This window comes from Trachurus trachurus (assembly GCF_905171665.1).
Source record: "Trachurus trachurus genome assembly, chromosome: 17".
NCBI classification, from domain to species: Eukaryota; Metazoa; Chordata; class Actinopteri; order Carangiformes; family Carangidae; genus Trachurus; species Trachurus trachurus.
The window spans coordinates 23902545-24184688 of record NC_139900.1 but is presented as its reverse complement, the minus strand read 5'-3'; the positions used below and the strand labels follow the sequence as shown (position 1 = coordinate 24184688).

The following is a 282144-nucleotide window of genomic DNA, read 5'->3' as shown; positions in this document are numbered from 1 at the left end:
GAGAGACGGGGGGAGAGGGAGAGAGTGAGAGGGGGGGTTGACGCGGAGCAAAGGCACTGTCAGGTGGGATCGAGCTGGGTCGCTGCAGCGGGTGCTCTACCAGGTGAGACAGGCTGTACGTTGCTCGCGGCTGGCCGTATTTAATCGGCGATTTCACCGAGCATTTCACTGACGGTGAGCGGCCTGACGCTGCTTCATTAACGCCGCCGCTGTTTCAGACTCGGGGCAGACGCACGCAACAGTCACCCGTTACCATTTAGTTACCATACCGACGAGCTAACGTGTCCTATCCTGTTGTCAATAAACACACGTGGAGACGGCGCTTCAACCAGGGGTGTGAAACATGCGGCCCGCGGGCCAAAACCGGCCCAACAGTGGGTCCAATCCGGCCCTCAGCAAGTGTGAAAATTTTAAATTGCACATATTTTTATCAAGAAATGTCAGGTGGTTCATAATATGTTTTGTAAAAGGATAGTTCATTAACTGTAAACATCTTAATAATGTACTAAAACAGAGGAAAAATAAACATTTTAAAATATATGTATAGGCTATCATGCTATTGTTTTACTGGTTAGGCCTACTTGAGATCAAATTGTGCTGTTTGTTACCCCTGAACTAAATTGAGTTTGACACACATGATTGGAAAAGTCATGGAAAAGTCTAGGCTATTTCCAGTAGTTCAAGTCAAATGGCCCCAACCAAGTATTGAGAGCATATAGATGGACATGAACATTTTCATATTAAAAATTATTTTTTAAATTGGTCTTTTCTAATATATATATATTTTTTAGATAGGCCTACTGCATTAATACTGAAGCTAAATTGTCCACTGCAGCATGTGAATGCAACGAAAAGAATAAAATCTGATTGGAGGAGCCAGCTATCTGTTAAAATGTTGTCCAGGTTAATGTTTTTAGCCATTAAAAGGCCCTTCAGTTCAAGATTTCAACTGTGATCGGGCATTAAACAGGTGGCTCACCTGTTCAGATAGGGCATGGAGGGTGCAACTGCTACTGGTCAAATAATGTGAAATAGCAGTTAATTTTACATGTCTGCAATGATTGCCATTTAAATGCAATTATAGATAATAATAAATACTGCTTTCTGAAGAAAGAAGTGTTGTGTATAGTCAACAGGAAGGATTTTAGTAAGATATAAGTCATGAGCGAAAGTATGCACCACACAACCAGAAAAAAAAACCTAGGCAGGGCAAGTAAGAATTTAGATGGGGCAAGTAGACTTGAAAAGTACTTGCCCGACAGGGCAAGTACGAAAAAACCTTAACGTCGGACCCTGTATATTATTATATATATATTATATTATTATATATAATATTTATATACATATAAAAGAACGGTCCTAATATGAAGCCTGACGATTTTATCGCGAGGGGCGTAAACAAATTCCTGGCGCTATTTTTGGATTCCTGATATTTCCTGTTTTTGACATCTTGTATTTTGTTTAATTTTATTTCAATGCAATTCTCTCATATTCTCCTTTCTCTGCTAACTAGCTTGTCAACCGGAAGCAGGGTGTACTTTTCAACCAATAAGAAGTGTTTAGGGGCAGGACACGGCCGCGAAATGTCGTCCAGATAGAGACGGAGCGAGCAGGTTTTTCAGGGTTGAGCTTATTGTTGGACAGAGCGATGTCACCCGCGGCATGTCAGGACAGGCTGATTGAACATTACACATTCTAATCACTTTTTCTCGCTCGTCGCGTCGGTGGTGCAGGGCTTCAGACTACGACTAAATGGTTGCATTTTGGCCCTAAAATTTGAGACAGTGCGAGTAAATTATTCATTTACTCACTAATGTAATAAATACACTTATAGTAATGCACGCAAAAGATGCTACTTCTGAACGGCCCCCATGTACACACACTTTAATCAAGGCAGTGGCCCACCTTGGCCTGTTTGTTTGTAAGTTCTCCGCAGCCCGCAATATTTTGTCTTTTTTTTTTATGGCGCCAGTTAGCTCGCTACAAACTTTAAACATCCCATAAAATATGCTTGCACTCTCAGCAGTGGTACTCAGAGGTTGACTCACATTGCAGAACAACGCTGCACAGAGGCTCCCAAATGGAAATGATTATTGATTTCTGAAGGATCTTATTTTTGGCATATATAATTTTTTTTTTTTTTTTGATATTTTATTTTGTTTGATGCAAAGGAGGGTTGAATGAAATGTAGATGGTTAAGTTTATTTTGACCTTCAAAATGTACCGTTCATGAACATTCAACAAAACTGACACTATTGTAATAATAATAGTACGCAGCAGTGGTAATATTGTATGTAGAGAATAACTGTGCTGTTACCTGTGAAAAAAGCAGTGATGCAAATGTCGATGCAGCTGGACGACTGATTGGTTTGCCTGTGATTACATTCAATCTGCATCGGTGAAAAATAACATGAATGTGTTTTCTAGAGTGTTTTGGCTGAACCCAGAGAGTGAACGAGAACTCCCAACGATCGATCACCTGAAGGGTGAGTGACCCCCCTGAGGACAAGTTATAAGTAGAAGTCCCATGCATAAAGCAATAGTGCAATGCTGCATCAGACAGCAAATTTTGACTACTGGTATGTCTCTGACGTTTTTCACTGTTGTCTCCAAAGTCTTGAATTCAAGTTGTGTTAGTGTTTGAAAAGTACCAGAAGAGGCTGGGTAAAAGAAAGAAAGGAAAAAAAAATTATAGGTTGTGATTCATTGCATTAGTATAGATGGCGGTGTTTCCCACACATTCATTTATTCGTGGCGGCCCGCTACAAAAGAATTACGTCCGCCACGAATAGCTAGATTTCTCTCTTTTTTTTTTGGCAACACAATCTTTTTTCATTCATTCATCTCCGCATAGCGCTGCTCCGTATTGGCATTCTGTTACACACATACACAGAGAAGTGCGCATGCATGACCCCCCCCCCGAAGCTCCCATAATCGAAATCAAATAGTGAGGTACCCTTGTTGGAACACCCCTAACTAATATACACACACACATAGAAACCAGTAGTCTTTCTATAGATGTAGATTTTATTGTCCTTTTCAGGATAATTTTTTCCACCTTCCACGAGAAATCTGTCATTTTACAAACGTGATATCAAAAGGACCACAGGCGTGTATCCTCAACCATACATTCACATACATTCCCACATATATACCCACAAAGAAAACCCCGCACACTACATATGTTTCCCACATTTACATATATGTGTTCCCCATGTTTACATTCTTTTCATTTTCTTATTCAGTTCTGTTATGGCATATGGGATGAAGCTTTTCTTGAATTTCATTTTCTTCCAAGCCAGCGTTCTGTACCGTTGGCCAGAGGGAAGGAGTGTGAAGTGTGGGTTGAGTGGGTGACTGGGATCAAGTGCTATGGAGTGCGCTCTGCGTGTAGTGGCTGTGCTGTTGAGGTCTGAGAGGTTGGGGGTGGGGAGTCCGACAATCTTGGCAGTTTTGGGTGTGATTTGTGTTGGTTTGTTTCAGTTTGGGAGCTGACAGCATTGTAAAGAAGCATACATGTATTTTATGTTGGTTGAAGTAAAGATGGCTGTGCTTCTCTGTAATGTGGGATAACACATTAGTAAATACAGCACATGCAGTGAGATGGATGAAGCAGTAGGACGTCTGGGTTCTGTTAACACAGGGATTACCACACTGTAGTGCATGCACTCGATGTGTTGAGCAATCTGCCGCGAGGGGGTGTTGTGACATGACATACCTCACTCCACATTTCAAGTTTGTGCAGGTTATACAGGGTTGTTGAAGTTTCAGCTTTTTACTACAAATGTTTTATTACTTACAATAACCATGAGAACCCTTCATGTCATCTAGTCAAGCACTGTAGAGCTCTGTTGCACGTCCTTTTGCACATGCGCACATTGCGATGGCGAAGCTCAAACAATTTTTTGTGTCGTGTAGTCTTATTAGCTGCTGACACCATTACTATCACCTTTTTTTTCAATCTCCTGTACTGTTTTATTGCCATCACTGCTGTCGCTACCTCCATTTATGCTTATCAGAGGTGCTTTGTTGTCATGAATACTGGACAATAGTGGTTTTATTATTTCACTGAAAGGGATGCTATGCAGGATTTGACATTGTTATTTAAAATCAGAGAGACGCTGAGGGAAGGAAAGCAGTGGTAGTTGAGTTAATGCTGTTAGAGAAAGAACAACCCTTGACATTTTTGTTTTAACCATGAAAGTCCTTGCCGAGATCTGTTAATGTGATTGTTGTTTATTGCAGTCAAGAAAGGGTAAAGGTTGACAGATTTGAAAAAGTTATGCGTTGGCCGGGAATCGAACCCGGGTCAACTGCTTGGAAGGCAGCTATGCTAACCACTATACCACCAACGCTTATGCTCATTTGCCTGGGATATTGTAATAATAATGATGCAATGGTTGGGTGCTGTAGTTAGTGTTTCAGGACATAATATTGCAGTTAATAGAGATTCAGTTCCCAGAATTTCATTGGATCAAAACTGGTGATTTCCAGAAGGTATGTGTGCTGCAAGCCTGAGAACAACGATTGTTTGTGGGACCATGAACACTTTGTATGAGGTCCTGGGCATGTGCTCCCCAGCTAGGTTTCCATAGTGTAGTGGTTATCACGTTCGCCTAACACGCGAAAGGTCCCCGGTTCGAAACCGGGTGGAAACATTGAGTTGCATTTTTTTTTTCCCTTTCCTACGAATTTTTCATATGACCAAGTCCTAGTACTCAGACATTTCTTGAAATGATGCAGTGTTTATGAAAACATTTTAACAACTAGGATTGTTTTCGGAAAGCTTAGTTTCTGTGTGAACAAGGCGTTAGTTAGGGGGCAGAGTACTTTGAGGCTGACCCAATCAGGATTTGCAGCCTTGCTTGAATATAGTGTGGTTTGCTGTTTTCTTGCGGAGGAAGGGTGGAGTGTGTCCCAAGTTGTGTTGGGACAATTATTCTAGGGTTTGGAGAGTGAACAAGGAAGCTTTTCTCCGTATGACGGGGATTTTTAAAGTGAGTGGGGGAAGGGCGGCAGTCAACAGATGGGTCTGGGGTGGGGGTTTCTCTGCTCTTTGCTTGGCCAGTCACATTCTTGTGGCAGGGTATGTGGTTAAAATTGCAAAAGATTACAATGTCATGCTTTTAAATTCCAGCATAAACCCTTCAACTCCTCCTTGTTTCCTTCTTACTTGCTTCATGAGGGCCTTATTATCAGAAATGTGGGTCATCCTTATTGCATTTTACGAACAGAATGTCAGCCTCACAGACTGATAGCCCACACATCGTTCACTGGGAGGTGTGGCTGTCTCTGTGGCGCAATCGGTTAGCGCGTTCGGCTGTTAACCGAAAGGTTGGTGGTTCGAGCCCACCCAGGGACGCAACTTGTTTTCCTATTTTTATTACATCAGCACTAGGGAGGGGCAGGATTAATCGATGATCGATTATTTATCGTTAAGAATTTTATCAGTCACATTAAATTTGTATCGATTTATTTGGTCTATAAGGGATCATGTAGAGGGGCAGAGGTTGTTATGGAGATATAAACCCCAGGTTTTATTTTATCATAACAACCAATAAACTCTATATTATTATTATATATTATTGTTATTACATTACGACGGGGCACGCTTGTGTGCGGACTCGGTGCAACAGAGACGTGAGCTGACACCGCGGGTCCGCCCGCTCTGATCATGCAGGTTTAGTTTTCAGCAGCGGTGTGGAAGGAGCCTCCACTCTCTCTGTAAGTTACAAACTACAAGTAATTTATCTAACATTTAGATACTGCACAATTAGTCCGAAGCTGTTTAACGACGGTTAAAATGAAACTTAAAGCAGAAGTAAGCTGAATGTTTGTGTTAATATAAGTCTTAAATACTTATATCTAGGCCTGGGACGATAATCAATAAATCAATTAATCGCACGATAAATGAAAATGAACTCGATAGTTTTTCCGGCCTCGATAAATCGCCATGTGCGCACGTATTTGTTTTCCTGGTCTCTGGCCTCCAACCAGGCTGGATGACAAGAGGCTTCACCAGAGCGATAGATATAACAGAGTGGCGACAGCCTTTGATGTCGCCGCCAGCGCGGTCACGTGGTTCATGTAGCTCCCAATAGTTCCAAACGAGGCTGCCGCTGTCATGTTCTGCTATGGGACAGACAGCACTGAGCTTGCTTTTGGACGGTAAATATTAAAAAATAAACCCTACAAAGGTGTATTTACAACTGTTACTGAATCACTGTATGTACATCAATGTCAGTTTTCAAACAAAAGGCAAAATCTTCTTGCTTCAAGGATTTATTTGTCACTCTAAAGTGAAGATTAGCCTGCCCTACAGTAAAAATGGCATAAGAAGAGGACTAAAGCAATATATTAAGTGGGAATATATACATTTAAGCATCAAAGATGTTCAATCAAACCCACACAGTTTGAAACAACGTTCAAAACACACACAGCCAGTATCACAACTAAACATAAAGCCCGTTAGCTTAATGCTAACGTATAATGCAAAACCTCATAGACGGGCTAACAGAAATTAGCATCAATATCGCCATTTCGCGGCAACCAAGCCATAGCAGTAAAGCTGCCAAAACCTGGCTTTAGCGCTGTCAACAAGTCACAGTTTTAATATTTTTTTCATGCAAGAAAGTCACCGTTTAATCCAGAGTCTGTGGTCAGTTCATAACGTTTGTTAGGGACTTGCACCGATGTTTGTTCTGGGAGAAGTGCAGAGTCTGCGTGAGCCCCGACCGGGGACCAGGGGCAGCGGCTGTCCGCAGCAGCAGCAGCCGCTCTACTGAGCTGATCTGCCGGCGGGCCGACCGTCCTCCTCCCGGAGGAGGAAACGAGCCAAGTAACGTATCCGCATGCTTTTAGAGGTTTACTGCTGGCTGGTTAAATTATTTTAAAGAGATGAATGTTGGTCTCATTGATTAAATTTAACAACTGTGGCTGTGGTATTAGTTTGTTTGAATGAAAAGTGAGCAGGGCTGCTTCTGGGCTACGGACTGAAATCACCACAGTTACGTAAATAAATAAATGTTTTTCAATGAACCGATCAGTCTAATAATTTTTATTTTGTTAAGTCAACATGGTTACTGTACTTGGGAACGATTATTACCACTTTATAACTTAAAATTGGTCGGTATTTCATCAACGTAGCTCAGTAGTTTCTTGCTGTGCAGCCATAGAAACAGACGTGGTCCAGCGCCGCGGGAGGAATGTTTGGAACTATTGAGGGCTCCATGACCCGGAAGTCGGCCCGCCATTTTTTACAACGGAGTCCTATGGGAGTGTCGCCACTCTGTTATATCTATCGTCACTTTTTAAAGTTTTAATATTTTTTTCATGTGAGAAAGTCACAGTTTAGATCCCAGTCTGTGGTCAGTTCATCCACATATCGCCTGTTCGGAGATTTCCTCCGACGTTTTTGGAGCTAATGTGGTAGCAGCGAGCAGGAGGAGCGGGGCTTCCCACAGTCTGCAGCCGTCTGCAGCAGCTCACTGGCCGGTCAACCTCCGTCATTGGGGGAGAAAACGTATCAGCAGGTTTTTAGAGGTTTACCGCCGGCTGGTTTAATACTTTTTAAGAGATAAATGCTAGTCTCATTGATGAAATCTTACATCTGTGGAAGTCATATTAACTTAGTTTGTTTGAATGAGAAGTGGAGCTTGTGTGACGTTATTGGACAGAAGAGCTGCACTGCACTGTTTATTATTTTTTGTTTATTTTATTTATTTAGGAGCTATATAAGTTCTTGTCACTCCAATTACAATGGTTAAAAAGAAAATACTCATGAGAAATAAATGTTTATCGCATTTAAAAGGGTCTACTTGCATTATTATGAAATATTATTATTATATTAGTGGTTAAAGCAGATATCAGTGGAATGTTTTTGTTAATATAAGTCCTAAATTATTATTATAACCTTTATTTATTCTCGAGAGACATTGAGGTTGCCCTCATTTTCAATGTCGTCGAGTTTACAACGCAGTTTAAAAATATTGACAGTGGTTACAGTCATTTGAAGTGATTACAACCAATATACACTTAACAAGAAACAAGAAACACAATCATCTGAAACAGTTACAAATGGAAACACAGTTATTCATGACCAAGTACCTAAACTCACTGAGTGAAGGGAGCGCATCCAATCTCAGGATGTGCTGTAACGCGTTCCAAGAGCTAGGGGCATCATAACAAAAAGCAGTCTTGCCAATACTCGTAAAGACTCGAGGAACTTTGAGTAGCAGTAGTTCAGCCGAACGGGTCCTGTAAGTACCAGAGTTCCATTCCAACATATTTGCTACATACAGTGGTAATTTGCCTGTAAGAGCCTTAAAAATATATAAAAACCAGTGCCTCTTGCGCCTTTCCTCAAGAGAAGGCCAACCAACTTTTCCATACAAAACACAGTGGTGAGTATCATATTTATCACCCGTGATAAATCTTAGAGCTGAATGATGGACTGAATCTAGACGTTTCAGAGTTGAGGCAGCAGCATGTCTATAGATGATATCACCATAATCAATGACGGACATAAACACCGCTTCAATTATTAATTTTCTTGAGAGCATTGGAAAGCAAGATTTGTTTCTGTACAGAAAACCAATTTTTTGTCTCAACTTTAAGATAAGTTCATTAATATGATATTTGAACGAGAAATCCTCTTCTAGCCAGATCCCAAGATATTTGTACTCCTTGACTCTCTCAATTTCTGAGCCAGTTTTGGTGTAAAGATGGATACTATTGTAATCAACATTTTTGGATCGGGTAAACAACATATATTTTGTCTTGTTTGCATTAAGCAGCAGTTTATGTTTGATTAATGAATCCTGAAAAGAATTAAAAGTAGTTTGCAGGTTGTTGATGGCTGTCTGAACAGAATCCGAAATACAATATAAAACTGTGTCGTCCGCATAAAAATGGACATTACAACCATTTAAAGAAGGAATAATGTCATTGATATAAAGAGTAAAAAGCAATGGACCCAAGACTGACCCTTGTGGTACACCTCCCGTAACAGTCAAAAAATCTGATTTTGTATGGCCAAGCTTAACACATTGATGCCTGTCAGTCAAGTAGCTCTGAAACCAAGCACACGCAATATCATCCAACCCCATTGTCTCTAATTTTCTCAGGAGCAGATGATGATCAACTGTATCAAATGCTTTAGATAAATCTATAAATAGAGCAGCACAGTGATACCTCCTGTCTAAAGCTGAAATTATATCGTTTGTCACCAGTGTGATTGCTGAGATTGTGCTATGGTTGGCCCTGAAACCAGACTGATATGGATTTAAGAGTGAGTGGTCTGAAATAAAAAGCTTAAGTTGAGAGCTGACTAAGGATTCCATAATTTTTGCCAGACAAGGTAGTTTGGAAATAGGGCGATAGTTATTCAAATTATCTCTATCTCCACCTTTATGTAAGGGGACCACATGTGCTGATTTCCATTGTATCGGAAATTTTCCGGTTGAGATGGATAGATTAAAAATGTCTGTTAATTGCTGGGTGACTATTGGTGCTGCTAGTTTCAAGAAAAAGGAATCCAGATTGTCCTCACCGGTAGAGCACTTAGGATTTATGGCCTGTAATTCATCAAGCACCTCACTGCAAGTGAATGGGTGGAAGGAGAAACTAGAGGTGTGAACCTTGGAGGACTTAGCAGTACAGCTGCCTGAATCGAAGTTGTTGAGGTGGAGTTCCGGGTACTCCTTATCAAATAAGGTTGCAGCTTCTGCAAAGTGTTTATTTAAAACATGGCATATTTCAGCCTCATTTAGTGCGACCGGGTTCCCAATTTCATTGTTTAGTAGTGGGATTTTAGAGATCTTATTTTTATTTTTATCCATATTTACTGCTTTCCAGAACAATGTTGGGTTTGAGGAGGAGCTAGTGATGAGATTCAGGTAATAATTTGATTTTGATTTTCTCAGGGCTGAAGTACATTTATTCCTAAGTTGTCTAAAGCGTAACCAGTGTGAAGGATCACCTGAACGTCTTGCTCGGGACCAGGCTTTATCCCTCTCACAGAGTAGGGCTGATAGCTCTTTATTAAACCAGGGTGCTATCCTATCTTTAATTCTAAACCTCTTGAGAGGGGCATGTTTATCAACAATAGAAATAAAGGTATCGGTAAAAGAGTCAAGAGCAACCTGAGCATCACTGTTGTTCACTGCAAGATTGGCAAGAATATGTGCTACATCATTACAGAAGAGTTGCTCATCAAAAGTTTTTGTATTCCTCTTTGTGACGATGTGAGATCCCATCTTTTCTAATTTTGCACTTCTCACACATGCTATGGGGCAGTGATCACTGCTACCCAGCCCAAAAACTCCAGTACCAGCTATCTTATCGACTCTATTAGAGAAAATAAGATCAATTAGTGATGATTTTGATTGGTCCTTCATATTGGGTCTTGTAGGTTCAGTGATAAGTTGAGTTAAATTAAAGTTATGAAATAAATCTCTCATATAATCTGAGGTGCCACTCAGCCAGTTCACATTAAAATCACCCACAACAATCATTTCTAAATTTACATACTTTGAGATTAGTTCTGCCAATGTATCTAAAGAATTAGCACTGGCAGATGGGGGTCTATAAATACCAATCACCACCAATGAAGAAGACCCCAGGTGAACCTGCAGGGAAATAAACTCAAAACAGCTAGATATGGAAGTAGAGTCCAGAATAGACACTTTAAAACCAGCCTTAACATAGATTGCCACTCCACCTCCTCTTCTAGCTCTATCAGCTCTGAATAAGCTATATCCAGCCAGAGACACATCACAATCCGTAATACTTTTATGCAGCCATGATTCACTCAAAACCAAAATATCAGGATCAGCCTGTAAGACTACAGCTTTAACATAGTCCAGGTTCTTCAACAGGCTTCTAATATTCAGGTGAAGTAAACCAAGACCTTTTCTGCTCTTGAATGACTCAGGTCCAAGTGATGGTTTTGAGCTATCTGAGAACACAACAATACTAGGCTTCAAAGTCCTGGACACTCTTTCTAAAGAGCGAAGGTTTTGGTAAATGACACCTTTAGAGGTGTTGACAGTTAGTTGGTCTGATCTGTCAGTGATTCTTACAGGAATAACAGAGCTAGATATAGGAAAATCTAGTGGTTGTAATGGTACCAGGGGCCTGCAGGGGGAGCTAGATGGGAAAGGAGTGTTGGGAGAGCCTGTTACAGTGACCGCAGAGGGAGGTGTTGGTGCTGTGTGTCGTGTAAACAGTCAGTCGGTGAATGTGGTGGACTGGACGGCTAGCAGCGTGAGGTCAATGTTCAAAGACAGAAGACGGGATCCTTTGTGATTTAAATGAAGACGGTCTCGTTTGAAGAGGTCCGGTCTATGGAGGAAAGTGGTGAAATTGTCCACGTATGGAATGCCAGCACTGATGCAGTAGCCTTTTAGCCAGACATGCAGCTGCCGGAGTCGGCTAAACTTTACGTCACCACATGACGGAGGGGGGAGGGGCCCAGAGACGACGCACCGCTTGTTCAGCTGAATGATGTTATCAATGAGGCGAGTGCAATCATCCCTGAGCTTTATGGACTGTTGCTGTTTGAGGTCATTATAACCACCCAGATGAGCCACAACAGTATGACAGGAGGGACGATTTTGCAGCAGCTGAGGAATATTGTCGTTTAATTGGTTTGTGCAAGCACCGGGATGACATGAGGTAACACACCTGTTGATTTGGACATGGCGGACCATGGAGGATCCGACCAATAAGACTGGAGGGCTTATCGGCTGGACAGCTGCGGGGTGATGAGAAGCCAGAGCCGGGGGTGGAGGTTGAGGATTTTCGGCAGCGGCCGAGGGCTGAGGGCGGTGTGGACCACCGGAGTGAATCGCCCTGCGAGCTGCCTCCTTCACTAGCCTGCGCCGGGAGGAGGTGGAGGCGGTCAAGGACCTGGAGCAGGAGGAGGACTTTCCCTGTCCCATGACAGTACTTGCCACGGGTGAGAGATGAGTGACAGCTGTCCCGACAGGCGCCGCTGCCGGGTGAGCAGAAGCGGCGGACCGGACAGCTGACTGATCAGCCGCCGCCTCAGGTGGAGTGACAGCAGACAGGGCGGCGGGCTGACTGACACTCGCCTCGGGAGGAATAACAGCAGGTGCCGCTGGGGCAACAGACAGAGGCCCGAAGCGATTTGATAGCTCCAGGCATGACTTTGACCCAGGAGCCGAAGATTTTGTTTTGGCTCCTCGGATCACCTCCGTCCAGCGAGGCCGAGATGCAGGTCGGTTTGGAGTGGAGCAGAAGACCGGCGGGACCTTCGGTTTAGCCCCGGCCGTGATCCAGTCCGCTTCGGAGGGAACCCGGGCGGCCAGCGGTGGAGAGGGCGGTGAGCAGCCAGGTGGCCGCGGACAGGCAGAGGGATCCCAGGGGATTGTGTCGTGGAACGCCACAGAGAGCGAGGAGATCTTTTGGGACTGCTCATGGGCCAGATCCATGAACTGTGACAACAGGAGCTCGTTGTCTTTGAGCTGCGCAGCCAGCCGGAGGTTTTCTTCAGTCAGGTGGGTGATTCTCTTGTTAGCTCTGCTTAGCTGTATGTTGTCGTCAGGTAATACGGCCATGGTGGTGGATAAAGCCAGTGTGGGATGTAGTTGGTGGTGGCCGAGGAGCTGTAGATTAGCCGCAGGAGCCGCAGGAGACAGGGCTGTAGCCATGGAGGTAGCTGAGGAGACAGATAACAGCTTGCGGCAGCAAAGGTGCACTGTGTGGCAGAGTGACAGATCGCCTGGTGACGGGGCTTCAGAGGCGGTAGGCAGCAAAATGGAAACTTACACGCGTGGACTCCAGAGGAGTCCGCGGCGTTAGGAAGGCAGTAGTACAATATGATCAACTTGGCGTCTTTCAGTCAAAAACTTACCGGCAGGGCCCAGAGACTGGGCCCAGTGAAGAGGTTAGGCGTCCGGTAAGGTGGGCAGGTGAGGTTAGCTTCAGGTGCTAACAACACCGGTAGCAGCCAGGTAGCCAGGGAGCAGGTTAAGTCCAGGAAAAGGTCAATAAAAAGCGATCGGCAAATCCAATAGTTAAAAGACTGTAGCCTGGTTAAAGAGGCACTATTTAAAAGGCAGGGATCAGGGATAGATCCATTTTACAAATAAAAAGAAAGATTTAAAAGGCTGTTTTACTGGAGTCCGACTAGACCGAGGGCTTTTCAGACGCTCTCAGACGCCACGCAGGCGCATTGACTTGATGAGTTAGCCTGCTAACACACCACTGCACTGCAAAGAAATAGTCAATAGTAAATAGTCCTATTTTCCGTCAGCAATCACTTACATGAAGTATTTCAGCCTAAACACGAGTCTCTCCGTCACTCTGCTCTGCTGTAACCCGAGGAGAAAATTTTCCTTGTGGGATACAAGTGTTATCCAATGAGGAGAGAGAACGGCATGAAGGGCTGTGTGTGCAGCCAAGGGATGCGCGTGAATGTGGTGACGTAGCACGAGGACCAATTGATGCCTGACAAGGGCGGGGGCTGCTAACTCATGGTGCGTTCAAAGAAACTCGTACTTTGTGTTTTTCCTTCCTGTGAAGTCATACCAGTTCGATCTGGTACGAGTTCACGGGTCGGAAGTTATGAGTGGCCGTTATAGGGAACTTTCACAGACAACAGGATGGTAAAAACACGAGCTACGGGTTACCTGGAACGCTACCAAGTCGTAGTTGTGACTTGAAGCTGTAACTTACGGTTTCAAAAGCCTGCCTTGAACGCAGCATTAGCCGAAACGGCCGTGAAGCTGATATCTGCTTTAATATGTTCTCAAAAAAATGTGTCAATAATATCGTTCATCGTCAATAATTTGTGGGACAATATATCGTCCAGCTAAATTTATTATCGTCCCAGGCCTACTTATATCTTCCGACAGCAATCACTTATGTAGAGTATTTGGTCCGAAACACGGGTCTGTCAGTCACTCTGCTCTGCTGTAAGCCGAGGAGAAAACTTCTTGTATACTTCCTTGTATCCTACAAGCTTTATCCAATGAGGATAAAGCTTGTAGGAGCACAGTTCGACCGAACACGTGGATAGATAGGTCTATCGGCGATCTCCAGGGAGGGCGATTGGGATGATCTGAGAATGTCAAAATCGCCCAACACTAGTACTGACGCATTTAAAACGGTACCATACTGCGCTTAGATTGGACTGGTACTTTCATTTTGCGCCGCCGGCAGCGGTGACGTCGCCGCGTGAAGTCGCCGCATTGTAATTTGAGCCGAGGCGAACGAGTGAGCCAGCCACAAACGAAGCAAGGTGCTTTTTTTTTTATTACCGTTACAGCGCCACCTGTCCATGTGCCTGTGTTTGTGTGTGTATCTCTGTGTGTGCGCCAGCGCGCGCGCGAGAGACGGACCACCACAGACTCGTTAATTAATGCAAACACTGCTGGTTGATAAGTTTCGTTTTTACCGCGCACCACCACTGGCATGCATGCTCTCTCTCTCTCTCTCTCAGTGAGCGAGCACAGCGAAGGAGCGCTACGCGGAGATGAATTAACGGAACGATATTGCGTTGATGGGGGGCAGCAGAATCAATTTGGTCTACGTATGGGAAACAATAGGTGTGTGTTTGAGTAACATGAACGTTTGTGTTTCATTCTATAAACTACTGATAACAATTTCTCCCAAAGATTACAACTGGTCAAAATAACAAAAAAGATGCAGTGTTTTCAGACCTCAAATAATGCAAAGAAAACAAGTTAAGTCTGTATACAAAATAAGATATAGGCTATAGTCTAATATGAGCTCCTGACGCTCAGCTCAACTGGTGAGGAGGCAGAGACAACTCTCAGCGGAGACACTCAGAGAGAAAGTCAACAGCAGCGGAACAAACGCTCCGTTCTGATCCAGCTCCACTGGACTTTCAAAGTAAAGGTCACGCCAGCTGTAAATGAGTTAAATAGTGAAACAACGGTGCTTTTATCGCCAGTTTTATGATTAAACTCTGAATATAACCTGGTCGGGACCAGGTTATGAGCTAAGCATAAATTACCATGGTGATCTAGCCAGGTTAAAAGAGAGCCACCTTTGTAGTACAGGAGAGCCTGGCTTTAGACTCAACATACCTCGCTGACCCACTAAACTGGCTTCGCAGTACACCTCGGATTCTCTCGTGTTTATTTGTTTGACTTCCTGCCCGGCTTGATGCGGTCGCTCGCGGCTCGGGCACAAAATAGACCAGACGCCAAAACGATCGCTGCAGGGCGCGAGCCGGCCGCGGAGGTGCACGCTGTGGTGCATCTGATGTGAACAACACCTGCGGTTCTCGGCAGGGGTCGACAATATAAATGGCCCGGTGGCCCGGACGTACTTTTCAAACCGTCAGGGCCACCAGAACGCTCCAAACACTGGCCCGGTGGGGCCAGTGAAAATAATGCCTTGAAAAAAATATAACAAGTAAATAAATAAATCTAATTTCACATGAAATCCCTGTGGTTTGAAATGATAACTGTCAAATCGTCTCGGTAATTAGTGCTAAGAGATCCCGACCCGATCAACGACAGAGACATCTACTTTCTGTGCGCAGCCAGCGCTGTGCCCTGGCACGTCAGCACCACCTGCAAGCAGCTGCAGCTGCAGCTCACTCACTGCTGCTGATAGAAGGTCGTCACAAGAACCGATAAAAACCTTTTTCTTAACCATGAAACTTCCCTCCTCCTCAGCGCGTCGGGTCGAGTCCTGTCGGGACCGACGCGAACGTTACACACGGGCCAGAGCTCGCGCTGGGGCGCCAGCTGTTCGGTGTGCGCCACAGCGGTGGCACGTCACGTGACATTTAGACCATAATAACAACAACAAAAAAACGTGTGTAAACGCAAAACTGAGCTGAAAATGAAACAATGAGTCAGTTTTGCACCAATCTGTGGAAACAGCCTAAACGTGAATGAATGAGAACAACAGTTATATCACTGAACTACTTGGAGGATAAAAGTAATGACTACATAACTTCATGTTTGTGTTGAGGCATATTTACCATTTTAACTCTGTTTTTACTTCATTGTTAAACCACAGTGGAGGCTAAATATGTGAAACAGTTATTTATTTATTAAATAAAGTAGCCTGATGAATTTAAAAGCACTTTTTTTGACCTTCTTTAATGAAATTGAATGAAAAATATCTGATACAGGATATAAATCCTTTACATCAGACTCAAATAAATAACAACATACAAAAATTAAACACAAATATACCAACTCATACATAATCACTAAAATACATATAACAAAATAATCCCCCAAAATCTCAAGAAACTACAAAATCGTGGTATTGAATAAGTATCAAGAATGTTGGAAATTGACTAGTAATGGTATCAGAAAGTTCCAGCCTCGATGGCGAGACCACAGGAATTGGCTGGGATATGTTGTTTTTCGTTAATATGGGGATCGATACCTATTGTCCTGGGCCAGTGGTTAGAATGGTGGGGCCAGTGATCTTCAAAAGCCACTGGCCCAGAGGGCCTGTGGCAAATTTCCCTTATTGTCTACCCCTGCTCGGCTATTCGCGGCGGTGTACCCGGCGTGAGCGCTGGTATTTAAAAATCAGATGGCAGAGTGTGAATAGCGCCGTTTGGTTGCTTGGGCAGCTTGGGTGCTTCAGGTGGAGCGCTCCAACAGTTTTATCAGACCAACAGGTCCGCTTTGACCACGATTGGCTCCTAGATGTCCCGTTTTTCAAGGGGGGCGGGGGCAATAGAACGGTAGGGGAAACATTGCATTACTGTATGACTACATCTATTGTGATGCCCCATGCATTCCACAAATTAACATTGTTCATTTGTTTACAGACACTTATTTATTTAAGCAGGCTTTTAGTTAATGTGTTAAATTGTTTTATTCATTATATTTTTATGTTTTTACTGTTGTATTTTATTTTATTGTGAAGCACTTTGTGATTTTTTTCCGTGAAAAGTGCTATATAGATAAACCTTACTTATTTACACAGACCACAGACACACACACAGACGGACGGAGGGACAGGCAGGCAGGCATGGACGGACGGACGTGCGCGCACACACACTCATCGCTCATTATTAATAATAGCCAACTGCACAACTGAAAATATTGTAGCGACCCCGCAGTAATGTTCTTGTTGTGGTGTTTAAGTTCTGTGATTTCTGACTGATCCGCAGATGTGCAGTGCTTCATAAAAGAAAGGTCTAGTTGCTTCAGCTGACCTTTGAGAGAGACTTGGCCTGGAAATGTACAACCCAGTGGAAAGACGCTGTTCTTCAAACTTAGGTTTAGTGGCCACACTCGCCGCATACAACTCTTCTAAAGGTAAGCCTTCTTTTAATGTATTTTGCCCGCCGTGGCATTGTTTATAACACTTAAAGCTGAGTGGGGTTTTGTCCTGTCTGAATGTATGCTGCATCTGGCTGTGTGGTCTAGTAGCTTCAGTTGTTTCAGTGATGCACAATGGCTGCGTGCGTGTGTGAAAGAGAGATGAGAGGCTGTGAGTCTGTGTGAGAGAGAGAGACGCCAGTGCACTATGTGGTGCCTATGTGACGTGCTCCTTTGGATGTTTTGATATAACACATGGATTAGTGTGTTGATTGTTTAAAAATCAAGAATGGATGGCAGAAGGGTCCAGGAACCTCCATGCTCTGCATGTATTACTGTTACTCATTGTCTGAGTCTGGAAGGCCAATTGTGAACAAGCATTGGTGGTTCAGTGGTAGAATTCTCGCCTGCCACGCGGGAGGCCCGGGTTCGATTCCCGGCCAATGCATCATCCTTTTAAAAATGGGATCCTGTCGCAGTTTATTCATGTTGTTTACCAGAGACCTTACATTGAAGAGGAATATGCCGGAGCAGGGCATCCCGAGAGCGCCATTAACAAAATGTTGTATTTGTATTTTAAATACGTAATGCCGTTACATGTAATCCGTTACTCCCCACCCCTGAGTATTGCTGATAAATTCATAGCATCACATGGCTAGCAGGGGGCGTCTATTGCTTGTTAGTATAGTGGTGAGTATCCCCGACGGGGAGATATTCCTTTTTGTCCTCTGTATTGTATGCTTTTTAAAGCACTGGCAGACACTAACAATTATTTTCTTTAAATCTCAGTACTTGCAATTCTGCCACTGGTGGTCAGACAATGGACTGCACAGCTCCACTACTTCCTGAACTTAATGCTGCTCCCTTGTTCAGGAAGTAGTGGAGCTGTGCATAGAGTCCACTGGTACAAGCTCCAGCGATGTAGGGGGAGGGCATTAGCAGAGTACACAGAGGACTTGTGAATTTGTGAGAGGGGAAAATCCCATGGGATAAAGCACCATGGGGTGTGCTGCACGCATTTATGGTGTCAAATGACCAAAACTATGTGACGCACTCCTCGTTAGTATAGTGGTGAGTATCCCCGCCTGTCACGCGGGAGACCGGGGTTCGATTCCCCGACGGGGAGAATTACACTTTTTTGCCCTTACTGTCTGGCTGACATTAAGCACACATTATTCTCTCGATTTTTGCATAACTATTTGCATGGCAATGTCTGATAATAAGCTCTACCTTTGGAAGGGACATACTCCCATGTACGGGATGGCTGTCCTATAATATTTTTTGTGGCATTACGACAACAGGCTTTATGCACAGCTCGGCCAGCCACGTATAGCCGTAGAGGACTTTATCACCAGAAGTAACCTCTTGCTGTCTTCTCATACGAACACAGGTTTGTTTTGATTTGGTTTTATACAGCTACCATGCACCATAAATAGTAAATGTGTAAATATTTGCTCCCGTGTTGATTTACTTTAATTTACCATTATCACTTTATGATATATGATTATGAGTAACAGAAATTAAAGAAAAATTGTTCAAATTAATAATTTTCTGATATTTTCCAATGTTTCAAACTCACACATTTGCCCCAAAATTATATATGAACTTTGTCTATTAATATTAATATTCGAATATTTATTGATAATATTTTGATCATTAAAAGCCTCCAGTAAGACCTATATTGGTATCAAAAGAAAGTCGTTATGATGTTCTGTTGTTCTATGTTCTGTCCACTAGTGTTGGGCGATTTTGACATTCTCAGATCGTCCCAATCACCCTCCCAGGAGATCGCCGATAGACCTATCTATCGCTGGGGGGGGGGGGGTCGTTCCTTCCACGTGTTCGTTCGACCGGGGGGGGGGCGGCGGCGGCGTATGAGTTTCGCTTTTACCGTGCCCTGCTGTCATGCTGTCATGCATGCGCGCTTCTCTCTCTCTGTGTGTGTGTGTGTGTGAGGGCTAATAATGGAGAAAGAGCGCTATGATCAATGAACGGAACGCTATTGCGTTGCCGAAAGCCGAAAAATCTATTCATGGCGGACGTAATTTATTTGTGGCATATCAGTGAACACCTCGTCGGGCTGTGACATCACAGGGCTGGCGTCGGCAGCGTCACAGCCACAACACCAGCTAAACGTGTTTCCTCAAATTTGAGGCGGAGTGGCCATCCTGTTTACCACAGACATTTTGTGTGCGGTCATATGACTACCTGGCTCCGTCTGATTGGACGTCACCAGTGGCTGCATTTGATTGGTGAAACACTGTCATTTGACAGAGTATCTGTTGGAAGCAGTGAGAGGAGCGGCTTCATTAAAACAAAACAAACAGATTGCGCATTGGATCAATAAAAAAAGTAGCGAGTATGTGTGTGTGTAAAATCGGCAAGAAAACAAAACATCGCCGATCGTCCTTCCAATCGCCGATAGACGATTGGATCGCCAATCGGCACAACCCTACTGTCCACCAGAGGGCAGTGTATCATATCAATAGACAGCCAACATTGAGTCAGACCCTTACACATAGGCTTAGACATGTTGTATCCACTGTTCTTATCAAAAATAAATAAAAAAATAAGCCAGTCAGGCTAAGTACTGAAAACACAAATAAAAAATAAAAAAATAAGCCAGTCAGGCTAAGTACTGAAAATACAAAATAAATTACAGCCGCAAGCGGCGATGATTGGGCCCTCGCGACCCCATGCCACCGCGGACCTGAGGCACGCGGGGGCTGTGGCAAGAAGCGAGAAAAAAACGGGCAGGAGCGAAGGAACGCAATGATTCTTTCATCCACCAGGGGGCGGTAACCAGATGTGGGCAGATGCGTTCAGCAGCGGACCCTCATCACACATGTGACGTTTGGAGCAAATCGGACAATGCATGAAGGAGTTATGACAAGTTCATGTTTGTCCACTAGGGGGCGGTGACCAAATGTGGGTGGGTGCGGTCAGGGGCGGTCCCTCATCAAACACGTGAATTTTGGAGCAAATCGGACACTGCATGAAGGAGTTATGACAAATTGATGGTTCATCCACCAGGGGGCAGTAGGACCAAACGTGGTCTGGTGAGTTCAGGGGCGGACCCTGATCACACATGTGAAGTTCTGAGCAAATCGGACAGTGTTGATGTCAGATATGGCACTTACTGTTTCCACAAGGAGCTGACATGAGTGAGATTGCCTACGAGTTCATTAAAGAAATCAAAAAGCTAAATGTATTTTCTTGGCGAGGGATCGATAGTCGCCACATGGTTGCCATTACTCGTAGCTTCACGGTGTTCATGATATAGCTTCACCAACTAGTTCTGCATGTTTTAGAAGTGGAATGAAGTTCATGGGGTCAACTATGTGCCAACAGTACAGTACAAAAAAATTGTCACTTCCTGTTAACACCGGGGGGCGCTATGAGTTAAGTGGGAACGTAATATATAACGGGCGGTTCAGGGCAGAGCCATCGTCAGGTCCAGCAAGTTTGACGTTGCTGCCATTAAAGCCCCAGTATGTAGGAATTACCCCCATCTAGTGGTGTGGTTGCATATCGGAACGTATTCTTGATGTTGTATTCACGTGAAATCAGGCAGACGTCATACAGACAACAGACGCTGCATGTAACAGGATAAACAAGCGTCTTATGTGGTCCGCCAGCACGAGGCAAAACAATACAGTCGTTACAATATGTTGTCATGGTGATGTCGTATTGTTTACCTGACCCACGTTTTACTGTCTTTCTCTCATCGAGTAAAATGACATCTGGTAGGTTTGCCTGACTGCACCTGAATGCAACATCAGTGCCTCCGTCCTTCCTCACACTACACAGTGGTGACGGTTTTAACAGGCACTACCTGGAAAACGTTCTCCCCGTGTCGACAGCTCCGGTGAGTTTCCGTGGTTACCTACGGTCACGCTGCCACTGAACGTAAAAAATGGCGATGCAACATGGCAGCCAAGGTTCGGTGCGCCCCCCCTTGCATATTTGTAACGACTTGTAACAACTCATTCTAAGGTACGAGAAAGCTCTCATTTGTATGCGGGTGTGATTCGACTTCAGTGAAATACGTTTTTATGAAAGCAATATTTGATTTTTGCTGATAAAAAGCCAAATAAGTTATATACCGGGTAGGGATGTGGAGATTCACCGATTCATATCGGTGGTCCGATATAAACGTATGCGATGCGACTGCACCGGTAGATTCAGGCTACATCGGACATAATTTATGGTTGAATTTGCGATGCATCTCTTCTAGCCTTCTACATCGGTAAATTCCATGGTTAAATCGATCATTTCATTTTCCGAGGCAACCTGAATGCACCACCGCAAAAGCCGTACGCTGCAGCCTCCTGCCCCTGACAGGCAGCAGCAGTAGCAGCAGCTGTAGTCAGAGCCGCCAAGAAAAGTAAACAGTCCGAGTGAAGCGGTGGGTCAATACTCGGCCGTCACCGGCTGTAACTAGGAGCAGGGCCGTGGTAGTGGCTCTGGTTGTAGTGAGCTGGGAAGCGGTGGTAGCCGCGGATGCTAACCGCTAGTTAGCGGTAGCGGTTAGCATCCGGACAGCTAGCAGGGCTAGTACAGTCAAAGATATTCAAACCGTCTTTGGTACAGTGTAGCTCTCCTACTCTGCTGCACGGAGCCACACCTGAGCTTTGTGAGCACTGGCTGGAGAGAAAACACAGACTCTCCACCCAGAAATGTCCTGTGCACAACAAAACATCTGTGACTTGTCTCTTTTAAGTTGTTTTGTGAAGCACTTTGTAAACTTGTGTTTTTAAAGGTGCTATATAAATAAAGTTATTATTATTATAATATAGGAAAAGACCAAACTGCAGAGGTGCCACCACACAAGACTAGCCCATATGATTAAGCTGGATTTCATTTCCACCATTTATTTCCTCTAGACTGTACCTTTCAAACATGATTTGACAGGTTTTCTCTGTAAAAATTAACTAAATATAGGCTACATGCCTCAAATTGATACAGAGAGTAAAGCAGAATGGTATTGAGGTAATTAACTTGATGTGGGAAGAAACTCTCATATCACAACTGTATCAAGAAACTCTCATATCACAACTGTATCAAACATCATATCGAACCGAATCTCTTTGTAATTAAGTCATATCGTTATCAAATCGCATTTGAATCGCATCGTGAACAGGAGTGAATCGTATCGCATCGTATCGACAGGAGCTTCAGTGTATCGTTAATGTATCGTATCGGTGGCAGCGTATCGAGATGCGTATCGAATCGGCCTCAGTGGTGGAGATATACAACCCTAATACCGGGGCTTTAAGTAGGGGGGCGTGAGAGCTGTTCGAAGTTGGATGGCGAGCTCCAAAACAGTCGCCAAAGTTCATCAAGCCCTAGCAGCCACGCCCTATGACGTACAGACCTGCAGAGCACAGGATAAGGTCACCATGGGGTCTCGATGCTGTGAAAAAAAGTGAAGTCGAAGTTGAAGTCGATCGGGTGGAATCCCTAGGACGAGTTTGTTTAAATACGAGGTGTGGAAATGGCATAAAATAGCAAAAAAATCGCCCAAATTGAACATTCAAATCAAAATGGCCGACTTCCTGTTGGGATTTTACCATGACAATAATAGACTTTTTTGTGTGTCTTGGCATGTTCTATTAGCATACCAAATATCATGCATCTATGTCAAACCCCTGCGAGGGGCTGAATTTTGTTAATTTTCTAGGGGGCGCTGTTGCCCCGCCCATGTCAAACAACTTCAAAATACGTACATTTTCACCAGTCCCTATGTGTGTACCAAAAATCATGCGTTTTCGAGCATGTTCAAGCTGCCAAACATGCAATTCATTGTTGCTAAGAAGAAGAATAAAAAACATTTGAAATACAATAGGGCCTTCGCCGACGCTTGTCGTTGCTAGGGCCCTAAGAAAGTATGTCTATGTCTATTCAAAACCAGCACACACCCACCAGCCACAGGCCCATTAACAGATGGTTTCACATTATACCAACCACCCATACTGACTAATTGTTTAGTCCCTCCAGGAATTTGCAATGTCGCAATCGCACAATTAACGCAAATTCAACCAATCCCCGTGAATTTGTGCGATCTTGCAATTTTGTACGATCACCACAACTTTTCCGCAAATTGGACCAATCATCGGTGCTTTCCCCGAGTTACACAGCAGAGAGTGCGAGTCGGGACGGAGCGGCGGTTGGAAGTGAATCAACGGAGGAAGGCCGTGGCTGGGCTGACAGCAAGAAACTTGACACAATGTGCACAAAGTGACAAGTAAAGGATCGCGAGCTGAGTCGAACGTGTTGAGTGTGTGAGTTGTCCCCTGTAGCCCTCGCCAAGGGAGAATCCAGTACGGCCAGGATCCCCTTCCCCCATCCTAAGGCCCTGGCCCTGGACTTGAGTAGCCACCCACCCCTTTTTATTCAAAGACTGGACAGTTTTAATGGCATTTTAAAACAGTTGTTTTACCACGATTTTTAAACAGACATTTTAATTAAAAGTAAAACAACTTTCAACTCTATGTAATTTTCCTTTGCCTTTCCTAACAAGTGGGAAATTGCTGGTATAACAGGACCTCACATTATTTTATGACATTTACAAATTTTCAATTTTCCTTTGATTTTTAATTATTCAGAACAAAACTGCAACTTTTGTTGTCGCCGGCGGCGGCGCCGACAACGGCAGTGACGACCGGAGGGGAACCGTAAGTTTTGCTTTTACCCACCACGTCTCTCTCCGACGCAGAGGGGAGGGGGGCAGGAGGGGGGGCGGTGTTTCGTACCCGTGCAGGGAAGTTACATAGTGCAGTTTCAGCCGACGCGACCCCGCTCAGGCTGCGGTGGCAGCACCATTCATCCTATTAACCATTTTTCTACCATTGCAATGAGTCTGGAAACATTATTTTAAGGCCGAAAAACTCCGCAATGTTACTTTAACAAAAGCGCTTAAAACATCGCAACATGCACCGCAATCTTTTCAAAATGTGGCTGCAAAATCAGGCATTTTAGGCCACAACAATCACAAAAAAAGCCCCCAAAATCCTGGAGGGACTGATTGTTTAGCGATCTGACAGCAATATGCCAACCAAAGACAAGGCACTTCTTTTTTTATATATGGGTCAATGACGTGACACCTAAATATTCTGTCCGGCTGTATTTTTTTTAGTTAAAAAAAGGTATAAATGTACAAAAATATACAAATCTATATGTAGTATGTCTCCCATATATGTAGTCACTTCAACTTTTCAAAAATCAGGAGTTATTTCTAATTTTTTTGTAATTTAAAGTGTCAAAATATCATGTGGTGCGACCGTCCAGCCCTGACTGCTGTTTTGAAAACTTATTTGAAATTATTGTAAATCTATTACAATTTATTTTCTGCCCTATTTGGCATAATTTACTAAGTGTTTTGTATTCCTGTACACAATTGCAAAGCTTTTGCAGTTATATTTCTTTCATAATATACAAATAAACTTTGTCCGCCCATATCCATTTCATTAAATATCATGTGGTGCGACCATCAAGAAATGACCACTTTTGGAACTTTTATGTTGAAATCTACTCAAGGACAGGAAGTTGTACCATCCACCATTTTGTCATAGAGCTATGGAAGCAGAAAGAAGGTTTGTGGCTCTCTCGTGTTTTTAAAAAAAAGAACCTTTTTAACGGCTGTAATGTTGTTGCCACATTTGGATATCATGTGGTATGACCTCAAAAAAAACAATTTATTTAAGTTTTTTCTGCAAATTTGTATTTTAATTATAAATTTCACAGTGTCCTTTTGTGGTAAGCTAGCTAGCTTTGTTTGTGATGCTAATCTTGTCATAGTAATATCTGACTGAACTTGAAAATGTCATGTGGTGCGACCAATCATCATGTGGTGCGACCACTGCAGATTGTATTCCATCACAGATATATGCCCTAGATTGGCAGTTTTTGTGCTTTATATATTCAATTGATGATTGATAAACATTAATTACTTAATTTTTTTGTATTATTTTGAATATTTGTTTGATATTTGACGAGTCATTTTGCTAATATTTCAGAAATAATGGTTAGTTCATCTTTGTAAAATATAATATATATATATATAATATATATATATATATTTTTAAAAGCATGCAATTTCACTTGGGTATTTATGCAGTTATTAGCAATTTATTAATTATTATGATTCTATTTAACTCATTTTATTTATTTTGACAGATGCCACTGCCAAGCAAAGTTAAAAGCGCTCGCCACAGGCAGCCGTGTCAACTCTGACCCCACAGCAAGAGCAGAGTACCTTGCCAGGAGAAGAGAAAGGTGTGTTCAAAAATTTTTTAAATTAAATTAAATTAATTAAATAAATGAAGCAACTTGCAGTACATATTTCTCTGTGTTCTATTAGTTGTCAAAAATAAAAATAGACTAGGGATTTATGGCATGACACTATATTACATTATTGTTTCAGCTACCAGAGAAGGAAGGTGCAGCTGAAGATTCCATATGTAAAGTCAAGTGAGCTGCCAGAGAGGATAAAAAAGAAACAGAGAGAGAAATGGAGGGCAGCATCCAGTGCTTAAAGAGAAAGAAAAAATATGGCAAATGCTGTGTTGGACCTTACGCCACCATCTATGGAAAACATTCCACCAGTTCTGGTTGGTGTTGATGTTGCACAAGAACAGCCACAAGAGCAGCCAGAGCAGCAGCTTGTGGAAGACCCCATGCCTCTGAATGAGGATTTTAATCCACCACTGTCCTCCACACCAGAGAGGAATAAAAAAAAGAATACATCAGCAGAAAAACGTTGCAAAAAACTGCAGGAAGAGAAGTGTCAACTGAGAAAGCAGGTCTTACATCTGAAAAAACAGCTAGCAGATATGAAAAAACTAAAGGATAAATCCAGAAAGAGTGAGAAGAGGTTAATGGAAAAACAAACAGTAGGCCTAAGTGAAAAATTCAAGCCAAGGGGGCACAAAAAACTGTCAACAAAAAGAAAGCAAGCAGTTATAAATTTTCTGTCCAGAGATGAAAACAGCCGTCTGTTAGCAGGGAAAAAAGACACCATTACCAAAAATAAAGAGAAATTGCAAAGAAGAGTTCTAACAAAGCCCCTGATTGAGCTCCATGCTCAGTATCAAACAGAGGTGGAACAGGATCTCTCCATGTCTTACCGACAATTTGTCAGAAGACGGCCTTTTTATATCACAGAGCCAAAGACCAGTGACAGAGATACATGTGCATGTGTGGAGCATGAGAATATCCGGCTACTGATTAACAAACTTGCCAAGAGAGGGCTGTTGAAGACAACCAGCATCTCAGAATTATTGAATATGATTGTTTGTGACCCTAAAAACAAAGCATGTATGGATCGTGTATGCCCACAGTGCTGCTTTGATGAAGTGGAATTACCTGAGACACCCTCTGCTGAGGTTTCTTGGGAACAATGGGAGCGAGTAACTTCAACAAATGGAGAGAAAGTCTTTGCAAATGTCTTAAAATAAACACATACAGGGACAATCGAGGACTTAAAAGTGCTGTTCCACAAAAAGTTAGAATGTTTAGCAATACATCAATTCAACTGGATCCATCAAACGGAACAGTTTCGTGGCCTCAAACAGAATCTCACAGAAGCTGAAGCAGTGCTTCACATTGATTTTTCTGAGAACTACTCCTGCAAATTGAGCACAGAAATTCAAGCATATCACTTTGGAGGCAGCAGGAAGCAGGCAACAATTCACACAGCTGTTCTGTACACAATCCATGGGACAAAATCATATACATCAGTATCCGACAGCCTCCGCCATGATGAGCGGGCAGTATGGGCACACCTGGAGCCCATACTGAAAGAGCTTCGCACAACCTACCCAGAGATTACAGCCCTAAATATAATCAGTGACGGACCTGTTACACAGTACAGGAACAAAGCTAACTTTTATCTCCTAAGTACTGTGCCTTTCCTTTCTGGGTTCAAGCATGTTACATGGAACTATTCAGAAAAGTCACACGGAAAGGGTGCCCCGGATGGTATCGGTGGTGCAGTGAAGAGGGATGCAGATCTCTATGTTTCTCTACCAGCAGGGCCAAAAACGCCTGGACCCACTTAGGAAAAATGAGACCTAAAACAAACAACTACTGGTTCAAAATTGACATAATTGTTGTTTCTGGTGTATTATAGTTCAAAGTTCATTTTGTACATTCAAATTATTTTATCCATGTATATTCTCAGTGCCTTATTGAGTAAAAACCACAAAAAATTCAATTTAGTTTTTTGTGTTTTTCTACACTTATATCACACAGTAGAGAAAAACAACTGCCAGATGTTGAAAGAAGAAGTTGTCCTGAAAAAAGGGACAAAAGCACATACTCATAGCAGACTGTATGACACTTTTACAGCTAAAAAAACAAAATAAGTCCAGGTGGACTGGTTAATATTATATAGGAGATAAAGGCACTGCTATTACTGTGTAGGCTCTTAATCAACTCTGTACAGCAAACATCCTATAGTGTTGTGTATAGCAAATATAGAAAATGGTGTAAGATTGTTATTGCTCTCAATTTTCACCATTTGAGTAATGTTCATGCTCTTATTTACAAGACAGAGTTGATTATTGATTGACTATCATTTTAATATTGACAAGTGGAAAATGAGAAGGTCACAGGCATCTTCCTTACAAGTTGAAAGATTTGATGTGGCCAATAAAAGCAAGATGAAGACATGTGTAACTGTACAATATAAACATTCAAGACAGCGATCAGTGGCAGCCTTAATTTTTGTTACTTTTGTGCGGCCCCCCCAGATTCACTATTGGTACCCCCTGTGCCACCCCTCAGAAAATATTCTGGACCCGCCCCTGCAAACAGCCAATCATTCAGCAGCTGTGTAGTTAGGTTGCAGTGGGTGCACGTGGGGTTTGTTTACAAGGGAGTAGCATGCAGTGAGAAGCCGGGAGGAGAGGCGGCCGCTATGTGGCGGAAACTGGCACCATAGTAGTAATCCACGGTAGTACCGTCGTGTAGAATTTCTAGTATAGTAGGAACCGTTAAATTTTGGCACCGCGGGGTACCGTGGCTACCGTGGGTATCGTGCAACTCTAGTCGCTACCGGAGCTTAATTAAAAAATTTTAAAAAAGCCCTCGTCCGAGCTGAGAACAGCGAGTTTCCTCTGCTGCAGCTGATCAGCTGACATGTGGTCAAGACGTAGCTACAGACCTGTCACAGTCACAGGTGCATCTCATCTCATCTCATTATTATAACAACAAGCCCTGGTTCTCAGCCCGTCTTAGGCAACTGAGGTCGGAGAAGGAGACGTCTAGGCGAAGTGGGGATGCTGACCGGTTTAAGGAGGCCAAGTACCGGTTCGCCAAAGAGGTGAAGGAGGCGAAACATCGCTTCTCAGAGAAACTACAACAGCAGCTCTCTGAGGGTAACCCCTCCTCCGTATGGAAAGGCCTCAAGAAAATTACCAGCTACAAACCAAAGCCCCCACAACTGCCCGACAGCCTCTCCTTCGCCAACGAGCTCAACGAGTTCTACTGCAGGTTCGAGAAGGTACCACCCCTGGTCCTCCCCCCTAACCCCCCCGAGCCACTTTCATCCTCATCCCTGCGCCCCGGCAGGACCATGGCCCCTCCCTCCTCTCCCCCTCCCCCACCACCAGCCCCTCCCTCCGCCTCTCCTACCCCCCCACATTCTCCTCCCCTCTCACCCCCCCTCTCTGTCACTGTAGAGCAGGTGAGTCGTCTGTTTCAGAGGCAGAATCCCCGGAAGGCGGCCGGTCCGGATTCCATCTCCCCCTCTGTCCTGAAGCACTGCCCTGACCAGCTAGCCCCAGTGTACACCTACATCTTCAACACCTCACTGGCACTGTGTCGGGTTCCAGCATGCTTCAAGGCATCAACCATCATACCCATCCCTAAGAAGGCCAAGGTCACAGGCCCCAATGACTGCAGACCCGTCGCTCTGACCTCTGTTCCCATGAAGGACCTGGAGCGCCTTGTCCTGGCCAACCTGAAGTCCATAACAGATCCTGCGCTGGACCCCCTGCAGTTTGCCTACAGAGCCAACAGATCCACGGAGGACGCGGTGAACATGGCTCTGCACTACGTACTGGAACATCTGGACACTGCAGGCAACTGCCAGGATCTTGTTCGTGGACTTCAGCTCGGCCTTCAGCACTATCCTCCCATCCATCCTGGAGCTCCAGCTTGCCCGGCTGCAGGTGCCGACCCCCACCTGTAGGTGGATAACGGACTTTTTGACCAACAGGTCCCAGCGGGTGAAGCTGGGGAAGTGTACATCCAGCTCCAGAACCATCAGCACAGGCTCCCCACAGGGCTGCGTCCTGTCCCCCCCACTCTTCTCCCTGTACACCAACAGCTGCACCTCCCTCCACCCGTCGGTCAAGTTCCTGAAGTTTGCAGACGACACCACCCTGATTGGTCTCATCACCGGGGGGGACGAGTCTGCCTACAGGAGTGAGATCGAGCGGATGCGGAGCTGGTGCAGCTGCAACAACCTGGAGCTCAATGCTCAGAAGACAGTGGAGATGGTGGTGGATTTTAGGAGGAACGCAGTCCCACTCCCTCCCATCACACTGCGAGACGTCGCGGTGGCCCCCGTCGAGTCATGCCGCTTCCTGGGCATGACTGTCAGCCGGGATCTGAAGTGGGGCCTTAACAGCGAGGCCCTCCTGAAGAAGGCCCAGATGAGGATGTTCTTCCTTCGGCAGTTGAAAAAATTCAGGCTGCCAAGGAGTATGATGGTCCAGTTATACACCGCCATCATAGAGTCCGTCCTCACCCACTCCATCATCACCTGGTTCCCTGCTGCAGCTGCCAGGGACCTCACCAAGCTGCAGCGGGTCATTCATTCAGCGGAGAGGGTGATTGGCTGTCCCCTGCCCTCCCTCAAGTCCCTGCATGACACAAGGGCCCTAAGAAGGGCAAGGAAGATCATGGCCGACCCCTCCCACCCTGGCCACGGCCTCTTCACTCCGCTGCCGTCGGGAAGAAGGCTGCGCCTTGAGAAGGCTGTAAAGTCCCGACGCAGACAAAGCTTCTTTCCGTCAGCTGCCAGGCTTGTGAACAGCTCTGGCCCCCCTTTCCCTCTCCCCCTCCCCCTAAGCAATAACTAAATTTCAATGAACACAAACTGCACCTGCACTTTATAATTTAAACTGTCCATTGCATTTGTTATGTTTTCACTGTCCTGTCCTGTACTTATTTATTTATGTGAAAAGAAATGAACACACACACATCACCACAGAACGTTCCAACTATGTTTAAACATAAAATGGCAAATAAATGAATCTTGAATCTTAAATCTTGAATCTAGACTTCAACCTCTCTGTCCTCAGACTGTCCTGACCTGTCCCTGAACATCACACAGGGACAACATGGAGCTGCTGTGTGATTGGTTACTGAGTTTTATTAATGTTTACATCAGGCTGAGTTCAACAAATTTGTTTAGCTACTGTGATTTAAATAGTTAAATACAGTAATCATCATAGTGTAGTGGCAGGAAATACCATTTAATCTGTATCAAATATTGTGTTGGTCAAGAACAAGTTCAACTTAAAGTCAGAGGAAAAATGTTAAGGGTGTTTTTACTGTTCCTAAATGTAAAAATGGGTCACATTGGACCCTCAACATTATTTAAAGGTTAAATAACGTGTTACATAAACATTTTTCATTGTGCTGTGCTCTAAAAATAAACGAACAAATACTAGTCTAGAGTCCTGTATAAGTGTCCAAAATAAGTGATTTCAGGGCATCCTCTAAAAAATTTTGCGCGCGATAGCACATTCACATTCACTGTGCCCCCTCCAATTTTTGGGTTGTATGACGCCCCTGGTTAACTTATTATAGTCATAAATCATAAAGATTTTTGTTTGAATGAATTTATGCGTCATTTGTCAGACATCCATCCCCACTTCAACCAAATCCCCGCTGCTGCTGGTAAAATCTCACTCTGAACTCACTTCAAAACTTGAGAGCCCTGCTGATGAGAGATGTCGAGTTGGTGTTTCTGCTACACAGACGGCGGGCAAGGTATGTAACCTCACAGACTACAAACAGGGGTGGACTGGCAATCTTGTATTGTGCTTCGTTACATTGTTACACATCACTAATGCTAACGTAGTTCCTCAGGGATTGAAGCTGTTAATTTTCTAACTTTGACAATATAACATGTGACAACACATCAGCACAAAGTGTAAGGACTGTGATTGATTTTGTTTAAAAATGTCAAATTGTGAATTTATGGGTTATATATGTTGTTCAGACAATTGAGCTAAGATATTTAACTGCTAACAGCAGTCACACGTTGCCATAGCAACAGTAAACGTTCACGTTATGTTAATGGAGATGCAGAATCAAGCTATATAGATTAGATACATATTGTATTTTAGCACAGAATACATGATTTCATTTGTAATATGTATCATTGAATTGTAGATCAGAACTAGAATTGGTATTTCCTGAAGGAAATACGTGTGAATGCTGAAAGCCATTGCTGAACCATGCTGAATAAGTTGACAAAGACATGCGGAATGACACACAAACATGTCCAAGGCAGGAATTGAACCCACAACTTCAGGACTGGTAACCTGACACACTAACCATATGGCCACAAAGGACCTGAGTTACAATGAGCTTTATACTACTATGACCTTTACCTTTATGACTGAGGCAGGAATCGAACCCATGACCTCATGATCACTAAACCTTTACTCTGCCGCTTCGCCACAGAGAGTACACACATAAGCATGTTGTCATTGATTGTAATGTGATGATGTGCTGCAAACGGTGGCACTAGCAATTAATGAGTCTCTTAACGAACACCTGTAACCCAAGTGACCTTGGGGTTGGCAAGCAGCCACCTTACCCACTAGACTACAGACAGAGTTGTGGAGACGAGAGGTTGAGACTTTGATGAATGTGAGATTTTTCAATGATGCATAAAAAAGAAAAGAGTAGAAATGAGTAGAGGACTTTTTTGTGACTTGTGACTATTTTTTTATGAAATCAAACAAAGTATAATGCCCATTCCAGTGAATTACAAAGTTGAGCTCCTACTACTCTGCTGTGAAAGAAATTGCATTGGGGTAAATGGCAGAGAGAGAGCACCCAGGCTGCATTTAAAAAATATTTTAAATTATTCTCTGAGTCTCTGTGCATTTTTGACGGCATTGTGAGACAGAAGACAAGTGTGGCTACTAGGGCTGTCAAAATTGCTCCAAAATGACGTTCGAATATTCGTTCTAAAAATAACACATAATTCGAATATATTCGAATATCTATTTGCGCATTATGCCAACAGGAGGACTACTTGTTATAGGTTTTTTTTTTTTTTTCAATTTTAACATCTTTGACAATGCCCTGGACATTACAAAATAAACTTGCTCGCGGCTCCCCCGCCCACCCGTCCCCCCTAACTTGTGTGAGCAATTAAAGGTCCCGACTCTTGTCCGTATAGACAGGCTTCATTCAGTGATTGAAGCAATACATAGGCGCCGATTCCGTGGGCAACACTGACCAGGTTGAGCACCGATTGGGGGGGGGGGGGGGGCACGCCACCAGATGTGCATTTCTCCATGCCGCACCTTGGCCCCTCAGCTGTGTGTCTGTGGGGAGCTCGTGTGTGCGTAGCCTATGTGAATGTGTGTATTAATCCCTCGCGCGCTCTGTTAAAGGATAATTTCCGTTTTTTACAACCTGGACCTTATTTCTAGCATAAAATACAATCATTTTACTCACCCAGAAACTTTGGTGTCATTTGGAGTTGTTTTGACGAAATTAGCCCCAGTGGAGCGGCGCGTATATCCGTATAATGCGAGAGCACGGGGCACCCAATGCAGCCTCTAAATATCACATTATCCGCCACAAAACTCGTTCATTTCGCCAATATTTTGTTATGATATACTAGTGATATTCCCCTCCGAGCCCGTGGTGGCATGTTATCAACATGCTGCGCCTGTAGGTTGACTACTAACCTCCAACCTGGATGATGTCATCTCCGACCGCTGCCCGGCTCATTCTGATAATAATGATTCTGCTTCGGCATTCGGGTCCATTTTTAGCTCATCTAGCCGGAGCTTTAGTGAGTCCAGGTTGAGGAGAGGAAGCCTGTGGAAGCTGAACTTCATCCAGCTGCTCATTTTGTTCTGACAAGTCAGAAACACGCAGAAACGAACCATAGCATTAGCCGTAGCAAGTTAGCCGCGCCGGGCAGCGGTCGGAGATGACATCATCCAGGTCGGAGGTTAGTAGTCAACCTACAGGCGCAGCATGTTGATAATATGCCACCACGGGCTCGGAGGGGAATATCACTAGTGTATCATAACAAAATATTGGCGAAATGAACGAGTTTTGCAGCGGATAATGTGTTATTTAGAGGCTGCATTGCGTGCCCCGTGTTCTCGCGTTATACGCGCCGCTCCACTGGGGCTAATTTCGTCAAAACAACTCCAAATGACACCAAAGTTTCTGGGTGAGTAAAATGATCTTATTTTATGCTAGAAATAAGGTCCAGGTTGTAAAAAACGGAAATTATCCTTTAAGATGAATAAACACAAATCACCGCGCGAGCCTGGCACAGAGGCGCGCGCTCTGGCGGATCTAACACAATCGGTTAACGGGACCGAAAGGAAACTGCTCCGCTCGGCAGCTATTTTGTGTCCGACGTCTATGTTAAGCACACGTTTTTATTGATATTGTAGCGTCCGACCCGACGTAACTACAACAACATAACACAAACTTATCTGACAGCTCTCACTTCTTCCTCTGCTCCTCCTCACTCACTCACCTACACACACACACACACACACACACACACACACACACACACACACACACACACACACACACACACACACACACACACACAGGACTCTGTCCTCCTCACACTCACCCCAGCCCCTCAGTTTCTCATCCAACCCCGTACACATTCACAGTCAGTCAGAAATCACACAACTTAAACATCATAACAACAACATTACTGCGGGGTCGCTACCATGTTTTCAGTTGTGCAGTCGGCTATTAGTAATAATGAGCGATGAGCCTGGCCGTCATACAGTGCGCCCGCTGTTTTATTTAGGCCTTTTTTTTCCCCCAGTCAGTTTTTTTTCCCACTGTTAATTTAATATTCGAATATTAATTTTCACATTTGAATCTCTGGTTTTTTTTAATATTCGAATATATATTCGAATTTAGAATATTCGTTGACAGCCCTAGAGGCTACAAACTGTTTCCAAAATCATGAGTGTAGAGTGTCATTTGTAGCTTTGCTGGCAGTTTCAGAAGAAAAGTTCCAGTCGCTTTTTTGGATCTCCTGCACTCTATGATGATTTATCTCAAAAACGGTACAAGCTATGAAAAAGTTGTACACAGGTTGAATACATTAGAAGTTTGTCTACAACTCAGAATTTGAATGAAGTCTCTAGCAGAAAGTATGGTGAAGCTTTAGAGGCTGAAAGAAGTAAGAAGATTTGAAGAGTTTGAAGACTGTTCCAATGCATTCTCTATGGGGGAAAAAAAAAATCTGAAATAGTTGAATATTGCAAAAAGTATGAATATTTAAAAAGAGAAAAGTCATTCCGATAATGTTCCGACGTTTTGATGTGAGAATTGTTGAAATAGCACAAAGTATGAAGGACTAGAAGAAGACCGTAAAAAGGCGGAAAGTAGTAAGAATATAAAAAGAGTATAAAGAAGATGGCGGAGAGGAAGAACAATAAAGCATTCACACTAATTAATAGCATACCTTTTGATATATTAGAATGAATCCTTCTTAATGCTTTATTAGGCTAAGCCTATTTTATATTAATTGGAATTCTGACAGTTTGTTGATTTTAGCTTCCTTCCTCTCCTCCTTACTTCCTTCATTTCTGCCTTCCTTCCTCTCCTCCTTCCTTCCTGCCTTCTTTCTCTCCTCCTTCTTTCCTCCCTTCCTTCCTTTCTGCCTTCCTTCCTCTCCTTCATTTCTGCCTTCCTTCCTCTCCTCCTTCTTTCCTCCCTTCCTCCCTTCCTCCCTTCCTTCATTCCTCCCTTCCCTCCTTCCTTCCTTCCTTCCTTCCTTCCTTCCTTCCTTCCTTCCTTCCTTCCTTCCTTCCTTCCTTCCTGTTATAAACATTTCAATTGTACTTTCGGTATTACGTGTATTTATCTAATGTGCTTTATCTCACCAGGAGCATGTGGGCCAATCCACGTCCCTGTGGTTGGTGGCAACACATCAATGAAAATTGGAATGATACAGAATGGCAGCTCAACTTCAGGAAGAAAATAGTGACCTTTCAGCACCTATGTAATATCTTGCGGCCTAGTTCGACACGCCAGAGTACAAGATACAGACACCCTGTCCCTGTAGAGCTTCGCGTGGCAATATGTCTGTGGCGTTTGGCAACCAATCTTGAATACAGATCTATCTCGTATTTGTTTGGTGTTGGCATCTCCACTGCTTGTCAAATTACTCAAGAGGTTGTGACAGCCATAATCCGGGAATGAAACACCACTACATCAAGACCTCTACTGACGTGGAGCTAAGGGTGATCGTCCAGGGCTACCGAGATAAATGGAGGTTCCCACAGGTTGCGGGCGCAATAGACGGGACCCACATCGGCATCCTGGCACCAGCAGATCACCCTGCAGATTATTACAACAGGAAAGGATTCTACTCGATCCTGTTGCAGGGTGTAGTGGACCACAAATTGAAATTTTGGGACATAAATGTTGGCGGGCCAGGAAAGGTCCATAATGCCAGAGTTTTTGCTAACTCCTCTCTGTATCGTCAAGGTCAGAATGTGGACTGAGCAATTTGAAGGTGTGGATGTGCCCCTGGTTATTCTCGGTGATGCAGCTTACCCACTTCTGCCTTGGCTGCTGAAGCCATATTCGGGGAGAGGTGTAACACCAGCTGAAATGCAGTTCAACTATTGACTCAGTCTGGCGAGGATGACTGTAGAGAGAGCCTTACATTACACTCGTCAGCCACATCATCACAGCCTGCTGTATTTTACATAACTACTGTGAAATACACAACGAGCAATGGGAAGACCAGGGTCCTGAAGATAATGGACAGGCTGATGATGATGATCTCCATCAGGCACAACATGGTCGCCACATCAGAAACGCACAATGGGCCAGGATTTACTAAAGGTTTGCGTGTATTAAAACGTGTGCAAACGTGATTGCAATCCATTTAGCGTGTTTGCCTTGATGAATATGTAAATATGGGTGTTTCTGCCAGAACGCGCAAAATACTGGGAGGAGTAGATGCAAATAGATTGATTTAGCACGCGCAATGTGATTTACCAAACCAGGAAGAGATTGCGGTGGCTGTTTTCGCGTCTTTATTTACCACGTCTGAAAACGATGTACTAACTGATACAACTTTGTGAAAACGTATGCGTTTATTGATTTGATGCTTACTAGAGCCCCATGATCTTACGGGGACGGCTCTCCATTCCGACACATCTCCACTCCGACACCCCGCTGTTCCGAAACCCCCCCACTTCGAAACACCGCTGATCCGACACCCCCCCCCCCCCCCCCGCAGCTGTCCAAGGTGCTGAACGCGCGTGAATACTGCGAAATAGCGGGGTCTTTAGAAAAAATAGAAAACCCCACTATTACGATGAATGGAAGTCTATTGTCGGAAAGGTGGGGCTTCGGAAAGGCGGGGTGTAACCTGATCTTACATCTCTGCATTTCCTCACATCTGGGTAATTCTGTAACAGTTTTTTAGCTGTGTTAAAAGTCATTTACGCGCCGTTACGCACGCCGCACGTCTGTCCTGCAGTATGCTCCTCTCCTCTCCTCTCCAGTACCTGGCTGCTCAGCTCCGTCTCTCAGTCCCAGTCCACGGCCTTCACCCGTCTTTGATCCCTCTGGTCAGTGGTCAGAGCGTTTAGATCCGTGTGTCTCACCTGAGCTCTCTATTAATCCACTGGATCATGGGCGGCACACATACTAGGGCCCGACCAATATGGATTTTTTGGGGCCGATGCCGATTACAATTATTAGGGGAGAAAAAAAACGATAACCGATTAATCGGCTGATTATTATTATTTTTTTATTAAGTTTTAAAATTGTATTACTATAATAATATATCTATATATATTATATAATATATAAATTAGGGCTGCCTGGTCGACCAAAAAATCATTAGCCGACTAAAATTTCATTGGTCGATTGGTTGCATGAAAAAAAAAAAACATTTGAAGCCCTGTCTTGTCAAAATGAAGTCAAAATCAATATGGGCTTTTATTTTGAAGGGCCAAATACAGGAAGTCATGACACGTGATACTTTTTTGTTGTTGTTTTTTTTACACGGCACGGCGTCTCTCTCTCTCTCTCTTTTCAATCAAAAGCGATCAGCGGTTGCTGCCGTGCCCGGCACCGTGTCAAAGCGCTCACCGGCGGTCAGTCTCACAGCAGTGTCACCGAGCGGATCCATGATAGTCCCCGCTGCAGTCAGAGTCCCGCAATGCTCCACACCGCGGACCCCCCCACCCGTCACACAGCCTCAGCTCAGTCACTCACCCTCATCTACTGTGTTTATTGGTGATAAATGCCAGTATATAATGGTAAAACCCGACCCCGACCGGCTTGTTGAATCTCGGACCCAACACGGCCGGAGACGAGCATTAATTAATTAATTCACAACCCGACCGCGGTAAAAAAAAAAAAAAAAAAGGGAAACAGAAAGCCAGTGGCAACACTGGTTTTGAGACAGATCAGTCACTCTGCTGTGTGCTGTGACTGAGGTGGTAGTGGATGGAGTTTGTCATGAGGTCGGCGCCGGTGCGGGGGAATCTTTTCAAAGTAAAACCAAGTTTTATTCCCTGCATTTTATTCCTGAAAATATCGGCGACAATCGGCGAGTTTTGGCCGATTACCGATTAGTTTCAAACGGGCTATAATCGGCCGATTTAATCGGCTCGCCGATAAATCGGTCGGGCCCTAACACACACACACATATTATAGGTGTGTGATTGTCGCTGCAGCTGCTGTCTGTTCGTCACTATATGACGAGTTGGACCCTGTAGCGATTTGTGTTTATTAATCTAAACAGAGCGCGAGAGAGATGAACACTAGCCGGAAGCGGGTCGGGTTCAGCCCCCCTGTAATCCTCTCAGCAGGCACGCCGATTTTTCCCAGTGGCCACCCGTGGTACTGCAACAAAAAATCCCATGCGGCCCAGAAAGGATTTTTCCCATAGACCGCAATAGTAAAAGAGAAGCCTGTAAAACTGTTCACAGGACACCTCCAGCTGTAACCTCCGTTAATTACTAATCTTTGTATTCTATATTTTTAAGTCATGGACTTTTTATCCGTCAAAATGTTTTCTAACGACCAGAAAAGCCACAGAAAAGTCTAATTTCTGGCCGTGACGTCACGGCTGTGTCCGTGCACTCGCAGTGCGCGGTCGTGTGTGTCTCGGGACCGAGGATGCCTGAAACTAATGAGACGCTGTCCGGGGCGCTAAAATCACTCAGAAAAGTGGAAAACACCGCTCAAAGGTGAGTTTTCGTTTGGTCAAATCGAGTTAATTTAACTTTATGATATTTAATGTCTGTTATTAGTCTCTTGTCAACTCGTATTCTTAAACGTAACGTTTTAATTGATGAGATCGCCTCGTAATGACTGCATTTACTGACGTGAAACCGGACTGTTTTACATTGCTGCTCCTGTAAAACTCATATTTTTCAGTAATTTTAGCTTGATAAGTCATTTATGCTGTCTGTGTGTGTGTCTGTCAACAGTGTCTCATCGCGGCTGATGTTCAACACCTGTTGCTCCGTTCACGTTAATTTATTTTACGGCTTAATTAATGCCACGGTGGTAAATGTAAACCGAGACTTCTCCAGACTCCTCCATGGTCGGTGTGTGTTGTGTGTGTGGCCTGACGGTGCAGCTGCTCCCCGTCTTCACCGGGGCCGGAGGAAGAACCGTGGACGTCCTCCTCCTCCTCACCGTCGTCAGTGTGTGTTTTTTTTTTTTTTACAGTCTATGGTTTGTTCAGTGTATGCTAAATGATCACTTAAACTCATAATCATATTATTAAATTGTTCGGAAAAAACAAACATGCTTGTGACTTTTTTCTTCTTCTACCAAATCCAACATCTGCAACTGTGTCTGAGGCATTCATGTTTAATTAAAATGTCTGGTTCTGTAACAGCTGTAGTAGTGGACACTGATATTCTGCGTGTTGTGGAAATATTGTAAGGTTAAACTGTTGAATTACAAAGAGTCTCATCCACCTGAAGGCTTAATGATGATGATGAAACTATGAACACAGCCAGTACAGACAATTATTAAAAGGAAGATGCATTTGCCAAAGAGCTCTAATTTTCTTTAATCACAGCTGTGGTTGATAAAAACAAAACACGTGTGACTAAGTTTATAATACCTCCACCAACATCCTGTAAATACAACTGGTGAACTGTGCAGCAAGTTAAATATACTATTCAATATAAAAAAAGGTAAGAGTAAAGCCTCATTACATTATTTGAGGTGTTCTGGGGTCATCTCTGTCATGTTTAACAAAAATACAGTTAATTATGATTTATTTTCCATTGTGATTTAAGCTTACAGGTTCGGACTAACTCGTTTTCAGTGCAACATCGTATATTAATTAATTGTCAAAACGATTTAACGATCATATAAACGACCGTAGTAAACCTACGATCGGTCGTCTTACTTTTTAAATCATTATCTTTGTTTTAAAGTCCGTGTGAGTCCTGTAAAAGTCTTAATACTCATTCCTTAAATCCACAAGTAACACTTACATGAACGCGCAGCATAACGCGGAAGTAAACCCGGAAGTCAGAAACTTTTTCGGCGTATGCACCAGGCGAGCAACTTCCATTGAAATGAACGGCGGCCATTTTCCGGTCCGGTATCCACTTAATATAATACATCCATGGTCGGGTTGTCTTGAAATGGGCGAGGCTTTAACCAGTATGTTATTTTAAGCATGCAATTGATATGGGTCGATCAGAAATTGTTATAGTTATTGCTAATTAGAAAACTATTTACAGGACAGCATCAGCATTGAGCTTCAGATCAATCCACACCAGGTGTGTGTGTGTGAGTGAGTAAGAGAGAGACAGAGACAGCTGAGTGTCAGCTACTCTCTGTGTATCACTCATTATTCTGCATCACTGATCATGAGAGAGAGGGGGGGCGGGTGGGGGGGGTCGGGGGTGTAGCTTAATTTGTAATTTATACCACTACTATTTTTTATGAAATACAGCAAGAGAGTGTCAGACACTCAGTGCGTGAAGTTAAAAAAAAATGGTTAGAGCCAGCTGACGGTTAAAAAAAACGAATATCGCTACTTTTTTTTTTTTTAAAGACGTTAGTTTAGGCGGCAGCTCTTTGTTGTTAAGGCGGCCGCCTTAACAGGAAAGCGCTGCGGGAAACCCTGTTTTAATTCATTATTAATTGAGATGATATGGTTCAAATTGCCTCAATTTGGCATGTATATTCTCCATCCAGCATGCATAAATCTACCCCACAAATCATCTTAATTAAAAGTTAGTTATGGAGAGTAATGGGAAGCAATGGGCTTTATGCACAGCTCCACTAATTCCTGAATTTAAACCAGCTCCTTTATTTCCTGTCTTGCATTATTGGACAAACTGATTAATCCAGGTGTGTCTGACTCAACAATTGTCAGACACACCTGGATTAATAAAGGAGCTTTAAAAGAAATAGCTAATCATGTTTCTTACCTTTGATAATCTGGGTTGTTTTAGTTCTCCCACAGGAGTACTTCTTTGCAATTTCTGAGTCTGGAAACATGGCACCAACACTTCTGCTGAATTCGTCACTGAATGCCACAGGCAAATTATTCTTTGCTATCAGCATCGCCATCTTGCACTCTGCTCTTGTCACTAGATCGGCCGTCGGTCGATCTCTTGACTCCATCCTCGGCATCCCCCTCTGTCCTTCTATGCTGGCTTTATGTTTCGCAGTGCCGGCATGTTTAACCAGATTATTTTTTCCACCGCACAGAACACAAACATCAACATTACACGCCTTACAAAAGGCACGGTGGGCACCACACCGGCTGACTTTAACCCAGGAAAACGTCTCGGTCCAACATGTGTTGAACTTCGAAGCATATTTTCTTTTTACTTCAATTTTTCTTTTCGTTTTTGGTATGTCAGGTGTCACTTCATCCATCTCTGTCCTGTGTAGTCCGAACGCTGAACCGGAAGCCAGAAACCGCCAACGAGTTGTCTTCTTCTTCTTCTTCTTCTCGTGTTCTGGCAGGCTGTACGCTATCCAGCATAAGAGTTGCCAGATACTAAATATCCCCCACAAGCTTACTTGTTTCCTTCATTGTAAAATCGGGAGATTAGCAGGATAAATTACTGATCGGGAGCACGGCGAGAGATAAGGTTAAAAATTGGGAGTCTTCCGTCTTCTAAACTTGGTCCTTGAAGCACTGCTGTTCAGTAGGGATCCAGAGGTCGCCTCTGCCACCATGGCCTCCAGAGGAGGTGCTCCTGAGCCCCAGGGTCCAGGACCTTGAAGGCAGCTCAGCAGTCCCTACAACATGAAAAAAAATCATACACAATAATCAGAGTTTTGAATTAAAACTTGTGATGTATACCTGTCCACCCACTGGTAGCCTGCCTTCTCCACTCCAGCAGCAGAGTACCGTCGAGCCAGACCCTCATACATGGGATGAAGAGAGCGATCACACTCCGACTGCAGCATCACCCAGGACAGGATCATCCAGTTCTCATTCATGATGGCATACGATGACATGGTGCCAGAGGACAGAACAACCTTCCTGGCCACTTTGCGGGTGTGATCAGACCTCAGGGCCTGACCGAAAGTCCCCTGTAACAGCAGAGTCAGCAGCTGCTCCTGGCGCTGATATTCATTAGATTCACATGACGTCACTGTGTTTCTGCGCCGCCATATTTGTGTCCGAATCAGGGCAATCAGGGCACAGATCACAGCATGTCACGTTACCAGAACAAGTGGAGTAGTAGGAGGAAATCAGCAAGAGACCGAAAATTGACGTTATTTGAAAGATGCCAGGATTATATTGTGCTGTTGACTGTGATAGCAGTCGCCAAAATAACCCCGGACTGCAGTTTTATTCCATCCCAAAAGACGTAAAGTTATAGGCGGAATAAATAGTTGACTGCAGGCAGTCTATCAGTCGCAGCGTGGGCTGTGACAAGTCTCACAAAAAGAGGGGATTCACTTTTTTTGGATATATTGAATTCTGCATTTTGATTACTTTCTTATTATTAATCACTGATTCTGCATTTAGGGTCTTTTATTTCTGTATAACAGACCGTTGCTAAGTAAAACGGGCCGTTGCTAGGGACGCCGCTCTGATCAGCGGAGCAGGGCAGAAGAACTATCAAGGATTTTTACCTTGTGTTTCATTTTTACCAGCTTCAGACTAATTGTGATGTTAGAAAAATGACTTGTAGCTTGTTAGAGGGAGAGTGGAGGCTCTCTGCCTCCCTCACCGCTGCTGGAAACCAAACCTGCGATCAGAGCGGACAGAGTGGACGGGCCAGCGCAGTGTCGCAGCTGTGACCAGCTGTGTCTATGCCACCGCGAGTCCGTGACACAAACGTGTCCCGTACCCGTCATCTCTTATGACAGACAGGAGGACTACATAAATGCGCACATCGTAACATTTACATGATAATTCATCAATCTACTGATTGATTATCAAAAGCTCGTTGAAAACAACTACACACGAGTCGACCGAGAGGAGGGTGAGGAGCAAACAGCGGAGAAGTGACCGGACTAAGGACTTTGATCAACATTACGTCTCAAATTAATTAATTAATTCATAAACTGTGTAATAAGTGGGATAATATAGAGTTTGTCTGTTGTTATAGAGATATAAACCCAGACAGGATGTATGAAACCCTGTCATTTTGTCAAGAAACTGTCATTTCCATCCTGCGGTTTGCATGCTGTCATATGAGGAGACCTGTCAAATCGGACACAAATATGGCGGCGGTCCCTTCGACGTGACGTCACTGCAACCCATGAATTCCTGATCAGGCAGTCGACCAGGTCAGAGTCATTCCCTGTTAGGCATGGAGTCCCACAGGGTTCTATCTTAGGCCCACTATACATACATACACGATACATCGAATATACACGATGTATCGCGGCTAGTCCCCTGTGGGATATAGAAAATGACTATATCGTGAATATTTGAGTATACCCTACTCAATTGTCACGCAGTTGCTTTTAGTCGCGGGCGGGGTTTTCTCACTCTTTCTCGTCTCTCTGCACAGAGAGATAAAAGAAGCGCACCCACAGTACTTTCCGGACTATAGAGCGCACCTAGTATAAGCCGCACCAGCTAAATTTTAAAAGAAAACACATATAGGCCGCACTTGAATATAAGCCGCAGGTTTTCATGTTGTAACATGAGATATTTACACAGAAAGACAGTAGGGAACTGTGCAAGTCCGCTTGCTTTTCCTCTGTTTTGGTTACGCTCCTCTCGCCCATGTGCATTTGTTGACAATGAAGCCTGCGAAAAATCAATAAATGGAGCGACCGGATAACGTTATGATGTTACGGCGTGTGTATTTGTGTAGTCTTAACCGTCATGGACACAATATTACAGGTTACGGAGCGCATCTGTGTGCGGTGTGCAGAGACGAGAGCTGGGCCACCGGGGCGGGGAAGAAAGTAGCCTACGGTAGTTACGTACATCACATTCTGTCTTGCATGCAACTTTATACGCCCGGCAGCGTAGCAGCTTCTCTGGCAGAGATCTGCGGTAGCAGCAGCAGCAGGTGTTATGAAAAATGGAAAAGGAAGAATTAATTCCGAAGAAAAATAAGGATCCATCATCTGGCGGTGGTTTGTTTACCGGAGAGATGATGTTGACTAAACAACTGTCAGTTGGTTTTAGTCGCGGGCGGGGTTTTCTCACTCTTTCTCGTCTCTCTGCACAGAGAGATAAAACAAGCGCACCTAGTTACGTACATCACACTCTGTCTTGCATGCAACATCATACGCCCGGCAGCATGTAGCAGCTTCTTTGCTGGCATAGATCTCAGGTAGTGGCAGCAGCAGATGAAAAATGGAGGAGGAAGAATTAATTTCGAAATTACATTTTGTTTGTGCCACTGCTTAATAACTGTTCAATAAATACAGTTTTGATAAATTTGTTTAGTTATGATTTCCTTTTGGCATGAATGTTTAAAATCAGCATATAGGTATTAATGCAGTATGAACAGTAATGTTTTAATGTAGACACAGAATCATCTTACTGACGTGATTATATGCATCAAAGCGTTAATTCAAGGCTAAGGTAAAATATCAAGATATATATCGTGTATTCGTGACATGCCCTAAAAATATCGGGATATTAGTAAAAGGCCATATCGCCCAGCCCTACCCACTATTATTTTCACTGTACTTGACACCATTGGGTCAGATTTTACGTTCTTTTGGATTATCATTTCATTTTTATGCCGATGATTTACAAATTTTCCTGCCTGTGACAACTGGAAATGGAGCTGATTTATACAGACTAAACACATGCTTGGGTGCCATGAGGGATTGGTTGTCATCTAACTTCCTATTTCTAAACTCAGCAAAAACTGAAATGATTCTTATTGGACCAGCTTCATCTAACCATCAGCTTGATCTGTCTCTCGATGATTATGTTATTCACAGTAGAGACTGAGTAAAAAACCTTGGTGTTCTTTTTGATCATTCTCTCTCATCTCTCTCATTGATCTTCATGTTAAGGAAGTGGCACGTGTTGCATTTATCCATCTGAGAAGGATTGCAAAGATTAGCTCTTTCCTGTCATTTAAAGATGCTGAGGTCCTCATACCTGCCTTTGTAACATCCAGGTTGGACCACTGTAATGTTCTTTTGTCAGGGTTGCCAAAGAAATGTCTTCGACGCCTGCAGATGGTGCAGAATACAGCAGCACGTATTTTGACCAGCTCATCTAAATATGACCATATTACTCCTGTGCTGGCCTCCCTTCACTGGCTTCCAGTAGGGGTGGTGAAAAAAATCGATAATCGATTAATCGCGATTATTAAATGACCGATTATGAATCGATTATTAATTTTCCAAAAATCGATTATTTATATTTTTCAAAAAAAAAAAAAAATTTCAATTTTTTTTTTTTTTTTTTTTTTTTTAAATATTTTTCAAATTGTAATACAAAGGCGAGTCCTCTTGTTACTGGATGTACAGGATTTAACGACAAGGTGGAGCGGTCTGTCTGTCATAACAAGAGGCTGTGTAACTGAGCCAGCGAGCAAGTGTGTAGTTGCTAACAAGGTGCTAACAAGGTGCTAACGGTGCCGGAGCGAGACAAAGATTGATACAATTGAGTGGCGACAGCTTTTGATGTCGCCGCCAGCGCGGTCACGTGGTTCATGTTCCACACTAGGCTGCCGCTGTCATGTTTTTCTATGGGACAGACAGCAGTGAGCTTGCTTTTGAAGCATAAAGTCCGCTAGCTTAATGCTAACGTTGTATAATGTAAAACACCATAGACGGGCTAACAGAAATTAGCATCGCTACAAACATAGCAGTAAAGCTGCTAAAAACTGTTTTAATTCTGGCTTTAGCGCTGTTAACACGTCACAACATGAGGACCAGCTGGTCTTCCTCCATAAGAATCTGGTTGCTCCAGAGCAATGATTTGATCACTGAAGTTGAAGTTACACAGCGTGCTCTGTTTTTATAACTGTGGTCAGTAGGCTAAAGTAAAATGTGTGCAAGCTGGTTGTTCCAGAGCAATATTATTTGATCACTAGTTACGTGTGTTGTGTTCTGTTTTTATGTGTACATTATCTAAAGCCTACAGTAAAATATGTGTTGCATCTGTCTTTCAAAAAAATAGACTTACTAATTTAAATCTCCTTTGTGACACTTCCAAAAATACAAAGGGTCCATGATCAGTTAAAGTAACTTATTGTAACAAAAAATCCAAGAATCAAGAAATGAGCCAACAAGCAATCAACGCACAAAGAGAAAATTAATCTGTGGTTTTCAATAAATAAAAATAGGCTAATAATAATTCAGCAACTGACTGATAATAATCATAACAATAATCATTAATAATCGAAAATCGAATCGATAATCGTTAATAATCGAAAATCGGTCTGTAATCGAATCGAGACTTCAATAATCGTAATCGAATCGAATCGGGAAATTGGGCCAATTAACCACCCCTAGCTTCCAGTGCAGGTCAGAGCTGATTTTAAGGTGTTGTTACTCACCTATAAAATAATTAACGGTCTCGCACCAGCTTACTTGACCCATCTGGTTCATCTTTATGAGTCTGCATGCTCCTTACGTTCCCAGGGGACTGGGCTTCTTAGTGTCCCAAAGGTAAAAAAGAAAAGCTTTGGTGAGTGGGCTTTCTCTTTCCGTGCACCAATGTTGTGGAACAGTCTTCCACAGGACATTAGATTGGCATGCTCAGTTGACATCTTTAAATCTAAGCTGAAAACACATATTTTTTCTATTGTTTATAATTCTTAAAATTGTTTGTCTTTGTTTGTTTGTTTTTATTCTTATTGTATTTTTTTTTTTTTTTTAGAAAATTGGTATTGATATTTTTTGTGATGTAGTGCTCTATAAAGAAATGTATTATTATTATTCATTTGTTCATTCATTCACTCAAGGTGGACGTCAAGTTAGTCGGTGTAGAAGCAGTGAAACCGTCTACATAACCCAGGCTGTGAAACCCAAATGGAGACTCTGTAAAGAATGGGAGGGCAAAGCTGATAGACGGCGCCGCAGTCATGACTGGAGAGAAGACAGGCGTTGTGACAAGACTGAGAGGAGAGAAAGGATACATATTGGGTGTGCATTGCATGGCTCACAGACAGGAGCTGGCCTACTGTAACGCCATCAAGGTTTGTCCGATATACAGCAAGGCAGAAGACCTACTGAGTGGACTGTACACGTTTTATCACACAAGTCCCCTCAACAGAGCAAATCTGATGAGCTTTCAGATCCGTGGCCAAAAACCCCTAATGCCCACACGAATTGGGGGGACCAGGTGGGTGGGTGGGTCACCTTCACTAAGCAATTGACCACTTCCTGCGGGGATACAGTGCGATCTTGAACAGTTAATTGCCATTTAAAGATTGAGGTAATGTAATTTATACTGTCATTGTGATATATTACAGTAATGCCGTATTCGTTTGTAACTGATTGACCTGAGAGGCTTGCCGTACTTTTGAGTAGTTGTCTGCGCATGCTCAGTAAGGGTTCTGAGAATACACACGTGTACTGTGTTGTTGTACTGCTTGCTCCGAGCTGCTAGTAAAGTTATTGAACGTGTGCAGCTGCCTCGTTATTGAAATACACCACAGTCATATATACTTTAAATTAACAGTATATAATCAACTTTTATAGAATACAGCATTAATATATACGATATATACTGTACATATCTGTGTGTGCCTGTGTGTGTGTGTTGTGTTGGGGACGGGGTTCGGGTAGTGGCGCAGGCAAAGGCAAGGAAGTTCTATGCCTCTGCCAGGGACAGTTCCTTGCTGAAGTTCTTGGGCTTCCTCCATGATGTCCTCACCCACCTGAGTAGCCTGTCTGCCTCTCTGCAGTCCTCTACCATCACTCTACCAGATGCTCATGCCTCCGTGGTGGCCACCCAAGCTTTGCTTGAAAAGTACCAGACCAAGTTAGTCACTATCATTTGCTTGCTTTGCAAAGTTTTAATACTGCCTAGTACTAAGCAGTATTAAAACTTTGCAAAAGAGTCTGCAGTGTGCGAGCTTCATCTATTTCTTCAATATTGACTAAACTATTCAGCCATTTATTTAACTCATATTCCAATTATTTGACACATCTTTGAGAAACTAAATGTCTGGACTAAATGTGGCTACAGTTTAATAAAATGTGAATGAATGAATGAGAATACACATTTATTTTTTTATTTTTTAACATAAGACTAGAACCAATGATTCAGGCCACAAGTGACCCCTTGTTTGAGTTCAGCTAGAGAGCAGGAATGACAAGGCAGCCAAGGCATTTGAGGCTTCCCTCCTCAGACAACACCTGTGGCTTTTAGTTTTGGTCCTTGGTACGGTATACCTGCGGCCAGATGGGAGGAGCAGGAACTCACTATACAGGGGGTGAGACCTGTCCCCTAAGATGGAACCAGTGAGCCACTGCAGCTGTCTTATATACTTGGCTTCTGGGCTAGGCGGTGTCTCACCGATAGTCCTGCTAGTCCTGAAATATGACACAAAAATAAAAAATAAAAACTTCTTCAGCCAATAATCTTTCCCCACATGTCTGTCTCACTTGCGCTTCCTGCTAGAGTGCCCTCCAGAGGTCGTTAGCCAGTAAAAATCTATAAATGAGCCGCATCGTTGTATAGGCAGGGTTCAAAGCATGTGAAAAAAGTAGCGGCTTATAGTCCGGAAATTACAGTAGTTGGTGTTGATGTTGTTAAAGAGCAACTAAACCCCTCAGTTTTTGGATGACGTGCTCTAAGCTTGAAATTCAAAAAATGCCTTGATTATGGGCGGGACCAGGGGTTAATTTGAGCCGGATCCGGCCGGAACAAGATCTGGCACCTCTTAATTTTGGCCTTGCTGTGTTCCGGTACTTATCTGGGCAGATCCGGCACCTCTCATAAAAATAAAAATAAACTTTTTAAAAATGTTTAAAATAAAATAATATGTATATAGGGGTGTAACGATACACAAAAGTCACGGTTCGGTACGTACCTCGGTTTTGAGGTCTCGGTTCGGTTCATTTTCGGTACAGTAAGAGAACCAAATGCAAAACATAAATTTGCTTGTTGTTTATTAGGAATTTTTCTAAACCAAATTTACATGTTTTAGTCAAATGTAATTATTTTACTCATCTACTAATGTTATGTTGTAGGTACATTGTCCCTGGTACAAATAAACGTATTAAACTTAACTTATAAACTTACTAAACCATTATACAAAATATGAAAAATAAAATAGCCTACTGTTGTAAAGTGCTGCCTTATAAGTTCAATAAATTATTCTCAAATTAACAAAACATATAAAATAAGCCTTACAATGAATAAAATATTCACAAATAAACAAAACATATAAAATATGATTTAAAAAAACTTCTCACACAACTTTTTTTTTTTTTACATGTAAAGTGCAGCACTAACAGTTCAAGCCAGTGACAGACTGATCATAGGGCAATGTGGGCAAATGCCACAACGGCTGCCTGACGATGCAATCGTTCAGCCGCAAATAAATAAATAAATGAATGAATAACGCGGATCATCACGATCGGCACAGTGCGTAGTGTCAACACAGCAGCGACATGCCCTGCTCTTGGCGCATCTGCAGCAGATCCACAGGTGCTGGAGCTCGTGCGCAACACAGAGACAGACAGACAGAGAGAGACGGAGGGACGGACGGACAGAGGGGCAGGCAGGCAGACAGAGAGGAGATAGGAGCCACAGCCCCCACCTCCACTCCTCCTACAAGCAGGAGGGTCTTCAAGCCTCTGTTTTCTCGCTAGCGGTAGCATTAGCGGTAGCATTAGCGGTAGCCACAACGTAAACGGGCTGCACGTGTAGCTGCAGGCGGACTGTAAACACACACAACTTCTGTACCGAAACGCACTCGTTCTCAGCGCTGTGCCGAACCGAACACCCCGTACCGAATCGGTTCAATACGAATACATGTACCGTTACACCCCTATATGTATATATTAATTTACAGAACAAATCCCCATAATTCCATGTTGTTTATTAAGATTTAACGTCATTTGAAAGAGTCGGAGATCTGTTGAAGTTGACGCACTGATCGGGCCGTACTCCTGCAGTGGAAACGTGGCTTCGCTTTTACCGTGCACGCACTGCTGCACTCGCCATTCTCTCTCTCTCTCCCCCCCCCCCCCCCCCCCCCCCCCCCCCCCCTGCCTGTGTGTGTGTGTGTGTGTGTGTGTGCGTGCGCGCCAATACGGCGAAAGAGCGAGATGAATGAACGGAACAATATTGCCGAAAAATCTATTTGTGGCGGATGTAATTTATTTGAAACTGGGAAACACTGGCCGGAGCAACAGGCGGGGACCCTGGCATCAGCCCGCTTACAGCAGGGAGATTCTGAAGAAGAGGAGAGCGCAGTGAGTGGAGAGTAGCCCAGCGACAGGTCAGGGATGGGATGCACAAGTGTTTGGACAGCAGCTCAGTTCAAGGTGAAGCAGACTTACTACCAGGGTTCTAAATTAACACGGGTTAAAAATCATTTTGGTGGGTGTTAATAAATACTTAGTAGCCAGTTTGGCCGGTGATGCACAAGGCAATCACCACGGCCACAGCCGCTCTACTGTTCTCAGTCATTTGTCCCCCTGGCAGCACTTACTACATTTCCCATAAACACTGCATGCTACGTGATGACGTATCAGACGCCCATTGGCTGCGCGCAGGCCGGTGTTTCACGCTACAGCAGAGAGGAGACTCCAACACGTCGCTCGCGACTCACACCGGCCCGCTTGGTTGAAGCGTGTGTGCGTGCATGGGACCGTTCAGATGCAACGTGTAGACGCGCCGTCATGCCCGCTCACAACGAAAGTGAAGCCGTAGCGGCGGCAGACGATGCGTCGCGGTTTGTTTGTTTTTTCGTGCATGTCCGCGGTGCACAGATGAAAAAGCTCAACTCAGGCAGCAAGCAAACTGCATGTCATGTGAATCGATCAGCTGCTGCACGGACCTGCTTCTCCTGCAGTAACATGCTACCTGGCTCTCAGTGCTGTGCTCAGGAAGTTTGAGCTCCCTCTGTCCTTCAGTCATTGCTGCCTTCTTCTTCCAACTATGAGAATAGTGCCCCACCACCTTCTTGCACAGCCCTAATGCTCTTGACACTCTGTCATCTTGGAGTTCATGTCCTGTAAGTTTATCAACTTTGGAATAAATACACACAGTGTTTCCCACACATTAATTTATTCGTGGCAGCGCACCACAAAAGAATTACGTCGGCCATGAGTAGATTTTTCTTTGGCTTTTTTTTTTTCGGCAACGCATGCATGACAGCAGTGTGTGCTAAAAGCAAAACTTATACGGTCCGATCACCCCCCCAGCCCCCCCCCCCAACGTCAGACGATCCGCACGCACCCCCATTTCCGCATAGCGCTGCTCCGTATTGACTTTCTCTCACACACACACACAGAGAAGAGCACATTGTACGACAGCAGTGTGCGGTAAAAGCGAAACTTGTACGGTCCCTGTTACAGCCTGGTCGCACTGGACGCGGAACTGAAGCGCAGCGCCCTGGAGCGGAGGCAGTTTCAGATCGGCGCACATGTTAACCGGTCTGCCTGGTCGCACATCTCGCGCTGTGGAGCGCAGTGCGCGCGCCTGCAGCGCTTCAGATCGGTTCATTTCTATTTTTCACGCGAGCCGCGAGCGCCGTCTGTCAAGCTGGGTAGACCAGATCGTACCAGACAGGAAGTCGGGCACAGAAAAGGCGAGAGAATCCGGTCAATTTTCAAAATAAAATAATTAAATGATGATTAACTAAGTTGTTGCTTGTCCATCTACACATATTTGACCGTTGCGTCTGCACATGAGACACACACACATATGTTTAAAATGACGTGTGTGTGGAAAACCGAGTGAATACGAGTATGGGCGACTGCAGTCGATGTCTGACGGGCGCGGAGAGAAGAGAAGTACTACGCTCCCAGTGCGACCACCCAAGCGCCCGAGAAGCCACACGCAGTGCGCGCGCTCAGCTTCCGCGTGCAGTGCGACCAAGGGGTTAGGGTTGTGCCGATTGGCGATCCAATCGTCTATTGGCGATTGGAAGGACGATCGGCGATGTTTTGTTTTCTTGCCGATTTTACACACACACACATACTCGCTACTTTTTTATTGATCTAATGCACAATCTGTTTGTTTTGTTTTAATGAAGCCGCTCGGCTTGCTGCTTCCAACAGATACTCTGTCAAATGACAGTGTTTCACCAATCAAATGCAGCCACTGGCGACGTCCAATCAGACGGAGCCAGGTAGTCATATGACCGCACACAAAATCTCTGTGGTAAACAGGGTGGCCACTCCGCCTCAAATTTGTGGAAACACGTTTAGCTGGTGTTGTGGCTGTGACTAGGCTGCCGACGCCAGCCCTGTGATGTCACAGCCCGACGAGGTGTTCACTAATGCCACAAATAAATTACGTCCGCCATGAATGGATTTTTCGGCTTTCGGCAACACAATAGCGTTCCGTTCATTGATCATAGTGCTCTTTCTCCATTATTAGCCCTCACATACACACAGAGAGAGAGAGAAGCGCGCATGCATGACAGCATGACCGCAGGGCACGGTAAAAGCGATACCCCCGGTCGAACGAACACGTGGAACGGCCGCCACCGCCGCCACCCCCCCCCCCCCTCCCCCGGCGATAGATAGGTCTATCGGCGATCTCCAGGGAGGGCGATTGGGACGATCTGAGAATGTCAAAATCGCCCAACACTAGTCCCTGTTTGACAATCCAACCACCCGCCACAGTCTCCTTGCAAACCTGTGGTAAACACTGACAAATTTAAAGAAACTGAAGAAAGGCCAGCAGCACTCGTGTCCTTCTCATTGTCCTTTATTACATACTGCGTCGGCGCTTAACATGCACGTTGTTGTTGTGTATGTTAAGCCATACCTTTGCCAAGGCAAGGTCCTTTCAGGCAATTTACAACCCCCCCACTAGTTGGGCCTTTCACAGATGCTGGCCTCAGAGGATGACCTACAGGGGGGAGGCCAGCACCCCATACACAGACTTGTAATTAGTAACAGACAGAGGAAGGACACTGGAGCACACGGTCAGTAAAAGCTTTTTTATTGAGGTGCCGCTGCTGACGTTTCGACGTTCTGAATAGGGCTGACCCAAAAAAATCTTAGCTTCATTTGTTGCCATGGTAATCGATCATGAAGTCCGTGATCGTTTGTTTTTTTTCCTTCCTTTTTTCCTTTTTGACACCGGTTCTCATCAGCAATTGTTACAGTAAAATGAGTAGGCGACTTGGCATCCTTGAAACCTGCCTGATTTTGGAGATATGCAGTGTTTGTTTGCCGTTACTTTCATTATTTCCGCCACTACATTTGCATAAAAATGCTGCTCTGGTCTATTTCTCCCAGTGTAACAAAACATGTTCTGAACAGAATTACCAACTAGAACTGTAATGCTTAAAGGAGAAGTAAGCTGAATGTTTGTATTAATATAAGTCTTAAATAATTATATCTTCTATATCAGTGATGGTCTTGCCCTTCTCCTCAATTTGATTCAGCAGTTTCGTCTGGACAGGAAAATCTATCAACTTCTCTGTGTGGTCGAGTAGATGGGTGGCTTCAAACAAGTATGGCCATTCTTCCATGACTTTGATTACGTTGTCTGGGTTATTCATAGTGATGCGTTGGGCACTGTATGTTTCTATTACTCTCTTGATGTCAATGTCAGATAGAAGATTTACTTAATAGGCATCTTGTAGCATTTTCTTATTTATAGTCAGAGCCATTTGGTTCCACGGGTTGCCAGTTTCTACAACCACAATAGTCTGATGACGTTTTTTCTTAGGTCTTCCTTCAGTGCTTGTGCTGACACCATACTGCTTTCTGACATTCTCGACTCGGTTCTCCATTTGTACCACGAGGAATGCAAAACTTTGACCCCACTACATTTGTGCCGCACTGATCTAAGAAGGAATCTGGGTATCTCTCAACCAGCTGTTATGCAACCTGCTTCAACTTGCTTCTGTCTGGCCTGATGTCAGAAGCCATCATGTCTTCCATGATGATCCTAATGAGATGTAAAAGTAGATATGATTTTGAAAGTCTTTCCACATCCACTATAGGACACACCCTCTTTCATATGAAACTTAAGATGAGCTACAAGACATTTTATGCTTCCACACTCTTTGCCACAAAATTCCTAAGAACACTTCAACTGTACAGATATGTTACGATTAGGACTGTCCCGATTAAATACAATGACGATTACAACATACCATCGAATACGCAATTTACGCAAAACACGCACAGCAGACATTGCTCACAAACAGAAGTGGACACACGTTGACCACTTAACAATGACAATAACCGTGAACTGATAAGATTATAATGCTATTGAATGTCTGTGACTGGACTTGTGCCGCCCAGCAACTTGAGCCTCAATTGACCCTTTGTCAAGGCCCCGCCCCCCACGGTTACTGGGTATATTAAAGTAATATGTATACAGTGGGAGTAGCCTACATAGGCTAAGTATGATTATTGATGTCTTAGGTTTGGGGAATGGGATAAAAATGACTCCAGGAATACGTCCAGATATCGTGAGTCGCTATTGCAGGAACCCCAGGCACATTTTAACCATATTGAAAAATTATAAAGTAGTTTTTGCCGAAAAACTTGCTGTCTACCTATCTCGTTTCATAGGGGTTTCATGCCAGAGTTGTCCAACCTTAGAATGCTGCGCAACACGTGACATGGGGAGAAGCGCTCTGATTGGTGAAACAGCAGACCAATCAGAAGGCCAACAAAGGGTCAATTGAGAAGACGATCGACGATGTGTTTTTCTTTCTTTCTTTTTTTCTTGCCGTTATAAAACACACAGCTGCTGCAGCTGAGCAGGTCCACATCCATTGAGCTCTCACTCAGGTGACGGTGCTCAGATGGAGGTTAAATATATATATATATTAAATATATTTATAACAGATCAACCATACGTGATACGGCTTTGCAGCTTTCACTTTAAAATTGCCTAATTTTGTCTATAAAAAAAATTGCCCGGCCCCGACCACTGCTGCGCAGCAGCTGTAAAAAAAAAAAAAAAAAAAACTGAACACACCTTTGAAGTGTTTCTAGCGTCTCCCTAAGACAGTGTCAACATATTCACAACAGTATATCTGTATGGTGGAGTTAATTAACTATACTGTCAAATTTTTCCAATGATTTACCACTTTTAGCCAGTCAGAATATGGTCAGACTGAAACCAGACATGGGTGCCCACCCACTGAGATTCATGCAAAAAAATATATATATATATATATATATATATAGCCTATATATTTTTCTAATATAATTTGCTTCAAAAGTTTGGTTGTGTTTTTTTATTTTCTTGAATATTTAGAATATACACAAAAAATAAAAACAAACTTCATTGAATGTGATTGACTGATAGTGCGACTCATAAATTCACGAGCGATCAGACGGGGTGTTATTATGGCACTGCTGGAGCAGGTGGATTCAGCTGTCTCACAGACCGCTATTCTGACAAGCAAACGTCCCACCATTCCAACAAGGTTTTCAATATACTGCGTTACTCAACAGGTGATCCCTTCTTTAAGACATGCTGATAGAGGAATACCCACATGGTTGTGCGTATTTACGCAGCAGAGCGCAGACAGGGACTAGTCTGCCTGTCTAGCCTCTACCTCAGTGTTTTTCAACCTTGGGGTTGGGACCCCACATGGGGTCGCCTGAAATGTCTAGTAATTGATTTAAAAAAAATTACTGATAAAAATATTCTTTTAACTAATTATTAATTTTAAAATTATAATTTAAAAACACCACACAATCTTAAACAACTGTATTCTATACTTCCACTTTCTCGAATATAAACTGAGTTCCAATAAAATGCAGCATATAAAAATATCCGAGCTGAAGCATGATTGATGGCCGCGATCACATGACTGCCTGATTGTCAAAATGGGGTCATGGGCCAAAAAAGGTTGGGAACCACTGCTCTACCTGGGGCCTCATTTATAAAACTGTGCGTAGGAAAGATGACTACAGGTGGCGTACAGAGGAAACACAGGAAATGCGTGCGCACAAAAACTTTAAGATTTATAAAAGCGTGCGCATGCATGTCCTACGTCGCGGCACTGACTGAGGTCCTGCTCATCAAGCCTGTAACGGGCTGACCCGCGGTTGTTGAAAAAAAAAAAAAAAGACTCGTATGCTCGAACCAGCGCGTCCACACCGGTCGAGTTGTGTCGTCCATGCTCACTTAACCCAAAAGAACAGCTAGGCAGCCCAGTCCAGAGAGCAACAGAGAGGGACAGCAGAGTAACAGGTGTGTGTGTCTGTGACAGTGTCTGTAGCCTACCTGCTGTAAAAGACAGGGTAATTCTATAATCATAGAAGGCTGAAAATCCCTGGACATATCTGCTCCAGTTATTCAGCAGTATAAAGCTAAAGCATGTGTGGGCCTTATACAGATATCTAACAGTAGCACCAGCTATCAAAATACAGATGAGAATAGGGCAGAAGTATGGCCTGAAAGAGCTTTATGGTGAAGCAGAGGAAAGGCTCGTCACTGGCTGGTCCAGGCCAAAAGATTTTTAAAAATTAGTTTTATTTTTGCCCACCAGCCACAGCTCCACACTAAACCAGTTCTGAGTTCACTTTCATACACTTCAGCCATTCTTGCAGTTACAATGATAAACCTCAGTCAGTACTGAATCTGCTTTAAAAAAAAGAAAAGAAAAAGAAAACTGAAGCAATTGTCTTTTCCCTCTGTTTCTCCTCAGAGTACACCAGAATGCCTCATTTATGTGTTAGAAAGAAGAAAAAAACACACACATTATTGTTGTTGTGACTATAGAGCTTGCTACTGTGACGCAAACAGCCTAATTCGGCGCAATGCATTATGGGGTTGTGCGGCTCTTGGAAATTCTGACACTTGGTGTGAACGCAAAATTACATTGATTTTGGTCTTGGTTGAATACATACAGTCAGTCTGATTGGACAAATTGAAACCTCAATGATATGTGATAATGATATAGGCTATAATAATATAAAATCAGCCCAGTGCGTGATATAGAGCTGATACGAGCGGAGTTTTATCTGTCTTCATGTTGCCCTTTCATTCATCATCCCGTTACACTCTGAATCAAACAGGTGGGGAATGAGAAATCCGCAGCACTAGTCCATTGATCACCGTGTCTGTAGTGCTGCATGAAGCGGACTAGTGTGATCTGGCTGAGGGAAAAAAAAAACCTGATGTCCGATGATCCGGGTAGAAAACCAATGAATGAGAACAGTAGTAACGAACGAGAGTTTAGCTATATCTATCATGTTTTTCACGCCCTATCACCGTTTACACAAATCTGAAATGATTGAAGAAACATTAAAGGTTGACTATGTAGAATTACAAGAAAAACAACAGAAAAAGAATTCCAGCAGTCGATTGCCAGACCGTTGCTAGGTAAAACGGGCCGTTGCTAGGGACTCCGCTCTGATCAGAGGACAGCAGAGGAGGAGAACTAAGCAGGATATTTACCTTATGTTTAATTTTTACCGTCATTAACAGCATAATAAATGACTTGTAGCTTGTTACAGGGACAGTGGAGGCTCTCTGCCTTCCACACTGCTGCTCAGAGCCTCCGCTGTCACTGCTCTCCTCAAGTTGGAAAAAAAAAAAAAAAAAAGGAGCTCCGTGGCACCGAAAGTCCGCGACGATAAACGTGTTTATGACAGATAAGACTACACAAATACACCCATCCTAACAAGTATATGATAATCCATTGATCCACCGATTGATTATTAAAAAGGCTTGGTTGGAAACAAACGCATCCGACCGGGAGGAGGCAGGAAAACAGCGGAGAACTGAGCCACATGTCGGCTACGGGCAGGTACGAATGTAAACAGAACGTTGACAGAAAGTCATTGTCGACCCCGTCAAAAAAATTAAAAATAATAATTCAGACTAAAAAAAATGTTTTTATGGAAAAGCAATACTTTCATTCTGTACCCCTCTAAAGGCCCCATGGATGTATTATTTTTGAAAAAATATAGCTTTTTAATAAATATTCTACATATTCAACCTGTGTGTGTTTTGTGTTGCTATGTGTTGTATTTATTCAGTTTGGGGGGAATCACAGTGTCTAGAAAGCATCAGTGGCTGCAGCTGACAGGGACAGCTGACGGCGGTAGCTAAGCTAGCATCAGGACGTCATCTGTTAAAACCCTCCCGTTGTCGGACGCGACATGAACCTACTCCAGTTAGCTCAGTGATGTTGTAACTAAGATATCCGCTGGAAAAAATATTTTTTTCATGGACCGTTAATTGAGTCACTGAGTCATTAAAGTTAAACAGGTAACCGTTAGCCTGGCTAATCTATGATAACTGACTAATTACAAAAACGTGCACACAGAAATAGTAATAGTAAAAATAGTGACGTGAAAAATGAGATATAGCGAAATTCTCGTCTGTCAATATTGTTCTCATGCTGGTTTTCTACCCAGCAGTAGTTGTAAACAACGAGGCGAATCGTTCTCAGTGCCGTATTTACCCAGAATGCATCGCGCTTTCAGCTGTCAAAGTCACGTGTGCCAGCAAGGTCTATTGAGGTCAGGCACACCTGGATTAAAGCAGAAGTAAGTGATATATTTGTGTTAATATAAGTCTTAAATAGTTATATCTTCCGACAGCAATCACTTACGGGGTGTTCCCACCAAACGCGATGAACGCGATTGAATCGCGCGTCAAATGGAATCGCGTCGCGCTAGACGCTCCAGTTTTGACGCTGGTGCAATATGCAAAAAACGCCTCGTCGCGGCATCGCGTCGCGCGACGAGCCCGCCCAAACAACAACATTTCTCCCACTATTTCATTCTCTGGCCGTCGCTGCACTGTTCCTGTCCCTGTAGATGGGAGAGGAACAGTGGTGTGGGTCTCTGGCTGCAGCAGAGACAGCTCCGTGAACTACTGTGTGACTGACCGCCTGTTGAGTGCTTTGGGACGGGGCGGCCGGCTCGCAGCGCCCGCTGGTTGAAAACAGCAGTGATAACGGGCTTTCAGGTCCGAATATCCAAACCAAAAACGTTTGTAACAGCACCGGAAAAGCAACACTGAAGAGCTGTGGTTTTGCTGCAGCTAATGGGGATCTGAATAATAAACTAAACTAAACCAGAAAACTTCTAATATTGTCAATAGACTCGCTCTGACTAAACTGCCAAGGGAACACCAGTAAGTCCGTACGTCAGCACGTCGGTGACGATCTCAAAGCTGATAGGCTGTCGCGGCGCGTCTTCACGCGAATTCGCCGCAAAAGTTCAATTATTTGAACTCGAGCGATGAAGCGTCATCGCGCCGGGCGACGCGATGGAGGCGATTTTTCGCGGCCAACGCGTCCATCGCATCGCCCGGCGCGATGACGCTTCTAATCGCGTGTTTGCATTGACTTTACATGTAATCTCGACGCGCGATGAAGCGTCATCGCGTTTGGTGGGAACACCCCGTTACATAGAGTGTTTGGACCAAAACACGGGTCTGTCAGTCACTCTGCTCTGAGCCGAGGAGAAAACATTTCTCGTATCCTACAGTTTTTATCCAATGAGGAGAGAGAACGGCACACAGGGCTGTGTGTGCAGCCAAGGGACGCCGTGAATGTGGTGACGTAGGGACGAGGACTGTTATGGTGCGTTCAAGGCAGCCCGTAACTCGTGTTTTTCCGACCTGTGAAGTCATACCAGTTCGATCTGGTACGAGTTCACGGGTCGGAAGTTACGAGTGGCCGTTATAGTGCACTTTCACCGGTAAAACAGGTCGGAAAAACACGAGTGGGTTGCCTGGAACGCTACAAAGTCGTAAGTTGTGACTTGAAGCTGTAATTTACGGTTTCAAAAGCCTGCCTGGAACGCAGCATTAGCCAAAACGACCGGATCGCTTACTTCTGCTTTAATCAGTTTGTCCAATAATGGCAGACAGGAAAGGAGCTGGCTGAAGATCAGGAAGTAGTGTGCAGCTGTGCGTAAAGACAGCCAGTGATTTTAGCTTTCTTGTCTTAAAATGTAAGGGATACTGGAGCTTGGTTGGGGTGGCAGCACTGTTAGCAGCGGGTGCCGGAAAATTTCCCTTATTTTCATATCCAAAACTTGACAGGTATGGGTGTTAAGTGGTGCCAAGATTAAGTGTTAAGTAAAATTATAATTATAGAGTATATGAAACTACGTTTTTGGGAGTAAAGACCCCCACATAGTTGGGCGTACTGTGCGCGTACTGTGAGCGGCACGGACTCCGCGCTAGGGGTGGGTATTGCCAAGGACCTCACGATACGATACGCATCACGATACTTGAGTCACGGTACGATACAATATTGCGATATCCAAATGTTGCGATATATTGCGATATTCTAAGATATTCTACATAGTTCACTGAAAAATGTAAAAGGCATAATGCATCTTAAAATCCGAGTTGTATGTACATCAGATGATAGTGATAATTTATGGGACAAACTGAGTCAAAACAATGTAATTCAAATTATCCATGCCATTTTATACAAGTGCAAGTTACAACAACATATTTGCACATACAACACACTGTCTGAGGTAGCAGTACAGTGACACCTCGCGGAGCAGAGGTGCAGAAGTAGTACTGGATTTACGTCTGAAACATGATTTATTATTTGAAAAAAAAAATCGATATTTAAATATTGAATATCGATATCGTATCGCGATTGCCATATAGATATTTTTGCCCACCCCTACTCCGCGCGCACTGACCGCAGACATTTGAGGTTTCATAGTCGAGCGTACGGTGTCACATCTAAAACGGTTACATGCTGTCATTCCGACATCCCAACATTCCGACATGCCATTGTCCCACCATTCCAACAAGGCTTTAATATAAGGAAATGTGCGTTACTCAACAGGTGACTCCCTTCTCACACACATGCTGATAGAGGAATACGCACATAGTTGTGCGTAATTACGCAGCAGAGCGCAGACAGGGGCTAGTCTGCCTGTCTAGCCTCTACCTGGTCTTTTTTACTAAACTTAACCAACTCCTTTCTTCATTGCCTAAGCCCAACCAGTGCAAAATCTTTTGGGGAAAAAATACGCTATTAAAGGAATTGTCGGAAAGGCAGGAGGTTTTAAAAAATAAAGAAATACCGTCATTCCGACCATAGGAGACAAGAATTGTCAGAATGATGGGACGTTTGATAGAAAATTAAGTGTTGCCATTTAGGCCCCGTCCAGACGAATACGCGGCTTCACTGAATCCGATCTTTTTCTTAATCGTTTTGAAAAAATCTCCGTACACACGACACCGTTTCCAGAAATATCTGCGTCTACACGGAGCACGTGTGGAGCGTGTGTGGCGCTGCCACACATAAACACTTAAGACAGAGAAGAAGACGGGAAGTCCCCGCTGTAATTCAATAGAAGAAGAAGTCCCAACTCTAACATGGGATTAAATTTTGACAGGTAGTCGTGTCAGAGTAAATATGACGATCAGTGATGATTAAACAGGCGCGATTCAGCTGCAGCGTCTGAGCGGGGTCAGCCCTATGTTCCCACAGCCCTATGTTCCCTCATTTCTAATGTGACAGTTGACGGGTCCTGTCACTATGCCTCCAATTGATCATGTGCCCTGGCTACTTAAGTGGCAAGCGCGCATGACTCTTACCCGGGAGCTGTGGGTTCAATCCCCGCCCGGGCCCTCTTCACTTTGCCACATTCTGGCGTTGTTGGCAGGATCCATGTAGCACTAGGGGTGGGTCCATGGATTCCTAATGTGTGGCAGCCTGCGCGGAAGCACGAGGTCGTGCTTGTGAAAAGAGGGGGAGAGATGTGACAGTTGACGGGTCCTGTCACTATGCCTCCAATTGATCATGTGCCCTGACTACTTGGCCAAGGGGATGTCTCTTTGGGTGACTGGCAAGCGCGCATGACTCTTACCCGGGAGGTGTGGGTTCAATCCCCGCCCGGGCCCTCTTCACCTTGCCACACAACAAAAAAAAAAAAAAATTTCACTGAAAATTTGGAAAATTAGGCCCTATGTTCCCTCAGGTTTATGTTGCCTCATTTCTAAGATTTTTCTTATTTCTAAGAATTTTCTCAAAATGAAACTCTAAGTCAAGTCATTTTTATTTTAAAGGGATGATGAGTAATTTCAAACTAGGGTCCTTTGCACCATGACCTACAAACTTTCTAATGCTTTGTTTACTACTACTAACACTATTTGTACTACTGTAGAAGTTTGTTGTTTTTTGCCTGTTTCACAGCTACCGCTGCTGCGTACGGGGGGGTAGTCAACATTTCAACATGTTATTGTGACAATGCCGGATTAATTAAAGGCATTTTTATTAACTCAAGAGAGAGCCTTGGAGTTTTTCGTTGTTCTTCCACAAGCTCAGTGATGAGTTGAAGTCATGTAGTACTCTATTGAGTTTTTAGAAAGCCTTAAAATGCAAAATAATTAATAATTATAAATTCCAGTGATGAAATAATGATTCTTTTTGTTTTATTGTTTTGTACTGTTGATGTTTCAGGTAACCAAATTTTACGGAGGGTATAGGATAGGCAAATATAAGCCTTGGGCTTCTGCCTATTCTCTTTTGGTCACTATCTTTTTTTATTCTTTTGTGGGTGTGTGAAATGTATGGTTGCAATTATGTACAATATATGCTGGCTAAATTGTTAACACAAAATGGTTCATTTTGTATGTTTGTGTATGTGACCAAAATAAATAATTTCATTAATTCATTCAATTGTCAACTGTTCCTCATCATTACTCTCGAGGTGAGAGCAAACTTTCATGAATGCCTGCTCCTGATCTTCATTTTTGAGCCGGCCAGACTTTCTGCACTTTGCCTCTGGGTCTTTCTGGAACTGTATCGGTATGTTATATCCATTATGAAAACTACTGCATAAGTGGTGGTAAACACAGTCTGCAGCATGTAAATCACGGCCATAATATTCGATCCTGCCTTTCATAGTGAAAGCCCATTGATCTGCACGATTGTCACAACACTCAAGAATGGACTGACAGTCTTTACTTTCGTGTGTTATCTAGTCCCACAGAAAAGACATTCGGTTTGGCTGTTGAAAGGACCAGTTGCTACTCTGGCACTTGTTTTTGGTGGCTCAGCTTTATTCTCTTATTGGATTTTAACGTTTTTTTTTTTTTCATTTATTTATGTTCTTCTGTCGACATTTTGAGTGTAGTATTTCACCAGCGGAAATGTTTACGTCATCGCCTCTTTGTACACTTGCATTGTCAATTCAGCTCCCTTTTGATTAACCTCAACCACATCAGAGCCCTTAAGTTTTTACAGCAAATGGGGCAAGTTTTTTGGTTTAGAACAACATGACTCATGGTCAAAACTGCATTTGGAGTGTACTTTTTCCTCAAGCTAATTCAATGTCATCCTCTCTCAACACACTAGACCCAGGTGTGTTGACCTGGGTCTAGGTCAACACACCTAGACCCAGGTGTCTATGTGTTTTATTTTGAAAATTGACCAGATTCTCTCGTGGTTTGACTTCCTGCCCAGCTTGACACGATCGCGCTGCGGGGACAGCCCCCCCCCCCCCCCCCCCCCCCCCCCCCTCCCCCTCCAAAACATAGAAATGGGTCTTAAGGAGCTTCTTGAAAGCCTCAACAGAGTCGGCTTTTCTAATCTGTCGGCTTCTGGCAGGCTGTTCCAGAGTCGAGGGGCTGCAGCAGAAAAGGCCCGGTCCCCTGACTTTTTTTTCTGTGAGCGAGGCACAGCCAACATGCCACGATCTGAGGATCTGAGGATTCTGGTGGTAGTGTAGGGGGGTCCATGCCTATGTTCCCACAGCCCTATGTCCCCACAGCCCTATGTTCCCACAGCCTTATGTTCCCACAGCCCTATGTTCCCACAGCCTTATGTTCCCACAGCCCTATGTTCCCACAGTTCTAAGATTTTTCTCAAAATTAGGCCCTATGTTCCCACTGGACTCTCTCTACCTATCTGGCCTGTTTAGCCTCTACCGAGTCTTTTTACTAAACTTAACCAACTCTTTTCTTCATTGCCTAAACCCAACCAATGGTGGGACCAAAGGGCTGTGGCAGAGATGTCCACAAGTCTTTTTTTGCAAGTCCAAGTCAAGTCTCAAGTCTTTGGTCACGAGTCCGAGTCAAGTCTCAAGTCTTTGAGGGGTGAGACTTCATCAAGTCTCAAGTCTTTGGTCAAAATATAAAAGTCTCCTGTCCCTTCTGGTTGTAATGACCCTTCTATCATCTGCTGCTATCCGGTCTACTAAGGATACTGCACAGCTATAGGTATCTAAGAGATTCAGAGCATTTACTGTAGGTTATTATCACTCCTTTATCTATACAGTATTGATTAGTTGTTTATTATATGATCACTTTAAAACAGGATATTGCAATGCAATATGAAGAAAACACATAATGAAAGCTTTCCTTGAAAGGAAACTGTATTCTGAGTCAAGAAAGAGTCAAGGCTGCTCTGCCCCTCTGCACTGGCCTTTTCTCTTTTTTTTTTGCTTTGTTGAATTCAGAAAACCCAGATGAACAACATGGGAAATTATTTAGGCTGTTAATTATAGGTCATTAGATCTGGATGGTATAGCTCACATCGTTATGTGCAGCAAAACCTTTCTGGAACCGCATGTTTCTGAGAGAAGAACTGGTTGTTTTATTATTTTTTTAATTAGCTCTGTCAACTCATGGGGGCGTGTCGACACGTCCAGACTTCCATACGAGCCTTCAGTCATATTTCGCAGCAAAAACATAAATAAACAGGAGGATTTAGCCTACAGTAGCATGTGCCAGTTATGCAGCAGCTAGTCCCTGTGAAGGAAGGTCTGACAACAAACGGACGCCGTACCTCACATGTAGGCTACGGACGGTGCCGCTATTAAAAAAAGAAAAAGAAAAAAAAAAGCCAGTTCATACCTGTCACTCACCCGCAGCAGCTGACTGCGCTGTCAGAGGAGCTCTGCTGTCCCTCTCTCTTCAGACACTGGTGTTTGGCTGCACTCTGTAGGAGTTCAATATGAAGATCTAACCTCCATCTGAATAACGTTACCGGCCATGTGGCGCTGCTCCGCTGTAGTGGTGTGTTAACGGCAAAAAAAAAAAAAAAAAAGATCGCCGGTCGTCCTGTCAGGAGGGAGGCACGAGCCAAAAAAATTATGATTGTTCACGAGTCTCAAAACACGAGTCCGAGTCGAGTCTGAAGTCTTTGTGGGTGCGACTTAAGTGCGACTCGAGTTCGAGTCGCAAACTCGAGTCCCCATCTCTGGGCTGTGGGAACATAGGGCCTGATTTTCAGTGACAACAAAAGTTAGAAATGTGGGAACATAAGGCTGTGGGAACATAGGAATGACCCCGTGTAGGGTAGGGATGGGAATTTCGAATAATTTTCTAACCGAGTATCCTAACCTTGTCGTAACCGGGTAACCGAATACTGTAATAAAAAAATAAAATGACGTCATGTGTCTGACGGACAGAGCGCAGCCGGTGCATAAATGCGCTCTGTCCGTCAGACAGTCCGCATTACTGACACACAGCGTCGTCAGACACAATATCAGGTGGATAATAAGAGTAGAGACTGGAGTTTAAGATGCACATATGGGGCATATGTGCATCTTTATGCTGGGGAGTAAATGCGCTGCATGCGCTCTGAGGGCTGCACATTTATGCCGCGGCTGCCTCGGAGGAGAAAACTTTTTTTCTTTTCTTTTTTAAATCATTAGCGGTGCTTATTTGTTAGTCCACACTACATTTTGGTGCCTTCGGTCCTCTCTGCCTCGCATCGTTTCAGGAAATAACTGGGAAGGTTTCAGAATGTTTGTAAACTGAAAGCAGATTTTCTACCAGACTTGATGACGCCTGTCGTCTCCCTCCCAACGGTTTACGCCGAGGGAACCACCACAGATTATTGTAAAAGGTTTGAAAGTCCGAGGCTCGATCCAAAAACGCTTTTACACAGCAGAAAATCACGTTGCTTGATCCGAAACTGTTTAACACTACAAAAAGCCGACTGCGCTCTAACGTGCCGTTTTTTTAATCCTAGGTTAACCGGATAATAAATTCATAACCGTATAGCAGATTGCCTACTCGGGTACCCGGGTACTCGGGTAACCGTGCACATCCCTAGTGTAGGGGGTAAGAAGTTCGGAGATATATGAAGGGGCGAGGCCATGAAGGGATTTGTAGACGATCAAAAGAATTTTGAAGTGTATTCTGAAGTGAACAGGGAGCCAGTGTAATGATGCCAAAATGGGAGTGATATGGTCTCGCTTCTTTGATCGTGTTAATAACCGTGCGGCAGCGTGTAAAAGTAGTTGAAGGCGAGAGATGGTAGTCTGACTGATACCTGAGTAGAGAGGGTTGCAATAATCCAGTCTGGATGATATGAGTGCATGAATGACTCTTTCTAGGTCAGAGCGGAATAGAAATTGCTTAATTTTTGAGATGGTTCTGAGCGGGAAGAAACTGGACCTGACAACTAGATTTACATGCCTGTTAAAACTTAAATTTAAAAAAAAGTATGTATGGCCCATGCTTGGTCACATTAGAAGTCAACTTAAAGTCAGAGGGAAAATGTTTAGGGTGTTTTTATTGTTCTTAAATGTAAAAATGGGTCACATTGGACCCTCAACATTATTTAAATGTTTGTGGATTCAAAAGCTGAATTGTTCACTTAATAGTATTGTCCACTAGGGGGGGAGAGTGCATTTCATGTCTACCATCACCCCTTTGTTGGATTTAGCATGCTGGTCCATCACAGGTTCAGCATCATCCCATCACTGGTGTTTCTACTTGTCTAGAAATGTAATTTTTTAAGCATTATCTAAAATATGAAAAGTAAAGAAAATGTTTGGTCCATAACCGCACATCAGTTTGAGCACACTGCATACTAATTTCACAATGGAGGCAGAAGGTAAATCAGGATGGGGCGTTGCGTGGCGCAGTGGTTAATGTAGAGGCTACAGTCCTCAACGCAGGCATCCCTGGTTCGAATCCCGCGTCGGGCAGACCTTTCCTGTCTATCTATACTGTTTGCTATCAAATAAAGGCTAAAAAAAAATATACTTAAAAAAAAAGAAGGTAAATCAGGATAAAAGCACTATAGCTGCAGACATGTACTGTTAAATAACATGCAAAATGCTCTAAATCTGCGGTTACTGAACGACAGCTGTCTGTGGAAGACTGATCACCTCCAAACCAAACTCAAGTTTTACGCCTGGCGCGATGACGCTTCATCGCTCGAGTTGAAATAATTGAACTTTTGCGGCGAATTCGCGTGAAGACGCGCCGCGATAGCCTATCAGCGTTGAGATCGTCACCGACGTGCTGACGTACGGACGTACTGGTGTTCCCTTGGCAGCTTAGTCAAAGACGGTTTATAGCCTAAATAGAGTATATTTGGTTTAGTTTATTATTCAGATCCCCATTAGCTGCAGCAAAGCCACAGCTATTCAGTGTTGCTTTTCCGGTGCTGTTCGGATTCGGACCTGAAAGCACGTTATCACTGCTGTTTTCAACCAGCGGGCGCTGTGAGCTGGCCGCCCCGTCCCAAAGCACTCAACAGGCGGTCAGTCACACAGTAGTGTCACGGAGCTGTCTCCGCTGTGGCCAGAGACCCGCACCGCTGTTCCTGTCCCATCTACAGGGACAGGAACAGTGCAGCGACGGTGGTTATCTCAGCCATGGTCGACGAGAGAATGAAATGGTGGAGGAAATGTTGTTGTTTGGGCGGGCTCGTCACGCGACGCAATGCTGCGACAAGGCGTTTTTTGCATATTGGACCAGCGTCAAAACTGGAGCGTCTAGCGCGACGCGATTTCATTTGACGCTCAATTAAATCCTGTTCATCGCGTTTGGTGGGAACACGGCGTTAAACTCCTGGAAAAATGCAATTTGGAGTAAAGTTTTCACATAGACAATGCACGATAGTGGAAGAGCAGAGAGTTGAAATCAATTACTGTGAATAAAGTTGGAAACTGACAAAGCTTAAAGTTGAAACTAATGAATGGATTTTTTTTTCTCTAAATAGCAGACATAATAACTCTGTAACCAAAATCTATGTAGCCTAGTCTGAAACACATGTACATGTATAGACATGGACACAAACTCACCTGGGCAGATAGGTGTAGGACAATTAATGAAACATCACATGGACAGCTCTCTAACCCTACTGTAACCCTCCATGCTCTAGGTTGTTGATGTTTGGAGATTCTTGGTTGAGCAAACTACAGAGTAGAGGACTGAACCAGCATCTCTGTGGTGTAAAGTGAAGAAGCAATTTACACACTGTATATACAGGTAATACTCAGAAAATTAGAATATCGTGAAAAAGTTAATTCACTTCCCCATGATTGCGAACTGTACTGAACCAGACAGAGAGCTTTTAAAGGCTCAGGAACCCTTTGCAGGTGTTTTGGATTAATTGGCTGACAATTTGAGCTACAACATTGAACTTTTTCACGATATTCAAATTTTTTGAGATTCTGATTTTGGGGTTTTCATAAGCTGTAAGCCATAATAATCAAAATTCTAACAAATAAAAGCTTGAAATATCTTGCAATGCCTGTTATGAGTCTAAATAATATATTCATTTCACCTTTTAAGTTGAATTACTTAAATGAATGAACGTTTTCACGATATTCTAATTTTCTGAGTATTACCTGTATATCATATATCATATGTAAGTTTAGCTAAAAAAGCCAGGTAGCTAAGGTCATTTAAAAGGGATAATGAAGCCCCAAGCATGAAACATCATTTGTTTCTGTGAGTTTTAGTTTTAACTAATTTGCTTCATAATGGAGCCAGGCTTCTGTTTCCCCAGATTAACCAGATGCTGGCTTTAGCTTTAGTTTCATTAATGATAGGAATTTATATATTGAATCGTATAGATCTTCTCAACGAAATTCTGGCACAAAAGCTAAAACATTTATCTCAAAACTAGTGACAAAATGTATTTTCAGCACTAGCAAAGTGCGTTAATGGAAGCAGCACACCGGGGTCAGTGAACATTGACCACTGAGGACATGCTGCGTTCACAGTGGCCAGTCTAAGAGGCTCCGCTCAGTGTGTGAATGACGCTATCCTTGGGATCACAGAAACACCATTATCAGTACGCACTGACATCACTCAGCCCTCCACAACAGCCACGCAACACCCCTCCACGTTCCCGCACACGCCACCACCCGCCTTCTGCAAGCACAGTCCTTGTGTTCATCGGTCAGCCCATTGTCTGTGTTAGAGGCACAGTAGACAATGTCTCCAATCTCTGTCCAAACCATGATCCAACTCTGCTATTGTGACCCGTCTTTCCCCCCCTTTTAACCAGACAAGATGGTGTTCCCATGGGATGAGACGGGGAGATGGGTGGGTGTTGTAGTGGGGGGGGGGGGGGGTTGTTCTGCCTGGCACAGGGGCAGAGAAAGTGAGGAGGCCGGACATTATTGATCAGTGACACCACTCAGTCACAGTGGTGATGAAGGCTTTGCTGAGTAGACATGTGGACGAGCTACGTACACATAAACCATGACGATACATCCCTTCCCCATCAGGACTCCCTCCTCGTTCACTGTGGGGTCCTCACTGCTTCTCCTTTTTAAAGCTTGAAGTCAGGATATTTCATCTACACTGAGGAGAGTTTGACCCTGGAATATCTGACATTTCTTTTGAAGCTGGATTTTTTTTTTTTTTTTTTTTTTTACTGAAGATGAGGAACAACCAAAAATCTTCCAAACTTACTATTGTAATGACTTTTACTTTTATAGTCTACAATAGCAGTAGTATGACAACTGCGGTTGTCTGATGGGATGCAGACGGACAGACAGCATAACTCATTTAACAAAAAGTGAGTAATTGTTTTGACTTAAATGTGATGAAGCACATGATGTTTCTGCTGGCAATAATCAGTACAGTTGTAGATATGAAAGTAACAGAGATCTTCTTAAAGTTTTTCTGTTGTGCACCAGAGTTTGAATCCTGTTTTAGCGTTGTATCCTGATAATCAGCTCAAATTCTGCACTCACTCTGCTCTCACGAGGTCAGTGTGGTTCTGGGTGAGCTGACCTGCCATGTCCGAGATGCAGACTTTCTACCACGCCACACGTCGCCCCCACAGCTTCTACCTGGAGCCCACCTTGATGCAAAGACGTGTCCTGGACGAGCAGGTGGAGCTGTGGTGGTTCAGGGAGCCGCGCCGCTCCTTGCTGTGCTACTGTGCCTCGGTGGCTCTCATACTGGGACTGGGCCTGGGTGGCGTGGGCCTCCTCTCCACCACCACCAGTCTGTCCGGGGAGTGGCGGCTCGGGGTGGGCACCACCCTCTGCCTCTTAGCCCTGGCCGTTCTGCTCAAGCAGCTCCTCAGCTCCGCCATCCAGGACATGAACTGTGTGCGCAGCCGCCGTCGGATTGACCAGCTGAAGAGCGGCGGGAGGGCCGACCCGGCGCTGATTCTTGCCGTGGGGTTGTCAGTGACACTCTGCGGGACAGTGCTGCTCTGTATGGCCACACTCGGCAGCAGAGGTTATGACAGCAGGGAGATGTTGGTGTCTGGGCTGGTGCTGATGGCTGCCGGCACTGGCATGGCTTTGGCTGTAGTGGCCTACGGCGTGCTGGTCTACCTGAAGAGGCGAAGGGAGCAGAGGAGGAGGAGGATGATGATGATGATGATGAGAACTAGCAGAGCCAGGAGGATGGGGAGTCGAGCTGTGCAGGTGTTCAGTGTCTCAGGGGGACAGATGGGACAAGCCAGGAGAGAGACGTCCTCTAGCAGGAGCAGCCTGATCTGAATGACAAGAAACAGCTGAGAGAGTCTGTGAAACAAGGATTTACCATTGATGACATTTGTCAAGTGTAAATATGTTAAACATGGAAAACAAATGAGAAAATCACTGTCAGTATCCTGTTTTAGGACACCATGGCTCTTTTTTTCCCCAGTCTTTGTGTTGCCATTTTGATAAATCTACAACTACTTAACATTGTCCAAGGAAAACCTGCACATGACCAGGGAAACAATCTGTTCTCAACAATGGTTCAAAAACTTGAAAAATACACATTTCCTTTGTTCATACTGTCTGACTCCAGAGTTTTTTTTTATTCAAATGGGCTGCGTTTGAAGTGTACACATCAAATCAAAACATTACTGTGTTGGATGTTTCTTACGAGTTCTGTACCATGTGTCATGCCCTGAGTTTGCCGCCACGCAGTGGCTTGGTTTTTTGTTTGGCTTCTTTTTTTGGACTCTAGTTTCTTTATCCCTGTTGTGTTCCTTGTCTTGTTTTAGTGTTATTTTACTGTTTTATTTGGAAGTCCTTGTCTTGTCTTCCTGTGTGCTCCCTGCCCTTGATTACCTAATGTGTCTCACCTGTGTTAATTGCACCACCTGTGTCTTGTTCCCTCGTGTATTTAACCTCAGTGTCTCTCTTTGTCCTTGTTGGTTCATTGTCGTTTGTCCACGTCCATCCGTGGTGTGTTTCCTATGTTCCTGTGTCACGTCGAGCCTGTTAAATAAATCCTTGTGTTCATTGAAAGTCTGCATTTGGGTTCTGCATTCCTTGAAAACCTGACACCAGGAGCTTAAAGACCAGAGTGGCAACATTTATTTGAGAATGAGTGGTGATGAAATTTCAATCAAGTTGAATTTATTCATGAATTAAATGTTCACATAAAAAGATTCAGAGCAAATGTTTAAATGTATTATATTTTTCCTCTATCTTACATTACTAAAAATGTCTCATTGGCAGAGTACGAGCAGCATGCCACAGTGTACAAATGTGTCATCTTAAAGATTAATATACACACAATGTATTAATTGTAAATATTACAGATTTGGCTTTAATGAAAAGAAACGTTTTGACTTTCCAAAACTTTTTTGGGGGGGAAAGGGCACAAAAAGCAACATTCACAAAGTACAGACACTGTACACACTGTACCCAAATTAACACTAAGTGATAAGCAGTAACACTTCATTTACAATAATTTATTCCTGTTTATACAATTGTACAATTACCAAAAAAAATATGACTTTTATCATACACTTATTTTAGATTATATTTCATTGTGCTAATTTGTACACAAATCCAGTCCTCACTAAATAGTTTAAACTGTGGCTTATTTAGTTTTCACATTAACCAAACACTGACTGTGAAATTGAAGTGGGTTTCATACATTTCTTCTTTATCTCCCTTCACCTAATCACCCTATTGTGAACTGAATATCATCATCACTATCTTCCATATCCTCCTCCTCCTCCTCTCTCTCTCTCTCTGCCCTGTCTTTCTCACTACTCTGGATATAATTATCCTCAATGAAGCCGTCATCATCGTCATCCAGCCCATTCACAGTCCCACCGACCACTCCCATTCTACCCGACACACTGTTGGGGAAAGACACATCATGACCGTACTGGCTGATCCCGTCTGACTCCTGGAGCAGGGAGTGTCTGTAGCTGGCCAGGAATCGATGGAAGAGGCGAAACTTGACAGTCATCACGATAAAGAGTGAGATGGTGAGGACGGTGCCCAGCGCTGCAGCGAGATAGGACCACTCCACTGACTTTCTGCCCTCGCCTGGATCCACTGCCCCTAGGAAAACAGCAAGAAAACAATGAAGTGTATCTGGTAACGATAAAGTCAAAGGTCAACACCAGCGCATTTGGACATGTTTCTCGTAAATTAAGTGGGACAGAGCTCAAAGGTCCTCAGCTACACCTGGTTGTAAATAGTTAGGCGACGGTAAAACACTCAGCAGAGTTCATTTCTAACTTACTGTCAAGTGCAGTGCCATTACTGATGGTGTGATCTTCCTCACTTAGAAGATGTCTCTGAGGGGCTTTGTGTTCTCCATTCGATACAGGGCTGGGATATGCTTCTCTGATAAAAGTTCCACAAAGAAACAAAACCACAAATACACTGCAGCTCCGACGATCCATCTCTCTGTCTCGTAGGAAAACCTGCAGAAACAAAATCATCAACTGGTTACTTTTACTTTGTGAAAAGTACAGAATAACCTCTTTGTGTGACTTTCCCTCAGGAAAACATAAAAAGGGAAACATACACAACATGTACACTTGTTTTGAAAGTTTTAGTGGAATTTATAATATATTATACATCAAACAAGGACTCCGACTTTGTCGCATATCTCATGTGGAAAAAACAATATAGGAAGTGACACATTCACTGCCAGTGTGGAGAGGCTGTACAATCACAACAAACAACACCTCTTTCAATGCACTTATGGGATTATCAGTGTTGTTATAAGACAAAATGTTAAACTTTGAATATATTATTCAACATAAGGCTGATAAAACAATGAACCTTGTTATGTATAATATATTGAGGGTGTCACTTCATGTTTCATAATTCAAGACCAACCAACTCATATTATATGGCTCTCAGTCGATGAAAACTCTAATATCAGAGGGTTAATATTGTTTGAATCCTCAAAGCATGTTTAGATTTGATTGGACAGATATGATATTATATGATGATGATGTAAAATATAGATAGTGTCTCTTTTTCATAAGATTTAATTGTACCTTCCATCAGTGCCAACGTCATCAATCATAATCTTTTGTTTTGGATAAAGAGATAAAGATGACCTACAAACATTAGTTACCGTATATATATATATATATATATATATATATATATATAATGTTTGCAATACTGAGGTCAATAAAAGTTATTTCTTTAAGTTTTCAAATAGCAACAGGCTCTCAAAGTGCTGTAATAATATCCTCATCTCCCCACACAGTTTTGTGTAAGATACACTAGATAGCACAATAGTGATTTACATATTTTAAATGCATAGAGCTGTGTTACCTATAAACAACTCCCATGTGTTAATGGAAAGGACACACTAACAACACATTTGACATAGACAAACACAGAGCAGCTTGTCTTGTCTTCTTCACACAATAGCTGTCACATGATGACAGGGTGTTGACTTGCCAGGTTGTGAACAATGTGATTATAGTCCTGAACTGCTTACTAATTAACTTCAAACACACACACACACACACACACACACACACACTCACAAATATGTGTGATTCAAATAGCAGATAGTTGTTAAATATCGTATATTTTGGCTGTGTAGCTTAAATGCAGTAAATGCAGTTGTGCGCAGGTAATAGTGGAAAAAGTTAATCTGGTGATGTAGGCCACAGTAGCTGTGATTGAGGTCATATGACTACTCAGTTTGTGTCACATACATTCCTCGGTCATCCACAGGAACTCAACTGTCTTACACAACTTACACACAAACAGTCATTACAAAATAAAGTAACTAAAGGAAACATGTTAAATCACTTACTTGTATGAAATAGTGTAACTGCTAGAGCAGGTGTATCTCTCCCAGTCCTTGTACTGGTGTTTTTGTGTTTCCTCCTCAGCTCCTTCTGAAATAATAAAGAGGTTTGCTGGGCAAAGGTTGCAGCACATGTCATAATGTCACCCTTCCTGTTTCGTGCCCTTAAGACAGAGATGTTAATGAGTAACTTTATCAGATTTGTCATTTGCCTTACATCTGTAGCTTTCTTTTACACTCTCTTTGTTTTATCTGGGCCATGAAAATAAATGCATTCTTACAGGGAGGGGTCAATACAATAGTAACTTGTAAGTAGAGGTAAGTAGAGATTCCTGTAAGGATGAAATTGATTATGATGAGCTGTTGCATTTGTTGTCTGAGACCAGACAGTGGCACTATAATCACATCAGACATATGACAAAGAGTCGGCATGCTGTCTGTGCAGGAGTGCATTTGTGGCACTGCAGTTTGTTACTATACTTAGGTAATAGGATAGCAGTAAAGGCTCTCTTGTGTTGCATTGTTTCAGTAGTTCCAGTTTAATTTTTTCTAGTTTTGAACCACCTCCCCCTACAGTAAATCACAGGTCTCTAATTGGAGGTGCTGAGAGGAGGGCAGGTGGAAAATGACTGAAATCATTCCAGGTGGCCGCTGTCTCATTTATTATTAATGCTCATTCAACTGTGATCTCTGCACCTGTAGGAGGGAGAAATGTGTCTTCAAAGAGCCTTAAAGCCTGTTTCGAATTCTGACACTTGACTCACACTCAGAAGATGGATTGTCCTCCCCTGGCTCCTCATTATACACACTGCAGTTCACAGAGAAACATTCAGTCACCAACCATGTGCACAGGAGAAGTCGGATTACAAATGACCAAATCTAAGGGTGACAACAAAAGGCTGAATTTCAATATTATATAAACCAACTTGATAACACACATTGGCCACTGAAGAAAACAGCTCTTGGTAATGAAATACAGTTAATATCTAATACACTCAATCCTCCTTCAAGAAAATAATAATGTTCAGTTTGTATGAAAGCAGCTTTAGAGAGTCGCTGATTCAGCTGTGTAATCACTGTGGAGCACTGTTGTTAAACTGTATTACTGAGCTCCCTGTTATCTTGCCTTCCTACAGAGATATAAATGAGGAGGGTATAACCACAGTACTGTATAAAATACTACTGTATTTTACCCTCTAATTCAGGTTTAAACAGAAATTACCATTGCAACACATAATCTGCGGGTAAAATCAAGTATCTCACTTCACTAGTCACAACACAGTCTGGTTTCTGAATGAGGTTCAAACATGAGGCTGAGTCTGTCCGATGTTTCCTTAAAGCATTTCTCTTTTACCTCACAACATAGCTTGTTGTTGTTGCTGCTGTTGTTATTGTTGTTTTTCGCTTTTTATCAGTAGGTGTTGGTGGTCAAGATAATGAGAACGGTTTCAAAAAGTTACAGCAGTTCTGACTATAGAGGTGATGCACAACCTGACAAAGTGTAGCTACCTAGATTTTCTGCCAGCTCAATCCAACGATGGAGGGCACACGGCCCCCCCGCCGTAGGTTGAGCAAATGTATTTACAATCAATATCAATATTTACAGAATGACAACTATTTCACAGGTTGATGCAGGTTTGTTTTTTGTGAAATAAGGGGAACGCTGAAATGATTTTAAAGTGAAGATCCATCTTTGACACCAAACAACCTTCTCTTCTGCTTAAAGAGGAACTAAACCCCCAAACCACTTTTTTCTGCTGAAAACAAATATATTTGGGTATAAGGTAGTGTTGTTGGTTGATTCTGGTCCAACTTTTGACATTTTAGTCAAAATATTTCAACTTGGTGTATTTTGTAGTAAAAATGTAGAGTGACTGCCCTCTATGGGTTGAAACACGGCTATTACAATCGAATTTTTCTATTGGCTGAGATGGAGCAGATGACGTTTTGGAGGCAGCTTTCGTCATCGGCCACCAGCTCCCCGACCAATCAGCACCGGCTGCTGCCTGCCTCTAACGGTTGCTAGGCAGTTTAGCTGCTCTGCTGCGGCTAACGGCTGCTAACAGCTGCCTGAACGGGAATCGTTAGTGCGGCCGGCGCTGGCGCTAACGAGCCGTTAACGAGCTAACGAGCCGGCGGATCAGCTGTAGATGCACTGTGTCAGGGCTCCTAGTAGTGTCCGCGCTACTAGTGCTGTTAGTAGCTCGTTAGTAGCTCGTTAGCACTAGCAGAAGTGTCGATGTGTGTTTATTACTTTTTTTTCTCTTTTGTGTGATTTCGCGGGTGTGAATGGGGCGCAGGGGGGAGGGGGGATCGGAGAGTGCTCCTGGAGTCCCGCCCATAATCAAGGCATTTTTTGAATTTCAAGCTTAGAGCACGTCATCCAAAACTGAGGGGTTTAGTTCCCCTTTAAGAAGAAAATACAGTTGTGAGGCCTTCAGTGTCCATGTTTCTCTTAATCTCTTAATACTTTTTTTTTTTAAGTATATTTTTTACTATCTGTACTATCTATTTTTTTTATAGATAGTACAGTTGAGTTGAGACAGACAGGAAACGGGGAGGCAGAGAGTGGGGGGATGACATGCAGCAAATGGCGCCCGATGCGGGACTCAAACCGGGACCGACCGCAGCGAGGACTGTGCCTCTATACATGGGGCGCCCGCTCTAACCACTACGCCACGCGACGCCCCTCTTAATACTTTCATTGCCAACCCATAAAGAACCCATCTATTCCTAACAAAAAGAGAAGCGACATTGATTTACCACAGCTCTTTCATATTTCAGGGCTGAAAAGATGTTTTATCTGTGGTTAAGTCATTCCTCCTTGGATAAATTTCTTGACACATGTATCCACCTTTTTCCGAACGTCAAAAACGTAGCCTGTTTTGCCGGTTTTGCTCTTCCGGTGGAATGTTATGTTTACGTTTCCATGGTTTCGGTAGTCGCGGTAAATGCATGGATTTTTTTTTTTTTTCCCCCCAATGAAAATCTGTAAAACGCATGGATCATCACACCAGCTTTTAACAGTGGATATCACACAAATTGACATCTGTGTTAAAAGCCAGCGTTAATAGATCCATGCGTTTACCGCAACTATGACAACGCCTGAAAACCATGGAAACGTAAACGTACAATTCCACCAAACCGGCAAAACTGACTTCCGGTTTTGCCCATAGATGACGTCGGAAACTTGTGGATATGTCAGAGTGCCGATAATCTGGAATTAAATGATTTCCTAAAATAGATAAAAAGCTCAAATCACATCTCCTCTCTATAGCCCACACTCTGCCTCTGGCACTTATGCATCTACTGTAGGTCTAATTTCTTATGTGGTTTGCGTGTCAGTTCAAAGGGGTGACAAACAACTCACATTTATTGCATAATTGCATCATTGCATAATAAGCAGTTTCGACCAGGTCATACTGGACATACAATCCAGAACAAAATCAGGTTGATTCTGTTGCTCGCGCTTCTGCACCGTTTCCACACCTACGTACCACTTTCACAGTTTATTTAAATGGAGATGTCTCCTCTTACTGTAGTTTGAAGCACAATAGATGCTAATAGAGGCTCTACAGGTTGTTCTGTATTCAACAGATACATATCTCACTTTGCCTGATGAAAAGAATGCAGTCAGACAGGGTTGTGTGATCCATCCAAAGTAAAATCACAATAGCTTTCTTCATTACAAGCTGGAGCTGAGCAAAATGTTGCTTGTGTATATGATGCACTAAAAAGTTCTCACTGAGGGCTCTTGGACTATTCATGATACAGATCTACATTGAGCTCTCAATCTGTGATTGAAGAAAAATGGTTGTGAAAAATACCGTATGATGCTGTAAAATGATCAAAGCAGGTTTATTGTCACTGTCATCCCTCTCACTGAAACCTCCCACATAGGTTTTTTATTTTATTTATTTATTTTTTAAAGATGCTCTTATTATGCCAAGATATAACTCTCTGCAGAGTGTCATTGATCCATTTATCTTTTTTCTTTTAACCAGCACAGTGGCTTTAAAAGTTAAGGAGAAACTGAGACAAACAGCCTTCATGATCAAGAGCTGCTCACTGGACATGTTAAATACAAACACAACAAATAAGCTTGGCAGTGGAGCTGCTTATCACAGTTACAAACCAATATATAAAAAAACCCAACAGGGACAAATTCTTGTTCAGCTCAGGAGAGGTCTCACCGTCTCAGTTGCACAACTCAGTTCAGTTCATTTTTTATTAAAGCTCAGCAGGACAAAGCACGCAGGAAAAACAACTGGTGAAGACAGGGCATGACGCAGTACAGGAAAACCACAATCTGACAGAGGACATTTGGAAAGGAGCCAGTAAATATACCAGGAATAGACAAGGGAATAAGGAGTGGGTGAGAAGGAGCGCAACAATGAAACAGGTGGTTGAAAGGTGGGAAGGTTACTGAAGGACAGGGGGAGTGGTAGAGGAGTGTCAGTGTCAGAGTAGGCAACATAACAAAGCCATGCAGAAACTGCATGAATTAACTGTGACAAATTACTTTTGGGCCACAATTGACAAAGAAGAAATCCCCTGGGTTCTGTTGTTGGCCCTGTGCACTCCTGTGATGAGACTCCTGTAAAAGCCAGGGACTCTTCTCAGATCTTTTAATTGAAGAGCTGCTTGTCTGTTGTGAAACACCAGCTGTCATTTAGTTTCCTGCCTGATGTAGACAGTAGCTTGGTCAAGTGACAGCAATTGCTGACGACACAGTGATCTCTCAAAGCCTGACAACATGTGTCACATATGATCTGATGGTCTCCTTCGATTGGCACTTCAAAGACATCACAGAGGTTGACTTTTCTCATCTCTGATCTGGCTGAAAACCTGTCTTCCTGTCCCGTAAACATTACACTGCTTTTAAATTCGCCAATTTGTTTCTAATCATCCAAAAACTCACAAACGGACAGTCCCCTTCATACCTGTCTGATATCATTAAACCTTAGTGGTTTTCATTCTCAGAATACATGGCTGCAGAGGCTTTTCCTATTGTGTCGACTATTTCTGAATAATCTTCTTGCTGACATCTGACTGTCTCACTCTTTAAAACCTTGAAATCCGAACTTACTGTCTAACTCTCAGTCACAATGAATAAGTTCAGTAGTGTCCAGGCTGTCCTGTCAGCAAGAATTCTGTACACCCTGAAACACATGTTGGTTTATCTCTCACTGTTTTAGTGCATATCTGTGAGTGATTTTATTCAAATTGTCTGTATACAGACTGTAGAGCACGTTATACATTTTTGATATTGTGCTGTATAAATTTAGGTCATTACTATTTTATTCCATACATTTAATAGCATTTCCTTGTGTATGTGCCTCAGAATCCTGCTTCAAAGATCAATACCAGGAGCTTGTTTGTTGCTTCACCATCATGACCTGACACCTGAAGTCGATCACTGAAATGACAGCATTACTGCATAATAATCAGGTTGCATCTTTCCATGGGAATTTATTGATGCTCTGCCAAGCACTGTGAATAAATCACTGTGTAAATTCATGAAAAGCATAAAAAACACACCATCAAACATAAAGGGGCATCATAGGAAATACTAAACCCTCAGTCAATTCTTTGTATATCTGCTACAGGGTATTGCTGTGCACCCCTTTCTGTTGATATTTACAATGAAAAGTTTTAACCACATGTGCATGAGTAGAAAAGAAACTTCATTCTGCAAAGTAACTGACAAAAATCACATGTTGCCACAGAAACCTTTAAAGACACATTTACCAACACATTATTAAAAGAGGCCCTTTCTGCTTTACTTTAATTTTTAAACCATGTTTACCAAGTAGAAGGCAGATAAAATGCTAACATAGGCATTAACAAAATACAAGAAATCAGTTTTGATAAAAACAAATGCACAGAGAGCATTAATCACAATCTCTGGGTACACAATGTGTGTACATTTATAAATAATTGCGCTACATTCTGAGTTACAAAAAACAAGGGCACTTGAAAGTTTTAAGATGGAATTGACTATCCAATAGATGCAAAGCACAGTGTGTTATTGGCTCCACTCTTGTATGCCTGTATACAGAATACTGTCTTAGATAGCACAGCTAGGCAATCTGAAGTTTTCCTTCCTCATTAAAATGTACAAAGAACCGATTAAGTGGCTGATTGAATTGGAATCCTTGAGTATAAGAAATGAAAGGGCACAGTGGTCAGAAAGCTTTGTATAGCCTATGTCCTGAATTACTTTTACCAGTATCTACTAATAAAAAGCAGCAGCAAGAGTGACCTTATCTTAGATGATGTTCAGGTACATCAAGGATAAAATATGTAATATATGTCTTTCATCCAAAACAATTAGTATTTCTTGACATTAATGGTTGAAATTTAAAGACTCTAAGAGGAACCAACAAGACACAGTATTGGGTAGGCTACCAGTCTCACCAGAGTGACACTCACTCCCCCACATGTGGCTGGAAGTTTGTGGTGTAGAAACTACCTCGAGCTAGCCTGCCTTAGCTCCCTAGACTGTGCCAATAGTTCCTGGACTTTATCACAACCTATTTTCTCTGTGCTGGTCTGTTTACTTCATTCTGGTGCTTACACCCCCCCCCCCCCCCCCCCCCCCCCCCCCCCTCTTAACATACTTTTTTTTTTTTTTTACAGTCATTAAAAAGGATAAACCTTGTTAGCTAACAACCTGTTAGCTTGTTAACACAAATAGGATGATCATTTCACAGTTTATTTAAAAGATGTGTTTTACCAAGGCCTATCTCAGCAAACCATCACTCTTTTAAGCATCAGTTTTCACTCCAAAAGAGGAGGTCAAATAAAAGAGGGTCATGTAAAACAATCATTAGCTATGGTAGCACCCTGTGTTCAGTACCCTGGTAAAGGTCAGAACTGTCTTGGGGTTGGCTGTGTGCACAAATTCACAGGTCAAAGTTCACCAAAGTTGACAACAGAACATTCATTCAGATCCTTTAGGACTGCTGAGCTGATTTTTGCAAAATGTTGTGTTGCTGTTTTGTTTTGCGTCCAGGATTTAAATTTTAAAGTAGCCTATAGTTGAGTGTAGTTCAGCACTGAAGTTGCATTTGAATTTACCATTATATCATTTCAGTTTCATTCATGCTTCTTTTTCACTGCTTCATTCTCTGTGGCTATCAGCTGATGTGTAACCAGAGACCAAGTAACTTTTCAATTCTCGCTACCAAAGCCATTTACTGCCACGTCCTTATATGCCATGTTTTTGGTATTGTTGATTTATGCTTAAATATTAATGGATGTCTGATTTAAGGGGGATTGGAGCTCAAGCAAAGCCCTCATTGGTTGAGTTTACAGAAACATGGAATAAGAAATCATACGCAACATACAATAAAGGACAGAGTCCAAACATCAATCTCCAGTGTCACAGTCGTGGGGCTCTAGTTTCGTAGACCAAGCGCAGGCGAGGCGCAACGGGGTGTGTCCAGGCGCACCTTGCACGTTTCATGCACGGTGCACCCCGGCGCGGGTGCTCCTCCTGTCCCTCCGCAAGAGGGAAAGAGGGAGGGGAGAAGGCGTGAATGGGTTTAACACAGCCGACTCAGATTTTCACATACTGTATCAAATTAGCTGCAATTTTGTCATTTTTATATTTCGACATGGGCGAGGGAGACAGCGACGCCAGATGGCCAAACTTTTTCCAGGAGGAAACTGATGTTTTGGTGCGGGAGGTTCAAGCTCACAGTGGCCGGATATATGGTAACGCGAACCTCAACAGACTGATGAAGCAAAAGTAGTCTGGGAGGAGGTTACTAATCAGATTTGCTCTGATACACTGAAAACCGTTTCCGGCCCTTGTCGGCGAGCGTCTCTCTCTCTCTCTTTTTTTTTTTTTTTTTTAATTTTTGAGATGAGAGATGTCGAATATATACTCACTCTCTGATGCCGAGGCTGTTTGTGGTTGGCTCAGAGAGATGTGAACTAGTTAGTTTGCATCACTTTTTAATCTGTGTTAAAGATATAGTTGGTAATCCTGCAGAAACACGTTTTGTTATACTGGGTGAAATGGTCCTTCTATCCTGAGAGTAGTCAATACTTTATATATTCAGAAAGAGGAACGGAAATACAACAAAACTCTGACCAATCCATGCTTTTCGCTCCGAGAGCAAAAAAACGATCAGATGCCTTCATGTCTTATTTCTGCCTACGCCAAATCAAGCTGCCGTCTCTCTCCCTCTCTCCCTCCTCTCGCGTGCACAATCAGCGTCTTCATCTACGTCCTTGGAAAAGCCACACTCCAGTCTGGTGGGTGGCAATGTAGCTCTGGTAATATGCGCTGGGTGTCTTCACGTACGTCCGCGGAAAGGTGAAGGCGTGGCTTCAGAGAGAAGTCTGAGGAAAGGGGCTGGGACTTTTGACTTGTGTTTTTCAAAACGCGCCTTGTTGCGCTGCACGAAACTTGCACTGCGTGGGCTGGACTACCCTGCACCACCTTGCATCGCACCACAAAACTAGAGCCCCTTATGTTTAAGCATCCACCCAGGTCTCAGTCATTACTTCAAGAAAACACAAAATAATGAAGGAGCCTCCATTTTTTCTTTCGTGGACACCCTCTTCCCCACAGATCCCTCAGTCCCTGAGTAAAACTTAGCAGATGTCAATACATATAATAGAATAGAATAGGACAAGGAGACACAGCCTCATTGTCCAGGCTCAGCTGTTGTTGTATCTTCTTGTATCTTGTCTTTTCCTTTTCCTGGATGCACATGAAACTGTACTTCCTGAATGTAACCTGGACAAACACACTCATGTTCCTTCTTTTGTTGGCCTTTCATTTGCCGTGATGATCCATTTTTTACCCCATCATTGACTCTAATGATGCCACTTACATGCACTGTCATGTCATCCTATTTCAGCGCCTTCTTAATGTGTGATTATCTACAGCACTCAGTAGTGGTTCTTTTTTCGGTGTTTAATATACACTCCACTCAACCACCTCCAATTGTACAGCACATAATGTCAGCTTCTGCTCCTCCCAGTGTCTTCGCCATGGCAGCCCAGTCTGCCTCAAGACACACGGGCTCTCCTGACCTCGGGATTGCTTGTTCTGCGTTAAGTCTTTTAGCAGACTATGAGGGGCTTTCCACTTTGACACTGGTGACTGTGGCTGTGAAACACCTCTGGAACAGGCGCTCGGGGTCTGGCGGCTGATTATCACAGTCCAGCTTCCTGCTCTTGAAGTGTTTTCTAAATCCCTGTGGACCAGATGCTCTTGCACTGCTCGATCCCTCACTGGGATCTCCTTCTGGAAAAAGCACACAAACAGTTGCACAAAGTTCAACCACATTGCATGTACCGTATGTTCTGTGCAGGTAGCAAACTACCAGCAAGCAAAATAAAGAAAAATGAGTCATTAAAAGCCTGAAAATGCTGCTGTCTGCTGAGATTCCTTCAGAGCTGCAGGCTTTCAGGAGGAGCGCATCACATTGTACTTCCTATTGTCACAACACAACTGTGGACTTAATGAGAGCCTACACACACACACACACACACACCAACCTGGCACCCTTAGGGGTAGGCCGTTGTCAAGACGACTAGGTTTGGTGGCGATGAAGAGGTAGCAGAGGACACAAACGGTGATGAGGAATGCAAGTAGGACCACCGCTGCAATGGACAGACCAATCAGAGCGCCAATACTGAGGAGAGGAGAGGACAGGAGAGGAGAGGAGAGATAACGAACATAGGAAAATGTGTTAAGTTAATATTTACCTTTGCAAATCCACCTATCACCAACTCTCTCTCTCTCTCTCTCTCTCTCTCTCTCTCTCTCTCTCACACACACACACACACACACACACACACACACACACACACACACACACACACACACACACACACACACACAGTGTCACTCTGTCTCCCTAAACCCCTCACAAATGAAGTCAATTATGTGAAGTGTAGTTGTACCTGTCTCACTAGATTATAGCAATAATCCAGCTCTCCTGGCTGAGAGTGAGTGAGGAGATGGATTCAGAGGACTCAAGCAGATGAAGTCTTTAGCTTTCTTAATGAGTGGCAGAGGCAGTGGTGAATCACTAAGTATGAGTTAGGCTGTGAAACAGGTGCTGCTGCTGTTGCTGCCTGGATTTCTGATTAGCAGGAGGAAGACAAAAAGCTGCAGTCTCAAGGAAGTCTTTCACTTCCACCGTGATCAGTCCATCGCCTGAGGATCACAGAGCCTCCAACATCTTCATTCACATTAGTCTCTAAATAAGTGAGTCAACTAAAGAAAATGTGACTGCTAATAAGACGGAGGAAACACATACCTCAGCCACCACATGTATCCGTACTCGTACGGGAAGAAACTGTTGGGATCATCACAGCAATACTTCATATCATTAAAGCCGCAACAGTAAACAGCGGCAGCGGCGTTTCCCGGTTTGGGGCAGGAGAAGCCGTCCACAAACATGCCGTCGGTGCTGTAGTAGCTGCTGCATTCAGCACTCATGGTGCAGCAGTGGAATAAATAAAGTTACAGCAAAAAAACATAAACAGTACGATCCGTGTGTTGAAGTGATGGAGAAGAGCCGGGCATGGTGAGTGAGTCGTGCGCTCCGCTGTCACACCGCGGTGGACTGTTCCTCCACCCGCCGCGTGGATGAGCGCGCAGAGAGACGGAGGAAAAAAACTTTGAATCTGCAGAAAACTGGAGCGACCCCCCGCCCTCTCTCTCTCTCTCTCTCTCTCTCTCTCTCTCTCTCTCTCTCTCTCTCTCTCTCTCTCTCTCTCTCTCTCTCTCTCTCAAACTAATGCTTACCTCATCTGGAGCTGGGTGATTCTTCAATTAGGAGTTTTTCTGCACCCAAAATGAATTTTCAAAAAAAAAAAAAAAAAAAAATTTGAAAAAACAGTTATTGTATCTGTTGGGGCTAAGTTGTAAAAGCTCTGAAAAAACAACTGTGTCTTAATTATGATATTTGGACATTTTAGTTTTGTTAGTGTAAATCCCAATACGGTTATCGGCTTGTCCCTAACCCAGACTTTTGAACATAGTAAAGTATCAAATTCATTCGTTCATTAAAACTTCGCTTTTCATTGTGACATAAAACTTGAAAAAACATACAGTATTTATTTAATATTCATTTGGTTTGTATATGGGCAATTAGAACATTTTATAGTTGAATATCGCTGCATATAGCCTACCATCACACCAACTGTTTGAGAGCAATAAAGGTTTTTCAAACTATTATTCAGTTGTTGTTGCAACTGAAAGTAGGAGGACCACAAGGCCAGACATGGCAGAAGGACTGATTGATCTCAATAAATGTGAGTAATTTGAAGATTTGTGCATCCTGATCTGAGAGTGTGTTTATTAGGGGCCATTACCGAACAAGTTAGACTATTTTAGTTTGGAAATAGAGAACCCTACTTCAAAAGTCTGGGTTAGGGGGACATAAATTACTAAACTTTTCATGCAAATAGCATTTTGTAAAAATCTAATTGAACAGTTCAGAGTGTTTTGCTGAAATGTACTGTACCTCAGAAACAAGTTACACGTGTCATGAGGGAACACAACTTCTCTCACATATTCACTGGGAGAATCATTTGCCTTTTTGTTACTGACTGAGGCTCTGGGACAAGAGCAAGATCCTCAAGGGCCAGAAGAAAGGGTTTTTGCTAATGTGGCTCATCGTTTTCACAAGGGCACAACCTTGAGGAAAAAAAAGTAAATTACTCTTGGCCACTGTTCATTTATGTGACAATTATGTTAAAATATTTTAAATATGTTAATATGCCATAGTTACAGGATTAGAACATGGCATTACCATCGTTCAGCCAATTGTGTGACGGTAATGACGCCTGATGGTAAGTAACAATTTTCACTTTTTGGAGCAAAAGGTAGTTCAATTTTAGACTTGTGAGCATAACTCAGTAGCCAGCAAACAATGCACACTGAATACTGTATGTAAGATATTTACATTCTCTTCAAAGAGCACTTAATATTAATTGGGATGATTGTAAAAAAAAAAAAAAAAAAAAAACTTGCACCTTGCCTGGAAGTCTGTGGTCAATCAGAAATGACATCCTCAATTTTTATTGTAGCTGAATGCTTTGTTAATTAACTTCTTCTTTTAAATTCAGTGGAGTAATATATTCACATCTCTTACAGTGATGAAGAGCAATGGACTGAACCTAGACTTTTCCTGAACTACAACTCTGGGCACAATTGCTGCAGGATCAGGGATGGTTAAAAATACACTACATTTCTCAAATTAGGTTTTTGTGTCAATAAGCAATCTGGAAATACACATTACTCAGTATATTATAGTGTTGTGTACACAATACTGTTAGCCTATTTTCTAGGCCTTTTCTCGAAAATTGCATATCCATAATAAAATGAGTATATCTCTGCAACCACAAGGTCTATTTGAATACTTTTGATATCATAGTAAAGGGGGGGGGGGGGGAAATTGCTGAGATGTGTACATTTTAGTATACTATGTGTTACTGGTGAAGAGTAAATTAAGATGCCCCCCCCATATTTTAGATGGGTGTCCTTCAGAATGATGCTGCTAAAGCTCAAAACCTCTATCAAATAATTGTACAATGTATGAACATTATCTCTGCAGTGGTTGAATCTGATAAAGTGAAGCAGTACAAAATTAAGCTATTGAGATTTTACTACAAAATATTCAGGCGAGCTTTCCAAAATGTCCATTTTTGGCACAGCTTAGAACCACCTGCCACTATAAACCATTGTTTAATCTTTATTTTCACACAATTTGCATAAACTAACTGAAAAAGAATCAAACGGGACTAAATAACAACTACCTTCTAGGCCCTCCATGTCCCTCTGTGTAAAGCTGCACTGACCTGCTGCAGTTACTTCTGGCTCTATCTCTGCAGCGGATTGGTTGATTTGAGTGATTGACAGCTCATTCGAACCGTTAGAGCCAATAGAATGAGGCTATACCCACGTTGATGTGATTGACAGTACTGGCAGCCAATCAGAATCAGAATTCTTCTCATGAGCCAATCAGAATCAGCAGAATCCTGAAACGTGTGACGCCTCCGGACTGATTTAGATGTAACACCGGTCAAAGTTCAAACTGGAAATATTGTGGATTTACCATAGACTGTTTTATCTGTTTTTTTTTTTGTTTTTTTTTTTACAGTCTATGGGATTTACCCATAAAACAAAATTTTCACGGCAAAACAGCAACGGTAAGAGGAAATGTACAACCATGTTTTGGCCAAGCAGCGTCTGTATTTGCTCGACTTTGCTCGTTGTTGGCTTCTCTCTCTGCCGTGCTTCTGTGTAGCTTCTGTGTAGCCGCGGGTGCGTTTCAATCTTTGTAGCCGGCTCTTTCAGATGAGCGGTAGCTGATGTGTTTTGACTGGGTCCACACAGAGGTGCTTCATCATGAAGTTTGATGTTTAGTTGTTTATTTGAGTAGTGTTTGGGCTGTGTTTGGGTCATGGTTTTTACAGGCTGTGGGCCAGCTTCTGCTGTTTAATTTGACATATAATATGATTATATTCTTTCATAATTAGTGCAGTGGGGGCTCTGTGATTGTTCTGCATGTCTTCAAGTCCCCCAAATTAATTAATCAACACTGCCAACTCTGTTGTATATACTTTTGTACACTACATTTGATTTGCTATTGCTTTTTTGCTATCTTATTATGTATAGTTAGCTCTTTCTATTTTGCTATTTTATTATGTATAGTTTGCTCTTTATATTTTGCTATTCTTCATATTTTGCTAGTCACTGTGTGTCTGTGCAATTCTGCTGCTACGCTGCAATTTCCCAGCTTGGGAAATGGGGGACTTCGGGGTATTTAAACAAAGTAAACAAAACACATAGAAATCATGGCTTATGCTCAGAAAAACATTAAATTGCAGAAACATCCAAGTTGTGAATCGGCAGTGAGGCAATACTACATGTAAATCACATCTGCTCTAGTTAGTCCAGTTCCAACACCAGACTGGAGGCTTGTTGTACAGCCTTGTTTTTTATTTCTGGCTTCATCATTAATTCTAATACGTTAATTAAAGGAACCAGAATCCGAGTTATCAGCAATACAGATCTACAAAGCCTCTTATAAGATTTATCTGCAGTTTCATATTAAATAACCTCCAAACGTTCCTTGAGGATTCATTTGTTTTAACAAACTGTGAAGCAAGAAAAAAAGCCACTGACATTTAAATAGGCCTATGTGCACTGCTGTATATTTACAGCTGTGCTGTCGGAGCTCTCTCTGCACGCTCCTGTAGTTGAGGTTTATGGTTATTATTCAGACTGTAGCTTTTTTTGTTGTTGTATGAAAAGGTGTTTCTTAAACACTTCCCCCATGAGCCACGTTAATAAAATCATCACTGAATCTGTGACTGGTACATCTAAGTACAAATTACACACACAGACATACATAATTACAGTCTATACATATTATTTACCTTTGGGTGTTTCTTTTCAATGCATTACTCCACAAATCAACATAATTATGTTAATTCATTGAATCCATGTTCACTGCATGGGGTGTGACGTGTGCTATATGTGATTTCATGTCTCCAGGTGTGTGCAGTGTGGTCCAGGTACATTATTATTCCCACTCTGTGTATCTGTGAGTTACAGTCCACTGTGATCTGATAGCACTGCAGGAAATACAGTCCACCTGTCGCTCTGACAATTTCTTTCCTAAGAGTTATCAAGATCCACACCAGAGATGTGCAATTGTTAATATAACATGATATAAATATGATTTTAGTCCATAGGGAGAAAAGCAGCATAGGCCTTCAAATGTAGTGCATGCATATTGATTTTTGTATAACTAAACAGGACAGAACTGCGTGAGGTGACATACATGAATGTGACTTGATTCTCCCCAGTGGTGCAGTGCAGGTGCATAACCTCTCAGTATTCAATGTGAACAAAAAGCATAATAACACCACGGCTGTGCTTGCTTCTCCTCTAATTAAATGTCAGTCATTTTGAGACAAATGTATTGCTGTGTGAATTCATACAAGTCAGACAACAGAATCTAAAGTTGAATGCTGAGCAGTGACTCACACATAATTGCTAAATATTGATTATTATATTTAAAACGATTATTTTTGATTTAGACACCTCAAACTAGATCAACAAATAATACTATGAACACATGAAATAATATTCCCGTACAGTTTCACACTTGTGGCAAACATCCACACAGGTGCTGCCACATTTGCCTGGTTAAATCTCTCCTCAGGTACGTGAGGGCCTTTGATTAACAGAATCCTCCCTGTTGGAACCACAAATATAGATTATTCTCAATTATTGTTCTCAACATCGGCTGTGTGCAAAATCTCTCCCTGTTTCCTGTTGCAGCCTGTTGTTTTGGAGTAGAACTCCAAATGTTTCATGTCACTCTTTGTGAATCATTAAGATACTTTCACTGAGCAATGAGTCTCCAAAGTCTCAGGTGAGTGAGCAATACTGATTTAAGGCACAGACGGGGTTGTGTAACCAAACAGAATCCCCAGCAGCACATTTAAAGCCTATTAGTTTAATGATCTGAAATACTGATGATGGAAGAACATTGTATCTTTGCTACTGTGAAAAACGTACCTAAATAGTTAATAGCACTGGTTTAAACTTACTATCATCATTCATTTAGACTGAAATCAGTTCATTTCCAGGAATTAGCCTAGCTTCCGAGCGCTAATTATCTAGGTTTAATTGAGTTCTTCCCATCTGAAGCATTAATATTGCATTCCAGGCGGTAGTCTGTGTCTCATAGCACAATGTAAATTTATATAAGGATGGTGAGAAGACAAGTAACAAATGTGGACGGACGGATGAGTTAGGACTCAGCAAGATAATGAGTCACGACATTAGAGGAGAGGGGGCAGACAGGGGGCTCAAATGATGGAATGCATAGAGAGGCGCAGTCTTGAGGCTCAAACTCCAAGGAACTGCTTTGGATGAACTAGACAGAAGGTAAAAAATAAAGCAACCTGCATGTGCCAACACATTTGTGCCGTCTTCTGCAACAATGTTGGGACAAACAGTACTTTAGAGAGACCCATTTGGAGCGCTAACCTGTGCAACCAAACACAGAGAATAAAGTTTGCTTACTCACTTACAGTACTTATGTATTACATTGAGATGTGCCTGACATTCTGGAAACCTGCCTGTGAGGTTTGGTGACGTGTGTGCGCACTGTGCGCCAGTCAGTCAAATTACCACTCGACCAGCTGCGCTCCGCTTGCGCCAAAAGTAGACCAGGTTGTAGTTGGCGAATTTTCAGGACAGCCTTTTGGACACAAAATTGTCACTGTGCCGAGCTAAAATCTGTCTGCGCGGTGTTGCGCAGGAAGGAATTAGCACTGCGCGGGGTTTGCCACCCTGCGCCTGGTATGAAATGAGAGCCCTATCTCTTTAGATGTGTTCTCTAATTTAATACTTTCGAACGTCTGTGCACCCTGAGCGCGTGTTCTCGTCAGCTGGTCATATTGTAAATAAAAAGAGAGCAGCACTGGATCCCGATCAAGTTGATCGACTTGTGTTTCTGGCAAATAATATCAGAACTTAAGTCGGGCCGTTCGGCTGAACTATTGGTTCTATGTTTTACCTCTCTGCATTTTTAGTTCAAAGCTGTCGGAGCTTCCTTCTGTTTTCAGTGTTGTTAGTGGTTTGACATTTACATTCAGAGATTTAATCCTACTCTGTGCTCTTTGTTAGAACAAAATACTGCACGAAATACTGCAGCACTGTGCGACTTTGATTTTCACAAGGAATGAAAAGAGGATTTTTATTTCATTTTATTGAGAGCAAGAGAGAAGTGCATAAATAAGTTACATAATAAGTGTCTACAGCTGTTAAAGAACAAATGTGATTGCTGGTATAATGGGGAGAATGTGATTTTAGACATGCTGTGAAGTTAATAAAGAAACAAATTCTGACATGTTGTTGTGTTTTAGGAGACAGCACACGCGTGCGCGGGAGGGGGGTATTTGAATATATTCGAACGAATAACAGGTCAATTGATATTAGTTCGAACCTATTTTTTCTAAAAATTGACAGCCCTATTACTCATCGCTCACATTTCTCCGCAACATCTCAGAGATCTTAGTACACGCCTTTTATTTCATCTAGACTTGACTAATGCAATATTCTTTTTTTCCAGCCTACCACACCGTAGCATAAACTACAACTCGTACAAAATGCAGCTGCCAGGATACTGACCAGGACCAGGAAATCTTACCATATAACCCCAGCCAGCCTTAATCGCTTTTCATTGGCTCTCGATCCAGGCCAGATCAGATTTTAAAGTACTTCTACTGACTTACAAATCTCTACACGAGCTAGCACCCTCATATTTATCAGATCTAATCATCCCATATGTTCCCACATGCGCCCTTAGCTCACAAGACAGTAACTATCTCACTGTCCCCAAGATCAGTAAAAAGTCAGCAGGCATAGGGCTTTTTCCTACCAAGCCCCACTTCTCTCTTTCCCAATCAGATGCAGGTTACATTAAAAATGTAAATATAGATTAAAAACCTTTTTTATTTTCTCAATCATTTGGTATAACCTGGTAGTGTTACTGCCTTTTTGTTTTGACATATTGTATTTCACTGTATCATTGTGCCTATCTCATTAGTGCCTATTGTATTGCCTTATTCCTGCAATACCAGTTGTAACTGTAAATTGCAATTTGTCTTGTCTATGTGGTTATTGTAAAGTGTTTCAAGACCATGTTTATGGTGATTTTACACTTCCAATAAAACTGAATTGAACTGACTAATACAGTGGCTGAAAAACATGGGGAGAAGCACCTCACTGGATGTCAGTGTCATTTGTTATGCATTCATAAACTAACCTTGAGCAATGCAGAATAGCCTTCTCTGAGACACAGAGGGATTCAGTCAGTGGATCTGTAACACAATGTGATCTTACCATTTTCTAAAATGGTTATCAATACATAAAGATAGCAAATATATCATAAAGATTCAATCTTGCCAACCAAAATACTTTAATATTACCGTCTTATCTACATTATGCCAACAGTTTCCTTGCCAATGTATCTCTTTTAACTGGCATGTTAGTTCTAATTAGTTCTCTTCATTACTTTTCATGGCCAGAACTTAGGTTCCTTCCACTGATGTGTTAACCCTGACCTGAATTCTAGGAGTAAGTTTATTTTTCTAGAGCTGTGTCCAAAAAAAAATTGTCATGAATGTGATGATAAGATAACACATCCATTTTACACATACACACACATACAGCTGTTACGGAAAAAAGATTTTCCTAATTGGGTGTCCTCCCAGGATTTGATTGAGATCTCTGTCCTTCCCTCTTCCGTAGGCTATCACACTCGTGTAACGGAGCACCTACATTTTTTTTTAAATGACTTTCTTTATTGGAAGCAATTCCACAGGCAGCAACATGTCAGTACAACGTGACAGAGAAGACTTCCATTCTATCATTTTTCCCATTTTTTTTTATCCCTCCCACAATCTCACCCCACTCAAAGGTGAACAGTTCTATGAATCCAATAACAACATGTAAACAGTACAGAATACATAGCCTACAACAAATACATGAATAAGGAAAATGATAAAGTAAACAAGCAAATGAAATAAAAATGTAAAAAAAACAACAACAATGAGGAAATTAAATAAATGAACATTTTAAATAAATAAATGGGGGGGGGGGGGGGGGGGCAGTTGTCACAATCAGGCAGAGATGTCAAAGATTCAATATAATTTAAGAGAGGTCTCCAAGTCTTTTCAAAATGACCTAAGGTTAAGGAACCATTGAGGGAAAATCTAAGCTTGTCAAGTTTACTGTAATGGACTGTAGCACTTCTTTCACCCACCTACTGTGAGATGGAGGTTGAGGGTGTTTCCAATTACTGTAAGAAGTATGAGTCGCCTGGCCAACAGGGTGGCAAAGGCAGGAACAGTTTGCATAATTTTAGAGGGAAGAGGCTGTAGGGGGGAACCAAATAGGACCAAGAGGGGATCAGGAGATATAGAAGTGTTACAGTATATGCTGTGCTATGAGTATTAAAGATTTCAGACCAAAATGTGGCAAGCCTGGGACAAAACCAAAACATATGGGAATGGTCGGCTGGAGACTGTTTACACCTATTACATGAATCAGTTACATTGGGGTAAATCCGAGATAGCCTCAAATTGGTGTAATGAACTTTGTGTACAACAACACTGTAGGAGGCCGTGCCTCGCACAGATTGAAGAGTGAACCGGAGCACCTACATTTTTACCTACTGTAAATCATTATTGCTCCTCCTGCTGCATGTAGTCAACTTTAACTCAGAAACCCTCTGAGTGTCCCTGGAAACCTTGTGCAGGTGAACTACAGTATTTATTGTTAGAAATACTCAGAATTTGACAACAGGAAGAAGCTGGAAACACAAGGAGAACAAAGGAGGAGAACACAGAGAGGCCAGAAATTGAGCCAAGAATGTTACGCTAACCATGTGAATCGACCACATAGCATTTATCTGTGTGTGTGTGTGTGTGTGCGTGTGCGTGTGCGTGTGCGTGTGTGTGTGTGTGTGTGTGTGTGTGTGACCGCAAGTATACACAAAAAGCAATGTATGCCTTAGCTTGAAAAGAATAGCCTGAACAATAAGGAGAAAGAAGCAATTGGCACACTCTTACTGCCATCTGCCATGTTGTTTGTGGGCAGTGTTCAAGGACTCAATGACTTGGGACAGGCATAAGCTCCATTGGGTTCTTGCGTATCCACAGGCTCAGTATGACTCATCTCATTCCATTCATTCAGCTGAAAATGCTTTGCTGCATACTGTATTCAATTCCCTGTCTACTACAGTACAGTATGTTCTCCGAAATTAGAAAAACTGAAGTGAAGCAAAACGAACAAAAAGAGTTTGTAATTATGAAAAAAAAAACACTTAAATCCACACATCACAGGTGGAGCCTCCCTTATACAACCTGGCATTGTGTAAATAAGTGGTTAAAATATTAGTGCTAAGAAACCTGTTTTTTAAACTACATCAGTTAAATAAGTCAGGTTGTGTTTTTGGACTCAAATGTGGGCTAGAATTTATAATTTTCTACAGATCTAACAAATAATGTATGCCTGTATTTCCATTTGCTAGTAGTCAATACTGTTCAGCCTGCTATTGATTGTACTGTAATAAGGTCAAGAGAGTCGCTGTATCTGCATGAAAAGGCTTATTATTGAACCAAGTCCTCCAGATCAGCTCTCACTGTTAAATGTAATGTGATAGAGGAATACAAAGCTGCAGTATATGTGATGAACAGTAGCCTATTGGAATAAATATGAGGACAACATGCAATGTTCCTTTAATGAACTTTATGATTGATCTTGTCAGCAGCACTGGTTTTTCAGCTGCTTTATTTACACATTCAGCAGACACACTAGCTTTCACATGAAGTTGTGTTATGCACCTGGATATTGTCAATCCAACACTCTCTATTCTATTTATCTATTTTACAGATTATCTAGATGTTAAATGTTACAGTAATTAGCTGCTAACTTGCATGTTGAGCAGTTAGCATTCACATTATTGTTTTTCAGGATAGAGCTGCTTTAGCTGCATCTGAAAGGATTGATGAGACCATTGAGAGTGAAGACAGTCGTGGCCCCTAAAACCAAAACTCTGAGCTACTACAGTAGACTTAACCTAAAGATGTGGGGAATTGCAACTGATTTGGGTGATAATCATAAGGATGATACTGGGTGTGGGGTGTGGCATGGCAACATCTGGGGAAAAGACCTGTTAATTAGTCATATTGGTTAGGATTGGATAAAATAAATTGATACCTTTCACTATAAAAAACCAAGGCTGCTGAATATGAAACCAGATTTTAACCATTTTAACAGCTGCAGTTTGAGACAGTTGCATTTAAGTGACTTTTTTTTTGTCAAAGTCCTATAGTGAATTATAGGCGTAAGTAGTAATAACTAATGAAGTAAAAGATCAAACATTCAAGAAGCCCGCTGATGGCCATCATCTTGTAGAAAGATAGAAGCTTCATCAGCAGCAACCCCTTTCACATCAAATGAATCTTCCATTATTAAAATATAAATATTGATTGGAGTGGCTTTAGATTTATAAATTAGTTTTAAGATAAATAAAATGAGTTGAAGATGAAAGATGACAGATGAAATGGTCCTCTCAACAGCTTACTGATGGTTTCTGCTATGATTGCACAATCCAATCATCCTATCGTCACCCAGGGAAATTACCAATCAACAATGATAAATTAATGAATTTATGAATTTATACATTTCTGACACTTTTTATGTGGATATCGGGTGCCGTCTCTTTGGCGATGACTTGTAAATATCCCCTTAAATGTGTGGAGGCACTGTACCTTCCTTTAATGAACCAAACAAACCTTCCCCCGTCAGACAGACTAATTTGTACTGTATATTTAAAGACTTTTACAGAAATAGATTCTCAAGTGTGGAGGTTCTTTTTTAGGGAGTCGTAAGGACTTGTATGAAAACAAATATGATTCATTTTCTATTATTCAGAAAAGGAATCATATCAGTTTGATTCATTTTCTGTGATTGACTGAATGAGTATAGTTTTTAAATTAAAAATAAAAACATTGCATCAACTTCTTTGTATCAGTTTTTTGTACTATAAAATGATTAAAAACATTAGTGAATTACAGGATTAAAAATTGATATGAGGTGTTGAAGTGAAAGCACATGAGCATATTTAATGAGCCTGTAACACAACTAAAAATCCACTCAGCTCCTGGATCAGGGGCTCCCACTAACAGTAACAAGGCACAAGGGAACATGCTCTGACGTGGGGAGTCTGCATATGAAAATTTCATTTCCATCATAATTAATAAGTTGTGGACCGGTGATGAACATTAATCCTGCTCTACTGGGCAAACATCCGTGCAGAAATACTATCACTGGGTGAGAAATCAGGTGTGATCCATATGTGCGGGAAGTCTTTTTAAGTAAACAAGGTCATCCTTTCAAATGAAGCAATGCAGCCAAGGATATTGTAACAATAAAAAATAATCCCACTAGCGTCCCTGGAAACAGTGGTGTGGGTTGTGGACGGTTGTACAACCAAAAGGCTTCACTCAAGCACCATGTGTAAGAATATGAGTAAAACCCATCTATCCTGGATGAGCAGAACGTAGACCAGTTTGTCAAAAAGAATAATAGCTCCTGTCACATAGACACATAAAACAGTGTATGGATGGATTTCTGAACATATCCTGAACATAACTTGAATACCAGATGAAATCACGGAGCTGACTTTGCTGGGCAAATATCAGCCAGTATTTCAGGTCTTTATTAATTTAGTCTGATGAGGATGAAATCAGATGCTCCACCACAGCCCAGCAGGCAGCAGCCACATTCATTCTTTCTCTCAGTTTAGCATGCAAAGAGCCCAAATCTGCAAAATTTTGCCCTAGGATGATATGTAATGGAATATGTTGAGGTCCATAGTAGATGACCTGTGGATGTTGAACACGTCCGCTACGTCAAAATGAATGAGTAGCACACCAGGCCTGACTGCTCGCTCTAATCCCAGATTATCTCTGCCAGTCCAATCCAGAAACAGGGAAAAATTGGCATAAGAACAGGGATTATTTGACAGTGGTGGGGGATTGTGGAGCGACGTGGCGGTTAGAATACACACCTACTTGTTCATGAACATCACTCACACGGGCATCCTCACACATGCAAACACAACCTACAATTGACATGTAATAGCAATAAATGGGCACACTATGCACATGGAGCTTCACATTCTGTATGATTCGGACCGAGAGCCATGGTTTTATCACTTCTTCTCCCAAGAATGTGTCAAAGAGAGAAGCAAACAATCACAGCTGACACAACCCCCAACACCCTCCTTCTCCCTCATCTACCTCCCCCACCTCATCAATCTCTCCTCCTACAGGCAGCCAGCGGTAGAAACATCCTCCATCACAGCACTGGTACATGACGGATAATGCTGAGTGACCACCTCTGGGGACACTGCGTGCTGCAGGGCAACCATCCCCACAACACTGCAAATCTCTGCACCACCCGATTCATATGCACTACTTTTCACTATTTATTTTATTGATGCCTGACGTAGATATTTGTGCACCAAGATTATGTTTTTCCTCAGTTCACAGTTTATTTTACACTACCTCTAAATGAGGCATCGGTCTTAACCTTAGTGTTAGTTGCTTTGTAAAAAAAAAAGACAAAGCAATTTGTCAGTGAGTGCCCCACTTGGTATTTCACGGGTATGGGTATTTGTGTGAGTTCACAGCAGTGTCTGCAAATTCCCTGAAACTGTAAGTAGAATTAAAGGAGCAGTGTAAAGTGCCTGCACTGTAGGAGGTATATCCTACTGACCTTGAGTGTCACAGGGGGAGACCACACCAAAACAAGCTCCAGTCAGTGAATGTATTTCATTTAAAAGAAATGTCATACCAGCACAGTTTTATCAACTCATGTGACCTTTCATTTTTCGGTTTATATTTGAAGAAGCTTTGGAAATGGAACAGTGATGCAGTCAGTCATATACCGGTAGCTACATCCTTCAAAGGATGCTGCATCTGAACTGAGACACAGCTAATGAAACAACAGGTTAGGTTTTATTTACTCACAAGCTGCCATTGGTACCTAAGCTACAGTATGTTATCGCTACACAGACAAGGTTATAACAGTTATCATTCTTCATCCCTATATTCACGATATTCGTGAGCTGTGTCCAGTGGGAGGTAAAGCCAGAGTTGAGTGTTGCTTGAAGTTTCTACTTCTTTCCTTATATTTTTAAGTTAGCATGCCAACCAGCATGCTACAGTAGTATTTGTAGTTCCCAGAGATTTAAAGAGGAACTAAGCAGGATTTCTCCCATGGCTATGCCACATTTTTACCTTAATTAAAAAGCTCTGGAGTAATTGTGATAGTTAACTACATGAGTTGTGACTTGTTACGAGTGAGAACGGAGGCTCTCTGCCTTCCACCTGGCGTCTGACGGCTGAAAACTAACCTTGCAACATCAGTGTAGTACCAGGCCGCCGCCCCGGTGTCCCAGCTCTCGTCTCTGCGGCACCGTGACACAAACACGCTCCGTAACCCACAATCTTTTGTTCATGATGGTTAAGACTACAGAAGACTTTACAGAAAATACATGTAGGCTACGGGTGTCAAACAAGGCTTATGTTTTTGCAACACCTTTCCACGATGAGAGCCTTGAGGTGGACATTCATTGGTGCAATTTCAGTACAGAGCACTGTGTGGCCCTTATGAGGACCGTGTTGTTTTCTAAAACAGAAGAACCTCTGCTTTTCCACTTTGCATGTTAGCATCACTCTATGACAGTCTGCACCAGCACATACAGCAGGTCTGTCTCAGCATATGATGTTTGACTTTGCCAAGACTGGGCCCAGCAACTCAAATTTATTTGTTCTTGTTGTTGATATTCTGTTTCACGTCATGGAGCTAAAGGTTCACAATAACACGTTCGATCCATACATCAATAGGAAGCCGGCCATCCTTTGTGCCTGTTTCTACATTATCAGCTCTTTTACTACAGTCTGACTTTGATTCAGGTCCCCATGTGCCTAAAGGAGGTCTGCTGTGAAAAGCTCACTGTGTCAATGGCTGTAAGATTTATATCCCAAAGGGAACACTGCTCAAGGCAGATGTGTTGCCTTGAGCAGCCTTTTTTCTGACAAAATTAGCATTAGCAATTAACATTTTAGACTGAAAGATTCATGCTGGGGGCATGTCTGCACTCGAGTCCACATCTTTCGCGGCAGTCAGTTAGGGATTACTCAGCAGCCTCACAACAGATGTGGCATCTGGGATTACAATTAGAGTAATATCATCCATCATGTGAAAGCTTGTTATGTTAACATAACAGGAGAGCCTCTGGTTTCCTCCATGTGTCACACGTGGGGCATTGTTGTTAATGGAAATTAAATAAGCCGTTTGCATTGTGCAGGACTAGTGTAATCAGGGTGATGGTGGTCTGGGGTCGGGGTGCACAGGCTTCTGTCAGACCTCTCTCTAATTTTTCCCCCGTTAAGGGGTTTTCTTGGGAGTTTTTCCTCAGTCAATGTGAGGGTTTTAGGGCAGAGGATGTTGTTATGATACCATGTAAAGCCCTTTGAGACAAACTGTTTGTAAAAATGGGCTATACAAATAAAATTGCCTTGCGTTGCCTTGCTTCTCTGTGAAATGAGGGGTGTTGGTATGTCTGACAGAATGTGGCTATTGTTTTATGTTGCATAAGCAAGAATAGTTGACATTTACATTCTTCAGAGGCTTTCCTCTTCTAGTCCCTCTGTCTCATCTTGCATACTTTTCATTTTTGGTGGGACCACAGCAGCCTTACAATGAAAAGTGCCCCTCACTGGCTCATGGTACTTCTACCACTGCTCAGCAGCCATAGTCCATCAAGGCCTCCTGACAACCAATAGAATTTATCTCATTAAAACACCTGACTTATTATTTAACCACATAAAGGCATTAGATGTCTATTAGTCTAATTTGTTCATATGGAGCCAGGGTTCTGCTATAGATTTATATGTGTTTGCAAGATGCTCTGTACATTATGTTCTTTATGTTCCTAAAACACATCTAGGGGGCTATTTCAGGAGCTGTTTTCATGTAACATGATGTACTGTATATTAGGAGATAAAAAGCTTTTAATAAGACATTGGCTTGCTGCAGGTTCTCCGCTCCGAGGGCACTTTACTATTTGTTGAGCATTAAAGCTGGAGGAAACAAAGAGAGATGGCTTATGTCATATTTGATGGTATATTGCAAGACTTTCAAGCAAATCATTCACCCTTAACTTTTGGTTTATGCAGGAAATCAGAATGGCAGAATTAGGAGAAATGTGGCTGTGTGTTTCAGATTACAGTAGGATCAGTGCGTGTTTAATACTGTAATATCCCATCTGAAAAACCAATAGGTTCTTAACCTTCTTTGAGGAGGATGCCTTGATCTTTGTAAGATTTACATGACTTTACACCCAGATAGTTTGAAAGATGTAGAGCTTTCATGATCAGTTGAGGTTTCTCCAAGCCTCCCTTCACCTCATCAAGGCCACAAGATTGATATCTGGTATATAAAGTTTGAAGGGTTACGTCTTCTTTTCAACAAGTCCTCGAACCCAGATAAACCATACCGGTCTTTTTTTAAAAATAAAGAACCATATAAGCTGTTTTTTGTTTGTTTGTTTTTCAATCCTCTGATATGAATGCTATGTTCACTATAATTACTGTAATAGCAATCAATGTTGTTGTTACAGGTACCATGACGATCTCTTTGTTGACAACGCAGAGTGAAGTTGTGATAGATTTTGCCAAAACCACCAAGATACGTAACTCGTGCCCCCTTTCCACAAGATGATATGTAAAATACTGTTCTCCCTGTTTAAGTGTGGGTTTTATACATACATTGCACCCAGTATGTGCACTGGCATTAATATAATTGTGAGTCTATATTCTAATCTTGAATACAAAGAAAGGGCAATGGTCAGCTAAAGCACAGCATGTTTATTGTGCTGGGCTTCATAATTAGATTGTGCTAATACAGTGCAGTGCATGCATGCAGCTTGTTAAAGGACAATCATTCGTAAATCATTCGCCATCCTCGGTAAGATTCACTTTTATGATAAAGAATGCAAAAGCCAAGCTTTGTTATTAAAATCAGGCTCTTCCTCATGGACAAAGAGCAATAAAGAAGAAAGATGGATGAAAACAGTACAAAGTAGAGGTGTATAACCATTAAATTCAGATAGACCTCATCAGATTCAGTCTCTATAGGGTTTGCAGGTACCAATTCATTTGTATTAACTTAGACCAAAGCACCTTTATCTCTCATTTACCGGGAAATAAGTGAAAGTATAATTTCAAATTTCAAAGACAGTATACAAATGAATTTCAGTGGGGGATGCATTGTCCTTATATAGCAAGGAAACCAAAGGGTTCACAGCAAGTGTGTGTTTAAAGAATGAAGCTAATTAAGGGAGATCAGGTGGAGCGGTGCCTGGAATCTATCTGATCTGTCAATAATCTTACTGCAGGGCATGCTCTGAATAATGTTTCCCAAATAACTGTAACGCTCCCCCTGTTACTATGTGAAACCTCAGGGACTTGCTAAGTGGATTTTGAACTACTGAGTGGTTTCTTTCTGTATCTTATTTGCATGTGCATGCTTTCTTTCAATGTGGCACTGCATTATTTAAGTAGGCCTACTTATTCATTTACATATCAGTCAATTAACTATATCAGGGCTCTTCACACCTCTCTATGTTCTTAATGGATAATTTGTTTGTCTTTGTACACATTTGATTCAGATTCATTACTGTAAAAGGATGGTTCCTGAGGGCGCCGTTTAGCTCACTGGGTAGAGCAGGTGCCCCATATGCAGAGGCTATAATCCTCACTGCAGCCAGATCGAATCCCGACTCCGGTGGCCCTTTGCTACATAGTATGTAATTCTCCCCATTTCCTGTCGCTCTTGACACTATCAATTAAAGGCAAAAAGCTATACTTAAAAAAAAAAAAAGGATGGTTCCTAGATTATGACACGTTACCAGAGAACTAGGAGATAAGTCATTGGGTTATGATGTTAGCTCTATCAACATTTCTTCCCGTTTGCAAGGGTTCAGGATTTGCAAGGCCCCTTTATGCAGTGTTGTGCATAAGTACGGTTAAAGAGTGTGTTGCTTGTGTGTTTGGCGAATGATGAACTGAACTTTGCAACTATCTGAACCTGAACCCAAATTGGAGGGGGCACCAAAAAGCTGTTTTCACATTGCCAAAAAACACAACACTAAAGTCCACAAATGTTACAGCACCTGGCATGCAAACTGAAGCACATCTTCCAGCCAGTGACTGTAATGAAGCCACTGGTAGAGCCTGTGCCAGCCTGTCGTCTATTTGATGTTTTTGAGCTGTGGAGCATTTACAGTATACACCGCTAGTTTTGCTTTCTACAGAATAGAAAAACATGGAGAAGCTAAATTACATCTGCAAATGGATCCTTTTGCGCTGACCTACTAATAATACATCGGCTTTCATAAGTAATCTTGGTCTGTGCGTATAATGTGGTAATGAAGTGACACTGGGGGTGGGTGGGCTTCTAATGAAAAGGAGAAGTAAGAAATTCATTTGAATCTATACAGTCAGAAGGAGCTATTGAGACATGTGAACTTGACACTGAATTTTCTTTAGAAAGCTATCAGTATCTCACAGAACGCAGTGCAAGAGAAGCCAACAGATACCAAGTAAAATTTTAAATTACACTGAAGTAAAGTGAGGTGAAGGAATATCTCCTCCCTAAAAGATGTGATGACTGTTTGTATTCATCATGTAATTCACTGAACTCTTTATGTTTTCCATCTGAAAGCTAACTTGACTTCCAGCTATTGTATCATTTTTATCATTTTCATGGAAGTTTCCTGACCAAAGCCTGGAGATCATTTTGTAGATCTTTCACTGGTAACTAGCAAACAGCAAAGACTACACAACTTCAAATGTCCACTTGGGGCTCCAAAAGCAAGTCAGTCTACTACAGTACATGTATATACAGTATGTGCAACACTTCAGCAGAAATAAACATGTTTAGGCATGGTCGATATATATATATATAAAATTCTGGCCACTTTGAGTGACAGTTGGTTTGAGCGTATACCCTGCCACAAGCTGACATGCACCTGACCTGACCACATGCCTTTTTCATTGCCTATATTTGTGTTAGCCAGGAGATCACCAAAGTAAGGTTCTGGCAAGATGGAGACGACAGAGCAGTTAAACCTGAGCTTTAAACCTCTCTTCAAAACATATGGATGATGTAACATTGCATGCATTCATCTTTATTTCCTGATGACTACTGATGAAACTTGTTGGAAGTGTTTAAAGGCAGCAGCAGGAAAGAGGAAATTACACTGATTTACCACCTCTGTGCAAGATCAAGAATAAGTTTGAGACAGAGTATTTGTCACAATTCAGCAGCAGCCAATTTGACCAATGGGAGGCATGTTTAAAAGCTTTATTGAATGACAGGTTAGTGGCCGAGGGGCAGACAAACCAAAGGGGAGCAGGCAGATGGAAGGTAGTGGATGGACGGAGAATCGTGGGATCAGCAGTTGAGATCAGACCAGGAGCACTCACGGTGTAGATGCACGCCACACAGCCACAGGCAAAGAGGAACCAGGGGTCAGACAAAACTCGAGATCAGGGAGACTGTTGGGTTTACCAGGGCAAAGACAAGGAGAGGTGGTCAAACGCAGTCCAAGAGAGAGAGCTGGAAAGGCTGGCATGTAGGTGCTGAGACGATCTGGCTGAGAGTGTGTCTACAGGGACTGGTTATGCAGGCTTGACTGGTGATGTGGTGCAGCTGGGAACAACACGGGACACTGATGAGGCTGAGAAGGAGATGCAGCAGGGTGGAGAACGGAGGTGGGGCTGGAGTAAGCTTCACAGCAGCAACGAAGAGAAGGCAGAGCAGACCATAACAGTACTGTCACAGAAGTAGCTTGTTGGTTTGTAGTTATTGTATGTAGGTGCAGTGTAGTTGGTTTGTTGTAGTGTTATACAGTAGCTCTGAGCAGATGGCACGTGCACTATAACGGCTGTTTTTGTATTGCTGCAACTCCTCAAGATCCAATGGCCCCCTGGTGCTTTCCAGCCAGAGTTCAGACTATGAGCCAAAAAAGATTAATAACACTGAAACTGGTAAATGCACGACTCTGCACTGTCACATTGTTGTTGTAAATGACTGGTACAGATCCCCATAGTCGTGTTGTCTTTCCTCCAAATTGCACATTTCATAGATTTACTGTCAGTTCAGAAAACTAACCCTGACACTGGTAAATACAGTGAATACGCATGTGCTGTAGAGCCTATGTGAGTATGTTCAGTGCACTGGTTTAGTACAAGTCTTTATTTCATCATGAGGTTGTGATGCCATTTATTACATTTTTTAGAACACTGATCTGATTCAGAAGGGTTTATTGTATGTGATATAATGACAATCAACATGCTGCCCTGCTGCCTTCTGTTTTTGTGATGCTCCCATATCTGCCGCCTGTCATCATCGTATCTGTAATTTTACCTTCAGTGGTGTCTTCATCATTATGTTCAATCATGTGTACTGTACTCTGTGAAACAAAACAACTCACCACAACTCGGAGGCCGCCCTGTTTTTGTTTTGTGCTGTTATTTACCTCATGTCACTTGTGTGATTTTTTACTGTTTTGTCTTTTTTTTCTCGTTTTGTTGGTCTGGAACAATCCACTGTCCAATTGTTCAGAGAGCTCTCTAATCCAGCCTTAGATCTGAGTCGTGCAGCACAGCCTAATAGGATCTTAGTATTAACCCTGATGACAATACTGCCAGCTGTCGCAGAGCCCCCTGCTGGCCACCAGGAGGAACGTATTGGGGGGAGAGAGGGGTGGGGGTGTAGAGGGACAGGCGGGGAGGTGACTGACAGAGGGACAGAGACAGAGAGCGTGACTGTGTGATGCTCATAGTCTCGTGGAATAACCAAGGAAGCAGGTTCGAAGAGAAACTCCTGAAGTGCTTTACTTTTGGACGACTACCTCTTTAATTTTACTTTTCACCCCCCACGATAACCAAATCCCAACCTTTTAAAATATTTTTTTCTTTCTGGGTTGTTTCTTTTCTCACAATCTCACCTGCTCCTTCATCAGTCTGCATCATCTGTACTGCCTCATCTGCTGCATCCACGCGCTGCTGTTTCTTCCGGTGCGGTGGCGGCTGTCGGCTCTCTGCTGGTTCTATATGGCTGAATAGGTGGTGCAGGGGGTGGTTTTCTCTCAGGGGGGTTGCAAAGTTGCAGTCAGGACCAGGACAAGCAGCAGCAGCAGGAGGAGGAGGAGGAGGTAGTGGTGGAGGATGGCGGTGGCTCTGGATGAAGTGTGGGGGCGGGTGAAGAATGTCTGCAAGCAGAATGGACTGCTCATCCTGTCTGTGCTGGCCGTGGTCATTGGCTGCCTGCTGGGCTTCTTTCTCAGAGGCAAGCAGCTCTCCGAGCAGGTCAGTTGGTAAAATGCCCCCCCACCCCTACCCACATACATACTACCCACCTGCCTGTCTGCCTCCTCCCCTCCCCGACTCAAGTATCCAAGTGCGACCCCCCGTCTCCCTCCTAAATACCAAGATGGATTCAGACACCACAGTTCCTAATACAAGAGATTATTTGATTCCTTGTTCTCTGCCTTCTCCATCTTTAGCTCTGCTCCATGCACTTAACACTGACATTTTCACAATCAAACACCCCCCCCCCCCCCCCCCCCCCCCCCCCCCCACACACACACACACACACACACACATGAACACATGAACTACCATCTCTGTGAGGGCATTGTATTGACTCACACTCAGGCTCAGCCAGAACAGGTAACATGCCTTCACCCAGCCTTTAGCCTAACCTTAACCTATGATTATCACTTAACCCCAAAGCCAAATCTTAAATCCCAAATTAATATTTTTTCTTGATTTTGGTAGTTAGATAGTTATATAATATTTTCACTCAACCTGTCTAAACCATCTACTAAAATATAGGTTTCATCACCAAAACCATCCCCAGTAGGACCAAAAAGTGAATGATGGAGTGAACAGTGGCTTGTGATTTGGACTGAAATGAGGGGAGGATCTTGGAGGATCTTGTGCAATTTCACCTAGGTGACCAATACTAGGTTCCCTATTCTGTTCACAGTCTTATCACAAAAGCCTGTTGAAAATACAAGGATAAGAGGGCTATGTTTGATGACAGTGTAAGAAAACAACATGAAAGAGGTTGGCTATAGTTCAAACTCATCCGAAAGCCAGTTCATCTGCCTCATCGTTCACATAGCAATGGCAAAAGACACCCCTGGGTACAGGGCAATAGTTTTTTTGGTGGGTTTGGTCATGTTTTTTTGTTTTTTTAATTTATTTGAAACAGTATAGTCTCATCAGTTACTCGGATTGCATATACAACCTCTGAGCTAGACTCTGTGTATCCATGGAGAGGGATTGCCAGTTGTAAGATTAGTTGTCAATCACAGAGACATCCAGTCAACAACATACTCTTGTGCTATATAATTCACACTGAGTGAATGGGAAGGAGAATTAGATTATTGGAACTGAGGAAAAGAGGTTTGGTGCTAAGAGGTTTCTACGGCAACTGCATGATTATTTCCCTAACCATGCTGGTTTGGTAGTAGCTGAAAGTAATGGAAAGAAAGATTGCTCCATTGATTTCTCTAGCAATTATAAGCTGGAACTGCTGAGAGAGCATAGGCTATGACAAAGAAAAGCTTTTGCAGTAGGGTTGCCTGGATTAAAACTTGGATGATGACATTTTTCCCATTTGAGGTGATGGGTCCATGTGTGCTTTTATATGCATGGTGTAAGATGTGTGTGTGGATTGCCTAATAATTTAGCACACATGAGCTGTCAAAAGAATTACCAGCACGAGACAATGTCAGGTGTGTGGCTTCATGCAGATCCAATTGTTGCGTAAGATGACAGTAACTTTCATCTGTTTTATATGGAGCACACATCTCTTTTAAGAGGTCAGTGAGCATGTGAGCAAACTCGTAATAATATAAGTGGAAAATCCTTGCTGCTGACAGTTGCTGGTGGAGCTCAGAGCACAGTGTGAAAAAAAGACTAAACCACTTCATCCTCCCATATGGCCTGGTTAAGATACTGCAGGCAATAGCCTATGTGCAGATGCATGTGCAAGAAGACATAGCTAAGTGCTTGGAAATGCAGGTCCATTCCCTATATTCATCAGGAGCTACTGAGTTGAATTAATCAAAATGAACTGGCAAAGTGGCTCATGTTAGTTCATATTTTCCTGTCATTCCATTGTAAGGCACACACAAAAATGACAATTAAAAAAGCAATCATTAACACACCACTGGCAGCAAATACTGTATGTGTCTGCTTTCTTAAATTTTTAATCTGTTCATTTGATGGAGACACAGCGAGACACTCTCACAACAGCAAGTCTGGTCTCAAATTGACTCACCTTGTCAATGAGATCAGTGGATCTGAAGAAAACAAAGGAAATGATCCTAAACCCACAGCCGAAAGAGTAGTACAGCTTTTATATGGCTACCTGTTATCCTGTGCAGACATTTTCTCTGAATATCAAATTTAACGTTAGCAAAGCCTGTATGTTCTGTATGTGAGCTAAAGAATTAGCATTTGGTAGCTCTACAAGTAGCCTATACTTGTCTGTGACAGTGGCATCTCAGAGAATTGCAGACTATCCCTTTAAATGTGAATTCAAATGGTTAATGTAGTCCTCAAAACTATGTTCTAAATTAGCAAATGTTCATATATTAACATCATAGAATTGTGGGAAATGCGCAGAAAAAAAAAATTCTGGGGAAGGGCTCTCATATGGACCCCCCACCCCCATACTATTGTTATGCCCTTGCCTTTAATGTCTATTTTTTCAGTGTTTATTGTCACTGACAATTCAAATTAAACCAAAGAAAGATTGTCTGTGTTTTAGTGTCACTGCATAGCCTAACTGTAATTTGAGATTTTACTTGGTATCAGATCAGAATGAAAATCAGTGGTATCCCGCATCACTAATTCATGCTCCTCTGATCAACAGGCTATACAATCTGCCCACACTGAGCCTGCCAGGGTTTACTCCTTCAGCAGGAGGAACAGAAGAGTATTAGCTTAAGGAGCAACACACACTTGGAAGAACCTTAAAATCACTTAATGGCTCCCAGTCTTTTATTTTTATTGATTAAACGTACAGTAGGTCATACATGGAGTGCACTCCAATCAATAATTCTGTTGTATGTGGAAATACTCAAAAAAAAGCATTTAGCAGTTGGCGTAGTGATGAGCATTGTAGTGGATTTGACTGTTACTGTGTGGCAGCTGGTAGGGTGAAGGTGGAGGCAGGGGTGAGGACAGCTAAGCTCGCACATGAATACAAGGCGAAAACAAGAATTTAGGAAGCAGGTGTGTGAGTGTGTGCATTTATACAAAGCCTGTGGGGAATGTGTTAGTCTTGAAGAAATTTACATCACTAAATGACAGGAAGATGCAATAAATCAGACTGACACAGTTGTCGTATTCCTCTGGGTTGGTTCACAGTCACAGTGGGGAGCTCAAATACTGTCGACAAATGTGACTCTGACGAATGATTGTTATTCCGCAGCTTCCCAATCAATCAGCAACAGAAAAGATAATTATACCCTGTATGATGACTAATTTTTGTGCCTTGTCTCTGACAGTGGTAGTACTGCCATCCTCAACTTTGGCTGTCACTTGCTTCCTCACTCTGTCATTTAAATTAATATCACCTTGAAAACAGAAATCAGAAAAAGCACTCATTCATTTCACAACAAAAGCAGTGAGAGGTTGTGTTCGCAGTGGTGCACTCACTCTGCTACCAAACCACTGCATCATTGATGTAGGTTGATCATTAAACTTATGTAGATCATTATTACAGTAATGTTGGCACAAGCCTCTCAATTAGTGAGTTACTTGCAAACTGGGCATCCAGTTTCCAGTGTGTGTTGCACTTATATCAATATTGTGGATGTTATATTCAATCTAGCTTTATCTTTTCATCTGCCCATTTAAACAATTTTTGAATGAGGTGGTAAATAGGGATCTATATAGTTTTCAGAGGATAATGGCCACGGTGTGAATATGGTCCATAATTGAATTTCCAGAGTCATCCAGAGACCGTTTTGACAGTCAAGACAACTGAGGGGAATACACATTGCAACATAAGGATATGCATCACCAGCTTTGATTTCATGCCCCTAAAATAGTTTTATTTTCATCCTTCCTCAGTCCCTGATTAGTATTGAAATACAAAAGCAATGGCACACTAATAAATGTCTCAGCAAGACAGTAAATTACAGCTCTGTAACTAATCAAAAGACCTACGTATATCTATTTTTCAGTCCAGTCAGATGGTTTTTAGGGAATAGAAGGCAGCGCAATAATATCAGAATTTGTTAATCATGGCTGCATCACTGTATGAAATTTCACCTTAAGCATTTATATGGATATCTGCACACAAATGGCATATACTGGAGATATGCCAGCACATGGACGTAGTGTGTGTGTGTGTGTGTGTGTGTGTGTGTGTGTGTGTGTGTGTGTGTGTGTGTGTGTGTGTGTGTGTGCCTGCTGTCCTTCATGCACGCAGTAGAATACCCCCCCCCCCCCCCACACACACACACACACACATACATGCACACACACACTCTGAATGCCATGAAAAGACAAAACATAATAAAGTACCCAGAGCCCACACACACGCACACACATCCACACACTCAGCCATTTAGCCTAAAAGCGCCCGCACTCAGAAACAGAGGCAAAAAGCTTTTATTGCTTCATCATCTCCCTGCACAGATGTGCTATGCTTAAATTTATTTTTTATTTCCAACTCTTTGACTTTGTTTTGTTTTTCCACAGGCTCTTTTCCCTTGTGGTATACCGTTATCCTAATATACTGTGTTTTACTTTGTGTTTTTGAATTGGTTATCACTCACAGACATTGCGCCCACTCATTCACTTTGTATCCACTCTTTTTTCAAATGTCTTAGATTTACAAAGACAAATCCTTTGTCCAAAACATTCATGTGTTTTTTATTAGGGCCACGGGCAATCGCACCGACATTTTCTAGTTATTATTATTTCTGTCATTCATTAGTGCGTCTCTTTGCATGGATAGGGGGACAGCTCTCCATTCCGACACACCTCCACTTCGACACCCCGCTGTTCCGAAACACCCCCACTTCGAAACACCGCTGTTAGGTTTCGAAAAGGCGGGATAGAGCCTACACAGTATTTCCAGGTTAATTCGTCAAAGGAGCTATTTATTAGTTTTCTTGCTTGCAGTGTGAGGCACCAAAGCCCATTTCTTATAGAGTTGTGTTCAGTGGTGTGAAGAGAAATACCAGTTTAAACCTTGGTTTTGCCTTTAGGGTATTTATTTAGCTTCTTTTCTTCAATTCAGGTTAGCATGCTCACCAGCTAGCTCTTCTTCTCGTCTTATCACTCTGTGGTACCAAAAGTCACTGTCACATTTGGTTGGCACAGTAGTAGGTATACTATAACCTTATTTGAACAGAGAATTTCTCACAGCCATAGTAATTGTTACCGCAGCAAAGGGGGAATGATGTAACAGATTTTTTTCCCTTGACCTTCACATAACATTCACAATGTGTTTATTCTTGTAACCATGACACTAAAGGTCCCCTATAAGAAGTACCTTACTTATTTCACACACCGTACTTTTTTTCTATCAACGTTGTCCTACAGTAGTCACCTTAACGACAAAGGCCCAATACCCCTAACAGTCTATAGGAGAGGTTTTCCACTTAAAACGTTTGCTCCCATTTGGCCTTGACTTGCAAAATATATATATATATATATTGCATATATTTTTTTTTTTTTATTTTTACCACATGCTGATCAACTAAACTCAGCTGGAGATGGAGAGAAGGAATACCAAAGAGAAACATTTAGTGGGTTCACTGGGTTGCCATACTAAAAAAAACAATAGCGCTGGGCTAGTTACTGAAAATAATTAAATAGTTTGGTTACAGTACAGTTTCTATTTACTTCTTTCAAGAAGTAATTAATAGATGGATATTTATTTTAGCCTCTACAGGACTTCAGGATGAGGCTATAGTATAGTGGCTGAAAAGTTTTTAACACCTGCACATCCACGGCAGCTCATCACCACTGCATTCTTGTCCTGTATCTCCAGAAGAGAAAAGTAATGTCTGTATCTTTAATTGACCAAGTCAGGCGATCAATGACCATGAATCGTATAATCCTCTGAAGTTGTCATGTTTTTAAACAGACTAATAGTAACTGCATTATTTAATTTGCAAATGAGTTACACTACCTGTTACTGCAAAGAGTAGTTGAATTACAGTAATGTGTTGGTCCCAGCACTGACAGACATGAAAGTAACAGACTAAAATGTGCACAGTGATGATACAGGATAATGACAAATAACTAATCAGTAGACTCAAGTCAACTTTTGAATCTCAAATCTCAAAATTGTCTACTAAATTCAATGTTTAATAACCATCATGCCCTAAAATTATAACATTGTACATTAGTATTATACATAAAGTACAAAGCTAATTCAATGGAGTGTTTTTTAAAGTACCCATCTGTTTTATTACTGTGTTCAAACCTAGAAACTGATTGATCAAGGGTCACAGCATCTGGGACTTGGCAGTGTCACGTGGTGAATACAACAATGCACAAGCCCTTATTATGGAGATTTCTTTTCTATTTTTTAATAAAACGTACATTCTGTCTCTGCACTTCTAATAGTATGATTTCTTTTGTGAAGATAATTAGATGAGTTGATGTAAGGAGACAGTTAACAATATGGCAGCCAGGAAGCAGTAAGAGCCTGTCAGTCAAACAGGCCACCCATTTGGACCAGAACAGAATATTTCCACAATTATTGATATTATAATAATGATGAACAAACCTGAGCATTGTGATTGTGAGCATGTTAGTATTCTGATGATACGCTTCAGCTCAGAGCACCTCTCTGCCAGAAGTAGAAAGAAGTGAGAAATATTTGAAACTCCATCAGAACAACGAAGCAACATAAATGCTAACAGCAGGGAGTTGGTGCCAGATGACCTGACACATCTGGATGTCTCATAGCTTTTCAGCAGGCCTTTTTACGTGTAGCAAGGTCCATGCTATACATACTGTACTGTAAGAGATGAAAGGTCAATTGAAAAACTTTTCTCAGTGTGTTCTGTTTTCTTTTCTTGACTAAACTTTAGCTGCAGTGCTGCAGAGCTTCACCTTTTCTCACACCTGTCACGGTCTGATTTCAAATTTTGTCCAATATTTGCGGTTTATGATTGCGTAGGTTGACGACTGATATCTGATGCAGTTCCTTTAGCCTGCCGTGGCTGCCTATGACATTAATATAACAGCATGTTGCCTGTCACCCTACTTTGAGAAACACTTGCATAATGTAATTTGCTTGTGGTGTTAAATTTGTGGAACTGTGTTTTTCTCTTCACACCTGCAGGAAGTGAAGTACTTCCAGTTTCCTGGAGAGCTGCTAATGAGGATGTTGAAAATGTTAATTTTGCCCCTTGTTGTATCCAGGTAAGAGCAACACAGCAACACACACACACACACACACACACACACACACACACACACACACACACACACACACACTCAACATAAATAATTATGGGCCCTCTGTGCCAAATGCCACAATTGATAAAAGATTTTCGTAATTATATGGGTTGATGTTGATGTTCAGTGCACGGAAATGTTGGTGGTGGTTTTTAGAAGAGAATTATAGGGATGAGGATAAAACACAACACATATGTGCTTGTATTACCCATACTGATGTCCATGTTACCTTTATGCTGAAAAGAACCACATCAATCAAAACTGAACTGAACTGTGATTGAGGGGACATTGTTGCAGTGCAGTGTGTGTTCTGCTGTCATATGCCGCACTATCATTTTGCAGGTAGCACACTGCTGTCTCGACCTGTGATATCGACGTTGCTTTGAAAATGTACTGTGTGAGCAATTATGGCTGCTGACCCCACATGTACCATCACACAATTTGACCGGCCGGGGAGCTTTGAATGTTCAGCTCAGAGCATGGAGACTGCATCAGAATGAGCTGTTGCAGGTTCAGATAGAATCGATTATGAGTGTTTACTCTCACATCTCCACACAATCATGTGGGAAAGAGCTGTATTGCTGTGTGTAGTCCAGGGAATGGACTGCATGAAATATCTGAAATGACAGCGGCACTGTATCCCACCCCTCTGGGTCAATTTTGTTCTTTGTTCTTTGTTCTTTGTTGCGGCTGCATCTGCATCAGGCTTCTTTTGATTTTTGCCTTTTGTCCCTTCTCTTATCCATCTGGCCAATCAGATATCCTCAAAGAACACCTGTTTGTTGATTTACTGTCAGTAGCTGCAGTGAAGGATTTAGCTTTGTTCAACACCTCAGTATTCATAAACAATTTAAATAATGCTTTGTTATTTCAATGCCTCTCAGAGGATACAGGAAATTACAGTTTTATGTGTATTAAAGCCTTAAATAACATGGCTGCTCCCAATCCTTTACTTGCGACATAAAGAGCACATGTAAGACAAGAAACGGGGCAAAGGGTTTAATATGAGTGAAATGGAATAAAAGATAGATATATACTACATTTAAATAAAACAAATTAAACAGGACAATGGGAGTAATTCTAGAGTTACAGTGCAGAGCATGATATGAATGAATAGTCCCAAATTTAATTTAAAAGCCGAGGCACACAAAAATGTTTAAGCCTAAAATTTGAAAAGAACTGAGAATTGTTTCTTGGGACTTTGTTCCAGATAGACGCATCTAGTCATATAGTTTTTCCTCTCACAGTTTAAAATCATTTCATTTTCAGCCTCATACATTCTTTGTGCACAGCCTTCAGCGCTCTGGCTGTGTGTCTGCATTGTGTAGATGAAAGCGAAACTTAGATGAGACTGTGCTGATTTCACATCAAACTATCAAGGATTAAAGGTTCATGTTCATAAAGGAGTAAACCTGATGAACCTTTTATAGCTCTGGATGAGTTCTTAGAAGGGCATGGGGTGACACATTCTCCAATTTGACTATTTTAGGCCCAAAGCTCTTAGTTGCCTGCATGAGATCAGTGATGTCCAACACACACAAAAAAACTCCCAAAACAAATCATGCAAACGCACCGGTTACATGCAGGGTGCTTTGTGCAATAAGCTACTTACAATCTCTGCAACAGCAAAGACTGGATGAGAAGTTAATCCTCCCTTCCTCTCTCTGTATCTCTCTGTCTGTCTCTCTCTCTCTCTCTGTGTCTCTATCTGTTTCTGTGGTTTCCTTTGGTATTTTGTCCTTTTCTCTGTAGTTTGAGGCAAAGGGCGGGAAGAGTTTGCGTCTGTGATTTTACGCATGCTTGTTGTACATTCTCCCAGTTTTACAGATTCAGAGCAGGAGATCACCTCAGCACAGGTTCCCTGCCAATCGTGAGGCACGTGAAGGCAAGAGATGTTAATTACACATAATCTGAAACAGTGCATGCAGGCAGGGGGCCAAATGCAGTTCAACAAACTGCTACAGAACACGGCAATGTAAAAGCAATCATGGCAAACATTCAACACTCAGCATGGGCTCAGGCTGCTAAGAGCTCCTGTTGAATCTGCAACACACTCAATGTCCCTGGTGCCTGTCTGGTTCTTAATGAAGTCAATAATAGATAAGGAAGGTATAGAAGGCATTGCTAGTTACCTCACAGCTGTCATGTTCAGACCAATCACTATCTACCCACTCCCAACCACTATGCACAATATCTGCACATCTTTGCAGACGGCTGCAGACGTGCATGCCAATATCCAGCCAGAGACGCAAACAGACTCCCTCTCTCTCTGCCATGGCCACGGATGTCAGCAGAGAGTATCTAGATTGGGATGCACAGACTGGCTGGTTGACATGTCGCATGGTACAGTAGGGCTTATCTAGGGGTGAATATCCGCCCCAGCCCTATAGCCTGCCTGTCCCCATTTTTTCCGCTCCCAAGGCCATCTGCGCACTAGCCAAAGCGGAGACCAGATTATCCCATGAACGCGTCATGCAGAATCAATGGCCACTCCACTTACTGCCTCCGTATGTTCCACGTTTCTTTTATTTTACTGCATTGTAATTAAAATAAATAAATTAAATGGAGCAAATTCTGAAGAAAGAAAAACCTTGTTCATTCAGTATTATGCCCTTTCTAGTAGTAAAAGCCCCTGGAAGCTCTTGTTTGGCTGTGCTTTGGCTAGGATCTGAAGGTCAAAGGTGAAGAGCAGTTTTAATGATATGAAGCATCCGCACAAACATATGGCTGATCCGAACTGTATTCAGCATGATAATAGTAGCTTCTGCATTTGCGGGAAATCTCACCATGAGATGCAAATAAAGATCTCCAGCCAGCAGGCAGCAAAACGGTGCTGTCGTATGAGCACCTGTTCCCACATTCATGTTTGCATGTTCATTTGATCTTTAGTTTGTTCCCTGTCAGTCCCCTCCATGCCGAGCTCAGTTACTTGCAGTTAAAATAATAATAATCCACACAGAGGATGAGCAGTGCCAAACAAATGCGAGGGTCATTCGCATTTCTAAAGAAACCAGGGTAAACATCCCAGTATGTTTACCCTGGTTTCTTTAGAAATGCGAATCACGTGAAGCTTGGAAGCATTTTATGTTTAAATCTGATACTGCTGTAGGTGTTTGCTTCTCAGAAAAGGAATATGAACATACACGTTTGATTGAGAACCCTTAACACAGTGCACAACATCCCTGGGGGGTATGAATGTCTATTTCGTTTGTAACAGCAGTTCATGTCACCTGCTCAACCTGTTCTGGTTATCATACATCTGCTGTGCCTGGATGTCAGATTATAGTAACTCGTGGAGTGATGCCTGAAGCAATATTTGCCCTTCAAAGTCAGATTTTTTTTTTTCTGTTAACTGCCTGATTTCAGTTCTCGCACAGGAGCAGGCTGACTTTGTCTGGGTGGCTTATAATAAACCTTGATAACCAGAATACGAACATGGAGATAAAATGAACAGCAGTGATTCTCCTGAGATAGAACAAATGTGAAAAGTGAACAGAACTGAGGAGAGAGCTTCAAATGTAAGCCTTTGTGCTTTTCCAGGATGTCAGTGTGACTCATCAAGTCACATTGTGTCGGCTGAATTGTGGTGACGTCACAGTCGTGCAGATAATATGCGTGTCTCTCTTTCTTGATGCATCCTAATTTGTCCCAATGGATGACAGATACCGCAGTGAAGCCTGAGCTCATTTTGAATAATTTTTTTAAATGATATTTCAGTAGTCAGATCACATTCATTCATAAACCACGGTGCTCACTTGAGATCATTCAATTCAGAGAACTTGTTCAAAGGAGGGCAGATGAGCCAGAAAGAAAAAATTAATGTCTCTTGCTCACCAGCATTTTGATCTGTTTTTGTGTGGTGTGGCAGTCTAAGGCCTGAAATCTTACCTTTTTGAATTAGTAAATACTTACTACTCATTATTTTTATAGGATTTTAGAAGCAGTTACTAACAATAGGCTAAATGAGACTCAGTCATTATAGCACTGAATTTATCTCCCTATACCAGTTCTTCTTTGTGGCCTCTCTGTTTTAACAAACTTTGTTAGGTGTAAGGCATTTTGAGATAAAAGAAGTAAGCACACAAATTGATATCGAAGTTGGAAGTTTAGTGTGGTGAAGTAATGCAGAAAGTGGTTTATTTGTGAAGATTATCTTGCTGGATGATAATCCAGAGCCAACAGAAAAATCCCATTGTCTTTCAGTCGAGGAGATCAGAGTGAAGCTGTAACCTGTGGCCAGAGTCCAAAGTGGAGGAAGCATGTAGTCTATTTAGAAATGTTGGTTTTAATCAACCTCCTCTGTCTGTTAAGTAAAAACAGCTCCACACAAGAGCAGGTTTGAGACTGCAGACAGGTGTGAGGACCTGATGGTATTCTAAAAATATGTATTTGAAATACCCTAAAGTTAAAACCTTATGAACATTTTGATAGCACTAAAGTTAGATCAATTACATGTAGGCTATTATTGCATATTATTTCCACAGAAAACCATTTGTGACACCTGGCCAGACAAAAAATGGTTTACAAAATGTTTTCCAGCACAGGGAGAAAGAGGGATATTACACTTTCAGAACCAGAACCAGTGGCAACACAATTAAAACAGGCAGCTACAGAAGAGGTGAATTTTGTGGGGGAGAATAAAATGTGAGCAAATCCATGGTTGAAAAAGTGTGCCCTTCTGCCTGTTTGAAATGTGTCATATAAAGGTAATATAGACTATCATTTCAGGTTTTAGGAAATGAATGAAGAAATTATCCCTGGCTCAGTTAAAGCAGAAGTGAGTGATCCGGTCGTTTTCGCTAATGCTGCGTTCCAGGCAGGCTTTTGAAATCGTAAATTACAGCTTCAAGTCACAACTTACGACTTTGTAGCGTTCCAGGCAACCCACTCGTGTTTTTCCGACCTGTTTTACCGGTGAAAGTCACTATAACGGCCACTCGTAACTTCCGACCGGTGAACTCGTACCAGATCGAACTGGTACCACTTCACGGTCGGAAAAATACGAGTTTCCTTGAACGCACCATAACAGTCCTCGTCGCTACGTCACCACATTCACGGCGTTCCTTGGCTGCACACACAGCCCTGCATGCCGTTCTCTCTCCTCATTGGATAAAAACTGTAGGATACGATAAATGTTTTCTCTTCGGCTCAGAGCAGAGCAGAGTGACTGAGAGACCCGTGTTTCAGTCCAAACACTCTATGTAAGTGATTGCTGTCGGAAGATATAACTATTTAAGACTTATATTAACACAAATATATCACTCACTTCTGCTTTAAGCCACTGCTGGAATAGGCGCTTGTAAAATTGATCTATAGTGACGCGTTCCTGTCTTTTGTGTTTCCTTTGTGGTGATGGAAGCAGACTGGAAGCCAATGGGATTTTTTTTTAAAGAATGGCTGAATGAAGATATGATGTGTGGGATATTCTGATCTTAAATACATTTAATATTCAATTGAGTTCCTTTGTTGTTTATAAGCAGCTTGGGAAAATGTCAACTGTCAGCCATTGTTAGCTGTTAGCTTGCGTGGGCAGTTTACCAACTAGCTAGGTGAAAAGTCACAGCATACATACCAAATATCTCACAAAGACAATCTGATTAGTTCAAGTGCCAGTCTCTGAGAGGACTGGACCTGTATGTTTCAACATGCCCTGCTCAAGAGACTGGTGCGTGCTGCATAGTCCCTGATAAAAGCTAATAGACTTGATTTATATGTGTAAAATTTCAACACAGAGCAATACACATATGTAACACAATGTAACATATTGAGTCTCTATGACATATAAATGCATTCAAGATAGAAGCATTTAAATTTTGTATATGAAACCTATTAGAAACTGATTGAATGTATTGACATATGTCTAGCTGATATGGATGAATGTCTATGCATATGCTAATATTAGCTATACTTTAACAGCAGTAAAAACAGTAAACAGCTTTTTCCAAAAATAGTGACATGATTAATTCAGTATTTCATATGTTACTATAGGTTACTGAAGTTATTCATATGTGTGTATGCAATAATAGTGAATCCCCTTAAAGGTGAAATAAATGGCAGCATTGTTGTTCATAAAGGGACATATTTGTCATTTATATTACATGTCTACATGGTTATTAAGAGTTATGTAATAACATAACATTGTTATCACATATACAAAGTGTTGTGCATCTTAGTCAAAATGACTGGTGGATTTGCTTCTGCCTTTTCCGGGAAGCAGAAACTTGGCATCTGACGCAGATGTCTGCTTGATGTCACTGGTCAGCTCAGCAGGTCAGGCAGTGGAGTCAGATGAACAAGAGGTTTATAGAGAATTGGTTTTCTTAATCTCAGCATACAGAGAGACAGATAAACACATAGCGGTGTACAGCAGGGCAGCGAGAACCTTTCCCTCCTGACTCACCCCAGCGGCCGTAAAAAAAACCCCACTGAATATTTCTTTTAATCATGGTGTCTGTTTTAGTACTCCTTCAGTTCACCTTGACTTATGCTCCCACTTCTCCATAAGACTTCACAGCATACTGTACCAGTCATAACACATGCAATAACATCGACCAGCCCTGACCTCCATGTGTGATCCCTGTCTTGAATTGACTTTCTGGCAGTGAGAGGTACAGTGTTCATGTCAACAGGGTGACAAGTGTGTCATCGACACACTGCCACACTGAAATGATTGGATTCGCTGAGTGAACACAAGTGATTATTGATAGAGTGAGCAGCACCCAATTTCTCCACGCAAACAAATCTCAGATTGTCAGTCCTCTGAGGCTAATGGTTGCCTTTATATGTGTTGGCAGACGACTAATTTGAAAAGACCTTGAAAGCAAAGCACTTCATAGAATGAGGGAGGAACCATTATTCCATCATTATAGTTCATTTATTATTCATTCCACGTTGCAACCAAGTAAGAATGTCCTGAATTCCTAGTATGTATTTTTTGTCATTAATATTCTCTTTTACTTTTCATACCTGTTGTTAGCTTGGTTGAAACCCCTTCTTCTCACCTATAGAGTCAGTATATTAAATAGTATAGCTGTGGTTAGAGAGTGATGTCTAGAGACTGTATCTGATGATCAAACAGTGAAGCTGCCATCAAATGGATCTTTGATGTTGCCTTTTCTGACCTGAGTTGCCACGTTGTCACTACTACAGTACATACCACGGATGCCATGGATAACTCCTCTCCAAGGAGCCTGGGCCTTCTCTTTTTCATCTGGACACGGGATTACTGTAATGCTCTGGCTCAGCGAAGGTGCAGCAGGCACTGTAAGCTCCATATGGTCCAAAAATCTTGTGACAGATCTACTATCCATGTTCTTGAAACGTCACGATGGCAGAGCTACATGACAGCCGACACACTGTAATCCCACCTTGACTTGGAAGGTCAGAGATCTCAGTGCAGTATCAAGAGTCTAGTTCTACAATTCAGTAATAGGGAGAGTAGAAGCAAAGCTTAGGTGTATTGAAAGTTATTTCTCTGTATGAGCTCCACTGGTTTTCAACCTGAAAGTCAGATTATGTATAGTCTGGAGCCCTGACCCAAGCACTTTTACGACAACACGCACTAGAGTTCATGGGAAATGCAGCCTTCATTCTGGCAAAACACTACAGCTTTTGTCCACAGGGGTCGCCAATATCGACACAAAATGAAAGTTCTTTGTATGGGCTTTAAAGAGACGGGAAAGATGTTTCAGAGGCCAGTGAAATAAAAAAAATAGGGCATTTTGTAGTGATGCACCCAGAGAGTTTATCACTCCGCTCTGCAATTCCTCTCATCTCTGCAGAGCATTTTAGTATCTTTCAGCCAGTTGTTTTGGTTTTCTAGCCTCTTTACATTCAATCCCACCACTCTCATGGTCATTTCTGGCAACAGCAGCAGCTCTGAAAACGAACCACCGCACCTTCTCTACCTGCACAACTGTTAACAACAGAGAGACAAGTAGCAGCTGCCTGCTGAACATGGTGGGATATTTAGCTGCTAAAGAGCCAGAAATATCTGTCAGGAAAAACACAGCTCAACATCAAGTTAGGCTCAGCATCAATGCTAATGTTGCTTACAGAGAAAAAATCCGCACACCATGATTTTCTCTTTTTGCATTTACTCCTCGTTTATCCAGCACCCATCCCAATTGGGCCTACGATGTGCGTGTCTCTCTCTCTTTAATGTTGCTTACAGCACATCACCCCCACCCTCAAACAGCTGCACTGGCTCCCCATCAAATATTGAATAACCTTCAAACTCCTCATCCTCACCTACAAATCCCTGCATGCATTGGCCCTTAACCGTCCTCCTTCATGTTCACCATCCCTCACGGAACCTGCGGTCTGCCAACCTGGGTCTCCTCGCCATCCCCCGCACAAGCAGGCGCACCTTTGGGAGCAGGGCCTTCAGTGTGGCAGCTCCCACTCTGTGGAACTCACTCCCACTACATCTCCGCCAAGCCCAAACCCTGGAATCCTTCAAATCCCTGTTGAAGAGGCACCTGTTCTCTCAGGCCTTCGCCTGTCTTTGTCTTGTCTTGTGTCATTGTTAAGCGTCCTTCTTGTGTCTTGTGTCATTGTTAAGCGTCCTTCTTGTGTCTTGTGTTATTGTTAAGCATCCTTCTTGTGTCTTGTGTTATTGTTAAAGGTTATAGCTACAACTTTTTCCATCAAAAGGATACATTTTTCAAAAAATAATGCATCCACGGAATGTCTAGAGGGGTGCAGAATAAAAGTATAAATTTTACTGAATTTTTTTTCAATAGTATATACATAATTGTTGAAATGTAAATTTTGGCGGGTCCGAAATATGTAAATATTTACATCTGGTTACGTTGGCAACGTCAGCATGGAATGATCTCTGTGGCAACAGCATTAGAACGTTGATGTCATGTGTCTACTGCTGTAACTGGTAAAGGTGCGTTCACACCGGACTTTTTATTTTTGTCGCTGTCGCTCGTATCGCTCCAAAAAAAACGCCCCGTCGCTCAGCTGCAGACGCTCGTCAATTTGTCACAGAGCCACAGACTCGCATTTTCGCTTTGATGACGTCACGTTCACTGCCATGTGTCTCTGTTTACACCGGCACCACCGGCATTACGGCAGCCAATCAGAGCTGAGCGACGAGCGATTGACGGCCGGAGAGTTGGGATTTCTCATCTCGAGAAACGCTGTCGCTCCGAGCCCCAGCGTTTTTTCGTCTGGGTGATAAAACGCTCCATCGCTCGTTTGCATTGACTTAACATGTAAACTCATCGCTCGTTCGAAAAACAAAAGGTCCGGTGTGAACGCAGCTTAAAGGTGCGTTCACACCGGACCTTTTGTTTTTAGAACGTTCAGCGTTTTTTCGCTGAAGTCGCTCCCGTCGCTCGAGATGAGAAATCCCAACTCTCCGGCCGTCAGTCGCTCGTCGCTCAGCGCTGATTGGCTGCCGTAATCCCGGTGGTGCCGGTGTAAACAGAGACACATGGCAGTGGGCATGACGTCATCAAAGCGAAAATGCGAGTCTGTGGCTCTGTGCCAAATTGACGAGCGTCTGCAGCTGAGCGACGGGGCGTTTTTTTCGGAGCGATACGAGCGACAGCGACAAAAATAAAAGGTCCGGTGTGAACGCACCTTTACCAGTAAAACGGAAGGTTGGAGCGAGAGCAGGCAGTGTGAGTGGAACACCTACTGGCCAGGAGGAATTAAACTTGTAGCTATCACCTTTAAGCGTCCTTGGGTGTCTTGAAAGGTGCTATATAAATCGAAATTATTATTATTATTATTATTATTATTATTATTATTATATGCCTGCTAGATATAACAATAAGACACTTTGTGCTAGCTAGTTCAGCATATAAACATAGAAGTTGTTTGGTTTACAGGTTATAGTTTTGTTTTGTTTTGTTGTTGTTTTTCTTTGCTTGTTTTTTGCTTTTTTGCCTGAAGTGGCCAAAACAAATAATGATGCCATAAACTCAAATTGTTGGATGTAGCAAAGAGTGTAGCACTTTAAATTTCACAATGTATTTATGCACATAAATACACATGTCATATTAGACATGACGTGAAATTATGTCCAGAAACAGTTTGATCAAATTCACTCCAAAAGTGCTGGCTGCAAAGTGACAGTGTTTTATCTTTCCTGACTGTATGCTTATATTTTCCATCAGTAGGTGAGTGGGATTCAGAAACACAGCACATGTATGAATATTCATATTTGTCCACCTTCACCTTCATTTATCCCACACAGTGGAATAAAATTCAGAACACAAAACCAGCCTGCTGTGCCTATCAGCCTTAAGCAGAGGTAACAAAATAAATGTGAAAACTTCTGAATAATATCAGAGTGAATCAGGAACTCATTTGAATAATCTTGCTGGAGATAAAAGAAACAGTTTGGCAGTTTGATAAAATTGCTGTTTAAATGAAGTAAAGCAAATTATCTGTGAGAATTGCTATATTCTGATGTTTTTATCACTTTCTCTCTGAAGTTTTCATCAGTTTCGTTGCCACTGCCACCTCGCGAGAAAGTATCACATCAAAAACTAAAGATAAGACAGGGCTTGTGGATTGTTCACAACCAAAAAATACAACATTTGACTGTGATATTATTATCAGATTTAAATGCACAGAGTAGGGATGAGGAGAAGGTCATGTGGTAAATCCCTGGAATAACAAATGTAATTTTTTTCCCTCTTTGATCTCCTGGCTGCAGTTTCTAGTTTCCCAAAGAGCTGCAGTAGTTAAAAAAAAAAAAGTGCATTGATGTCAACTCTGTACCAAACATCTGGACAGACAATGTAAAACATTTTAGCTGAAGCTGTCTGCTGCTGCTGGGAAGACTGACATTTTGTTGTGCTTGACTTTCTACTTATGACATTCTGATTTTCCGGCCTGAGGTCCTCTAATCCCTGACCGGCACTGGACAAGCCCCTTAGTTGTTACTGCAGCAGCTGTGCCTGTCCCTACGTATAGAAGGAGTCAAGGTTTATTCACACAGACTTTGTTTCTTTCTGTTAATGTGATTCCAGTCACATCACAACTGTCAGTGTAAGCAACAGACAGGCAGTGCAGCACCTTTGGCTGTGTTTGATGAATGAGGAACAACAGAGTGGGCAGTATAATTACAACCTACACATCAGTCTAATTATTGCAGTCTATAACGGCTGTGATAAGAATTTTAATCTAATGACTGGTGATTATATTCTGGACAAACGTACATCATGGTGCAATTTATATCATCTTTCAGAGAAATAAAGCATTATAATCTACGCATGGCAGTGATCTGACACAGTAACTGAGCATCTGGGTTAAAGCACTCCACACAGACTTTCTTCTGTCACTGAAAACACTAGAAATATCTTCACCTTGAAGATCTTAAGGCCAAAGACACATTCCAGGTGTAGTGATAAGTGAGGTCAAATGTCAACTGATGTTGAAAGACATTGGGCCTCATTCACCAATATCTTAAATCTTAGATTAGATTAGATTCTTTATTAATTCGTTCTCAAGAAGGTTCTTAAGAAAAATCTACATCAGATTCATCAACTTAAATCGCAGAATTGTTCGCAGCTGTGTTCCTACATTGAAGAATGCCATCTCCTCGTAAATTGAGAGCACGTACCAGGTGATCCCAATTAACACAGGATTAGCATAAGTAACCGCCCCGTCAATGCCCATAAGACTGCAGGACCGTGCACACACAGAACCCACAGACGCTGAGCTAAGAAGGTCAAGTGAGAAAGAAAGTTGAAATGCCCAAATGAAAATCTGGGAGGGAGCACCAGATTACATAGCCTACGTAAAAATACCTTTAGTAGTGAAGTGATACTACTGCGGCAGGAATGAAATAAACAAACAAAAAAGCTTATATTTAGTAATATTTTTATGTTTATATTTAGTTATATTTAGTAGCGTCAGCAGTGGATGCAGCACATCGAGTTATTATCAGAGAGTCCGCACTCTCAGGTGTGCCATCATAAATATCATAATTTTCATCACATATGGGCAGTTGCTATTGGATGCCACGATGATAGTGGTGCAACGGAGCGTTGTTGATCCGTTCGGCATGTAGGCTAAGTGGTCTGCAGATCGGTTGATGAAAAAAAACAAAAAAACAGTTGTGTGTAGTAACTAAACTTACAGTAAGAAAATAAGAAAAAATAAAATACTTAGCTCGTATCACAATATATCACATATCACAACAACAAACACACATGTTGTTGTTTTTTATTTTTTAACTCTATAGCAGTTTCATTCTCATTTGAAGTAGAGTCAAATCTATCATTAAAATGATGTACTCTTTTCCCCTGGGAATAGCTGTAATGTTGGATTTTTGGTTTTTGGTAGCTACATGTACTACCCCTCCCCCCAAACATAATTGATATGAATGAAGTGTTTACAATGATTTGTAAAATAATTATTAAAAACATCATAAAACATAAGAAAATGATTCTAATTCAAATCATATAATATTATACAACTGTAGAACAGACAAAAATGTGCTAATCAATTCATTTTGCACAAGTGTCAGCTCTCAAATATGCGTAAGTAGCTATGCTCCTGAGTGTGCTAGATTTTGTTCTTGGCTAAGAACAAATCCTGGGTAAGAAAACATTCATGAATGCCACAATCTTTGTAAAAACGTTTTAAGTAGGCCTTAGGAACAAATTTGTTCTTAAGAATGAATTTCTTCTTCTTGTTCATGAATGAGGCCATCTGAACAGAAGGCTTTCAATAAAGCACAGGTCAGGGTGACCACTTGAGGGAATTGGGGAAAAAAATGCAACACTGTAAGTGAAGAATGAAGCATCCGTGTATGGAAATCTGTGAATGGAGTCACAGCTACTAGAAGTGTGAGCCAGTATGCACGTGGAGGTGAGAGATTTAGTCATGAACCTGGTTATGTTCATCTGTTCTGCTACAGTCAGTGCAGGATCATGCAACAAACCATTGGTGTGCGAATCTAGTTGTTGACATACCTGCCAGCGCAGGGCTTCACCTTATTTTCCATGTGTGGGAGGAGAAGTAGCAGCAATCACAGTAATAGCTGCAACATCTGTGATGCAGTGAAATCACCCCCTACTACACCAAACCAGATGTGACCAAGTTGCCATGTCTAGTGCCAACAGGAATTTGACCTGGAATACTGACGACACCTGATATTTTCTTTGTTGTAACTAAATCGTGTTGTCATGGCAACATCCATCTTTTTAAAAATACTATCATTCTGGTTGTGAGCGGAACCCATAGTCTTTTTTTTTTTTTTTTTGAGCGGAACCCATAGTCTGCTATTACCTTATTTTTTCTTTGACATCACTTCCAAATGTCCAATGTAAAGAGTCCAATGTCTGATGTTACAGTGACATCCACCACCTCTTCTCCGCCATGTTTGTTACTCTGGTGGAGAATATTTGTTCAACAACAACATTTGTAGTGAGGCCACAGATGCTTTTGAAAGAAGAAATTGCAGTTGACTCTATGACCCAAAAACACACCACTGGCCATTTCAGGACACTGCTGATTCTTTTCTTCTCATCCTACCGTTACACTGTTACACTGTGTTTGAGCTTTTGCTATTCCCCTGTAACTGTCACTCACAGTCACAGCTGCATTACAGTAAGTGGAATTTAATATTCAGGGGAATCTCGACACATTTACTCTTTCCCAGCAAATAATTGTGAATACAAGTGTGAGACATTTCTACAGCAGTTTCCATCAGTGCATTTTAGCTGTAAAATGTTTCTAGTTGTGCGGTTATTGCACCAGCTCCAGTCGAGTGTCTGTGTCCTTGTGGCTGCAGTGGAAAGTGAACATTTTAATAATCCTGTGGTTAACTCTAACTTTTTGAAATTAGGTTGTGCTGCTATCACTTTCCACCAGTTTCATACTAGCAGACACACTGGGGAAAATGAAACACTTTCAGATGATTCTCACTCCAGCTCCCACACACGCACATTTGCAATCCTTTGATCTCACTTTTTTGCAGCTGGCTGACAACATTCGATAATACATTTTTTTTTAAAGGCATAAGTACTGAAAAGTATCTCTTTCATGACAGTGACAGTCCTACAGGACACAGACATTTCAGAGCTGATAATGGAACAAATGTCAGGAGGACGAGGAGCACACACAGAGCAGGACTCAGCAGCTCCAGCCACTGCCAAGTCGAGCCAGATTACATTTTGGACACGGAGAAAATCTTGTCGCTCCAGCTCAAGAGACAGAGCAAAGAGCCCTCCAACTCAATCTCTCCTCCTGCTTTCACTTGCCTCTCTCTCCTGCTGCACCGTCGTTCCAACATCCTCCACACTTGCCACAAATGACATACGCCTGCACTTCTTATATTTTCTATACCAGCCATAAACAGTATGGAAGAAAAGCTCTTATTCCATATGACAACATACAGTGAATGTCAGCGTAATGGAAGTGAATTTCTCTACATGGGCACTGTGCAACACTCCCCATTTAAATGCAAATGATAGTCTTTGTTTCTAATGTTTATGATTTCCCTTGTTTATAGAAGACAAGGGAGGGTTGGTGGGTGGCTGGCAAATTGGCCAATTGGAAATTTGTTTCACACGTTCACTAAGCAACATTTCTCCTAAACTGGCAGAGGAGTTATGAAATTGCGTGTTACCTTTGATGCACATTTGTTTGTGTGTGTGTGTGTGCAATTGCATGAAGTTGTTCTCTCTCCTCATACAAGGAAACTGTAGAAGAGTCCGCTTCTAAACTGATGCAGGAGATAATTCTCTCTCTCACATCAATTTTTATCTCCCTATTTCTGTGTCTTCCTCTTTAGTTTGATGTCAGGGCTAGCCGCCCTAGACGCCAAGTGCTCCAGCCGTCTGGGCATCATGACCATCTCCTACTACCTCTGGACCACCTTTGTTGCCGTGGTAGTGGGCATCATCATGGTGTACATCATCCACCCAGGTGGAGCTGCGCAGAAGGAGGACTCTGAGGAGAGCAAGAAGCCCATGACCAGCTCTGCTGACGCTCTGCTGGACCTCATTCGGTAAGAGGCTGCCATGTTTTTCCTATACATCATCATCATTATCATCATCATTCCTATAGGGTAGGATAGGTGGCCATTGGCCAACATGTGACGTACGTGAGCAACATCACAACACTATTTCTTGCACACAGGAGGCAACATAGGGAGACACATGACTTGGATAAATGTACAGTACATTCACTGCACTGCTTGTGGGAAGTAGTTTCATATGTGGTTCGTCACATGCCACCACAGCTGTGTCTTTTATATGTTTGTTTGTTTTTTTATATATAGCAAATAAACATAATATATAATATAATAATATATAATAATAATATAATATAACAGACATCGAACCGGGGCCGCCTGCAGTGAGGACTATAGCCTCAATACGTGGGGCGGGTGCTCTACCAGCTGAGCTAAACACCACCCCAATGTCTCTCCATCTTGATGTTAATTTATTGATGTTACAGCTATCAATGGTGGATTTTTATTAGCATTGTATGAGTGTAGGGTGGGCATTGGCAGGAGGCATCACAAAATTATAGTGGATGGATGATATGATTTAAATAAATGGGGATACCCACTGTTTTATGTGCATGTATCATTGGGCCTCATTCACCAATATCTTCTTAAGAACCTTCTTAGATTCTTTCTTAAGTTGTTCTTAAGAAGTTCCTTAAGAAAACCCTACGTCAGATTCATCAACGCGTTCGTAAGCCTCAGAATTGTTTGCAGCTGTGTTCTTATTCCATCTCCTCGTAAGTTGAGGGCATGTGCCAGGTGAGTCTAATTAACATAGGATTAGCATAGGTAACCGCCCCATCAATGTCCATAAAAGGGCATGAGACTGCAGGGCCGTGTGCACACAGCACCCACAGGCACTGAGCAGAGAAGATGAAGTAGCCTAAGAAAGAAAGTTGAAATGCGCAAATGAAAATCTGGGAGAGAGCACCAGACTGCAAATGTAAAAAGAACTTAAGTAGTGAAGTGGTGCTACTGCGGCAGGAATGAAACAAAGAAACAAACAAAAGGCTTATATTTAGTTTATATTTTATATTTAGGCTATATTTAGTAGCGTCAGCAGTGGATGCAGCTCTTCGGGTTGTTATCAGAGAGACCACACTCTCACGTGTGCCATCATAAATATCATCATATTATCACATATGAAAAAAACCCAGTTGTGTGTAGTGTGAACACTTACAGTAAGTGCACTGTTGCAGCCCGCAATTAGGGGGAAAAAAATCATATCGGCGGCTGTATGCCCCCCCCCCCCCCAAAAAAAAAAAAAATGATATGAATTAAAGTGTCTATAATGTTTTTGGGGGAGACTGCAATGATTTGTCAATTATTATTATTATTAATATATATGATACTTAAAAACATCATAAAAGATAAGAAAATAATTCTTATTCAAATCATATAATGTCAAAAAACTGCAGAACAAAAGAAAACGCTATAATCGGTTATTTTTGCAGAAGTCTCAGCACCTAAAAGTGCGTAAGTATACTCCTGACTGTTCGTAGATTTTGTTCGTAGTTAAGAACAATTTCTGGATAAGAAAACATTCATGAATGCCACAATCTTCGTAAAAACTTTGTAAGTAGGACTTAAGAACAAATTTGTTCTTAAGAACGGTTTGTGAATGAGGCCCATTGTTCCTCCTGACTATTGGAGATAAGCAAAATGTTTTATGATAGTTATGGTAGGTCTCATAATTTCCAGGTCCTAAACTAAGGGTCTGAACCTCTATAAGAGATAAATCGGAATGTGTTGAAGATGAGTTACACGGCAGAAAAATTATCTCTTCTTGATTGAAAAAAAATCAGAGAGGAAAATATCACTGTTTTTTCCAAGCTCAGCTCATGGAGGATCTGCAACAAGCGACGTAAGGTCATGAAAAAGACATTAGAGAGGCCGATGATAATTTTCCATTTGGTGTTTCCTTCACATTTTGTGAATTTGCAAATATAGTAACAACTTTCAACTGCACTAGAGGCAGAATTAATGAAAAATGAACTTGGCGATTACACATCATTTTCAGCTCCTACCCGTGGGAGATGAGTGTGAGAGAGTGAGAGAGATATGCACGCTCCTTGATCTGCGTGCAGGGTTTCATGAGGACTGAAGTCTGCCAGACACCTGAGGTCAGAGTGTAAAGCCTGGAGCCTCGTGTGCCAGTGGGTCATCGTGCTAAGCTAATTATTGCTGCTAAAGGATGGAGGTGGTGTGTGAGAGATGAACCTGGGTCAGCCCCGCAGTGAGAAACACATCGGCGAAGGCCCTGACAGCCACTGTGTCAGTGTGACAGTTGGTCAGTGGGCTAAAGGCAGCAGTCTGTGATACAGAGAGACACTCAGACTCCAACTCCAACAAAAGAATATTAAGTCACAATACTATTTTATCACAAACGCAAACTAAATTGTGAAAATTGACTATTGTGTGTTTTGAATAAAAAAAACATTTTTTTAAATCATTTATGTAAAAGTAATATTTTCATGTTGTGTGGAGTCTGAATGAATCATTTCCGACTTTCAATAACAAAATTAAATCAAAGTGAAAATAAATTCTATTTCAGTCACTTCCAACCCAAAAAAAAAAAAAAAGGAGTAATAAACCAGCCAAGCCCATCCAACTATGCACTGATCATGTGGCACTGGTGAAGCCCAGTCGTTCACGGGATCTCAGCACATGTGTTTGTATGCGTGTGTGTGTTTGTGTGTTTCCCAGAGCACAGCTGTGCTTTGGATTTATCTCGCAAAGCTTCTTTACAGCCTTCATCTATCATGCAGGGATACTATATCGGTACACTCACAAATGGGTCCCACAGTCGGCAGTTATATGTGTGTGTGTGTGTGTGTGTGTGTGTGTGTGTGTGTGTGTGTGTGTGTGTGTGTGTGTGTGTGTGTGTGTGTGTGTGTGTGTGTGTGTGTGTGTGTGTGTGTGTGTGTGTGTGTGTGTGTGTGTGTGTGTGTGTGTGTGTGTGTGTGTGTGTCTGTGTGTGTCTGTGTGTGTCTGTGTGTGTGTGATAAGTATGTGTAATGAGCACAGTCTGTATGAATATGTGTATACTTGGACTTATTAAGGCCTCTGGGGTCAGAGGGGTTCATTAGCCTGATTTGCTCTGTCTTAGACATGGATGCACGGCTGAATGGCTAAGTGGTCAAATCCATGCAGAATACTCACACTATAGTCCACTGAGTTGGGCCATAATGTCCTTGGATAGCTTTGCCATATGTTTCTTTAATGTCATTCAGTTTAATGGGCTCTAAAATACAATATGGCTTTTTAATCTCCCTGTATCTGAAATGTGCTGTTTGAATTCTTATTGTGATTTGAGCTCTGATGTCATGAGGGGGTTTACTAATGCTGTTGTGATTGACAGACACTTTTCTACATAAAGAATGCACATAATGTATGCCTGTAAGGACAGAAGGGGCATTATTACTGTATTAAAGTAATTATGTAGATAGAGCTTTAATTTTTTAAGTTGAGTCAAGGTTAGAAGAAATCTGCTCTAATCCTTTTTCTAAAACTTTTAAAACAATCCAATTAAATTGTTTTATTCTGACTGATTCTAGGGTTTATTAATCTGTTTGAGGATGTTTTGTTGGTTTTAGTCTGTCTTGTATAATACTTTATAATTTCATTGACAGACATAAATAAAATACATAAAATCATCTTTGTAGTGAATAGTGAATTGTTTAAATTTCTTCAGCGCACAAAGAGCTTGAAATTAACCCCTCAGGTTTGCTCAAGTGCATTTCAACATGTGGACCTGAGCCTCAGTCTCCTGCTGATAACAGCAACATAAGGAACATTCAAGTTATTTCTTTTTTTTTGTAAAATGATAATTTCCTTTTCCTCAACCAGGAAACTATGCAGGTACGCGCCATCATTATCAGTTATTATCACCTTCAATTTAATGATCTGAACGTGTGAGAATTAAATCACATTGAGTCAAGCAGTGGCGTGCACAGGGCGAAAAGAAAAAAAAGAGCACACAGCCCGCCCTTGCCACTGAAGAGGGCACTTTAGTGTGCGTTTTGGCTCCCAAGATGGCAATTTAGCACATGTTTTTGAACAATTGGGCCACCCCCTGTGCACACCACTGGAGTGAAGTATATACCGTTCCCTATATATTCACATCTTATCCATGCTGTGCAAGGTTTGCAGAGGGCTGGAGTCTATTTCACTTCACACTGGGCAATAGTAGGAAATCTTGCATGCCTTTGTTCAATGGGAGGGAAATGTGGCACCTAGGCAATCTTCACAAAAGAGAATCCTGTATGTAGGTGTGATTGTGAAGTGTGTGAGGTAGCAGTATATACACACAAGTCCCTTTTTTCCCTTTTCCCTTTCCCCTTTCCCCTTAACTGCTCCTTGCCCCCTCTGCTGCAATTGGTAGGCAGAGCATACATACAAGTGAAAAGTTTGACCAAAGGAGCAAGTGGGAATGAGTCATTTCAAATGAATCCAGGTAGAAGACACAAAGGCTAATTTACTGTTGTCTTGCTGGGTACATAAACATGTTATATGTATATGTATATATAGAGTGTTTGTTTTTTGATCAATAAATCTCTTTTCAAAACCAACTGGTAACTGACTTGGGAGAGCATCTTTATTGATACCAAATGAAAACGTTGTGAGTCAGTTGTGCTCTCATCCTGTGGAACCAACTGTGAAGTCTTTTTTTTTGTTGTTGTTCTTTTTACATTATAGTTGTACATTTATGTCTCATTCCTCCATCTGCCATCCACTGAAGAACTTATAACCATTTATCAAAACTCTCTCTCTCTCTCTCCCCCAGCAACATGTTTCCAGCCAACCTGGTTCAAGCTACATTTCAACAGGTAAGCTGAAATGATGAAAGGCAAAGAACAAGCACTGAAGCAGAAAAATAGGATGAGATGATAAACAAACAGAGAGATCAAAGGAATATTTGGGCACTTAAGGAAATACTTTGCCTGTTGCTGATAGTTCTTCATGCCTGTAGCTAAATATGAGGAGACGGCAGCCAGTTAGTTTCCCTTTTCCAAGGAAGCACATATAGAGACATTAGAGTTGTGTTGGTTACACTGCCGTAACATGTTTCATATATCCTAGTGTCAACACCTCTGATATGTGCCCACAATTTGCTAGTTCGGTGTAGGTTTCACGATACTGATGCTCTGTTTTGTTTTTGTTTTTTCAAGTATCGAACCCAGAGAGTCCCAGAACTCATCCCCAAACCAACGGTGGCTCAGCTCTTGGATGAGACCACCACACGCAGGGTCTATATCTACGGCATCCAGGATGACAACGGCACAGATGTCCAGAACTTCTCCCTGGATCTTACGCCGCCGCCCGACGTCATCATGAAAACATCACCCGGTACAAGCGATGGAATGAACGTGCTGGGGATTGTTATTTTTTCTGCAACCATGGGTAAGTGGTTTGCAACAACAACTTCACAATTGCAATTGCATAATTTACAAGTATAATTTATTCTAAAAAAAAAAATGGGGGGGGGGGGGTTCTCTCACGAGGAAAGCAGAGAACAAAGAAATCATTTCTCATCGATTTACATTTGCTGAATGCATTACTGTAGCCGTATGATTGATGCATATTTTATCCATGCTCGAATAACACCTTCCACTGGAGGCGAGTTATGGAATGTGTTTGAATCTTCAGTTCCTACATGCAAGATTTGTTATTGATTTTCTTTTGTTTTCCAATCCAGGAATAATGTTGGGAAGGATGGGACCCAATGGAAGTGCTTTGGTGAATTTCTGCCAGAGTGTGAATGAGGCAGTTCTGAAGATTGTAGCCATTGTCATCTGGTAAGTGTTAAATAAAGGGGCAGGGTTAAAAAAAACAAAAACAAAATAGTGAGCAGTTTTGCTCCTAACAGAGCATTTTCAGCTGAAGACCGGTACTTGGAATCGCTCCTTTTTACCCAAAGCTCGGGATAAATGTGCTATGAAATCCTGCACAGACATTCATGGCCCCCAGAGGCTGAACCCTAATGGCTTTGGTGATCCTCTTGAGTTTTTATCTACAGTAGCACCACCATGAGACATTTCTTATCTTTAGTGAAAATGTCAAATACTAGATGGATTATTTTTTATTATTATTTTTATTATTTTCCAGTACTGTGGTTAAGAATGAAATTCCTGTAAATCTAATGCCATTTCTATTAACTTTAAATGCAACATGCTTAATTAAGGGTTATGCGATAATGAATTGTACCAGTAGCAGTTTTGCTCCTGTAGGCATTAAAGACTTAACATGGAACCACATCAACAATTTCATTATGAATTAACCCAATCCATTTTTTAAATAAGTTCTTTTCCCATTTCAACACCCTTGAAGATAATGTTTTTCTTGCTGCTGACATGATGAACTGTTCATGAGCAATAACTAAATTATTACATAACACTAGAGAAATACATTTTAAGAAAAAGCTTATCTTGAAGCTGATTTTCTCAACAAGAATTTTCTCTTCCCCCTTTCCCTCCAAGGTATTTTCCCTTCGGTATCGTTTTCCTGGTTGCTGGAAAGATCCTGGAGATGGATGACCCTTCAGCCATGGGAAAGAAGCTGGGCTTTTACGCCATCACTGTGGTAATGGGTTTGGTGTTGCACGGCCTCTTCATCCTCCCGGCCATGTATTTCTTCATCACGAAGAAGAGCCCCATCGTTTACATTAGAGGGATTCTGCAGGCTCTGCTCATCTCACTGGCAACCTCGTCCAGGTAAAAGCAAAAGACATGACTTCTCACAATAAAACACTGCGCACTGGGTGTATGTTTTCTCATATTCATATTAATTCACAAAATTGGGGGATGTGAATGCATTTTGGCAGTAATTCTTCAGGATCCAATTCAGGAGAATAAACCCATTGAATAAAACTTCCTTTATTGCTTTGTTTATTCAGTTAGTGAAAGATAAAAAAAAAAAAAAGTCATTATATGTCATTATATGTTGTCACTTAACGCTCTTACAAGATCACTCCAGGAACACGTGAATGAAAGCTCCTCTGAAAATTGCTATGTTCACACCACAATGATGAGAAATGTACAGTCAGAAGTAAAAGAACAAGAAGCCCCCAAAAAATAAATATATAAATAAAAACTACCAGAAGAGGCCAAAGTAGAGGACAGAAAGAAGATGACAAAGTGGATGTACTTCTGTTGTATCAATTCTAAATCGAGCAGATAATGGAAATGGCCTTGAGTGGAGTGGGCGTTATGAGGTTTAACCCTTTCAGCCTCTACTCTAGCTCAAGGCTGTCTTTTTATGTTTTGATTGGACATGTATTGGTCTTTTCAAACAACACATTTTCCTTTCAGGGGGTTAAGCAGCATAACTAGAGAGTAGTGTGGAGATAGTCAGAACTAATCTTCCCTGACCTCCTCTTCAAATGCTCTCTGACTAATGAGAAATATTTGGAGATGTTCAGGTGCACCAGGCAAGGCTCCTGTACTCAACAAACACATCAATTCTGTGTTTTTTTCTGTGGGTTGCTACGGCTACTGGAGGTATTGAAACCAAATTCATCTTTTTGCACCGTTCAGTTTTAAGCAAACCCACCTCTTTAATTGCCTGTTTTTTTGGGTTTTTTTTTTTTTTTAAATATTTTTGTGCCTTTATTTGATAGCACATAGTTGAGATAGACAGGAAGGGGGAGGCAGAGAGAGGGGGAATGACATGCGGGAATCGAACCGGGGACGCCTGCGTCGAGGACTGCAGCCTCTACATGGGGCAACCGCTTTAACCACTGCGCCACGCACCGCCTCTTTAATTGCCTGTTTTGAAGTTTAAGATTATCTCCCAACATTTTTCTATAATTAAATCATGCCCAACATTAGCATTTGCCCCTCATCACCTATGTTTATTTCAGTGTTTTCTATAATTACAAAACTGGAAAACACAACAGTCACATACTTTTGGTCTTTAGTTCTAATATCAACAGCTGCAATAGAAATCTTCACAGTAGGCTACAATCCAAGAAGTGGTTGAATACACTGACAAATGGGTAAACAACAATTAGCAACAGTTTCAGCACTCTCTGGGTTTTTCATTCTTTTCTCTTTGGCACAAACAAGGACCAACTACAGAGAAAATAACGGCTTGGAATAATGTAACAAAAAAGAGATAGATTTTTTCTTTGTTACATGACTGACACACACCAGTTCTGCAAAAGACGTTTCCAGCTAATACTTGTCTGAGAAGCTCTTATCATTATCTCTTCCTGCTGCAGCTCTGCCACTCTGCCTATCACCTTCAAGTGCCTCCTCGAGAACAACCACATCGACCGACGCATCATCCGCTTTGTGCTGCCTGTCGGGGCCACAATCAACATGGACGGCACCGCACTCTATGAGGCCGTGGCAGCCATCTTTATCGCCCAAGTGAATAATTATGAGCTCGACTTTGGACAGATTATAACCATCAGGTAAGGGCAGTTAAATATAGACTGAAGAAAGTTCATGAAAATTGACTTTTGATGGGAATTTTCATTAACTACAAAATGAGCGCAGGTGAGGGAGGTCAGACATATAGAACATTTACCTGGTACCTAATCACACGTCTGTGAAGCTCTCAAATGCTTTTATTAATAGCAGTTAAGACAATTACATTGCGATAATTGGCTAGGTTATGGTGAAATAAGATCACACAGTGTATTATTCATCCCATAAAAACTGTTGTGTAGTGTCCTCGATCTGGACAGAGGTTTCAAAAGCCTGAAAGCCTTTGTTTGCAAAGAGAGAAGACGGTCTTTGGAAGCCACTCTAAACTCAACATCAGAGTGTCTTGGTCTCACCTGCATCATTTATAAGAATTCTTTTCTCACACTGTTTCTAGAGAAAACCCAACACTAAAACCCCTTGGTCAAAGGTCAAAAAACCTGCTGAGACCCATATCAGGCTTTTGTCAGCAATGAAAAGGGTTTCAAATGGCATTTACTCTAGGGTCAAATGACTCTGCAGTAGTAACAGGTATTTATTGACTATGGTTCCTAGAAGTGTTAATGACAACAACACCAATGTGACCTCACTTATTTTTACCCAGTTAACTCCTTTCATATTGTGAGCTGTGATGTCTTTCAGACCATTAACAATGTAAACAAACCTGTCACCTGCTCTGCACAGCGCTCTTAAATCAGAAACTTTATGGCTAGCCTACACTGAGCTCAAGGATGAAAAAATCATCAATCAAAGGATCTAAGATGGAGACACTTATACCAGTCTTGTTACCTTCGGTCAAAGCCACATGTTTGACCTCCCACTTAGCAAAGAGACATAAACCAGAGGGAAACTGTCAGCCCAACCCTGTACAAGTTAACAAATCCACCCACTAGCACACGACACGCAAAGCTCATTACAATGTTATTCAGCTCATTGTTAGTTTCCTTTTATTTCTTTTTTTTATTTGCTTCCTTTTGAACAATTCTTGTTATGTGCTGCCGGCCTAGCTGCAGTTACCACTGGCTGTCTGGAAACTGTCAATTTAAAGTGCCTGCAGGCAGATTTAGTCGCTTTCTCGCTTACACAAGAGTGATTTAACATGCAACTTTCAGCAATAAAATTAATTATTGCATTTTCCCAAATGTCAAACTTTTTCTCTGAAAATGCTTTTCGGGGCAGGTTTTTTATCTGAATAGCTGAATCGTTTCAAATTAGGAAAAAAAAAAACGTTACCAAAACTGTGGCAATTTAGGCAAATTTCATCTGGGTCAAAAAAGCATATATAAGCATACTGGTGGTAGTCTGAGTGCACCGTGTGAATTAATCTAACGTCACACGTTTAGTTTAATTCTGAATTAATAAAAAATATTATGGGATTTACCAGATACACATATATGTAAATGTCACACAGATTACGCCTCATATGAGCTTCTTAGTCTGATCTGATTTCTGCTAAATCAGTCTGGAAGCCCCAGGGACACAGACAGACTGACTGACAAAAACACCAACGGCCCATCTCCCACTAACACCACCACCCTATATCTCAATGACCTCAGGTAAACAAGCCCACCCAGGTCTAAAAAAGTCCCCTCCCTCTTCTGATTTGATTTCCTACTTCCTACTGTAATAACATTAAGCAGACCTCTCCTCATGGCTGCGGTTTGTGCCCATTCCCTCATAATCCCTTGGCGGTAAAACCCATATGACCTGTATTACTCATCTCCCTTGTCACGCCAGAATTATAATAATTTTTCCCTCTCTCTGTCCTGTTCCCGTGCCGTTTGGCTGCTGACCATGGAGCTGCTCCATCTGCATAATAACACCCCACCCCCACCACCAAGCACATTTGCACCACTGCAAGAAATATTACAACCCCTCACTTAATTAAAAGTCATAACACAATGAAAAGCTTAAAAGTTTACTTCAGAAAAATAATATAGGCTAGTGTTGAGAAGCTTCCTTTCTTGGGTATTTGTTAGTGGTTGCATTTTCATATTGTAGTAGGCTGAGATGGAGCCAGTTTGAAATATTTTACAAAGCATTGTTGTTGCAGTTTCATCTATTGATCTTGTAAAAAAAAAAAAAAAGGTTCAGTTTCAGGACATTTTACATTATTACAGGCATTTACATTAACTACAGGCAAACCAAAATAATAGTTAAATAACTCATAAGTCTAGGTGATTTATTGTATTACTGGTAACTGTTCACAGTAGGCTTGTGGATTTTTGCATTCCTCCACATGTTGAAACAGCTGTGGAGCTGTAGGAAAAGTGATATTCAGTATCTATATATTGAAGGTATACTGTCCAGCTAACTAGCTTGAGTGCTACTTTCAAAAGCAAGGCATAGCCTGTTATGTACTCACGTTGCTCTATAAATTGTAGCTCTATTATTTTTGCTAGTTTCTAATGTCACCCACACATGACAGAAATATCCTAATTAAGGCTCTAATGTTGCAGTGGGTCAGCTGAAGAGAAAGTTGTTAAGGAACTTATGCTAAGTGAAGCTGACAAGAGCTGCCAGCAGCCGTGTTCATTTCAGCAGGAGCCTTTTGTTTCTGTGCTAACCGAGGGCCCGTTGTTGAAACCATTTCTATGGTAAAATGTGTCTGTTTTCATTGTTGACTGCTGCAGTTTTATGTAGTAGGCTATGACAAGCTGGCAGTGAAGTGGGCAAGACTAATGAAATGTCAATTACTCTAGGCTGCAGTTTACTTCATCACTCCCTGCCATGTTAACAAAAATACACTACTTGATTCAGGTCAGAAGTGTCAAGTTAAACAGTGTTTTATGTTAAGTAAATATTTTCTACTAGCTTTGCTACTCTCTCTTTATGCTTTGAATCATTTCATGTTGTTCTCCCACTCAAAGATAAATCTCTACCTCAGAGGGATCATATGGGATCATATATACATATACAGTATATATAATACACACCTTTGATGAGGTCCTTGTACAAGATAAAATACACTCGGCTCCTCTGTCTGTTCTCCCAGCATCACTGCCACTGCTGCCAGTATCGGTGCAGCAGGAATCCCGCAGGCCGGACTCGTAACCATGGTGATCGTGCTGACCTCAGTGGGTCTGCCCACAGATGACATTACTCTCATCATTGCTGTCGATTGGGCTTTGTAAGTAAGGGTTAATCTTTTCCACCATTAGAAGCTTCGGCATAATCAAAGCCTCCAACTCAGGAAATGTTTATGACATTCGACTGTTTTCCAGTAAAGTCTAATCAATAGCTTCCAGGGAATTTAGATGCAATCAGCAAAAATATACACAAATGGAACCAGGCAACGTGCATTACGCATTTGGCATATAACGCTGTAAGTCTCTGTATTACATAAACCCAAATAAAGCCTTCACTAACACTGTGACTGACTTTTGGTTTTTGTTGTTCAGGGATCGATTCAGGACCATGGTCAATGTGATGGGCGACGCTCTGGCCACGGGCATCATGGCTCATATCTGCAGAAAAGACTTTGTCAAAGAGGGGGAGCAGGTGAGAGCATCCAAGGCCAAATCAGGGGACTCTGAGATAGCCTACTGTACAGATACAGAGATTTTCTTAGATAGATTTGTTCAATTATTTAATTCACTTAATCGTTTTTTGTACAGTATCACCAAGGTCATTTCAACAGCTGCTCATGCTGTTTAATTGGCCATTTGGAGAAATACCTATATTTACTCTCTTGCCAAGAGTTGAACAGTGGATGGAGCCAGACAAGCCATTATCACATCATGGATAAAAGCTTTTTCTATTTAACAAGTGTGTCATTTTAATGTTTGTAGTTTCATGGCATGAAAACAAAAAGGCCTGACATCGTTTTTTTGGATGTTCGTGCTGTTTTTCACTTTTGCTTTGTAGTTTCATGGCATTCATGAGCGATTACTTTCTTAATAAAGTTACTAATCAAGAGGCTCTTCTCCTCCTTTGTCTTCGTCCACTGCATTCACCAGGTGCCTCTGATCTGTGAGACTAAACCCATGATAAGCATCCAGCAGATGATGAACTACCAGAACCAGAAGAACGGCTGCTACCAGCCGCCTCCACCGGGCAGCAAACAGGACCACCTCTCCCCGGACGTGGCCCGCCTGATCCAACTCGAGGAGGGGGTTCGGCCCATAGAGAAGAAGAAGCACGGCCACTCATCTCATCACAAGAGGGAGCACAGGGACAAAGACCATTGTTCCATTGATATGAACGGGCTGGAGACTAATGTGTAAAAGCAGCTGCCCTTCTAACAGCTACTAGCACACCCACAGCTTCAAGGCCAGCGCAAGAGGACGACAAATGAAAGAGCTGAGGTGACCCAAGTCACATGCTTTTCTCCTCTTTGAATTAGAGTGGCCCGCAGCGGAGGGATGCAGGAAAAGAAAGACTTTTTTTTTTTTGCTACATAACCTAAACGATGACCCACAATTGATTGTGTATGTTTGTGAGTGTACATATTTATCAGATGTATTATTTGGTACCAGCAGCTGCAGTGTGCTGGGGTGGCTGACGAACTGTTTAAACCACAAGAACTGGTCCTGTTCAAGGTTTACCTAACATCCTCCCAGATTTGTGAGTCAGCCCATCCGAAAGAAACAGAGACGGACAACACTAATAGCTTATGTCAGATATACTTAAAGGACCCTTACCCTCTGTGGACTGCAAAAGAAAAGAACAAAACAAAAAAAAACTGAAAAAAACATTCACTCATATCTCTTTTTATTTACTACAGTCTGGTTTGGTATGTTTTTAGAATTTTACTGGTTGGGCTTTTTTGTATATTTCTTCTTCTTTTCTTTTTTTTTTTCATTGTGTTCTCTATAATCAACCTTCAGCAAATTGTTGCCTGGCTTTCCAAGATTCACAAACTCAATAAGGTGCACAACAAAGAGACAAGATGGGACACAATATGATAATCCAAAGATAACAAGAAACTCTTTGAACACACACATGCAACAGTTTGGTACATATTAAAAAACACATGTCTCAGATTTTAGGGAAAATGGGATTCTTTATGTTTTCTCAGTAACACCTTTCCTTACACTTGTCTTCACTGCCTTGTTGTCCATAGTATAAGTGGGTACTCTGCCTCACACATGCAGCACTGCGTGGTCATTGCCGCAATCAAGGCAAAAATGATGATGAAGATCACAATGAAAATGAAGACGAATGTTTGCCCTTGTGTTGAAGTCATGTCATGTTGTCTTTGCACCCCATTGTTTTCCCTCTTTGCCTTAAACGACCAAAGGAGAAGCACACAGGACCAGAACGTTACTGATGTACGCTGAAACATGAGATGAAACAACACACGACGACAGTAACACGTCATACTCCGAACTCTGTCCAAATGTTTGTGATATATGCTGCACATGTACTGCAAATCTTTAAAAAAAAAAGAAGATAACTTTTAGATTTTACTACCATGTGGGTATGTTTCAAAAGCTGCCATTCTGTATTTGTTACAAGAAACATTTCACTGTAGTCTAAAATTTATAACAAATGTACCAACTCTGTAAAAAAGAAAACACTGAAAAATGGATAATATATCAAAAATATACCAACAGCGCACTGTTTGAGTTGTTTCTTTAAATGGCACTGACATTTAAAGGACTGAAAATTGCAGAAGTGCAAGTATTTAACCCTTCATTTAGAAATCTGACAGGCCATGCAAAGAAAATGCAGTTGTTTGATTATTCAGCCAAACAAACATCCTATAATATCAATAAATCTCAACGTTTAGTTTAGTTTAGTTTAGTTTAGTTTAGTTTATAGCAGGACAGCGTGCAGTGACATTGATTATTCAAAGAAATAAAAAGATGGCTGCACCAGATTTAGCGAGAGCGCTAATTTCCATCTGTAGTCCTTGACATAAAAACAGACATCATAAATAGACAGTAAGTACAAGTTAAGATACACAATACAGGGTACATTAATACCAGCAATCATAAAACTAAGGGGTTTTTTTTAAAGAAAGAAAAAAACAAAAACAAGGACAGTCATCGTGATTAAATTACAAAGTGCAATTTCAAGTATGGTAAATACAGGTGCCCATCACCTAAAAAATGGGAGGTCCACACTGCGTGATGCATTCAATCTGACAAGTTTCTGCTACGGTTTCCTTGTGGAGGTACATTAAATACACAAACCTCACATTTAGAAAATCTACATAAGATGCACAGTAATGTTCAGAGCATTCAAAATAGTATAAGTACGTATGACTTCACATAAAGTGCTCATATTGTAAACACAGGTGCCCAAAGCTGACTGGGGTGTCAAATGTGTAAAGAGGAGATTAAAAACCATTACCACTGAGGGCTGTTTACGTCCAGGTTAAGTTCACATGGGAACATAGATGGCTTTTTAAAAAGTTGGTGTGGGTAAAATTTCCAGATTAATCTGATTGGTGGCCCCTTGTCCATCCTTCGTTCTCAATCTTTTATTGAAAACCACATAAAACTACAGCTTGTTTATGACATTTTATCCTCTTGCTGCACCCTTTCCTTCACTTGTGAAAGTGTTTTAACAAATGTCTGGCTGAAAGAAACGAATGTATTGCTGTCTTGCATGGAATTTCCTATTCAAGATACATTTATGTTTAGTTATTTTGCCGACCTCAGTCATGCTTTACCCTTCAGTAAGTTTATTGAATGCTTATTAAATAGGGATGAAGATGAGAAATGTGCATAATAAAAACATTCAATATGGAAAAAATCTCAAACAAAAGGGCAAACATACTGTACATTTCCATATCAATATTCATATTGGCATGGAGAGATGCATACAAATAGAGGTCACTAGCCTACAGAACAGGCTTAGTGTGCCAGAGGATGTTATTTCAATGGCATCTCTGCTGATTTAAAGAGAGAGAGAGAGAGAGAGAGAGGATAGCAAGAACAACATACAACAGGTCTGCCTTTGAACAAGACTGGATAGAAATGTCAGAAAAACAGCATCACCAAGGCAACCTTGGAGAACAAATTGGGCACATTTCAAAACCTACTGACCAAACAACCTCAAGGGACAGATAGAGCGAGCTTACAGTGTCCAGAGTGTAGAAATATATGGTGGAAAGCACTAGGCTACTGCCTATGTAAGATTATCACAATAGTCAAAGGTACTTTTTCTTTTCACACTGGACATCAAACATGCAAACCCTCACACTCAATTCACAATATTACCCACGATTTCCACTTCACACTCAATCATTTGAAATGAATTATCAAAAAACGCATGTTAAGTTTAACAATATGGTTATTTATCTCATAAAGAATAATATGACAGACTGGAAACCATCGCCTTGTAAAAAAACAAAACATGTAACACAACATAAAGCATTGGTAATGTTCCTTCGCTAACAAATGTGTCTAAATATAACTTTTATATAGCCTACGGTTGTTTCTTCAGCTTGCATAAAGCAGTGACTTGAGCAGCCTACTTAATGATATTTAATGTATTTGAACTTTAAAGAGACAGTGCATTGCATGATGTAGTAATGAAATTCATGAAATGAAATGAATGAATGAATGAATGAATGAATGAATGAATGAATGAATGAATGAATGAAATAAAACATACACAGGAGTACGACCGGCAGCTTGGCTACCCCGAAAATAGCTATTAGCTAAGCTATGTATCTAATGCTAATGTTACCAGACTCTAACTCAGTTAACTGCTCTCTGTGCTACTGTTACACTACTGCTACCAAGGGACAGATGAGTTTAATCACATGAGTAAAGCGAGATAGAAAGTCAGACTTGTTGATGTCCTTTCAAGTTACTGACTCAACATTTCTTATTTTTGTATCTAAAAAAGACTGTCAAGGCTGTGTCACTGTCTGCACAAGTGCTAGAGAGGATTAAAGAAGTCTGATAACTCGTAAGAGAAAAAGCTCCTCCATGGTTGTGTAGACAATTAGATACAGTACCTTTATCCAGCAAGTTATTAGAGAAAGTCCAGATTTGATCCTTATTGTGTGTCTGTATAAAAAACGTCTCTCTCAACCAGGGTTGCCAACTCTCACGCATCTGGCGTGTGTCACACGCTTTTAGGTCCTGTCTCACGCTCTCACGCCACTCAAACAATTCTCACGCCAAAATCAAGCGATTTGAAAAAAAAAAAAAAATTAAAAAGCAAGCTTTGGGCTCTCTGATTGGTGTGCGTGTGCTTATCCGCGTGTCGATTGGACGGCTGCTCAAGCCTGTGATCACAGCCATAGACTGTAGGTCACAGCACAGTAGGACGGGGAGTTGTCGATCCGCGACCCCCCACCCCCCACCAACAGCGGCGGTGCGCAGAGGCAACTGGCATCTCTACAGTCTACAATCACGGACTTAAAAGTTAAAATCTAACCCGGCCCGACCCGCGGGTGTTGAAGCCTGGACCCGACTTGGTCCGAATCCGATGGTCAAAAGAAAGAGGGAGAGAGCGAAGCCCAAGACACAACCTGACCGAGTTATGTTTTCGGACTGAATGCGGCTCGAACTTACGCGGCGCCTGCGGTCGGGCTGGTTGGGCCAGGCCGTTGAAAACTATAAAATCAAGATGCAGACTGGGTAGCACAAAAGTACAGCCAGGCAGCTCAGTCCAGAGAGCAGAGGAGAGAGAGAGACAGCGCAGCAACAGGTGTGTGTGTGTGTGTGTGTGTGTGTGTGTGTGTGTGTGTGTGTGTGTGTGTGTGTGTGTGTGTGTGTGTGTGTGTGCGCGTGCGTGCGCGTGCGTGCGCATGCATGCACGTGTGCCATACCTGCAAACTCTGAATGGGTATGTAGAATGTTTATTACAGAAGAGAAACACACATTTCAGGACCTGACTTGTATCATCAGTCTGTAATAGAAGACTGAAAATCACAGGACATGTCTGTTCTGTCCTTTCATATAGGCTCCAGTTTCATACACTCCAGCCATACAATGATAGGAACCACAGATCTGCTTTTTTCCCCTCATATCTGAAGCAAATGTTGTGTTTTCCCTTTATTTTCCTCTCAGAGTACACCAGAATGCTTCAAATACATGTTAAAATCACAATTTTTTCCTGGGGGGGTGCCCCCAGACCCCCCTAGACGGGATATATTTTGTCACCTATTCCACTACTACTCAGTTTGCAGGTATAATGTGTGTGTGTGTGTGTGTGTGTGTGTGTGTGTGTGAGAGAGAGAGAGAGAGAGAGAGAGACAGAGAGAAAATCTACATTAAACATTAATATTATATTAACATTATATTATTATTATTATTATTATTATAGACAGCACCCCCCCCCCCGCTAACAGAATCTCACTCCAGCCCAGGACCAAAAGTTGGCAACCCTGCTCTCAACACACCAGACAGCCAGACAGTCTGATGTTGGATATAGCCTCAGACATACTTATAGGCAGGTGGTGAACTTTGGTGGTTGGTTTTTTACAGTGTTTGTATCAGACTGATCCACTGAGCCAATGTCACAGCCTTTGCAGAGCTGACGTGTCTGATTGAAATAAGAGCGATCAATACATATCTTTAGCCTATTTTACTCAAAGAAAACATAGGGCTTAGGTTACTCAGCTCAGAGTGAGTGCGAGCTGGGCCTCTAGGTTGACTTGATGCGAAACCAAGCCTGGCAATCCTGAGATAACACCAGTCTGCCTCACCTTGCCCCATCGTTGCGCTTGTAACAGCACATCTCCTGAAGACCCAATACTGCTAATGGTCAGTGAGACAGACAGGCAGGCAGCCATGTCGCCTGTGCGGCTACTGAATATTGCCATTTGGCCGGCCAGCCAGCTGGCCACCTGGCAGAGGGACAGCAGTGGGGGATGGGCTAAAGGGAGTTGGCCAGATAGGAGCAATTAGGAGGACAGGCTGGATCTGGCAGAAGGTTTCACGGTGGTCACTGACCAACGAGGAGACATCCACATCAGAGTCAAAAACACAGTGCATTCAGAAAGTTTTCAGACTCCTGTACTTTTTACACACTGTGTTGCAGCCCAGATGGAGGGAAATGGAAAAGGAGGGAGGCAGAGCACAAAGGCTCAACTGAAATCCCTTTGTGTGAATACCAGTCGAAGCTGTGCTGTAGTTAGAAGACTGATTTCTATGGCGGATGAGTATATGAGTGATTCAGTGCCATTTTTGCTGTTTTTGCTGTTTGTGGGTATCAATAATCCCCTAAAAATATGTTGGATACAACACTGATATCTGTCATCTAGGCTCTGATCTTATTAGATTAGTGATAATAATAACTCATCACTACGTAAGATTTGTTTTTGCTATGGCCAGTCATGTCCTGGTAATGTTAACTCATTGTAGTGGGCAGCACTGCTTTCTTATGCTCAGTGGTGGAACAAACTGTAAAACATTTCCTGATGAATTGCTACATCAGGGAGCTGAATCTGATAAATACAAGATATTTTATTTGTGCCTGAATAGAAGCAGCCACCAACACAAGGTCATACAGTATACAGAAGTTCTGCTTTTTATTATTCTGATTCCACCATAAATGTAGATTCAAAAAGATACTGTACTGTATCTATCTGACTCATACTTTTTTTTAAAATTAGTTCCCAGATTTCACAATGAAACGAAACAAAGTTAAATGTCACTCATCTACATAATAGACAAGATGAAAACGATTAATATCAAAATTCATACCATTGAGAAACAGGATGCATCATTAGTGAAGGATTTATTTAAAAAAAGAAAAAGTTAATTCATTCATTTACAGAGGTACATTCTATACAAAATGATCTATCAAAATGGATGAGGCTTTAAACTACAGGGTTAAATCAGGCGGAGGTCAGAGGCACATTTGGCAATCAAACTGTGAAACTTCTCAATTTCTTCCAATTATCTCAGATGTTGCATGAAAGAAAACAGCTCCTATAGACTCCTTGAACGTTTTAGAATTCTGAAACAAAACAAAGCTGGACCAAACAAGGTGTATATTAGCTGTTCTGTACACACAATGACATCAAAGTCGCAGCTGGAATTACAACTTTAAGAACTCTCACATAATCAAACATTATTTTTCTGAAGTGACTTAGTTGATTGGAAAAATTACAGTTTCAAAATGAACAAATTTTCCTTTGCCTTTCAACTGTTGTTAGTGTTGAGGACAACAACAAGGTTACTCATGGTCTCACAGCTTGGCCTTGCCAGGTGCCACTTGGAGGTTCTGCAGCTTCATGGCCATCCCCATGTTTCCAGTGATCTTGAGCTTTCCTTTGAAGAACGCCTGAGGAAAAGGATAAAAAGTGACTTCAACATTTTGTACTGAGAAAAGATTACCATTGTATACTTATGATTCAGACTAAGTTTCTGCAGAGAGAAGATTTTTCATCATTCTGTGATTATTGTAATGCAATAAAAATCTATATAACTAAGGTTATTTCAGCAATGTTTTAAGCATCTCAAAATGCTTCTTTATCACTAAAACATTCAATTAATCTCTCATAAAAGTGAGTTATTGTTTATAATTTTTTGCCACTGGTGAGATTGTGGTAGAGAGCATCATGTGTGCAGCTGCCCTGACTCTACAGCATTGATCACACTTGTATTGTATTTGTAGCATGTTAATGTCAGGCATTGACAATATTGAGTTCAGGGTGAGGCCAGCACAATTAACACCCTCGGAAATCAGTTTTCACAGTTTTCAGTTTCCCGATACTCAAAGGATTGTAACCATGGCAACATGTATGTGTTTCACTCAGCTGGTGTGGGGGTTTAATAGAATAGTTAAAACAGCTATGTAGGCTATTGAGCGTGTGATAAGTGCTACTCCATGTTATTCAGTTTGTCTTAGTAGATAAATGAATACAGAAGGTGCAGTAAAGTGCTCAAAGACCTGCAATTATCACAATTATATTTCCCCTAATGGATCCATGCAGTGCTGGTGATGCACAATGACGCTTCCAAATATTGTCCAATGACCTATCAGTCTGTAAGGCGTACAGTTTAAAGCTCTTGGTTTGTTTATAAAAAGTCAATATAAACATGAACCAAACCAGGACTAGAGAGCACCACCAAATGAACCAAACTACAGGTGAGACAGCGATCTTAATGATATTTAGGACATAAAAGTTGCTCCAAAGTCATAGAAACCAAAATACACTGGTGCTTCTATCATATTTTGGAAAAAAATTTAAGCAATCACTTATACATATAACTATAATGTTGAGATCATATGTGAAAAATAAAAATAAAGGTCCTGTTAATGGATAATGACACTTACCGTTTGTGGGTTCAACTTTCCTGTCATCAGATCCAGAAGATCGCCGTCGCACATGGACAAAGTGCAGTCTGCCTTTTTATCTGCAAGACAAAAAAAATGAAGCAATGACTTATTCATCATTGCTAACATTTACTTATTCATAATTTGTTTAATCTTACTGATCTTGTACACACATTAAATATGTACAGTGAAAATGTACGTTGGAGAAAATGAGAAATGTTAGTCACCATGATTACAGCACTCTAACGCCCTGGCATTTTGATGGACCTTTCCTTTGGTGTAAAGACCACACGTACACACACAGACACAAAGCACTTTCATTCATTGAGGCAACCATTCAAAAAGCTTAATGACTAATGCCTCCTATAGTGCGACTCAAAATCAGTCCTGGTGTGTTCTTTCACTTTTCATCAAAATATCTCAACACCCCCTGCAGCTTGTTAAATGTTGTTCCATCATCATGGAAAGAGTCGGCCTCAGGCATGATGAGGATGTATCAATATGCTTGAGGCATGGCATCGGAAAATCTAATGATTTTTTTTTCTTTTTCTTTAAGAGATGTGTGTGTTGTCAATTGCTTATAGGGGAGAGCAATCCTCACCACTGTACTGTGCTAACTAACTTGAAACAATGCCTCTTAGACACAACTGCAACAAAAAGTGAATATGACAAGCTTTAAAAGTCAGTTCTATATACTTGTATATTGTACATGAACTGTGTACATATTAATCTTTATTTCTCACGTACCTACAGATTGCGTACATTAGCTGTGTCTGAGCTGTGTCTCAAATCAACAGTTAATGTAGGGATTTATTCACTTGTGCACACAAGCTGATCAGGCAAAAATGGACCCAGATGAGAGGAGAAAAGAGCTGCACATAAACTGTGAGTGAGACCATATGCATACGTTTTTAAATAGCATTTTAAATGCGTGACAAGGATGATCCCCGTTCTGTCCAAATGATATCGTTTGATCAACTGCTTGTCATCAAACAGAGCCTGAATGTGTGGCGCCGTAAAGCTCAGTAGGTTGAGTGGGCGCCCCATATGCAGAGGCTACAGTTTAAAAAAAAAAAGAAAAAAACAAGGCCAGAGATCATCCTTCCGCTCCCTGAGGGTTCGCGCACGTCTCTCTCGCCGTAGTGCCATCCCCTACTGGCAACTCCTAACCACTTACAGTAGGACACCTTTTGAGGTCTCTTAAATATCTGGGGGAGGAGGAGTTGATAAATAGCTTTTATTCTTAAGTTTGAGAGTAGGACTAAAATGGCACTCTAAGGCGCTTGATAAATACGGCCCCTGCTGACTGTCAGGGCCACAGCATGTGAGTGGCATCGTTTTTTACTCTCATCCATCCAGATGGCATGAGTGACCCCTCATGCCATCTGGATGGATGGATGGCTTTTGTCATCCTGGAAGAGACCACATACTGCATAGAGATGTATCACTCAGAGCAATTTTGTATTGTATGTCCTCACTTCTCCCTCTAAGGAGACAAGTGTACCCAGACCAGGCCAGCAAAATCCCCCCCCCACCACCGCCACAGAACACAGCCACCACATTCTCGGCCCCGTTGTAGAGATGGAGCATTCAGCCCTGTACCGTTCTCCACACACGCATTCGCCCACACACTGGGAGGAAGGTGAAGAATGACTCATCTGATCGCTTTTTCCATGTCCATCCACGTAAATAAGAAGAAAATGTATTACTTTCAAAGGTAAGTCTGCTATTTTGGGTGGATATGAAATCTTCCTTCCACTTTTTATTAGCTCTGCCATATTACACAGTATCTTGCAGCTGTCTGTCTCTCTGTATACCACCAGTACATGTGCACATTGAGTGTCAAAACCATTGACTGCAGTGATGAGCCACTGGGCCACAGCATCTACGACCAGTCCAGTGTGGACACAACACACACTAAACACACATCTGTTCATCAAAAGGTAAAAAATAAAACTAACAATGAGATGAAAACCTAAAACTAAATGAAAATTCTTGATACGCAGGGCATCATGGTCATTAAATGTTTTTTGTTTTTTCAATAAACTTTACTTGTACTGAAGAAATGGTACATTACAGAATGATATCATAGAAACATGGTCATTAAATGTGCTGTCCGCCAAGGTTTCCAAACCTACGTATGTACTAATGTTTTTGCCACAGATCTTTAACCACTGTTCCTATGGAAACAGGAGCCAGTTGAGCATCTTTGAGTAAAGCAGCTGCCATCTGTGGCCCAACGACAAAACCTCTTTCAAAGTCCCTCGGATCTTTTCTTTTTGTCATCTTGATTAGAATCGAATGGGCCTGCTCAGCATTATATACATGATGCCACAAAGCATGATGGGATGTTGCTTTGTACATACTATACAGATGATATGAACTCACATTTGAGTGGGGCAAAGAGGTATGTTTAGCAGATGATAGACCCTTTTAGTGTCAAACCCTGCACCTACAGATGTGGAGGTACAGTGAAGCTCAAACATCTCAAACACATTAATGACAATAGAGATACTTTCAAGCATAAAATAGATAAAAGTGGCCATTTGTAGCTCATACAACCCCACTTCAAAAAAACTGGACTATCCCTAATAGTGATTGTCATGAGCCCTGTGTTCATAGTTTCAGCATTATATCACATCCTCGGTTCTACATCTACACTAGACACGCTGCTGTGTATTACAGAACTAATCTCATCTGCAGACTTCACATACAGCTGCTGGGAGCTTCAGTAGTCGAACTGTGTGAAAATTACATTTTAACAGCTTTTCCCATCTGGCCTACAGGGATTTCTTAAGAATATATTGAAGGCAGAATTTTTTTGGAATCCCTAAGCTCTTTTAGCGAAGCCATACTGAACAAAATGCGTCATTTATGAGGCAAAAGGTAAGAGAACAAGGCCTGAGATAAAAAATGAAATGTTGACTTTTGTTTTTTCAAATCCCTCTGCTGATAACAAAATAGCAAATATAACCAGGCTTTGACAGTCACGTTAAGCTCCTACCTGGATCATTGGTGACAGACCCTTTGCCACTTTTCACATCCACCACCCAAGTCGCCTCCTTCCCATCTGGTCCATCCTTCACTTTGAATGCAAAGACTCCACCGATCTTCTTGACAAGCTTCTCTCCTTCCTGCAGAGAGTCAAGAAGCCTTTTGAGGTCCATGATACAGCAGGGAAAATAAGCATTGAACGCGTCAACATTTTTCTCAGAAAATATATTTCTAATAGAGCTATTGACATAAAATTTTCACCAGATGTCGGCAACAATCCAAGTAATGCGCACATACAAAAAAATCCAAACAAACAAACATAAATTAAGTAATGTGTAATTAAGTGAAATGACACAGGGAATAAGAATTGAACACATGAAGAAAATGAGGAGCAAAAAGGAATGGGAAGCCAAGAAAGCAGCTGGAGTTTGTCAGTATTTAGAAAGAAACCCTGTTCCCTATCAGTGCAAAGTAATATCAGCTGGTTTAGTCCAGTTGACACCTATAAAATATTTCTCATCACCCAAGTGTCACACCAGAGGCATCTCATGATGCGTAAAAGCAAAGAGCTTCTCCAGACCTTCAGAAACTTATGTTGCAGAACAAACTGATAGCATCAGTTACAGACGTGTCTGAATGCACCGTATTATCCGTTAGTGCCATTATCCAGAACTGAAAAGAACATGATTTCACCATAAACTGGCTACGACCAGGTGCTCCTCACAGAGAGATTTAGACAGACCTGCAATTAGGAGGCAGAGTTGTAAAAAAAAAAAGAAAACAGTGAGTAATGCACTCAACCGCCATGGCCTCGGTTGATTGATTGAATACTTATTTTCCCTGCAGTATAATCCTAGTAATATAATGGCTGCAGACCGACATAACATAACATACTTCAATCTGATACCATACATCCTTTGTTATATGAAGAATTCTTAAGTAAGTAGAAGGTACATGGTTACATCTCAGACAATAATCAATTCAGCGAAGATGTACGATGTAAAGCTACAGGGTAATGTAGGAGAACTGTATCGAAGTTATTAGACCTGTGAAGAGCCAACTGTGACCTCACTTTACTATCAATAAGCTTTTATACTGCTCATTATTAGTCAGATAATAAGTTAAATCTAAGTGCACTTTAAGTCTCACCACTGTTCAGTCAGTTAGACATGTCATTCAGAGAAATATTGATCATAAATCCTTCATTATGATACTGCAAGAGGCAGTGATATAATTACGTAGTGGAGTGGCTTACATTCAGCTTACACTTACAACCCTGCTCATATTATTGTACCACGGTGTATAACTAAATTTAGCCTCACCAATGCTGACCGGATGGCATCTCAGCTCCCCGTCATTCTAGTGTTTGTGTACAGTTGGGTATTCGGGCCAGTGGTTATCTCACCATTATCCTCACTTGACCACAAAAACTCCATCACCACACAACACTCACCCACTTCTGCCAGTGATACATTTATGAAAGGACACGTCTTGCTTAGGCCGGACTCATGGACACGGTGATGTCTACGCTGCAAACACGTGACACTCTGAACAACTCATCAAAATGACGTTTCCTGCAGCTCAGTCAGTGCGTGCCAGTTATCGTTTGTCCTTACACTCCACAGGTCAGCAGTGAGTGGAATCCAAACCAATATGAATACACACTCCACAAACGTATAATCCTGCCACCTGAGGATTTCAGGCATTTTAGCCGCACTGCAGCACACTTGACAGCTGACCACTCCCACGCATCATTGACAGGAAATCAGTTCTCCATCTGCACTCTACAGATGAGGAACCATCACCTGAGGCGTCAGTCATCGTCACATGCAGTTACTAATAGGTCAGTGAGAAATCACAGATTCTTCTTCGTTCTATTTCACTGAAAATAATTAGGTGTTTGGGGATTCAACCCTGCCGTAAACTAAAGAAATTAACACGAACATAACGGGGCTCAGAATGAGGGGCTGCATGTACTTTGAGGTAAAGTGTTGCTGCCTTTCGAAAAGTGAGTTGAACATAAAGGTCACATATACAGTCTGGACTGATGTCAGGAAACGGCCTCACTAATGCACATAAATGACTGGTCCTTGGTCTGAGCACAGTTATTAGCCTTAACCACAGCTGCAGTGTTTTCTGGGAACATTACGACCAACATCACTCGGACATTTTCTACAGTTGCTATCGTATGAAAGATACAGCTGACATGTGTTTCTTTGAGATTGAAAGTTGTTGTTTCATCTTTGCACCTCCTCAAGATTACTTATTAATGTGAAATATTTATTTTTAAAGTTTTACAAATGTAGCTTTAATCTGTATCGGTACATATTTATGTATTTCTGAGGAAACAGGATTGTATAAGCCACACAGCCCAGACACTGCAGCACTTAGACTGTCTGCTTTGATGGTCTAGCTGATTTACAGTTTAGTTGGTACAATACTGTACTTTTCAGTGGATAAAAGCAACTGAAGATCATAAATTATCCACTGCGGTTAAAAGGACAGAGGATAGACTCTGTGGTTTGTCTCTAATTTGTAGCCACCTTTTCATGTTTTCTTTGAAGGACGCATTTATGAGACAGTTATTGATACATATGGGTTGACTTGCATTGATCACATTAGGCTCAAAGGAAGAAAAGGGAACAAAGACAAGCTAACTGTGCGTTCACACCAAAAGCTTCCAAAGCGTCAAAAACGTGCAGGCATATAATTGGATGTAAACATTCTGGATCCAACACAGAATAGCCAGGCTGAAGTGCGAGGAGAATGTCTGTAAAGCCTCAGCATGCTGTTTTACCTCCTTCAACTGTTTTTCGATCTCTTTGAAGACAGGGTACGCTTTAAACCCCTCCAAGCCACTGCTCGAGCTGGTGACAACTGCAGCTACGCGGGACCTATGGAGGAAAAACAGATACAAGGTACAAAGGCTGTAGGGAAAAAAGGACTTAACCTCAGAAGGACTTCATCTTCGTCATGACTCAGCTCAGCTTTGGTGACTTGTTGCAGAACAGGAAGAGAGGATAAGTGCACCTACAGCACTTAGGCAAATAATGAGAAGAAGAGCTGGAGTTGCAGTAATGGAAGACACAATGTTCAAATGTTGGCCATTACAGGACACATAACAAAACAGAAAATTGCACAAATATAAAGTTATATAGCTAATGCACTTACATACAGCATCTAATTGAACTAATAACAAACTGTTGCCAACTTCTTGCTCACCTGGCCTCCTGCAGAAACCCCATCCTGTACAGGCCGACGACCACAGCTCCCCCTAAGCCGATGTTGTGCTGCAGGGCCACCTTTGCCCCCGGGACCTGCCTCCTGCCTGCCTGCCCTCGGAGCTGCCAGCACAACTCTGCACACTGGGCCAGACCTGAGGGAGAGCAGCACACCGGATGTGGGTGAGTCATTGTGGGGGATGCGGTGCGAGGAGCTGAGCTATATAATTAAATGCAGTTGAATCTGAAAATGCATCATAATCATCACTCACAGTATAATGGCTCTAGTTTTTCCTGTGGATTAACGCTTTATCGCACAGAAAAACCAGCTTTTTGTTTTTTGATTTCATTATACAGTACACACACTCACACACAGATCTTTCTAATACTTTATAATTATGAATTGTACAGTGAACTTGTCAGCACAGACTGTTTGCACATCCAACAGAATGAGGTACAGAGCAACAACAACATTTATATGGAGTCCAATATTTACTGTACACTGATTTTCTGCTTTGGTCTCTAGCAGCTCCTGGGGGAACAGTGTGTCTCTGTTGACTGTTCCACTGTGTTCACCTGATTAACCTGCCCTGTCTGCAAAGTGTTTGGGTTAGGCTGGGCTGAGTGATCCGACTGGGATGGAGCCAAAAGCTGTAGAATGGGCTTGTAAAAGAAAACTGAGTGTAGCATATTTTATCACATAAAAATAGAGAGCACTTTGGAAATGAAACACAGAGGAAAAATACCTAAGTTCCTTTTGACTGAGTTTAATTAGTTTTGTTTTTATTTATTTATTTGTTTTTAAAGGGTCTTTTTTCACTTTAGTTTTATGAATTATGTACTTTTTCAGAGGATTCGTTTACTTTTGCTATTATCTGCATCATATTCATTCAATACTGAGAACAAGAATATGAATATGGTAATTATCATGTGTGTGATTGAAACTTAATTCTATTTTTTTTTTTTTTTTTTTTTTAATTCTAGTGTAGAACTGTTACTTCATAATCTATTACTATTAATATTTAATTCTGTGTGTGCCGTTCAGCCCTGAGGAAGACTGATAAGGTCTATACACATTGGATTTCTTTTTAATAAAGCAGCCATGGTAACAGAGCATTTTACTACAAAACATTTGGAGGAATCCATCTTATAGACAAAGATTCCTGTTTATCAGTGCTTTGACAAAAAAGTAATGTCTCAGACTTGGTTCAGACAGAACTCTGACCTACATTTTGACTATCAGTTAATAGATCTTCTATCCTATAAAACTGTGGATAATCATTTCATTCAAAAAAAAAAGAAACACCCATGCTGAGTGTGGCTTCAATCCCTTGATGTGTCCAGCTCCCCACGTGAAGACATTGTAGCGCCCTGGATGCGTAAAACACAATATCCTAACTGAGAGGGGTGACAAGTTGACTCCTAATCTGACAACTGTCCAGGGTCAGCTCCTGCGTTAGCGTTATAGCTAAGCATTTCATCCCATCTGCTTAATGAGCTTTTGCATTTCTTCATTATCCCAATCAGCTAAAGGTCTTAACAGTAAAGACCTCTCGGCGGTGTGTCTTCCACGTTCTGCATGAGGACTTGTTTGTGTGAGCCTGTGAGAGTTTTGTCAAAATAGCAGGTGACAAATTCACTGTGTGTTTCAGATAGATAAATAAATAAAGAACCCCTGGAAATCCTCTCTCAGAGTAGATACAGGTGCTCTTCCATGGTAACCAAGCATTATTCACAGCATAGGTCAGGCTGTTCCCATCAAGGTCCCTTATGTGTTGACATAACATCTAGGTTATGTCAACACGTAACAATCACATCCTCCTGAGGGGGTTCACTCCTTCACCTGTGAGCAAGACCCTGCGGGTGCGGGGTCACTCAATTAAGCTGTCGATATCTCTGCTCGCAGCGTTCTCAAGGGAAGAGCTCAGAGCTTTGAGGGCAAGATTTGGAGCAACACCACGGATCAGACGGAGCTTAGCTGACCGGGTCACTCGCACAGTGGGAGAGTAGTGACCCAGGAGGCCAAGCGACCATTGATGACATGGATGAAAAATGTCCTTCAAAGATAAAGAGGTAGAGAGACTGACAGTTCAGAGTGTTGGGTGTGAAGAAGGGAGGGAAGGAGAAGAAGCAACACACATATGAGGAAATGACAAAACACAGGAAAAAAGGAGTAGATGGCACCATTTCTCTCTGTCGTCCCACGGGAGGAGGTGTGAGCACACCAACCAAAGATGCTGTGACTATAGATATAAAAAAAAAATATGTGTATGACAAACACCCGGTCGATGAGGGAGAAGATGACGCCTGCTGTCGCGGGGACGCACAGAGGCAGCTGCACTGTTTGCTCAGTCTCTCTCCATGGTTTAATATGTGCAGAGATCACAGGGGAGTCTTGCCAAAGTCACAGCCAGCTGCCCTCTCACATGCAGGCTTAGGATCACTTTTACCCTGTTACCATCCAGGTGGTCATCACCATGACGCACACATGCCACCTGGTGGTCGCTGTGGAAATCGCTCTACATACACACCTCTAACTAGAAATAATGAATCTCTTATCAGTCTCTTAACTACTGTCGTGTTGTGTAGGATGCTTCTTGTGCTTGAACAGACCCCAAACAAGTTATAAGTAAAAAGTTGCAAATGCTTTTTGACCCTGATCTGCTTTTGTTTCTCTACAGTTCTTTGACAAGTGGAGTCAGAAATCAGAGATAAGGTGTACCTGTGGCACCCAGAGGATGTCCTTTAGAGATGAGTCCGCCGCTGGGATTCACTACGAACTTGCCTCCGTAGGTGTTGTCCCCTCTGTCAATGAGCTCCCCGGCTTTACCTGGAGAGAGGTAGAAACATTTTAAAGTAATCTGTAAAGTGATACAGGACTGTGTTGTGTTGTGTTGTACGCATCAGGGCTTAAGTAAATGTCGTTAAATGCCATGGAATCTCGGGGCGGTGTTTAGCTCGGTTGGTAGAGCACCCGCCCCATGTGTTGAGGCTACAGTCCTCACTGCAGGCAACCCCGGTTTGAATCCCGCGCCGAGTGGCCCTATCTTGTGTGTCATTCCCCCCCCTCTCTGCCTCCCATTTCCTGTCTCTCTCTCTCAACTGTACTGTGCATTAAAGGCAAAAAAAAACAAAACAAAATACTTTTAGAATGCTAAATTAAAGTAATCAAAGGACATAAAAACTGAAACGATTTCAAAGCTTTGGTGAGATTAACATCATCAACAATATTAAACTGGCATTAAGTCGGTTTGATGTTTGCCATTATGCCTCGGAGGGATAATCCATCATTAGACTGATATGAACTAAGCAGTGTTCACCAGGGAAACCGTATTGTTGGATTCTCTGACAGGTCATTAACATCACGTAAACTGATACAGTCGGGTATTAGTGTGTCAACAACACTTAAAAGCCAACAGTCTGTCGCCTCCTCCCTACGGTCCTGTCAAGACTTGGTATTAACATCTGTCTCAGGTGATCCGATCACAATTGGTCAGCTTTAAGCCTCTCTCTCTCTCTCTCTCTCTCTCTCTCTCACTCACTCACACCCTGACTGATATAAACAACAGGTGTGAACCGACTGTCCACTCGTGATCGGCTGGGTCAGATGGGGACGCCACCTCCCGCCTCACGATCTTTGGAGGATATTAAAGCTGCTGTTTTACCTTCTGGACACAGCCCCAGGGCCTCGTACGTGATGAGCTCATTGGCTGAGAAGCAGTCGTGCAGCTCAACCACGTCAACATCACTGGGATTCAGACCTGCAGCTTGATAACACTTCTTAGCCGCCAAATGAGACATATCGTATCCCACCTGCGCGGAAAAACACATAAAGATAAGTACGGAGGAAACAGGTTAATCATCATCACATGAATGTACATGTATTAAGAACACAGTCTATCTGTTTCAAATGACTTTTGACCACCAAACTTTGATCAGTTCATCAGTTTTTCCAAAATTGCTTCAAGGAGATCACCGTGATCTTGACCTTTGACCACCAAAATCTGAGTTCTAGTTAATATTTGAGGAAGTTCCTTTGAGGCGTTACTGAGATATCCTGTCTACAAGAAATGAGACGTATGAATGGACAGACCACCTGATGCCTCTGGCTTTCACTGTCACCACCACAGAGGCATAAAGATAGTTAGTTACTAATGTCGTCATCCGTAGCTTGGGTTTTAAAATGGTACGACAGAGCTTTGCTTCCCATGAGAGAAACTAATCTCAGTCATTTGTTTTTCTATCATCCAAAGGGATAAATATAGACTTGATCCACGGCTGTCTGTCCATTTGAGGTTTTTGAGTTCAGTGCTGTGAATTTCAGGCAAAAAAAACCAAACAAACATTTTTTTATTTTACCATCTTAATGCAGCTGTTTTCTTCAAACGTGGAGACGAGGTCGGTCACCATCTCTTGGGCCACGATCTCCACTGCCTGGTTCTCCAGATGATGTTTCCTGACGAAGGCCTCGCTGGCTAACACTGCTGCTCCTGCACCATCGGATGTAGGGCTGATGAAGGAAGATGCAGCACAAGGACCAGACATCTTATATCCTGTTATACATCATAGCGTACCTTTGCTTGATGGCCAATTTAAATATTTTCCTCATTTTTATTCAACACAAGTTATCAGTGTGTGAGGCTCTTACCAACACTGAAGCAGAGTGAGGAAGTCAAACACTTTCCTGGAGTTTTTCACCTGCTCCAAACTGTACTCCTCTTGAAACTGGGAATAACTGTTCAAACACAGACAGAGATTTAAAAAATATATATATTTAAAAGCAGTTATCTTTTTTTGTTTTTGTTGTAAACTGTGTCTTACGGGTTGTTGGTCGAATGCTTGTGGTTTTTCCAGGCAATTTTAGCAAAGTGCTCCGGTTTCGTGCCTTAAAGAGATTAAAACATTGACACCACAACACTGACATAGTGGATAAACTAATTTTGTAAAACATAATAGAGGATACAACCATGAATTTCACATTTTAACACACATATTTGTACGTACCATATTTCTCCATGTGCTCCCTGCCAGCGTTGCCAAACATCTGTGGTGCTGCCGGTGCTGCCGCCATCCCATAGCGATTGATCATAACCTCCATGTGCTTGTCCATGGGATTGGTCCTGTCCATAAACTATCAAACAAAACAAAACAAAACAAAACAAAAAATTTGAGAATGATGTCATGACATCAGTGTGTTTGTGCATCCAGCTCACCACTCTGCTCCCACTGATTGAAATTCAACAGCAATGAGCAGTTAATGACATCTAATAAAAGCAGCAGTGGTTCATTATCTCTTCATTTTGAGGGTGCAGCCACAGTTAATCTGTTATGTCTGTTCTCATCTGTGTTACAATGTTTATCAATGAGGTGGACGTCTGGTTAACAGGGGAAGAAGACAAGTATGGACCCTACTTCCTATTCTCTCTTTTCAGCTATGAAACTAGCAACGTATATGATGAAATACTGTTGGTTTTTTGTACCTTTGAAGACAAAGAGCCTCTCTCCATCTTCTCAAAGCCAAGGGCCAGCACACAGTCGGCAAGACCTGCAAAATAAACATTTTTAATGTGTCTTTTACATAACAGATTATTAGCAAATTATGCCGGAAACAAACTAATTCAAGACAACTCTTGCTAAACTTGTTTTTCTGCTTAGGATTCATTGAAAATATCTAGATTCATTCTGGTTCATTCTGTTTTTTTAAGTTTAAGTTTAAAGGGATAGTTCAACATTTTGGCAAATTGGCCTATTGCCATAATCGCTATAGTCATAGCAGTAGGTTCGTTACCTTTAATTGTCAGTGTAAGCTATTCTTAGAACGGAGGAGCGGAGCAGAAGGCTGCTCAGGGCTACGCTATGGAGGCTAAGGGAATTTCTTGGTTTTCCTCATCAAACTCATCAAATACACAACCCAACAACTCCAAAAGGCTGTCCTGGACAAGTTGTGAGCTGCACAATCACCACGCTATGAGATAATAATGGAATGTTACGAGACGGAGCTGTTTTAGAGGTAAATTCATGCAAAACTGCTGATGCGCGTTGCGTTCAGGGACAGTTTTTCAGCAAGCAGTCTCTGTATTTACCCTGTATTTACCTCGAAAACGGCTCCGTTTCGTAACGTTCCATTATTATCTCATAGCGTGGTGGTTGTGCAGGTCACAACTTGTCCACGAAAGCGTTTTGGAGTTTTGGGATTTTGTATTTGATGAGTTTGATGAGGGAAACCAAGAAATCCCATTAGCCTCCGTAGCGTAGCTCTGAGCAGCCAGACGCTCCGCTCCTCCGTTCTAAAAATAGCTTGCACCGACAAATAAAGGTAACGAACCTACTACTATGACTATAGCTATTATGGCAATGGGTCATTTTGCCAAAATGTTGAACTATCCCTTTAAGTTTTAAGTTTATTTATTTAAAATAGGGACAATACATATTAATGGACATATACATGTAAATATGCAAGATTATAGCCACGGCTAATTTCCATCTTTAGTCCCTTCAGCAGGTTGATGTTAACAACATAAGATTAATAAGACAACAGTGACAACAAGTAGAACAATTAGCCTTAATGGCCAGTATGAGCAGGAGTAATTACAGAGAGAGGAAAAATGTGTCCTTGAAAACACAATAGGACAGAAAAAAACAAAAAACAATGAAACCGTATAGTGGATCATGAAACATACAGGCCAAGGATCAGGGGACCATACGTATTTCACTAGTATTTAAAATGCTAAAATTAGATATCAAAGGGCTGATTAAAGTGCAGAGTGCTCAAGTGTTAAAGACCCACTCCCGTGAAAATCGTGTTTTTTGAGCTTTTCACATGTTCCTGTGGCATTTTTCTTGTGTTAGAGCACATATCAGCAGAAAAGGAAGTGCAAAATTGCATTTCTGAGTTTTTCTGCCTTCAAATTGCTGTGAACCAATGGCAGACGCAAACTGGCAGTTTCAGGGAGACTGGAGCTGATGTGTCACAGCTCCAGGGGAGGGCACTAGTGCTACAAGCTCCCGCCCCGCTCTGCATCTGGAGTTGAAAGGCTTGGCTGCTCGGTGTAGCTGTCAAGGTATAACAGGTATAGCTCACCTGGTAGAGCAGCTTGCACCGTGAGCAAGGACTATGTTCCAGTCTGGGATCGAATCCCAGTGTGGAGTTTTACGCTAAACGCGCTGAATCTGTAATTGTACAATGTCCAGCTGTCAGCAAGCGGAGGGTGGGGTGCGAGGAGGTGGCTGGGCGGGTGGAGAGCAGCGCAGTCTCCGCCCACCCCCCAGAGGTGCATTGCTAATGTGCATAGCTAATGAGCTGGTTTTAACATGACCAAAAAGGGTCGCGGGAGTGGGACTTTAAGGTGTCTAATTATATTGCAGATTGCCCGATTGCACAGTAAATATAAAGTGTTATTTTAAATGCACAATACTCAATGCATATTACATATTACATTACCCATTTTTAAGAATATAAAGTGTGTCTTGCCTTGCACGTAGCCCTAGTACCTGAGAAGTAAAAGGTACCCCAACAGTTAAAGCAGAAGTAAGCGATCCGGTCGTTTTGGCTAACTTCTTGTCAGCCGATGGAGTTAGCAGTCCCTGCCCTCGTCATGGATCTATTAGTCCTCGTCCCTACGTCACCACATTCACGCGCATCCATTGGCTGCACACACAGCCCTTCATGCCGTTCTCTCTCCTCATTGGATAAAGGTTGTAGGATACAAGGAAAGTTTTCTCCTCGGCTTACAGCAGAGCAGAGTGACTGACAGACCTGTGTTTCGGACCAAACACTCTATAGAAGTGATTGCTGTCGGAAGATATAACTATTTAAGACTTATATTAACACAAACATTCCGCTTACTTCTGCTTTAACTAACATTAAACAAATATACAAGTTTAGGCACGATTGTGGCAACAGTGTTGTTCTTCTAATAGCCAAGCTTTGAGAAGTTTGGTGAAAGACGTCAAAGTCGGGAGTTCACGTATTGTGTTTGGTATTGAATTCCAGGTGTGAGATGCACGAACAGAAAAAGTGGCTTGACCAAAGGCACTCTTTCTAAAAGGAACTACACAGTCACCTCTAGTTTGAGTTTTTTTTTCACAAATTCTTGTAATTGAGGAGGTGCTTTGTCATAGAAGATTTTGTAAATCAAGATGGCGTCGGTGTATTTAACAGTGTTGTCCCAGTTTAAGCGCTCATGTTTTTTTAATATCTGACAATGGTGGTACGTTTTTGGTTTTTTATCTAATACTTTCAGAGCTTGTTTATAAACTGTTTCAATCGGCTTTAGTGTCGTCTTACAGGCCGATGCCCAACTTGTTACACAATAGGACATGTGTGACATGATCATAGTATCAAAATACAATTTTGCTGACTCAAGAGTTAAATTGTTTCTAATAAACCTAAAGTTGGACAAATTAAACTTAATTCTATTCACAGTGTTTTTTATCTGTCGTTTAAAAAGAAGTTGTGAGTCAAGAGTGATTCCTAAGTATTTAAACTCTTGTACCACCTATGAACTTTTATATAACTTTCTTCTTCTTGACTCACCTCCCAGGACCAGCTGCCGTGCCATGTAGAGAGCAGTGGAGCCTGTGGAGCAGTTGTTGTTGACGTTGATGATGGGGATCCCGGTCAGGCCCAGGCTGTGATAAATGGCCCTCTGCCCACACGTGGAATCCCCTGAGTGAGCATAGTTGTGATAATATGAGTTATGATTATGTTTTTACTTCTTATGAACAGCATTTTCCTTCATAACATGTCTAGTTTAGAGTATATTCATTCATGCATACATACATTTCAGTACATAATAAACATGTGGAACATTAATAGCACAAAAAACAATTGTTACATAATAACAACTGTTATTGGAGAATGAGAAAAAGGTTGTACCATAAACGTATCCTACACAGGCTTGTTCAATTGCAGAATATGGGATTCCTGCATCTGCTAGGGCCTTTTCACCTAAAAGAGGATGCAAACAGACAGTACAGTATTGTGGCAGAGTTCTACCTGTTACAGAACAAAATCGATTTCAGATGTTCAGATATGGTATCTTTTGAAATACTGAGCAATGTCCATATTCGGTGAAGATAAGCACCTGCTTCCTTGGCCATATCAGGGTAGTCACCGTTGTCTCTGGCTCCAGGTTTGTCAAACTGTATAGCAATATAAAGGAAAGTCAGGCAGATTAGTTTTCTTCTATTGAAAAAACGTAATCTGTGATTCACTCTACAATACGGTGAAGGGTTTAATTTGAAATGTCAAAATGTCAAATGCACACATCAATTTATTGTCGACTGTTGGTTTGCAAAGATCACAGAAAACATTTTCAAAACATTTTCAGGAAAATCATTTGTTTGAATAGGAAAGAAGTGTTGTTTTACTGTTGAATATCTGAGACTAATAACAGTGGGAAAATACATATCACAAAAGGCATGTTTTCTGGTGATAACTGCACATGATGTGTGTGATTGGAGGTGAACATGAACTCTAGACTCTCTGTCTACAGATCAATCTGACAGCTGGGCATCGAGCTTGCACAATGCCAGGAACAGGACTGGTAGCTCTATCAGATACAATCTCACTTCATAAATAAAGAAATAAACAGGCACAAAGGGAAAGGCTTGGGTCACTGCGGTGGTCATGGTCAACAACCAGAGGCTTGACACTTGAAGCAGCTCGGGATGACGCTCAGCTGTGGAGCTACAGTTCCTGTTAGCGGCCGCTGGAGGGATGAATGACCCTTAGCACAGTTTGTAACTCTGGTGGCCATGAACTATGGACTCACAAGGTGGGCATGAGACACAGACCTGAGTATATTCAGCCCAGAACAAAAGCTTCCTAACCCGCGAAAAAGGACACATTTATCACTAGAAGTAACACGAAAACAAACTGCAACAATGTTATCTTCTTGGGCTAACTTTGCTAGCTTGTTTACAAAGTGTATTCTCAGATGTGACGTCGTACAGCTGTCACAACAATGGGGACACAAGACAAGACACAAACTGTAACAGTCCCCGGACACCATGGTCTGTTAGGAAACTTTAGCTTTAAAGTAGATATAACGTGTTCAATGCACTGACAACTGGAGTTAGCAAACAAAGCTAGCCTCGGGTGTTAAGGTCATCCATGTTAAGTATATAGTGTAAATTCACCTTTGTCATGCCCACACCGATGACAAACACCCTGTTCTTGTTTGCGGGTGCCATGGTCGGTTCTCTTCAGCAGCTGGTCAGAGGTGGTCAGACAGAGACAGACAGGTCTGTGGACAACAGCAACAGCAACAGCAGCAGCACTGACAGCAACAGCAGCACTGACAGCACCAACAGCAACAGCAGCCAGGAAGCTACACAGCGGCACAGCAGAGATCGTCTATGTCTCGTTTGACGAGTCACTCGTTTGGGAAAACGGAACCCTTTTTTTCTTAGTCAACATAGGCAGGTAGAGGAAGTGCTAAAGACAAGAAATATGTATCTTTAACATTAGTTGATAAAAAAAAAAAAAAAAGTTAATTATAATTGTGTGTAGCTTTTGCCTAAGCAAAATATCGAAGTGTTTGCTACTGGGCGTGAGGGAAATCGTTGCAGTACCTTGAAATCTGGACAGAGTGAGACTTCTTCATTTTCGGGGTCCTAGTTAGTACTACCAAAGCCCTTCTAGGCTCATATTAGAACGTCTCTGGTACTACTACTAGTACATTTGATGTTTCACTGTCCAACTCCCATTCAAAACAATGTTACTTCTTCCTGATGCACAGCTGGACCTTTGCAGTCTTGCTGTTGGGGTTTATTTGAAGTCACTTTCCAGCAGTCAGCTACTCTCCAAGGTGTGATGTTGTATTGTTTCATGGTAATTACTGGATATACAATAAATATAAACTTGTGGACCTAATACATCATAAATCGTTTTTGAAGTCAAAGCAGAGTATATTTCATATAAATAAACACTGTCTGCCATTTTTCACAACTGGAAAACAACTTGCTATTCCCCACAAGTGCGCTGAGAGCCCCCTAAATGTGTTCAAGTGCCAAGGTGGTTACTTCATACATCTTCCAATTGCCATTGATGGACTGAGAGAAAAAGACAACTCAAAATTTTCACCCTCCAATTTTATTGACACAGTGAAAATAAAAACCTTCTCTGTTGCACATGATGATCACTCCATGTGTATGGACAACCTGAGCTTTTAATCCACATCTTTTCATGTTCGTCATCAACAAAACCACGCCACCTCAGCATCAGGAGCATCCTTGTTGCCAGGAAACAGGCCTGCATATATTTGGCCATAGTGTTCATTCACCCCCAGCCCCCTGCAGGGCTCATCACACAATGACTTCAGCACTTGATGATCTGGTGTGTGACCTCATATATCCCCACTGACTCGCTGACTTTCTCATCGTAGTCCGTCCAGTCCTGAAATGTTCAAACCATGGATTTGTTACTGAAGTTCCTTTCAGAGCACATAGGAGATCACTGACTGAAGCAAAAGCACAGATGAGAGAAATGACCTTTCACAAAATAACATCACTGGGTAACAATATCCAAACAATACAGTATGCAAAAAGGTTGCAATCCTGTTTCAAGTCAAACATTCCCTAAAAATGTACACTCACGCAAAGAACAAAAACTAAAATGTTTCACTCTGAAGGACAAGTTGTTTCCACTGTACTTACTTTTTCTAGTAGGTTGATTTCAGGAAACGGTGTCCCTGACTCTGCTCCTTCTGCAGCAAATCCAGCCTATTGGAAGAAATTAGGAAGAGGCACATGGCATCATCACACTATCCACATGTAGCTGGAGCCAGGAAAATACTCCCTAGCAGGACAGTTAAAGCCTTAATCTGTCCACCATATGTATACAAGTCTGACATCTGGTTTGTATGAGATGGGTTCAACTGCAGGTCAACTGATTTCAATGCACGTCTGTAGCATTTGTTACCTACATTTACTTTAGTTTTTGTGTAACTTTGTGACATTAGTCATTGATTTTTTTTTTTTTTTGCGAAAGGTTTGCTTGACTTCAAGTCAATGTTTTTCAACCTCATGAAGTATTTGGATTTAAGCAGGCTAATATGGGACTGAAACACTTAAATGTTATTAGTTTTATCCATGTTCAGTAGGCCAAAATGTCAACTATGGAAAAGGGAGGTTAAAAAAAACGTACACATTGTGCATTTAATGACACACACACACACACAGATTCTCACTTGTGGTTCGAAGTCAACAGGCTCCAAACCTCGACATTCAAACTGCACCATTGTTTTGAAGGTTTCGCTGTCATCAGCCTTCAACCCAGCAAACAAACAACATTAGAGAGACAGACATTACATTGTCAGTAAAAATACATTTTTCGTGTTTACATATTCACACCCAGCATCACCTGCCATGCTTTCAACTGGCTACTACAATACACAGTTTGTTTGGAGCAGCTGAGTCATGTATATTGTCACGTCAGGCTGAATGAAACAAGTGGGTTGTAACGTGTATGTGCTTGACAGGAACAGGATGTTTGCTTACATTATAGGCCTTGATTGTGTCTCCCAGGATATCTGTAAGGAAACACCTGACCATTACACTCCACCAGGGTTAAAAGGATGGTGTGGATATACTTAATGTGAATAATGTAAGTTTAATGGCATGTCAGCTCATACCAATGGAATTTTCTCTGGCACAAAGTTTACACTTTTGAACCATGCTGGCACTGCCCCTCCCTCCTTTCAGTGGCACACTCTCCTGTGGTCATATGTAGGGAAAAGAGAAAACACTGGTTGGATACTGCAAGGGTGTGATTTATACAGAGGCTGTGCAGACACAAATATTGTTTGTCATTGTTCTTACCGCTAAGGTCACGTATTGCCATTTATCTGGGATCTCGCCACAGTTCCCACATTTCAACTAAATTAAGGGGAAAAGATAACAAAACATGCTAACATGAGTGAGACAGAAAAACAAAAGAGATGCTGCCTGCAACACATCTAAAACAGAAACATACTTTTCATGTCTCGTTGAAGAGGCAGTAAAGTCATGATTAAAGTATCAACATTACTGAGAAATAGACTAAATGAGCAGGTGTGTGGGGCAGTGAATTAGCATGCTAGCTAAAAAAAAAAAACCATCCCACCTTCAAAAACCAGCGGAAGTCGTCTCCCAGCGGTCTCACGTTGGTGACGTTTTCCAGAGTGGCTTTAAACTGCAGTCCATATTTCTGTCAGTATAAAGACAAGTTGACATTGACTCAAAGCACTAGCTACACTGAACAACAGTCTGCACATGTAGCAGCGATACATACCACCATCTTGAAGCCTTTAGCCTTCCCACTGACAACTCAGGCTGCTGCGTTCACGTACTCCTCGTATATTCTGCTTCTGGGAGTCCTGGAGGGAGCGCTCTGCTTTTTTTGGGATTGTGTTAGCTATAAGGCGAAGAAGTGAGTGTGCATGTAAAGTGTTGGTGTTTTTCTATGTTATTTGAAAGACTATCTTGGAGTTTTATTCCCCCCCCCAATATTGATTGTCAATATTCAAGTTAACCACAGGTACACAAATGCCTCATATGCATCAGCAGAGCTACGGGGGTCAGTTGTGCCACCTAGTGGACACACTGGGAGGAGACTGACCTACTAAAAACAAACTGCATATAAATAGTGAGACGCAGCCACGTCAGTGTCTTTGTTGTAGTCCAGCACTCACATCCATGCTAACCCTCTTATGTACGCCATTCGCAGACAGACTACTCGTGAATAATCAAACGCTTGTGACAGATACTATAGGTTGTATCAGTTTATTGATCATTTTTGCAACTGACTTAATATAAATCATCAAAAAAAAGCCAATTCAACAGCCATACGTACAAATCTCATGGTACAAATCATTCACTCAATTGCACTATACACAACAAATACAGATACAAAATTGATTCAACAGCTTTTATTGTAACCTTGTTAGAATGGAAACTGTTTTTAGTGCGGATCCTTGCTGTACATGCTAACCTGAGGCAACTTCACAGAGGCATTGCGGTGGGTAATGGTGGTTAATGGCCACACACCTGGATTAACTGATATTGCTGTGGCATTGAAACCCTAATCACACATTTTCCTGGCGTTTCAGAGCAAAAAACCGGTATAATCAACCTGAGAGGACACGTCATAGCTTTGATTTTATTTCAACAGGGCTGATTCTGTCATCTGAGAGCTGGCAAAACCTTAAATCAGGAAAATTATACCCACATTTGAATACCTTTTCATGTATCAAAAACTGTTTCATTCAAAAACCCAGCAGATGTGTTAATAGGTTTGGACAAGGACCACCAATATGCATGGATGGACAATTCATTGGAGGGCAAACATGCCAAAATATGTAACAATACCAACAACACTGGACTCAGTTAATACATTAGAGACAATTGAACCTTACACCTTTGGCTTCACTTGTCTGGTAGTCACGTTATTCTGCAAGCAGTGACCTGTGGTGGTGGTTTGCGGTGGTGCATTTCTGCTGCTGCAGACATTAACAACTGATGTGGTGGATACTGAACTGTAGTAAACAGAATTGTAGTGTAACACATTACACTAAACAATACAATGAGACATCTTAACAGAAAAACAGGGTAGAAAACATTTCCAAGATTGTCAGCACAAATACAGTGCAATCCTGGTTTGTTTAACTCATCTTCTAATCCACATCCTTCTAGTTTGGAAACCACCCCAAACATTTATCAGACTCCGATTAGGTATTCAAGTTTTATCTGACGTTTAAAAAAAAAAGAAAAAAAAAAAAGGTGCCCTCCTCTTTTATTTGTCGTCAGTGTGAATTTACATGGAGCAGCGAGGAAAACATAAAAAAAAAAAAAAAGCAATGTGGGAGGAAATAACATGGGGTCCATTTTAACCCATGGTCTCGTCACAAGAACAACAACTTCTCTTCTACTCTCCTGACAAAAATCTGGATTTCAAGTTCAACAATGAAAGTACCTAATAACAAGAGTAGTTGTGATAATAATAATAATAATAATAATAATAATAGTAGTAATAATAAAAGGCATTTCAATTCTTTTTGCATCTCTTTTTTCCCTCTCTTAAATACAGTGATTCCAACAGGCATTATTTACAGCGCAACCACCACACCCTTCTCTGGCCTGTGAAGAGAGGGGTGATGAGGTCAGTGAGGCCGGCTGCTCGACTCTGAGGTCCGCCTCTGACGGTGAGTGCTGTGCCCGTTCATGCAGCCGTTGTGATGCTTGTTAAGACCACCGTTCAGAATGTCTTGGATGTGCTGTACTATCAAGTTGATGGCCACTGTGGGAGGAGGACAAGAGTGCGTTATCACAACTGCTGCTGCAGAACCAAAGACATAATGATGTAAATAGCACCTTTCAAAAACCCAAAGTCGCTTTACAGTGAACAAAAAACAAACAAAAAGGGGGAGAAAACTAAATAACTAATGTGGAAAGGCCATGGAGAAAAGATATAGAGCGACATATGTAAGCTCTCTATAATAACCCAGTGCCTATATTACCCACAATGCCATTAGACAACCAACGGCTTGGGCAGGGGATTTGGGTCCATTATACCAGTATCATGAGCATGCAATAGAGGTCCACTAGGTTACAAGGTCTTGAGAGAAGCCTTTGTTTATCATTACAACACTGATGCAAAGTTTGCTCCGTCCAATCACGAAGGTCTTACCGAGGTTATCTGCTCCTCTTGGAATAATAACATCTGCATACTTCTTTGTCTGGGGAAATAAAGTAAGAGGTCAAATAATGCTCATGAAGAAGAACACGTTTCTTGATTACAGAAAAACATCGTTCAGAATTCAGTCACACACTTTTCTGATACATGTACACATTAAGAGTTTGTGGTGTTATTAGTCCCATATGTGCTGCAAGTTAGCGTCACTTACTGGTAAACAGAACTCCTCGAAGGCCGGCTTCACAAATGTAATATACTGAGCCAGAACTTGCTCCAGCTCTCTGCCACGCTCACTGATGTCTCTTAAAACTGAAAGGAGGAAGCACAGTAAAGAGTTGGAAATATAAATAAACGGCTATAAAAAGACAGAAATTCTTGTATATAAAAAGGCCACACATATTCAATGCCTATATTTTTGGTGGCTTCGGAAATCCTATCTATACCACTGCATAGACTTTTCAGATGCAGATCTACTTTTATCAACAGTACCTGGATCATTGTGATTAACCTGGCAAATTAGTTCACATTGACTCAGGGTGCACTCACACTAGGGCCAGTTGTTCCGTACCACGCTGAAGCATGAATGCCCCCCCCCTCCCTCCCCTGTCTCGCACTCACATTACCATGAGCCCAAGTGTGCTCAAGCACGGTTGCCACCGACACATACGTCATAAAGTTGATATAAAGGGTATGCATGCACATGACCTCGCGGTACTCGGAAGTCGCTGTGGAACGCTCATTGAGTGGCAAAACGACGAGTGGCAGAGCCGCCACAATTTAAAATCGACAAAACAAAGCGATTTTCTTAGAGGCCCATACAAGTCTGACATGTCTAACTTTGTCAGCATGTACAGCAGCATGACCTAACAGAACTGCAAAAAAATCTTTAAGATACGTCGTACAGGCAGTGATTCATACATACATTCACTCGAGAGGTCATTTTTTCGATCGATCAAGCTGTGTTTACCGGTTCAGCTGTCATAGTTATGATGGTTAGCCAGATTAATTAGTTTCTAACATCGTACAGTTTGACTCGTCGGTTTTTCAGTATAGAAGCAGCTCAGTTTAAGTGTCGGGACGAAAGTAACAGCTGCAAATCTAATGGCTGGTTGAATTAACTTTGAAATTAAATGAAGTGTACCGTGCTCAATCACACCTCTTCCAACCGCACTGGGCCAGGGAATTGTACCGTGCTCGAGTAGTGCACTCACACTAGCCAAATAATCCAGACTTTATGGGGGAAAACGTGCCTCGGCACAGTACGATCGCCTAATGTGAGTGCGCCCTAAGATGTGCACTACAGTTGTTGCAAACTCTGGCTACACACCTCGGCGAGACAGCCGTGTGTCTGGATCTGTGTCAACAAACAGCTTCATCTGGAACAGATCTCTGATTTCCTGCGAGTAGAACATGAGGATACCCTCGAACAGGACCACATCAGCTGGATACACCGTTACAAACTCCTCTTTCCTGGAATGATAACACAAATAAAGGTTTCTCCTTTCTGTCAGTGATTATAAAAGACATGGTATCATGCAAATTGCTCATTACAGTCACGGAACCTGTTTATCGTGACATATACTATTCTGCAAATAACACAATGATGGGTAAGGACAAACAAATCGTGAGCAGAAAACAAAGACTGGTGCTCACCTGGAATGAGTGACAAAGTCATAAACTGGTATCTGAACAGTCTTCCCCTGCAGGATCTGCCTCAGTGTTTGCATGATGAGCTCATTGTCAAAGGCATCTGAGGAAAGAGGAAAAGTTGTGATGTTAATGTGGATGTCGTATAACTTAACCCATGCAGCCATGGACACGTGTGACCCCCCCCCCCCATGTTGGACCCTTGGTAACCCAGGAATCCCTTCTGAGTAGCACGTGTTGGCTTCACTCTCTGAGCCACAGAGCAGCTGCTTTCAAGAGAGGCCTGCTGACTGTGGGGTTTTAGAAACCAGCCAGGAGAGGATGCAGGAGTGACAGGGGGCAGAGGCACAGACTCCAAAAATGGAGTTTGAGCCTCTGCCAAGAATCTTTTGGGGAAATTATGCATACAGCAGTAAAACATGCTGCAGAGAACAAACACCTAAGAGATCATTTGTGGCGTTAATAACCGAGTCTACTTTAGTGTTACACATACTAGAAATTAAAGCTCAGTTGCCACTAACCTGTAAATTCAGATGCAACTTGCCAAGATGTTTAGAACAGTCACTCCTTTTGCAAAGCTACGTTATGTTGAGAATTTCAAAACCTTTAGCTTAAGTAGCGCATGAATGCTATGCAATTAGGTCACCGCAATCTGTGGTATGCGTTTCAGATGCCTGCACCCAACTGGGCCACCTCCTCGCCCATGTCCTCATACCTGGATGATCAAAGTTGAACTGGCCCTTCCCTGCCTTGGCTTTCTGCTCCGGAGTCAGCACCTTGTAGAAGCTGTCCTGGCTGAGGATCGCCACCTGCCTCTGGTGGTGGTCGATCTTGTTCTGGCCCAGCAGCTCCATTATTTTCTCACATACTGACGACTGCAGGAACAGGAAAAGAAAAAAGAAAGTAGGTCACTTAATAGGAGAAAGTGGGTGATGGAGTATTGAGTAAACACATTGTGGCTCAGAGATGTACAAGGTTCAATTCAGTCCAAACAAAAACAAAACCAGCAGTTTTATATCAAATCCTGAGTCGCACTTTACCTGGATATCTAGGTGGGTGGATATTAATCTCCTGCCCCGTACTAGGTCAATGACCCACCGTATTTGTCCGCACTGACCTCGCCAACTAAATGAATCTCAAACCCAGTGCTGACAGGGCATTCCTCGGCTGTGCCGCTTTTGTGTTCATGAAATTATGCTTCAATGGATTTGGACGCCCCCAGTCGGCAGCAAGGTGGATGTGTCCACACACTCACACAAATGCAGCATTGAGCCATGAGGCCCTCACTTTATAAAAACAGACTACAACAAGATTTGGTGGTGTAATCTACAGTGTGTGCCAACAAGCATGACCGTCAATAAGATGACAGTCTAATTAGTCTGGGTAAAGAAATGAATCCATAAATATTCTAGCATTTTGGTGTCATTTAAAAAGATATTTACCTTAACATTTTGACAAATCAAGCTGCCTATTATTCTTCTAAAAACAGCTGCTTCGGGGGTTTGACAGTCATAACAATGATTTTTAATTGGGTATTTGATGCTCTGGCCATGTGATGGGCATTATCTGTTCATCTATTTATTTACCAGTAACTGATATGGGCATGAACTTGACAGCAAAGCCTCTTAGGCTGCTGTATCCATTAATGATTAAACAAAGAAATGTGTTTTGAGTTTAACAAGGAAAGCTGTCCCTCCTCTGATCCTGCTTCAGCACGAGGGCTGATGCAGATACAAAACAAACTAAATCTGTATCGCTGTCATGCTGAGCTGAGGGGGGGGGGTTTGTCAGTAAAGACGACTAAAATTACATCATCCAATTCACCAGAAAAAAAGGATGGATGAACTCCCAACAAGGGAAATAGCTACCAACTTCTTTATCCGACATTAAAACACTCCGATATTGTTGGTGGTTCTCAAAAGAAAGATTTTCAGACCAAATTCAGGCGCCGATCGAAAGTCGCAAACAAATTCACAACAAAGAAATCTAGTTAGGTCTTCAGAAAACATCCACGTCTTTCCTCATGGATCAGAGCCAGCGCGCTGCCGCCGTCAGTGAGTCACTGCCCCCGCAGCTGCTGCGTATGTTACAGTAAAAGGCGACACAAGGAAGCTATTAATACGTGGATAAAACTCACTGTGATCGGGAGGTGTTTACATAATCTAGACTGACGCTACACTAAAACTCGTTTATTTTGCTTTGTAATAATCACTTCCAACTGAATAAAGGGGTGTGGGCGCGATTGATCCAGGAAATGTTCCGAGCTGCTGCTGATGTTTTTCTTTTTTCTTTTTTCCCGCGGGCGCCTCTGTCCGTTATCATTGAATGTAGGTTACCCATATTTACTGTGGCCGGTTACCACCGGTCATTCAGGATAACATCCGTTTTAGCCCCTACATCGACTATTAATCACTGCAACTAGACATGGTGTTACCATGTTTACATTGAGCTATCCCAGAGAGGAAACTCATTTGATATTTGTAATGTTTACATACACAGCCTCGCTTCCGTCGAGGCGACCCAGAGCCGACTATTGTCTCCCGCATCCGGCTATGCTAAGCTAGCATGTGAAGGAATTTATCTCGGCGGCTCGAAGAAACAGTGGTCAGACAGCGACATGTCAGGCTAGCGACTGCCAGTCTGTATGGAGCAGAAAATGTGGCAGAACCGACAGAGTTCAGTACAACGAGCCGTGTAGGAGCATTAGCCGAGGCGCCGCTGCTCACACACATATGATACATCATACATGTCAATCAAAGCCTCCGCGCTGCCTGCGTCGCCAGAGCCACGCGGTCCGTTCACCGGCAGCTGGCCCCGGTGTGTTTTTACTTACAAATCTACACATGACAATTCACGAAAACGGTCACATTAGCAGAGTATGGCGCTGACCTTCCCGCTGGCGGTGCCCCCAGACACCCCGATGAGAAACGGTTGTCGAATAACGTTGGTTTTCTCATTCTGGTCCTTTGGGTTTGTCTCACTGTCCCCGGCCATGCTTGCAGTGAGCCGACCGAGCTGCTGAGCTGGAATATCATTGTGTCGGAGCTCCGCCCACAAACTAACGGCCACGCCACAAAACCTCCGTATTTTAACCACAAACATTTAATTGTTCTCGTTTTTTACATGCATGTTAGACGCCATACACCCGGGGTTTGTATTAAATCAAAATCGTAATTTGTAAATATTTCTTTATGATGATTTCAGATGTTTTCCGCTAGACGATGACGCCGTCCAATCATCAGTTACGCTATGACGGCTGCCGGGTTCAGCGAAGCACGTACGGTCTTAGTCCCGCCCCCTGGGTCTGCCTCAGCAAAACAAAGTGGGGTCAATTAAACGTTGCATTAAGTTGCATTAATAGTCCATTTTCTTCAAAAGTGCACTGACAGCCGAGACTTCTGCAGGTACGTGTTTCACCAATCACATAAACACAAGAGATAAACATCGCCAATATAATGACAAGTCGAAGAAAAGTAGCTAGCGGTAACAGTTGCTTGCGCACATTTACTGACAGTGACTGTACCGTTTGCTAATGTTTTGCACATAGTTTTGCAATGATGAAGTGACGTTGTGCACGTCAACAACCGGCATGATGTGTGTTACAGCTATCGGCAAAATCTGGAAGAAACAGGGCCACTTTGAGTATGTTCCCGAGGTTGGCTGTGACCCTGCGGCGGCCACATGCCGCTCACCTCGCCGCGGCGGCTAGATGCATATCCTCGGGCTCAGCGGACGTAAACCTCCCGCTAAACTTCTGGGCTGGGAAGAGAAGGACAAGCCAAGAGAAAGGCAACAGGGAAAATGTTTACGAACCTGCAACAGGTTAGCCTTAAAATCATCTTATACTGAAAGAAAACCAGTCTGTGTGTGTGTGTGTTTTTTTTTTTTTTTTTACATTCCTGATAGTAGTGAGTCCTAACTGGACTTTGGACACTGCTGTGTGGAGAGGTCTGTCTGCTGATCTCTGGTCCAATAAAACAGCACTGATGTAGGCTATTCTAGTTTTCTATCTGTAAGATACAGTCCCTGCATTTGACAGCTTGCTAACATGTTTTGCTTCCTGTACTGATTATCCATAATGTCACACTTAGATTCCCACTTTGCAAACACATACTGTACATGCATAGTTTTATGGCCCCTGACCAATTTCAGTGGAGCAGAATCAAGACATACAACCACATACATAGCTATTACAGCCTGCCAAGAACCCTGTGCATTGTCAGTCTCATTGACTTAAAGGCTGACTGTGGCTTGGTTCCGGCTTTAATTCAGACATCTTCACTCTATTTGAGCTCACACTCAGCCAGTGTGCAGTTTACCGTTCCGGCACACTGATGCTGCTTATCTTATCGCCACCATCACTGCAAAATGAAACGTCCAGCTCCTCAGTGTGAACGTCACGCCATTCTCAGTGTGCCACGCACAGTAGCCCACAGGCTCCAGACACGATTTTCTTCTCTACTGAAGGATGACTCACACTGAATCAGTTCTAATTTAATTAACAGGCAAAATGAGATGGATGGCCTTGCCAAGTCCAACCTGTGTAACCTGTTGTTTTTTCTTCTAAACTCACATAATCTGCTGTTATCAACATTGAAGGTCGAGTCTTGTGCCATCTGGAGCCATGTGGTACTTTAGATGTTGATCAGGCTGTGAAGGCTGCCATGGCGGCCTTCGGCCATTGGAGCAAAATGTCTGGGATGGAGAGAGCGAGGATCATGATAGAAGCAGCACATATCATAGAGGTATTTATTCTGTGTGTTAATTTGTATTTTTGCAGAATATTTAAATTGGTTAATAAGTTGCTATTGTTGTTATGGTTGATACAATTTCTGTAATGTAACTAACTCAATAGGGTATTGCTTTTACCAAATTCATGAAAATAGTTTCTTGTATGTTTTCCTACATCCAGTGTCGTGTCTACTACACTAAAATATATATTTATTTGTCTTGGTGTTCATGCACAGAGCAGGAGGGAGGAGATAGCAGAAATGGAGGTGGTCAACAATGGGAAGTCCATCACAGAGGCTCGTCTGGATGTGGACTCTGGCAGACTGTGTATAGAGTACTATGCAGGACTGGCTAGCACTCTGGCAGGTTGGTACAGCCCGCACTTGTTAGTCAAGTGTTTTCCCCAAACTTGCATGTGTGGCATATAAAACATTAGATAAGGATGTAGCTTAACAATGTCACAACAGTCATTTTTTAGCAAAGTGAGACTGGAAGGTCACATATTTCCTCTGTATTGTGTCATCTTTATGCCGCTGTTTTCCCTCGTCAAGGCCAGCACGTGCAGCTGCCAGGAGGATCCTTTGCCTACACGCGCAGAGAGCCTTTGGGAGTCTGTGTTGGCATTGGTGCTTGGAATTATCCATTTCAGATAGCTGCCTGGAAATCAGCTCCGGCCCTGGCCTGTGGTATGAGATGCTTCTAAAGCTATAAAGCCATCAATTAGTTTTAGTTTAGTTTAGTTTATTTAGATCCCCATTAGCTTTTGCCACGCAGCAGCTATTCTTCCTGGGGTCTTTTCATCATAATAAATGACAAATACAAACCATTAACACATAAAATACATTAATACATAAAACAAACAAAAAAAAAAAAAATACATACAGAAAACACATACTCAATACAAGAAAAAAAAAAAAAAAAAAAAAAAAAAAAAAAAAAAAAAAACATCCAAGACAAACACTTAACATATGTTACCCGCTCCTACATTGAATCACTACACAACAAGAATACCAGGACCCAGTTTTACAAATAGGCTACTAATGGTCAAAATTGCGATCAAAATAATAATCTCTTAATTTCATTTTAAAACTAACCATGTTTCTTTGTTGTATAACATAATTGGGAAGGGCATTCCACTCCTTCATAGCTCGATATAATACTGTGCCTTGAGAGAGTGCCCTGGGTAAAATAAAATAACCTCCAGCAGCATGTCGAGTTGAATAATTATGTGTGTTTGAACTAAAAGACAATTTTCTATACAAAATGTATGGCATTTTAGTTGTTATTATATTTTTAAGAAAAACCATCAACAAATATGACAATCTGTGCTTAACATCCAGCCAACCAAGACTGGCATGCATTTGACAAATATTCGACCTTATTCCACACATAAGTGCAACACGTGCTGCTTTATTTTGTATAAGTTGCAGTTTTCTGATGTTGGCTAGTGAGGTATTGGACCAAACAACTGTACAATAATCCATATGCGACAAAACCAGTGCTTGAATGACTTGTTTAGTAATTTGTGTTGTTAAATATTTAGAGCATCTCCTAATCATTGAAAGAATGTTTCCAATTTTGGTTATTATCCTCTTTATATGCATGTCCCATGATAATGTACGATCTATGATGATTCCTAATAATTTTACCTCTTTCACATGTTTAATTAATTTGTTATTGATCATCACATTAAGCTCTGGGTTTGAACGCAGTGAATAGTTTGATCCAATAACCATACTAGTTGTTTTTGACACATTCAAAATTAATCCATTACAGTTAACCCACTCAGAAACCAACTTCATTTCTTCATTTAAATGTCTATTTAATCCATCAATAGTTCTTTCAGCTAAGTAAATTGTCGTATCATCGGCATACATTGTCATGCGAGCTGTTTTTAATGCCAAGGGAAAATCATTGGTGAAGATTGAGTACAAAAGAGGTCCAAGGCAACTTCCTTGGGGTACTCCCTGTTTTACTTGTTTTAAATCTGACTCACTTCCATTAAAATAAACCATTTGCCATCTCTCACTCAAATAACTTTTAATAATTAACAAAGCTGATGATGAAAATCCATAATGTTTCAGTTTTGCCAATAATAATTCATGATCTAGAATATCAAACGCTGCCGAAAAATCCAGGAAGACAGCTCCTATCATTTTCTTCTGCGAGATTTCATTGCACCAGTCATCTAACATTTGTGTCATAGCTGTTGTTGTAGAATATTTTTCCCTGTAAGCATGCTGAAAATCTGTAAATAAATAATTATTAGAAAAATATGACTGAATTTGCTCATACACAATTTTTTCCATGATTTTACTCAAAATTGGCAATAAACTGATAGGTCGACTATTTGACTCAGAAAACTGCAACTTTTTGTTTTTGGGAATTGGTATTATTTTTGCAATTTTCCATCCTTGTAGCCATATATTTTTAGTCAAACATAAATTAATTATATGTGTTACCACTGGGGCCACAATACCAACAATAGGTTTCAATAACCTTCCATCAAGAAAATCAACCCCAGGTGACTTATTCTTACAATTCATTAATAATAACTCAACTTTAGAAACTGTAACAGTCTTGAAATCAAAAATACATTCTTTACCTTCCATAATTTGGTTAATTAGTCTATCTGCAAGGTCAGTATCATTATGCTGTACAGTACTTTTTAACTTATCGATTTTATTAATGAAATAATTATTCAAATGATTAGCAATGTCCTTGGGTTTGGTCAAGAACTCTCCTCCAGTTTCTAAGTAAGATGGTGAAGACTTGGTGTGGCCCTTAACTAAAACATTTAGTGTACTCCATAATCTTTTACTATCGTGCTTCATTTCCTGAACTATGTTATCATAATATTCTTTTTTTCTCCTCCTATTTAACTTTGTAACAAAATTTCTTAATTTACAATAAATTTGCCAGTCTGATTTAATACCAGATGATAAAGCAATCTGTTTTGCCTGATCTCTTTCAATCATATGTTCTTTTGTTTCTCTGTCCAACCATGGTGAGTTAACAGTCCTCACTGTGGCTTTTCTCACAGGTGCATGTTGATCTATAACACCTGTTAATGTATCATCAAAAACTTTAAAGGCAGCTTCAGGATCTTCAAGCAACAGAATATTTGATATCTTAGCATTTGAAACATCTCTTACATATTTTTCTTCATCAAATGCTTTAAATGACCTCTTCTTAATTATTCTCGATCCCTCCTTGGGCACCTTTGTTTTCCTAACTATTGCAATTAGATTGTGATCGCTGCATCCTATAGGCATAGATATAGCTTTGGAGCAGATCTCGGGTGTATTTAAATAGAGATGATCAATACAAGTGGCCACTCTCCTGCCATCATTATTAAAGCTAATTCTTGTTGGTTTGTTCATTGCTTGAGTCAATCCCGAAGCTGCACATATATCAACCAATTTCCTTCTCATTGGACAGGACAACAACTCCCAGTTTACATTCATATCTGCCATAAAATATAACTCAAGATTTGTACAACAAGCAGAGTCAAGCATTTCACACATTTTATCTAAATATTCACAATTAGCACTGGGGGGTCTGTAACCACATCCTATAAGTATAGGCTTGAGATGCTTTAAATGTACTTGCAACCAAAGAACTTCAATGTCAGTTTGCATTAAATCATGTCTTATTCTTACAGGTAGGTGGCGCTGCACATAAATGCAGATCCCACCTCCATAAGCATTTCTGTCTTTCCTATAGATATTAAACCCCTCTATCATCAGTGATGTGTCCTCAAATGTAGAATCTAAATGCGTTTCAGACACGGCCAAAATATGAAAATTATTTGACAGGATTATGTTCTCCACTTCATTTAATTTATTCCTAATACTACATATATTTATATGGGCCATTTTTAGGCCTTTCCTCGGTAATTTATATGACATTAAACAGGGTGTACATTCTTATCAGTCTTATTCGAGTTGATTCAATTTCAGAGCAACATAAAATACATTTAACATTGTAACAAATACCCACAAACATTAAAAAAACAAATAAATTAACACTTTGTATTGTCATAAAAATTATACCACTCGTCTATCCGTGAGAATCAGCCAACCTCCTACGTTGACATTTGAATGAACTCAGTTCTGTTTAATCCTCCTGGAATCATACAGTCGTATCACTGAGCTGATAAACTGCAAATGCATTAGCTTAAACTTAATTTTCTACCCTTTTATCACTCCTTGGAAGTAAATAATAATAATAATAATAACGGAAACCTCATTTATTTCTTAATATAAACGAAATCATATTTTCTTTATTGATCACCATAGTTTATCCAAACTTAAACCATCCAAGTTTAAACAATTTATCATCATATAACAAATAATTATTCAGTCTGTGTTCTGCATGCTTACCGCACAAGTTTACTGTCTCTCTTTCATTTTCAGGGTAGATCGTGTTGAGTCAGTCTCCACATTACGCACCAGCTGTGCTCGCGCTGTTCACCACTCCCCGTCTCCATATTACGCACAGTCTGTGATCGCGCTGTTCACCATTCTCCCACCCCTCAGCGACCTCGCATCCTTTTAGGATTGTCTTCGTGTTCAAATGTCATTCCATAAACGTAATCCAAAGTCCAAATCATGGGTCCCGTTCCTGTCCATTGCTCAAACACACACTGCTTCATGAGCTTCCTCCAACTTCAGTCCAGCATTTACTGCGTATGCAGCGATGGTTTAATCTTTTCCTCGAAGAATTTCTCTGCTTCACTAACTTTCTGGAAGATCTTTTTCTCTCCATTGAAAGTTAGGATGAGAGTGGCCGGGTGAATTAGACCACTTTGTATGCCAGCCCGATACAGCTTTCCTCTGACGTTGTTAAACAGTGCTCTCCTCCTTGCCATTTCTGTTGTCAGATCAGGGAATATCTTCAACTTCATGTTTTTATATTCCAGCACTTTTTCTGATTTTGCCATTTTCAGGATAGCTTCCTTCACCATGAACCGCTGCAATCTCACGATCATGGGTCTTGGACCAGGGCCTTTGCCGGCGACTCTATGCGCAATCTCTACATCAGGAGGACCAGGAAGATTCCTTTGTCCCGTGAAAACATCTCTCAGAAGCGCAGACATGTATTCAGTGGCATTATCACCTTCGACACCCCTGTCCAGTCCAAAGACCCTTATATTAAATCTTCGACTGTAACCTTCCAGTCTGTCAGTTTTGTCTTTCAGCTCTTGATTTTCCTGTTGGAGTGCGTTACATATTTTTCGAAGCGCACCACATTCTCTCTCCAGTTCATTTATTTGGTCAGACTGACCCGATAACACCGTCTCCATGCCCGTCACTTTTTCTGCACATGACTTCACATCAAGTTTTATGGAATTAAGCTGCGGTTGCAGTTCATCCATGTGTGCTTTTAATTCCTCCCGTATTATCGAGCGGATTAATTCAGACATTTCTTTTTTATCCATTTCTTTTACTGGTACCTGTGCCGCAGTTGAAACAGGTGAATCAGGTAAATCAGTGCCAGGTGGTGCGGAGATTGGCGTCTGCTTCTCTCCACGCTTTCTTCTAGTCATTTAAACTTCCAGACCACTTTGCTTCGGTTCAGGTCAAAGGAATCCACCTTTCCGCCAGGGATCAGGAGTTTTTTCCCGAGAATTTGCATCACCAAACTTGGAATTTAACCATAATATCTCGGAGTATTGGCGTTCTCCGCACACGAGTGCTCCTCACGTGCCACCGGACATGACGTGTCATAGTCATGTAATTATACTGTTATAGCAACTATTTCCCATCTGGAAGGTTATATTTTTGGTGAGATATGTTTGTTTGTTTATTTAACAGAATATATCAAACACCAAGAATTAAGTGAAACATGTTAAAAAGTTACTGTGGGCCATTGAAAACTTGGATAAGCCTGCAATTCTGCAGTTTATGAGGTATTTAACATAGTTGATTATGAACTCCTTAACAGTTAGGGTTAGTTCAGGGGTATGGGCAATCTAATTTCCAGAAGAAACATGACCTTTTCTACATTTTGTACATATGATGTACATATGATAAATGTGGAAAAAAGTAGTAACGGTAGTTTTTGGATGCTTTATCTTTTTATGAATGTTTGTTAAATTCCTCTAGGTTTGGCTCTTGAAATAAACTACTCTAACTCCTGGACATAATGTGTAATTGCAGCCAAGTAAAAAAAAGAAAAAACACTGTCCCACTTTTTGCCCATAGATGGCACCAGAGCTACATGGTGGCTTTAAACAGCTGTCCTCTAGTGATTTAGCAAACCTCAACATTCACATTTTAAGTATTGTTTCAAATCATAACCACTGAATAGACGTATATAGACGTGTATATTTGATGCAGTAGAGATGTGCAGGTATGACATCATGTAGTGTGTACAGTATATAACATCTTCTAGTTGCTTTGATGAGATTTTATTTATTTTGATTTTGTTTTCTTTCTTCATGTAAAACAGGCAACTCCATGGTGTTTAAGCCATCACCGGTGACACCTGTGACAGCAGTCATGCTGGCAGAGATCTATGCTAAGGCTGGAGCTCCAGAGGGGCTGTTCAACGTGGTGCAGGGCTGCCAGGAGACGGGGAGCTTACTCTGCCACCACCCTGATGTGGCCAAGGTGTCCTTCACTGGGAGTGTACCCACAGGCAAGAAGGTTAGTGTTTTGGTAGAACTAAAACCTCCTCAAACACCACTTTTACTGGTTTTAGACAATAAATAAAGAAACACAATTCATCCATAAAACAGAGCATACCTCTAGTGATTTATTATTGATATTCTTCCGTGTAACACTGATGCGCAGATCATGGAGATGGCATCCAGGGGGGTGAAACCTGTGACTCTGGAGCTCGGGGGGAAATCTCCTCTGCTCATTTTCCAGGACAGTGATCTGGAGAACGCTGTGAGGGGAGCTCTAATGGCTAATTTCCTCTCTCAGGGCCAGGTACTATGCACTGTGTTGTACTACTCAATTTTGTATTTTCATTTGGTGCAACAGTTCAGCATCTTTGGCATCTTAACATAATAACTTTGTGTCCAATCTACACATGAAAGCGTATTGAGTTGCAGCACAAATGTATTACAGGTCTGCAGCAACGGTACGAGGGTTTTTGTTGAGAAAGGTATTCTACCAGAGTTTGTGGAGGATGTGGTGAAGAGGACCCGGGCTATAGAGATAGGAGACCCGCTGTTAGAGAGCACCCGAATGGGAGCACTGGTCAGCAAGTCACATCTAGAAAAAGTCCTGTCCTTTGTGGATCAGGCAAAGAAGGAGGTAAGACTTGACATAGATATACACTGATATACTTCTGAACAGCAACTTAAAGTTAGACTTTGGTGTAAACTGTGCTGTTTCTAGGGAGCTACAGTGTTGTGTGGAGGTGAACCTTTTATCCCATCAGACCCCAAACTCAAGGGTGGATACTACATGACTCCATGTGTATTGGGTAAGAGTTCAGTACATTCTTCTATAATAACACAGCACGATCTTTTTTCCTACTTTTTTATGCAGCATGGTACTCTAGAGTCTGAAAATAGTGTAGACTGATTTAGGTTAAGTGTCATTGTTTTCACATGCTTGTTCTGTTTTTCTTCCACATAAAGGAGACTGCACGGATGAAATGACCTGCGTGAAAGAGGAGATCTTTGGTCCTGTCATGTCTGTGTTGTCCTTTGAAACAGAAGAGGAAGTGCTGCACAGAGCCAACAACACAACCCTGGGTCTGGCTGCAGGAGTTTTCACCAGGTTGGTTTTTTTGTCAAGTCATCGAGGGGAAATGCACTGGCAAATAAATCTGTGTTTTTAAAACCATAAGGTTGATGTAGATTGAATTTGGCAAACAAACTACCCTCTGTGTCTCTGATAAATTTTTGCTCCGTGTCCTTATCATCCCTTTTTTCTTGGTGAACTCATTCCTTCGTATGCTGACAGTCAACACCACCTCCATATAAGTAGCTACTCACAGTTCTCTGTCAGCTCTGAGCTACCTATGAATTCTTAATTAAAGTTCAAACGACACACAGCCAGCCAAGAAACATTTATCAACTCAATGCAGAGTTTCTGTTCCTTTGTTGGCCTAAATTAGATGTTTAAAAAAATAAAAAATAAATAAAACCCACTGTTTCACATCTGTAGGGATGTAAGACGAGCCCATCGTGTGGTTGAACACCTCAAAGCTGGTTCCTGTTTCATCAACAACTACAACATCACTCCTGTTGAGGTGCCATTCGGAGGTTTCAAAATGTCAGGTACAGTCTAATAATCTACCATACAAACCATTACCCAGTTGTCACTGGCCAAAACATGGTAATTTAATTTCTAAATGAGGTTAGAACAGACTTTAGGAGTTATTGCTGATCTGATGTTGTGAAAAGTACTGTCAAAAATCTAGTTTCTTTACCGCCCAGTAAGTGGAAGTGGAAGTAAACTTTTAATTCCTACATTCACCAGGCATCGGACGGGAAAATGGCCAGGTGACCATCGAACACTACTCCCAGCTGAAGACTGTGTTTGTGGAGATGGGCGATGTGGACAGTCTCTTCTAGGAAACACACAGAGGAGGATGACGTTGCAACAGTGAGCCAGAGCCTGGGACAAATGGTCTGGACCGGGACATGTCCCCCAACACTCAGGGAAACACCATCAGCCTTAAGTGCCAAAAGTGATTAAAAAAAACAAAAAAAACAAGCCTCAATCAATGGGGCTCAAACTGTCCATCCTCCACATGAGCCATGACTGTCTATGTTTAGAAGGAAATATAACATAACTCAAGGCAATGTGAGACAAATGTCTGTGGCTAATAAGCTGAATGGTAGCAATGAAACATTAGACAGAAAGATTAGATTTAAAACCAATATTATCTGTGCCAAATGGATATGAATTAGTATTTACTGAACACAAATTCTTTTCAGCCAGGTTGAGATTAATGAGCTTTATTTTGTGACTTATTAGTTTCAATACAGTAGTAGTAAATAGAGGTAATTAGCAAAGGAACATGCCAGTCATGAACTGTGACATAAACAATGTAAATATTACAATTAAATGAAGACATTTTTCATATATGTGTTTGCACTACTGTCATTCTTGCTGCTGGTCTTTTTCGCTAATATCTTCTCTTCTTCCTTGCCACATTTTTGGCAGCTGTGTGTTTCTAGGAAAGACAACAAGGATGATCACCTGTACAGTTTGTATTAACAGTACAATTCATGAGGAGCTCCAATTTGCCATGTTTTAAAATTGTATAACCTGCATAGTAATGCTTTTGTGCATCCTTACCCTTGCCAGAGGTCTGGTGGGTTTCTTGAACTGTGCTGCAGACTCTGTTTAAAGAAAGTCAATAGTGAATCATCCCAACTCAACCCCTCTTTGTAAAAGCCCCAGCATATTTACTTACCATCCTCAGAGGGCAGATCCTCGTCTTCATCCATTTGTCTCAGAGGAGCCTGTAACAAAAATGTTAATAGTGATATAAAACAACGAGAAGGAAACAGCCGCAATCTGTCTCAAACTATAACCCTCAGCTGTGAGACCACAATAAAACTGAAATTCAGCACTTCATTCTGGACCCACCTTGATCTCTAGTGGATTTTTCTGAGAAACCTGCTTGGCCTCCTTTGGGTGGTTCGCTTCCTTAAGTTTCTCGAGTCGGCTTTGTTCAGCCGACACACGAACTCTCAAGGTGTGAAAAGCCGTCTGCACCTCACCCACTCTGAAGTGGCCAGCCAGGCCTTCAAACCACAGGCTGTCACATTCACCCTCCTTGAAGCCTGGTGGTTGGTAGTCAGCAGGAGTGTCTTTAAAAGGAGAGCGGGGTGACACATTTTCATTATACAACCCAAGAAGTGACATTTGATGGTCAACTGACTCATTAATAGGCAGGTGTCTTACTGTCATCATAATAGTAGAGCTTCATGGTGAGGTAAACATTACTGGGAAGGGCTTCCAGGTTCTGCATGAGCAGGAAGAGCTTCCTGATGAGAAGCACTGAGGCTCTCTTGGTGTCCTCTAGTGTCACCTGTGTCTCCACATTGTTGTTCCTGTAGTTTCATTTGTAGTTTAATATTGTATCACTATGAACTAACCTGCGGAGGCTTCATCTATGTAACAAATGTAAAAACTGTATGTCCAACCAAACCTGAGTATGTTCATCCCTGGCCCCTTCTCAGTGTATTTGAATTTGAACTGATAGGACTCGATAATGCACTGCAAAAAAGGGGGGAAATTATTCACGTGTTTCTTTAAGTTGGTGAGACAAGTATTTAAAATAAAATTTAAACCATTTAAGATGGAACTTACGTTAGGTTCATCTGGGTTGGTGTACACCTTGATTGAATAACATATATATAGCAAATGTTGGCAACTTTTCTGTATTATGCAATTAATGTGTTAAATATAAATACTGCAGACTTACATACCCCAATAAACACAATCTGGAGCTGGTGAGAGGACAACATTGATAATGAGTAAAAGCAGATTGATATTATATTGGATAGATATGTATTGTATTGATTATTGACAGACCAAATGTCAGTCATAAACTGTGACAAATAATAAAAAGTCAGTCAAGTACTTGGATGCATTAACTTACATACTGCTTCTCCATCGCATCAAAGCAGCCCATCAACCTGGGAAAACAAGATTAAATGGAAAACAGAAATTAGGAAAGTAAATTAAGATCAAGTGCTGGTCATCAATGCCAATTTTCCATTTTACTTGGTCTGGCTTCTGGTGTTAGGGACAGTGCAACTGTAAAGTCTGGGTGCAATAAGGCAGACATATAATAAATACCATTTTACAACTTTGCTGGCACCTGGCGTGTTGCAGTCTTCACGTAAAACCTTGATGGACAAATCTGGCAAAATTGCAAACACAATCTGTCATTTGTAATCAATTAGCCTACATTTTGTCATAGCAAAATGCATCTAGATTAGTCAATTGTAAAAGTGTGTGAATTATCAAGAAGTGGAAAACACAAATTTGCTCGTGAATACACTTTTCACAATTTCAATAAAGTCTAAAGAAGTAGACGTCTTTATGTTCACCTTCCAGGTATCTGGACCTGTAGGCATCCTCTGGGAAAATCCCCCTGAGGTAGGTGATGGAGGAGACTGCCACAGCCATCATCCTCTTGGCGAAGACGAGGGATTCCTGTTTGGTTTTTATGTCGCTCTGGAATAACCCTGCCCACTAAAAAACATATTCCAGACACAGTGTTTGAGAGGAGAAAACATTTCATCTGTCACAGGACAGTTGACATTAGCTCTATGGCCACGGGGTGGCGCAATTACCGGTAGCTACAGAAGATATCTCACGAAACTCAAGTCTCAAGAATTTGACACTTTTTGATTTGCAAATCGTTTGTGTAAATAAACCGGTACGTATTTTCTCTTGATAAAATGTTAAGTATGTCCAAACCTCAGCAGTTTCCTCCTTGTTCTTCCTGATGCACATCTTCCCTGCCGCCATTCTCCCTCCTCCTGTCCGTGGGTTAGCAAGCTACCTGCTAACGAGTGAGCTAACTAGCATAAATATTTAATATCAGCTAATTTCTGATGGGCTCTAATTCCATTAACGGAACTTTCCTGTTACAACTAGTTGTACGATCTTGCTCAATGCTGTCTAAAATAAGTCTATTTAAAACCTACACTGGTTAGAAACGAAGTTGGTCAAAAATGTAAGTCACAAAGGCATTAGTCACAACCAGGCAGAAGCTAATTTTATAATCTAGCAATTCCCGCCAAAAGTGTGTCCCTGTTATATCTATTGCTCTGTCCCTTCCTACAGTCAGAGCGTCCACTTGTAGTGGACAGCGAGATAGCACTATGGCATAAGATTTAAAAAAAAATATATATACATTTTTATCTTTTAACTTTTCATTTTCAAAAACTAATAATCAACAGGCTTGTTTATCAGAGTCAAAATCAAATACATTAACAGAAATGTTGACTGTACCTCTCAAGATTATTAATTGTATAGGAGCAGAAAAAACACAGCTGTGAATAATATTAATGGCTTCCTAGTTTGATTTAGTTAATTGTGTAATCCAAGTCAGTGGGGCTGCACACACAATGGAAGACCCTATGGTTAAAACACCTTAACATATCTGCTGTGACCAGCTTTGATTTCACTTCAGTTATTTTCAATAGACCTGTCAGCTCAAATTGGTGTTTTATATTGCTTCATAAGAACATCTATGTATTGCGCTATTTTATTCAAAAGAATAAAATTTGTAGTCATGACAAAAAAGTTTAAAATCAGTAAAATAACAATGGAGCCCTAGACCTCAAAACTCAGGTCTAATCAACCAAGTAAAACAATCATTTTTATTTTTCTGTGTAGTGGCAAACCTTCCACACTTATATGGTTCAGTGTGTGCAGCAACTTCACTGAAGGAATCAATATATGGACCATACAATATAAAAAACAATAATCATAGTACCCCAATCTAATACGTGTCACTTTGTAAAATGTGAAGTTTTAAAAATCCTGCTTGCACCTGAGTGTAATAACAAACGAGACACCATGATACCATCCTGTCACCTTGGGGTATTCTTCAATTACACAGTAGTGGATGAGCTGGAGTGTAATTAAAATACAATCCATCACACCTGTTGAGTTTTGTAGTAAAAATGTCCCTTGAGGAGAATATTACACATTGTTTTCTTTATTTAGATGAAATAACTTTAGTTGTTCACTTAAAAAAAAACATAACATAATGGAGCGAAGTGTGGCTTGTGGCTTCTTTCCAGTAAAAATATTTGTTTGGTCCTTTGTATCTAACAATAGTATAGAATGACACAACAGAACATACAATTTGCTTATTCAGGCAAGGAAATAGCATACATTACCACAACATAATTACAGTTACACCAAAGTAGGTCACCAGTGGACTATTTACCAGTACTCTACAGACAACAGAACACACACACACATCAGGGTGACTACAAAAACTGTCTCCGACTTACACAGGCACAACTGTTGACTTAAATATTGTTCTGGAAATGTAATCTCTAAATGAAATCTCGAACAGCAGACAGCAGATGCAGACCATGGTCTTATTACTGCTTGGAGAAGAAGTCTTTGCTCTTCTGGACGTCGGGTTTGATTGTGTCACTTCCTGGTTTCCAGCCGGCTGGGCAGACTGAAAAGATAAAGACTGATGAGTCAGGGGCAAGCAGATGCAGTAAGTTATACACGTACAGTATTTATCCTTGTGCTATAGTCTACTTGCCAACAATGAGTACCCGGAAATGTTGAGTACCCCAAAGTTTTCAAAGTTTTATGTTAGAAATATATAGTATGGGTCCCCATTATTCAGAAACTGCCGGATGCTAACTTATATATATTGGGCAATTAGCACAATTGACATAATTAGCATAAATTAGCATATTTTGCCTATATGGGCAATATTTCAACAAAATTGACTTGGCTGATCTGGGCAATATTGGAGTGGTTTTAGGGGTTATTGATGATGCCGAATCCATTTCTGACATTTTCAAAATTCAAAATGGCTGTCTAAACCGAAAGTGACCAGATTGAAATCCATCAAAATCGGCCCACTGGCGGTTAAAATCTGGTCACTTCCGGTTTAGACAGCCATTTTGAATTTTGAAAATGTCAGAAATGGATTCAGCATCATCAATAACCCCTAAAACCACTCCAATATTGCCCAGATCAGCCAAGTCAATTTTGTTGAAATATTACCCATATAGGCAAAATATGCTAATTTGTGCTAATTATGTCAATTGTGCTAATTGCCCATTATATAAGTTAGCATCCGGCAGTTTCTCAATACTGGGGACCCATACTATATATTTCTAACATAAAACTTTGGGGTACTCAACATTTCCGGGTTCACAATGGGGCCCTATGGGCTGGCAAGTAGACTACTAGGGAGTGTGAAGTTTTTGAAATATATCACCTGCCATATACTGCAGTGTTTTTCAAGCTAACTTGAAATCTTTTAAAAACATGTTGGTATGACTGTTCAAAAAGTAAGGGCTGTATGCAGCAAGACACAGTATATTGGGCTTTATTACAGAACACAATAACTTACCTTCTCCGTGTTTGTCAGTGAACTGAAAGGCTTGGACCAAACGCAAGGTTTCCTCAACAGATCGTCCAACTGGGAGGTCATTGATGGTGATCTGTCTCAGGACGCCCTTGTCGTCAATGATGAACAGACCTCTGTAACAAGAATGAAAAAACAGCTCATGAGTCTCCAAAGACTGTTGGATGCTGATGTTCCCTGTCCAGCAGCATGTTGGATAGTTGGATAACCTTTTATAACTTTCCAAGAATCCAACATTCACACTCACGTTACCTCATGATTGGTCACTTGTTTGGAGGTGAGGGAGGAGCTGAGTATTTCGCTCCCCTCTCATTTTTGTTTTATTTTTAGGAGTTCTTATCACTTGTAATACACCGACTGTCTTCCTGAGTAGGCTGTCTGAAAATATGCACCATTATATAATAATATTGTATCTCCCTCCCCTCTACCACAACACAGTTTTCCCTCTTGTTTTCGGTCGGCAAGAACAATTATGCTCATGTTAGACTTCTGAAACAGTTCTGAGAGAACATAAATGACCGGTAGTATAGTTCATGTAGCCTAAAGGTGAGACAGTCTATGAATGCAGCCCAACAACAGCCCCAGAAAAGGGAAGTAGGTGATGGTCAGTGTTGGGGAGACTTAAACTACCGTACATGTAGTTGAACTACGTAGCTTAACTACAATTTGCTGTAACTTGCTGGTAGTTAAACTACATTCATATTTTGTGCTGCGTCAAGTATTTCAACTACTTTTTGGGTCATTTCTGTAGTTTAACTACTCAATTAACAAACTACAATTTTGGCCAATAACATTAAATACATTTTTTTTAAAAAGGCATGAATCATGTCATGACATGCCAAGCCAATTGGCTGACTGGCTGGCCCTGGTGTTGCCGTCATGATTTTAAACATTGTTGTTCAAGATACTCTGATCTAGAGTATGTCTACCTCTTTTTATTTTTTATTACATTTTTTGTTGACTGATTTACATTTCTGATTTAAAATTTACAATTTGGGGAAGGGTTTTCATTTTCTCTTTATATTACCCAACATGTCTATGGTGAACCTACAGTATGTTGACCAAAAATGTCAGCTTTTTTTCTTTAAAAAAAATACAAGAGGAATATATCTGCTGGCATGTGAATTTTTTGTAGGCCTACACCACATGTTGATTTATTTAATGCTGAGTTACATGAGTATAATTAGTATAAGTAGTTGCTAAAGCTACTTTTTTTAGCTGTAGTTTTACAAACTACACAGACTGAACTACATGTACGCTTGCAAAGTAGCTTCCCCAACAGTGGTGATGGTAGGACAGTCTTTGTTCTCCTATTCCCTGGCTGAAACATCGCTAGGGTGTGTCATTTAATGTTATGTTAAAAAAAAAGAAGAAAAAAGTATCAACTCCCTCTGGAAATAGGAACAGCAACTACTGTCGAAAAACTGTTGGAATTTCTTCAAACGGCCACAGACAGCACAGCTCCACGTCACACTCACCTGTAGGCGATGCCTTCATCTTCCTTCAAGACACCATAATCTGTGGAGATGGTGCGCCGAGTGTCAGACACCAGGGGAATCTTCATTGTGCCCAGACCGCCCTGCTTACGTGGTTTGTTGACCCTTTGAAAAACAAAAAACAAAAAGAAAAAGTGAAGTGATTACAAAGAGAACTGCATGCACATGACCATCCTGTGGACAATTAGAATATAAAGCTTGTTACTACCATGCGAAATGGGAGAAGTGTGAGTCAACAGAGGCAGCGATGACCTCACAGCCGATTTTCCTGAATTCTTCGGCGGCATCACTGAAGGCAATGATCTCGGTTGGACAAACAAAGGTGAAGTCCAGTGGATAGAAGAAAAAGACAACATATTTCCCTGCACCAAAGGAGAAAAGCAGATAAAACATTTGAGTTTGTCATGTGATCATACACCTGTGGCAATGACAGTCTAATGAATTCCTGTCTTTTGTTGTGTAAATTAATGTCCATTCAGGATATTGTTGGTATCACAAAACAGTGAATTACAGTCCAGAGGAGAGTGGCATCAAAGCTCGTCCTCCAACCAACAGAGGATGAGACACATGTTTAGGTGCGTACCTCTGTAGTCTGACATCTTCACATCGGCAAACTGTCCATCCGGCATCACTGCTTTGGCTGTGAAGTCTGGGGCCAGCTGGCCAATACGCGCGTTTCCTGCAGCCATTTTCAGTCGACCTGATCAAATGAAATCAAGTATTTGCATCATTGTATTTCTTCTTAAATCATAACTGTGCACAGGTTTTTTCATTACCAGGACAAGTCAATTATGTATGTCTGATACACGTTTATCTCACTTTGTGATGAGACACACTGTGCATTTTACTATAGGATTAAAACTGGTGATTATTTTCATCATCAATAATCTATTGATTATTATCTCAGTGAACCAAATTATCGTTTGGTCTACAGAGGAACTAAACGTAGAGAAATAAACAACTTCCATAGTGCAATATCAAATAATGTTATTTCCCTAATAAAAGACCAAGAGAAGCAGAGCATGTTTCTACTTTTTGCACAAAAAATGACCCAAAACAAAAAATCCATTGTCAACGATTCAATTATTTCAGCTGCAAGGTATTCATCATGTGTGCTACAGTACAATGAATGTATTGTGTTACCCTAAGACCAAGCATAATTGAATTGAATAATTGTTAAAAAAATAAAAAATAAAAAACCCTGTACAGATGTTATTAATGTGCACTGTCCCTGTTTTCAAATAAACTTATAAACTAAACTAAACTAGAAATCTTGAGTGATGATGTGTGAAACACACAGATATAGGCTACTTTGGTGAAGAGTTTTTAAATAGCCTATGTTAAACAACTATGATAATAAATGACAGGAAATGATAAATCACAATAGATGCAATAGATTAGTTGCTCAACAATACTAACCAGTCCCTTGTTCCTGCTTCTCCGTAGTGAGCTTTTAATACTTTAATACTCTTTGTCATAAGTGATAGTAAACTGATATAATCTCAGTTTCTGAGTGATTGTCAGACAAATAAAACACCTGTCCACTTCACCTTACACAATGGGGAATCGAACAGGCATATTTGCATTTTTAAAACAAAATCTCTCAGCTGATTGTTAATGTCAGCTGGAGCTGCAAAGGTGAAACAAAGTTTTAATATTATAGCATATTTTGTTTTTTTTCTCTCAGAGCGGCTGCCATCCTTCTAACACATTACAAACATTAAAGTCATATGACAGTTGGAAAATGTGTGTAAAACTATGAAATACGTTGTAATGTATTATTTGTTATTAACCATGATTACAAGAAGTGAAAAAAAAATCTAAACTTCAAATTAAACCATATAAAATGTTCATATCTAATGTAGGTTACAACAGAAGCTGTACAGCTCACTGGACCAAACCTCAGTAAATTTCACTGGTAGCCTTTAAAGACTTTAAACTGGCAGCGACTGAAACCAACCAAGCATTTTCACTTCTCACAGTTTCATTTCACAGGTGTGTCCGCATAGACATATCTAGGCTACTGCAGTTTTCAGTGTTGTCTATCTACACACTGCCCCAGCTGAGGTGGGGGTCAAGGTGAAAATATTGCATCCGTTAGTATTTCTCGAACTAACTCTGACTCCACCTGAAGGACCAAAGATTCTCAGGTTGTCTGAAGATTTGAGAGCAACTTAAAAAAAGAAAAGAAAAGGAAAGAAAAGAAAAAAAGCTGATGTCCTTAGTGTAAGTGAAAAGGTTTCGTTTAACAGCATCAAACTATCACGAAAGTCACATTTCCTCAACATTTCGAAACCTCCAAACCACGTTGATTTTCCATAATGAACAAGATTATGATTTTAGTGAGAAACCACTTGTTGAACTGTACAACTCAACAGCTTCGCAACTGAAAAACCTCACTAAACTAACGCTACGAAAAAACACAACAACTATCTTAAAGTGTACAACAGTGGTTGACAAAAAGCACAGAAGAGTGTATTTTTGATAGACATACCTTGTCTTTGATCACACCAACAGACCGAGAGCGGAGTGTAGGAGCAGACGGGCTCCGTGCGAGGATTTATATTCCCGGCTCACTTCTCGCGAGAGGATCGTTCAGAACGTGCTTTCAGCCCACTTTCAGCCCAATAACCAGCCAGTCTCAGTAAAACCATTACACAGCATGACTCTGCAGTTTTCATGATCACTTTTATGGGAATTTCAACTTCTTGTAAAACTATAGGAATACGGCATATAATGAGGAAGCAGGGTGAAGGAGATGACCACATGTCCACATGTAATGTGGTCTTTATGTTTAGTTTTAGTTGTCATCAAATCTGTGGACTAGTTTGCAAAGGGAAATCTGACTATCATTTATCCACTTTAGGAGCACAGGGTAACTGAATTCAGTGTCTAGATTAGGTTACTTTTCCGTTTTGATGCAGCATAACATTGAAGTCTATTATATATAGGCTAATTTTTTCTTTTTTCTTTTTAAAGCAGGTCTCTTTAATCCAGGCTAACAGCTATGCAGGGGTCAGGGAGTCATGAGGTTTTATCATATGACTCAACTTATTTCAGGATGTGTGGGGGATCCACTGTCATGATGAACAGACATTAAACAACACCTCCACAGAGCTGCTGCAACCTGTGTCCTCTGTTGTAGCCTCTTGTGATTCATTTAATTAAGTTAATTAACCTTCCTTCTTAGGACAAAGCGCTGGCAGAAAAAGGCCACCAGCAACAACATTTTGGATTTCTTGTCTTTCAACAAGTTTTCTCAGATGACCATGTTTTAAAACAGACAGGAGTAGCTAGGGCAAATAATAAAATAAATAAAATACCTACTTTGTTTACAACAATTGAAAGCATTGTACTTTTGAAATAGCTATTCTTTGTCTTATAGTTATTATGTGGCAGTTGTATTTGTGCATTCATTTCCTCCATGTTTCCTGGTTTGCCACTCATTACCAAACCTTGTTTCTGTTTACAATGGGATGTACTTCGCAGAACTGTGCACTGTTGCAACATCTTGAACTCACCCTGAAGGCATTTTTTATTCTCATTTCCTCCTCGCCACTGCTATATTTACATAATGACTAGGCTGAGGGAAAACATACTTATTTAGGCGTTGTCACACTGGCAGCAGTTTCTATAGGGTGATAACATTTTGATTTCAATGTCATGAAATTTTAAGGTGCAAAAAAAGCAAACAATTGTTTAGTTTGATGCCTCATATGCCCAAGATATCACATAATTCCTGTCGTTAGTCCGGAGGGTAGTTGATAAAACTTTGTAAGCCCCTCCTTTTTAATAACTGAATATGTAGTCCTGATGTGACTGTAGTGTTGTCACATCTGTTGACACCACAGGACGGTTGTTAAAACTCAAGAAGTCACTTTGGACCCTATTTTATTTTTGATCATTTTTTACTGAATCTCAAGTGACATGTTCAATCAGGACAACCTGATATAGCCAAATCTTACTTCACGCTCTGGCGATATTTAATATCTGATGTCCAGGAAATGAAATTCTGTGTATGTTTTCAAAATTAGTTCATTTGAGTCTGGGGGCTGTTATCAGCTCATACAGTCCCTCCATCAGGCCTCTTTTCTCCGCTGTCACAGAGTGATGTCTTTGCATGCGGTTGCCATGGGCACCGCATCAAGGGCCAGATAAGAGGGAGACACACAATAACCTCCTGTTAGAAGCACCGCGGTGTCCTGTAGTGATCAAACGCTGCCCAGCGTTCATCTCCTGTCTTACAATATGCCCATAATTACTGCATCTGCTCCACTGCTTATTCCAAAGCAAATGAACATTTGAAGAGCACTTAGGCTATGTGTCTATCATCCTGGGTGCGCTCAGCTCTGCAAAATGTCAAAACTGTTTTTTTCCAAATGGAAGCAGTGGTGGATTGAAAGATTGCTGCAAAGTAGTGCTACATTTGATATTAGTAAATGAATGCAGTTCAGAGAGAATTATTCTCTTTGAATAATTCTTCAAGAGCATTGACATGAATGTCTGCAATGTCATTGAAGGCTTCACGTTGTTCACATTGTGTTCAGTGATGAGTTCATTATACATTTCTGCACTATGGGGTTTTTATTATTGGATCAGCCCAAATACACCCATGAAAAGCAGTAAAAAAAAAAAATGGACTAGGTTAAAAATGTGCTCTCAGTAAACTTACTTTTGTCGCCTAACAGTGACAGAGTGACATTTAATTAGTTTTGCAAAGTGTATTAATTATATTTTCTACTAAAAGTTAGATGAGAAGATTGAATAGATGATATGTTATATGGCAGGGTGAGAACACAGATCAGTGTGTGCTTTCATGGCAAACATTATGTAAAGCCTTCAATCCACTCCAATATTGGAAAATAAATTTACTAAATCTGAGATTAAATAAGATCTGGTACCATTGGTGGTAGATTTAACTGAAAATTATAGCTATTATGACAGTGTGAGGTGCAGCCTCAGTGTGGGGCTGATTGGGTGCCAGGTCCAGACTTGTCTTGACAAGGCTGTGACACAGTGGAGTCAGCAGGAGCAGCTCAGAGGGGAGCTGCACAGTCCCTGTCCCTCACAGCAGGACATGACAGCCGTGTACTGCACTTTTACGCACATGCTCAAACACATACACCACTAGCAACGGCAACTTTTTACTGTTAGAGCTGAACAACTCAAATAAAACACTGACATGTGTTAATGATAGAGGTGGTAGTAGGCTTTTAAATCTATATTATTAAGAATATACTGCTTGCTAATAAAAAAAAAAAGAATAATAATATAATTACAATTAACTGATAGAATATTTAGAAATGAATGGTTATACACAAAGACAGACAGAATACCCAGTCTATCCCAAAAAAACTTGAAATAATCAAGTATATTGTGACAAATCAGCTTGAAGAAATGTTATTTGATGCTCATGGCAAAGGTCATTGAGTCATTTTTATTCAACGTGCTTTTCCACGCTCAACAAGATATTATTTTTTGCTGATTTTGATGATGCCCATTTACATCATGATGGCTTTTATAACTTGAATGTATCATTCATACTGTACATAGATAGTTCCTCTTGTAGCACCCTGTGCCTTTAAGAAATCTCCCGCGCTAGTTACGAACCCGGAAGTCGACAGGAAAGTGCAGGGATATTTCGCGCCAAATTGAAACAACAGCTCAGCCAGTGTGAGCAGCGGGAGAGACGAGCTGATAGACCAACCAACTCTGCTCTTAGTTTCTCACTTCAGTCAAGGTAGGTAGTTTGTGCTTTGAACCGTCAACCTGCACCGCTACGAAGACTTGAATGTTGAGCTCGTCCAAAGGTCCGGTTCTCGGAGCGGAGGTCAAAACGTTGTTTTCTCTCTGTCCAGTGTAGACAACATGGAAGAGGCCAACAAGCTCATCGGCGAGGGCAAGAAGCACCTGGTGATGGGGAAGGTGGTGGAGGCGGTGGGGTCCCTGCAGGAGGCCTGCGGCATGCTGTGAGTTAACCAGCAGACAAAGGAGCCTGACGCTCCCAAAGACCTTATTAAACACACACAAACACACACACACACACACACACACACACACACACACACACACACACACACACACACACACACACACACACACACACACACACCACACAACACACAACACACACACACAAAATTAAACCTGCTCGTCACACACAGCTGGAGCTAACAGGCTTCAAATGAACAAGCTCAAACAAGTGAAGCTACATGATATTCCTTTTACAGCAAAAACAACAATGTTAATGACAAGTTTTTTTTAAAAACATAAAATAAGTGAACATTGTATCTGAAAAGGTAAAATAGGCTACTCAATTGTACAGCTTTATTTATACACTTCAGTTTTCAATACAAGTGGCGAAGTGCTTCACCTGAGTCAAATATAAAAAATAAAACAAATCAAAGAGTGAAATATAGACAGTACATGCTTACAGGAGAGGGTCGACCCAGACTTGACCTAGAACTGATTAAAATAATTTTAAAATGTCATTCTCTAATGTTTTTGATGAATATTTTGAAGTTTGTTAATGCTGCCTTTTAGAGAGTCAACAGTCCAGTATTCAGCAACATTCAAACGGCTGATGTGAAATAAAGAAAAGCAACAAATCTTCACATTTCAGAATCTGAAGCCATCAAATATTTGATATTTTTCCTTTAATTTTGCCCAATGATTAGACTCGAGTGGTTGAGATTTGTTGAGTCACTATAAATCAGCTAATTTCAGCTCTAATCACACATGTAAAACTTGACTTTTTCCTCTAATCGTAGAGCTAAAAAGTACGGCGACACAGCAGATGAGTGTGGAGAGGCTTTCTTCTGGTGCGGTAAAGCTCTGCTGGACTTGGCTCGGTAAGCACATGACATTTTTAGTATTGACTCGCTGTTTCAGAAAAATAGTTCAGACCTAAGTGACTTTATTGTCGTAGGATGGAAAACTCAGTTCTGGGTAACGCTCTGGAGGGAGTGCCAGAGGAGGAAGAGGAGGGTGAGGCGAAACCCAAAGACTCAAACGTTGAGAGCACAGAAAACATAGATGGTGAGGAAGACAAGTCGTCTATCTTGACTTATTTTTCTTTCTTCTTGGGCAAATTTTTGTGCATTAATTTCTCTAAAAGACATTAACACTGCTCATCGTAACTCTGCTCTCTGATCACAACAGACAAGACCAGAGATGAGCTGAGGGTTCAGGTGTACGACGCCATGGCAGAGAAGAAAAATGAAGACGGTGGGACGACTGAGGCGAAGCAGAGCGAAGATACAGAGAAAAGTGGTGATGCTGAAAAAGCCAAAGCTACTGACAAGGAACAGAAAGTAGAAAAGGAAGAGGGTGGTGAGGAAAAGAAGAGCAAAGCTGATGAAAGCAAATCTGCTGAAACTGAAGAGAAGAAAAGCAAGGAGGTTGACACGGAGAACAAGGAAGCTGAGAAGGAAAACAAGGAGGAGGAATCAGCAGAGAAGACAGAGGAAGGAGAAGGTGCCCGGTCCCATTTGTCCTCGATTGGAGGTTTTGATTGTAAATGGCACCATGATAATTGTAATGGCACGTTGACCAGTTAATCTAAACACTTGATGTCTGTGACGTCTTCAGATGGTGAGGAAGAGGTTGAGGAAGAGGACGGCGATGATGCAGAAATGGAGGGAGACGCAGCGGAAGAGCAGGGTGAAGGAGAGGGCACCGCTGAGAAGGTACTTGACCAATCGGCACAAGTGCACGTCGGAATAACTCGGCTCAACGGGTGACCTTTGTGTCGTAACATCTGTGTGGTTGAATTTCAGGACAGCGATGACGAGGAGGTGGGGAACCTGCAGCTGGCCTGGGAGATGCTGGAAGTGGCCAAAGTCATCTACAAAAGGTAGCGGAAACTCCAGATGTGGTCTGAGCCATGGTTGAACATCACAGAGCTACAGCTTCCTCACTAACTATGCTTTTTGTTTTTAAATAAGGAAAGAGAGCAAGGAGGATCAGCTGATGGCAGCCCAGGCCCACTTGAAACTGGGTGAAGTTTCCTCTGAATCAGGTACAAACAAGTTGCTCATGTTACAAATGTCTGAGGGGGAGAAGGACAATGTCAGATCTCATAAGGATGGAGCGATAAATCAGTTTTAATGTCGACAACGTACAGTGGTCGACGCCTCTTGGGTGTGAACGTTTGCTGTGTTCAAAATACAAGCAACATGACGTCTGAACTATGAGATGAGGAGGTTGTCATTTTTCTGCAGTGTTGTTGGCTAGATTTCCCTTTTGAAAATGATCAATTAAAGTAATTTAGTTGCAGGTCTAAATTCTCTCAAGTTGAAAGTAGAGTCATGGAGAAATTAAATAATTAAACTTGGTCATTTGAAATCGTCCTCATTGAGAGATGGGTGCTGACTTGATGCCTTTTTTTCCTCAGGAAACTACAGCCAGGCGTTGGAGGATTTCCAGGAGTGTCTGAAACTGCAGCTGAAGCACCTGGACTCCAACAGCCGCCTGCTCGCCGAGACTCACTACCAGCTGGGCCTGACCTACAGCCTGAACCTTCAGTACAGCCAGGCCATCGAGGAGCTCAACAGCTCCATCTCTGTCATAAAGACCAGGCTGGGTGAGCAGAGTTGTCTCTTGTAGCTGCTTTCTAATAGTTGTGCCCGTCCGAGTCGAAATGTTAATGCGTCTGTCTACCTCGTCTTGCAGAGAAACTGCAGGAGCTGCTCGACAAGGCCGACGGCCCCGACGCTCTACCAGACGAAAGGAAAGAGATGGAGGAGCTGAAGGCTCTGCTTCCAGAGATCAAGGAGAAGGTGGAGGACGCCACAGAGGGACAGAAGACTGCTTCTGAGGCTGTGAAGGGAGCACTGGTGAGTTCAGGATGATTTTAACTTTACTCCAGTGAGAAGCAGATTTATGACACTTCTCAGTGCCATTTAGTGCCATCACAGATTGGTGATACTGTGCAGTAGTTTTCATATCTATCTAATGTGAAAGGTTGTGCAACACTTTGCTAAAAATCAGTGTCTATGCTGTAGAAACGATGGTGAAATAAAAAGGAAAACATCAGGCCTCTACACCAACATCATAACCACTATTGTTTAGAGCTTGGCACCGAGCCTTAAAGAGTCTAACATGTGCCCAGTCTATGATGGACCGCCATTCACACAGCTAATATTCACACCTGTCTGTCTAAAGTCTTGCAAGCATTGAATCAAGTCTATCAAAATGTGTTGGTCTGGTGGTGGATTATACTGCAGGAAGCTGTTTTTAATCTTTTCTGGAGTTTGATTCAGCCACTGCCTGTAACATGTTTCAATCTACAGTGAGTTACATGCATGTCATTTTAACATGCTTTTTAATGTTGTGTTGTCAGAATGGAGAATCCACTTCCTCTGCGTTTCCTGGGTCCACTGTACAGAAGAATGGAGACACTTCCTCCAGTTCAAAAGTAAGTTTCAGTGTCATATTTTATGGACAAATGTTTCTTCTAACAATTAGAAGAAACATTTGTCCATATTTTTAGATTTTATCATCCACAAAAACACTCGTTCAAATCTTCACTTTTACTGAGACCTTTCATCTCATGGTTTGGTACCTTCCAGATTAATGGCACATCGACCAGCAATGGGGTCAGTTCTACCAACGGACACGCCACCACTGCTCCAGTCTCTGATATCTCCCACCTGGTCAGAAAGAAGGTGAGGGTTGTTTTTATATTTTTTATTTTGAATGAAGACATGGAAAAATAGGAAAGATGTGAATGAACCCGTGTGCTGTATTTCAGAGGAAACCAGAGGAGAGTCCAGTGAAGGAGGGCGTGCTGAAGAAGGTGAAGCAGGATGATGCTCAGAAGACTAATGGGGTGCAGGAGCCTCACACTGACGATGGTCACAAAGCCAACGGAGACACTAATGGACACGCTAAGAGTATGGAAGTCGAGAGGTAGGTAGTTGCCATGTTTCGCTACATGACCACAACTATTAAATTCGCTGTTTATAGTTCATAACAAGAACATCAAAGGCCAATACACCGTTTCTTTAATGATGACATACCTGAAACGTCAGTTGAACCGTTGTTGCTACGGTCCGTCTAATTAAAGTCTTCTCTCTTTCAGTCAGTGAAGCTGAATTCCTCCCAGACCTTTGTTCCCGCCCAAGAAGAGATTCACCATCACCCTGAGCTCTTACCGTTGTTCTGCACTTGTTTGTAAATGTTTGTATCTTTTTCTATACGTTATGTAACCTGTGAAGTTGAATAAAGGATATAGTTTGATTAAAAAAAAAGTTTGGTGTCTGAAAACTGATCCCCAGTAATGTGGCTTTAGTTGGGTATATTTTGATTTTGTTGTAAGGATGAGCTACCAGTACATGAGGAAGGAGGAAGTTTTAACCCTGGCAATAGTCAGTGAGTCAGTTATGTACAAAATGTGACAGATCAAACGCCAAATAACACTGTGGCCCTGTGTAGTCATCTATTAAAAGGAAAATATGGTTACAATTAACCGTCAATTATTTTCACATTGTTGAAAATTGTGCCTTTTGCTGAGAGCACATGCTTGTTTAGCTTCAGTAGCCATGGTGATGCTATTAACTTCACACACTGGCAGTTTGAAAGAATAAAACTTAAATAGTGTCCTGATATAATCTCACAAGCTATTTCTATAATCAGAACTGGTGTGACTGGCATTTACATTGGCTTAACTGTATTGTCAACAGCACAGGTTCACTCAAGTGCCCTATGTTTTAAAATACTGACTTTCCAAGTTAAATAAGTCTGAACTTTGTTGTTCAACTTGGCAATGCATCCAATTACTCTGATGCAACAGTTGAGTGGAGTCTTCTCTGAGCCAACAGCACATCTTCACTGCAGAGAAGCTCCTGCACTCATGTCTCCACTTCATCTGTGTAATGTGCAGCGCTGGGCACATTTCTTTTAAAAAGTAATTAGTTATAGTTACTAGTTACTTCTCCCCCAATGGTAACTGAATTACATTATAAGAATAACTAATTACCAGGAAAAGTAACTATTGTGTTACTTACAAAAAAATAAATGCTCAAATATGTCAAATTACTTGGACTCACCCTCCTAACCATAACCTCCCATTTATCTGGAACTAACCAACTCACTCGGTAATCCTCCGCACTATGCGAAGGATTACTGAGTGAGCTGATTAGTTCCAGATGACAAAATGTGTATGTAACGTACACTTGAACGGGTGTATTATTTTTACTCGTTACTGAAAAAAGTAGCGGTGTTTGAACTGTACGATGCTCAACTTGAACAGACCTTCACCTAACACAGCAGCAACATCACAGGTGGGACTAATTGACATAATCATGAAACATCATTAGCGTGATAAGGAACACCTGGGCTCCTGCTGTAGAAAAAGCCCAGTTCAATGTTGTTTTTGAACATCTGGACACAAGTGGCCTCTGATCTCTTCATGTTTTAAGTAGAATTTATTTTTCTTGACATCACTTGTGGTAATAGAAAATCTGAAGCACACGTGAACAATAGTTACTAATGGAATTAAATAGTTACCAACAGAGTTACTGCTTATGAAAAAGTTGTGGTACCTAAAAGTAGGTCACTTCTTGCAGTGGTTAAAATATTTTTGTTTCTAAAATGAATATTTGGTCAGCGTAGGCATGAATCTTTTGAAGCTGCAGCCGCATCCCCTTTGAGCTGGTTTAAATTGGTTAATTACCAATTACATCCAGCACAGATGAATATTCTCAGCGGGGGAAAAAAGCTGCTGCAGCTGCAGCTGCTCTTCACATCATTACACGGTAAATTACATGTGGACTGAAAACACCACAGTAGCCAGATTCATATTGAAACATATCAGCTTGTCAGGAACCAATTTTATTAATATCATTAATAATGTGTCATCAGCATCATCAATGAAATGAGTTAGTCTGTTTGAAGCAGAATCAAGTGTGCATTCATTGCCCTTCTTTTCTTGATGAACACTTCAAGTTCCACAAAGCGAGGAAGAAAAAGGAAGAAGGGGAGGAGGGGGGTCAAAGAGGGCAGGGACTGCAGTGAAGGAGGAAACGCAGGGAAAACGACGTCTGGCGGAGCAGGAATCTCCCCCTTCACTGGGATATGATTGGTTTTTCCCTTGTGCAAGAACAACAACAACAAAAAAAAAAATCAAAACAAAAGAAATTCAAAATGGTGCTCTAAAAACAAAGATGAGAGAGGAAGAGGGGGATTGCTTGCTGGGATGTGGTGTTGGCTGTTGTGTTGTTGTTTTTTTTTCTTTTTGTTCCATAAAGCCACGTTAGGATTTGATGCAGTCGTCGTCGTCAGAGGTCTGGCTGCTGCTACTGGTTTCGGACTCGGAGCCCTCCTCGACGTGCGCCTCCGCCACACTCCTCCAGGGGGTGAAGTGGAGGGTGACACCCCGCGCCCTCGGGAGAACCCCATTCCTTTGCATGCCGTTTCTCTTCAGCTGGGCAGAGGACAAGGACAGTTAGTGTATGAATGAGACGCCACTTTGCTTTTTCGTCACATTCACTTTCAGTCAGCGTTTTACGGTTAAGCACCAGAACAGATCAAATAATGAACTGACACTGCATCAGATTTTATCCTCTGAGTCTCACCTGTTCAGTTTTAGTCTGGAACTCTCTCAGTTCATCCTCCGTCAGAGGCAGGAAGTTGTCATCGTTTTCTGGGTACTCCTGCCAGCCCATGGCCTTCAGCAACCTATACAGACACAGTCATTTTACTACTTAATCACTGTGTGTGAGTGGGTGTGTTGAAGTTGGGCTGCTGGGAGTGTCCTACCTGTGCTCTGCCTCCAGGGAGCTGGACAGGTGTTCAGTGTCTGAGTCACTGAGGGAGTAGGACAGACCATTTTCATGGCAGACTTCCTCGCTGTAGGCTTTGGGCTCTGGGGTGCTGCTTTCACCCTGAGGACATTCACAAAGGAACAAAAACGTTTTATTCTTTGCGGTGGTGTCCTGGTGGCCTCCTGCTGTGGCCAGGGATGTCATCATATCCCTCCTTCTCCCCTTGTTTACTGTCTTTGTAATACCATCCCCACTTAGTGAGGGATAAATGTCAAGCTTTTTAACTGTCAACAGTTTGTTAGTCCCACAATCAATTGATGTGAGACCTTGGGATAATCATGTTGTCATTGTTACAAGGACTGGTGCCACTGAGACATTCAATTTTTCATTTTCTGTCTTTATACACATAAGAAATATGGCTCTATGATACCTTGTACAAAAACTTGCTCTTATTCTTGGAGAGAATTAACAAGGGACAGTTTGACGCTGCTCTGTCGCACGCCGTCTCTTTTACTTCAACAACCTCAACAAAGTTGTAAATGCCCTCGTCTCCTCTCGTTTAGACTACTGTAACGCCTTGTACACAGGTCTCAGCCAAAGTTGTCTCCACTGCCTGGAGTTGGTGCAAAATGCCGCTGCCAGACTTATTACTGGAACAAGAAGATCTGAGCATATAACACCCGTTCTAGCTTCTCTTCACTGGCTGCCTGCCAAATTAAGAATTGATTTTAAAATGTTATTGTTAACTTTTAAAGCTCTTCATGGCCTCGCTCCTAACTACATCACTGAGCTTTTAATTCTATACAAACCAGCTGGTAACCTCAGGTCCTCAAACATGTCTCTATTGGTTGTACCCAGGTCTAGGCTGGTGACCAAAGGTGACAGAGCTTTTGCCATCTATGCTCCCAGATTATGGAAGGACCTCCCAGAGGATATCAAGTCTGCCAGCTCGCTAACAAATTTTAAATCTCTTTTAAAAACCTACTTTTATAAAAAAAAAAAGGCCTTTTAAATCCCCGAAGGCAGCTGTCTGGTCCATCTATGCTCTTATTTCTCCTTTTGTATCTATTGACTCATTTTTGTTGTTTTTAATGTTGTGCTATTGCTGTTGTTGTTTATATTTTTATGCCTGTGTATGCACGTTGTAACTATGTTAAGAAAGGTGCAATACAAATAAAGTTTATTATATTACTTCATTATCTCATTAACCACTGTGCCGTCCTGGTGCGTGATGCTTGATGAAAATAAGCCCAAACGGCTGCCTACCTCTCCTGATGTTCCTGGGCTGCTGCTTGTCGTCAGCTCGCCAGTGCCCTCGTCCTTCAGAGCTCGCAGGAACTCGCTCTTACGGTCTGGACCGCGGCGCATCAACTTCAGCCTCGACGGGGCGATGTCTATGGGAGGAGTCGTGCTGGAAGGGTGCTGTAGGTGTCGCGGCACAATGAGAAAGGCAAAGTGAGAAAAACAAGTCAACATAATGGGCTTTATGCACAGCTCCACTACTTCCTGAAATAAGACAGCTCGTTTATTTCCTGTCTTACATTATTGGACCAACTGATTAATCCCACCTGGATTAATCAGTCCTCACAACAATGGTCAGGCACACCTGGATTAATCAGTTGGTCCAATAATGTAAGACAGGAAATAAACGAGCTGTCGTATTTCAGGAAGTAGTGGCACTGTGCATAAAGCCCATTGTTTTTACAACTGAGATAATTTAATATATCAAATCCATTTTTGTAAAATTTCACATGCGGGGTCGACAACAATCATCTGTTTTTACTGCCAGATCGTTTTACAATTCTGCCAGATTAGGAACTGTGTGTAAAATGTGATGAATACATTTGGATCGTTTGCTGTTCAGTGATACTTTCTGGTAATTATTAAAGTATGTGACCATAAATAGACATTTTAATACACTGGAGAGAGAGGACAGAGCGCATACACTGCTGCACAGAAAAACTTAGTGTGTGCAAGTGAGTAAGCATCTCAGTCAGCAACCACACGAACACATAATTACTATGTTTAGATAAAACCTGTCATTTACTTACACAGGGGTAGGCCAGCTTCATGTCATGCATGGAGTTACAGTATAAGAACAAAGACACAGAGCGCTACGCTGGAAATTTCCCCCCCTGTGCTCGCTGTGCAGTTTTAGTATGTTAGTAAATTACATCATTTAAATACTGTTCTTGTCGGGACTAGACAGTCCCTGCATGGTTGCGGATCTTGCCGTCTGGTTTTGCTCACCTCTTTCGGGGTGTTGTGCTGTGGTGCACTGACTGGGGTGCTGGGTTTGGCTGCAGAGACGGGGCTGGTGAAGACTGAATCTCGGCCTGGCATGTGGAGGCCAGACTTTGTGATCTCTCTACCACCGGATTTCCACTGGGTGTTCTGGAAGAGAGGACAAATAATGACTCTGTCACAAGCGGCCCAGCAACACGGAGAACTGCCACAGTACGCAAAGCTCCATTTCTATTTAATTCCAAATAACGGGCGATTAGCTGATCTACTCTGCTGCATGAGATAATTTCAACGCATCATCACAGCGAGTCCTACTTTGGTGGGGGCCACGGCAGGCTTTGGGACCAGGTTCTTGTAGACGCTGGAGCCTGTGATGGGAGCTTTGTTGCCGTTGGTGGGCAGGGCGCCAGCAGTGGCAAACCCCGCGGAGAAGGCTGTGCTGGGGTCCTCCTTGGAAACCTTCTTGATAACCAGCATTTTGGACACCATCTGTTTGCCACTCGGAGGGTTTTCTGAAACATAATCGGCACAGCAATAACTGAGTTAGTCAGAGCAGAGCTGTACCTCTAAACCTTGTGTCTGTTCAATAACTGAAGTGTAAACTGGCACAGGTTGTTCTTACCCCACACTCCAGCATGGGGAGCCACTGCTCGCATCTGATTCCCAGGCTTTCCAGTTGTTTCAGGGTTGAGGGAAGGCTACAAGACAAACATGGAGCGCTTCTGTTAGATACCATCACGTTTGTATTTTCAAGCTAGAATAACATCCTAAAATCCAAGCACGTTGTTACTGGCAGGATTACTTATACAGGGTCAATACAAGGAAGCTAAAATTGTAATTTTACTGTTTAACATGTAAAGTGAAAACACACGTGACAACAATTTTGCTGATCTAGGATGTGGTGCAGTTTGAACCTTCAATCCCATTCCCCTAAAAAACCACGACTACATGTGTAGCTCCTTTTACAGCTCACATAGTTTTGCCACTGACTCAACTTATCTTATCATTTAAAAGAGCTTCGTCATTGAATAACTCTGCCAATGTCGGGGGCGTGCGTTGTGGAAAATAAATAAATAAATAAATAAATATTCTAAGGATTTTAATACTATATACTCACAAAGTCCTCTTCCACAAACTTCAGCTTGTCGTCCTTGCTGTCTTTGCGTTCCTCGTTGGGAAACTTGTCCTGGTACGAGGTGCCCTTGCGGGGATGGAAGGTACCATTGCGCTGCCGGTGCCCCCCCTGCCTGTCCCTGTCGCCGCCTCCCCGCTTGGGGTGGCGACCCTGGTGGTGGTGACCGTCCTGGGCACCCCGCGGGGCTCCATGCCAGCTGGGTGTTTCCTTCCAACACGAGCCACCTGCCAGCCCACCATGTCCTCCTTTGGCCACCCCCGAGTCCACCGAGTCATGCCTCAGAAGCAGAGAGGGCTGCTGCCATCCGTCACCTCCAAAGACAACAAACACATAGCATGAATGATTTTTTTTTTTTTTTTTTTTTCCCATATGTGATTACAAGACACATTTAATGACAAATACAAGAAAAACAAGCACAAGCCTTTTCAAGAAATAAAGAAAATGCAAATATATTCAACTGAAAAAGATGTTTTAGCTTCTCAGCATCGTCTAACCACACAAATTCGTTATTTGGATCTAACTTACTAAACAATTTTTGTCTTATAGAGTCATAAAAAGGACAGTAGAACACAAAATGAATTTCTCCACCTCTTGGATGTCACATAAATTACAAATTCTCTCGTCTTCTGCTGTGCCAACATATCTGCCTGTCTCAATATGAAGACCAAGAATACCAGCTCTCAATTGAGCACACAGGGATCTTTTCTTTTTAGACAAATTATACAAAACATAGTTTTCTGGGCCAAATACCTGTTTTATTTCACAGTACGTACGCAGTTTTGGTTTACCCCAAATATCTAATGCCCATCTATCTACTTTGTTGGAAAATAATTTATTTTAATACGTTAATCTCCACTTTCTCTTTGTTTTAATAATGGTCTTCATATCCAGCTCTCAGCAAGATGTCATACATTTCCCTATCCCCTATCCCCAGAGTCATAGCATTTAAAAACATTGCTCGTTGTTTACAAAGCGCTGAACTACAGTCCACTTTTGTCTTTGACGGATCACATCATCCGAACATCTCGTCAGCCCAGAATAAGTAAACTCACACTTTTATTTATGCAAAAATAATAACCTACAACAGTGCTGAGCACCAGAGGGCATACAACTTTAGTTAAACATTTCTAACGTTAGGAAGCTGTGATGACATTTTTCATTTTGATGAAATGGTTTAATAGTGGACAGTTCAATTAAAAGATGGAACCATTGAAAAGCTGAATGTCATTCAGCATTGTTTCACTGTCACTTCTGTATGGATGAATAAATCAAACACACACAAACTGCTGCACAGTTACAGCAGAGTCAACCCTTAAAGCAGAAGTAAGCGATCCGGTCGTTTTGGCTAATGCTGCGTTCCGGGCAGGCTTTTGAAACCGTAAATTACAGCTTCATGTCACAACTTACGACTTTGTAGCGTTCCAGGCAACCCACTCGTGTTTTTCCGACCTGTTTTACCTGTGAAAGTCACTATAACGGCCACTCGTAACTTACGACCCGTGAACTCGTACCAGATCGAACTGGTACGACTTCACAGGTCGGAACAACACGAGTTACGGGTTGCCTTGAACGCACCATAACGTCTTGTCAGCCGATGGAGTTAGCAGCCCCTGCCCTCGTCATGGATCTATTGGTCCCTACGTCACCACATTCACGCGCATCCCTTGGCTGCACACACAGCCCTTCATGCCGTTCTCTCTCCTCATTGGATAAAAATTGTAGGATACGAGAAAAGTTTTCTCCTAGGCTCAGAGCAGAGCAGAGTGACTGACAGACCCGTGTTTCGGTCCAAACACTCTTTGTAAGTGATTGCTGTCGGAAGATATAACTATTTAAGACTTAGATTAACACAAAAATATTGCTTACTTCTGCTTTAAGATACTGCGGTAATATGAGAAGACAGAAAGGAAGCTTGTAAATACAGGAGTCATGAACAGGTTCCCTAACAGCAGCCTCCACCCAACAACAACAACAATAACAACAACTTCACTAACAAAGTCCTAGAGAACAGCTCCACCATCGATCAGTAACTGGAAACTGTGGCGTTTCAGAAGAAGGGTTGAAGCTTTTGCTCCACATGTCTGACTGGTGCACAAACAGCAAGAAGAGACAATTAAAGCTTCCTTTCTGTTTCTCCAGGGTGAGTGCAGCAGGAGCTGAGCGATGGATGACAGTGATGAAGACGCCCCTGAGAATGCAGCACTTAATGTGCGAAGAACCTGTCAAACAGACCAAAGACTCCTGGCTGAACTATGGCTTCACACCTGAAGGCATGAACCTCATCGCCAACATGAAACACAACGTTTCAACGCGGCAGATAAAAAAAAAGAAAAAAAAAGAGATGACACGCAACTGAACAGAGCAACAAACAGCTGGCACCACACTACTGTTCTTCTTAGTTCAGACAAAGAGCCATATTTCTATACATCAACAGAGCAACAGCATCTACGTGAAATCATAATAATGTTGATGCTCAATTTTGGACGACAAAGCTCAGTGGTTTAAATAAGGTTTATATTATAAAGTGTAAAGGAGCTCGTCTCCATCACTGTCGTCTGAGCAAGTCTCAAGTAATGTCCTTTTCCACTACAGGGACCTCTCTCAGTTTTCTGCTCACACAATATCACTTTACTTGATACAAAGCCAACATTATTCCCATCCCGAAAGGGTTAACAACATGGCCCATCTAGTATCTAAAAGAAGTAAACACTAGAGCAAAAAAAAAAAAGCGATACTGTGCTGCTTCAATCAAGTTCTCCCTCTTTGCTTTCCTTTGCACAGTCACGTTACAGAGTGTTAAAGGGATGAAGAAGGTCGCCGGTCCACGCCGTTACCTGCTGGAGCGCGCAGGGAGCCGTTGTTGAAGAAACCATCAGAGGAGTTGTGGCGGCGGCGGCTCACAGCAGCTCTGCCGTCTCTGTGGTGGTGGGGCTCACCTTGTTTGTCAAGGTTGGCAGCAGGGGACTGCGAGGGGAGAGAACAGAGAGGGGACCATTTCAGAGAAGTGGGACACTCCAGAGAGACGGTGGACAGTAATGGACGTGCGCCTTAACACAGAAAACTAAGAGATCACTCTCAGACCATTGTTCTTGATATTCCTCCTTGTTTTATTTTTGTCCTGAGGTGAAAACTAGGATAAGAAAATAAGAAAACTAAATTAATAAAAAAAGTGCTGGATTCTGTGTCATAAGAGACGTGCTGCTGTAAAAGCTGATAAGATCAGAGAAACATCAGTGTTCAAAAAGACACTGGAGTAAAAGCTCAAGAAAGGACAGAAAGCTCCCTGATCACTCCCCTAACACCCTAACCCTCCACCCCGAAGAGTCAATTATCTGAATTTTTGGATGTTTTTATCCAAAATGTAATTTCTACTTGGTTCCAGGCCCCAGATTCACAGTTCCACCCCACATTAAAATAACTCTGGTTGGGGACATTTCTAAGCTGTTAAGTCAGACAGACTCAAACCGAGGTCCACAGGTCAGAGCACTCTATCTACTCAGCCTCATGTCGACTAAGGGTTGGGAGAAGTTTCAGAGTCCTCCGTGCCTTCTCTGAGTTACAGCGGGGCTCCGTGCAGCACTGCATGTCCATATGACGGTTGCGAATGGGCCTCAATTTTCTTTGTCCAAAAAGACACACCAAAAAAACATCCAAATACCTCCATAGTGCTCGTCTGTAATGTCCCTCTTGTATTGAAGCCCCAACATGAGAAATTGTTCTGAAAAAAATTAAATAAGTCTATGTTTTAAGCTTGTTTGTAGCGGAAGCTCCCAGTGTCTCAGTTCACTGCTCTGCCTGTGTGCATTGACACCCAGTTCACGGCTCCGCAAATCGCACGAGATTCCGGCAGAGCAACACTGGGAGCTTCCGCTACAAACAAGCTTAAAACATATACTTATTTAATTTTTTTCGGAACAATTTCTCATGTTGGGGCTTCAATACAAGAGGGACATTACAGACGAGCATTGTGGAGGTATTTGGATGTTTTTTTGGTGTGTCTTTTTGGACGAAGAAAATTGAGGCCCATTCGCAACCGTCATATGGACATGCAGTGCTGCACGGAGCCCCGCTGCAACTCAGAGAAGCCACGGAGGACTCTGAAACTTCTCCCAGCCCTTAGAAATTTGAATTTTGGGTGAACTATCCCTTTAACTACAGAATCACAACCAATGGAACCTGGTCATGATCGAAGTGATGACATCTTATCACACTGGCTTTGAGAGACAAATCCTAATGCAGGCATCCTGGCTCTGCTTTTACTTTCAAGCCACATTAGCACTTAAACTACTGTTTAGATGCTTTTCCTGCCAAAAACCATCCATATTCATCATGTCTGTGTGGCCAGTCTTTTGTTGAATGTCTGCTCCTTGTTAAAGACATAATAAATGATCCAGCTTGGCTTCTTTAGCTAGCTTGCAGATTGTTACCAAACCGGCTGCAGGAGTGAACAACACTATCCCCAAGGTGAGCCCTCGGAGTCTTTGATAAATCTTAATTGGCTCAAATATTTGCCCTGAGCTTCTTAAACATAGCCTCTCCTTTGGTTCATTAGTTAGTGTTATAATGGCTGTAAAAACTATTGCAGATGTCCAGATACATGAAAACAACAGAATGGAAGGAAACTCGTGCTTTGTGCTGCCTGTCCCTCATTTTCCTGTATTAGAACGCCTCATCATGCATTATGTAATCAAAGATGTGATATTGATTGCTGCTTTTTTTGTAAACTTACTAATTTTAACTGTTGACCAGCCAACACAAGCACAATGTTGACTTCAAAAGGTGAGTGTCTGTCAGATAAGCCAACCACTAGTTATCAGTCAGGATAAAAAAAAGCAGATCCTCACTGAACAAAAAAATAGGCTGAATATTAGAAAGATATTGAGGCTGAGTATTCGCTGTCCATTTCACTCAATCAGATCAGTTTAGTTCAGAAGACTGAACCCCTAACACGACTTGTGTTGAAGCAGCATTTAGACACATTTCTTATTAGAATAATCAAAACTGCTACTTTATACATTGTGGCGTAAATTTAAATGGCCCCATCTCTCATGTCATACCCTGTATGAGTTTATACGTTTTATTTGCACTGTAGAATCAACAAAATAAATGAAATAAAAAAATAAAACATGTGCAGGTGAGGTAGAAACCCACTCTGGGCTTATCTTTAAACCTCACCTATAAAAAATAATAACACAAATAACAAAACAAAGCAATCTTCTTCAGCTCAAAGCAAACTCAGACGGTTTCTCTGTCAAACAGCCTGCGACTCTGATCAATCTCCACCAAAAATAGCAACTTCTTTTCCTTCATGAGCTCTTCCAGAAGCCCATGCAAATTTAGTAAAGCCCAGATACAAAATGTCCATGACAAACGTACACTAGATCCTCCTACCAGGACAGTGGGCTGTTATTTGATGTTATTTAAAACTGTTCTTCTGTTATCAGTCTCGTTCATAATGGTGCACAATGTCTAAGTTGACCCTCTGCTGAACTGTGTGCTGGCTGCACCGTCAGTCCCTGGGGGTGACTTGTTGTCACTGACCACACACACACACACACTCTCAGGTGTGGACACACATTTGCTAAAAAGGTGCGATTCCAACAGCCACACTTTCAAGCTTCGTCTATCTCCTCCTGTCTCCTGAGTTCACCTAGCACATACACACATACACACATACACACACAAACGCATGCACACACCTTGGCAGGCTGGGGTGTGGAGAAGTTAAGCCAGGCAGGGACAAAGTCATGCTGCGCCATTTAGGTCCAGTGTTTCCGGTCAGTGGATCGAGGCATCAAACCTCATGGCCAGGATCTGACGACAGAAATGAACAACGGTCAGAATGAAACATTTGTGATATTCAGCTGAGACCACTTCAAGCACGGCAACGTGAATCTCTGCCACCGATGATTCAAATTCCCTTTCATGCCTATCCATCATTGATTTCATGTTTATCTCTTTCAAGTGCCGTCTACCATCAGATATTTAGAAATTCACGGTGTAAAGGTCTCCCACAAGACAAGTCAAAGACTCCTATTCTTAGCAGAAAACAAAGCTCGACTGGCTGCAGCCGTGCCTGTGAAGCTGATGGCTGGTTGACAGCCTGGATGGAAAATATCTTATGCAGCATACCACACAAGTGTTATTTTGCAGTGTATTTATGCACATTATTGGCAGAAACTTAACACCTGCCAGCCACCGAGTGTTGACAAAATGACTTGTAATGGGGCGGCTTTTCATTTCCTGACTTAGTGAGGTGAAGCATCATCATTACCCCAGAGTCTGTGGCTCTGAAGTCCTCTGCCTCCTCTCTCGGTCCGGCTGGGCTCGGTTCCTCAGGCCTGTTGGCACTGATCACAGTGTGTGTGCAGTGACAGATGGGGAGCAGCACACCGACAACCCCCTCTCCACCTCCGCCAGGACAGCACAGCCCCTTTCCCCAGAGGCAGATCCCTTCGTCCAGGGTGAAACACGGGGAGACGAGTCAAAAGGTTGCAGGAATGATCTGGAATGGCGATCCAGAGAACTGGCCGAGAGGGGAGCAGATATGAAAGTAGAAGCGCAGAGGTCTAGGAAGGGAGCGATATTCCTTCTTGAACCAGATTCCTCAGCAGCTCCTGTGCCGGTCACGTCTTTGATGAATTCTGAGTGTTGCTGTTTCCAGTCCAGGTATCTTTTTTTTTTTCCCCAGGCAGACTTAATTCCTCACCAATTCATTCCAACCTCAAAACCCGATTGATCTTGATGTTGATTGGCAAAACGAAGTGATTTGTCCCAGCAGTGAGAAAGAGCCAGGCTGTCTGTATTATTATTATTATTGTTATTATTATTATTATTGTTATTATTATTATGAGGAAGCAGTCTGTGAAAGTCGTCTGCCCTGGAACATGGACAGCACTTTGTGTAGCAGTTCCACTTTGACACCAGATGGGGGGGGGGAGACCAGCGTTGTCCTGCCACACTGTGTGCCAGTATGTTATTTCGACCCACCTCTTACCGAATCATTTTAAGATCGCCTTAAACGCATGCAGAAAAGAAAAACGTGTTGAGTGACAGTCTTTTACTGGCAATGGAAGTCCCTGAAAACCACTGCTCAACTCATCAAACTGGTGAAAGGACTGTCTGCGTTTGAAGAAAGTAATGCTCAAAAGGTTCAAAGTCACATGACAATGAAGGAAGCAAAACCCAATGTTACATCGCCGTCATTTTCAGTTTTGGTTAGTGAGATGGAGTAGCTGCTGAGTGATGCATTCTAATGCCGGTTTTTATCTTTGTATGTTTTACTATCACATTTGTAAGATGCCCATTGAATTATCGGCAACTTCTCGACTGAAGCAGAAACAGAGTGTAATTCTGATTTCATAGATATGCAAGCTCAAAAGCTAAACAAAGAACCCACAAACCAAACGGCCTTTGTGTCATGTGAAGCAATGAAGTCCATAAACAGTGATTAAACTTGTCAAAAAACAAACAAACAAAAAAAGTCCGCAACGAAAGCTCAATCAACTGCTTTTTCTCTGGGGCAAAAAAAAAAACGTTCAGAAATTTTATGTGTCCACAATGTGTCAAGTAGGTCTCTCCTTTCCTTCTTCAAAGATTTTTTTTCCCCCACGCAGGAAGTTCCCGTTTTCAGTTTTCTTTCTGATAGTTCATGGGTATCTGCACAGGAACAGACTGGACCTGCATTGAACATAGACAGTCTTGAGTTAGGAAAACATAAAGATCATCTCAAAACTCCAGATTTACAATTACACAATTAGGAACACGACCGCTAGTACAACAGGCTAAACTAATACACATTAATGAAACAGTCCTGCAATAAACCTACAATCTTGATAAGGTGATGATTCAAATTTTTTTATAGCTTGCTTACTGTTTTACTTGTATTATTTGGTTTTATCCTACAGCGATATACGCACTGCGCAAAATAAAAGAAAACTTTTCAGTAAAAGGCAATCTTGTCATAACAAACCCACATCTTCCAAAACAAGCACCTCACTGAAACACATTCATGACAAGACCACTGCATTAGACTTTATAACTTTGAAGTGTACCTAATAAAATGGAAACTGAGTGAAATTAAGCACATACCAACATTTGCTATCAAATCTCTATACCTGTGCTACTGCAAATAGCTGCATGGGATGTCAAAACATCATGAAAGATACACCTCTTTCACTGAACTCTTTTATCATACCCCAAAATAGCATCAAATTAAACAGACAAACACAGCTTTAAGGAAAGTGCTTTGACACTTCAAGTACATTTCGAGAAGACAAAATCATGACTCAGTCATCTCAGCACCATTTCATGCTGAAAGCTGGTTCCTTTATAAAATTGTGACGGCTTTGGTAAATGAAATATTTATCCTCATGTAAAAATAGCTTGAGCACTTTCTTCCTCGGTGCCTCTCCTCAGACTGCTGTGCATCAAACAGGCCTAGTGTGTGTGTGTGTGTGTGTGTGTGTGTGTGTGTGTGTGTGTGTGTGTGTGTGTGTGTGTACTGATGGATGAAATGTTCCAGTCTTCAGTCATACACCTAACCTAAGTCAAACGCGCGTTAATACGGCATAACACCAAAACAAAAATAAAGCCTTTGGGCTCCAACTCAGAGCCGCCACAGACTCCTTAGCGTTTTCCCACTGAACTATTACATAACAGCTCGACATCAATGAGTTTACCACGGACACGGGTTGCAATGAATAACAGAGACATTATTTCATTGTTAAAAAAACAATATTCGTATGACTGGCGGCAACACATTTACTGTTAAGTTTGGAAAGTACCCCGTTTCACGTTTGTTATACAGCGTGGGAAACCCATATGTCCACAAACACTGCAGCACACCGACACAACACACAGTAACGTTGCACGCACGTTTCGCCAAGCTAACTAACAACCCGAGTAATCACACAGATTAAAGTGCAACTAAACAACACGAGACGAAAAGCGCTGACTAGTTAAGGTCACTCGCTAACTAAACGCGTTATCAGATCTGCACTAACTCTCCTGCTGGCTAACTCTGCTTAGTTATCTGAGATGAACGTTAGCGTAGCAACTGTGAGCTAAAGCTGGCGTTACCTAGCCTGATAAGTAGCCTGCGAAACCTGCTAGGTAGTTGAAATGAATTAGAACAGTTAGAGGGCTTAGCAAAGTAAAAACGCATTTAATATGCCCACGGTGGATAAAAGTGTCTATTTAGGCAGCTGTCACGAACATACAATAGGAGGTAAACAGACCTGGCTTCGTTTGAACAACACAGTTTCAAAATGGCTACCTTAACAGCGGCAGCACACATTCATCAGCTCGCTAAGTGCTAGCGAGCTAACTCGCTGTATTTCATGACGATAGCCTGTACCTTCTTCTGAGCAAGATGGCCTCCGATGATCGGTAGTTCAAACATACATTTAACCTGCAAACATTCACCAGGTCGAACTTTTTGGCAACTATAAACCTCTTAATAAAACGGCTATTGATGTTTGTTTGGGTTTTCGCAGCGCTTACCACTGGCTCTGGCACTGAGGGGTTCGAACAGCCTCGACGGGACGACGTTCAAGATCTCTCGTGATTATGCAACCTACTGAAGTTTTGTAGTGTTGTTAGTCGTAAACAGACTACACGCGACAGCCTCTGGGAAATATTTTTCTATTTAAATAAAACAACATGTCCAAACTTGAATCTAAAAAGTAATGTTTCCCAAATAATATCACCGGAGCGCGGTGTTAGTAGCACGTAAAGCGGGGTTTTGACATCTTGAATGTAACTTAATACCTCCCCCGCCGCCGCCAGCCAAACTAGTCGATATCACACCTCCTCTCATTCAGCGACAAGTCAGTAAAAAAGGAGACAGACAGGCATTTAATCGAGCACCGAAAGAATGGCAGCCACCAAACGACCTCTAGTTTAGCTAGTTAACTGAGACTTTGCAACTGTTAATTATATATCATTGTACCCGAAGAGGCCCCTGTGGACCATTGGATGACACACATTTAAGGGGAAACCTTTAGGTAACTGCGACACCTGTTGTTTATGTCTGTTACAGTAGGATAGCTCTGTATTGCATCAGGTTGAGAAAGTGGCTATAAGGTTGCATGCTAGCAGTTATAGCACCATCGTTAGACTAGGGCAGTTGTATGTATGACAGCCTGAAACTGCAGAGTGCATGTACTCTGGAGAGACTAAATGAAAACATGTCTTTTCCAGGTTGAAAATGTTAAGATTTGCACCAGGAAGACGCATCATTTGGGGGGTAAGACGTACAGCTTGCTTAATAATGAATTCAAATGTACTGCATGTGCTAGCAGCATAAAACAATAATAAGTTGTTCTGATGTTTCTGTATTTTATTGCTTGTTATGTTCTCAGGTGTCAGTGTGGAGATGTCCACAGCAGGTAACCAGAGCGGCAAACTACTCATCAAATCCTCCTGACCACCTGTTGCACTCTGGGGTTTCCACTGTGGTACATTCATCCAGAGCAGCCTCCACCAACCGGCTGTTGAGCATCAAGCCTGTGAGCTGGCATGCCTCTCGTCTGTGCCATGGGAATTCACAAGGTACCTCAGAGAGAGAAAACGCCAAGGAGGGTTTCAGTTTACGGGCCCTTACTCAGGCTCCCAAACCAGCCCTCTACCTGGGTTTCTCTGGGCTCATCCCCTTCTTGTCGGCCCCTCTCCTGATGGCTGCCACACAGTCCTTCTACCCTGAAGTGGCCTACGCTCAGGTTGTCTATGGAGCCTCCATAGTCTCCTTCCTCGGAGGGGCCCGCTGGGGGTTTGCCCTCCCAGCTGGTAGTCCTGCTCAGCCGGACTGGATGAACTTGGGCAACAGTGTGGTGCCTTCGCTTGTGGCCTGGTTGGCACTGCTCTGCAGGGACAATATTACTGAGGGAGCCTTGCTAGTTATCATGGGGCTGGGTCTATCGCTGCATTATGACCTGACCCTGTTGCCTGGATACCCCGCCTGGTTCAAAGCCATGCGAACGGTCCTCACTCTGGTCGCTACTTTCTCACTCGTGGTTACTCTGACAATTAAGAAGTTCTGTTCAGAGAAGAAGATCAAAGAGATTCAGAACTGATTGAAAAGGACACTTTTGTACTTTGATTCATATGGACTTAAATAAAATGTGAAATTCAATTAAGATGCAAAGACAGTCCAGTTTGCTCTTGCTGTACAACAAGAAGCAGTAATCTTGTTACTTATAGTACATGTGAAACCTGTAAACGTGGTGCAAATGAAGTTGCAAAATTAGGACAGAAATTATAAACTTGAGAGGCTCTACATTTGGATAAAATGTAGCAAAAGTAGGAGTTGAAGCAATATATCCATCAGCAAACAGTTGTCGAAGTACAGTCTTAGTGGTGAAGAGTTAAGATAAAAATGTTCTCTACAAAAAAAGATAATTAAAAAATATGGAAGATTTACATTTCAACTAACATGGAATACCTCTTTGATGGTTGAACCTCGACAACAACCTGATGCCTTTTAAAACAAGTATGGAAATCTTGCATGAGCGTATTTGAGATGGTTGATTATCACTTGGACTATTTGCATACTGTTTCTTTCCATTGTTGTCCAGCTAAAGACAGAGACACAGCTGTGTTGACACAGAACATTTTCTCACATAACAAAGAGACATAAATCCAGTGAGATGTCAGAGTAAATGTTGCTCCTGAATAGCAGTTTGTTTGCACGCTGCAGAAAACTTCTCCAGACGTGAACTGTAAACTGTGTTTGCGATCATGAATCTTTATTTATTTGTCATAACAGACACAACAGACACCTCCATAGCGTCACTCGGCACATCAGAGGGAGGAGAAAGTTAGTGGAGAGATAACAACAATCCATGTTGCTGTTTGCACAAGACTCAATGAGGATGAGTCCTCTTTCAAGTTATTCAATTTAAATGATCTTTAATAAAAAAAGAAAAAGAAAAAAAAAAGTAAGGTGGGTTAATTCCAAGCAGCACACACACCCCACCTTTTTATGAAGTTTACTCATTATGAAAAGCAAACAAAGGATGTAACTTTTCTTTTATATTACTATTAAGATTCTTGTAGAGATGACAGTACAGGCATTACAGTCATTGTGCAACGCTTCATTGTGATGTGCACTAATATGAGAAAACCGACAGTACTTGGCATAAACATATCTCTAGACACGTGCACTGTCAATCGCTGCGTTTGTCTCAACATTAGAGGGAAGAAATGTAAATGAAATGAAACTTCTTATCATTTCAGGTGCTACAGTGAGTGAAATGCACACACTATTCACTTGCTTGGATTGGATTTTAGTGTAAATAGTGACCAAGAGGCACATATATATATACACATTATCATATATACAAAAATAATCCAGCGGAAACTGAGCGATCGCTGCACTGGAGTAACAACAGTGGTGTGCTGTTCAAGTTCATTATTATTTACAGAAAATCACTAACCACAAAATTTAAAAACACCCCAAGTTTCATTCAATTCCATATCAAATAGGCTCAGAGTGGTTTGATACATTTCCCAAGTAGCAGTGCACACACCTCAAACATTCCTTTGAGGAAAAGTAAAAAGAAAACAAAGAAAAGAAAAGAGCTCTCACATCTTGGAACAGTCTCAGTCCCCACAGGACTACGAAGAAAAACTCTCTGGTCATTCAAAAATAGAATCTTCTGCTGTGAAAACGAAGGATCGCTTTGTCTTCCAATACACAGGAAGGAAAAAGAAGTGTGTTGCCAGTCTCACATTCTTGTAAAATAGGGAAACAGATGTGCCAATGTAACAGTTCTCATGGAAGCAGTTTTGGCAGTCTTCCAGTTGCAGATGTCCTATGATATTCATATTGTCAACGAGTGTCAAATATTATGGGTAAATAAAAGAGGAAAAATGTTGAATCCATATCACAAATGATGATGTGAAAGCCTACGTGAGACAAAAACACAGTTTTGTGTTTTCTAAGGTGCAGCTTCTCTTTAGTTTACGCGGTTTTGTTTTGTTTTGTTTTTTTTTTTTTTGGGGGGGGGGGGATTCAGAGGCTGATGTTAATGTTCAGTTTCAGTCTGAACATTCGTGTATATCAGAGCACAGCCAGCCCGCCATCGCAGCGGCTGGTGATCATGTTGCCGACCTCAGTCCATGTGTCCAGGTGAGGGTCATAGATTTCCACAGAGTCCACTGTCACGGGGGCAGAGAAGTCTCTGCTGGCCGCCCTGCCCCCCACGGCGTACAGCAGCCCGTTGACCGCTGACACCGACACGCCTGCACGTGCAGTAGACATCGGAGCCACCTCCAACCATTTTTCCTGAGGGACAAACAAAGAGATGTAAGGGATGTTGAAATGTAAAAAAAAAAAAAAAAGGTTTTTCTCAAACATTAAAGTCCCCCTAAAGAGACATTTTAAAATTTGTAAAAATGCTCTGCTATGACTATTTTTGGATTAAAATTGCTTTTCCAAAAAAAAGTAAATCCTATGAATATTCATGAGTATGCAAACGCATCATGACTCGCGCCCACCCACCGCCACCGTTTTGCTAAGTAACGGCAGTGTGTGTTAACGGGGCAGGGTCAAGTCAAAACACAAGGTTTGCACCGGGATTCGAACCCTGGGGCCTGTTGTTCGAAAGTAGAATAAAGATATCCAGGATAATTGTTTAGGATTGTTGGAACGCCGAGCCAAGCTGAGGAGGAGCAGCTTTGTCAAGCCAGGTGTAACTAATTCTCTCGTCAGTAGACCACAGAGATCGATCACAGATTCACCGATGAGAGGACAGGTGTGGCCACTTTCCTCCAATCAACATCGGATCTTGACGTAAGGTGACACACCTCTTAGAAAAAGAAAAAAAAAGCACCGCTGCTGTCGTAAAGCTCAGAGAGAGCGGACAACTGTGGACTGATTGAATGTGGAAGTAGCCTAATCCAAAATTATAATCACAACTTAAGTTCCTTTCACAAATTAACAGCTGTGCACTTTGCCTTAATGATGAGCAGTGGAAGTTGATACATTGCACAAATCTCTTATCATCTAAAGTAAAGTTCATACAGCACAAATACAAGTGACCAAAAGTGCAACAGGTGAAAATTAATTAAATATAAGAACATCATGCAGTTTGATGCTTCAATAAATTGCCAATAACAATGTTCAAATGAGGTGTATAAAGTATTTGGAAGGTGCCTGCCCAAACAATTGTATTCTTGTTTTCTTCCCTCAACCACTATTTAGCCCAATGTATTTTGTAACATATTTTATAAAAATAAAAATAAAAATAAATCTATTGCTATTTTTGCGCCATTGCTTTTTATGAGAAGCCATGTAGTACTAGTGGTCATAGAAAATATCATAGATAGGTCACAGATATCGAAAATAGTGAGTATTGACTGAAGAACAGTGTGCACAATTCTGTGCTAATGTGTTTTACAGATTTTACAAACCGTCAGACATCCCTATGCCCTGCATCTGAAGAAGCAGGCAGCACTGGCAGATGCAAATATTCAGTGTGAGAAGCACATGAACTAGGCCTAATTATGAAAAAAAGATAAGAAAAATGACCTAATAAATATTGTAAATGTTTCATGTTTTATGATTATGGTAAATGTATTTAGTTTGTTTAGAAATCAGGCCAATATGTACATAAGAACATGGAATAACTGTATGAAACACGTTGATTTCTGATCAGAGTGACTGCTGACTTCACAGATAAAGACAACAGAATCAACTTAGCCTGGCTGTTAGCCTGACCAGGAGCAGGCTAGCTGCAGAGAATAAATCACCATAGTAACTTGACCAGGATAAATCTAGCCTGCTTTTGAACAACCGACTTGAGGCTAAATTCAGCCAGGATAACCAACATATCCCGGCTTAATCCCTTATCTAGGTTTCGAACAACAGGCCCCTGGTCTCCCACATTTCAGGTGGGATTGGTTGCTAGGGATTGTGATGTATTAATCCCGACTGTTTGCTGAAAAACTGAATCCAACTTTTTCAGACTCTGGCTTTGAAACTGCATTTTCAAATCTAAAATGCTCAGTTGTGGCTGCATTAGTGACTTTGCTGCTGAAATGTCTTGTAGCAGAACCCAAACACTACATTGACATGTTAATAATTAAAAAGTCAATTTTTGGTTTAGAGGGACTGTAGCATCAGTGTTTGTAGCGTCACTTTACCTGCTCAGGACAGTACTTCTCCACTGTCTCCAGTGCACCGAGCGCCTCATTCCAACCTCCCACTGCATAGATGCAGTTATTTAGGCAGGCAACCCCCACATAGGCTCGACGTGTCACCATGACGGGCAGGGCGCTCCATCTGTGGGAGATGGGGTCGTACACCTCGGCTGAACGCAGCTCCATCCCTTCATCGCTGATCCCTCCGATCACGTAAATGAACCCTAGGAAGAGACAAATGCATTTACTTGCAGAGCTGCCCAGCTGAGTGTGAAAGGACTGATGTCATAACAGAAATATAGAAATGAAATCTAAAACTTGCTGCAGTAATATTATACTGCATGAAGCACACACCTTGGAGCTCACAGCATCCAAAGTAGTAACGAGGAACTGCCATGCTCCCGATGACCTCCCACTTGTTCTCCTCTGGATCATATCGTTCCATTGTCTTTCCGATCTCAGAGCCGATCCAACCACCTACAGCAGCACAGGACAGTAAAACAATCAAGTACCATTGAACACTTTGGTGAGCCCCCCCCCCCAAAAAAAAAAAACAATCAGGAGAACCTGTGTATGATTACAACATATTTCGTATATTTCATATTTTGTACTTTTAAAAACATAATTGTGTTTTTAAAAGTACAAGTTCTGAAGAATATGTTGTAATTTTACACAGGTTTTTTCTCATTGTCCCATGCTGTTTTTCAAATTCATTAGTGTCCGGGCAGCTAAGCTGCCAGGACACTATTGTATTCCTAGGAATTCTTTCTTCTTCTTCTTCTTTCAAGGAAGTCATACTTCCCATGGGCGAAAACTCACCAAACTCTACAGAAACGTCCGACCCCATGCCAGATTTACTCAACTCCAAGGACACGTGCCCCCCCCCTCCTAGTAGTCTAGTAGCCAGGGGGGGTTCCCATGCACCCGAAATATATATTTTTCTAACTTAGCTTTTTGTAATCCTTAAGGTGTCTAGTAAAGTATAGGGGGAGCACAATAAGCGTTTAAATTTAAAAACTTTAAAAATTCCTACCAAACCAAGGGTAGATGCTACAGTTTTGCAACTTTCACCAAAATGTAGCCCAGCTACTGCTGAAACTTTTGTCCACTTAAACTTATTACAAATTATGAAGTCCATCACTCTGATTTTTTCAATAACTGTAAAACTTTTAAAATGTATCTCCTCCCACAATTTTTGCTCAATTGTCACCAAACATGCTAGAGAGCATCTCCAGACTGTCCTCCACAAAACTTGTTTCTCGGATTTTTGATTAATCAAAAATTGAGCCTACAGTGCATGAAAACGTTTGACTGTAAACACTACTGTAAACATATACCATCCAATTCTTGCTAAATACATTTTCAATCTTCCTGAAAAAAAAAGAATATTTTGGAGTCATGGTTGATGAAGTTTGGCAAATATCAGAATTTTATCTCAAAAACTGAATTTTCCAGAACATTTTGAATTCTGCTCTCATGGAAACAACTGCAGCCAATGTAAGAGTGACATTTTTAAACATCAGATTTTCTCTTATGAAGCAAAACACTTATCGCTAAAAACAAATCACCAACATTTCCATGCTGTCTAGATGCAATTTATGTATTATCAGATTTTTGTTTAGATAACAGAATTTCTGACATTTTGACCATTTTTGAAATCTGCCTTGACAACAGCTGCCCGGACACTGACTCCCTGAGTGGATAAATGAAGCTACACAGCAGGTCTCACTACCAGCTAATTAGCTCAGCGAGTTAAGAGCTGGTTCTTGGTGTCAGAAATTGTGAGTTTGAGACCCAGCAAGGGTGATGATGATGATGATGATGATGATGATGACAGATCAAAATGTCAGATGTCCTCAACATGAAACACAAGACAGTTGTACTGATGGTGGCATCACAGCAAGCCTCTAAATTTAAAAATCCAAATAGCTTGGACTGGACCATGTGTGAAGGCTCCTAACATCTTAGAGTCATAGTAGATGTTTGACAAATACATATCAGAATTTTACCTCAAAAACTGATTTTTCTTTTTACTGTGGTTTCAAATCTGCCTGCACAACAGTGAATGGCTTACTCAATTTGTGAAGCCACTGTTGAACTGCCACTTGTCAATTAGCTCAGTGCGATAGACAATGGTCTTTGGTTCCAGAGGTTGTGGGTTCAATCCTCAATTGGTGCAAGCTGAACATTACAAGGTCATCTGTTCTGTCTTCCTATTCTCCTGTTTGTCGCTCAGAATTGCCTAAATTTGCCCAAAAGTAGCCCGGACCCCGACCATTGCTGCGCAGCAGCTATAATTGTGACTGATATTGCCCTGCTGTACAGTATGTATTTGATGTTTTAAAACTGTTGATGTTCAATCATCTATTGATATAGGCCTATCGGAGTTGATGAGCTTTCAAGACATTCTTCACTTTGACCTCACAGTGAAGTCAGATCTGGGGTTATATAACATAACTTAAAGCAGATATCAGTGGAATGTTTTTGTTAATATAAGTCCTAAATAGTCCTATTTTCCGTCAGCAATCACTTACATGAAGTATTTCAGCCTAAACACGAGTCTCTCCGTCACTCTGCTCTGCTGTAACCCGAGGAGAAAATTTTCCTTGTGGGATACAAGTGTTATCCAATGAGGAGAGAGAACGGCATGAAGGGCTGTGTGTGCAGCCAAGGGATGCGCGTGAATGTGGTGACGTAGCACGAGGACCAATTGATGCCTGACAAGGGCGGGGGCTGCTAACTCATGGTGCGTTCAAAGAAACTCGTACTTTGTGTTTTTCCTTCCTGTGAAGTCATACCAGTTCGATCTGGTACGAGTTCACGGGTCGGAAGTTACGAGTGGCCGTTATAGGGAACTTTCACAGACAACAGGATGGTAAAAACACGAGCTACGGGTTACCTGGAACGCTACCAAGTCGTAGTTGTGACTTGAAGCTGTAACTTACGGTTTCAAAAGCCTGCCTTGAACGCAGCATTAGCCGAAACGGCCGTGAAGCTGATATCTGCTTTAAGTGTTTGGGATGATGAGTGAGATGCTGGTTTTGGTAACTTGTAAAGAAGCATGCTGAACATAATGTAGCATGCTAGCCAGTAGGCCTACTTGATTAAACAAGTTGATGTATCAGCCAATGCTAAACTGAAATATTGTGTTTGTATTTTTTATTAATTCAATCACTCAGCTCATACTCGCTACAGATGATGACATTCCCTGCATAACTTTATAGGAAGATCAGCAGTTTTATTCTTTTTTTTGATCAATTATAAATGTATTAACTTCTGTAACCAAAATTATTAAACCCCTTAAAATCAAGAGGGCTTCGCGACCCCCCCTGGATCTTTGGCGCCCCCCTTGGGGGGTCCCGCCCCCCAGGTTGGGAACCACTGCTCTAAATGATAGAATTACACATGCTAAGTTATTTCTTATTGTTTAACAAGGCAAATTGATAAAATAGAATAAGGGCTGAGCCGTACTGACCATGACACAGATCTTGTGAAACTGATGTAGCACCCTTTTAACTTTACTACCAGCTTGTGCAGTATGTAATTTGATTAAACATGGAGCTGGTAGTGATATTTACCCAGTGCATACAGAGCTCCGTGGCAGGGGCAGACGCCAACTCCACAGCGAGGAAAGTTCAGAGACGCTACAGCGGCCCACTGCTTGGTCACCGGGTCATATCTCTCTGTGCAGTCAAAAATCATTGAGTCTTTCTCCCCTGTTAAAAAAAATAACCAATGTCAGATTATAAATCATGCAGATTATCATATTTTTATGGTGCAACGTCCGCTCTCTCACCTCCGACTACGTAGATCATACCCTCCAGGACTGCAACCCCGAGACCGCTGCGGGCCTGGTGCAATGATGATACGGTGGTCCAGTACTGGTTGAAGGTGTCAAAACGTTCCACGCAACTGAGCGCCCGGCTGTCACTCCAGCGGCCGCCCTGCAGCCGAGTGTAACCTCCTAAGAAGTCAGAGGTCAGATGTTAAATGAGACTTCTGACAGTCAGTACGTTTACATGACACTTGAAAAAACCGAATTATTGCCTGACCCCGTCAGTTATTCGGTTTTTTCAGTTGCATGTATATTGAGACAAGGACAGAAGTCCGACTTGACGCCAAAATCGAATTTTGAGCATAGCTCGATTAAGCTCTGCATGTAAACGTACTGACTGAGATTTCCTAAATTTCTGGGGAGGTTTTGTGCCTATGTGCTGAAATAAAATGTTTTGATACAGAACCTATGGCGTAGAGGTATTTCCTGGCCTTCCTTCTGGGTCTCATCTTGGCTGGTTGCAGTTGACTGTACATCTTATTTTCTTTGGGAGATTTTGTGACTTCAGTATATTCCCTCAGCAGAGTCTGCAGCGCCACCCTCAGGCTGAAGTCCATAATACCTTCGCGGGGGGGAAAACAGTAAAACTGGTTTAGGGTTGTGTTATTAAGTGCTGAGTATAAATCCTAAGTAGTAGAAATAGAAAAGCGGAATGTAATTCTTTTTTAACTTTACATACCCTCTATGTATTTAAAGAGTCTCTGTGGGGAAAGCAGAGGAAAGCGGACTGGTTCCAGCACCTCCACTACATTTTTTTTCCTCTTTGCCATGTCTTGGAGAACCCAGTCCATGGCTGCAGTGAACACCTGGTACTCATCCTCTATCCTCAGCTCCTCACTTCGCAGCAGCCTCACCAGCTGATCCTTTGACAGGCCCCTGAACTCATCGGTAACACAGACCTAAAAGGAGGCAGTTGAACACGGCAATCTGTAAAGCTTTAAACCTGAAAAGTACACTGTATGCTGAAGTGAAGTGCTAAAAATCCAGTTCTGCTAAGATCCAGATGGTGGTCACATGCATTTATTGAAGAAACACATAATTAAAGCAGAAGTAAGCGATCCGGTCGTTTTGTCTAACTTCCTGTCAGCCGATGGAGTTAGCAGTCCCCGCCCTCGTCCCCACGTCACCACATTCACGCGCATCCCTTGGCTGCACACACAGAGAGGACCGCCCCTTTATGCCGTTCTCTCTCCTCATTGGATAAAGGTTGTAGGATACAAGGAAAGTTTTCTCCTCGGCTTAGAGCAGAGCAGAGTGACTGACAGACCCGTGTTTCAGACCAAACACTCTATATAAGTGATTGCTGTCGGAAGATAGAACTATTTAAGACTTATATTAACACAAACATTCCGCTTTCTTCTGCTTTAAGTGAATATGTTGCCTCTTATGTGCGTTCATACCTCGAGAAAGTGAACGTGGATGTAGTTCTCGGTGAATTCCAGCATGTCCATGCAGGCGATCTGCTCCAGGAACTGAAAGATGCCCACACAGTTGGATGGGTCCATGTGGCTTTTGAGGAACTCCCCGCAGACAGACACCACCTCGTTCAGCTGCAGCATGTCTGCCGCAACCATCAGCTCCTGAACGTTCTCCACAGTCACGCTGATCACTCCTGAAGGGAAGAAGAACAACATCTCCACTGAGTAAATGGATCAGAATTTCCTACATAGTTAGTACGTGGAAGATGAATATCGGGGTCGGTGCAGCAAACCTGTGTATATGAAGTCCAGCAAAACCTCAAAGACTTCAGTGTCCACACCGAGGATCTGCACCTCCTCTTTATCCACCTCGCTCATTCCCCCGGAGAACAGCGCAGAGAAGTACGGGCTGCTGGCAGCGAGGACCAGTCGGTGGACCCTGAAGACCCGGCTGCCGACCTTCAGCCCCACATCGCAGAAGTCGGTCCGGAGCCGCATTTTGTTCATCTGGGCCAGGATGAGTCTGGCATAGCGGTCTGAGGCCAGCAGTGCCTGCTCAGCTCCCTGGGTTGCCATGGCAGCTGCTGCAGCATCACTCCCACAACCAGGGGATGTCGAAAAAGAGATGGAGGACATGGCAGCTGGGGCAGGACCGTGTTACCATGGAGACCAGTTTCCCCCAACCCCTGCTCTCTAGAGAGTCGCAGCACAAAACAGGCCTGAAAGAGACATGAGCTGAACGCATGAGCACCAAAACACAGGTCATTTGACTGTTGTGTAACAGCGACTCAACAGCACACAGTCAGTGTGTAAACCTGTAAAAGACGCGTCTCTCCACTGACCCAGGGTAAAGCACGCTGGACCATTCAAGGGTAAGTTAACTTAGTGGTCAGCTCACTGTCACTATTAAATCCATACGCCTTCTTAGCCAAACATGCTAGCCATCAGACAGCTCGCCGGGGTGGGCTCAGTCATCACATTTAACAGTAAAAACAGCAGACAACACGACTGTTCAACCGACCCCTGCCCGGCCTGTCAACTCACTGACACTGACAGACAAATATCCAAAAAAATAAGCCAAATGTCCGATTGTCTTAGCTGCGACTTACCCATAAGTTTACTGATGAGGATGCAGGCAACTTCCGTCGCCTTGCAGACTGTGTGAATCCGCTCCTCTGGATCGATTACACTGGTCTGGCAGTTGAACCTCCAGTCGTGACTAATCGATTTCGTTGAATTTTGCATCTTCTGCTGCTAGGCTGTCCGGTCAATGACTGTGGTCTCTCTGTTAGGAAACGACACTTTAATCACATAAAGCCACGACTGATTTAGCTGTTATTATTTTATGTTATTTTTTATCATCTATGGGGTCGGGACTTGCATTGGGGATACACGCCGAGCCTGTTCTGATATTCGCCGCCAGGTGGCAGTGTTGCCCCTTGCACAAGCAGCTAAACAAATGGAAGTCCTTGACAACAAACCACAAACCTACCATGTAAATTATCATGGTATTCTTACCATGTCAGCCCCCAGCTGAATGGTAACTTTAGATGGAGCTATCCTCCAATGTGCTGGCTGCAAACTCTCCCACTGGAGACTTGACCAAGCCGACAACCTACTCTTAGACAGTGGCAATGGGTAGTCCTGTTTGTTTTAATCAGTAGCTTCGTATCAAATCAGTTTAAATATTATGTTGGAAACCTGTTATTACATTCAGTCCTCTAGCACTGCTTGGGCTCCAGTCCAACTCTGAACGCCTCTGAACAGCACTCTGGAATATGGGTTAATAACAATATAGCCTATGTCATGCACTTGAAATACAAGTCCTGGAACATCTGTCACTTGCCTTGTATTACCAGCTACTTCAGCGTGCCACTCAAACGGCCGGTGGTTTTCCAGAGAATATGTGGTTGCACCAGCTTTGGGCAATTAAAATTCAAAGGTAGTCATGTGCCAACCTGGCCACCATTTTAGCTACACCCTTGGCTGGGCTTCCCTTGTTGCCCTGTACTATTGTTCAGTTTCCAGTGTGTCCTGTTTTTCTTAAGGGCATCCACCAATACCATTATCTCAGCTACACAATTGGCTTATTGGACAACTTAAATGTACTTTTGGTAAGCCATCATGAAGGGTGTCACCTTCTAACCTACTGTAGGTGAGGGTTGAAAAGCGGTCACTGTAGCCTTATGTCTCCTTTAAAACATCTTGGGAGAAGTGTGACAATCTGGATTTCAATGTTACTTGTCTGCTCTGAAATACTCAAGGAGTTTATGAATGTGTAACATAACTGCTAAGGAGTTGCTGAGTTATGCCATCCAAACGGTTTCTAACTATGACGCATAACCAACAATCAACAAATTAGCATGCCAGCAAATTTTGCTATAGGCCTATGCTTTATTTTTCCCATAATTTTATTTAATATATTTAGTAATTTCTAGCATTTAATGTGATGTGTTTCTAAATTCAAGCTATTTAAATGGTATCAAAAAGCCTCGACTTGGCTACATGTTTATCAGAAAATCAAAAAATATTAAATGTATTCTGCATCCTCAAATAAACTCCTTTTCCCCCAGTGGCTACACAATTACTTTCCACACAAGGCTATGTATATGTGTTCATCACCTTATATATTTTTAGAAGTCGTGAGGTGATCAGAGGTGTTTTGCAATTCAAGGGTTTCGCTGGCGTTTCATTGAAGTGCGACAACAGCCTCCATTCATTAATGGATGATACATGTTCTCAGCATCATATTACCGCATGTTCATTATCCATTAGAAGTTGGTTCAGTCCATAAAGCCTCTGGTTCTTAATTTTGTCGCTGTCTCCATTGCCAGAGAGCTCTGCTAAAAAGATTTTGAAAAATAAATGACAGAATTTCTATTCATTATTTCTTTCATCTTGGGCTCATGTTTATGGTTTGTCGTTTGAAAGTCTGTCTTTGTCTTTTGTCCTTTAAGCTGCGGTCTGGGCAGGTGCCTCTTACAAAACAGGTTTTTAATAAGTAGGGTAAGTGTTAAAATCAATTTCAAGGTAGTGACACAGCTGTCTTATGATAAAACATTTTTAGGTTTGTTCATTTTCTTTATTTTATTAGACTGCACTGTTTTTGTGTCTGTGACTGACTGACTGACTGACTGACTGACTGACTGACTGACTGATAGAGTTAAGTGGTAACTATTCCACCACTGGTCAGTGAATGCCACATGACTGAATTGGAGTTTCCCCACAGGTCATTGCTCTTTCAGAAATAAACCGGCACAAACAGTTTCTATTAAGGGGGCCTTGCTAGTGTTGCCAAAGGCATCTGTTGCTATACAAACATCTTTTTTTTTTTTTTTTTTTTTTACAGTTATCTACTACATCCCAGATCTTGCATGTTATCCACAAACTTGTCCAGCTACATATAGGTTTTGACCTAATTTTGCTTCCCCTATAGGAAATGCTTTTGCTTGTCAAGCGCATGAATTATTGTAATTATTTTCACTGATCACCATGTCTCCCCACTGTGGTAATGGGAAGCATGCTTTGCCTTGCTCCCAGAATCTCCCATGTTAGTGGGAGAAAAAAGTAAATAATGTGAGGGTCATCCTATGGAAAGTGGTCACTATAATTACCATTCTGGTTTAAGTGCAGGGTATGTCTGACTTTTTCATCAGGGCTCTTTCCTCTGGCTAGACACTGCTTTCACCAGGAAAGAAAAACATCATGAGATGACATTTTAAGGGTTCTTATGGGAGTAGGTAGAGTTCAGAGTTTACCGAGTGCTTTGATTGGCTTTAAATCATGCCAGATAATGCAAAACAAGTAATTCCAGCGCTCAGTGGTGGGAGATTTTTTTAAAATCATTATTTCCATAATATTCCCCATGACTTATACTGTAAAAAAAAAACTTTTGTATGATGAGGGTAATTTATTTTATGTTAATAATACACTGTTCCTCTCCTTACAGATACATTGTAGCTGTACATTATCTTGTTATCTTGTCTGCTTGCTCTCTGTGATACTGCCAGACGAGGCTCCTGTCCTCACCTGACAGGGCATGTGAACTGTGTAACCCTTCCTTATCTTGGCTGAGCTCACCTCGCCTGCAGTGTACATACAGTATTGTGCTTTCAGAATGAACTGGTTTCTGGTTTGAACTCTGGAGCCTCCTTACCATTTGTATAGAGCCAGTGTTTCTCAGTCCTGGGCCACATTGGTTTGCTGGCCATGTGCCTGCTGCTTCTTTTTTAATCTATTTGAGAGCTGAACTCCCACAATGAGATTGTCCTGAGGGATGCTGAGGTCCTTCATTTATTACAGCTGAAATCATTAGTGAGGATTTTTCTTCTTGAGAAATGGCAGCACAACATAATATGGTACGTCTCAGGTTGAATTAGGAGAAAATCATGCATACCGCTGGAGATTTATCCAAAGGGTAAGTTATTATGTTAGAGCGGTGCCCCTGTCCTGCTTTACCTGTTTCAAGGAGGTGGGATCATTTTCCAGCCCTGCCTAAGCTGGTATTGGCAAATCTGATTTGGCTTTGGATCTGGACTGGGATTTCTCCTGAATGGTTTGTCAGCAAGCAGTAGTATGTTATCCCCTTATAAGAGCTGGTCTTAGTGTCATCTCTCATCTTAGTGTGATCTGACCTCCTTACTTCAATCCCTGTCACCAGTCAGTGACATGGCCAGTGAATCATTGTTTCAAGTTTGTAATAATCTTTTGCAATAGGCTAATAGCCTACTTTTTTTTAAAAAAAACAGCAGGGAATTCTACATCTCATTGTTAACTTGTGTTGAGTGGAAATGGTTCATGTTGTCATTTTTATTTTCATCAACAAGTTATAAATTGAGTTCAATTAAGTTTATTTATGGTATATTCATGCTCACAGTTAAAAACAACTGAATAAAAGCAGAATGTAGCTATTTAGAAAACAATTTAATAAGAATTTTGTCTTATTCTACACATATCTAGGAATTAATAATAATTACTAATGTAATCTTTTTGTATTTTATTTGATAACATACTGGGCCTTAGAAAATTCTGAATTGGACCACCATAGGGCAACAACAAATCCCATGACACTTAATTATAGTAAATATTTTGTTCAGCATCACTGTTGCATCCGAGATCTTGTTTAGCCACTACTGTAGCTTGGGGTTAGTGGGTACCAGGAGTATTTTTGGGAATAATTCTTCAATAAAAGACAGATATTAAAGGAAGAGGGGATTATGTAAAAACTTTCATTCTTAACTTGAAACTTGTTCTGTCTACTGTGCATCTACCACAATCCCTTCAGGCTTGGAAACTATTTTCCAGTTTAATTTACTTGCTTTTCCATGACCTCAACAACTCAGTGTCTGATCAGTCTGTGAGCATCAACGCTACAATAAACACATTCATATACAAACATAGGCTACACAATATAGAGGCAAATTGTTTAGCCTAATTTGTGCTGCTGTTTGGGAGGCTTCAAAGGAAATGTGGCAAATGTGGAGCTCGTTTATTTAGAGTCCTTGCATAGCCTACATGTTGCTTGGCAGGCAAAAGGATATTGCCTTCAGCCTATAAGCCAGCTATAATGTGAGCTAGTAAAAAAAAAAAAAAAAAAAAGAGGGGGAAAAAATCCCTCTCTTATCGATTCTGCCTCCAACATAGCAACTGGTCGCTGATTGGCTGACGCGCAGCACGTTCCCGGCCGCTGATTGGCTGCTGTGGTAGCGTGGAGACGGCGGAGTCGGACAGAGACAGAGGGGAGGAGAGAGGCGATTGGCTGCGGCCAAACTGAAAGCGAAAACCTCTTTTCCTGAAAGCCTGCGAGACAGTTGATGGTGTGTGTATTTTAGGCGTGACTCCAAAGGTAATTCGTCCTGCTACCCCCACACACCCCACCTCCAGCCAAGACTTATTTAAATTGAGAACTATAAAGCGAAATTACACAGAATTTAAACGAGCGAGGCCTGCTGACAAGGAGAGCGAGAGGGAGAGAAGCAGAGGTCTGTGTATGTATGAGTCAGAAAAGAGAAAAGAAAAGACGTGGGGGCTGGGTTTTTACATAGATTAAACTCAGACTCCGGGAGCTAAGGAAAATAAGACCGAGCAGTGTAAGCTAAACTGCTGTAAAACCAAATAGCTCTGGGCTATAGCCAAATGGGAGTGTGTTTCAGGTTGAAGGAAACGTAGGAAAAGGCCCAGTTTGACCTTTTCAGCCTTCATTTTTTATGCCATCCTGTGCTGGAGCTTGAGTACTCTTTCCTGTCCCTCCTCCTTTCCTGTCTGTCTGCCCCACACACTTTCTCTACCCACTCTCTCCCTGTCTTTTGGACAGTCGTGCAGGTTGTGGGTGACTCAGCGCTGGTACAGTCTGTCCTATCTAGCTCCCCTGCATCTGGTCCATCCAAGCAAAGCAAAGCAAAGCAAGGCCGTCGCCTGTCCACCAGCTCTCTATGCTGACACAGGTAAGAGGGAGTAATCCGTGGCCTGGAACTGAGGCTCTCCCGCAGTACATCCCTGCCCTCTTGCACCTCATTAATCCCTGCGTAACACAGACCGTATGTGATGGTTGAAAGAGGCCACCTGTTGCTCTGGTGCCACCAGCGGTGTCACCTCGGGTCGTCATCATCACCATCATCATCACCGTAGTTGCTGCTGACCATATCCTAAGGTTTACACAAGCGTTTCTTTGTGGATGGAGCTTCAGGTTGTTTGAGAACTTTCTAACACATTCACTATTGTAAAATGAGCAGATTACAATGGTGTTGACAGTGATTAAAGTTTGGGAGACAAAACTGGAGCCGCTCCCGAGCTGGCTGGTACCAAATGTTTACAGTTGAGCTGCATTCCTTTGACAGGAATGTCAAAAAAAGATGTTTCAAAGTGGCGCATGTTCCCGGTGAAGTAGGTTTAATGCATAATTCTTTTCTAGTGACTCAACCCCGGCCAGTCGGAGTAGGGAAAGGGGCTGCACATATCCTGCCATTGTCTTTATCGCTTCCTTTCTCTTCCATCTGTCCACAGTGTGTCCTCCAGTCCCCTTGCTGCCTCCTGTCTCTGCTTACCCAAGGATAAGCTCATCAGACTACAATGGCTCCATGGAGACAGAGGGTAATTTTTTTTTTTTACAACTACTAAACTGACTCTAAGTCACTCTCTCCTTTGCATTTGGTCATTTTTATAACCATGACACAAGGACTATAACACTTATTGAAAAATGCAAATAAAATGTTATTTCTCTACATAGGACGAACTGAAATGATAAGGACAATGGCCATGTGCATGTCTTGCACAATATCAGCAATGGACAGTGAAAGAATGCACTGGATTACATGAGCTGACAAAACCCTCATCAGTTTATTGTCTCTCTGCAAGAAAAAGGTCAGGATCTCACATTGCTTAGCGTCACTTGAGGAGTTTCCTTAACCCCACAGTGGAGTTATATTTTTATAAGAGGCTTAATCACCCTCCTTCCATAAACCAACCTCAGAAATACATTTTACAGTTTCTCTGTACAGAGTATCTATTGTCCTCAAACTTGAAAAATGTGCCAAGTTCAACATCGATTCCTTTCCTCTTAAGCTATGTAGGCTGCATGTCATGATAAACATTCATAGCTCGAGCACACGGTTCAAGTAATGGAGGCAGGATACATCCGGACCTCTGGCAGTTCACATAAACATTGGAGGCCACATCACACTGACACCACCAAAGAGAGTGCATTTTTGTGGCAAATGTCAACCTCTCATAACAGCATTACCTTCACCACCATCATCATCGTCATACATTGCAACAAGAAATACTGTTGGATTGCACGTTCTTCAAGCTTTCATCTTGTGGCATGTTTATAGAAAAAATATATATAGAATACAAAAAGCTTATACTTCTTTGAGTAACAGAATATAACATACAGTACTTCAGATTATGTTTTGATCAGCACATCAGCAGGTGTACATAAATTGACCTCCCCTTGCCCAAATGCAATTACCGGTCTAATCAGGGACGTAGTTTTGCTCACTATTAAGTGCTTTGGTCAATGGGTATAACATTGAGTATGCGCTTACAATGGTATTCTACAAGATGTTAATGCTACATAATTATCCACTGTATATGAATGTCAGTTAAGAAAAGGGGCAAATTGTCAAGATGCACCACAGCTTTTCACATATTCACATCTGGCATTTACCCAAAATGGTTTGGTCCACCAAACCGAGATGACGCAATCTATCTGTTTACAGCACCGTTTACTCCCCTCACAAATGTATTAACTCATTGAGTGCCAACCACGTAATTTCTCGTTTTTCGTTCCCCATGCGTTGAGTGCCAAAAACGAGATTTTACGTTTTTTGCTTTTTTTTTTAATTATGAAAATAGACACTTTAACACACCTGATGTGTAAATGTGGGGACTCTACGACGAGCAGAACTGAAATAGATGACGATCAAAGTCTCATGACAGCTCACGATCTGGAAGTTTTCATCATAACTCGGCTTTTGCAAACGGAGTTCTGCATGTGGATGCAGCGCAGATACAGCGCAGCTGCTCTGCTCTCACCCGCGAGGCTCCAGCAGCTCGGAGCCGAACAGGAAGCTCTCAGCCGACAGTCATCTCGAGCAACACCGTGTCCTCCCGCGGTAAAATGTGATGGTCTCTGGGCCAAAGCAGACCGGCATCACCGACCCGTACCACAGAAGGACAGCGACCACCGGTGGGGCCGGTGTTCCGGACCTGCTGTGGCCGAGAGACCATCACATTCCGCGGCGAGAGGCTGTGACACGGCACGGTGCGTCTGTGTTATTGTTGTTTAGCCCCCGATGGTGGTTTTGTGAATAGAACAACAATTGTTGTATATATTTATCTTACACGAGCCCTTTGATCCAGAAATGAGTGTCAGAAGAGCGACAGACACAAACAGAGCACCTTTCATAAAAGACGCTCTATCTCCTTTTCTAGAAAAAAAGCAGGGATTTTGGTGAAACCCAGTCATGTTTAGCTTGAGTTTTCTCAGGAACGGAGGCACGTAGAAACAAACGGTTTGTGGCCATTTGAAGCATAAACTTTCACCTTTCAAATGAGCCACAGTATGTGTTGGTGGCAATAATATAGAATACACTGTGGCTCTACAAAAATCGTCAAAAATTGTCTAAATTGCCGGTACACTTGACTAAAACTTTGGAAAGGAGCGCGGCACTCAATGAGTTAACTAGTAGAAACCCAATCCATAAACAACATATTGGTCAAATATTTTTTTTAGAACTGAAAAAAATTTAACTAGGGAAACGGACATCTCTAGCAACATCAACTCATGATGTAAAAGCTGAAGTCAAACAAAGGTGCAGCACCTGATGTCAGTGAGCAGTTCTCTGGTTGTCAACATCCCTACTGAAAGTGTCCATGAAACAAATGGCAATAAATGAAGTACAAATCTTTTTTTTTTTTTTGAAAGCTTAAACAGTCTCTTTGAAACCAAAAAAAGGGAGAAAAAAAAGAAAAGAAAAGAAAAGTTCAAGCTGACATTCAAGTTCCGGTCCCACTTCAATCTGTGAAATCCCATTCACAAAAACCGATGGAATCACTGTAGTGCAAAACTTTACACAATGCACCTCGATGCAGTCATTCTCGCAGGATACAGTAAACAAGTCCTTCTGTGTCTCTCTCCGTTGGATTACATTTCTGGAGCTGCAGGTGGGAGCCCCGCTGTGTGTTTAGGAGTCTGTAAGAGTTTGTGCTCCTCTATAAGTTGAGAGGGTGTTGCTACAGCTTTGGCGTGGACTGGCTGTGACAGCCGAACGTCCAGGGCGTCATTGTGTTGCGCTAAAGAGTGCAGGCGATAGTGCAGGACAAGGTCTTTCAGTGAGCAGTGGACGTCGTAGGGCTCAGCAAAGCCGTATCCGTGTGGTGTGCTGTAGATCATGCAATGCTTCACTTCTTCATTCACACTGAAACGAATAAAAAAAAAAGAGAAAAAACAGTCAATGACCGTCACACAATTGCACCGTTTTAATATTTATTTTTGATCCACCTTTGCAAAGTCATACTCACACAACAGAGCAGGCGTAGCACCCTTGTTTGCTGCTTTCACGGATCAGGAATGTTCCAGGAGCTTTTCCTTGAAGCATCTCCTCGGCCTGCGTCCGACTCATTTCACCGACAAACCAACTCGTCTCATCCTGATGTGGCAAGTTCTTCTCGTCTCCCTTCAACACATACGTGCTGGAAAAACAAAGAGTCAAACCTTAGAGCCTCCGTAACAGTTCTGTATTTTGTGTCGAAATCATTCGCTGCATTCTTCAATATATCTTCCTGAAAGAATTTGCTGGAACTTACTCATCGAGGCTGTCACTCTGTATCCCCAGCCAGTCATTTATGCGTTTCTGTCGTACGCCTTTGTGATTAAGCCAGCTGCAAGGAGGAGTGCAGAGGAATGCTTAGTATTGACATAAAATGATGATACATTACAGAGCAGCTACAATGTTTCTTCCCTTAATTAGCTTGCAGTGATTTACCACAGAGACCACAAACAATATCCTGACGCTACTTACTTGAGGTACTGGTCTCTGATGTTGCGTAGCTGGATGAGGTCAGGTCGCAAGCTGTTCATCTTCCTGTCTGTCTCTCTGTAGTCCTCCACCTGTGTTCTCAAGTCTTCCTCCAGATGGATTTTGCTGTCGTATATCTCCCCGAGTCGACACTTCAGCTTCTCATAATTTATCAGAAAGCTGGATGGGGAAAGTAAAGGTCATGAGTTTGGGCAGGGTTCAAGGAAAACGCTGCAGAGGCATCTAAATTAAACTAGGTTTGGACACATTTTCTGGACCACGGTGTAATGAAAGTACCTTTCCAGGTCTGTGTCAGCTCCCTCGGACTGATTGTTCCTGTCAAACTCCTCTCCGTAACGCTCCTGCTCACGACACTGCTCCTCGAAGATCAACATCGTCTCATTGAAGGCCTCAATTGCCGTTCGCTTCATCTGGATTTCCTGCATCACAACAAACGCATTCAGTAATCAGAGACTCAGGAGACAGATAAATGTAGGAGACCATCAAAGTTCATTTCAAAATGAGTTTTTACCTGTGATGTCTTTGTGAAGGCTTCATAAAGACCATCAAACTCCTTTGACTTCTCTTGATATTGACAATGAACGTCCTTTAACTTTCTTCCAGCGACATCGACGTTGTCTTCTTTAACCTAGTGTCAGAAATTTCACATCGTCAAATGTGCAATTCAGAATCCTTTTTATTTAGCAAAAAAAAAGTCTACTATCACTTTTGCAAACATGTTGCACCTGAAAAATATAAAAATAATGGTACAAACTAACCTGCTGGAAGCGGGACACAGGGTGGGTGAGCATCAGATCCAGCATGGCGTTGTATTCCACCAACGGATGGTGCTGATAGTGCCAAATGAGCTCCACCACAGATGTGAACGTGAGCGGGTCCGAGAAGCCGTACTTCCCGTCGCGGTGGTAAATCTTGATGAGCTTGTTGTGCCCGTCTTTCCTGTGTACAGATCCAAACCCAACATTAGATTTATTTGTGTAATGCAAAACGTGATACGTTTGTGATAGTGGTGCGACGGCAGTGATCATTCTCTTTTTCTTCCGCTCACCTTAATGTCAGTGTAAAGTCTCCTTGCAGCTTTGTGGATGCGTCACGCACCAAAAAGGAGCCGTCAGGTGTGTCTCGGAGCTTCGCGTTTACCTCATCCCTGAGGCACAATCAGATAAGAGTTAACAGGTGTAACGCACAATCAAACAACACATACTCAAGTTTCATTTTAAGTTGTTATGAATGATGATATGTTTAATAGGAGTGTTACAGTTAAGATACTTTACCTTGTTATGTCCCCCCAGTACCATTCAGCGTCCTGTAGTGAATATGCAGGTGGCGAAAGGCAGTTGTTGTTCATGGTGGAAGACACTGGTTTTGTTGACCTAGGAGGGAGAGCTACAGGGGTAAAAAAAAGGTGCTTTGGTTAGAAAATGTAATTTAAGGAAAGGTTTTTCAAATTGTAAAACACAGATCTGCTGTGACATAAAGAGAAGTAATGTATACGTGACTCCTTCAATATTAAAATTAGCACAATAAAGGACGTGTGCCTGTGTGCGTTAAGGAAATACAGTGTTCTTTCTCAATGTACACCCAACCCCCCCCAATCCCCATCACAACAAACACACACACTCTCTGTCACAGGCTGTCAAGATCTTAGGACAAGCCCAGGCATGTCTCCAAGAGATATCACTTGTAATCATTTACCAAGATCTTAAATGTGGTTAGCACTGAAAATGTGTCAGTTAGACTTCATTTCGGAGCTCTATCAGTTAACAACTATGACACATGTTTTCCTTTATTATTCCAAGTAGGTGGTTAATTCCCTGCAACTCTTTCAAAGCATATTTAAGTATAATTCCGAAATGTTGAAACTGCTCTGCATGGCATGAGAAGCATTAAATAGACCATAAATTATATTTTGAGCCTCCTGGACCACCCCTCCCATTTTGTAATCATTGCACGCTTTACAGATCCTCATAAGTTTTCCATTAACCTTAAAGGGGGGGGGGGGGGGGGGGGGGGGGGGGGGAATCTGTGAGTTTGGCTGAAAGACTAAGCGTTTTCCTAAAAATGAAAAAGGAGGGCAAACCGCATCAAGAGGAGGTGAAGGGCGATATATTTCACTGCAGGACAAAAGTGCCTTTCATGAGGCAGTTAGGGAGAATACAAGAGCACCCTCAGAGAGCAGAAAATGTGGGTTTCTCCCACCATCCGCTCTCCTCTTTTTATGACCTTAAAATAAACAAAAGGCAGGTGCAGCAGCACAGTGGCAGGCACAAAAACGAAAAGCTGTGGCTTCTGAACTCAGCAAAATTAAATCTGCACACCTTCCCCCTTTTCTTACTGCTGCCAAGAAACTCTACTGGCTTCCAAAACCCACATACACATACCAGTCCAGACAAGAGCCACGTAATTTAAGTAAGAATAATAAAAAATATATGCACATGATCAGCTACACTAGTTTGCAGTGTGTCCAATCTAGAAAACACATAAATAGTTGGTTATACCTTAATAACCAGGCTGTCTCTAAAACATTGTTAGAGCACAGACCTTACAGGAGCAATACATCTGGGTGTCTGTATTGTTCTTCTGGTGTGTCAGCAGCCTGCATCTAAAAGTTCATATTCTATTGTATTTACACAGCTGTCAGCAGTAATAGCCTTGATATAATAAATGTATGGGAGCTCAATGTTAATTATGATGCAATAATTAATCAGCTGAAGTCAAATTAATGTCTCTAAGCATCCCAGTTATTAAGATGGGAGACATAACAGAGGGCTAATACATGTGTAAGGACAGTGTAATAACGCTCGGATAAAATGACAAAATGTGAATAAAAAACCCCGAACTGTTCGTGAGTTGCCGGAGTCATGAGACGAGCTGTCTAGTCTGCTTGCCTCTAGCCTACTTTCAGAGCTAGCGCACAAATTAAGCACGGCTGGCTGCAGAGGAGAACAAAGCGGTCGTTTCATGCGGCGCTCATTAACGCACCCTCCACTATATTCCTTTCAAATGGCTCCACACACGGCCGTCCCCCCCATTTCTGCTAAAAAACCTGCTTTCGGTTTAAGGGGACCATGCTACACCGCAGCCCGTCTCCGTCTAAGTTTGTCATATGTGCCGGGACAAAAGAAAAAGAGGCAAAGCCACTGCGTCTGGTCCACCGAAAGGTATTACGTAATTGGCAAGTGAATTGCGCTATGCATGCCTGGGCAATGCCAGTGGGAGAGCGCAGCGCCGAGGACCTCGCCATTTAGAAACGTTTTGGCGAACACCTGCACGGAATTTTCTTTTCTTTTTTTTTTGTGTCAGATGTCAACTTTATCCCAGACATGACATGAGGTTGCACCAGCAGGAAAAAGAATAAGAGACAGCAAAGAATGAATACAAAAAGAAGCCTTCCCACCCCCCGCAGATCAGACAATGGCTGCTTTTAACCCTATAACTTACCTGGTGGTGCTTGATCCATTTCGATGTAGAATAAACCTTCGGGAGGATAAACCATTCCTGTTTCACAAGAGTAGTCCAGGGTGATGTTGTTGTCTTTGTGCGCAGTATGAAAACTATGCACGTTATGTTTTTCTTGTCCTTTTTCCCCCCCGTTGTTGCCGCAAATGGACCTAATTTAGGCTACTTCAAGTGCAGGCAATAAGACGCCACGTACTACATTAGATATGGACAAAAAGGAAACTCCTTCGACTCCCAGGTCCATGAAAAAGTCCCGCAGTCCAAACGTGTGTTGTCACCACAGCCTGTCTTAACTGTGGCTTTTTGTCAGAGGTGGAGATTGTCAGTCCATGCCCTCGCTCTCTCTGCCTCCCCGTCTCCCTCTTCGTGCGGTGCAGCTTTACTTTACTTCATCTCGGAAGTGAAGCGACTTTAAAGGGCTGTTCGTAACATCATCTTGGTTCGGTCCAACCCGCTGTCACAAGGCGGGGGGCGGAGGGGGAACATCTTCGTGCGCGATTCTTGTCTTCTCATTAAACACCCACATAAGTTAGATAAAATACACAAACAGAAATGTAACAGTATAACCTGGAAAATAATTTATTGGTGAATTCCTCCTGCAGGCACGTGTTGTGTCAGACTTCAGTGAGTCCCCCCCCCACCCCCCGAATTTGAATGGATCAGTCCAGACCGTTTCATTCAACTCTCCTCTGGCTGCACTGTAACAGCTGAAAAATTACTTGCAGGGCATGAATGGAAAAGAAAAACCTTGTCCAATAACTCCAATAATACAAAATTAAAATGATATAAGCTACACTTTATTTGTATTTTAAACAAAAGGCATTTTAAAGCATTTTTGTCAGTGTTGCAGTGCTCAGTTGCTGCTGAGTGAATAGGTTGTTATAAAATGACATCATGCTTTAGGTTTTATGATAATTAAACTGTGTTCAGCTGTTTGGCATGGAGGCAGCAGTAGGCTTAGACTCTTTCGTGTGAGACGCGACAGAGCAGCCTGCTTCGTCGTTGGTAAGTGTGTTATATTCTTGTTGAGCTTGTCAGACACGTTCGGCAGCAGAGATGGCATCTTGACTTTCACCACTTGTAATTACCGTTGCGCTGAGATCATCCTGTTGGCGACACAATAGTTAATAGCAGGTGTGTTGTCACCTGTACACGTCAGTGGCTCGACGACACACGGGCACAGAAAGAAGTGATTATTGATTGATAAGATAATTTGCTGTTTCTGAGTTCACGTGTTGAAAGCTGCTGGAGAATCAGTATCACTATCTCTTTATGCTCTTATGCTGGATGAATCGTGCATTGTTGTTCATTCATGACACAGAATGACATTGTGCTGTAAATTCAAACAACCAGGGGCTCCACCAGCTGACATTGGGGGGCTGCAGGGAGAGTGAAACAAGGCCAGCATGGTCAGAGGTCTGGCTCTGTTGGTGTCCAGGCGTTTATGGCCGGTCCCCTTTTGACCCACGGACAGAGAGTCAGGGGAGGTAATTGCCTCCAGCATTCCTTTTTCCCATCAGTAAGGCGAGTCTTTCCTGTTTCCACCCGGTGCCCATGAAATGTCCTAAACTAACTGCCGTGATGGAGACACACACGACTGTGCCCTTTGCGTGTGTTTGGCTAATTCTAGGAAAACACAAAGTGGGTTTATTAACATTTTTAGACAAAGAAAATCTACGCTGGCAAGCCTCCTCTCGGCATGCGCGCACACGGTTGAATGTTTCTCACTCACGTGTGCCTGTGTTTATTTGTGGGTGCAGTGTACAAGTGTTTGCTCGTGTGCTCTCCATGCATTCCTACTTTAAGAAGCCTTGAGGCCTGTCACGGCATGTCACTTGGCTGCTGCCCAACCCCCCACCCCCCACCCCGTCCCACCACCACCACCACCACCACCAGCACCCCTCCTCCTGTGGTGTCAGAAGAGGACAGAATTTGCCCCCTTAACTTCTGGGTCTGACCTCTGTGACACATTTCACTACCACCATCTTCTTGAAACACAACAGCCTTGTATCTGGGCTCCAGACACGTCGGTGGGGGGCATTGTGGCATACGTATAGGGTATGATGATGAGTTCTAGTCTCTGGGCTTTGTGTGTGTGTGTGTGTGTGGGGGGGGGGGTATGTTGTCTCTATGATCAGTATTAGGGAAAAAGCTGAAATATTTGGGGATGCTACGTGTGTGTGTTTGCGTGTGTGCCCCATTTGGGCTGTGTGCGTGTGGTGGTCAGGGCGAGGGAGGGCCGACGTGCAGGATAAACCTTTAGGCTCTGCACCCCAGATCCAGGCAGTCCTGATGGGATCAGTGAAGGCTAATCGTAAGATTAACAGGATAGGCTGATACTGCAAGCCTGCCAGCTGCCTGCTAGCTGATGTGACTCATCTTGATATCCACCACCGCAATATGCCACTGGACTGTGGGAGTGCTGGGAAAACCAGCACGAGTTTTAAATTAATAAACAGATGTTCCTCTGTGCTAAATGTAGATAACAGTTTAACTCTAATTCTGTTAGATTTAAATTTTTTGACACTTATCTGTCAAGCAACTTCAACTGGCTACAGAGAGACGCTTACAGGCAACAAATATTGAGCAGAGTGGGTGTTAGAAAAGAGAAATACAAATAAGAGCTCAGGAGAGGGGCAGACAGGATGGTTTTTGTGTCCTAGAGATTATCAGGTCTCTGTGGTCAATGCTTTGTACATGTCCCGAGTGGTGAAATTATGGAAAGAGTGTTAATCTCCATATTAAAGAGTGTTAAACGTGTACATGATAGGCCTCCCGCTGTCATTCACTTAGCCTCGCTAAGTCACACCCACCAATATTTGTAGAATCAGTGGAATAATCTCTCGGCTTTCCAGAGTAATGTTTGCTTGGATTTACATCAATAACTGTGTCAAGGAATATTATTCATTAGCTGTTTTCATATTTCCTGTGTGATGCGATGTAGGACACGTTTTTATCAGGATTTGTTTTGTTTGTTGTCCATCAGAAAAGATCCAAAGACACAACACAGAGGAACCATGTCAGGGATTAGTTCAGTTCACCGATGTGGGTATCTGTGTCATGGTCTCGCATTGTAGCCCTGGGTGAATTGCACATCTCTCAAATCTTCTGTACTGTAGTGTGCTGCTATTCACGGCCATTGAAGGGATGCATAATGGTCTTGGCAGGGCGGGCGACATTCACCATGGAGAGACTGTGGGGTTTCCCTGATCAGTGGCCAGAACCAGCACACAAAGCACGCAGTAGTCCTGCCAGAGGCAACTCAACTGTGGGCAGAGTGTAGGGCGGCTATGGTCTGGCCCCCAGGACCCTGCCATTGTGGAAATGTAAGTGGGGACAGTGTCTGAACGGCTAGAGTTGGAACAGAAAACTTTGGATGACCAAAACTATGAGCTTCAAATAGCTGGGCCCTGGGAAACATAGCTTGTTCTTTTAAGAAGGTCAAAGAGAAGCCAAAAAGAAGGAAAAAAACAGAAAACCAATGTTTGGTGGAGGGAATGTCAAATTGGAGGCTACTGTTACTATAGACATCAGCAAAACTGACATACTCTTTTTCCATACGCTCCAGTATCTGTCTGCCTGACTCCGTCCGTCAACTTCCAGACCTCTCCCTCTGTCTATGTGTCCCCCCCGCTGGTCATACCCACCACTCATCATCTGTCACTCCATCCTGCCGGAGCCTAATCTTCCTAACAGAGGTGACAACTGAGGTGCACATGGCATGCCACCGCATAACGTCTACCAGCTGAGTGTCTGAGTTATGCCGAGGATGATGATCCTGTGGTATCAGCGCCCCGTGTCTCACCGCAGGCCTTCCCCACCTCTCCGCTTATAAGTGGAGCGCCGAATAAAGGCCATGACCGTGAGGAGTGTAAGCGCAATACATGAGATGCTGACAATTTCTCAACCCCTTGTATCACGGATCAAAGTAGGTTGTAAAGTTGCAAACCGGCTCTTATTTCCATCACTGTTGATGAAATTTGGCAATGCTGTTCAGCAGAAAATGTAGTATTTTATAATTGCAATCAATAGATTATAACCATTCAGCACCAGACATAACTTATATGGACTTCTCAATTGTTTTGAAATCAATAACTGGATTGTTCCTGGGACGGTGTGACTCGAAAGGTTCACAAATAGAAAAGTCATGTTGCAGTCAAGCGTACCGGCACGTCTTGTGAACTCTGAGAAGTTAAGTTAGTAACCTCTCTCTCTCTCTTCCTCCCCAGACTTCATGCAAAGCAAAATTGAGAAGCCAAGACCTCTTTCAAGCTCCTCTGCAGTTGCCCCCCCCCCCCCTTTATATAAAAGGACACCACTCTCCTCAGCTACACAGCCATCACATCAGCACTATAACTCTATTAGGCACAGCTCCAGGACACACTAAGCAACCCAAAGCCCACAATAGCATCATTGTCAGTGGGGATTGCAGCCATTGTCATCCATGCTACAGGATTTATTCCCCTCCTCCCATATTGTGACCTTCACCTCTGACCCCTGCTGCCATCTCACATGCTCTGTGACTGAGCTTGTGAGGCTTTATGCCTTCCAGGTCTTAAATGCTCCCTTATAATGACCCAAGCCTGCTAAGTGGCTTCTCTCCAGTGTTGGGATGATTCAGGTTAGTGTCAGCAAGGAGAGAGCAGAGTGGGGAGGAGGAGGAGGAGGAGGAGGAGGAGGGCTTCAGAGTATGGAGTTGTGGTTGGACTGATTGACCCTTGGAAAAGGTCAGTTGGAAGGCATGAGAGGAGAGGAGTTGCCTAAATGGCTCTTTTCTCTCCCTTTTCTCCCCCTGGCCAGGGCAGACACTCTGTATGGTTATTTATGAGCGTGTGGGAGAGTGAGCTCGGGGCTGCAGTGAAACCCACCGTCCCTCTTTGTTGCGAGGGCTGGGCTGGGCTGGGTTTAGGTGCCTGTCATTGGTGCAGTTCTGTCAAATATACATGCACGCACACGCAAGCGCTCACAAACTATTAAGAACCCCTCCCAGAGCTGCAAGGACAGAGGAGAGGACTCTGTTGCGAGGCAGATTTGGAAAATGAGGTGTGCTTCACACAATAGCTGTCAGCAGTTTGATAGATGCCTCTCAGGCACCTAAACCCCATGAAACTTAAGCAAACTGGAGGCCGCTGACATTTTCCTGAAGCAAAGTTGAAGATATGTTTGTTGTGATAAAAGTCAACTATTACTACTATGACTATTGTGTTTTTTTCTTTGTTATAATTCAATTATACCACTATTTGGCTGTTGAATCCCCCATTTCGAAAAAAAAAAACTATCAAAAAAGTTGATATTACTGTTATATAAAGGCATCAAAGTCATACCCAAAATATTCTGTGATCAAAAGTTGCCAGCACATACGTTTGTCTGTGTTATCCAGCTCTGCTCTGACCATGCACAAGCCCAGTTCAACAGTTTCTCATAGTAAATACATGATGTGTGAGATTGTCATGAGTCACATATTCCTTCCTCATGAGTCTGATATTCGAGAGAATAAATTAGCTTTGCCTTCCCAGAACTGCGTGCAGTTTCTGTTCACACCACTGCAGCGCTCTGCCAGTGTAACACACACCACTTTTTTTTTTTTTTTTTTCCTGACAAAGTTAAATTAAGCTTGAATTTCACGCTAAAGTCAAATGGTCATGATGTCATGGTTTGAGGACAGAATGACTCGGTTTGTCTGTTGACTGAGAAGGCCTATTCTTGCATGTTTGGGTGGGAGCGTAGCATATAATTGCAGAGCGGGATAGCATGAGGGGATGGGGGAGGGAGAGAGTTAGCACGCAACATGAGTTTTGGCCCACAGTTGCTGGTGTGGGTGCCAAACTTGTCCAGAGGGCTGCTGTGTATATCTGTGCACGAGGCTAGTTCTGCTCTGCCTAGAGGCTTGCACAGTTCCAAGACACATCTTTCATTTGCACACGCTGAATAGCTTAGGGGAGCCCAAGGCAGTTTGGATTGGGGACAGATCTGGCTTTTTGGACTTTTGGATGTTGGGTGGTTGCCTGGCTCTGTGAATATGTGTGTGAGTGTGTGTGTGTGTGTGTGTGTGCGTGTGTGTGCGTGCGCACATAGAAGAGTCCGGATCTTTTCTGGACGTACAAAATTTCTTCTGAGTGTCCCTTTTCAGTAAGAACCATTGCATTGTTTAGTTGTCAAGTTAGTTGTTAGGGAGCAACCAAACCGCTGTACACGTGTTGCAGCCATTTGAGGATTACACTGATCCAAAAATCTGACAGTAAAAGAAGAGAATGGAAAGCTTTGTCGGCCTTTTCATATCCTCTCAGTGGGAGGTAGAAAGGCAAGACCTCCAGACCTGGGTTAGCAGTGGTGGTGGTGGTGATGGGGAGGGGGCAGTGTGGGAGGAGGAGGGGGGGTGAGCTGGGAGAGGGGGGGGTTAGCTCTCAACTGCCAACCAGATGGACAACCAAGCCCTGTGTATTTAGGGAGATCATATGGGATAACCTTGCAAAGACAGATTGACATTTTGCTGACAAAACAAACCACCCCTGTCCTGCACGCAAGAAGCCCCCTTCCCTTTTTACCCCCTCCCTCCGCCACCTATACAGACACACACTCACACTCTCATGTGCGAGCATAGAAGTACTTTAAGTGGTATTTGCTTACATAGGTCTTAAGGAAGTTATTTCAGCATGTGTTAAGCACTCTGTGAGGAGCCATAACAATAAGAGGATAGGACGAAAGAATCTAGGATTACACAACTCCTGTCCAAACAATGGCAGCATCGGTGACCTGTGTAAATGACACAACCTTGAGCCAAGAAAGAAGTCAGTAAACTAATTTTCTGCGTCATGCGTTGGGATTTACCTTGGTGCTTTAAGGCCATAGGTTGGGATGTAGGTCCCAGAAGGTCAAGAACGTCATCATCTGATTAACGTTGTGCCCTAATTTTCACAGGAGATAGAATTAAACTTCATAATATTTATCAGCAACACACTAAAGTATGTCTTTATTGCTCTTTGAATTGTCTGAATCCGTCAGGTTCAATGTATGATAAAGAGTACATTAATAAAATGTTATCGTAATAATCATACTTTCGGTACACGGGGCCGTTGCTAGGAATTCTGGGCCCCCTTAAAGAATACTAAAGTGGGCCCCTGCCCCCTGACTTTTCCCCTTCTTTCTTAGACTACGTATGTATTATCATTTTTTATTTAGCCTACTTTGTTTTGATGCTAATGCAGCATTACTATGAGTACTAGTCAGGGTCATATGCAGAATAATTCAGTCAAACAAAGATTAGACTACTGGGTTTTTTTGTGGGCCCTACTGGGCGCTGGGCCCCTAGAATTATCATCACCTTTCTCCCCGATACAACGGCCCTGCCGGTACATGAGCCTTTTTTTAATCTCCTTGAGTCTAATCAAAATAGTTCACTTAGTTATGGAAAAGTGCCACAAGAACAAAATGTCCTCTGACATGAACAGTATAAATGAAGTGATCAGGAATCACTCTGTTCTCCGGAATCTCTAATCCTCTCTGCAGCAGTCTGAATACACTCTGGATGATTTATGGCACACAAACTCCCTCCCACACACACACACACACACACACACACACACCATATAATTTACATTATTAATACAGCTTGTACCAACGCTGTGTGTTCCAAAATACTGATTACACTTGTTGTCATAACATTGGATGCAAATTGCTGTCATCCCTCCACTTCACACCTGCGCTCCGTGGCCTTTTCACCACACAGTCAACCTTGGTGCAAGAGATTCTGTGCGAGAGACAACCGAACTGTGAAACTGCTGACTGCACAGGCTGGAATTGTCATGGTGACCTGAGAAAATGATGCCAGAGGCTGCTTATCTTAACTGATCCTTGTGACCTAGTGGTAGTTTTTTTTTGGCGCTTAGTGGAAGAGGGATTTTTTCTCTTTTCTTTCTTTTTTGTTTCCCTTTTTCCTTTTTTTGTGCAATAAAGTCAAATTAGCTGTTAATAACATGGTTGTAGTCACATACAGTGTTAAGGCAGGTTATGTAAGGTTTTCTATGTGAAAATCATAATTATTAGAAAAAAGAAAACGGCTGTATCTGTATATATGCAGTACATCACGTCTGCAATATGCTATACACAACATTATATATAACTAGATAAATTCACCAATATACCACACAAAAAGAGCAACAGATTGTCGAAGGCCAATTATTTACAAAGAAAAATATATAAGAATAAATATGGTCCAATATAATTTAATAGATGGGTTAACTGGTAAAAAAAGAAAAAAAAAGAAGACAGAGTAAAAAATGAAAAAAAGTGGAATTTCTCATTTATTGGAGCCTGGTGCAATTTAATGAAGAAAGTAATTAGAGGAAGTCGGTTGAGAAAGTCCAATTTTCTCACCCCTTTTTAACAGCCTACTTTGTGTTTTTATGTCCCACCACAATGGTGTGTGGTACATGTGTGGGACACCAGAGTGTTGTGTAGACATCTGTGTGTGTGTGTGTGTGTGTGTGTGTGTGTGTGTGTGTGTGTGTGTGTGTGTGTGTGTGTGTGTGTGTGTGTGTGTGTGTGTGTGTGTGTGTGCGTGTGTGTGTGTGTGTGCGCGCGCGTGTGTGTGCGTGTGTGTGTGTGTGCGTGAGTGCGTGCGTGCGTGCGTGTGTGTGTGTGTGTGTGTGCGTGTGCGTGTGCGTGTGTTTATTAGGACTCAGCGTTTCTTCTTCTGTAGAGTGGATGACTTGGATACATTTTGACCATAGTTATTTAAAAAAGTGCAATTTACTCCCACAAAGTTGCATTTAGTTTGGGGAGCAACAAGAGACAGATTAGACAAGAGTTATCTGCCTTTATCTGGCTTCATCCTCATAAAGACTTTGTTAAGATGCTGATGCAACGTGCACTAAGTCTCGTCAAGTCCGTTGCTTATAGGAATGTCCTCAGTTTTGCCAACATTTGCTCACAAACCAGCATGAAATTTTTTGACCCGATGTATGAGAAGTCATTATAATTCATCCAGAGGGGAACGTAAATGTCTGCACCAAATGTCATGGCAGTCCATCCAATAGTTATCAGGACATTTCCAAAAATGTCAAGCCCATGGCGGCACCAGAGGAAAAGTTGGTGAATCAGCAAAGTCACAGGGATTCAACCTCTGGGGACCATGAATGACTGCACAAAAACTTCAGTGCAGATTTGATGAAGAGCTGTTGAAGTATCTCAAAAACTATAGGGTGGACTAGGATGAAATGTGCTGCAGTCAGTCAGTCTCCTTAGGACGAATTGTGATAACTAATACCATCATAAGGTAATTTTCTTTTAATTTGTCAACTACTTTGTTTATGTTTCTTTATGACCAGAGCACAGCATAGACGTCGGAACTAGGGGTGCGCACCCCCCCCCCTCCCCCCCCCCCCCCCCCCCCCCCCCCCCCCCCCCCCCCCCCTCCCCGATTTCCACCAGCCTCCCTATATCCACAGAATTAGCTTTAAAAAAATAAAATAAAATAAAATCTGAAAAAACTGAATTTGTCTGACTTACACTTATCTCATATGATGCAGATCTATGTGTTTGATGTGATATGCAGCCTGCCTGGCTCCATGCAGCAGCCTGGCAACTGGCGTATGGAGTCAAGCTGCATCTGACAGCTCAGTGTGACATACGGCCGACGGCCTTTATTTCTAAATCCCTCAGTTTCTTTTTACACATAAGCGACGAAGCTCATCGTTAATTAGTTCATCTTCATCTTCCTCACGTATACTGTTCTCCTCGCTGCGCTGTCGGACCGGGGTCTCTGTCACCGTTGCGCTGTAGCGCTTCACTCCAACCATTTCATTAGAAAACGCTGTAGTACTCCAGGCCTGTGTGGAGCGTGTGTGGCGCTGTAGCGCTGCCACACATAAACACCAACAACAAAGAAGTAGACAGAAAGCTTCCCCGCAGTATTCAAACTCCAGACATATGAGTGGATTAAATGTTGACTGGGAGTCGTGTCAGTGCAAATGATCGGATCAGACAACGTCCGACTCTCCCAACAAAAATCCCGCACCCCCTCTCAGAAAATAGTTCCGACGTCCATGGAGCACAGTGACATCCCCGTCAGACTCTATTACATTTTGTGTTAAGTATTAAAGGACAACTATGCAAGTTCGGTCTCTTTTCCGTTGTTTTGCTACCCTCTTCCCATTTGAAGCCGGTGAGAAAACAATCGATGGAGCGGTGGATAACGGAATTTATTATATTTTATCTTCTGTCATAAACAAGAGATCACAGGTTAGGATGCATTTGTGTTGCGTGCTGCCGAGAGAGATCTGGGACACCGGGTTGGCCGAAAACCGGTTGGTTGGTTTTCGGCCAACCCTGTAACAAGTCATTTAACCATCACAAATCCGAAGCTGTTTAATGAAAAACATGGCATCGTTCCACTTTAAGTGGCGACGTTAACATGTTAGCATTACGAACATGTTAGCGTGCTCACATTAGCATCTAGGTCAGAGCTGTGCTGTGTCAGGGAGCTGCAAGCCCAGTAGGCCGGTTGACTCTTAGCCTTGTGTGAACTTCAGCAAAGACAGAGATGACATTGTGACTGGCCAGACTGAGAGATGCTGCTTTCGATGAGCAAACTGAACTTAATTAGGAAAAGTTAGGTTTTTGAAATGACGTAGTAGTCGCCATTATATCGACACCAGCAGTATTAAGACGTACCTTACTGCATGAACGTGTTTATTGGCTTAATTAGTCATATTATCAGCATAAATGGTTAAGTCAATAATATAATGAACTTTGGTGGGATATTAGCCTGCTTACTGCCCCTCTCTTCCTGTAAACCTCCCTGAAGTCAAGATGAAGATGAGCTTAGTGAATGGTTCAATCCTGTTTAGTCATCTAACGAGGATAGAGCACGCTGCTTGAAGGTCAAAGGCCTCTTAAGCTTGTCTGACCACCTTTGTTTGACAATTACACCTGTCACAGGGGGTTAGCTTTTATCAGTCGCGGAAATGTCAAAAGGTAAACAGGTCACTAACAGCCTGTGCCTGGGCTTTAACTGCAGAGACGTAGTAGTGTAATAGGATGTTCTGATGGGACGGAGACGCAACCAGATAAACAAACAGACTGGTAGGCAGGCAGGCAGACAGGCGCAGAGTTGTGACAAAGGAATCCTCAACATCACATGGTCCTGAAGATAGTTTATGTCGTATGTTTAACCCTCCTCCGTTTGATTACACTCATCATGCTCAAATTTATGTTACCCGCAGAGATTCTTGCTTGTGCTATTTTGGTAAAGGCCATTGCTTGGGCTTGTCTCTGACGATCCAGCTCTATCCAGCTCTGCCTTGCACTCTCTCCATCTCTCTCTCTCACACACACACACACACACACACACACACACACACACACACACACACACACACACACACACACACACACACACACACACACACACACACACCTCTCTCCATTTCTCTGTCTTTCTCTCCCCACCACTCTAGCCACATTGCCACACTCAGTTTTCCATGGCCTCTCATTCCCGAGTGCTCTGCGAACTAAGTAAATGAACAACACAATCCGGAAATAGTGTTCCAGCCGGAGATGGTGGGAAGGAAAATCCCTTGACTGGTGCTGGCAGGAGGGTGGGAGAGAGAGGGAAATAGTATTGCAAGCCATTCACACTTCGGACAAAGCTTGTTCCTTTCATAAGACTCTCTCTTAAACTGCAAGTTCCTGGACGTTTTACTGTTCAACTAAAAAACTCCTCGGCAGCTCTCGTGCTTGTGATTTTCTTCCAGGCTTCAGATATACAGCACATGTGCTCTAACAAAAACGGCGTTACAAGGGAGCAGCGCTGGTAACTTCATGACACGGTAGTATAGAGGTTAACTTATCTTTAGCCCGAGAGGTCAAAGCTCACTATTAAAAAAGGGCAGATGTCGCTGAGGAGGCTGGTGTGGAGGAGTGGTGCATGAGGCGCTGGGTAAATGTTGTCAGGGATCGGCCTGCAGTTTGCCAGAGCGGGTGAGGGGGGAGCGGGGTGAAGAGAGGAGGTGTGCCAGGAGGTTAAAAGCGGGGTCAACTCTATACCATGGTGTTATCTGGACACCTCTCCACAGCTGCCAATCACAACCTGCGCTGCGGCGAGACTGATGACCTGTCACCGGCGGCTTTAAACAAGGATTTGGACGGAGGTTCAGGCGCTGCAGTCATACATGCTCAGGAAATGTTCCGGCTCTGTTGAAAACCTTGTGCAGTGGCCTCTTGGTCAGGGTGGTAAAATGTTCCTCCTGCATTTGTCGGAGGATGTGGTTAAATCTCAACCCGAGCAGCCTGAGGCTATACGCTGGTGAAGTAACAGTGTAACACCACCGGGCAGTTTTTTTTTTTCGATCGGCGTAATCAAGCACTAATATTATTCTAAAAACACAAGTGTGCTTTTGTAGAATAGAGTAAATAATGTCTTGTCACGGATCTTTAATTGCGCTTTACTTGGTGCCTGCTTGGTGCCTGTTAAATGGCCAACAAATGCTTTGCTCACTTTTTACAAGGGGAGGATGGCCTGCGTGAGTGCGTCTCACTATAACAGTCAGTAACATGAGATGGGGAACCACACAACCGCTAAATCAGTAAAATGGGAACCCAGAGTCACTGTAATTTGGGAGAGAGCTGGTTAACCACTCCTCATAATGGATGGTGTTTCTGTTTAGCCTAAGGCGTTGTAGCTGAGGTCATATGCAAACAAGGCAAATCCTGGGCCTCGGATATTTTACAGTGCAAAACGTTTCACTCCATGTATAGTACTTAATCAGGTTCATGAAATCATTGAGACTCAAATTTTTTTTATCATTTATCTTACACATGGTAAAGATGGTCCTCATAAAATGTGTTTTTAACTGGCTACACGAGGTTCTATAATTAGAGTCTATTAAAATATGTGATATTATACCCATTATAAAGGCCCAAACTGTTGCACCACACCCTTCATCTACTTTATGTGAAAAACACAGCCAATTAGCTGCCACAGACTGTCTATTTATTAAGGTATTTGAGTATTTGCATAGAATAATATAATACAGCTTTCCATAAACCCTTGTGCTAGTCTACCAATTTGCACCAAAAGTAGTTTGGGATTTGTTTTCTTAGTTTCTTAGTAAATGCTGTGTAGCATTTGTGAAATGTATGGAAACTGCATGGAGTTAAGTGGTCGTTTTTCATTCTCCATTTGTATCTTATTCCAAATATAGGACATTGTCCATGAAGGTTCTCATTGAGAGCTGGTTTATATACCATGTGATTTTACTATAATGTTATTATGTGATCCATCCCATTGCTCCTTCCAGTGAATGGGTTCAGTGAAACAGTTCCATTATAAAACCAGAGCATGAATACAAAATGCTCTCTATGTCTGTGAGTTTTACATGTGATGTAAACTGTGTTTGTTTCCACACTTAAAAAAAAAAAATCTTATTTGTTTGTTTAGTGGTTGCTAGGCTATTCATTACACTGGATTAATGTATCCAGCTTTGTCTATTTGTCACAATAAGCTTCTGAACGTATGATTTTCATATTTATGACCACAACTTCATGTCATTTTCAGGATATTAAGATGTTAATCAGTAGTGTTGTTTCACCTGTTGCCCTTCATTTGCATAGATCCCCATCACATTCTTATATGCATCTACATTTTTACCTCATTGCTCTCACAGACACGTCCATTAGCCAGTAGACATTCACAAACATCTGTCAACAACCAGTCAAATATCAGGCAAATATGGCATTTATACTTATATTTGACATTTATCTTACTCATACAAGAAGAAAATAGCAGATATTACACTTCTTCATGAAAGGAAAAAGGATGGGTGGTCTCAGACCTTGCTGTGTATCACTTTAAATTTCATGTCTTTGACGGTAACACAGTGAACATAAAGATGCTGCCCTGGGCTGTGGGAAACAGAGATGGAGACGTTTAATTGTTTTCTGACATTTTAATCAACAAAATCATTCTCATTTGCAGTCCCACACACCGTCGTCAACGTCAACGTCCGTCTGTGTGGTCATCTCGGCTCGACCACAGCCGTGTGTCCATTGTTACCTTGCTTTATTTCTTGTGAATGTCCCTTTAAAGGATTACATCATCCTCTTTGCTCCTTTTTTTTTTTTCTTTCCTTCGCCACATTTCACATAGTTCAGCCTTTTCTGCCCAGAGACAATTGGTTAAATCACCAGTGTATAAAACACTGCCACCTCCTGATCCACAATACCACTGCCGTCTGTGACGCCGACACACCTTTCAGTGGCATGTGTAGTTTGTCAGGATATTTGACATCGTCCATCATCACACATCAACCTGGACCACAGTGCACAGACAAACTCTGTCTCCGTCTCTGCCCTGACCGACGGTTTCATTATCACATGACATGCAGCTAATTTTTCATCAGTGGGAAGAAAATGTGGAACATATGCGAGAGCTTTATGTTCATCACTAACCCACTCTGAGTTGATAATGTGCATGTGTGGGTGGGGCTGTTGTGCCATCTAGTGGCAGAAAGCAGGAACAAACAACTCCTTCTTTGCAGCTGTTATACTATGAGATCCTCTGCTGATATTTCTCAAGATCCTTATAAAACCTCAGTTTGCCTTTGCCCTTCGATGACCGGAATATGTCATGGATTTTATTTTTTTTTAATCATGTGTCCGCAGCAGCAGTGTGGTGTCTCAGTGGTCTTTTGTGTTGCAGACCGGCTCAGCTGACATCCACGAGTGTGTAACTTTAAGAGATGGCCTGTATGAAGGCTTAATGTCCTCCTTTGTTAACAGCTCCATAAAAACAGGTGCTGGAGGGGAAGAGTGTTCAGCACACAGAGATTTGGTTTGATTTTCTATGATAACGATGAGAAATCTTCACCTTATCTGAGATATTTTCCCCCCATTTTTTCTGTCCTCTTCTGTATTTGTCAAGAGATTGTTCCTCAAATTTACCATCAGTCCATTTGATTTAATGTCTAATAAAAGGATAATAACAATAATAATAATAATGATAATAATAATAACAATAATAATAATAATAATAATAATAATAATAATAATAATAATAATAATAATAATAATAATAATAATAATAAAAAAGGATAATAGAGGGAGATGTTCATCAATGTACTGATATTCACTTTTTTATGGGAAAAAAAAATAGGAGGAGAATGAAACAAGCAAGATATTCATGGGAGGAAGCAGACAGACTTTGACCCTCAGGGGAAAAGTGTTCAGTGGTTTTATAAATAACATCCAGTAACAATAAGTATATTCTGCTCAGTGTTTATTCTGTGTCACAACATATAAGACGATTAATCTGTTTTCCATCATTATAAAACTGATCAGACAAAGAAAGCTTGCAGGAGGATGTGCCTCCGCCTCAGTGTAGTAAAGCTGGTGATTATCCCGCGGTGCCGTGCTGGATGTGATACACTGCCTCATTTATAGTCAACTTGGTGCTTGTGTCAACAGGTCAAGTAGGTTTTTTAAGTTCAACATCACAATCAGCGCTGCAATTAGTTTTCCTAAATCTTCTTGAAAATTTGAAAATGACTGATTGCTGATCACATTTTTGCAGCCTGAATCAATTTCACAGGGAAAAAAGGTTATATGTGGAAATGTCTTATATATAATCGTATATGTCTAATCTGTCATATGATCAGGAAAAAAAGAAGTACACTAAAGAAGATCCATGGCTCTTATTCATTTTACTTTTTTTTTTCTTTTTAGCCATCACCAGGTTTTCACAAAGAAGCTGCAAATACCACCGGACCCCTGCTGTTTGGGAATCACGATATATCAGACCACACTTTCTTTGCCTGATCCTCCTGCTGGGAGCTGCATTGAGAGTTCAGGTTGTCTTTGGCTCAATTTGTCTTAACACAGAAAAGCTTCGTAGACACTTCTTCTGGTTTTAAATCCGGCCTTTTGGCTCAGCTCAGTTATTCCTGTAGAGGTTCAATAGTTCACTATAAAGATTCAGTTTTGTCACATGGTGATGATGTAATGCTAAAAGTGCAGCACAATCCAAAGGTTGTATATCAGTGCAGTTTACCTGTTTCTGCTTCTGTCCTCATAGTTAAACACAAGAATCCAGTCATTCATCTCCGTCTTTCCTTCCTTCTGCTAATGAAACCTTATAGGAAACCACTGTCCTACCCTCCCTCCGCACATCCTACTCTTCCCTTTACAATTAAACTGTTGCATGTAAGCACACAGCTTCATTACCTCTTGGAAAAAGCTGAAGAAAAAGGAGGCGGCATCACAAACACTCCCTTCCTCTTCATTGTTACCCTGCTGTGTGTGAGTGGGAGCTCTCGGGCGTGAACGGGACACTGGTCAGGTGCACCAACTGGCACAGCAGCAGGGAGCCGTGTCTCCTGTCAGCCACCAGCAGGCCCTGGATATCTGCCACATCTGCCAAGTCAGAACAAACATGCTGTAAAAAGAACAAAAAACAAAAAACAAATGCAATATGTACTTTGTATTTATTGTGCTTCCTGTTAATGCAGACAGGAGGTCAGAGGAACTCAAGGAGGCCCCAGTTCCTTTATTGTCAGGTGGTTACACATAATAAACCTTTCATTTTAGGTGATGTATCCATTGGCATAGTAAGTCTTTAGTACGCAGTGTCACTTTTAATACATTTATATTTGAAGAGTTCATTTGCAAAAGCAGATAACTCCGTTTTAAAAAAATTCTAGAATCTTCATTTTTTTTTTTTTTTTTTACATAAGGTTATATCAGTCAAACCAAAGTTGAGTGATTTTGAGATGTAACAAAACAGACATATCTCAAAAAAAATAAAGTTTTATTGAAAACAACACTATGCAAAGAATAATTACAAAGCCTCAGCTCATTTTTTTCAAAATGGCACTTATCTGCTTTTGCAAATGAACTCTTCATTTCTGTTTACAGAACTGAAGAGTCATAAATCATCAGAGATTTATTATTAAAGTGGATTTAAAGTCGGTGAGTAATTAACTCTGATCTATGGAGGCTGACCCGGCCTCCTGTCCTCTGATGGCAGAGCTCCAGGCAGGAGACTGAGCGCTGACCTGCGCTAATGCCGTCACTCACTCCTGCCAACCCCCGAGGTGTCATGTTGCTTTGACACCCAGAGGATGGACAACAGTGATCACACATGAACGACAAGGACACAACCAAACAGAGTCCGCTGCAAAGAGACACACACTAGGATCTGTGATGCTGCTGACGCAGGATATACACTACTTACAAAAAGTGAGGGATATTTGACTTTTGGGTGAAATTTATGGAAAATGTAAAAAGTTCATGCCACAGTGATATTATATCATGAAGGTAGGCCATTTAAAGGGACATTGTGTAACTTCTCCTGTTATCTATTCACGGAAATTGATTATTTCATTCAAAAGTATGTTTTTCATTAATCTCTGCCATGATCTCGCCATTACAAGATATTGTCACGTGTATTGTTTTGCCTCGTGCTGACCGACCACTTGTTTACATAGAGCCTTGTTTATGCCGTTAACGTGCAGCGGCTGTCGTCCGTCTGCCCGATTTCACGTGAATGCAGCATGAAAAATACGATTGCGATATACACAAAGTACCTTTAAGAAAGTATGAAATGGTAATTTCTTCATCTCAAACAACTGATTGAAACAAAAGCTAACAACAGTGCTGGGTATACCAAAACAAAAAATATCAGTGTATCAATAAGTTGTCATGTGGCCAAAGAGCGTCCACTTCTCTGCATTTCTGTGACTCTTCCAGTCTCTCTGTGTCTCTGTCCAACCTGCTGACACTCTGTGACACTCTGAGCTCAGTGGCAACTTCCGTCTGACAAACATCCCATCGGCTGTAGCCTCCACATGTCCAGGTTCTGTTGATGGATTGTTATACAGGTGTCATCTTGTTCTCATGATGTCAGAATGTGAACGGCATGATGAAGACGACTGTTTCAATACAAACTCTCATTGGACCAAAGCATTTAGTGGTCGATTCATGGATCAGACACTTGTTGTGATTTTTGCACAGCAGCATGTTATGTTGAAAACATGAACCGTTGGACATGTGCATTTAAAAGTTTAGAGAAGGTCAAATTAATAAGTACTCCTGTATAGTGCATTTTTGCTGCATTCTGAAATGTAATCCAAAAGCCTAATATCCCTAACTTTTTGTGAGTATTAGTGCATATTGTGTGTATTATAGGTGCGTTTGCAGTAGCATTGTGTTGGTCCTCGGACAAGATTCAACCTGGTTTCTTGCTAGATGCTGCTAGAACATCTGTATCACCCATTCTGTGAGGAAGCTTTTTTTTTTTTTTTTTTAAACCTAATTGATAGGTATAGTAGGTTATAGATGTGTACTACAGTTAGATTAAAGCCACATTGTGGTATATGCACATTCCAATATTATATCAAGAGTTTATGCAGATTTTTCTCCTGATATTTCTGGGATTGCAATGACATTTTCATCTAGATCAAATGAAATTCTTGTACAAATGAATGAGACAAGTCATAGTTTCAATTGTTAGCTTACTCAACTTCATCAGTATTCATCTTAAAACTCTGGTTAAGGCACTACCTATGAAATTCTGTTTGTGCCCTATGTAGTGGTGATGGTAATGGGGAGTGATGGAGCCAATCAGTGACTTCATCCAGCAGGTGGAGGCATTGAGCCACATTGTTAAAGGATTTATTGCTGGGAAACACTGACGGGCAGTGTTTGCTACAGGTAGGCCTCATCATGTTATGCCAGAGTGTTTTGTTATATTGAATGTAACTGATGTATATAATGTAAAATCTGTTTTATAAGTGGAGGTGTATCAGTGTGACCCGATCATGTGATTGTGTGTAATAAGATATATTGGTGCTTTTCTGCTTGAAGGGCTCCTCACTGTTTTATTATGTCAGAAATATTTGCAGTCCATTCACACGGCTGTGTGTCTGATACCCAGAATGCAACAGCAGTGCAACAGTCATGTCAGAGTAGCTGCTCATGGCTCTTTCTCCTTGCTTCTCCTCTGTCCTCCTCTCCTTTGCTAATCCCAGCTGCCGTGACCTCTGACCCCTGCCTGGCTTCTTATGTAAGGAGCTGGTTAAGAAAAGCACACGGACGAGCAGCCTGTGGTCTGTTAGGTAAGCTCATAAACACTTACTACCAGGATTCAAAAGTAACAACAACAGCCACAAATAAACCTCAGGAAGTGGGAAGAGTAAAGGCAGAGAAGACGAAGGTGTGGACTTCTGGAAAGTCTCGGTTTTATAAGACTTGGTGTGATTCCAACTGGAAAATATTGCAAGTGACACTTCCTACACATTAAACAAACATTATGAAGTAGTCTGCAGGGTTTGTGTTTCTGCATCCGATTACACTCCCTGACTTTTCACTCACCTCACTGACACACAATAGTCTCTTGGCATGGGAGCACAGAAACAACAGAGGGAGGGAAAACACAGGATGTGTAAGGCTAATGGCCAAATTTGAATTTGTTCCTCTTTTAAAAAGTGCATGACCTCCGCTGTAGAAACATCACTCCACCCCAACACGCAAACACCGGTTTTGGTGACTTTTTCTGACTGCCTTCCCCATCTGTCCCTTCCCTACGAGGGAGAGGGTGAGTCACTCGGCTCCGGCAGCAGCCCAGCGCACGGCCATTAAAGCAGCTGAATAATCAGACCATCGCTTTCGCCAAAGCCTCTCTGTTTCCCTGCTGAAGTGAGACACTCACGTCGTGGCAAGCAGGAATAGTTTGTCCTTTGCCACTCTCTCTTTCTTCTTCCAGGCTACGATGCAAGCCCCCTCCCCTCCCAGTGAGCCTTTGCTATGATTACAGCTGACAGTGTGTACTCCGAGGTGGTGGACACACTGTCGTCCTCCAGTGTGACACATTTTCAACAATAGAAACAATCTTGCAGTTATGTGGAGAGTCAATATATTCCTCTTTTGTTTTTCATAACGCCACAGACAGTCGTTTGTATCCAACTGCAAAAGCTTGAGAGTCCCCCCCCCCCACGGAACAAAATCCATCCTACTAAAATTGGACAAATGATTTCTTCTTGGCGTCTCTGTGTTTTCAGCACTAACTGCAGGCTTTTCACAGTGCAGACCACATTATTCCGACACACTGGCTGAAACTCGAGTGTCTCTCTGTTCCCGCTTTAGACTGCTTTCCTTCATATTTATCCCAAATAAACCTTACATGCAGGTTCCAGTGGGAATTCTTGCTCATCTTCATCTTCTATATCCTGCAGGCTACCCCACGGCTCAGTGTGCCCCACTTATCCTTATTATTCAAAAACAACATCTCCTGCAATATAATGTCATTGACATGTGGTTTTATCTCCCTTTAAAACCCTTGAAAACTGGTTTCTAATCTGAGTTTGTGTATGCGTTTCTGTATAATATCATGTAAAATAAATATTCATGCTCTATAAGCAGCCGTCCTACCTGAGAAAATTGGGCCTTAAAGTTCAATAATGCTAATAGTTGATCATATTTCAGTAACTGCCTCCAGGACATGGACTATGGAGGGGCTCAGATCTTCTGGGTTTCCATCTGAATGAAAATCAACCAAGTTCAACCTTGGTTATCACTTAAAGGTGCCCTGTGGACTTTTTAATGACAAAGTTTCACAACTACGTGACACAATCTCCTCCAGATGACTGTTTTAGCTCTGAAATAGAAACGATCCGTTCATACAACATACCTGAGAACGCATATAACATCATATACAGTAGGCATAATGCTTGTGTAAACAGGAAGGCTGACCTGCAGGAATGTCAATCCCTGTCAATAATGTAGATTACAGGGATAGTTGAATAAACAGTAAAGGCTGTTGTAGAGATAAAATGCAAAATCTAACTGTACAACAGCTGCTAGCAAAGACAACAAGGTCAGTAGCATTCGTAATTCATTATCGATGTTGCTTTGGCCACTGGAAGTCAAGATTCATGAGACCTAATCCGGAAGGCATTTCGCTAAATTTCCATTTCTGCAGAGTGTATCTAGTTTTGAAATTAAAATGGGTCACATATCTGTGTGGAAGAAGCCTCAGTCACTCATTTAAAACAATAAATGTGTTTCCTTTCTTTTTGGTAATTTTAAAACCTACATTTTGTACATCCATGCATACTTGCCTTGCCTACTTCTTCTTCCTGCCTGTGGTTCGGTGGTACATGGTTTCTTGGCACTTTAACACCACCTGTAGATCAGAGCATTGGTGTGAAACCATTGGCAGGAATGTGTATAGCATCAGCTGTATGTTCATCCACACACACACACACACACGCAAACAAATCAGGCTCCCACTCATAAAAACCTTGTTTCATAGCTCTATAGAAACATATTGTCCTTCTTAACACTAGATTATACACAAGAAATATGTCATACACTGACAATGACATTTCTTGACTTTAGGTTTTACAACTTTCTTTTTGTCTTAGAAATGTATCCAAATAAATAAACGCCATTAACTAATATATTGTGGTACCACTTTTAGGTGTAACACCCACACTTATCCAAACCACTGGTAAAGAATCACCAACAACATGTGAAAAAAGAAACTTTCCTCCATTCACTGGTTTCCTCCTCTGCATGATCTCACCCCTGCGTATGTGTCTGAAATCCTTTCCCTGAGAAACCTGAGGCCCTTTTATCAGGGCTTTTATCTGACACACACACATACAGGAACAGAATCATATGGTTCAGTAGCTGCTTGAAAATCATGAAATCCCCTTTCCTCTTTTGTTGGGTGATTTTTTTTTTCCCTCAACCTATTCAAAATTTCAACAAAGGACTTAAAACACTCTCCCCCTGTTTGGCTTAAACTGTGCCTGACCTCATATTTTTTATCCCCCGATGTACCTGTCCAGCTTTTTGCCTCCTCTGTCCCGTTCAACTAAAAAATGTAAATAAAACTTAAAGTAGGTTTGAGGAATGGTGCAAAAAAAAAAAAAAAAAAAAGGCCATTAAGCACAGAGCTATGTCAGATCCTGTACATTTAAATACAACCTGATTATAGGAGCTGATGTTTTGCTAAATAGTTGATTATCTCATGTGAGGCCTTGTATATGTATCCAGTTGTCTGTGGTGTGTGTTTGAGGCGAGCCTCAGCCGAGAGGTGCTAAGGCATCAGGGGACAGCAGCCATGTGACCATGGTTGCAGGGATTGGTTTAGTGCAGATGTGACATCAGCGAGCCTCCCACTCCCTCCCTCCCTCCCTCCCTCCTCCTCCTCTCTCTCACTCTCACTCACTCTCTCTCTGTATCGCTGTGTTTTTTTCTCTCCTTGCCTTTCCTCAGCATCCCCCCTCTCAGAGATGGCGCGTGTCGGTGCTGCTCGGGCGCCCAGGGCCTAACGCGCACACTGACAGGACCCTCGCCCCCCCAACCCCCCACCCCCCCCTCTCTCTCTCACACACACACACACACCCTCACCCCTCCTCCCCTCCACCTCTACCCTCCTGATCTGCTGCATATTCCTTCGGGTCTATCTTCTTCTTCTCACCGTGTCCTCCTCCTCCGCCGCCGCCGCCGCTGCTGCCGCTCAGCTCTGCCCCCACCCCGCCTCACCTCACCGGTGCGGGTGTTTTGGGGGGGGGGGCTCGGGCCCGTGGGGGGTGTGTGTGGGTGAGGTGGAGGAGAATCAACATCGTGCTTTTAGCAAGGGGGGAAGCTGTGAGCAGAATTAGCTATGCCCTGCCCAGGCATCCTCTGACCGAGCGGATTCCTCCATCTCTGCTTGCCTGCACACCGGAGGGCAACGTAGGATGAAAATCTGCAACCATGATGCAAGGTGAGTGGTGTGCTGCTGCTGCTCCTCCGTCATTTGCCATGTTTTCTGCCCCTGCGTCCTCCTCCTGCCCTCCCGTGTCCTGCTGGGCCCTGATCTGTCGAGTCTGTAGTGTAGTGGACCTCTGGAGCAACTAAGCCATAACCATGACCAGTGTGACCGCTGTGTTGTGTTGTGTGTGTGTGAGGTTGTGACTGATTATAGAGATAATGTGAGATGCTTGTGTGAGGCAGGAGGACCTGACATTCACATCAGTGTGGGTCTGCTATCTTGCTGATGTCCTGCTGTGTTTGTGTGAGTTTATAATTGTGACTGTGCATGTCTCTCTCTGTGTGTGTGTGCAGATTATAGCTCTGTTTTGGTCTATCTTCATCCTGTGTCTTCTAAATGCTTATTTTAGTTGAGGAGAAATCTGAGTACGCTGCACTCATTCATAGCCCTGCTGCTGTTTCTACCATGTCAATAGGACAAGTGATCCTCAGACCATTCACTGTGTAGCAGTAAGGTTGCATAAAAGACCCTACACCACAGCTGGCATTGTTGGAACGCAGAGAAGTGCACTGTAAAACCACAATAAAATAGCTAAATCATAGATATAACCCTGCATGACAGTTGCTGGGCCTCTACCATCCATTAATGCCAACGTGGTAATGGAAGGTGGCTATTATTAGCAAAAAGGCCTGCAGCCAGCCTGCCATCATATTGTGCTCAGCTCGAAGAAATCCACACTCAACACAGATGTCACATGCTTATCGTAGCCTTCGTTAGCTACACGTGCATTGCTAATTACCCAGCAGAGAGGCTGTCAGGTGGAGTTAGTGACAATCAGTGCATGTTGTTTGGTCTCGAACATGGCTGTAGCACATGTGCAGCAGTGATCACCCTGTTGCTGATGCAGCATATACATAGGTTTATCCATATCATTAAAGGCAGAATCACAGGGTTTGACACCGTCTTTGTCCAAATGATCCTTTTTCAAACTGAACTTTACACCTGAAGGACGGTATTAATGATTTTCCAGAGCTTGCAACAAGGTGTTAGACTGAGTTAATTCCTCTTGACGGTGTTGTGAATGCCAAGAGTGTATGAAAATCCACTCTCCAACATTTGGGACCATCTTGTGAACATTTACACAGAGTGTGTACTGGATCATCTGACCATGCTTGGAAGCCGAATGGAGTGGAGTGGGTGGAGGGACTGTACATCTCAGAGAAGGACAGAGTTAAGGGATAAACCAGCCGTGTTCACTGGTACAAAGGAGCAGTAGGTGGAGGCAATGTGCCATTTGTTGGTTTGCCAGCTCCCAAAGAAGAAGTTCAGTCAGTAGATGCTCAGAGTTGAGGTAAGATACGTAATACTTGCCCAGTTTCACGTTGTCAGTTTAGAAAAGGTTAGTGCAACGATACAGAGAATAAAATCTGCACTTACAGATGCCACAGAGGAACTCGTATTTCCTGGTGGTCCTTTAAAGAGCAGTCAAAGCTCACTAACTGAGGTACATTTAAAGTGTATCAGTGCTATGTCCTGCACATTGTTCAAAACTAATTGGACCTGACCTTGGTTCCACTGCTCCTGTCTTTATTCTTCATTTCACTTGCTGTTACTGTAGCAAGTGTTAGGTGTGTAAAGAATAGTGTAATTGTCACACCGTTGCACAGCTGACGGGCAGCGTCGACATCTGGCTGTTTTAGGAATTTACACAAAACTGTGGCACACTTGTCCAAAGAAGAAGCGGATGCAGCTAAAAGCTACTCAGTGTCTCCTAGAGCGTCCAGCTGCATCCTCACATCCTCAGCCACAAAAAAGCACAAGGAGCAGCTGAAAATGTGAAAAACAGAAAACTGACCTTTGGTTAAGATTTTCTTTTTAAATAGCAAAGTTGTGTGTGATAGAAGAGATTACAGTTATACATCCAAGGCTATGGGGGAGACCAGAATGTGGTCCAAGTCAGTGTGCAGGCGTGAAGTTTTCCTAATTTTAGATTCTTTAAATTTAAAGTTTCTGTTTAAAGACTGGATGTTGAGCCTAAAATGTTCTGTTGTCAGAGACATCAGAACATTTACCAAACAGAGAAACGGGTTTGTAAAGAGTTAGAAATTCAGTCCAGGGCAGGCACCTGTTGTACAAACATTTTTTTTAAAAAGAAGGAAAAAGCAAATAGGGTTAATAACATAGATATCATGAACTTATTTCACATTATTATTATTTCTTTTCACTATCCATTTATATTTTTATTCACACTTTCTGTTTAGTTACAGTAGTGGACCCTCTCCACCTTCCTGCATCATATATGATATATATATATATAAACACAACAGACAAAAAAGATCGACTTTGCTGATCATTATCACACAATCATTACTATAATTATTTAAAGTAATCTGTAGGCTATATCACAATAGTATTATAATTGTGTAATGAAACCTGATATTGTGTCCTATTTTAAACCCTATTTATGAAGTTGAATGAAAAGGCTGGTGGTGCATGTTGTTATGTTATACTGATTGTACAGCAGTAATGTTTTTTTAATGCAGGGATAAAATGTGAAATAACCACTCTGGTCCTTATAAAGGTATTTCACAATATTAAATCTGAAAATCCTCTGTTTCTGTAACCAAACTCAACTATATTTACAGCTAATGCTAATTACATAATTACCATGATCCATCTGTTTAATGAGTGTTTTAGAGTGCTCCTCGGGCAAACTTTGCAAATGGGTTACAAAAACAAAAGTGATAAGTGGTCCTCTGATGCACAACATGATCCACACCGCCATGCAGTCAGTGATTAATAAAAGAAAAAGTCTGAAGCTGCTTGTGCTGCTTAGGTGAATATCATATAGTTATAGCATGTCTGTTTCGTAACAATGTCAAGATTGATTCTCTTTTCTTAGTCCTCATCACACAGGACATGTGCAGGTTGGGAGTGGACACAGGGATCATCATACAGAGCTATCTCCATTGATCAGGAGTTATGATGCAGGAATAATGTGTTATCTGCTATTGAGCAGCCAAGATAGCTACAGGCCCCGACATGTCCTTCACTACCCAGGAGAGCTTCCTCCCAAGTGAAGGAGCCACAGTGCACTGCCTTCACATTTACTCACAAAATCCAGGTGTATTGACTTTGAGGCCAGATCAGATCATTTTGGAGTAAGCATTAATAATATGCAACAACATTTAGGACAGGACCATGTATAAAAAAAATACACATAAATGTGAAATGTCTTTCTCAGTTTAAAACACAGCCCACAGATTGCAAAAAGAGATGATGAACGTAGAAACCGAGCTGCCACTGAAAAGCACAAAATGTTCATCCACCCAACTGTCCATCACGTGTCCCTGTTGCTCTAGTATGAATGTGAGAATCTACTGTGCTTGCTGGTCGTCTAAAACACTGTTATGTAAACCTGTCAGTTGTCTGTTTGCTGAAAAACATGCAGCACGGCCAATAAATCTGAAAAAAATCTTCTGTGATTCCATTTACCATTAATGGTTTGTATTTGTTTATGTGGCATCTGCCATTTTATCTAATATCTGTCTGTTATGAAGTGTTAACGTTCAGAGCATGTTACTGTAAATTAGATCAAAGTGCCTTTGACCACCTGAGAAAAGCGGGTCATTTTTTATATGTTTATCCATCACAATTTAAACACTGGTTAAGACATAGCCTACTATCTTTAAGGGATAGTTCAACATTTTGGCAAATTCGCCTATGGCCATAATTCCTATAGTCATAGGGATAGGTTCATTACCTTTAATTATCGGTGCATGTTGTTTTCAGATCCGCGGGGCAGAGATGCGAGCTGCTCTGCAAACACAATGGAGGTGAACAGTCCTGGTCCCCTGCCCCTCATCAAACTCATCAAATACACAATCCAACAACTCCAAAACGCTCAGGTCACAACTTGTCCACAAGAGCATTTTGGCGTTGTTGGATTGTGGATGAGCTTGATGAGGGACAGTGGACCAGGACCGTTCACCTCCATTGTGTTTGCTGAGCAGATTGCGTCTCTGCTACTGTAGGCTTGTGCCAATCCGATTGGCAATCCGATTGTGTATCGCGAGAGAGCTGTTTGAAGATTTACAATAAAAATGTTCATATTCCCCAGAAGATGAACAATAGCTATGCTGTGGAGTGTTTGCCAGCACAAACTTGTGTGAACGTCGCTCCACCTTGCTGTGCTCTTTGTGTTATGCTAACTGGCTAATGTTAGCTTGGTAACACAAAAGCTAACATAACAAATGTCGGAACTGGGATATTTCCCAGTTGAAGAGTTCTGACTATAACGTTAGAGACGCACCAGGTCAGAATAACCAAAAACATGGTGGACCAGAACAAACTTTGCATTCAAAGTGCTTCACGTCAGGCATAAAAACATTACAAAGGGCACAAAAACAATTTTAAAAAGAACATTTTAATATATTTTGGCATTTAAATGCATTTAATTGATGTTTTACCGTTGACGGTGTGGTTCTGTGGGGAGCATACATCGGTCCGACCGGGTCCATGGCACTGGTCCGACCTCCCATTAGTCCGACCTCCCATTGGTTCGAACTCCCATTGGTCCGACAATCGGAGTAATGAGAGTTCGAACTAATGGGAGGTCGTCATTAGTTCGAACTGGACTAGTTATTAGCATTAGTCCAACTCTCCATTTTTACCGTTCACTATGCATTTATATAATTATTCATATAGGCTCCACCTGTCAATAAGACACACGTGGAAGAAGAGGTGCAGTTTATTGTGTTTCACCAACGAGGAGCTGTCATTACGCACGACTTTTACACACTGCTGCGCGCTCATTAGTGTCCATAATTAAACCTTGACATTCATATCAAATCAAACTTACATTACAGACAGGTATACAGACAGGTGGATTGGGTTCTCTCTCTCTCCCTCCCACTCCGAACAGACAGATGGACGCAATCAGAAAGGAAACGGAGGCTGCGCATTGATCCTTTTTTCCTTTCTGGGATCAAACGGATCATGTGCAAAACAAACAAGAGTGGCGGCTGCAGCAGGCTCGCGCCCGTGAAGTTAGCTCAAGCCGGCCAGGTTCAGCCACACTCGAGGGGGGGGGGGGGGGGGGAGTGTATTTCTTTTACTCTGTACTCTGGGAGGGGGGGCTTTGATTATCGGTTTACACATCTTGATCAGCATTTATGATGGTTGTGCGCGGTCTGACATGATCTGGCTCCTTTCTGGGCCGCGTGTGTGTGTGATGTGCGTTTCTGTGTGTTTCTGAGAGCTCTCTCTCTTTCAGTAATTCTCGTTATTTTGCTCTGTCTCACAGAGAGAGAGAGAGAGAGAAAGCTGCATGCTCCTATCAATGGAAGAGCTTGTCAGAAAGTAGCGATGACAGTTCGAACTAACGGGACCACCCATTGGTTCGACCTCCTATTGGTCCGACTTGTAGTTGATTTTGTCGGAGTAACGGGAGGTCGAACCAATGGGAGGTCGGACCAATGGGCAGTTCCCGTCCGACCGCCCAAAAGTCCGTCCACCCATGCATCTCTCCGACTACTCATTAATCCGACTTTTCTACGCCCATTGGGCCGATTGCCCGGTGCTCCGACCAAAATAATCCCTATATTCCGACCATGACTAAATCCGACCACCCAGAATTTCGACTATGAACCCCAGAATATAGCGATGCATAGCACTTGCAGCTTTCATCCACAAACCAACGTGGGAGAGCTCCAAGATGTGTGTGCCAGACACACAGAGGCATGCGTAAAACACCAATTTTGACCTTGCTGCTGTTTAGTAAATTTTTTTGTTAACTTTAGTTTCTCTTGGATTTTTGTGCATATTATGGAGCCGTTTTGGTCCATGTTTGTAAGCCTTTTTTCCTGGATTACATTTTCAACAAGCGGCGTTGGGAGTGTGTGATTGAAAACCACAACAGTCTGCTTCCCGTTCACGCATCTCCTGCTTCGGATGCCAAGACTTTGTGTTTGTTACACATGTCTTAAAACATGAAAAATGCATTAACAGGAGCCGGACCATCTACGCGCTTTTGACTAGACTGTGGCGCCGTCAAAATACAGTTGATATCTCAGTCAATATGTTCTCCTATCCTGCTTCTGGGCCGGATTAGTCGGGCTAATACACTGTTGTAATTACTGGGAGTCGGAACACCGGGAATATTTAAATCGAGGAAATGGGAGGTCGGACTAATGGACGCAAAAATATAGAAATGTGTGGTCGGAGAAATGGGAAGTCGGACTTTTGGGTTGTCGGAGAAATGGGAAGTCGGACTAATGGGAGCAAAAATATAGAAATGTATGGTCGGAGAAATGGGAAGTGGACTGACATCATGCTCCCTGGTTCTGCCCAGGTACAGCTTGTCGTGTGACGTCGACAACTGATGCTTGGAGAAGTTGGGGTAGGTCTCCGACTTGAGGGGCCATTTGATTGCACTTTTTCAAGTCGGAGTTCGGAAAAATCCAAGTTCCAACTTGTCCTGAGCGCAGCATACTCATCAGTATGTTAGCAATGTGGGCATGTTAGCACGTTGACGTTAGCTTCCAGAGTTCATGGTGTGATATCTGTCAGTCTGCTATCCTGCTTAAGTTTTTATGAAAGTTTTAACCTCTACAAGAAACTTTTAGTTTCTGCACACGCCGAATTGTGTTTCTTTGTTTGTTTTCCCAGTTGTCTTGATTTCAGCGTTGTGAGTTGCCAACAGCGCTGCAGGGGCGTTGGCGTCCATTTTGGCTGACGGGCCGTTGAAGTAGATCTCTCCCTGCTCTTTGTCGAATCTCACTAATGAAGTGGACGAATTGATCAATCTTGTGTTTCCTTTCCTCTGTGTGTAGTCAGGGAGGGGACACTTAAGGGGATTGCACTGGGTTGCTTCGTTTGATGTGGAGGCTCTCTCCAGATGACACAATGTCTGTGACTCAAATTGATGCGTTGATTCATGTCAGTGCTCTGAGTTTGCTCTGTTTTCTGTGTATCCTCAAGGATAGGTTCACTGTGCATCAGCCTGGTACCTGCCTGTGTTATTTTGCATTTAAGTGCATTTTAATGACCATGCAGTTACTTTCATATGAAGCATATGAAGACGTTAACTCAGTTACATTGTTGTTCTCCTTCTCATTCACTTTTACAGGACTGAAAAACCGAACCAGGAAAGCCCTGGGTTTACGAAAGAAAGACAAGGATACAGACACAACGTGGGTTAATTCAGACGCACGCACGCACGCACGCACGCACGCACGCACGCACGCACGCGCACACACACACACACACACACACACACACACACACACACACACACACACACACAACACAATTAATATGCATGGTCTTAACAATCCCAACTGTGAAAAATCTGTTTGAAAACCTCATTTAATAGGACTGTGTATTCAATTCTTAAAATGCTGAATGACTGATACAGAATTTTGATTGTTGGGTCTATTTCCTTTCTCATTCTTTGATGAGTTCATTGAAGATCAGAGCCGAGGTTCTTGAGCACAAATAGTTGACATAACATTTGAGATTCAACCTTCTTTTGTAAATAAAAAAAAAGGAGGTGTTTTTTGTAGAAGCATGTACATAGTATGTCTCTCGAAGTAAGGTTTTGGAAAAGTGTTGTGTGAGAAGTGTGAACTGGGCGATAACTGAAAACAGTGACCTCTCCTCTTGTCCTCTCTAACAGGAGCTCACCTGACAAAGAAGGGAGCGGAAGTGGAAAGAAAGGAAGTGTATGTCGATTTTTTTTTCTACTTCTTTTTTTCTTCAGGATTTGGAAAGACCATTTAACAAAGGAAATGATCCAAATACAGTAGTGATAACATGTTAAAGTGTCAATTGACTCTCACCATTGACCAGCATTGTGTTACAACAAATGTTACTTCCTTTTATTCCAGTGGAACTGATTCAATCTTGAAACTCAGTGTTCACCATTTATTTATAGTGATTTTAATGCGGTCTCATATCAGTATTTACATTTGTGTACCAATCAGACAAAACCTGAGCTGTAACAATCAGACTCTATCTTTAATAATTGATATTGCTTGTTGACATAAATGTTAAATTTGTCTGGTTTTCCTCCTGATAGAAAAAGGCCAACGGGGCTCCCAATGGTTTCTATGGAGAGATCGACTGGGACAGATATGTGAGCATGCACAGCCTATCCCTTGTTTTTGACTCTGCAGCTTTTCGTGTGAAATGTATGTGTGCTGTTGCGATGAGTATCATGTGATGCTAGGTTTAAGATGACTGAGTAAATAGAGTGATAGCTGTGAGTCAGCAGGAAGCTCGCTGTCTCAGGCAAGACATTTGTGAAATCTGATCCACGTCCATATGCAGAGCTGGTCGGAGGGAAATCTCTTAGCTGCGCCTCTGTTCCAATGTTTGATGGACTAGAAACGACTGTCACTCTTCTCTCTCCCCTGCAGGCCTCTCCCGACGTGGACGAGGAGGGGTTCAGCCTCCGGCCCGGGGACGAGGCCGATGATATCCTTTAAGTGAAGATGCTGGCAGCATGTCTTGGGACTCTTCTCCTGCACAAACTATTGACCTGTTTGGCTGAGTGACTTATTGGATGAGTGTTCCTCAGCATTAAATAGGCCAAATCAATAGCCTCTCCCTCTCCCGCCTCATCACATGTGTGTCCCTGCAGTGGCCAGAAAGAAAAAAGAAAAGAGGGCAGCCGGCGAGAGACACATTACATTTAGTTTGTCACTGAGCCACGGTCCTGTGCTGCCTGAACCACACCCTCGCCCAGTGTCAGCTGGGGAACTGGCCCCCACCACCCCCCCACCGCTACGACCCTGCATGGATAAGCGCTATAGCTAATGAACGGACTGAGCCACAGTTCTCATTAAGAAATGACCTGCAGTTCAGTGGTATTTTAAGTTTTTTGCTCCAGCACGTGTCTGCAGCTGTATGTCTGAATTGGATACATAGAGAGTCGGCTCCAGGGAGACTTCCCCCTGTGCAGCAGGATTTAGCTGAGACAATGTCAGTTAGCAGCAGATGGAGACACAGAGAGGACGTCTGTCTCACTCCTGTGCTGCAGAGCTGCTCTGCTCACAAACACTGACAAATTCACATTATTTTAAAAGGGTTATTCCAACCTCAAATGCCGCAGAGGATTGAATTAGTTTCCATCTCTTGTTTAACATGTACTTATTCTGCTTTGTCCTTGACGGGCCCTCACCAGCTTCCAAAGGAAAGCACTTTTTCTCCTCCAGCGACTCAGAAGACGACGAGGACAGCAAGAGAAAGTTCAAAATTAAGATCAAGCCGCTGGTGGCGGACAGTGCCAAGTGTGTCCCTCCATCTATGGACGAGCTAAAAGCCTCAGTGGGAGGCCTGGCACTCTCTCCATCACTGGTGAGCGCTGCTGATCAGCACCCCCTCCCCACACACACTGCAGTTTTATATCTTTTAGTAGCTGTTGATGCAGGGCCGGCCCAAGCCTCCATGGGGCCCTAAGCAAAATCTTTATTTTGGTACCCTCTATTACTGCCAGTAATACTATTTTTCTAATCTGTCATTATGAATCATTATATCCTGGCAGGTTTTTACCCATCTATGGTTTTTATTCTGAAATGGCACCAAATTCAGCTAAAAGTGCAGCCTGCGGTTGATTTACATTTAGTATTTAAATTGATATAGTACTGGGATACTGAATGTCACCTAGGTCGACTAAAAGTAACAAAATAAACCAACAGACAATGCATTTAAGAAATTATCCAAGGGTCGACAGAAGTTACGCACTACTACAAAAATTACTTGCCCTTTGGGGGCCCCCCAATGGTCACGGGGCCCCAAGCAGGTGCTTAGTTCGCTTATGCCTTGGGCCAGCTCTGTGTTGATGTGTCTCACATCTCCTCAACTCTCCTTCTGTGTTTGTCTTTTTTCTCTCTTCACATATCTGCTGTGGTCTTGTAGAGGAGAAGTCCGGTAAGCCTGCCACACCTTTTCATCTTTGTATCACCATAAAAACACTGCGTAGCATGAACGTACTTAATGAGAATGCTCTACAAAGTGTTCCCACCACTAACTTAGTTGTTTTTATGGATTCGCCTTTCCCTGCATGCTGTCTAACCCTCAGTGTTTGTGACCGTCTTAGGCCTTAAAATAAATCACTTCTTTTTCTGTTACTTAAGTTTTTTTGTTTTTTTTCCCTGTTCAGCTACAGCTTTACTTGAACCTGTCTAGCAAAGCACTGGCTGTGTTACATAATGCACAGTTATCATAACACACACACACACATACACACACACACACTCACACAGTAAGCTCCGAAACCTACTGAGTTGGTCTCAGTGGAGCTTACACACAGAGCGACCTGCTACTTTCAGCATGCAGCTCTGTGTGTGTGTGTGTGTGTATGTGTGTGTATGTGTGTGTGCCGGTCGTAGGTGATGCTGGAACCATCCTCATAATCTCCGGGGTGTTATGGCTCATGTTGCATTATCGAGGCTTTGCGGTGAAAGTAAAGAGGTGCGGTGTGTGCAGTTTAAGTTGGTGTCCATTTGACTGATTTGTCACTCACTCTCTGACCCAGGTCTGTTCTCTCTTCCTTTTTGCTGGTCTCAGAGACGCAGCCCGGTGAGTTGATCGCTCCATCTGCTGGCTGTTAGGGAGCAGACAGCCTGAAACAGCCAGACCTGTTTTTTTACCATGTGCAGTGCAGGATTGAACAGGATACACTCAGCAGTCTAAAAGAAAAAATACATCTTAGACAATGTAGAGCAGAGTTTTGGAAAGATTTGGTAAACCTTTAATTTACAGGCCGTTAATTATGTGATAATGTCAAGAAATAACAATTAATTGCGTAGTAATGTCAAGAAATAGCCTACAAATAATGGTCAATTTCATAGTAATGTCATGTTTTTCATGAAGGCAAAAGATTACACATGCTTTGTTTTTTTTGGGAAAGGCCAGAATTTTTCTCCACCAAGTCCTTGCAATTGACCGTTATTTCTGGGCTATTTCTACGCAATCAATCGTTATTTCTTGGCTATATTTCTCGACATTACTATGAAATTGACCTTTATTCTATAGACTATTTCTAGACATTATGATGCAATTAATTCTTAGTTCTTGACTATTTCTTGACATTATCACGTAATTAACGACCTGTAAATTAAAGGGTTACCAAAGATTTCTCTTAGGGCAATTAAAAAGTTCATGAACAGTATTTGAAATGTCTGCACTGTCTGTAACACCCTGTTTGATCAGAAACAATAACAAAGCATTAAATAGAAGAATAAAATGACTCAGGATGGATGTGTCTTAAAGATCACACATTCAAATTCTTCCACTCTCTCATCGTCTGTATCCTTAATATGTCCTTTGTCGTGGATTCTTTCTTTTACAGGGGCTGATAAAAAGAAATTTGTCCTGTAAGTATATCAGTTTTAACACTGTCTTTTCAATCGTTTTATAATGTAATTGTGTATTTTCCTGTAGACATTTGGTCAAATACAAGACCAGCAACAGGTTTTTATGTGTCTCTCAGGTGAAGAGATTGCCAGACCCCGGCGCTCCACCCCTACTCCAAGTCCTGCCCCGGAGATGCCGAGGTCTGTGACTGCTCACAAACTAAATATCCCCTCCCATATGATACAGGAAGTAATCTTTAGGAAAAAAAACTGAAGAATGTGGCCATTTAATTTTCAACCAGTCAAAGTTTGTTGTTGTCTTTGTCCTTCCTCAGTGACAGGTTCTCACAGAACGTCCCTGCCTTCTTCGGGCTGCCGTCAGAGACCAAATATGCCAGATATGACGGTCTGTCCCTCATCACTAGTGAATAACTCTATATGATTGAGACAGTAGCGTTTAAAGCGGCGACACTGGCGCTGATTGTTTCTGTGTCGCTCCTGGTTCACAGTGGTTCCTGCTGACATATGGGGAGAATCAAGACCGCGGTCAGAATCACCGCTGAGCAGAAGTTTCCCAACAGGAGGTGAGTTCAGTCCCATCGTCTTGGTTGCAGCTTAGGGCTGGGACGATATGCTTTTCTCCCGATTCGATTCTTCTACGTTTTTTTGGATGCCGATTCGATTTAAATTGCGATTCTACGATATTGTCGATTTTCTCGATTTTTAGTCTGCATTTTTAACAACAGTGAAACAGTTGAATGATTATGATTGTCTACAGACTATTCCAGGAACCATATTTCCCCAAAAAATACACATCACATGTAAGTCAGTTTTCAGCAGCAATACTATATATGTTTACTCTCTTCTCAAAAGCCTGGACTGCATAAAAGAGGCAAAAATAAAAGAGTATAGAAAAAACAGGCTTCTGAAATATTTCTGACAAAATGAGATATAGGCTGAGGTAAACAGCTACATTTTAACATTTATCTGCACACAAACACTGTAGGAGCCTATACATTAACATACTCCATTATAAAGTGAACTTAAACCCTTTTCAAAACCTGGACTCTCTTTTTGTAAAAAAGGCGAACAAATGCACATTGCAAAATATTAAAAAAATAAATTAAATAAAAATAAAAATTCTCCCACCCCTATTGCAGCTCCTCCTCCGCTTCCTCCAAAAAACATTCCATCCAGAAGTCATTACGGATATCCCTCGGACTCCACCGGAGCCACCGTAGCCGATCTGCCCAATGGGAGAGGAGGTCGCAGCTCCGCCCCCATCTACCTGAACGTCCTGTCCCCCGCCTCTTACCGCGGCTCCCCGGGCCCCGAACTGGACGACGTGTTCGGCCCCTTCGACAGCCCCCGCGCCAGCGAGGAGATCGTGTCGCCCAGATGGGTCACTTTCATGGAAGACCGCCCCCCGCCGCCGGATGAACCCGCTCCCCCTCCTCCGCCGGACTCTCCTCCCCCCGACACGCCCCTGTCCACCCCCTCCACCCCGTGCCTCTCCCCGGGACCGCCGCCCAACGAGCCCCCGCCTTCACCCCCACCTTTTTCCCCCGGGTCTCCTCCTCCCTTCTCGCCCCCTGACTCGCCCCCCTCCATCGTGTTCGGACCCCCGCCTCCGGATGAGCCGGCCCCGCCGCTGCCCCCTGACTTCTCTCCCTCTAACTCGCCCCCGATCTGCCTCGACGACGAAGGGCTCGACGAAGAGGTCCTGCAGTTTGTGGAGTACTGCTCCTCCCCGGCCCCCATCAGCCCCGTGCCCCCTCTGCCGGCCGAGCGGAGGTCCCCTCGGCCAGGAGTCACTTCTCCTCTGGTCCTGGGGGGCACAGGAGGAAAGAGGACTCCCGAGGGTGCATACCTGAGAGATGACATCCCAGACCTGGTGGGCTCGCCCAGAGAGTTGACACCCAGCTTCAGGGGGACGCCCCCTCCTCTCCCTCCAACCACCTACAGGTCTATTATGTCTTCCCCAGGGCCGTATTCAGGCAGCAGTGAGTACTCTGCTCTTCTCTCTTTCTAAATGTTTGTAATGACCTATTATGCTGTTGAAATACTGGACATAAACTTTGTTGGCAGAGGGCAAAGTTTGAAGGTGAGAGCGATGATGCCTTCAGTGCCACCAAAAATCCCACAGAGATACCTGAAATGCATTTACATTTTGTTCTGTGTTAAATGGAACCTGATCCAGCTTCGAAAAAATCATCAACACTCATGAGCAGCAGGCATCTTTTTAAGATTGCTGTTCAGTTCAGTTCAGTTCAGTTCAGTTCAGTTCAGTTCAGTTCAGTTCAGTTTAGTTTAGTTTAGTTTAGTTTAGTTTAGTTTAGTTTAGTTTAGTTTAGTTTAGTTTAGTTCAGTTCAGTTTAGTTATTGCATAAGAGCATATACAACACATTTTCGTTTGGCAGTTTCCTGTAGCAGCAAAACAATTAAATAGTTAAAAACATAAAGTGCATCAAGGGTCAATAAATAATTAAACATCAACAATATTAAAACATTAACATACAGCAAGGCAATATAAATCACAAGTCATATTTGTATTATAAATAATAATAGTAATAACCACAATATTACGTTTTTTAGTAAATATAAACTGAATTTTATCTAAATTCAACAACATGGATATGAAATACTATTCTGACTGAACTGACTCGGTGTTATGATGTAGGAATCTTGAAGCCAGTTTCACAACAGTGACAGATGCTCCTTTGAGTTAAACGTCTCATATGGACGTAGTTTAACGCTGGGAGCAGGTGGTGGTGATAATGGTCACTTCAGCCATGGTTGTGTTTACAAGACAAAAGGTTAGACCATGCCCTCAGAGCAGTTGGCAGCTCCTCATCCTCCCATGGTGAACAGACAGCAGACTTGATGCTGTAACAAAGCAGTATCATCAGATGGAGCTGGTCTGATCTGATTAGCACGAGTTAACATGAGTGTTTCTTTCCAGCTCTTAGTCCATAAAGGAATCAAGTTTAAACCTTAACTTGATTTCACACTTGAGGAGCTGAAGCTCCAGAGCTGTGACTCACCAGGCTCACCTCATCTTTTTTTTTTTTTTTTTTGCCATTGTCTTCGTAATAACACAAATGTGGGTCATATAGCTCCATATATTTCTCGACCTCACCAAGTATCCTCTTCACAGCCGTTTCTCACACACAAAAGACACTGACGAAGAGCTGGGAAATACACAACAGGCTTTTCTCTGAAAAAAAGAGAGGGTGGAAAAGCTGGAAATACACAAGTGGTGTTAAGAGCCAAGCTGCTGCTGGTGTGGGGTTGTACACTGAAAATAATGGTGGCTATGTAGCGACTGTTTGGTGGCAGTGTGTGTTGGTCTTAAAGGGATAGTTCAACATTTTTGGCAAATTCTCCTATTGCCATAACCCCTAGAGTCATAGCAGTAGGTTCATTATTACCTTTAATGGGCTTTATGCACAGCTCCAGTACTTCCTGAAATAAGCCAGCTCGTTTATTTCCTGTTTTACATTATTGGACCAACTGATTAATCCAGGTGTGTCTGACCTCACAACAATGGTCAGACACACCTGGATTAATCAGTTGGTCCAATAATGTAAGACAGGAAATAAAGGAGCTGGCTTATTTCAGGAAGTACTGGAGCTGTGCATAAAGCCCATTATTGGTGCATGTTGTTTTGAGATCTGCGGCGCAGAGGCGTGAGCTGCTCAGCGAACACAATGGTGGTGAACGGTACAGGTCCCCTGTCCCTCATCACACTCATCAAATACACAGTCCAACAACTCCAAAATGCTCTCGTGCAGAAGTTGTGACCTGCACATTCACCACACTATGAAATAATCGTGTATAATAATGTAACATTACGACACATGAAGCAAATACTCGGAACTACTTGCGCTTTTGACTCACTCCGCCCAGCAGCCGTGTCTGGAATGTAGTTTCGGCAACGCATTTGCCTCAAAAACAACTCTGTCTTTGTAATGTTACATGATTATTTCATAGCGTGGTGAATGTGCAGGTGACAACTTGTCCATGAGAGTGTTTTGGAGTTGCTGGATTGTGTATTTGATGAGTTTGATGAGGGACAGGGGACCTGTATCACAGCTGTTCAGACAGTCAAACAGAGCTTTTCTTGAGCTGATGAATGCAAATTGAATTTTCACAGTCTACAATTTTGCTGACAACTTCAGTTTGTCACTCTGTGAGTACGACACAAGTAGTATTGTTGTTGTTGAATTAAAAAAAAACCCTCAGTGTGACCTGATGGCAGCGCTAACCACAGACACTGGTGTGTGCTGCAGGCCCCTCGTCTCCAGCTCGTCCTGCCACGCCTCAGTCTCGAGGCAGCCCCGTCCCTCCACCTCCTCCTCCTCGACCGTCCTCGCGACCAAAGCTGCCTCCGGGAAAACCAATCACAGACCTGGTACGTGTGGAGCATCCTCCTCTCGTTTCTCTGTCTTTGCCTTTGACATTTTTATTCTGGTGTTCGGATGATTCTGTACGAGTCTCACAGACAGCAGATTCACAGCGTATGTGTTGTCTCCAGACTCGGCCGTTCAGCCCACCAGTTTCAGGCAGCCCCCCGCCCTTCGCCCCCCTGGCCCGGGCAGAAAGCTCTTCTTCCATCTCCTCCATTACCTCGCAGAGTGCAGCGTCCACTCCAACATTAGGGAGAGATCTTAACATGGCTGCTACAGGTACATTACCAACAATTCTTCTTGTTTTTTTTTTTTGTTTTTTTTTTTCACGTGTCACATCTCAGTCTGAGTCCACATTGTCTGTTGCTCATCATTGTGTCCTTGCCTCATGGTCCTGTCCCTGTCCATTATTCTCTCCCCCTCATGTCTCTGCTCCCTCAGAGGCCTCACAGCCTCTGGTATGGTTTGACCACGGCAGGTTTTATTTAGCTTTTGAAGGTGAGTCGAGCCACGACGCTGCTGTAGTCCCACCAGTGCATGTACCAAAAGCACCATGCTCTGTGTCCAGCTGTGGTCCTGTCCACGCTCATGTTCAGAATAGGAGCCAAAATTACCGCTGCGCACCCCGTCCCATGTCCTGCTCTCTCACCCAGCAACCTCATTGAAAATGAAGGGTTCAATTTTGCTTTTGTCTGTTTAGTACTCCCCTGTCTTCTGCGTGTAACCCATGGCTGAACGTCTGAGCAAACAGGGGACAACCCAGGAGAGTAAATGTGGTTTCATATTTAAATTTGTGAATTTTTCGTGTGTGTGTTCTTCAGGATGCTCCAGAGGTCCCAGTCCACTCACCATGGGTCCACAGGACACTCTCCCAGTGGCAGCTGCCTTCACAGAAACCATCAATGCCTACTTTAAAGGCGCTGATCCCAGCAAGTATGGCTTGTTTATGCTTTTATCATGCGTCAAAAGTGAAGCACTTGTATCATGAAATGCTGCTAATAATGTGAAAGGCAAGAAAAGAAACATTTATCTCTGTTTTTAATGACTAACAAAGTGGATACTTTTCAGGTAGCTACACATGCAATTTGCATCACAACCTTTGATACTAAAGGCAAGGCAGGTTTATTTTGTCTCAAAGGGCTTTACATAGCATCATAACAAGTTCCTCTGCCCTTAGATCCT

General features: G+C 42.2%; 15 protein-coding genes and 1 long non-coding RNA gene across 21 annotated transcripts in view; 7 read left to right on the top strand and 9 right to left on the bottom strand.

Moving 5' to 3' along the window:
• Window positions 1–70061: 70061 nt before the first annotated feature.
• tmem125b (transmembrane protein 125b) lies at window positions 70062–70778 on the top strand (the record flags this gene model as incomplete). The annotated part of the gene is made up of 1 exon (XM_083991134.1): window positions 70062–70778. One exon carries the CDS (start codon window positions 70062–70064, stop codon window positions 70776–70778), a length of 717 nt encoding a protein of 238 aa, XP_083847260.1.
• A 10224-nt stretch (window positions 70779–81002) lies between these two features.
• Window positions 81003–84918, bottom strand: LOC311000477 (protein shisa-like-2A). 2 transcript variants are annotated; one of them, XM_083991200.1, is made up of 3 exons: window positions 84588–84918; window positions 83821–83957; window positions 81003–83566 (listed from the first exon to the last, which is right to left on the bottom strand). In XM_083991200.1, exons 1-3 carry the CDS (start codon window positions 84767–84769, stop codon window positions 83391–83393), a joined length of 495 nt encoding a protein of 164 aa, XP_083847326.1. In that variant the 5' UTR covers window positions 84770–84918; the 3' UTR covers window positions 81003–83390. The 2 variants fall into 2 exon arrangements, with proteins under 2 accessions (XP_083847326.1, XP_083847327.1); XM_083991201.1 differs by having other exon boundaries at window positions 81003–83563.
• A 20256-nt stretch (window positions 84919–105174) lies between these two features.
• On the top strand, window positions 105175–140096 carry slc1a7a (solute carrier family 1 member 7a; the record flags this gene model as incomplete). Its single annotated transcript, XM_083991112.1, has 11 exons — window positions 105175–105315; window positions 112340–112419; window positions 127223–127438; window positions 132228–132270; window positions 132613–132844; window positions 133140–133239; window positions 133921–134154; window positions 135663–135857; window positions 138866–139000; window positions 139272–139371; window positions 139830–140096. 11 exons carry the CDS (start codon window positions 105175–105177, stop codon window positions 140094–140096), a joined length of 1743 nt encoding a protein of 580 aa, XP_083847238.1.
• Window positions 140097–146503: 6407 nt separating this feature from the next.
• On the bottom strand, window positions 146504–164581 carry scp2a (sterol carrier protein 2a). 2 transcript variants are annotated; one of them, XM_083992266.1, is made up of 16 exons: window positions 164424–164581; window positions 163367–163424; window positions 163159–163230; window positions 162817–162948; window positions 159761–159825; window positions 159285–159411; window positions 159102–159165; window positions 158929–159015; window positions 158640–158790; window positions 157946–158093; window positions 157003–157110; window positions 154282–154435; window positions 153857–153953; window positions 151070–151199; window positions 148066–148145; window positions 146504–147069 (listed from the first exon to the last, which is right to left on the bottom strand). In XM_083992266.1, the coding sequence occupies exons 1-16, from the start codon at window positions 164475–164477 to the stop codon at window positions 146974–146976; spliced, it is 1623 nt and encodes a 540-aa protein (XP_083848392.1). In that variant the 5' UTR covers window positions 164478–164581; the 3' UTR covers window positions 146504–146973. The 2 variants fall into 2 exon arrangements, with proteins under 2 accessions (XP_083848392.1, XP_083848393.1); XM_083992267.1 differs by lacking the exons at window positions 146504–147069; window positions 148066–148145; window positions 151070–151199; window positions 153857–153953 and adding an exon at window positions 153960–154097.
• A 793-nt stretch (window positions 164582–165374) lies between these two features.
• Window positions 165375–167592, bottom strand: czib (CXXC motif containing zinc binding protein). The gene is made up of 8 exons (XM_083991058.1): window positions 167557–167592; window positions 167389–167472; window positions 167106–167162; window positions 166919–167000; window positions 166785–166816; window positions 166475–166552; window positions 165942–166007; window positions 165375–165681 (listed from the first exon to the last, which is right to left on the bottom strand). The coding sequence occupies exons 1-8, from the start codon at window positions 167560–167562 to the stop codon at window positions 165604–165606; spliced, it is 483 nt and encodes a 160-aa protein (XP_083847184.1). The 5' UTR covers window positions 167563–167592; the 3' UTR covers window positions 165375–165603.
• Window positions 167593–168031: 439 nt separating this feature from the next.
• Window positions 168032–174644, bottom strand: uck2b (uridine-cytidine kinase 2b). The gene is made up of 7 exons (XM_083992275.1): window positions 174493–174644; window positions 172319–172478; window positions 171610–171706; window positions 171284–171426; window positions 170168–170265; window positions 169951–169999; window positions 168032–169560 (listed from the first exon to the last, which is right to left on the bottom strand). The coding sequence occupies exons 1-7, from the start codon at window positions 174595–174597 to the stop codon at window positions 169424–169426; spliced, it is 789 nt and encodes a 262-aa protein (XP_083848401.1). The 5' UTR covers window positions 174598–174644; the 3' UTR covers window positions 168032–169423.
• A 233-nt stretch (window positions 174645–174877) lies between these two features.
• On the top strand, window positions 174878–185392 carry aldh9a1b (aldehyde dehydrogenase 9 family, member A1b). The gene is made up of 12 exons (XM_083990847.1): window positions 174878–175007; window positions 175209–175425; window positions 176203–176348; window positions 176571–176700; window positions 176886–177020; window positions 182791–182987; window positions 183135–183275; window positions 183417–183605; window positions 183690–183777; window positions 183935–184076; window positions 184467–184579; window positions 184782–185392. The coding sequence occupies exons 2-12, from the start codon at window positions 175248–175250 to the stop codon at window positions 184874–184876; spliced, it is 1554 nt and encodes a 517-aa protein (XP_083846973.1). The 5' UTR covers window positions 174878–175007; window positions 175209–175247; the 3' UTR covers window positions 184877–185392.
• A 41-nt stretch (window positions 185393–185433) lies between these two features.
• Window positions 185434–187796, bottom strand: zte38 (zebrafish testis-expressed 38; the record flags this gene model as incomplete). The annotated part of the gene is made up of 12 exons (XM_083991335.1): window positions 185434–185481; window positions 185607–185650; window positions 185725–185773; window positions 185901–186124; window positions 186219–186367; window positions 186466–186533; window positions 186627–186653; window positions 186746–186766; window positions 186919–186955; window positions 187119–187182; window positions 187373–187517; window positions 187746–187796. The coding sequence occupies 12 exons, from the start codon at window positions 187794–187796 to the stop codon at window positions 185434–185436; spliced, it is 927 nt and encodes a 308-aa protein (XP_083847461.1).
• A 1178-nt stretch (window positions 187797–188974) lies between these two features.
• prdx1 (peroxiredoxin 1) lies at window positions 188975–194462 on the bottom strand. The gene is made up of 6 exons (XM_083991186.1): window positions 194392–194462; window positions 192481–192597; window positions 192106–192259; window positions 191880–192002; window positions 190387–190517; window positions 188975–189471 (listed from the first exon to the last, which is right to left on the bottom strand). Exons 2-6 carry the CDS (start codon window positions 192584–192586, stop codon window positions 189389–189391), a joined length of 597 nt encoding a protein of 198 aa, XP_083847312.1. The 5' UTR covers window positions 192587–192597; window positions 194392–194462; the 3' UTR covers window positions 188975–189388.
• A 3123-nt stretch (window positions 194463–197585) lies between these two features.
• LOC311000237 (histone-binding protein N1/N2-like) lies at window positions 197586–202070 on the top strand. The gene is made up of 14 exons (XM_083990895.1): window positions 197586–197637; window positions 197756–197866; window positions 198668–198748; window positions 198826–198935; window positions 199059–199373; window positions 199488–199585; window positions 199676–199752; window positions 199844–199917; window positions 200293–200481; window positions 200571–200734; window positions 201241–201315; window positions 201470–201565; window positions 201652–201809; window positions 201982–202070. Exons 2-14 carry the CDS (start codon window positions 197766–197768, stop codon window positions 201986–201988), a joined length of 1545 nt encoding a protein of 514 aa, XP_083847021.1. The 5' UTR covers window positions 197586–197637; window positions 197756–197765; the 3' UTR covers window positions 201989–202070.
• Window positions 202071–203695: 1625 nt separating this feature from the next.
• Window positions 203696–217801, bottom strand: gpbp1l1 (GC-rich promoter binding protein 1-like 1). 4 transcript variants are annotated; one of them, XM_083991448.1, is made up of 12 exons: window positions 217548–217801; window positions 214318–215723; window positions 213743–213857; window positions 210878–211007; window positions 208026–208354; window positions 207531–207606; window positions 207224–207420; window positions 206915–207058; window positions 205931–206086; window positions 204660–204784; window positions 204476–204578; window positions 203696–204324 (listed from the first exon to the last, which is right to left on the bottom strand). In XM_083991448.1, exons 3-12 carry the CDS (start codon window positions 213800–213802, stop codon window positions 204154–204156), a joined length of 1491 nt encoding a protein of 496 aa, XP_083847574.1. In that variant the 5' UTR covers window positions 213803–213857; window positions 214318–215723; window positions 217548–217801; the 3' UTR covers window positions 203696–204153. The 4 variants fall into 4 exon arrangements, with proteins under 4 accessions (XP_083847574.1, XP_083847576.1, XP_083847577.1 ...); XM_083991450.1 differs by having other exon boundaries at window positions 217402–217549; XM_083991451.1 differs by lacking the exon at window positions 217548–217801 and adding an exon at window positions 217321–217423.
• Window positions 217802–217892: 91 nt separating this feature from the next.
• Window positions 217893–219118, top strand: LOC310999977 (transmembrane protein 69-like; the record flags this gene model as incomplete). The annotated part of the gene is made up of 3 exons (XM_083990608.1): window positions 217893–218050; window positions 218247–218292; window positions 218408–219118. Exons 2-3 carry the CDS (start codon window positions 218254–218256, stop codon window positions 219116–219118), a joined length of 750 nt encoding a protein of 249 aa, XP_083846734.1. The 5' UTR covers window positions 217893–218050; window positions 218247–218253.
• Window positions 219119–221049: 1931 nt separating this feature from the next.
• ipp (intracisternal A particle-promoted polypeptide) lies at window positions 221050–229598 on the bottom strand. Its single transcript, XM_083990607.1, has 10 exons — window positions 229550–229598; window positions 228734–229159; window positions 228423–228634; window positions 227702–227921; window positions 227429–227584; window positions 226984–227151; window positions 226766–226903; window positions 223542–223664; window positions 223191–223411; window positions 221050–221331 (listed from the first exon to the last, which is right to left on the bottom strand). Exons 2-10 carry the CDS (start codon window positions 229074–229076, stop codon window positions 221107–221109), a joined length of 1806 nt encoding a protein of 601 aa, XP_083846733.1. The 5' UTR covers window positions 229077–229159; window positions 229550–229598; the 3' UTR covers window positions 221050–221106.
• Window positions 229599–234570: 4972 nt separating this feature from the next.
• LOC311000301 lies at window positions 234571–235734 on the top strand. The gene is made up of 3 exons (XR_014596079.1): window positions 234571–234883; window positions 235443–235529; window positions 235666–235734. It is a non-coding gene; the product is annotated as an uncharacterized lncRNA (long non-coding RNA).
• Window positions 235735–235755: 21 nt separating this feature from the next.
• On the bottom strand, window positions 235756–242818 carry LOC311000300 (phosphatidylinositol 3-kinase regulatory subunit gamma-like). The gene is made up of 10 exons (XM_083990979.1): window positions 242420–242818; window positions 240253–240364; window positions 240027–240125; window positions 239737–239917; window positions 239490–239606; window positions 239255–239397; window positions 238961–239137; window positions 238746–238820; window positions 238461–238631; window positions 235756–238357 (listed from the first exon to the last, which is right to left on the bottom strand). Exons 1-10 carry the CDS (start codon window positions 242472–242474, stop codon window positions 238084–238086), a joined length of 1404 nt encoding a protein of 467 aa, XP_083847105.1. The 5' UTR covers window positions 242475–242818; the 3' UTR covers window positions 235756–238083.
• Window positions 242819–265195: 22377 nt separating this feature from the next.
• Window positions 265196–282144, top strand: part of sgip1b (SH3GL interacting endocytic adaptor 1b) — a gene marked incomplete at its 5' end in the record, with an annotated part of 19915 nt that continues 2966 nt past the window's right edge. Inside the window, 17 exons of the mRNA XM_083991334.1 lie at window positions 265196–265205; window positions 272323–272386; window positions 272872–272917; window positions 273274–273330; window positions 273614–273674; window positions 274381–274553; window positions 275115–275121; window positions 275734–275777; window positions 276550–276574; window positions 276691–276754; window positions 276889–276959; window positions 277063–277137; window positions 277714–278556; window positions 280846–280967; window positions 281091–281241; window positions 281404–281460; window positions 281784–281895. Of these exons, the coding sequence (XP_083847460.1) occupies window positions 265196–265205; window positions 272323–272386; window positions 272872–272917; window positions 273274–273330; window positions 273614–273674; window positions 274381–274553; window positions 275115–275121; window positions 275734–275777; window positions 276550–276574; window positions 276691–276754; window positions 276889–276959; window positions 277063–277137; window positions 277714–278556; window positions 280846–280967; window positions 281091–281241; window positions 281404–281460; window positions 281784–281895 (1982 nt within the window). The remainder of the gene's footprint in view (window positions 265206–272322; window positions 272387–272871; window positions 272918–273273; window positions 273331–273613; window positions 273675–274380; window positions 274554–275114; window positions 275122–275733; window positions 275778–276549; window positions 276575–276690; window positions 276755–276888; window positions 276960–277062; window positions 277138–277713; window positions 278557–280845; window positions 280968–281090; window positions 281242–281403; window positions 281461–281783; window positions 281896–282144) is intronic.

Bases quoted from the DNA above. Each gene is read 5' to 3' on its own strand.
- ipp (XM_083990607.1), bottom strand. From the start codon at position 229,076: ATGTCCTCCATCTCTTTTTCGACATCCCCTGGTTGTGGGAGTGATGCT. The intron at 227,152-227,428 runs GTTCTGTATCAA...CTGACTTCTTAG, and splicing joins GAAATACCTCTACGCCATAG to GAGGTTACACTCGGCTGCAG. The intron at 223,412-223,541 runs GTGTGTGCTTCA...GTCTCTTCCTAG, and splicing joins TGGATGCTGTGAGCTCCAAG to GGTTCATTTACGTGATCGGA.
- LOC311000300 (XM_083990979.1), bottom strand. From the start codon at position 242,474: ATGGTTTATCCTCCCGAAGGTTTATTCTACATCGAAATGGATCAAGCA. The intron at 240,126-240,252 runs GTAAAGTATCTT...ATTGTGCCTCAG, and splicing joins TACTGGGGGGACATAACAAG to GGATGAGGTAAACGCGAAGC. The intron at 239,398-239,489 runs GTAAAAACTCAT...GTTGTGATGCAG, and splicing joins CCTTCACAAAGACATCACAG to GAAATCCAGATGAAGCGAAC.
- aldh9a1b (XM_083990847.1), top strand. From the start codon at position 175,248: ATGTTCCCGAGGTTGGCTGTGACCCTGCGGCGGCCACATGCCGCTCAC. The intron at 176,701-176,885 runs GTTGGTACAGCC...TCCCTCGTCAAG, and splicing joins ACTGGCTAGCACTCTGGCAG to GCCAGCACGTGCAGCTGCCA. The intron at 183,778-183,934 runs GTAAGAGTTCAG...TTCCACATAAAG, and splicing joins CATGACTCCATGTGTATTGG to GAGACTGCACGGATGAAATG.
- czib (XM_083991058.1), bottom strand. The intron at 166,817-166,918 runs GTATGAGCTGAC...GTTTCCTTACAG, and splicing joins TGCCAGAGAAAATTCCATTG to ATATCCTGGGAGACACAATC. The intron at 165,682-165,941 runs GTAAGTACAGTG...TGAACATTTCAG, and splicing joins AAATCAACCTACTAGAAAAA to GACTGGACGGACTACGATGA.
- gpbp1l1 (XM_083991448.1), bottom strand. From the start codon at position 213,802: ATGGCGCAGCATGACTTTGTCCCTGCCTGGCTTAACTTCTCCACACCC. The intron at 211,008-213,742 runs GTGTGTGCATGC...CTCCCCTCGCAG, and splicing joins CCACACCCCAGCCTGCCAAG to TCCCCTGCTGCCAACCTTGA. The intron at 204,785-205,930 runs GTAGGCAGCCGT...GAATGTCCTCAG, and splicing joins GCCCAGGAACATCAGGAGAG to GGTGAAAGCAGCACCCCAGA.
- uck2b (XM_083992275.1), bottom strand. From the start codon at position 174,597: ATGGCCGGGGACAGTGAGACAAACCCAAAGGACCAGAATGAGAAAACC. The intron at 171,707-172,318 runs GTATGAGGACAT...CTCTTTCCTCAG, and splicing joins GTTCAACTTTGATCATCCAG to ATGCCTTTGACAATGAGCTC. The intron at 171,427-171,609 runs GTGAGCACCAGT...TTATCATTCCAG, and splicing joins GACTTTGTCACTCATTCCAG to GAAAGAGGAGTTTGTAACGG.
- LOC311000477 (XM_083991200.1), bottom strand. From the start codon at position 84,769: ATGAGTGCTGAATGCAGCAGCTACTACAGCACCGACGGCATGTTTGTG. The intron at 83,958-84,587 runs GTATGTGTTTCC...TCCTCTCCTCAG, and splicing joins GGATACATGTGGTGGCTGAG to TATTGGCGCTCTGATTGGTC. The intron at 83,567-83,820 runs GTTGGTGTGTGT...TGCTTTTTCCAG, and splicing joins CCTACCCCTAAGGGTGCCAG to AAGGAGATCCCAGTGAGGGA.
- prdx1 (XM_083991186.1), bottom strand. From the start codon at position 192,586: ATGGCTGCAGGAAACGCGCGTATTGGCCAGCTGGCCCCAGACTTCACA. The intron at 192,003-192,105 runs GTAGTAACAAGC...TGTTTTTCAAAG, and splicing joins CACTTCTCCCATTTCGCATG to GGTCAACAAACCACGTAAGC. The intron at 190,518-191,879 runs GTGAGTGTGACG...TTCTTGTTACAG, and splicing joins GATGAAGGCATCGCCTACAG to AGGTCTGTTCATCATTGACG.
- LOC311000237 (XM_083990895.1), top strand. From the start codon at position 197,766: ATGGAAGAGGCCAACAAGCTCATCGGCGAGGGCAAGAAGCACCTGGTG. The intron at 199,586-199,675 runs GTACTTGACCAA...GTTGAATTTCAG, and splicing joins GAGAGGGCACCGCTGAGAAG to GACAGCGATGACGAGGAGGT. The intron at 201,316-201,469 runs GTAAGTTTCAGT...GGTACCTTCCAG, and splicing joins ACACTTCCTCCAGTTCAAAA to ATTAATGGCACATCGACCAG.
- scp2a (XM_083992266.1), bottom strand. From the start codon at position 164,477: ATGGCACCCGCAAACAAGAACAGGGTGTTTGTCATCGGTGTGGGCATG. The intron at 159,826-162,816 runs GTGAGTCAAGAA...TTTATTTTGCAG, and splicing joins ACGGCAGCTGGTCCTGGGAG to GTCTTGCCGACTGTGTGCTG. The intron at 158,791-158,928 runs GTAAGAGCCTCA...TTCCTTCATCAG, and splicing joins CTCACTCTGCTTCAGTGTTG to CCCTACATCCGATGGTGCAG.